The sequence below is a fragment of the Camelus bactrianus genome, chromosome 10 (assembly GCF_048773025.1).
Source record: "Camelus bactrianus isolate YW-2024 breed Bactrian camel chromosome 10, ASM4877302v1, whole genome shotgun sequence".
In the NCBI taxonomy this organism is placed as follows: Eukaryota; Metazoa; Chordata; class Mammalia; order Artiodactyla; family Camelidae; genus Camelus; species Camelus bactrianus.
This window is the reverse complement of record NC_133548.1, coordinates 5,240,347-5,474,725: the sequence shown is the minus strand read 5'-3', so window position 1 is coordinate 5,474,725 and position 234,379 is coordinate 5,240,347. Positions and strand designations below refer to the sequence as shown.

General features: G+C 47.4%; 6 protein-coding genes and 2 pseudogenes across 18 annotated transcripts; all 8 read left to right on the top strand.

Annotated features, from left to right (window-relative positions):
- The first annotated feature begins 25,128 nt into the window (after positions 1 to 25,128).
- Positions 25,129 to 48,446, top strand: SYT12 (synaptotagmin 12). Its single transcript, XM_074371667.1, has 8 exons — positions 25,129 to 25,753; positions 31,046 to 31,102; positions 34,926 to 35,119; positions 36,798 to 37,190; positions 39,962 to 40,177; positions 40,865 to 40,985; positions 41,912 to 42,045; positions 43,407 to 48,446. The coding sequence occupies exons 2-8, from the start codon at positions 31,069 to 31,071 to the stop codon at positions 43,578 to 43,580; spliced, it is 1,266 nt and encodes a 421-aa protein (XP_074227768.1). The 5' UTR covers positions 25,129 to 25,753; positions 31,046 to 31,068; the 3' UTR covers positions 43,581 to 48,446.
- A 2,379-nt stretch (positions 48,447 to 50,825) lies between these two features.
- RHOD (ras homolog family member D) lies at positions 50,826 to 59,759 on the top strand. Its single transcript, XM_010956705.3, has 5 exons — positions 50,826 to 51,027; positions 55,408 to 55,495; positions 56,331 to 56,440; positions 58,457 to 58,591; positions 59,152 to 59,759. Exons 1-5 carry the CDS (start codon positions 50,896 to 50,898, stop codon positions 59,317 to 59,319), a joined length of 633 nt encoding a protein of 210 aa, XP_010955007.2. The 5' UTR covers positions 50,826 to 50,895; the 3' UTR covers positions 59,320 to 59,759.
- A 4,467-nt stretch (positions 59,760 to 64,226) lies between these two features.
- LOC105070427 (phosphatidylethanolamine-binding protein 1 pseudogene) lies at positions 64,227 to 69,687 on the top strand (annotated as a pseudogene).
- Positions 69,688 to 85,220: 15,533 nt separating this feature from the next.
- KDM2A (lysine demethylase 2A) lies at positions 85,221 to 181,334 on the top strand. Of its 4 annotated transcripts, XM_045517897.2 has the most exons (22): positions 87,297 to 87,402; positions 118,757 to 118,893; positions 119,436 to 119,793; positions 140,815 to 140,953; positions 141,689 to 141,767; positions 142,199 to 142,245; positions 146,650 to 146,828; positions 150,730 to 150,836; positions 151,210 to 151,303; positions 152,482 to 152,635; positions 153,496 to 153,611; positions 157,460 to 157,586; positions 159,160 to 159,554; positions 167,795 to 167,878; positions 169,372 to 169,641; positions 170,190 to 170,321; positions 171,607 to 171,696; positions 173,642 to 174,354; positions 176,269 to 176,432; positions 177,012 to 177,170; positions 177,757 to 177,972; positions 178,407 to 181,334. In XM_045517897.2, the coding sequence occupies exons 3-22, from the start codon at positions 119,785 to 119,787 to the stop codon at positions 178,586 to 178,588; spliced, it is 3,456 nt and encodes a 1,151-aa protein (XP_045373853.1). In that variant the 5' UTR covers positions 87,297 to 87,402; positions 118,757 to 118,893; positions 119,436 to 119,784; the 3' UTR covers positions 178,589 to 181,334. The 4 variants fall into 4 exon arrangements, with proteins under 4 accessions (XP_010955008.1, XP_045373853.1, XP_045373855.1 ...); XM_010956706.3 differs by lacking the exons at positions 118,757 to 118,893; positions 119,436 to 119,793 and adding an exon at positions 85,221 to 86,059 and having other exon boundaries at positions 87,279 to 87,402; XM_045517899.2 differs by lacking the exon at positions 118,757 to 118,893 and having other exon boundaries at positions 87,301 to 87,402.
- Positions 120,045 to 132,682, top strand: LOC141578785 (large ribosomal subunit protein eL43-like; annotated as a pseudogene).
- Positions 181,335 to 189,952: 8,618 nt separating the features above from the next.
- On the top strand, positions 189,953 to 209,296 carry GRK2 (G protein-coupled receptor kinase 2). Of its 2 annotated transcripts, none has more exons than XM_074371657.1 (21): positions 189,953 to 190,290; positions 200,363 to 200,439; positions 202,220 to 202,293; positions 202,453 to 202,554; positions 202,643 to 202,717; positions 202,843 to 202,904; positions 203,694 to 203,745; positions 204,019 to 204,110; positions 204,453 to 204,552; positions 204,637 to 204,715; positions 204,794 to 204,924; positions 205,216 to 205,310; positions 205,384 to 205,491; positions 205,676 to 205,742; positions 206,054 to 206,154; positions 206,765 to 206,831; positions 206,912 to 207,007; positions 207,244 to 207,406; positions 207,546 to 207,682; positions 207,776 to 207,886; positions 207,983 to 209,296. In XM_074371657.1, exons 1-21 carry the CDS (start codon positions 190,178 to 190,180, stop codon positions 208,145 to 208,147), a joined length of 2,067 nt encoding a protein of 688 aa, XP_074227758.1. In that variant the 5' UTR covers positions 189,953 to 190,177; the 3' UTR covers positions 208,148 to 209,296. The 2 variants fall into 2 exon arrangements, with proteins under 2 accessions (XP_074227758.1, XP_074227757.1); XM_074371656.1 differs by having other exon boundaries at positions 189,957 to 190,290; positions 207,773 to 207,886.
- Positions 209,297 to 211,097: 1,801 nt separating this feature from the next.
- ANKRD13D (ankyrin repeat domain 13D) lies at positions 211,098 to 223,460 on the top strand. Of its 7 annotated transcripts, none has more exons than XM_074371653.1 (15): positions 211,098 to 212,167; positions 212,735 to 212,870; positions 212,991 to 213,115; positions 213,876 to 213,921; positions 214,004 to 214,147; positions 214,395 to 214,578; positions 219,784 to 219,850; positions 220,236 to 220,317; positions 220,539 to 220,600; positions 220,707 to 220,837; positions 221,757 to 221,914; positions 222,017 to 222,133; positions 222,218 to 222,381; positions 222,525 to 222,552; positions 222,888 to 223,460. In XM_074371653.1, the coding sequence occupies exons 1-15, from the start codon at positions 211,604 to 211,606 to the stop codon at positions 223,292 to 223,294; spliced, it is 2,415 nt and encodes an 804-aa protein (XP_074227754.1). In that variant the 5' UTR covers positions 211,098 to 211,603; the 3' UTR covers positions 223,295 to 223,460. The 7 variants fall into 7 exon arrangements, 6 of the variants coding, with proteins under 6 accessions (XP_074227754.1, XP_074227753.1, XP_045373862.2 ...); XM_074371652.1 differs by having other exon boundaries at positions 211,103 to 212,167; positions 214,389 to 214,578; XM_074371655.1 differs by having other exon boundaries at positions 211,106 to 212,167; positions 214,389 to 214,578; positions 222,525 to 222,638; positions 222,888 to 223,026.
- Positions 223,461 to 224,201: 741 nt separating this feature from the next.
- SSH3 (slingshot protein phosphatase 3) lies at positions 224,202 to 232,281 on the top strand. 3 transcript variants are annotated; one of them, XM_045517903.2, is made up of 14 exons: positions 224,202 to 224,467; positions 224,996 to 225,033; positions 225,620 to 225,851; positions 226,975 to 227,093; positions 227,173 to 227,244; positions 227,461 to 227,640; positions 227,727 to 227,915; positions 227,998 to 228,091; positions 228,344 to 228,472; positions 228,555 to 228,601; positions 229,288 to 229,434; positions 229,664 to 229,864; positions 230,040 to 230,215; positions 231,317 to 231,454. In XM_045517903.2, exons 1-13 carry the CDS (start codon positions 224,402 to 224,404, stop codon positions 230,200 to 230,202), a joined length of 1,677 nt encoding a protein of 558 aa, XP_045373859.1. In that variant the 5' UTR covers positions 224,202 to 224,401; the 3' UTR covers positions 230,203 to 230,215; positions 231,317 to 231,454. The 3 variants fall into 3 exon arrangements, with proteins under 3 accessions (XP_045373859.1, XP_045373857.1, XP_010955012.1); XM_045517901.2 differs by having other exon boundaries at positions 224,221 to 224,467; positions 229,942 to 230,215; positions 231,317 to 232,281; XM_010956710.3 differs by having other exon boundaries at positions 224,233 to 224,467; positions 227,575 to 227,640; positions 229,942 to 230,215; positions 231,317 to 232,281.
- Positions 232,282 to 234,379: the final 2,098 nt, after the last annotated feature.

The following is a 234,379-nucleotide window of genomic DNA, read 5'->3' as shown; positions in this document are numbered from 1 at the left end:
TCCAGGCGATCTTGCTAACATTAAAAGATGGTCCCCAAACAGATATGACTATATTCTAACCCCCAGAACCTGTGAATTCTACCTTATTTGGGAAAAAAAAACTTCTTTGCAAGATATAATTATTAAGGATCTTGCAATGAGGACATCATTTTGGATTATCGGAGGGCCTAAATCCAATAACAAGCATCCTGATAAGAGACACACAAAGGGAAGGACACAGAGGAGGAGGCCCTGGGAAGACGGAGACAGAGATTGGAGTGATATGGCCACAAGCCCAGGATGCTAAGGATTGCTGACAGCCCCCAAGTTCCCCCTAAAAACTGCAGAGGGAACAGCCCTGCCTACATCTTGATGTCAGATTTCTGGCCTCCTGTTGTTTTAAGCCACCGAGTTTGGGGAACTGTTAGAGCAGCACAGGACGCTGTGTATTTGTGGCCAAGCTCGCACCGGTAGAATGTGAGTGGAAGTGGCAAGTGCACCCCTCCAGACAGAGCCATGAAAGCTGCCTGCCCAGCCCTCCAGCTCTCCCTCTTCCCTCATGGGCTGGCCTGATGCAGAGGGTCAAGGGGACCCCAGCCAAGGCTAGGGGATGGCAGTGGCACTGAAGCAGAGCCCCCTGCCACCCTGATATGAGTGCAAAATAGACCTTCACTGGGTTAAGCCTTTGACTTGGGGGCTACTCATTACAGTCACAGGGCTCTCCCAACTCACTCATTCAATATTAGCAGTGCGTGGCCACTCTGAGAGGACAGGACTGTTCACTCACTGAGAACAGCTCACTTTGGACAGTGTCTGGCTCATTGCAAGGGTTCAGGAAGCAGTTGCTGAATTACTGAAATGGAGACCAGGAGGATGGATGGGAGTTAGCCAGGCCAAGGGAGGGGATGAGCTCCTCAGGTGGAGCGAGTGGCCTGGGCAAAGCCCTCCAGGCCAGAGAGAACACGTTGCATCTGAGAAGTGCAAACCACCTGAATGGTCTCGGACGAGGCGATGCCACTGGCTCAGGCTCTGGATGTATTCACGGCAGATGGTTTCCCTTCCCACCTCCCCAACTCCCTGCCTGCCTGGGATGTCAACCTTCAGGCCTTGCCCGTCCTGGTTTTATCAGCACTGAAGATTTCACTCTCAGAAGATGGGCAGGCCATCGGCAAGCAGACCTCAGAGGATGGTGCCGACATCCCAGATCCTCGGGAGGTAATGCAGCTCCCCACAGGGTGTGGGTTATCAATGCTCCATGCAGAGAGGGGACTCTGTCAGGGCAAAAGCCCTGGGACTCTGAATCTATCCACCCTCAGGCCAGTGTCTGCCCAGAGGTCACATAAACATATCCTCGCTGAGTCAATTTCATGCTTCTTTATTGTTTCAACTGTCCACAGAGTGCAGAGCCTCGAAGTCCTCTCCCGCACGCACCGTGAGGTCTCGAGGACTGTTCACAAGGTCTCAGAACCAGGAGCTGGAGGGGTCTGAGACCCTTCACCCTGATCCCCAGCTCCATTCTATCTCCTGCTCAATGTCCCTGCCACACCCAGCCTCTCCGAGCATGTTTCCGGAATGGTAGGGAGTTGCTCACTGCCTAGCAAGCTCTGTTCTTCGGCTGTGACCTCTGCCCTCAAGGAGCTGACAGTCCTTCTGGCGAGGGAGACAGACAGATGACTGGCTGCTCTGCTAGGAAGCAGAATGGAGTAAGTGCTCCCCAGGCAGCACAGTGAGGCCGATGAAATAGGAGGCCCTGATTCCCGAACCAGGGTGAGGCTCCAGGCTTGGCTGGACACCTTCCCCAGCTTCCTGCAGCCTGCAGCCATGCCAGATGGGAGGAGGCTGCGAGCAGGTGGAAAAAATATCCTGCAGGGGAAACGAGGCCACTGGGCGGCACTAATAGGGAAAGCAGCGAGGTGAGCAGGCAACACGGAGTCCCCAGGCACCTCTCAGAGCAAGGCTGTGAATTCAGGCTGGAAGTAGCCTCAGGGGCCACAGATCCAGGCTGTTTATTTCACAGATTAGGCAACTGAGGCTCCCACAGCGAGCTGGAGGCAAGACTTGGGCTCTCCTCCTGAGCTCCTGCCTCCCAGCCCAGAACTCTCTACCCACCTGTCCTCTGTCCTCCAAACCCCCTTCCCCAGGGTCACCAAACTCAGTGTGTCCAGCCAGTGGTAGGGCTAGGTGAGCCCAGGCCTGAATGTCAAAGCTAGGACCCAAGCCCCTGCCTAGCAACAAACTTGCTGTGTGACCCTGGGTTAGTCATGAGCCTCCTCTGGTCTTACTTTTCTCCTCTGCAAAATGGAGATCATGATCTCTGTGTCTGCCCTGGGCTGAAGGACAGGTGAGGTGGCAAGGGTGTGAAATGTTTGCAAACTGTGGTGTGCGATGTCCTGAGAGGGACATCGCCCCCCTCCTCAGCACCCATGTCATCAGGCTGAGAGGAAAGTGCATAAAAGCTCTGTGGCCAAATGCCTGAGTTCTGCTACTTACTAGCTGAGTGCCCATGGGCAAATTGCTTAACCTCTCTGTGCCTCGACTTCCTCATCTGTTCAGTAGAAATAATAACTGTCCCTCCTCACAGGGTTGTAGTATTACCCAAATTAATGCATGTAAAGCACTTAGAACATTTAGCCCATGGTTCTTAGTAAGGAGTTTCAGGACGTTCTCCCTGTGTGACCCTGGGCAGGTCCCTTCTCTGAGCCTCAGCAGCCTCCTCTGGGAAATGAGGGTGCTAATAATAGCACCTGGCAGCTGGTGTCTTGGGGATGCGATGGGCCAAAGCACACATGCACTGAGCCCACGGAAGTGCCCTATCAATGAGAGCCTTGGGGAGCCTGGCACTTGGAGCTCGGCATGTCCTCAGCTCACCTTGGCCAAGCTGGACCTTGGCAGGGCCACAGGCATCAGGGTCCAGGGAAGTGGGCCCAGCCGCAGACCAGACGGCCACCCTGGGGCCCCCCAGGAGGTGGTCTCTCCTTTAGTGCCAGTGCAGAAAGGGCGTGGGCGGAAGGCCTCTCTCCGCCCCACTCCACCCCGCACTGTGGCTGTCCCTGAACCCTCCCTGTCTCCACCCACTGCCAGGTCTCCCTTCTCTGAGCTCCAGACACAGCAATAAATTCAACCAACACTTGGCAAGGCTCACTCAGAGCCCTGCTCCAGTGAGGACTTCAGACAGGTGACAGACATAGCCCTCCAAGCCCCCTCGGGTGACTGCTGCGTGAATGAACCGGAACTCCAGGAGCTGACCAGGAGAAGCAGTGCCCAGAGAAGGGCAAAGTTAGTTCTCAGAGGGTGGGCATTGGAGAAGGGTTCCTGAGGAGCGGACAGCAGAGCTGAGCTTCACCCCCTGGAAGGGGTGGGGAGGGCATGCCAGGTAGAGGGAACAGGGCATGGAGTCACGGACCACCTGGAGCATTTGGACATCCAGCCATGACTCAGTTCAGCTGGGGAAAAAAATGGGGTTGGGGAGGAAGGACAGACAGATAGACAAGGGACAGGGCTCAAAGGACCCAGGATGGCACTTCACCTGAGGAGCACTGGGAAATAGGCACAGGTTCTCAGTAGAGGAGGGAGGCAGGTAGCTTAGAAAGATGTCCTGGGACCCCTCCAGCACGGAGGATGAGGGGGGGCGCCTATTGGGAGGAGAGCAGACTGACTGCGTTCCCAATTACAGATGAGAATCTCGAGGCCTGGAGGGAGGGGAGTGGGATGACGGACTCGAGTGGGTCACACACTCGACCCAGGACTGAGCACTCTGCACTCCTCGCCCACCTCCCCTATCAGGCCCCGCCCCTTGCCCTATGCCCCGCCCTACGCCTGGGCACAGCTTCACATTTCTGTCTTCTTTCCTCTGCGCGGGTCCTACCTGCCCGGAGTAGCAGCTCCCAGAGTGTGGGGTGCTTGGGCCTCCCCCTCCCAGGTGATGGTTAGTGAGGACAGGTGCTGAGGGGGCTGGTGACAAGCCTGAGCCCCTGCTTCTGTCCCCATGGCAGGCAGGAGTGGGATTTGCCTGGCATTGGACGCCCTCCAATCCTTCCCCAACCACCCCCTACTTCTGTCCTCACCCCCGCCCTGGAGCCATGTCCACATTTGCTGACACAGCTGCCACCTCCTGGAACACACAGACCCCAGACAGTTGCTAGTTAGTGTGATTATGTTAAATGTCCACAGACCAGAGGTGGCTGGAGAGATGACAGCTCCAGGGGACAAATGTAAACGTCCTGGGAAGAGGTTAAGCGAGTTGGAGCCTGCTCAGTGGACTCTGCAGCCAGTGGAGACCCTGGGAGAGGGCAGTCTTCCAGGCCAGCCTTCGGAGTTGCTCTACAAGGGAGACTCCATTGCAGGGCTGGGGACTGGGGCAGTTCGTTCTCAACCAGCAATCCTGGCTCTTCAGAGACGTTGAGCAGAGGGTTTGGTTGGTCCACTCAACAGGCTCAATTACCCATTTGCTCACTAGTTGAGTGACCTCCGGGAAGCCCTTCATATTTTCTGGGTTTTACTTTTTTAATCTAGAAAATGAAAAAACTGGTTTTTCAGGTACAGATTTATGGCTCAATTAACAGTAAACTCAAGTGGGGGAGTGTATAGCTCAGTGGTAGGGTGCATGCCTAGCATACACAAGGTCCTGGGTTCAATCTCCATACGTCCTCAAGAAATAAAGAAATAAATAAAGCCTAATTACCTCCCCTGCATAAACAAACAAACAAATAAGAAACTCAACCCAAAGTAGCTTGAGGAAAAAGTGAATTTATTGACTCACATATGTCTGAACTGAACATAGGTTTAGGTTCAGGTGCAGCTTGATCAGGGCTCAAAGCCATCCCCAACATCTGTGTTTCCCCCATCCACTCTTTCAGATTCATTCTTTCCTCATAGTCTTCTTATTTTGCTGTAGCAGCTCCCAGCCCTTATATCATGAAGCCCACAGAGAAAGTGTGCTTATCTCTGTCCACATGGTTATCTCTGAACCAATCCCTGTGACAGGCAACATAAGGCTCTAATTGGTCAGGTCTGAGTTGGCATCCTTGGAATCACATGGGGGCAGGATGGAGTGTAAATGTAAATCAGTTCAGAAAACTGTAGATTACTCAAGATCACACAGCATCCGACGCCCATCCCCAACTCTAAACTATTCCCTGCAACTTCCTACACCTCCATGTCTAATAGGGATCTCAGGTTCAACATGTCCAAACTGTTGTCCATCTTCTGGTCCATCTGTTCCAAAATTCCCACAGCTAAGACCAGACCCCTCAATGGTCAGTGCATTAATCAGGTTCTCCAGAGAAACAGAACCAATAGGGGGTATTTATAATGAGATTTATTATAAAAATGGGTTCACATAATTATGGAGGCTGAATCTGCAGTTGGCAAGGAGGAGACTGGGGAGAGCTGATGGTGTGAATTCCAGTTCAAGTCTGAGTCAGAGTCTGAAGGCTGGAGGAAACCCATGTCCCCACTCAGAGGCAAAAAGAGTGGATTCTCCTCTACTTAGCCTTTTTGTTCTGTTCAGCCTTCAGCTGATAGGATGAGGCCCACCCACATTGGGGAGGGTAATCTGCTTTACTCAGCCTACCAGTTCAAATGTTAATCTCATTCAGATACACCCTCACAGACACACCCAGAATAAGGTTGAACCAAATGTCTGCCCCACCCCTACCCCGTGACCCAGTCAAGTCCACACAATGAAATTAACCATCACAGTCAATGGCTCATCCCCCACTTCTCTCCATACACCACTTCAGCTAATGTTGTTGGCCTCACCTTCAAGATGCGTCCAGACTCTGAGCACGTCCCTTCTCACTCAGGACCATGACCCTAGGCTAAGCCATTATCCCCTCACTGGGACCATCTCCATGGCCTCCTAACTACTGGCCCACTGAAAACTCAGAAAGGCTTCCCTGCTCACATGCAATAAATTCCATGGTCTATAACTCCCAAATCCATCTGGTTGCCTCTCCAGCCTCATCAGGAGCTGCTCTTCCTCACACTCTGCTTCCAGTCACATTGGCCTCCTTGTTGTTCCTTATACACACCAACACACTATCTCACCTCAGGGCCTTTGCACTTGCTGGTCCCTTTTGAACCTGAAATGCTCTCCTGCAATATCCGCCTTACTTCCTTGCAATCTGCTCATTCATCACCTCATCCCAGGGGTCTTCTCTGAACTTTCTGTCTGAAACAGCCTTCCTCTCTCACCCTTCCTCTCTGCTCCTTAACCCTGCTTATTCTGGACAACATGTTTATTTTCTTGTTCTCTTATTCTCCAACCAGATTGCTAGCTCCATGGGGCAGGAACTTGATGTGTTTTGGGTCGTGCTATAACTCCAATACCTAGCACACAGTAGGTACTCAATTAATAGTTATTGAATGAATTGAATGAATGGATGAATGAATGACTCATTGAATGAGGCATCAGGCTCCAAAAAAGTTTAGGGAACTTCATGGGGTGGGGTGCTAACTTGGGTCAGATAGGGAACTTGAGAATTTGGGGTTCCCTACCTAATCTTTTGAATTGAAAAATATGTCTGCCCTGACCCAGATGCTTAAGTGAGCATCATTCATTAATTCAGCAAACATTCAGCAGCTTCTGCTCTGGGTGGGGCCCTGGGGGCCCTGAGCAATCAAGCCCCAGTCCTGTGCTCATGAAAAGAAAACAAAAATGTACAAGAAAGGAAAAGAACACATAGAACTCCAGGTGGCTCAGCTGTGAACATTATTTACAAAGTCAAAATGAGGTAACCAATGAATATCTAACCAGAACCCGTGACGTGACTCTATTGCTGGTGGGAGTGAGGGATGATCCAAGAGGGCTAAGTCTTCATCTTCCATAGTAGGAAGTCAAAAGATGACATCGACATTTGAAAAACCAAGAAATTGCAATTGAAGCATATTATCTAGAAATATGAAGGTAAATCCCAGAGGAAACACTTAACAGGACTGAAGTGGTACAAAACAGAACCAGACTCACAAACACAGAAAACAAACTTATGGTTACCAGCGGGGGAGGGGGTGGGAAGGGATAAACTGGGAGAAATGCAGATACTAATATATATAAAATAGATAAACAACAAGTTTATACTGTATAGCACAGGGAACTATATTCAATATCTTATAGTAACTTACAGTGAAAAAGAATGTGAAAACGAATATATGTATGTTCCTATATGATTGAAGCATTGTGCTGTACACAAGAAATTGACACAATATTGTATAACTGACTATACTTCAATAAAAGTATTTTTTTAAAAAAAGAGCTGAAGTGGTTGGGGGCTGCCATGGGTGTGGTAGGAGATAACAAAGGACTGCTAGTTTTCCTCATAAATTTGGACTGTTTGGTTTTTTAAAACTAAGTACATTTATTGCTTTGATAAAAATAAAAATGAAATAAAATAAATTTAATATAGACTTATAAATTATTTCTGAGGATATGACCCCATGGTTGCAAGAATCAGATGTTTGGAAATAAGTCTCTTAAAGTCATTTCAAAAAGCAACACAGGATAATTGACAAAATTGGAGTACCATCTAGGAATTAGATAACAGAATGTCATCACTGTAACATTTCCTGAATTTGATGGTGTGGTGTGTAAGAAATATACATTTGGTCTCTGTCCCTAGTTCCTGGCACAGAGTTCCTAAAACCCTTGAAATTTCCTGGGTGATGGGGTGAGAGGAGCATCTTATGTTATTTGTAATAAGCCCCTTTTCAATCATATCTGAGTTTATGCTAATAAGGTGATGCTGGGAGGATGGGGGTTGGTTGCCAGAGGAACCAACAAGGTGATTAGAGGGTTGGAGCTTTCAGTCCCACTTCCCAACATCTGGGGAGGGGAGAGGGGCTGGAGATGGAGCCCATCACCAATGGCCAATGATTTAATCAATCATGCCTACATAATGGAACCTCCATAAAGACCCTAAGCAATGGCATTCAGAGAGCTTCTGGGATTGTGAACACATCAAGGTGCTAAGACAGTGACACTCCGAGAGAGGGCATGGAAGCTCGGTGCCCTTTCTGTTTACTTTGCCCTGTGCATCACTTCCACTTGGCTATTCACCTGTCTCCTTCATAATAAACTGGTAAACATAAATATTTCCCCAAGTTCTGTGCGCCTTTCTAGCAAGTTATCAAACTTGAGAGAGGATCTAGGAGCCCCTAATTTATAGCTGGTTGATCAAAAGTCCAGGTGACAACCCACAACTGGAGTCTGAAATTGGGGCAGGCTTGCTGGACTGAGCCCTTAACCTGCGGGGTCTGTGCTAACTCTGGGCCTTTAATGTCAGAACTGAATTGGAGGACACCAAGTTGGTGTCTGAACGGTTGGTGAATTGTTAAGTGTGAGGGAAAACCCCACCCATTTGGTGTCAGAAGTGTTGTGAAAACAGAAGAAACTTTTTTTCTTTTAGATGGTTATGGAAAAGAGTTCTTAGGAAATTCACATTGAAATATCTAAGGGTGAAGGGACTTCATGTTTGCAACCCATTCTCAATTGACTTTGAAAAATATATATGAGTGTGAATGATGAAACAAATGTGGCAAAAACTGGTAAATCAAGATGAAGAATTTATGGGAGTTCATCCCACTATCCTTGTAACTTTCCATAGGTTTGAAGTTTTTTCAAAATTAGAATTTGAATATATAAAGCAACATGACAGCATCATAAAAGGAGAGGTAATAAGGGTGTAGCTCAGGGGAAGAGTGTGTGCTTAGCACAAGGTGTTGGATTCAGTCCCCAGCACCTCCAGTAAAATAAATAAATAAATACTATTTAGTATTTATTGAACCTAATCACCTCCCCCTACCAAAAAAAAAGGAGAGAGAAAGAGGGAGAGAGAGGTAACGAGACAGTATATTCCTCCAGATGGGAGAAAGTACCACCTATGAGCTACTCTCACCCCAAAAAGCTGAGCCTGCATTTATCAAGATTTAGATGCAACTCCCAATGTATAAGAACCCTGGGGACAGAGAAACATGTTTAACTACACCATGGGGCTGCTAGCAACAAGTTCTAGACTGTGGTGATTGCTCCAGGTAAAACAATCAAGTTTCTTTTTCAACAAATAAATTGCAAAGAAAAAAAAAAAAGAGAGAGAGATGGAAGGAGGGACTCCAGAGTAAAAGAAATCTAGCATATTAACCAATCACAGTATTAGCCTTATTTGGATACTAATTCAATTTAAAAAAGAAAAGAAAAGGTTTACAAAGTATCTGGAACTTTGAACATTGACTGGATATTTGATGACATTATAGAACTATTCCTTTTTTAGAGGTGAAAATGATATTATAGTTATATTAATAAAAGACTCTTCATCTTCTAGATTACTCTTACCTTTTATGGGTGAAATGATACAATATTTGGGGTTTGCTTTAAAGGCGAGGGAAATGGACTGGAATGCAGATGAAACAAGATCAGCCGTGAGCCAATAACTGCAAAAGCTGGGTGATGGGGACTGGGTGAGGGTGGGTGTTCCGCCTAATTCTGTATATGTTCAAAATTCTCCACAGTCAGGTTTTTGACAAGCAATCCTCTCTGGAAGTGGTGACCATGTGGAGATGGCTAACATAACTGAATAGCTCTGTACCCTGATTCACACCACTGGATCTCAGGCTGGGTTGAGGGGTGCTGGTGACAGCCCTGTTAGATGACCTACAAAAAGACTCTGTCTGATGAGGAAGACACTGTTGTCCAAGATGTTTGGGAAGACTGTTCACAATTGTTCTGTAAAACGTGAACACTGGAAAATGTATCTAAACGGGATGTGGCTCTTAGCTCTTTCTGCAACTGCTACTATTGGTGATGCCGAGGATGCCCGAGGGCACAGGCTTCCCCCACCACACAGTGGAGGACACCGCTGTTCCACTGAGGACTCCGACCCAGAACCCAGCACCTGGAGAAGCAGAAGCCCAGCAGGATGTGTGGCATTCCAGCCAGCCCAGCTGAGGTGGGAGGGAATACTTATCTCTGTATATTTGGAAAGCTGTGGGCGGTGTTTATTTGCTGGGAAGTCTGGGTCCCTTCCCCTGGAGGTGCTAGAAGCCACAGTGGCCAAAGAACACAAAGTGGAGGAGGGTCTGGAGTGGGCAGCTTGGGGCGGGGACTGAGGCCAGGGAAGACCGTGGTGGGTGGGAGACAGCCACAGACTCGGTGGGGTCAGAGGTGCCTTGGCTCCGGGGGGCCTGGGCAGAGCCACTGACTTGCTGGGGGGACTCAGACAAGCGTCCATCTCTGGACCTCAGTTTCCACATCTATGCAGTTACATGCAGGGTCAGGCAGACCGGGTAAGAATCCTGACGCTGCCACTCACTGGTGCTGGTGTGGTTAATCACGGGAAGAGTCTGCTTTCTCATCTATGAAATGGAGCCAATAAGTGAACCAACATTGGAAATCGGTGAGGCAACCTGTGGCAGCTCTTAGCACCGGCTAGGCGTTCCAGGAGTGCTCCCTACATAACCACAGGCACAAGAAACACAGTTAACAGACAGGAGATGGGGGAATAAAAAGTAACTTGATATTGCAGAAGCCTGCCAAACGCCACGTCATCCTCTCACCAGTCAAATTGATGGTGTCCAGTGTTAATGAGGGTGTAGAGAAATAGGCAGTGTTGGCGGAGTATATTGGCACGACCTTTGGAGGAGGCAATTTGTCTGTAACTTTTAAAATAAAAATGCACATGCCCAGTGTGTTCATTGCAACATTATTTGTAATAACAAAAATTAAAAACACCATTGGTCTGTCAATAGGAGACTGGGATGCACCCATACAATGGAATACTCTGCAATTTCAAAAAAGCATGGCTTGGTTTGAAATTTGTACAGTTCCTATCATGAATAAAATTATGACTTCCTGTTGGATGAAAAAATAAAATAAAAATTTTAAAAAGCATCAAATAGACCTACAGCACAAATAGTGCAACAGTCATAGTGGTGACACTCTGCAGCACTCATCATGCACTAGCCTCTCCCTAAATGTAATTTTCACAACTCTGTGAGTTAATTACTATTGTTCTTCCCATTTTACAGATAAGATTGAGTCACAGAGAGGTTAAGTAATTTTCCCAAGGTTGCACACTAAGTAAGTGGCAGAGTGAGGATTCAAATCTAAACAAGCTGGCTCTAAATTGCAAGACTAATAGCAAAATACATATGTACACACACAAATCTGTGTACATATTTGTATATACAAATATATGAACAAACACCTGAGAGGTCCGCTTCCCTCAGAAGGCAGAGTGGGGGACAGGGGGATGGGGAGGCTGTCACTCGATCTGTGTAAAAGAGTCTTGTTTTGATTCTGCACTTGTTTTTGTTTTTCTTTTCATTTTGCTCTTCCCTCTGGCCCACCCCCATCCTCACCTTACACGCACTGGCAGCCACCGGCTTCCTCAGCACTGGTTCCTGAGAGGGCGAATGCAGGGGAACAAAGAAGTCACTGCTCAGCTTTGGGTTTCAAATTAGGCTTTTCAAAGCTCACCACAGAAAAGAACAAGCTTCTCCCTGTGGGAACTTTCTATCGTGGGGCTTTCTGAGGGAGAAGTTTGTTGAAAAATAAAGGACTGCAGACCTTGGAGGACTCATAACAAAAAGTTTTCTGCAGTGGGAAAGAGTCATGGGGCGCTTCCCTGTGTCCAGCAGGTAGAAAGAGCAGATCTAGGGGCCTGAGACAGGCCCTAACCCCTCATACACACACACACACACACGCACGCACGTGCCACCTCTGCCCACTTCCCCAGGCCCTGGACTCCTGTGAGAGCTGAGAGGCCTCCAAGCCTCATGGAGAGGGAATTCAGCCACACTTGATGTGAAGCCACACAGGTAAGGTGGCTGGTCTGGGCCCTCAGGCCTCAGGAAGCTGCAGGGGAGTCCTCGTCACCACTCCGGCACCCAAATTGATGGAAAGGCTTCCGGTAGTGTCCTGATCTCCCTAAGGTCACATGCTCAGGCCCTGAGGATGTGGAGCCAGGAAAGGAAGATGCCGCCAGCTTTCAAGTGGCCTGCTGACCAGTTGACAGAGGCCTGGTCAGGCCCTGGTCAGCAACAGCCAATGCTGGACAGAAGCCAACATCCATGAGCTGAGGGGAAAGCCCCCCTCGGAGGGAGGACAGAGAAGAATACAGGGACCTGGTATCCTTTTCCTGGTATCCAAATCCACAGAGCTTGGCTCTGCCCTGGCATAAGCAAACAGGGGACCAGGCATGGCTTTCTTGACATGAGAGAAGACATTTTTGGCCTAAGCCATTTTTGTGATCTAACCCTGGCCACAATGCTTGCCCTTGAACAGGTCTCAGTAATTAATGATCTTAAGGGAACAAAGAAATGCAGGAACAACAGAAAAGCAGTCAAGAAATAATAGTTCAGTGATAAGAGTCCTTCTCAAGGGGTATACGTAACGGTCTCATACCTATCTTTGAGTTTTCTACAGGAACTTAAGCTGCCACCAGGTGGAGGATGGTAACTGCCTGCTAGGACCCCAGACAGATCAGAACTGAAGGCATGATGACGTTGACCCTTTCTGACCCTCATGACTTCAATCAACTAAAGTTTGGACTCTGTCAGCCTTTGCCCCAGTTCTGTGTTGAATTCTCCTCTATTCAAGTCCTTTTATACATATGCATATACCACCCAAGCCCCTTCATGAGTATGCATATATCCTTATCTTAAAACTTCTCTAATTTTGCTGTTGGGGAGATGCTGCTTTGAGAAAGATCCCCAGCATTCTCCTTACTTGCTGCAAGTGATAAATCCTTCCTCCTCCCGATCTTTGGTTTGGTTGTGTCTTTTGGCTGGACACCTACCAACAAGTGAACCCAGTTTTCAGGTAACACTGGCATAACAGGAAAACGGGCAAGGGAAGAAACTGGCTTATGATCCATCAGTGGCTCCTGAAATTCAGTGAGTGGCCACAACACAATAGAATCACTAGAACATCACAGAATAGAATAGAAAATAGAAACAGGATGGAAAATATCAGAGAGTATCAACTTAAGTATTGTTTTATGAAACTCGAGCTACATGATTATTGATTAAATGTTGCACTGGGTTTAAAAGTGCAGTGAATTTCCTACTGTTAACAAAAGTCAAAAACATAAGGAAAACTTTCCCAAAGATTACAAAGTATAAGTGTAAATCGAAAATGTCCAGTGGCAAATTGGCAATATGAGGGATTTTGCTGCTATTGAGCAGAATTATGGGCTAGGGAGCTGAGCTCAGTTATTACAGATTTGGAAAGAGTTACAGTTTTTTCATACCAATTTTTTTGTGTTTCAAATCTTAAACTGCAACCATTTGTTTGATTTTTGTACAGTGAGGATATTACCAAATGGCTTCCACAATTAAAATAAAATTCGCTGAGTGTATTTCTTAAAGGCTATCTTGACTGCAAATAAAACACAAAAAGGAGCAAAGTCTGTGAGGTTACCTGGGGCCTTTGACGGCTCCAGTTTTTAAAAGCTGTATGATTAAGAAGCCAAAAGTTTGTTCTCTCCTTTGGCCTAGAATTGGCCAGCTCCCTCTCTGTCCCTGCAGACACTCCTCCCTGCACATCTTCTGGGTAGAATCAGAAATGGTCTGGGGAGAAGGGATCAAAGGTGACAAGTCTAAGCCTTGACTTCAGTGGGGCTGATGATCTGTTGTGTCTGTTCTGTGCCAACCCTGTGTGAGGCACCAGAGTGAAGATGGTGACAAGAGACCCTGTCATCACAAAGGTACCAGTGAGACACACAGGTATGAAATTGGCCATTGTGATACAGATGACTGGAACTCTAATGGGGTGAGATAAGACCCCACCCACAGGGGCAGTGGAAGGTGGGCAGAAATGCCAGGCAAGAAGAGGAGGGGTCTAGGCAAGTTCTGGAGGTCAAGTATGGGCTAGGTGGGAGGGAAAGTACCATCCAAGCAACAGACAAAGTCCCTGAAGGGTGTGAGTGCTCCCCACCCAGTGAAGGAGACTATCTGGCCCCTCCCTCCTCCAGGCCCGGGCGACCCTTGGCCCTGAAGGGCTGTAACAGACAAGGTCAGGAATAGATTGGGTAGGGCAGGGTGCTACCCAGAGTGAGGAATCCAAGACAAGCCATCAATGAGGAGGAAAACCAGACATCAGCCCCAAGGGACAGTGTAACTGGGCACATCCAAGGGGCGGGCATGAGGTGGTGCTTGGGGTGCAAGCAAAGGGGCCAGAAATTAAGGTCAGTGTTATGCATTGGGTTGTATCCCCCCACAAGTCACGTGTTGAAGCCTTAACCCACAATGTGACTGTATTTGGAGACAGGGACTTTTGGGAGGTTAATTAAGGTTATATGAAGTCACTCGGATGAGCCCTAATCAGATAGGACTGCTGTCCTTGTAAGAAGAGGAAGACACCAGAGCTCATTCTCCCACCTCAGACACACAGAGGGGAAAAGGCCACTGAGAACACAGCGAGAAGACAGCCCTCGACAGGCCAGAAAGAGAGGCCTCATCGGAAACCAACCCTGCCATCACCTTCATCTTGGACATCTAATCTCCAGACATATGACAAAATCAATTTCTGTTGCTTAAGCCACCCAGTCTGTGGTATTTTATTATGGCAGCCCAGGCAGACTTGGAGAGTCAGGTTGGGAAGAAGAGCTCAAGGTGGGGCAAGGAGAGAGGCAAGAGCAGCTACATAATCTGCAGGGCCTGGCACAAAATGAAAATGCTGGACTCATTTCAAGAGGCAATTGCAAGAAGGCATTTTCCAGAGGGCAAAAGCAGAGCATTAAACCATGCAGGCCCATGAAGCGGGTCCTGAAGAGAGGTCCAGGATGCAGGCCTTTAAGTAAAACAGGGCTGGAGGGTCTGTCTATACTGCACGCTGGAGTCCTCCTGTGGGCTTGCACGCAGAGATAGACCCATAGGCACCAACTCAGACAATAAGTAGAATGCGATTGGAGTTTAAATGGAATTGCAAAGGAAGTGCAGTAAGCACAGGCAGAGCGAGATTAATTCCGCAGGAAGAGTGAGAGTGATGAATGAGCAGGCAGCAGAGACACCTGTTGACGCTGTCAACATCTCTGACTCCTCCCCTCATTGTCCCCGGGCAGGCCTCCAGCCGCCATGTTTGTACCACGTGACGGCACTCCTGGCCGAGGCGATTGGAGCAGGGCTGATCACGGGATCCACACCAGCCAATCAGAGCTGTTTCCTGAGAACGTGGCAGAGAATGAAATTCTAATGATGTTGACTGGGGAGCTGTGGGTGGCCATTCTCCTTCATAAGGGCACCGCCGAAAAGAAGGAAGCTGAGCCACAGAGGGGAGCCATTGGGGTTCATGAGTCTCTCCATCCCTGATGCTTGTCTTCTATGGACATCTGGCTGCACTGATGCCCTAGGGTGCCTTGAAACACTGGATCTTTTTGATAAATCCCCCTCTTATGTTTCAGCTAGTTTCAGTGGGTTTCTGTTACTTCCTGAGGGTTGGTGCAAGCTTCTCAGAGGAGGTGGAAATTAACTGGGCTCTGAAGGATGAGCAAGAAACAGGGAGTGGCTGACATGTTAGGAGAATGGAGTTTCTGGTGGGGAGCTCTGCTATCGCTTCCTTCACACTCCTTCAGGTTTGCTATTTTTACATGAGAATTCTCAGTTCCTGAGTGGGAGGCAGTAATAAGAGGGAGTGGAAGAAGGAAGATTATATTTCTTTATTGAAAGATTTGGATCAAAGGTTTCTCTTCATTTCTGAGAGGAAGCACTTCCTCCCAGATCTTGAGGACATCCCTCTTCATTTGAATTTCTCCTCCTTTCATTCATCTGTTCATTCATCAACTCATTACTTACTAGTATCACTACTTGTTACTCATTTGTTTGAATCCCACCTCTGCCACCCATTTGTGTCTGCTCTTGGTCACATTTTCTCTTTTCTTTTCTCTTTCTTTCTCTATCTTTTGTTTGTTTGTTTGTTTGTTTGTTTGGAGTAGAAGAATTATTTGATTTATCCCCCACCAGATAAAAGCAGAAGCCACACTTAAGAAAATCAAATTGTAGGAGCATTGAATACATGAACTCCTTCATCAGGTCTCATTTATAATTTGTCAGGAACCACTCTGTTTCTTTAAAGATACCTTTTCCACCAGCTTTACTGAGATGTAATTGACATATAACATTGTATAAGTTTATGGTGTACAATGTGTTGATTTAATACATGCATATATTGCAAAAGAATTCATAATGCTAGCTAACACCTCCAAGACATCACATTTCTATCTTGTGGTGAGAACATTTAAGATTTACTCTCATAGTATGTAATACAGTGTTATTAACTATAATCACCATGTTGTGCATTAGATCCCCAGAACTTGTACATCTATAGCTGAAAATCTCTATCCTTTGACCAACATCTCCCACCCCTCCAGGTCCTGGTAATCACCACTCTACTCTCTGTTTCTATGACTTTGGCTATTGTAATTCCATACATAGTGATATCATACAGTATTTGTCTTTCTCTGATTTATTTCCTTTAGCATAATGCCCTCAAATTCCATCCAGGTTGTCACCAATGGCAGGATTTCCTTCCTTCTCATGGCTGAATAACATTCCATTGTGTATATCTACCACACCTTCTTCATTCCATTGGCAAACATTTAGCTTGTTTCCACATCTTGACCACATTTCTGAACTTCTCTATACCTCAGTTTCTGAATGTGTAACTGATAAAGTAATCTTAGTTGCAGGGGTGTAGGGAGGCTTAAATGAGTAGACATACGTAATGCACTGAAAATTGTACCTGGCACTGAAGGCCTTCATAAATGTGGGTCTTGACTTTTAAATATTGACAAAGCACCTGCTATATGCTGGGCCTGAAGTTTTGAGAGATGACTAAGAAATGGCTTCTACTCCTCAGTTGGCCAGCATCCAGTAGGGACAGGCACGGAAAGAAATACTTCCAGAGAAGATACTGTGTGTGAAGTGCTAGAAGGAGGGTCCAGGTACTGTGGAGAGGAGACTGATTGACGTGCTGGAGCAATTATGGAAGGTTTCCCAGGAGAGGGTTTTGAAGGATGAAGAGGAGTTTACATGGAGAGAAACAAATCGAGAGCATTCCAGGCAAAAGGAATTACATTGAGCAAAAGCTTGGAGGCAAGAAAAAGGTTGATGTGTTTGGGGGATAGTTAGTCGGGTATTGTGGCTGAAGCTTAAAGTGTATAGCCCACAGGATGGTGAGAGCAAGACAGGAGGGTGAAGTGAGGGGTGAGAAAATACAACAAAAATATCTGACCTTATTTCTGGCTTACTGAGGCATTTAGAGAAGATACTTTGCCACCTCCCTGGCTAAAAAAAGAAAGAGCAGAGTCTTAAGAATTACCCTGAAGAAGAATCTTCAGTCATTCATTCCTCCCCCATAAGTGTCCATGCCAGCTGTATCCCAGGCTCCCTTGAGGTGGAGGGTATGGAGTGGTTTCTGGAGTTCTGACGAGCTGGGCTATGAGGGGTGGGCAGGACAGGTGAGAGCCATGAGTGGGGTCAGTGTCCAGACTGATGGAGCTGGAGGTGGACAGTACCCAGCCCCAACTGACCCCTTCCTGGGCTCTGTGCCCAGCCCTGAGCTCATACCCCTTCATCTTGTCAGGATTCTGTGTTCGTCAGCTGCCCGGCACCCTGCTGGAGACACCTGCCACCTCCTCCAAATGCTTTCTGTGGCTGCCCCACATCCTGCCTGCTCCCATAAGGCCCTGAGGCCTCTCCCTGGGCATCCTGGGGGAGGGCAGTCTCAACCGCAGCTCAGGGTCTGGGGGCAGGGTGGACGGTCAGGGGATACATTCCGGTGCTTCATTGCCAAGAGGCCTCTTGGCAATGGTGACTGTACTTTTCTAGCCTCACTCCCTAGAAGAGGCTGAGCCAAGGTGATTCCAGGCCTGGGGAAGTGAGGAAAGAATTTGGGAACCAGGCCCATTTAAGACCCCTTATATCCTGGGGTAGGGGTGTAGCTTGGTGGTAGATCGCATGCTAAGCATGCACGAGGTCCTGGGTTCAATTCCCCAGTACCTCCATTAAAAAAAAAACTTTCCTAGACCCTCAGGCCCCTTTCTCCTGAGGGTCTCACGCCATAACACAACACATCACACAAATGGGCCCACATTTCACAGTATATAGAATTCTTAACATGCTCTCTTGAGGTGCAGTTTACTAGTTGACAAAATATTTGTGCGAGATCAAATATTAACTTCGATTTTCTTTCCTTAGAGGCAACAATTTTCCCAGGTGTCAGACATTGTGGGGTGCAAACTGGGTGGGAGGCACCAGGCTGTCCTTAAAGAGCATTTCACAGATGCCCCCAGCCTGTCAGCCCTCAGGACCCTCCTACTCTGAACCCCACAGTGTCCCCCCTGCAGTCCCACCCTGAGTGACAAACCTCCTGGAAAATCAACACTCTCATTAAATATGAGGGACTTAACTCCTGGCCCAGCTCAGGCACACAGTGGGCGCTTAATAAATGTGCCTTGACTCGCTTCTCATATAATCTTTTCTCCTCAAAGAAGGCCTCCTCCTCAAAGAAGGCCTGCAGATGGGGAGAGCCTGAGCCTGGAGTGATGGCCTGACCTCCTGCCCCATGCTTCCCCCGGAGCTGGGTCCCCGCTCAGAATGGTCACAAAACACACTCAAGGCCGAAACCAAGATGTTCCCCTTGAGTGATGGGACTTCAGGAAATTATATCTGTTTTCCTTTTTTTTGTTTACCAGTGTTTTTCAATTTTTCTCATGAACATGTCTGAATTCTATAATGTAGAAAGGGAAAAATGAAAACCATGTGTATTTAGTGCGCTTTACATCTCCAATTCACCATCTCACTGCTCCTCACAAGCCTGTAAATTAGAAAGGATGAGGAGTGCCCATTGTACAGGTGGGAAAACTGAGGTTCTTAGATGAGATCCCCTAGAGGTAAGAAACTAATTGCGAAAGACAGAGGTAGCCCCATTGCTTGTTGCCTCAGCAGCAGGACTGACAGTAGGGACAAAGGCTCAAGGTCTGGGGCTATGCTGGGGGCGTGGCGGGTTGTAGCACCTGGAATGGCACAGGCCAGGGTTCAGGGACAGGAGGAGGCAGGGGGAATCCTGGGCCCAGAGAGGGAGGCCCCACGGTGGGACAGGTCAACAGGCTAGGGTCTTGGAACTGGAGACCAGGTATCTACACAGGTGGCTAAGACTCTAGATCTGCCCCACACCCACCCTCCTGTCCCAGCAAAAGAATTCCTTCTGACTTGCATTTAAACCCTGGAAGTAAAATCCAAACTACTGGAACCCACAAGACCCTGCTTGGCCCTTCACCACCTTCACAGCCCCACCTTGCTGCATTCCCTTCCCCAAGGGAATTTCATTCCTTCAACAAATATTTACTGGGCACCTCCAAGTGCTGGACATGCTGGACATTGATCAGGTCAGACCCCCTTCCCTGCTTTCGTGGAGTTTACAGCCCAGAAAAGTGCGGCTCCTTGGTATGTGTGGTTTCCTTTGCTTGGAATGCCTTCTCTCGCCTGCTTTGCCTGGCCTATACCTGGTCATCTTTCAGGTCTCAGCTTAAAGGTCACCTCCTCCAGGAAACCCTCTTTTCTCAGATGGGATGAGCCACTGTTCCTCTGTGCTCCCATGGTGCTCTGTAGTTCCTTATCACATCATCTTGTAATTTGGTCATAAGTTGGCCTCCTCTATCAGACTGTGAGCTCCAGGAGGGTAGGGTCTATCTCACTCATTGGCTCTCAGACCAGCATCCACCTGAAAATATAGGTGGTTATAAATGCCAGCAGGTAGATCAAGCAAGAGCCTTGAGATCAGCCCTGGGGCTGGTTTCCCCATCAGCTCAAACTGATAAGAGCCATCACTTATGAAGCCACACTCCAGATTCTAACTCATCTAAGAGGTGGTTATGTTTATTTTGCAGTTTGAGGAAACTGGGGCCTAGAGAGGTATGGCTGGCTTGAGCCAGAGTAATTCAGGGAAATGGAGTCCTGGAGTGGGGAGGCTGCCTGCTGGGGTGAGGGGCCCAGCCAGGCAATGTATAGAGTCCCAGGATGGAAAGGGGCCCTTAGGGACCACCTGTATCAAGCCTTATATGGGGCTGAGGTGTCTCTCAGGCACTCTTGTTTACACATCTCCCTTGATGGGGAGTTTGTTACCCCTCAGAGATGCTCTCCCTCTGGGGGGCCATGACCATAAGTAAGTTCTAGTTCATGCTGAGCTGACATCTGCCCCCCCAAGACTCCTCGGATGGTTGGTCCCGCAGGACCGCCTGGATCTCACCTTCTCCCTTTTCTCCCTGCAGCCCTTCCAGGAGCTGAGCAGCCCATCCAGATCTTTCTGGTTTGCAGCCAAGATTCCTACCTCTCTCCTCTCTGCCCCAACCCTGACATTCAAGGCCTCAGCCCTTGGGCCCACTCTAGTCACTTCTCTAGGCTCCTGGCCTGCAACTCCCCTCCCTGGCTGAGGCCCCACCGGCCAGTTAACCGAGCACTGAAAACACCAAATGGTCCTGTCTTGGACCCTTGTCTGTGAAGCCCTCTCTTGTCCCTGTCTCTTCCCAGCAAGGTTACAGGCCCATGTCAAGTGTGGCCTTGGCTGAAAAGCCTTGTCTGCCCTAGACTCTGTGGCCCTCTGCTCAGGGCCTTTGGTGCAGGTGAGGGTTCATGCCTTCTGTACTGGGTTCCTGGAGCTGCTGTAACAAGTGACCACAGGATTAAAACAATGGAACTTTATTCTCCCACAGCTCTGGAGGCCAGAAGTCTGAAATCAAAGTGTCAGCAGGGTCCGTTCCCTCTGGACACTTAAGGCAGAATCTCTCCTATGCCTCTCTGCCAGCTTCTGGTAGCAACTGGCAACCCTTGGCGTTCCTTGGCTTGGAGCTTCCTAACTCTGCCTTGTCCTCACGTGGCCTTCTCCTCTTTGTGTCTGTGATCCTCCTCAGAAGGACACCAGTCATTGGATTTAGGCCTCACTCTATATCCAAGATGATCTCATCTTGAGATGCTTAATTTAATTACTTTGGCAAAAACTTAGTTGCAAATAAGGTTATGTTCACAGGTACCAGTGGTTGGGGAGACTGTTTTTTGGAGGGGGGCACAATTCATCCCACTACGCCATCGCATCAGGGGTCAGGGACAGTGTCAAGTTCACCTCCACATCTCCAGAAAATGCTCATTGGAAGAAAAGAGTTGTTGTTGACTGACTCAATGACTGAGAATCCATACAATGTGCCCAGAACAGATGTCTGGGGATGCTGGGAGGGTGGAGTGGATGGAATGGGGGACTACAGATATCACAGGCAATTTCCCTGCTTCCCCCAGCACCAGCTTCTCTGGTGAGGACTGGGGAAAGGGCCCCTGTTGGGCTGCCCTCTGCCTGGGCACTGAGACCCGGCTGTGGACACAGCATGGCCCCCAGCAATTGGGACCTGGGGCACTGTGGGCAAGATCCACGTTGCAGAATAAAAGGCCGAAGGATTACAGCAGTGGGAGGGGGAGGGGTGGGCGGTGGTAGCAAAAAGGGTTGGCCAGAGAGTCTGAGGACACAGATGGGCGTAGGTGTCCTCTACTGCCCTCTGCAGGCAGCCAGGACCCTCGTGACCTCCCACCCCCAACATCAACATTCCTTGGAGGCTAGGACTCCCAAAGACAGTGAGGGGGTGGAGGGCACAGAGGACGCTCAAGAGGTGAGATGGACCATCTCAGCCAGCAAACCTGGGCCCAGAAAGCTGATGGGCCTGGGAGTGAGGTGGGGAGGGTCATAGCAACCCTGGGCCTCGGAGTCACAGAGGCAGATGGACAGATTGGGAGAGAAGGGGCTGGCAGACAGGTCGCCCTGGGCACACGCTGGGTGGCTGAAATGGGGGCCCCTTATCTTACATCCAGAGCTGCAGCTCCCTCTTGAGCACCCTCTGTCCTAATGCCAGTGGCAGCCACACTCCTCCACCCAGCAGGCTCTCAGCTGCAGGTGAAGGAGGCAGCCTAGGTGTCTGGTGGGTGCAGAGACCGATAGTCCTTGGGGTGGACCCGCAGCAGGCAAGCAGTAAGGCAGCTCCGGGAGGATGAGTCCCTGCCACCCTAACAGCATCTGCATCTGCAGGCCTTCCGCAGGCTGCAATGCTCGCCCATCCTGCCTCATGCATCCCAGGGGGCAACTCTCCATGGAGCTGTGCTGGGCAGCTGCTCATGGAGCCACTTCCTTACCCTGACATGGATGGGGGAGGCACATGGTAACAGGCAAGGTGGGTGCCCCCAGGTGATGCGATGATGGGAGTGCCTACTGGGAGCAAAGGGAAGTTAAGGGGCTCCTCAGTGACAGAGGGCTCAGGATTTGGGGCCAGGGTTCATGGGCTCCTCATGGCCAGTGATCTCAGCTCTCCTGAACTTGGGTTCCTTATCAGCAAAAGCTAACAGCATCAGCCTGGTGGGATCAAATGAGATCATGAATATAAAGAGGGTTTGAAACATGCCTGACAGGTCCCAGCTGTTGTGGCTTCACAGCTTGAATCCCTTCGTGTCTAGTGTTCTGATCTTTCTAACATCCCTCCCTGTGTGCGACCAGAAAAAACTGAATACAAATGTGTCCGGTGGCTCCTGCCTCCCTTGCTGACAAGGAGGGCGCTGGACCTCGGGGTTGGGAGTGCTAGGAAGTGGGTGGAGAGGCCAGAGGGCCTGGCTGGATTTCACTGGGAGGGCCAGAGAGCTCATGGCTGGAGAAAAACATCATTCACACCTTTATTGAGTACCTACTAAGTGCCACGGACTGTCCCAGATACACTACAGGAAAGAAAACAGATGTTTCAAAGTGCAGAATTAAAAGAAAGGACCCTGGAGCCAGGTTCCTGGGTTGAAACCCTGACTCTGCTGCTTTCCAGCTGTGTGACCATGAGCAAGTTATATAACCTCTTCTTGCCTCAACTGTAAAAATAGGGCTAAGAATAGTATCTCCCCATGGGGCTAGGGTGAGGATTCAATGCCTTAATACGATGTTAGAAGAGCACGTGGCACATAGTAAGTGTGCCATGTGCTTGTGGTTATTAATCTAGTAGTAGATGCAGAAAATGAACCATAAACAAATAAAATGACTGCAGATTATGCCTGGTGTTCTGCAGGAAATAAACAGCATACTGTGGGTGGAGGACTCTAGGTGGGGTGGTCAGAAGGGTCTCTCTGAAGAGGTGACTTCTTGACAGCGATGTGAAGAGGATGGAGTATGCAGTCTTGGCGAGAGCAAGGAAAGCGCTTTCCAGGCAGAGAGACCAGCGAGAGTCCCTGAGGTGGAAAATGGCTTGGCAGGTGTCAGGCACACCAGAAGGCCGAGAGGCAGGACCTCGGTGGGTGAAGATGAGGATGGCAGGTCCAAGAGGCCAGTAGGCCCTTGTAGACCACAGAAAGGAGTTTGGCTTTTATTCCAGCGCAGTGGACAGCCACACAAGGTGTTTTTGTTTTCGTAAGTTGTATTGAAGCATGGCACCCGTGTAGAAAAGTGTGCAAATCGTAAGACCACAGTGCCACAAATTTTCACAAAGTGAACAGAGCCGGGAGGACCAGTACTGTAATCAAAACCAGAACATGAGAAGTATCCCAGAATCCTCCTCAGGCCCCTGCCCATCACCAGCCCCCTGGTAACTGCCAGGCTGACTGCTAACAGCAGAGAACAGTTCTGCCTGGTTTTTGAACTTTCTGTAAATGGAATCATCCAGCATGTGTTCTTTTGTGGCTGGTTTCTTTCGCTCAGTGTTACAAATGAGATTCTTCCACCTGTTGCGGGTGATGGTGGCTCTTTCTTTTCTCCGCTGCCTGGTGTGCCATTGTGATGATACCACCATGCCTGTACCTGTTCCAGTGGTGATAGGCACTTGTAGTCTCTGTCTTTGGTGCACATACGTATGTTTTTCTGGTCATTGAAGGGGTTTTTTTGGGGGGTGGAATTAGGTTTTATTTATTTATTTATTTATGGAGGTACTGGGGATTGAACCCAGCACGTCATGCATGCTAAGTACACACTCTACTGCTAAACTGTACACCACCCCCCACTTCACTGAAGGGTTTTTAACATGAAATTGACAAGATCTCCTTTCAAGCTCAGTTTAGACTCCAGTTCCCGCATCAGCCCAATGGGCTGACACCAGAAGTAGACCAGCCTCATCTTCACCTTTTAGCTGCTCCAGTAGAAGCTGGCATCAGAGTGCGCCATTTTATGTGCAGATGGTGTGTCTAATTCGTCACTCCCTCTTGAAGTGGGAACCCTTCATGACTCAGTGTCCTCATGTGGAAAATGGGCTCAATCATCCCAAACTGCAGGTGGCTATGAAGATTAAGTTAAACAAAAATGACAGTTAGAGCCCATGGCCCAGTGCCCAGCTCCTCCCCACTCCAAGGGGCATAATTCATGCCCTTTCTCCTTTTTCTTCCAGATCCAGAAAAGGAACTGGGAAAGGGTGCCCCTGTGGGTGAGAGTGAAACTGCATCCCTGGCTCCCCATGGTCCTGCCTTTTAGACCAAGGATGCCCCCTCTCCACAAGGCCAGCACAGACCCAGCTCCTACTGAGAGGGCAGTGCCCACAGGTTGCTCTCAGCCCCAAAGTCCCAGAGGGTAGATGATCTAGAAACCACTGCAGCCTTTGCACACATGCTTGCCAACTGAGATCCTCACCCCTCTTCCCAAACCATCCCATATCCTACAGATCCCCTGGGAAGCCTCCCCAGGTGCCCACCAAGCTTGCTCTCCTGGTTACTGTGCCCACAGCACGTGGCACCTTCCCCTGAACACTCCAGCCCCTCCTAATGCCTGCGAGCCTCCCTGCCAGACTGCGCGGGCAAGGAGGGTCCTGTTCCCCTGTTCTGGGAACATGGAAGATCGCCCACACCTGGCACTGTGCCTAGCCTTCAGCGGGGGCGTCATAAATATCTCCTGAATGATTCATTCATTCCTTTGGAGAGAAAGCACGACCCCTAAGTGGTTAAGAGTCTCGGCTTTGAAGACACTCAGACCAAGGTTCAAGTCTTAGTTTTGATTCTTGGCTCTGTGACCTTGAGAAGGCTATTTCACCTCTGTGAGCCCATTTCCTCATGTAAAAAATGGAGTGACCACGACCCCATTAGGTCATTGTGAGGATTAAGTGAGACGCTGTTGGCCTACAGGAACAGCCCAGTCCTAGTGGGAGGAGGTAATTATCCATTCAGAGAAGGGGATGCTTTCCACTGCTCTGCCTGCTTTCTCATTGGTTCCTAGGACGTACACAGTAGCCAGCCAGTTCTACAGAAAAAGAAACTGAGGCCTAGAAAGGGGACACGCGAAGCTGGGACGCGGCAGCTGACTCTGCGTCCAGTGCTCGGTCGGCCTCTCAGAGCTCCGGGTGAACACATGCCCACCCCCACCCCCAGTCGTCCCCGGGCCTGGGAGTGAGGGGCTGGGCTCGGCCTCGGAAGACTCCTGACTCTGAGGCGCGCTTGGGGATCTTCGGCTCGGACCCTGGAAGCGCCAAGCAGCTCCTGGGAGCGGAGAGAGCGCTCGGGGTTGTCACTTTAAATTAAAGAGGGAGCGCGCGGCGGGCTCCTGGGAGCGTGCCCGGACTGCGGCGCAGCGCCCGACTGCCGTCCCGGCCAGGCCGAGCCCCCGGCCCGGCCGAGCCCCCGGCCCGCACCGCGCTTCTCCCAGGCGGGCGCCCGGCGACACTGCAGAGGTGGTTCCGCCGGCGACCGCCAGGCTTGGCGCTGGTGCGTGCGCGCCGCAGGAGGCCGGCCGGGAGACGGGAGCCGGGAGCCGGAGCCCAAGCCGGAGCCCGAGCGGGAGCGGCGGCCCCTCCACAGAAGCGGGGTGAGTACGCGCCCCGCCGCCCCCCGCGCGCGGAAGCCCACAGTGCCGCCTCCCAGCGCCGGGGTCCCCCCCGGCTCCGCGCTCCCCGCACAGCCGCACACTTGCGGGGATCCCACACCGGCACCGCGCTTGCACACGCACGCCCGGCACAGCGCACGCCGGGCGCCCTTCCCCGGCCCGGCCACTCCGCGCACTGCGCATCGCATCGTGCCCCGCACGCCCACCCAGCGTGTGCACACACGCGGCTCACCCGGCCATTTACACGCCTCCCTGGCGCCCGCACCACGCACGCCCCTCATACTCACACACAGCACCCGGACTGTCCCACTGCCCCTGCTCCGCCTCACCCACTCCGCGCTCCGGGGTCAGCCCCCAACACTCCAGTTCCCATATAGCCTAGGGGTTTGCGCGTGGAATGGTTGCTGGGTTTTCAGGAAATGCCCCAATTCTGAGAGGCATGTCGCACCCCTTTGCCAGGAGGCCCTGGGAGACCAAAGGGATCTTCAGCTTCTGTCTAGTGTCACCAGCCTGGATGGGGAGCTTGCCAGTGCCTCCCCACCAACCTTTGATGCCACCGCTCTTTGGGAGAGGAAACTTGCCGTCCTGGGGCCTTGGGGATCTAGATTCGGACTGAAGAATCGGGGGCTGGGGTGGTACGTGGGGACCTGGAGCCAGGCTTGTGGGTGGAGGAGCCCTGAGCCAGCCATCTTAGTGACCCCACTCCCAGGATCTGTGGAGGGACTGTGTCAGGGGACAGTGACTGACTCCTCAGTCAGTGAGGCCACCCTCCCTCCAACATGCCTGGGAACCCTGCACCCAGGAATGTCAGCCCCTTCCCTGAGCCAGAGGGTGACAGGTTTGTAGAAGAGCAGTAGCTGTGCTGCTAGAGATGCGGAAACAGAGGGCAGGAGACCCGCCCAAATTAACACAGCCAGTCTGGAGAAGACCCAAGCCCCTGAAATCTGAAACCTTCCCCAAGCATTTTGGGAGAGGTTCAAGCTTGGACTCTGCCTTTTGTCAGCTCTGGTGACTATGAGAAAGTATTTTCCTGCACCTCAGTTTTCTTACCAGTAAGTGGGCAGAGTAGCAGCCCCCTCAGAAGGCAGCAGGGAGGATTTGCTGAAATAACACCTGGCCAGCCCTTGGTACAGGGCCTGGCATATAGTAGGTGCCCAGTAAATGCCAACCATCACCCTCGCCAGTCTGTACTGTGGTTTCCGTGGGCTTTGAGGGGGTTGGTAGCAAGATGTGGTTATTCCAGAAAGCCGGGATCACTTGAAAAGGCTCTCAAACCTAAAGATTCTAATGAGGCTCGCAGCCTGGGAGGTCCAGGGCTCCCCTGTCCCCACCCATGGTCCTTCCCACTACCTGCTGGCCTCAGGGTGAGTGTAGGGGGAGCCAGAGATGTGACATGGGGACACAATGAGCAAGGAAATGGGGTGAGGGGGAGCAGAGCCATGGGGACCCTCTCCCCTGCAGGGGCACAAAATTCCTAGAAAGCCATTTCTTGACAAGCCCAGGAGGGGGCCTTGACTGTGGTCAGATTCCAGTAAGGCCAGTGGTAGTTCCCACCCACCTCTACCCCACCGAAAGGCCTAGTCTGGAGGTGGCATGGTGGCCAAGAACCCAGGCCCAGCACCATCACATCTTGCCGCCAATCCCAGTATTGCTACTCCCATGCTGAGTGACTCCAGCCCCGGCTTCCTTGTCTGTGAAAGAGGGGTCCATTTATCGACTCAGTTGTCAGGTCTATATCATGTGCGTACTACGGGCCAGGCACCACACTAGGCTTTTGGCATGTATTATGTCTAATTCTTACAGCAATCAGTAGGTATTGCTGGGTAGGGATGGTTAAGCCTGGATTTGAACCTAGCACTGTTTTCAATGAGCAAGCCCCGTGCAGTTTAGGGTTTGGGGCCAGAATGAATAGACTGAGTGAGGAAGGGTGCCAGGAAGGGGCTCAGATGAAGGTTGGGGGCAGCTCTGACCCTCCCCTGCTATGCTCTGTTTCCTGTGTGTCAGAAACACTGGGAAGCTCTGGCCACAGGCTGCCCTGGCCTCGAATGTGCCTTGTCAGCATCCTGTTCCAAGCCAGAGCTGCAGCCCCTCTGCTGGCAAACCTCAGGCTGCCAGCTGGAGCCCGCTGAGGTTGTTGTAGTGGGTGAGATGGAGTCAGGGGTCTCGGTGAGAGCAAGGCAAGTCATTAAGAAGGGCGCTTGCTGCAGAGCCAGATCTGGCTCAGTCTCAGCTCTCTACTTACTAGCTGGGTGACCTTGGGCGAATATACCGCCCTTCTCTAAACCTCATCTTCCTCCTCTGTGGAGTGGGGATAATAACAGGATTTGCCCCATAGGGTTCAGGGGGAGGTGACAGGGAAGACACATGTTGAGGCCCTTGGCGCATGGGCTGTGGCTCCTAATAGAAGAGGTGCTGGACCTGGTAGCAGGCCCAGCTCCACCACTGCTGGCTGTGTGGCTTTGGGCAAGTTACTTAACCTCTCTGAATCAACCCAGCCCCCTCCCTCAGCCCCAGGTCATGTGAAGGCCTGCTTACCAGGCTCAGGAATGGAGATGCTTCCAGTGGCCAGCAGTTTCTGGAAATGAATGGAGGGGTGGGAGGTGCCAGGCCTGAAGGGCAGAAGCCCAGTCTGAGGAACACAGCCTACTCAGCTCCAGCTCTGGCTATTTTTTGGTGGGGAGAGGTGTGCAGGGATGGGGGATACAGACACACTGTTCCCAAATCTTCTAACTTTTAAAGGGAAGCTGGATCTCTCTCTCTCTCTCTCTCTCTCTCTTTTGAAGGAAGCTATTTCTAATGGGAAATCTCCCAACTTTTAAATGTTGGCCACTCACTTTAAGACAAATGAAACACATCTGCAGGCTGGCAGTGCTGCCCACATAATTCCACTGCTCAAAGTAGGGGTTCGGGGCCCTTCTGGACCATTGCTAGGCCAGGAACCACAGCAGCTTAGATTTGCCAAGTCCAACCACACTTCCCGTTCCTCTCTCCTGGCACCCTGATAAGGCAATCATTGGCCCATTTTACAGATGGGACATCTGAGGCTTGAAGGTAGTAAGGGGGCAGATCTGAGATTCAGAACCTCAGCATCTCCCCCATGTTCTCTCCTCCCTCCTCTCAGGCAGATGCACTTTGGCTTCTGCCCCTTCACTGCCAGACCTTCTGGCCAGGGTGTGCCTAGAGTCATTCACACCTTCCCTGAAAGCACAGCTCCTGATCATGGGGTGTTGTGATCACATGGGGAAAGATATGCAATGGAGGAGTCTGAGGTCTGAGCTGGACCAGCTTTGGAGAGGTAGGGGCCCCTGGATACAGCAGATACAGGTTTCTGTCCCAGACTCCAGGAACTTGCCGCAGGGCACACCCAGCCCACACTAGTGTGCTGCTGGCATTGGCTGTCCCAGCGCGGGAAGTCAGTTTGTGCCAGGTGAGCAGGAAAGCAAGCCAATGGCATGATCCCATTCCCCGCAAGGCAGAGGCAGGCTGGGACACGTGTTCATGTTAACATATGTCTTTCACTGTGTCCAGACCCCCTTCTACCAGGAATTGGGGCCACCTTGGGCTTGCTCACAGTGCCTAATTTGGCCTGTGGGTTCTCAGGCAACTTTTGAAACAACGTGCCTGCCTTCAGTAGGCACAGGGGTTAGCAGGAGTCAGACGGCCTGGGTTTCTTAGCTGTGCAGCCTCGGGCAGATGACTTCACCTCCTTGCCTCAGGACTCTCTTCTGCAAACAAGAGATAATAATAGTCCCTGCCTCGTGGGGTTCTTAGAGGATTACGTGAGGTAATACATATGCAAAGTGCTTAGAGCTTGGGTGTAAGGAGTGCTTAGCAGGGCCATTATGATCTCCCACCCAGGTCTCAGGAATGAGCTCCACTTGAATTGGCATGAGTGAAGTCCTTCCTGGTTAGCACCTCTCTCCCATCACCATGACAACCCACATCTCACCATGAGAGTGGGGGCATCAGCAGAGGAGCTGGGAGCAAGGAGCAGTCTGTGCACCTGACAGGGCTCCACCCCAGGGCCCTGTTCCGCCCTGCTTCTCAAGGCCTCCTGACGTGGGACCTATGTCACTCTCATAAGTGCCAGATAACACTGTCTGGATCAAAGCACCCCAGTTTGTTGACTCCAGAGCTACAAATTGAGGACAACCTCAGGATTCCAGAAAATGCTCACCCCTTGATTTGACCGCAGTGTCAGAAGGAGCCCACAGACTCCTTCAAGGGGTTGCAAACAGCCTAGCCACTGCCCAGGAGACCATTCCTCTCTACCTGAATGGTGTTTATTTTTTTGTGAATTGGTTGCAACATTTAAAAATCAAGAAACGACACATAAAAAATCCAGGTATCTGGCTTTTCTTTAAAGAGCCAGGAGATTCAGCCAGGTTGGGTTGGCATTCTTGCGGGAACAGGAGAGTAGAGGCCCTTGGGTGGGCAGGCCCTCTACAGGTCTCCCCTGCAACCCTCACCTCCCCTGTGTACCCCATCTCACCTGTTTGTAACCATATCTCTGAACCATGAGGGAACGCAGAAGTTGGAGTGGGGGCTCTCCTGTCCTCTGTGTCCCTTGAGCTGAGAGCCATACAGTTCATCGCAGCCTCCCTTTTTCCCCCCACACCCCATTTAGAATGTGTCTCTGAGCTAGACTTACTTCTTAGCAACAACAATAATAAAACTATGAGCAGTTGCCTGGGTTCAGGTATTGGCTTGTATGAGCTTCCAGACCTTTCTAAAACAGCATAGTCAAACCTTCAGTGGTTCATAAAACCTGGGAGTGGCAGGTGGGGTGGGGAGGAAACCATCCCAAGCAGAGGAAGGACTGATAATAGAATAGTGTAGAAATGCAGCGTTTCTGTTCAATTTAAACAAAAGCATTTGAAGTCAGTCTTCTGCACACACTGAGGGGCTACCGGTCAGCCTGCTGGGGGTGGGCAGGCAGCGAAGGAGGGATGCCAGCGTTAGCAAGCACAAATACAGGATGCCAGCGACTATCGAGTTTCAGATAATCAGTGAATAATTTTTTTTAGTATAAGCATGTCCCGTGCCATATTTAGACATACTTATACTAAAAACTAATGTGAAATTCACATGTCACTGGGCATCTTGGGTTTTATCTGGCAACCCTGAAATTAGGTCTTAGAGTGCTTGAAAAGAGCTTCAAACAGCATTTTTTAAAAATACTATTATAAAAAACCACTACTTCTGCCCATGGGGTGTGAGGTGGGGGGTGGGGACCCTCTGAAGCTCTCTTTGCTGACTCTCTCTCCCTTCCAGTGTCAGCCCCTGCAGCGGGCGCCATGGCCGTGGACGTGGCCGAATACCACCTGAGCGGTGAGTCCCAGCAGCAAGCGTGCCATCTCACAGGAGCCTCCCACCAGGCCTGGGGTGGGGAATGTCAGTGGGACACCTGTAATGGCCTTGTTTTACTGATGAGAACAGTCAGTGAGTGGCCCACGGTCACACAGCCTTGGGGACACCAGGCTGGGACCAGTCTGTGGCCTCTTCATCTTTCTGCTCTAGTGGCTCCTTCCTGTGGAAGCGATTCCTTCTGTTTGACCTGAGGGGATCCCCTAGGAGGCCCATGTTCTGCTGCTCCCTAAGGTTAAGCCTGTGATCCAGAACCCACTGCCCTGAGGCCATTCCTAGAGCCAAATGAGAGGAAACCCAGGAAGGTTGCTGTTAAATCCACAGGACATTAAACTCCGAGACTGCCCAGTCCAGGGACGGCACTGTGGGCTCATGTGGGCCCCAGCAGGCACTGAGCTTAGGAACGGCCTCAAGACACCAGACACTCCAACCAATGGTGGGTGGTGTCAGAGCCGAAATATACTTGCCATCTTTTCTCCTTGTGTTCCCCTCCCCATGTGATGGGGAGAAGGGAGGCTCAGTACAGGAAAGGGGCAGTGACTAAATAACAGGGTCAGGACATGAACCCAGGTCTTCTGACTCCCGGGCTGGTGCTCCCTGTCATTCCAGCTCCGCCCCTAGCTCAGCCCCCAGCCAGCCCAGGGCTCAACTGAAGGACGTACCAGGGGCTCCCTTTCCCAATTCCCAGCCAGGGATTTTCTCTTTTCATCTGCATGCTCACAGGTCTTGGCCCAGGCCCTGGTGTGGCCTTCAGCAAGTGATGAAACCTGAGCCTCCACTTACTTATCTGTAAAATGGGGCAGTGAGGCCTGCCTCAGGGATTGCTGGGAAATGAGCTAAGATGTGTAAAGTACCCACGGTGCCAACACAGCTCTCCCCCACCTCTAGGCCTTCGCACATGCCCTTCCCTTTGCCTGGAGTACTTCCTGCCTCTGCCTGGCTAAGTCCTCGCCACTGGTGAGGAGGGGACAGGCCCAGATCTGGAGCCAGATTGTCTAGCAGTGAATATCTCCTCTCTCTCTCCACTTCCTCATCTGTAAAATGGGGATAATAATAGAACCTTCCTCACAGAGTTGTTCTGAGGACTCGGTGGGTTAATATCCATGAAGCGTTGGAACCGAGCCTGGCAAATAGTAAACAGTAAAGGAGGCAGTTATTACTGAGACTCCTCCTCATTTCTGGTCTTAGTTCAGACCTCATTCCCTGGGGAATCTTCCCATACCATCCCGAGGCTGGCGCTCAATAAAATGAGTAAATAAAGGAGCATTAGTCGTCAGCACTTCGTGTCAGCTTCCCGGGGTTCCTCCTTCTGTGCCCCAGCCGCACCTCCCTGTGTGCCAGCCAGGCCTTGAAGCTCAGCTCTCGTTCACACGCTGAGTGATTCTGACATCAAAATCCTGTAGTTAAACCATGTTGGGGACTGATTTCTTTCTTTCTCTTAGCAATGCCTGAAACCTTTCTCTGCATTGCCGCAGCGGCATCCTAATGACCTCAGTTGTCATTCTCAAAGCCCAGTGACAGTCCCTCCAGAGACAGCACCACTGGCCCCCTCAGTTGGACCTCAGGCTGTTTCTGGATTTCTGCTGTTATATATACAGACTTGATGACTCACTCCAGACATAAAACTTGTTGGGATTTTTTTCCCTTAGAATAAATCCCCCGGGCGGAACCGCTGGATGGGGGGTGTTTTTTTCGTCATCTCCTCTCTCTGGATGAGGAGACTGGAGCCAGAGAGACCAGGTGGCCTCCCAGGGAGCCAAGGCACCTGCACCCAGGCTCTCAATTTTTCTCCCCTGTGGGCTTGAGCCCATAACTAGATGTGCTCTCCAGCCTCTCCCAGCCTAAGTTCTCCTCTAGATAGTGGGGGTAGGATGCTCAGTGCTGGGTAAATGCCAGGGCTGAAGTCTGTGCCCTGCCCTTCTCTGGAGGGAGTGAGTGTTGTAGATTCTGGCTGGAGCTGGCTGGGCTCAGCAGAGGAGGGGCCAGCTGTGTGATTCCTCCCTATGCAGGCTTTGGGGAGCAGTGTCAAAGAGCCCCTCCAGCTCCAAACACCCGCTCCCCCCCCCTCACTGGGCTTTCTGGATGCTTTGATCTTTGCACCCACTCCTGCTTCCTTCCCTAAACCCCAGTCCCTGGCACCTTGGCCTGGGATGCTGCTTGCTGCTCCTGCACATCTCAGCTTAGATGTCCCTCTTCAGGAAGCCCTCCTGGACTGTTCTCACACTCCCCTACACACTGTTTTGTCTGTTTGCCCACCCCACCCTCTCGACTGCTACTTAACGGCAGGGACTGAGCCTGGGGCTGACTTGCTCCACAGGGCGCTCAATGGATGCTCGGTAAGTCTCCACCCCTGAAACGCCCTCTCCACATCTCTCCACCCTGCTGCCGGGGAACTGAGCTGGGTTGAGGCCAGGTGGGGCAGTGGTTACCCCTGCTGGCCCTGGAGTCTGGCTGCCAGAGTTGGAATCCCAGCACCACCCCTTCCTGGCTCTGGGACCTTGGATAAGTTCTCCTATATCTCAGTTTCTCCATCTGAACTGAATATAGAGGCAACACTGAGAATGATTTAGAGAATTTTGTTTGCCGACAGTGTGACCTTCTGCAAAACGAATCCCACTATGTCATTGGCTTCTTTGGGGAATGCAGAGCCAGATTTCTTAGTAGAGTGACTTAACCTGGATGGTTCTACCATGTGCCAAGCCCCGTGCTAGGTGATGACTTACCCAGCACGGCTGAGGGGGTAGTTAATTACCATGTTTGGGGACAGTGAGGCTCAGATAAGGAAAGTTATTTACTTATCAGTGGACAAAAAGGGTTTGAGCATTTGGATTTGTCCCCAAGCCCTGCACAGCCTACAGCCACCTCTCACTTCTGGCTGAGATTTTTGATTTTTGATTTTTTTTTTTTTGTAACAGCTTTATTGGGATAAAACTCACATGCCATAAATTCACCCACTTAAAGTGTACAATTCAATGAGCTTTAGTATATTGTGCCACCATCAGCACATCAATTTTTAGAATATATTCATCACCCCAAAAAGAAACTCCATATTCCACATCCTCCCCACCGCCCCCGCCCCAGTCTCTGACAATCACTAATCTACTTTCTGTCTGTATGGATTTGCTCATTTTGGACATTTCCTAGAAATAGAATCATACAACATACGGTCTTTTAGGACTGGCTTCTTTCACTTAGCATGATGTTTTCAAGGTTCATCCATGTTATAGCAGGTATCAGTACTTCGTTCCTTTTTCTTGCTGAAGACTATTCCATTGTATGGATGTACTACATTTTATTTTTCCATTCATCAGTTGATGGACATTGGGTTGTTTTAGATGAGGTTTGAGGCAAAAATTAGGTCATTTCTTTTCCTCCTCCAAATCTCTTTCCACTTCCCCCAGATCCCAAAAGGCTGCTTTGATTATCTGGAAGCGCAAGTCCTCTGAAGGTTGAGAGAACTCAAAGAGGCAGGAACAACCCTATCTGTTTAAAGCTTAAGCAATATTTAACCACTGTTCACAGCTCTCCATCTGCTCTAGCCAAGTGTCCTCAAGACATAGAAATGTATGTCTTTGTGGAAAGAGGATAGAAGCAGAAATCAGAGGGTGTACATCTTGTTGGACCCTGGATCCCCAGCACCAAGCACCGAGCCTGGTGCATAGTAGGCACTCAGTAGCTGTTCAATGAGTAAGCAAGTCAGTGCTGAACTACAGGCTCCCCAGGTGCGGATGTGTAACAACTGAGGGGCCATAGGACCCATTAATGAGAGACTGCTCTTGTCTTGCAGTCATCAAGAGCCCCCCTGACTGGGAGGTGGGTGTCTACGCTGCTGGGGCCCTGGCATTGCTGGGAATTGCAGCTGTGAGCCTGTGGAAGCTCTGGACATCGGGGAGCTTCCCCAGCCCCTCCCCGTTCCCAAACTATGACTACAGGTACCTTCAGCAGAAATATGGTGAGACCTACGCAGAGGCCAGGCAGAAGGTGAGACTTCCATTCTCATGGATGCACCCTGGGTACACCCCACACCCCCACCGTCCACTCTCAGGATTGGCCCTCACTCCCTCCCCACCTCACTCCCTCCCTGTTAGTTTCCTCCTGTGAACAGGGACCCTTGTCCTCCTCCAGATTGCCAGCATAGCCCAGTGCTAGGTAATCAGTGAATACTTGTGAATAAATGATTGCTTTCAGTTTAATAAAACAACCTATGAAAAACACAGGAAAATAAAAATAAGAAGATGGGGGTAGGTATAGCTCAGTGGTGGAGCACATGCTTAGCAAGCATGAGGTCCTGGGTTCAATCCCCAGTACCTCCATTAACAAAAAGAAGAAAAACCTCGCCCCAAATGCCACCACCCAGAGGCAAGCAACTGTGAATTGTTTTCTAACTATTAACATTTTGGTTTATCTCTTTCTAATATTTTAAATCTAGCCCCCTCCCATAGTCTTTTCTTCGTGCATGGTTTTTACACAATGGCTATCATTTCTACATAGAACTTTGTACCCCACTCTTTTCATCTCACTTAAAGCCGAGGCATTTTCCCATATTGTTGAACATCCATCATGAACATCATCTTAATGGCTACATAAGATTCCTTTTTATGTATGTGCCATGATTTACTAACTGTCACTATAAATACTGCAGTAAATGGTTTATATGTAAAACTTTGTCTTCATTTGGGATCACGTACTTTGAGTGGATGCCCAGATGTGGAATTACTGTATCACAGAGTATAAACATTTTGGGGACTCTCAATATCTATTGCTGAATACTTCCTCATCTGACACTTGGCAGAGAGTTTTCTAACATCATGTGGAGTTCCCGAGAGCACAGCCAGAATCTGTTACCAGATAAGAGTCCCACATGCTCACTTATTTGGGGTTTTGGAAGTGATTATCTCTCACTCTGTTGGGGAGACTGTAAATTGGCACAACTTTTCCAAAAAGCATTTTGTAAACATGTGTCAAAAGCTTTCAAAAGGGCTATGTCCTCTAAGTCAAGATTTTTAAGAGTACTATTCAGTGCTGCATTGTTTATATTTGTGAAAAATTAGAAACAACATAAATGTCCAACAGTAGGGGAATAGTAAAATAAACCATGGCTGTGCACTCAATGGCAAATGAAGGAGGCCATTAAAAATTACGGCAATGAAGACTGCACCAGCATGGGAGACACTTATGGTACAAAGGCTTTTCTCTCAAATCCCAAAGTCTTTTTAGAGAAAAGAAAAGTTCGAGTGTTATAGTTAGTGTTATCCAATGTGAAAGCTTTCCCACGTGGTAGACGTTTTTGAAAACTTCCTTTGAGGATTCTCGGTCATCTATTGAGTATATATACTCTAGTTTTCTTACTCATTCCCCTTCTGCTGGATACTTAGATTGCTAAGTATTTTTCTTTTTCATAAACATCAGTTCGGTGAACATTTTTATGTATGGGTCTCAGTCCATATAAATAAACATTTTGAGAAAAAGCTCTCTTACATCCTGGTTAGAGAGAGAAAACTGAATGACATGAAATAACATTAAAGAAGGACCTCCCTAACTACGGCATGCCCTGCTTTTGCAAACGGGGAACTTGGCAGTGCCTTGCGTGAACGGGGCTTCCCGCCATCTCTTTGCCTATTCCCCCGGCGATGCTCCCGTGTTCTTTTTCTCACCCTAGAGAGTGCCTGCTTGGAACACCCAGCGGGCCAGCACTCGGGGGCCACCCAGTCGCAAAGCCAGCCTCAGCATCGAGGACACCTTTGAGAGCATCAGTGAGCTGGGGCCTCTGGAGCTGATGGGCCGTGATCTGGACCTGGCCCCCTATGGGACCCTCCGAAAGTCCCAGTCAGCCGACTCCCTGAACTCCATCTCTTCTGTGAGCAACACCTTTGGGCAGGACTTCACGCTGGGCCAGGTGGAGGTGAGCATGGACTACGATGCCGCCTCCCACACCCTCCACGTGGCTGTGCTGCAGGGCAAGGACCTCCTGGAGAGGGAGGAAGCCAGCTTCGAGTCCTGCTTCATGCGCGTCAGCCTGCTGCCCGACGAGCAGATCGTGGGTATTTCCCGGGTAAGTGGGGCGGGGGTGGGGCAGAGATGGGGATGGGGCAGAGATGGGGGCAGGGCGGAAGGGTGCCCCAGGGCTCTCAGGAGTCCTTTCCAGGCAGGCAGGGTGCAGGGCCAGGCAGGATCTGAGGAAGGCGCTAGAGAGCAGGTGCTGATCCCAGAGCTGAAGGTGCAGGCTTAGGGAGGACAGAACCGGGAGTTTGGGGACTCCACCAGCACAGTTCTCACCAGTCCTGCCACACGAGTCCAGTGTGTGGTCATTACCTATTTTCACACCAGTCCCCTGTCAACTTGGGGTCCTGGCAGGGAAGGGATGACAGGCTTATGTTGGCTAACGGGGGAGAGCTTAATAACAGGACTTTATAATGCTGCTGGTGGGGTGTGTGGTGACCTCAGGGATGGCGTGTACCCTGGTCTGAGGGGAGGAGGGGAAGGAGAGGGTACCCAAACAGAGTCAAGTGTGTGGAGGGGTCCACCTCGACAGGCACTCTGCCCTTTGGTCAAGGGACATGGTCAGCTGGCAGCTGTCTTACAGAGAAGGTCCTGGGGGAATAAATACCCCAACCTCCCTCCAACTTCTGGTTTCCCTCCAGTGACCCTCACTGGCTGACCCCACCAGAAGCCAGAGGCCAAGGGAGCCTGCTGATGAAGCCCATGGAGGTCAGCTCCTGGGGCCGAAAGCTGGGGGAAGGGCGGAAAATAAGCGGGGTGGGGGGGTGAGGAGAGGCACCAATCACCCCCCCCAGGATACCCATTCCATGGTCCCCCCCCACCTTGCCGAGAGAAGCAAAATCTACATGAGACACCCTTCTGCCCGGCACCAGTGGGCAAGCTCAGCCCAGCGCAGTCTCTGACCAGAGTCAGAGGAGCCTGAGGACCTGCAGGAACAGGTGCCTTCTGACTCCTTGGGGACCAAACTGTTTTGAGTCCCATTCCCCGTGCTAAAAATTGGCTGCTCCTCAGAAGTGGAGATTGTCATCCCTCTTGCCCTACCCTGCGCCCCTCACTCTAGAAGGGTGTGGAACTGACCACCAGGAAGGGGCAGCCAGGTTCTGGGAGGCAGCTCAGTGGGTGGTTAAGAGCAGGACCCTGGAGCCTGACTGCCTGGGTTCAAATCCCACTTTCTTACTTTCTAGAGGTGTGACTTTGGGTGGGTGTCTTAAGCTCTCTGTGACTCAGTTTCCCCATCTGTCAAATGGGAATCATATTGCTTGAGGAGAGGATGTATTAATATATGCAAAGTCCTTCATCCAGTCCTTGGTAAGTGCTCAGTGGACTGTCTGTCAGGACCGTGATGCATTCCTGTTGAGCCCAGATCCATGCTGTCTGTGGCCTCGGCTACCTGGAGGACCCGAGTGGTTCTGGATACATCCCTCAAGGGTGCACTTTGACAGCAACCACCACAGCCTGATATGTGCTGAGAACCTGGTTCACAGAGCCCAACGCGACTGCAGTTCCCTCATTAGCCCCAAAGATAGCAGAGTGGATTGATAGCATCTTACAGATGAGGAAACTAAGGCTCAGGAGGGTGCTTTGCCCCTGACAACCCCAGCAAGTGAGCAGGAGATTCAGGACTTGACCCCAGGGTTCCCATTTTCTTCCACCTGTGTGCTCATGAAGTACAATGGATGGTCAGGGAGCCTGCGTTTCTATGGGCAGGGGATGGCCAAGAGGCTTGTTTTGCCCGGAGGAAGGAGATTTATGACCAAAGCCATGAAAAGCCTGAATGCTGGGGTCAGGATTCTCAAGCAGGCAGTTGGGTGGGGAACGTGGCTCCCAGGGAGCAATGTAAGAAGAGCCACCCCACAGCCCCGGCAGTGACCACAGAGTGTGGCTCAGGGCATCTGGAGGTGCTGACAGATTTATTCCCAAGAATTCAGGCTTCTTAGCATCACAGCGCAGCCAATCCCAGTGAGTAGGCGGCTGCCCCCAGGCTGGGCAGCCCCCCAGCTTCAGGCGAGGTGCCAGGGATGAGAGCTCCTCTCTTTAAATATCACCAGGCAGTGACTAAGGCAGCCCCCGACGGAAAGGGGACCAGTGCCCACAAGTGCACCTTCCCAGGGGGCCTGCCTACAGCTTCCTGTGAGGAGGCCAGTGGTGCCCACTGGGCAGGACTGGGCTTAGAAACAAAGTCTGCCCCGCCTCACCTAGTCATTCCATTGGCCCATCCACCCCACAACATTCAGGCATTTCTTTTCTTGTCTTTTATTGGACAGGGGAGGTAATTAGGTTTATTTATTTAATGGGGGTGCTGGGGATTGAACCCAGGACCTTGTGCATGCTAAACATGCACTTTACCACTGAGCTATGCCCTCCTTTCCTCCTCAACAATGTTCAGACAGTCCTGGGCCAGGCTCTGTAGGAGCTGGGACATCAATGGCTCTCACCTCCACAGACAGTTATCCCTCCTCACTGCAAGCCTGGCCCAGGGCTGGACACGTGCAAGAAAGACAGCCAGCTCCACCAGCGCATCGCAAGGTTTCTGAGGAGCCTCCATGGACACTGAGGACAGGAATTAGTTGGGGTCAGACTGTGGAAACTTCGAATGCCAGGGCACTAGACTGGCCACCATTGAGAGGACAGGGGACTTTTAAATCATCAATACTGAGCCACCAAAGGAGGGTTTGGCATTGAGGTGAGGAGAGAACAGAACCAGAACTGTAGCCCAGGTCTCCGGGCTCCTGTCCAGTGCTCTCTCCCTCCCGTGGCCTCGCAGGCATCCGCTGCCACCTCCTTCCCAGCTTTGGACCTCCTTCCACGGCCCTTTCTCTGCAGATCCAGAGGAACGCCTACTCAATCTTCTTCGACGAGAAGTTCTCCACCCCCCTGGACCCTGCAGCCCTGGAGGAGAAGAGCCTGCGGTTTTCCGTGTTCGGCATTGATGAGGATGAGCGGAACGTCAGCACCGGGGTGGTGGAGCTGAAGCTCTCTGTGCTTGACCTCCCACTGCAGCCCTTCAGCGGCTGGCTTTACTTACAGGACCAGAACAAGGTAAGCCCGCCCATCGGACCCCGCCTGCGGAGAGCATCCCATGTCAGAGGGGGTATCCTCTGTTCTCTGCAACAGTCTGAGCACCGACGTCTTTAGGAGATTAGAAAAAGAGAGCTGAGCCACATTCAAGGAAATGCAGTTTACTGCCTCCAAATGAAAGATGCCGTGACCACTCTTTACAGCTCTTCTACTGCTCCTCCCACCAAACCTTTAGGAGCTCTGCTCCTACAGCGTGTCTGTTAGGGAAGTGCCTCTCTGGCCCTCAAGGGAATTATTTCAGACAAAGACCAAGCTGACGTTTACCTTTATATGTGTAGGAGTGCTTGGGGAGCGTCACTTATTTAAACAAATGATAACCTAATTCCAGTCCACTTGGACCTCTCTGAACTACTACTGTAGACTGTTTTCTTTGGTCTGGAATGAAGGAATATAATTGCATTTGTTGCTACATTTGACAGGCAACCTCTGGCCCTTCTTCCAAGGCAGGACCTACACCTGATGGGAGGGAGGATGGTGCTTGTGCAGCGGGTTGGGGAGGGGTCCCTTTCTCAATTCCACCAGCCTGGTGCCCTGGTGTCAGAGGCCCCAAGAGCAGCAAGTTCTCAATAGAGAAGGAGGCTTCTGCCTTTCCCTGACCCCCTCAAGTCCAGGGAGCAGAAGCCTCTGAGCCACCCACCTGTCCTCCAGGTGGCCGACGCCGTGGGTGAGATCCTGCTCTCCCTCAGCTACCTCCCTACAGCTGAGCGCCTCACCGTGGTCGTGGTGAAAGCCAAGAATCTCATCTGGACCAGTGACAAGACCACAGCAGGTAAGGCCCTGCTGGCCGCCTGGCTCCTCTGTGTGCCGTGGGAGCCGCGGCCCAGCTGCTAAGCCCCAGGCACCTGGAGGCATCAGCAGGTGTGGGGCACAGTGCCAGGCTCCCCCCCACCCCCAGCTTTGGCTGAGCTCAGGAGCTGTGCACAGTGGGAGGATTAATCTAGCTGGGGAAACATGGGAATCACGGAGGATGCCAGGGAGCCCCTGTGCGGGGAGGGATGGGAATCTGAGCAGGAGGCTGGGGCACTGGCATGAAAACAAAGTGGGCACCCACTCTCCAGACCTGGAATTCAAGTCCCTTCCCAGCAGTTGGACTGCATCCTAGATTTCAGATGGGGATCAGGGCCACTGAGATGATGTAGGTGCCAGGCAGGACCTAATGCCCCAGCTCTGCCAGAGCCTGAGCCCCAGGAAACTTATGACAGAAGACTGCAGGAGTCCCACCTGCTGGGAGCCTGGGGAGACCTGGGGAGACCTGGAGTCTAGGCAGGTGCAGCAGGCACACCCAGTGGGTGGTAGGTGACAAGCAGATTGCGACTTTTCCAGAGCTGCATGTCCTTGAGTCAGGCTCCACTGAGCAGGCGCCGGGTGACTCAGGGCTGACGTCTGCGCTTGGGCCATTTATACAATGAAAAGCGGTAGGTCTGCCAAGGTCCCCAGAGTATCATTTGAGGGCTGGGAGGGAGGCTGCCTGAGTCCAAAGCCCAGCTCTCCTCCTGACTCGCATGTGAGCCTCAGTTTTCTCATCTGTAAAATAGGAAAGAAACAAAGGATTGATGGCAGGACTGCCAGAGATGATGACAATAGGGAGAGTCTGGGGAGTTTGGAGCCAGTGAGCCGCTGTGATGGGCAGGTCCTTGCCAAGTGAGTGCGGCCCTGCCCTCACCCCACCCCTCCCCCTCCCCCTCCCCACCACAGACCCCTTCGTCAAGGTGTACCTGCTGCAGGATGGGAGGAAGATGAGCAAAAAGAAGACGGCTGTGAAGAGGGATGACCCTAACCCAGTGTTCAATGAAGCCATGATCTTCTCTGTGCCAGCCATCGTGCTCCAGGTGCGGGGGTACTGGGAGTGGGGGCCCCCTCCCGCCCTCCGGCCTAGCTTCTCAGGGCTCCTGCAGGGAGTGATGGTTTGCCTCAAGCCATTACCCCTAGAAGCAGGTATTGAGCACCCATTAGGCACCAGCCCTCTGGTGAGTGCCTGGGACACAGGCACCACTTCCTGGGTGCTTACAAGAGACAGGCAGGAAAGCCCCCAGACAATCCCGGTCCACTAAGAGCATGCTGGACTTTGGCAGTCAGGGGAGGCCTCTGCAGGTGAGTGTAGCCAAGTTGAGATCTGGGGGAAGACAGTTCCCAGTAGAAGGAACTGCAGAGGCTGAGGAGGAGTCAGGGCTGACCCAAGGCCCAGAGCTCTGGCTCTAATCTCCCAAGTTCTTCCTACAGAGGCCCTGATGAGCTCCCCAGACCCTCCCCCGACCATGTACCCCAGGAACACCTCCTCCCAGCACAGATATCCTAGACCAAGGGTGAGAGGACTGCAGAGGATATGGCCTGCGCCAGACTGGTGGCCCTCCTTGCATGCCTCAGAGGATGGGGAGCTCAACACCTCCCCTCACTCCCTCCTTCCATCCTTGGGCATTCCTGACCACATGAGAAAGTCCTTTTGTGCCTTGAGACAAAAGCTACCTCTTGGCCCTGGGGCTGTCCAGAACCCCCCTAATTTCCCCTCCTGGGACACACCATCTGCATTTGAAAGCCCAGAGCTCTACATCACCCTGGGTGTTCCTAATCCAGGCAAACATCCCAGCATCCCTGGTTAGTCCTGGGTGTCGTTGCCTTGTCCTGGGTGCTCATCGGACAGGCCACCCATCTGCCCCTGCTTCCCCTGGGTGGTCTAGGGCCACGACCCCATAGCCTTCTAGGGCAGGAGACTTCTTGGGATGGGGGTTGGGGGCAGGGGGAGAGGGTGCGGGAGGAGAGAAGTCAGGCTGGGTTCTAGTTTCAGCTCCACCACTTTAACCTCAAGCAAGTTCTTTCCCCTCCTCAGTTATGAGTCCAACATATGATTATATTAGGAATAACAAGGGACATCTATGATGCTCTGACTGTGTGCTCACTGTTCTCAGCGCTTTACATGTTTTAGTTCATTTTGTTCCCAAGCATGTAGGAACTATTATTATCACTATTTGACAGATGAGGAAACTGAGGTAGGAAGAGCCCAAGTCACTGCCCAAGGCCACACAGCAAGGAAGTGGCAAGGCTGGCATTTGAACCTGGACCACCTAGTGCCACCACTGTGCAGGGAGGCAGCAGAAGGCTGTGAGGTTAGACAGACCAGGAGGGAATTCAGGGAGCCCTGGGCAACCTCTGGCCCTGCCCCTGGTCCCCAGCACCTGCGTCACTTCCTCTCCAGGACCTGTCTCTCCGTGTGACAGTGGCCGAGAGCAGCGGTGATGGCCGTGGAGACAACGTGGGCCATGTCATCATCGGGCCGTCAGCCAGTGGCATGGGCACCACGCACTGGAACCAGATGCTGGCCACGCTGCGCAGGCCCGTGTCCATGTGGCATCCTGTCCGGCGAAACTAGCAGCCGGGGCAGGGCCAGGGTGGGCATGGGAGCCTGGCACAAGCTTAGCTCTGACACCCTTCTCCATAGTCCAGCTGGAGCCGTGAACGCTGGGGTCCCCCAGTGGAGTCCCCATGCACCATCTTGGTCCCTCTCTCCAGACTGCAGTGGTGGAGCAGGCCTGGCTAGATGTCCAGGGACCCAGGGTTTTCTCTCACTGAGGACCGGCTGTGGCTGGGCCAGGACCCAGGGAGGGCAGCCAGGCACAGGCCTACCGCACTCCCATTTTGAGATCCCCAACAGGTCTATGCCTCGGCCTCGGGGGGTCTTGGCCTTGCAGAGCTCCCCACACCCTACCCCTGTCGGGAGGCCACTCACAGAAACTGGGCGAGTCTTGGGGGCCAGCTGCGGTGCGAGGCACAGGCAGGGGTGACATGAACAAGACACAGCCCCTAGGATGTCGGGAAGACAAGGTCCCCCTGCCCCAGTGATCTGCTCAGTGTGGAATGGCGGCCCCACCAGGCGGACCTGGGGAGGGCTCTGGGGGCCGGGAGGACAAGATGGGAGCTGTGCTGTGAGAGGCAGGGAGAGGACTGAGTATATCCCAGGCCAGTGGCCCAGCCTCAGCATGGCAGGGGCATGAACTTCGCTGTCACAAACACAGTCCTCAGCCTACTGTGGTGGACGCAAGGGCCTCTCTCCAAGCAGGAGGCAAGACTGAAGGACCAGGCCAAGCAGTGGCCCATGGGCCACATGGGACGCTGGCTCCAAGTCATCTCCACGAAATCTAATCCCTAGAACTGTAACCCTTATAAGGCCCAGGGGCCCAAAGAGGCCCAGACCCATGCCCTTGTGTTCAGTCTCACACATGTCAGGCATTGGCTCCACAGCATTTGTTGGAGTCCCTCCGGCCCAGGCCCTGTTGGGAAGAGAGATGCTTCAGCCTCTGGGGGTGCTGGTGGGCAGTGGGGTGGCCAGAATACAGACTGCCGGGGGCGTGGAGAGGCCTTTGTGGGAAGCAGGCACCCGGGAGGATGTGGTGGGACAGGAGTCCCTTTGCTGGGCCTTGGAGGAAGGGCCAGCCTGAACAGTGGCAGGGAGGGGAAGTTCAGGGGGGTCAGGATGGAGCTGGGGAGGCAGATTTGATTGCCAGACTGGGAAGGAGGTGGCTCTGGAGCATGTGTTCAAACCCCCAGGACACCAGGTGCCTAGGTTGAGTTCCAGAAACAGACCCTGAGGTTCTCAGGCAAGGGGTTAATTGGGGCTGTGCCCTCAGGAGAAACCTGTTAGGGTCAAAGGGATGGAGGGGTGGGGAGGTGGTGCAGCAACGTCTGCTCTATGGGGCCGCCCACTGGTGAGAACCTGGGTTCTCAGGCTGGTGCACTATGGAGACCTAGGCCCAATCAATTGTCCCCAGTGATGTTGGGGGGCCCAGGGTGGTCATGGGACTGGAGGCAGGACCGTGGCTCTCCCCACCTGACAGCTGCGGGCCAGCCCTGAGGCCAGGCTGCACCGTGTGGCCAGCACATCAGGAGGTCTACACACCGGGGACATGCAGCTGGCGAGCCTCTGCAGCCTGGGAGAGCTGGCGCTCTTTCTACCCCAGCGGCTCCACAGTGCAGGCCGTTTCTTCCCACCTCCTCCTCCCTCTCTCTCTCCCTCTAACTGCATGAAATGTTGATTGTGCACCTGGATGGGCATGGTGGGGACCAAGTATGCTGACTGGAATAAGTCTAGAACCAAAATAAAGCTGGGGCAGGAAGGAGGGGGCTTCTGGGGAGCCCTGCTCGCCCCAAATCACCTTCGTCTCCAGAAATCAGGGACTCGGGCCTCCATGTGGGTTGCTGCCAGTATGCCTTCCTCTGCTGCCGGGTGCCTGGAGGAGGAGAAGGCCCCTGTCTGGTGGGGATACCATCACAAGGACCAGCACCAGCTGCTAGGGAAGCTCTGAGAAGGGTCCCCAGCCGGGCCTGGCCTGGAGAATGGCAGTTCAGAATATCAGGAGGGCTTCCCAGCGGTGTCACTGAGCTGTCTTCAGGGCAAGAAGGATCAGGCCAAAAGAGGTGGATAAGACCAAAAACAAAAGCATCCCTGGCAGAGGGAACAGCATGTAGACAAGGCCGAGAGTGGGCAAAAACTTGGCCAATTTACCAACCTTGCCAGTGCAAAGTTGGGGAGGAGGGGGAAAGGGAGCCAAGGAAAGGCTTGGGGGAAGCAGGGCCATGTGAGTTCAGTGAGTGCGGTGCCTAGACTGCAACCCTGTAACCCTGCTAACTGAGACACAGGTACTGCTGTCAGCCCCTTTTTTGCAGATATGGAAACTGAAACTCAGAGAGGTTAGGTAACTAGCCCAAGATCACACAGCCAGAGAGTCTCAGAGCTGGGATTCAAGCTCAAGCTGTCTAGCTCTTGAGCTCATGCCTTAATTATTAAACCACACTGCCCTCTTCCCCAGCCCTGCAAAGGTGGGGCTGAGAGGCAGCTGAGAAGCCCCTCTGGGTTCCAGGCTGCTCCAGTTTTCCCCTCTCCTGCTCTAGAAGATCACAGCAAGCGTGGGAGGAGGAGGATCTGGGAATCCCAGCAACCATCAGGGGGCCTCTGTACCCAGGGGCCTGACTTTGAAGAACTTCTGTGGAACCCCAGCTCCACCCCCAATACCCAGCAGACAGGCGTAACCAGTGAGACAGAACACTGCAGGAGCCCAAGAAGGGTAGACATCAGGGAAGACTTCCTGGAGGAAATGGAAGCACCACCCTTGCAGGGTGGGGAGGACTGTACATGCAGAGGAGGGAGAGCAACCTCCAGACAGGGAAACTGCCTATACAAAGGTGTCACATGTGTCTGGGGAGACACACAGCCAGCTGGGCTGGGGAGGCTTCATGTCTAGGGTGAGGCTGAAGGTCCTAGTCCTGCTGGCAGTGAGGTCCTGGGCAGGAGCAGGTTGGAGGGAGGGAGAGAGGGGCCGCTCTGAGCAGCTTTGGAAGCAATGATGAGGGAAGTCAGCCAGCGCTGTTCTTGGGCAACGAGGAGCAGTCTGACCTGCCTTTAGGTTTTAGGTTCATTTCACAGGGCCCAAACCACGGTACCCCCATCTCTTCCTGCCTCTTTTTCCGTTCCCACCCTACTCTTCCCCTCTCCTCCAGCCCTTGGGCTGTGGGCCTGCCTCGAGGGCCTCAGGCCCCTTCTGTCTCAGAGCCTTCAGGGATAGGCTGAGTCCCACCCACAAAGACAGGTGTGGAGGTCACTGTCCTGAGCAGCAACAGTGGCTGGGCCCCGCTGGCACGTGGGAGGAGCAGGATGAGCCACGGCAGCAGCCACAGGTGACAGCAGCTCAAATCCTCACTGCCTCTCTCCTGCCTGGCTGTCTATGCCTGCAGACACCTGCAGGGACAGACCAAAAAGCTAAACAAACACTAGGACGGCCACAGGGCTCCTTCCCTCTCCACCCACTCCCACCCTATTATCAAACTTCCCATCCCACTCAGAACAGTCAGTAGTGGTGAGGGAGGGACAGGACGCCTGCGACCCCAGACCTGATCTCCAGTTAAATGGCAGCTGGAGTTGACCTGGTCTGAGGGAGGCCAGACAGGAGGACATTTGGGACAAGAAGCCGTCCTGGGTTCCACCTGCCATAGCCTAGGTCTGCTGCTTACTTGCTGTGTGACAGGTTCCTTTCGCTCAAGAGCCTCAGTTTCCCCATCAGAAGGATGAGTGTATTGGTCAAGAAGGCCTCCAAAGGCACACAAACCTCCACTTCTCAGCTGTGGGATCTCAGGCAAATTATGTCCCCTTTGGGACTCAGTTTCCTTATTTCTCAGAGGAGGATAAGAATTATACACACTTTATAGGACAGAATGAACAGACCCATGCCAAGTGTCTGGCACACAGTGGGTGCTCAGTAACCATGAGGACCAGGCTTTAGGTGGAGGAGTTCTGGAGCTTTTGGGACCTGGTGTTTGGGATGAAAGGGAGGGGAGGGGACATCGGGAGGCCTGAGGAGCAAAGGGTCTGTGTCCCTGGCCAAGGCATCCCAAGTGGCAGGACCGAACCTCTAAAGTTACACCCCCTCTGGCACCCACTTCCCCCACCTTCAACCACTGGTAAAGACCCCACGCCCCAAGCCAGGAACCCCAGGCAGAGTCAGCAGACCTTGGTGAAGACAGTACAGGGAGCCAGGCGGCCACATGGGGGCAGCAGAGACTCAGCTGGACAGCAGGGGATTCTCTGCCACAGGGAGGATAGGGGTGAGCTGTCAGAAAATGGGCCGAGGGACCAAGGCCAGGGGAGCCTTGGAGCAGATGGAGGCTGGATGGTGATCACCTGCCCGCTGACCCCACACTCAGGTCATGCGCTGAATTCGCTCATCCGTGACACTTGATTAATTTCTTCAGTTTGTTTATTCTTTCAAGTCAGCCGGTCTTCCTTCCTTCCCCTTTCCCTCACTCCCTCATTTTCCTTCCTTTCCCCTGTTTGTCCAGCCAGACAGTCAACTGGACATAACATCCTGAGCCACAGAAGAGTGCCAGCCTGGGGCCTGCACTCCTGTCTAGGGATACAGAGACTTGTGGGCCTTGGTCCCTGCCCTTGAGATGCTCAAGGCTGGACTGGAGGCTGGAAGATCCTGCCTGACCACATGCATCTGAAGGAGGGGATTCCATGTCAGGCCATCAGGCCAAGGGCCGGCCTGGCCACCTCCGCTGTTGTGGGGCAGTGACCCGTCGAGTAAGTTGCAGAAGGACTCTGGGCTTGGGGCTGATGGGGCCTCAAGGGGCTGAGTCACCCCAAGCTGGTGGTGAACGGCAGCCACAGAAAACAGTAAACAGGACTCTGGCCAGGCAGACAGTAACCCGGGCACCTCCCCACCCCAAAATAAACTCCAGGAAAACAGTGCCGTCCAGGGCCCAGGAATGTCTGAGATTTGGAAAAATTCCATGCCAACCAGGGCAGATTTCCCGGGCCCAGTGACAAATCTCCTTGCAGAAGCAGGAGAGTAGTGTGGGACCGAGGCTGGGTTTAACATCAGGAGACCTGGATTGAGATCCTGGCTCTGTGTCTTGCTAGCCTGACACAAGCCAATGTCATTCTCTGAGCCTCAGCTTCTAAATCTGTAGACCGGGGGACAGGTCACCTGCTCTCCCCAGCTCACAGTCAAATAATGCATGTAGGGTGTGGTGTTGGGAGAGAGACCAGCTTTGTGGCCAGACATGGGTTCAAATTAGAGTTCTGCCTCTTGCTAGCTATGGATCTTAGATGAGAACTTTAACCTCTGTGGGCCTCAAGTTCCTCATCTGTGAAATGGGCTAACAATTCCCACCTGCTAGGGGACAATGCCTCCATGCAGTTAGCAATCCATTAATGGGCACTGTTCTTATTAGGAAATGTTCAGTGAAACTGTGAAGCATGACACACATCAGCAGTGTCATTAAAGTGATTATCCCTATAGCAACCAAGGCCAAATGCCTCTGCTTGACTCTCAGCTCCCTCCGCCCCTAGGCCACACCTGGCTCCCAGCCTTGCCACCCAAAGCCTGATGACAGCAGTACTGGGGAGAATAAGGGATGACAAGGTTGACAGCTGACGCTTGGGGGATGGGGTACCTCCCCACCACTCCTTGGGGCGGGGAGCCCTACTCAGTAGCTACACACCCAGCCCGGTGCCAAGTCACTGCCCAGCGCTTTGGCAGTTTCTGAGAGAAAGGGTCATCTGAAGGGTGGGGATGTCCTGGGGTGCTCCCTCCAGCCCGGTGAGGCTTCAGCCTGCCGACTGTGGCCCTGGGTGAGCTTGGAATAGGAGTCAGGGGTCTTGGCTTGCCTCTGTGCAGAGGGGGCTGCCTCTTTGGACCACAGTGAGGTTCAAAGAGGGCTGAGGGTGGTTTTTCACCCGTCTGGCTTTGAACTCCATGGAGAATGACATCATGATCTGTGTGTGTGTGGGGGGGGGGTGAAACCCAAAGACTTCTGCCCCCCATTTCTTGAGCTTCAGTAAAAACAGTCCACGATCGGGGGAGGTCCGTGTGCCCATTTAAAAAAAATACATATTTCAATTCTGGCTCCTAACAGGGAGTCAGGTGACAGTTTCCAGTCCAATTCTGTATTTATTCCTTGCCAAAGTGCTCCACTAACCAGGCCCTATTGAACCCTCAGCCTCACCCCCAGCACTGGCTCCCCAACCCAACCTCACCCTCCGTCACAGGGACCCACCTCTCTTGCCTCCACACGTTGCATGTGCTGTTCCCTCAGTTTGAATCAAGTTTTCCCTGCCCTGCATCTGTGTCTCACTTTTCCCTCAAGACTCTGGCCCCTCTTCTCAGAAGGGTTTCCTGACCACCACCCCCAACCTAGGTGAGGAGCCTCTCTCCAGCTCCCCTCCCCTGCCTGTCCCCACCACCGCTGTGGCTCTTATCCCCCATATCCTCCTGCCTGCCTCCCATTCTAGGCAGTGGGAGACAGCCCACATGGGAGACTTTGACCTCAAGGGCTCAGGGTCTCCAGGTCCTTGGGCACAGGGGCCATCAGCGCTGGTTAAATAAGAATCACTCGCCTACGACAGCACCAACCATGTGCCAGACCTTGCTTTAAGCACTTTACAGATGGAAAGTTCCATCACTTTTCCCGGATCATGCCCCAGCCAGAGGAGAGACCCACCTGTAGTGAAACTTCCTGGTGCTGGCTGGGGGAGGGGAAGCCAGGCTGGCAGTGCCTGTGACCAACCTTTAAGGGCATGCCCGGGTCACCCTCTTCCCACCTGCCCCGAAAAACCTGCAGGGAGGCCTGTGGTGTGTTCTGTCTCCAGAGCCCTGGGGGAAATGCACATTCATTCACTCACTCATTCATTCATTCATTCACCAAAAGTCACAGTCTCCTGCTCCGTGCCCCGCCTAGACTGGGCACCAGGGACCCAGTCCCTGTCCCCACCTTGGTAAGCCAAGGCTGACGCCCACCTCCCTTCTCCCGGGGAAGGGGGCCAGGCGCCTCCTCCTTCCCTGTCTGCACCGTCCCCGTCCAGCCACCTGACTTCTGCCCCTCAGACCCAGGTGCGTTCCCGAGGTCGAGGCCGAGTCTGCGTGCCCCGTCCTGCGGCCTGAGCGCCCGCACACAGTAGGGGCGCGGGAAACGCTTCTCCCCGGCCGCCTGGGGCGGGAGGCGCAGGGCCCAGCCCAGCGCCACGCCTCGCGCCGCGCGCCGCCCCGAGCCCCGCCGGCCCCTCACCTGGGCGGCCCGCCGCCGCCGCCGCCGCCGCCGCCGCCGCACTTCCTCCCGCCGCCCCGCCCCTTCCACATTCCTGCCCCGGCGGCCCCGCGGACGGCGCTCTGCGCCCGGCCCTCCGCCGCCCCGCGATGAAGGCGGCCCAGGCGGCGGGCGAGGAGGCGCCGCCCGGCGCGCGGTCGGTGAAGGTGGTCCTGGTGGGCGACGGCGGCTGCGGGAAGACGTCGCTGCTGATGGTCTTCGCCGAGGGCGCCTTCCCCGAGGTGAGTGCCGGCCCCTCCGGGCACAGCGGGGCACGGGTGCATCCTTCCACCCAGGCCGCGCGCCCAGCCTGCCTCCCAGCAGAGCGTGGGGTCCACCGCAGGTCTCCCTCTGCCAGTGAAGGCCTCAATGGTATCCTCTGCAAAGTGGCAAGAATGGCACCTAACTGGGGGAGGTGTCACAGGGAATGACTTAGGTGACGTGGGGACGGGACGTAGCAGGTCCTAAGGGAGCACTTGGTGGCACAGCATGGCTAAGAGGGACTGAGCCTCGGGGGCCAGACCACCTGGCTTCAAATCATGGCTTTGTCACTTATAGCTGTGTGCCCTGGGGCAAGCCCCTGACTCTCTCTGTGCCTGTTTCCTTAACCATGTAATAGGAATAATGATGGTGCCCACCTCCCAGGGTCCCTGTGATGAGTGAGTTCATGCAGGTCAAGGGCTCATCTCTGAGCTGCAACAGGAAGGACTCACTGAAAGGTAGCAAAGGTTTTTTCTTGGGAAACATTTTTCTCACAGCTCTTGCCCCCACAGTGGACATCCTGTGGGCTCTGCCTTGGAGGGCAAGAGCGCAGCAGACTCCTCAGACAGCTGGATTGGCACTCAGCCTCCTCGAACAAACTCTGGGGCCCTCGGTACCTTGCTTAGCCTCTCTGAGACCCTGTTTTGCTCACATGATCTCATGGGGTGGAGAGACCCAAGGATGGTGGTGAGGAAGAATTAAGGGAAGGCTGAGAGACAACCCCGAGAGGTACTTGGCATGTCCTTGACACCTGGGCATGTGGACTGTCAGCGTGCTCACTGACTTTCCAGGCAGACTCACCAGCCCCAGGACAGGGCCTGGACCCACCCACTTTGCCCCTCTTAGCCGAGTTCTCCTGGGAGTCCATGGGTCTGCTTCCAGCATCTCCTCCCCCTCCTGCCTATGCCAGCATCCTCCAAACCCGTGGGGTGTGCAGCGCTAGGGAGTCAATGGGGGAGGCAGGAAAGGCCAGGCCTGGTAAGAGCCTCAGCCTTTCTTTACACTCTGGCAGCATCAAGCTGACTCTTGCTTTGTGGTTCACAGAGCTGACATCACATCCTTTGGTCACACATTTGTTTTTAGTTGGGGGTGGGGGGATGTGTTTCCAGGCTCCCAGATGCTGCCTGTGAGAACCCAACAATTAGGGCCCAGTGTGGGGAGCACCCCAGAGAGGCTGGTCCAGCTAGGGTCCAGAAGAGGAACTGGGAAGTGTTGGGCCCACCACAAGTGTCCTGGACTCTGAGATATTGATGGTGACACCCATCCCAATTTCAGAGAGGTTACAGTGTGGAAATGGGCATCTTACAGTTGATGAAAAATATGTGTTGAAGGACACTCTGGGTGGCCAGGGGAGGGGAAGACGTGCTTGTCACCAGAGGGCTGGACTTGGCCTTCCTAGGCACCTCCCCTGTTTGGGGATCCTGATTCCCTGGTACTTCTCTGCCACCAAGACAAGAGAGTCCTCTTCATCTAAAAGAAACACAAGGTCTGAGAGCTGGAAAGGCTTTCATTTCACGGATGGGAAAACTGAGGCCAGAGAGAAGAGTCTTGTCTCAGGGCACAGAGCCCAGCAGTGGAAGTGCTGGCCTCAAACCCAGGTCTTCCAGCCCCTGCCCAGGACACTCTCTGCAGCCCCCAGTGCTCTGCCTGCCGGACCAGCCTTCTGGCCCTGCTCCTGGACTCCTCCTGACAGTCCTGCAAGCCCAGGGAGCCAGCAGAGAGGAGACCCGGGGTCCCATCTCCCAGGCCCCTCCTGCAGCAGCAAAGAGCAGAGGGAGGCTGGGGTTTGGAGGGGCCTCAGTGAGCCTCATCTTGCTGTGGCCCATCGTCTGGTTCAGGGCAGGGGGAGCACAGTAGAGAGCTCCAGAGCCAGGGGGACTCCAAGCTGGGCACTAACCCCTGCCCAGTCCTGACTGGCACTTGGGGCAACACATATTCCCACAAGACCAGAAGCCTAGGGGCCCCACAGCAGGGCCAGGGTGGGACAGGGCAGGGAGTACCAGCTGACATTCCAGAACCAGCCAAGTCCTTCCTGGTCCCCACAGGGACTCCCAGGGGTGTGCTTCCCCAGGGGAACCCCTGACTCTCCTCTCTTGAGCTGTGTCCCCTGTCCTGCAATAATCCATCCATCTGTCTGTGACCCCATGAAGGCAGACCCAGGCCTGAATCATCTCTGCCTTGGTCTAACTTGGGCCCAACCCTGGCCTTCTGGCAGAGGACAGCTCAACGGATAAGATTAGGCACTTATTGGTCCCATGGGCAGAGATTGACCTTGCCTGGGGGTTCAAAGAACACGTCAGAAGGTGTAGACAGAGTCTCCAGGATGACAGTCCAGGGGAAGATTGTGACAGTTCCAAGCCAGAGGAGCAACCCACCCCACAACCAAGGCGTGGGGGGTCTCCTGCCCACTCCTGCCGCCAGGCACTGGAGTTGGTGACCTCAGGAGAGACAGGTGGCCAGGGGCAGAGCCTGGCCTCTGGGGCCTGAGAGACCATCCTTAGCCTTCTGTCCAGAGCGTTACTTTAGGCAAATCAATTCCCCTCCCTGTATTCCCAGCAGGAAAATTGGGTTACTACTGACTTTCCAAGGTTGCAAGGATCAGAGAGGTGCAGGTAAAGATCCAGGCCCAGCAGATCTCTAGAGAATGTGGGTGATTGTGGCATCTCCATGGGCATTTGTGAAGTTCTGACATGTGTCTCCCAAGAGCTTCCTGGCAGGCTGCCCTGCACCTCACACCAGGAGGGGTCCTGCCGCAGGACCACTCTACTGGTGAGTGGGTGGCCAAGCTGGGAGCTCAGAAGATGTCAGTGTCTCCATAGTGACAGGCTGGGGAGAGGCTGGGGAAGGGCCCCCACCTGGAAGTGTAGGTGGCACTGTCTGGACTCTGCCCCTGGCAACTAGCCTTCTAAGTGGCAGGTATTTATGGCTAGCTTCACCTGCCAGCTGGTCTGCTTACCACACAGTGACACTGCCCTGTCACACAGCGACACTCTTACTTAACCAGTGAGGGCACTGGCCCAAGTCATACAGTTGGTGAGTGCCAGAGCTGGGCCCAAGCCAGGCACATCCGATTCCAAAGCCAGTGCTCCCAGCCACTGTGTCACACTGTCCCCCGCCAGGCAAAGGGCCTGAGGGGAGGGGGCGGGGAGGTGCCCTGGGGAGGAGTGTGGAGCCCTTGTCTGTTAGAAGAGGAAGTGCCAGGTGACTAGAGGTCAGGCGGGTTGAACCCCTACCCCAGGGCCATCCCTGACTTCTCCATCTTGCCCCACTGTCCACTCTCAGACCTGCTGTTCTCCCCACCCTCCCCTGCAGCTTCCCTAGTGCCCTGGGGGACCCCACTGACCCACCACCAAGGGGCTGCCCCTCCCAGTGACCAGAGCCTGATTCAGAGGGCCTGTGGGCGGGCGGGCTGGGAGTCCTGAGTCATGGGCAGGTGGAGGCCCTGTCCCACCCTGAAAGAGCGGAAGACAGGGCCCCCTGGACTGTGGCCCCACCACCCAGCCCTAAGCAAAGGAGCAAGGCCCAGGTATCCAAGATGTAGCCGGTCCAGCATACCTCTTGGTGTGCTGTGGCCAGGTTTTGAAAACCTCACCTGTTGCTCAGACCCTGTCTGTAAAAGCTCCTCCTCTTCACTCCTGCACTTGTGTAAAAGCCGGCCCTGTTTTCATTCATCCAGCCTTTGTGGAGGGGGGCAGCACCAGCTCAGCGGGCCTCTGGCCTGGGTGACCTCTCTGAGGCCAGATGGGGCAGGTAAGAGAGATAGAAATGGGGCATTCTGGTTGGATTGTGAGAAGTTGAGAGGCAAAGGAGGGACTCGAAAAAGCTAGGAGCTCCCCAGGGCAGGCAACGAGTCATTATCACTTGTTCCCCCAGGTCCAGAATCAGACCCAGAGAAGGTGCTCATGAGTGAATGAATGAGGGAGTGAACGAACAAACGTAGGTTAATGTCATTCCAGGGGGAGGGGACATTATGAAGGAAGGCTCAGAAATGGGACAGTCTGGATGGGCACAAAGATAAAAATAACAGTCCTGGCATGTGTCGAGTGCTCGTTTTGTACCAGTGCCTGTGCTGAGCGCTCATTGAATTCTTAGAGCAATGCGCTGCTGAAGGTACTTTAATAGGCTCGCTTTGCAGTCGAGGAGGGGCCCTGGAGGTTCAGTGCCTTGGCCGGGCACACAGCTACCAAGTGGCAGCTCCAGGCCTCAACCCCACCAGCCACCTGCTTCCCAGAAGCTACTACGCTCTGCTGACTCCCAGAGGGGCAGTGCCGCAGGCATTCCTGGGCTCTGGCCTGGGCCCGGGAACCACCCTCCTTCAGAAGCTGTCCTCATGGCCGCCCCCTTGAACCCTTCTTCCTCAGAGCTACACCCCCACAGTGTTTGAGCGGCTCTCCGTTAATCTGCAAATGAAGGGCAAACCTGTGCACCTCCAAATCTGGGACACAGCAGGTGGGTGAGGGCTGGGGAGGGACGGAGTGGGAGGAGGGGCCCCAGACGCCCTGAGCCAAGCCCCACTCCCTTCCTTCTGAACCAGGAGGCCAACTAGTCTCCAAGGGACAGGTGTCAGCCAGGAATAGAGCCGCCAGGAACCTGAACCCTCCTTACTTCTGCCTCTTGTCTGCTGCTTCCTAAGCCCAGAGCAGCCCACCACATCCAGCAGACAAGAGGGGAACAGACCTCTGCTCTCAAGGAGTGGACTGTCTCTGGCCTCTACCTTGGCTTTAGCGTCTATAAGATCTGCCCAACCTTGACACCTGCCCTCCAGCCTCCTGACCTTGCCCACAAGAGGGTTCAGAGTCAAATATACACCAGAACTCAAAGCTAACCTCAGGGAATCCTTGCAACCCCCTTACCTTGGTTGTGCTGTGATATCTTCGCCTGGGTTCTGCTTGCCTCTCTCCTCACCACCCCGCACCTGACCCCACAACCCAAGCCCAGGGCAAAGCAGGCTTCTGAGTGATGGCCTCAGTTCCTCTGGGGGAGGCCCCTGCCTTAGCCCCCATTCATTCCAGAACAGGGCTCTCTCAGCCAGTGGCCTTACCCAGGCCAGGGCTGACACATCCCACAGGCAGGCCAGGGGAACACTGCCCCAAGGGGAACATTCACGTGGAATGGCCCCCTAAGTGCCAAACCTGTGCTGGACCCTGAGGCACAGAACTAGGCCCTGACCCAGTTCACCCCCACTGCCCCCACCCCCAGGTCTTGGGTGAGGTGACATCTGATTTGGGGAGGTGCTGACAGAGAGCAGGAGTCCAGAGGAAGTGACCACCTCCATTCTACCCAGGGCAAGTCGACTATGACCGTCTACGGCCCCTGTTCTACCCTGACGCCAGTGTCCTGCTCCTCTGCTTTGATGTCACCAACCCATACAGCTTTGACAATGTCTCTAACCGGGTAGGTACTGGGCATAGGGGGGAGGGCTGGGTGGCACAGTCCCCATGTTCCACCCTACCCTTGACCTAACAGACCATCAGAGCCCGGCCGGCCCCGGATGACATCAAGTCCAGTGCCTTTGGCATTTATATGGGGAAACTGAGGCCCGGAGCAGCTTACCCAGAGCCCTACAGGGATTTGGTAGCAGGGTCCGTACTGGGCCTCTGACTCCCAGTTCAGTGCTCTCCTTGCCTGCCCCATTCTACAGACTCAATGTTGTGGCTCTTCCTGCTGTAACCCTACCTGAAAATGCTGGGTGATCCAGAGGCCCCTTCATCTCCCCAGCCTGGGTCTGCCCAAGGTCGCATGAACTGTCAGCTTCCAGCAGCTCTCAGCCTCCATCAGTGTGACTGCTATCTCCCAGCGGCCTCCCAGGTTGTCCCCCAGTTATGTCAGAGGTTCCTGAGGCTGCTCACAGGTGTCAGGGATACGGCCCCCTGAGTTCCTCTGCTCCTGCTGACATCCTCAGCACACCCTGTCCCCACTGCTGCCGGGGCCTTTGTGTTCACGTGAATGGCGTGCTCCAGGGTTCCTCAGAGCACAGCCACGACAGCATTAGTAACAGTAACCACAGCAATGATGACAGCATTTATTGAGAACTTAGTGTGCCAGGTACAGTTCTGGGCACTTGTATATATATATACTTACCTAACCTAAAAACACCATGGAGCAGAAAACTGCTATCCCCAAATTGGATGGCTTGCTCCAAGATACACATCTATTAAAGTGGTAACCGTCAGATTTGAACCATGGATCTGCTCCACGCAGTCATTCAGAAGTACTGATGGAGCACATCTACGTGCCAGGCACTGTTCTAGGCACCAGGGACCAGGGGAGACAGTGGTGGTTGGGACTGGGTGCTAGCAGAGGGGGTGATGAGAGGTGAGTGGGCACTGAATCTGTTTGAAAGTCCAAACCATCAGGGTTTACAGATAGATTGGACATGGGTGGGAGAGAGATTTTGATCAGAGCAACTGGAAGGTGAACTTGCCATTTCCCAAGTTGAGAAGGAGTAAGCTAGGGGTGGGAGGTGGGAGAAGGAGGCCTTTGGGCATCCCAGTGGAGGGTCAGGTGGGCAGGCAGATGTCTGAGTCTGCAGTTACTGGGAGGGGGTAGGGCTGGGCAGGGCATGCCCCTTTAGGACTAGGGGTAGGGGAGGGGGCTGTCAGCTGGAGACCTGAGGACAACCAGGAGGGTGGGGTCCTGGGGTGAAGTGCAGACCAGGTTTTGGAGGAGGGAGTGATTGCTGGTGTCAGGGCTCAGGTAGGATGAGGGCTAAGGATTCCCTGTTGGGTTCAGCAAGGTGGAGTCAGGGAGGAGACCCTTTCCAAGGGCAGTCTGTGGAGGGGAGGGTCTGCCAAGGACCCCACAGCAGCCCTATTGGCTCCAGAAGCCAAACGGTTGATGATAATTTTTCATGAACTTGAACAGGCATGCGTTCCTGGAGATACAGTCTGGATTCCAGGCTCCTGGTTATGGTCCAGACTGAAATAACCAGGCCCTGGAGCCTCACACTCCAAAGAGCTGCTGACACAGGACGGGGACACTCCCTCCAACAGGCAAACAGCTGATGCAGCCGTTTTGTGAGCAATTTTCTTTTTAAAGGCTCACATTTCTTTACATATTTTACCCTGTTGGGGAGGCAGTCATGGGACCCCTTACCTTGCAAAGGTAGGATTCTAGAGCAGGTGGGAACAGGGCTCTGGGCCCCACCCCCCTGGGTTCACATCCTGCCACTTCCAGTTATGTGACCAAGGCCAAGTTACAGTCTCTCTGAGCCTCAGTTAGTGTATCTGTACAATGGGATTGATGGTGGAACTTGCTTCAAAGAGACTTGGGGGGCAAATGAGTTCATATGCATAAAGTCTGAGAGCCTGGCCCAGAGTAGGTCTCCCTAAATGCTGGCTGATCTACCGGGGGGCAGCCCATTCTCCCCAAGGCTCACACACACACCCCCTCACTACCTGCTCCCTGCAGTGGTACCCAGAGGTGAATCACTTCTGCAAGGAGGTGCCCATCATCGTTGTGGGCTGCAAGACTGACCTGCGCAAGGACAAGTCGCTGGTGAAGAAGCTGCGGAAAAATAGATTGGAGCCTGTGACCTACCACAGGGTAGGAAACCCAGCCCGGGGGCAGGGGGTACCAGGAGAGGGAACTTCTGTGATACAGGATGTGCTGATCTGGCCCAGCCTCTCAGCAGCGCCAGGCATCTAGCACACGCAGGGTGTGGCTCAGGGTAGGGGTTGTTTTGCTTGCATAGGTAATTCCCAGAATTTCTTGACAGTCGTGGTCAAGAACTACAAGGCTTGGAAATTTCCACCCGAGAAATGGAGAGCAAGTGGGGTGTACATCAAATAGTCCTACCTACCCACTTCAGAGATGGGGAACCTGAGGCCCAGGAAGGACCCCCAGCTCTTCAGCCTGTGGGCCCCTCTCTGCTGCCTGCTGAGTTAGGCTGGGAAGTTAATTAGTTGGTGTCTTGAGAGGCAGAGGCCGAGAACTGAGGCGGGAAACCCAGTGAAGCCATCTGTGTGCCTGGTTAAGCCAGGGGACAGGAGCAGTGGGTACTCCAGACAGTCGCACCTAAGATGGCCAAGAGGGCTGGGGGAGGCTGGGCGTGAGGTCCCCAGCGGCCCCCACCTCACGGCAGCCATGTCCACTCTCCCCATTAGGGCCAGGAGATGGCGCGGGCCGTGGGTGCAGTGGCCTACCTCGAGTGCTCGGCTCTGCTGCAGGAAAACATCCACGGCGTCTTCCAGGAGGCTGCCGAGGTGGCCCTTAGCAGCCGCAGTCGCAACTTCTGGAGGCGGATTACCCGGAGCTTTTGTGTGGTGACCTGATGGCTTAGGGCCCTCCCTCCCCAGCAGTAAGGAAGGAGCTGGGCACTGACTTTCTGCCCAGTTGGCCAGGCTGGACCCAGTCCCCAGGCTGTGACCACCAAATCATACCTCAAACAGATAGGCACCACCAAGGCCGGGTCCCCGACCCAGGGGGTAGGATCCCTGGACCGGAGCGAAACCCCACAAGGCCTGGGGAAGGGGGTTCCCGGGCTCACCAGCCCTGTAGAGGGCTAGTCATAGAGACCCCGGAATCACTCCCAGCTCCCAGCCCCAACCACACATCCTGGAGCGGCCTGGCGCCACCTCGCGGCTGTTTCCGGAGCTGCACCTTCAGGACTCAGCGGTGCTAGGACCCTCCAGCCAGAACTCACACCCCACTCCGTCCCCCTTCACCCTGCCCATCCTAGAGGTAACTGTAACACTAAAATGGCATCCCTTGTCGGCTGTGTCATGCTTCTTGATTCAAAATGCCTTTGCACACATGTTGCATGGTGGATAAGAGCCCACCCCAGTGTAACTACCTGGATCCAAAACCAGCTTTATCATTTGAGGCCCTTGGGCTAGTTACTTGAACCCTCTGGGCCTCTCATCTGTGAGATGGGACCCATCACAGGCCACATCATGGAGCTTCTGGATGAGTAAGGGCGTCATCACCAGACACCTGCAAAGAGCTTTGCAGTGCCTGGCACGCAGTAAATGCTCACAGATGTTCAAGTGTCACTTTATTTATGATAAATACAATAGATGGTATTCTATAGATGTAATTATGTAATATGATCCATAAAATTGTATAGTCCAGGTTCACCAGAGAAATAGAACCAGATGTGGAGAGAGATTTTAAGGAACTGGCTCACGTGATTGTGGGCCTGGCAAGTCCAAAACCTGCACAGCAGGCTGGAGGTTCAGGTCAATGTTGCAGCCTTGAGTCTGAATTCTGCAGGGAAGTAGGCTGGAAATTCAGGCAGGGTTTCTTATTGCTAACTTGGGGCAGAATTCCTTCTTTCTTGGGAACCTTAGTCTTTTCTCTTAAGGCCTTCAACTGATTGGATGAGATCCACCCACACAGAACAGCCACTAACACCCACCCACTCCGTTTCATTAGAAAAAGCTCCAGGGGAGGGACCACTTCCTGCAGGTTAGGACTCCTGGCTCAGGTTACAGAGCTGAACTGAGGCAGATGAAGTTATGTTAGGGACTTGCTCAGAAAACCCCACTTGGATTAGAGGCTCCACTCCAGGGTTTTAGTATAAGCTGCTCAGGGATGGGAAACAACTTTTCCTGGCCTAAATTTCTAGCCTGATTGCTCCTCCCCCAAGCACACCCCATGCCCAGAATGTTCTTCCCTAGTCTCCCCTTCCTGCCCTCCCCCAGTGCAGTGAGCTAAACCCAGCTCAGATGTCTCCTCTGATTTCCCAAAATGTGAGTCCTTGGAACCCTTGATGGTTATTTGGCTATGAAGCTTTTCACACTGACTTCCTGGCTTCCCTGAAGTCATGATTGTTGTTTCCTTCGTCTGTTTGTTCCTAGCCCCTGTCTGGGGATGGGGCTTGGCCTGTTGGGTGTCACAGAGATGCAGAGTCTTCCGTCTCTGGAGTCAGTAGCAGATCTGGGTTTGAATCCTTGTCCTGCCGTTTTCCGTAGCTGTGTGATTTTATGAGAGCTATACTCTTTGAGCCTCAGTATTCCATCTGGCAAGTGGAGATGATCATGCCCATCCTAGGGGGTTGCTGTGAGGATGAAATGATAAGATGCTTGTCGGGTGCCTAACACAGTGCCAGGAATGAAGGAGGTGTGCAGCAAACGTGGAATGAATTACCTGGAGTAGAGCAGGGCTGGATAGTGCATCCTCTATGTGAGGTCAAGATGCTGAACAAGATGTCGGGAGACCTGGGTGCTGGTTCAGGCTCCTTCCCTGAGATAACCAGGGACTCCACCGTCTGTTTCTTCAATAGCCTGGTGTCTAAGGAGCTCTCTGATGTGTCCAACACTATGACAAGAACTAGAGCTATGATACAGGGAACTGTAGGTTTTGTATCATCAAAGCCAGGTCTGTTTGCAGTGCCCTGGGATACACACAAAGGAGGGGTCCTGACCTCAGCATGAGGGGGCAGTTGGGAAGCTCCCAGGAGAGAGAAGTCACTTCCTGAGGAAGGGAGACTGCCTGGTGAGTATGGGGGCATGAGAAGCATTATCATGAGATACACACTACTATATATAAAATAGATAAACAACAAGTTTCTACTGTATAGCCCAGGGAGCTATATTCAATATCTTGTAGTAACCTCTAATGAAATAGAATATGAAATGGAAAACATGTATGTATATGTATAAAATATGATGCTGTGCACCAGAAATTGACACAACATTGTAAATTGACTATGCTTCAACTCAAAAAAGGAAAAAAAAAAAAAAGCTGTGGTGGTGACTTGAATCTGCTGGATACTGTATGATGTTTTGCAAGGCAGTGAGGACAAGAGGGCCAGGCCAAGGATGCTGAGTATTAACGGGAAGGTGAATGGAGTGATGGACTTGGTCCTGAGAGAGTGTCAGTCTTCTCACCTGATAAGCAGGAGGAGTAAATTCTGCCTTGTTGCCTCTTAGCTCTCTGCAGTGTTAAGTATATCAAGAATGAGATAATTAAATAAGAAAATAAATAAGTGTGATGGTCAAATTTAAATGTCAACTTGATCAGGCATTTGGTCAAATGCCAATCTAGATGCTGTGAAGGTATTTTTTTGAAGTGGTTACTTTTAAATTAGCAGACTTTGAGTAAAGCAGATGACCTTGCCTAATGTGTGTGGTCCTCATCCAATCAGCTGAAGGCCTTCAAACACTGGAGTTTCCTGAAGAAGAGGGTCACGTGGCCTGATGTAGGACTGGAATTCGACTCATGCCCTCACTGCACTGATGCTAGGAGGTCAAGGTCAGGGAAGAACTCTCTGTGAGCACAGGGAAGCAGGCTGGGGGTCAGGGAGGTGGAATGTCAACAGGTGTGCAGAGGCTTGGGGAGGGGACTTCCGGGGCCACCTCACAGAGAGGGAAATGGGCACGCGCCTGGTCTGATGGGGACCCTTGAAGAGGAGGGTCCTTGGAGGGGAGCGGTTGAGTCAGGAACACCTCCACCTCCCCCCCCACCCTGGCCCCACCCTTGACTCTGGGGGAGCTCATTACCCTTTGCCGTGGTCCTGTCTCCCCTTGAATTGCCAGCTCCCTGAGAGCACAGACTGGGTTTGTTGGAACCTCTTGTGCCTCAAGCAGTGCCTCCTGTGTAGGAAGCACTGAAGGAATATGTGAGGAGTGGATGGACAAGTGCTGTGAACCAGTGTTCCTCATCCTTCTGCCTGGACTCCCTCAAAAGTCTCCCAGTCTCCAGGCTCTCAGCCTCCTTCATCCTTCTCACCATCAGGAATCTTCCGAAGCACGGATTCAGTCACGTCGCCTTGCGCTTTCTGCAGCCCCTCTGCCCAGAAGAGGCCCACTTCTCTAGCTGGGGACAAGGGCTCTCCCTCATCTGGCTGCAGCCCACCCTTCCCACCTCATGCCCAGGACAACTGATACGCCAGCCACACCCAGGATGGCCATACCAGCCTCGAAGTCTCTTCTCAAGCTGTTTCCCCACCTTGGCCTGCCATTTCTCCCAATCACTGCTTGTTCAAACCCCCCTCCCCTACCCTGCCAGATCCTCCAGGGTCCAGCCCAGACACCGCCTTCTCCGGGAAGCCTGGGGATCTGCCGGCTTCCTCACTCCTACCTCACCACAGGCACCCAAACCTGCCTGCACACCAGAGTGTTTGTCTTTGCGTGGGCCCCTTGGCTAAGGAACTGGGCCTTTGTCGCCATGCTGTGGGAAAGGCCAGGTTGGACTCCTTAAGGTAACATGTCTGGTGGTGGGAGCAGGAGACCAGTAGGGCAGCTGCAGACACCCAGACATGAGAAACAAGCCACCACAAGTCAAGGCCGGGTGACTTCTGGGCTGGGAAGCTGTGGCTGAGGTGAGGTGGACTGCGGGAAGGGCGGGGATGCTGAGACTGAGGGAAGGAGGCGGGCCCCACCCTCGTGCCTGAGAAGACAGCCCCTGAGAGACACCGGCGGGCGAGGCTTTGGGCCCCCAGCCATCCCAGGTGTCACAGGAGGACACGGTGAGTGGCAGCACTTGGAGACGCCCAGCCCGAGGAGCCAGAGTGGTTATTATGGGCTGTCGTTCTCCTCCTCCTCCTCACCCTCCAAGCCCCGCTTTCAATTCCTCACAACTGGCCTGGCTGGGCGGGACCAGAGTGGGAGCCTGGGGAAGGCGCAGCCCTGAGGCCAGCTGGGGCCAAGAGCCACAAACCACAGTGTCTTCATTTCCCCACACTGCCTCCACCCAGCCTTGGGGCTGTCTGCCGGGAAGGCAAGGGGCAGGGGTGGAGACCCCAAGTCATCTCCCCCAGGACAGGCCACTCCCTGGCATCCTCAGGCAGGGAGGGTGGGGCGCACTCTGTGAGTCATGAAGCTTTCCTCTCCCCTCTGCCTGGACGGCACCCTGGGCCCCACATCTGGCTGTGGGGAGGGGACAGTGGCTGGCGAAGCACACACTTCAGGCCACCCTCTTTGCTCTCTCCTGCCTTTTGCTCTTGGGGCCCTTCCTTTGGAGGATGAGAACTCTTGGCTCCCATGAAGTCATCCCGAAGCCACTAGCTAGGGAACCAACAAAGCCTGAAACCAGGCTGAGGGGCAGAGAGATCTAGAACAGGAGAGGGGCTGCATTGCAGGGCTTAACCTCCATGCTAAATGCTCCTGATTGACAGATTAGGTTGTGGAAAGCAGGGGATTTTCCTAGGTTCAAATCCTGATTCTGCAATTTACCAGCCCTATGACCTTGGAGGAGTCACTAGGGCTCTCTTTCCATCAGTTTCCTCATCTGTAAAATGGCGTAAGAGTAGGACCTACCTCCTGGAGTGTTAGACTAAATAAGCTAATGCAACTAGTGCTTATTCACTCACTCAGTGTTAACTACTAACTAGAGTTATTAACTATGAAGTGAGGGTTATTATTTGTTATGTAACATTGTTACAGGGGCTGCACAGCAGAGGCAAGAATGGAAGTGTTGGATGGATGTAGGTCCCCTCTTCCCAATCTGGATCCTCAGAAATAAGGAGCACAGACACTCCTTGTGACAAGGATGGGCAGCCTCAGAGGAGAGCGGACCTAGAGGACAAGGCAGATGGCTGTCTGCAAGGCACGCTGGAGCCTCTGAGGGGAACTGGGAGAATGGGTTGGAGTTGCCTCCAGGGCTTAGGTTTGCTGAGGAGACACCAAGCCTCGTCCAGGACTGAGCGCAGGGTAGACACTCCACGTGTTAGATTAGGAAATACGCATCTGTTGTCTACCATCTGCGGGCTCTGTTCTAGCCACTGCACACCAAGCAGCGGGATGGAGGAGTGAGCAGGATATGGTACTCGCCTTCCAAGCCTCCATCCTCCATCCTCTGTGAGAGCTCCGATGTGGACTAAGGGAACAGTCCGAAGTTCACTAAGCAGCCTGCTCCTGCCATAGAGAGAAACCAGAAAGGAGCTGGGGATTCCAGGGTGGGGATGGGGGCAGGTGGGGAATTCGGGGAGAGGTGTCAATGAACAAAAGACACATAGAGCTTACCCCTCTCACCCACGCATCTGCAGCAGAGGTGCTCTAGGTCTCCTGCTCCTGTCTTCCCTCCAGAGAAGCATCACAGAGTCCTGCTGGCCAGGCACTGTAGGTTACATTCTGCACATCCTACCCCATTCAGTCCTCAGAATCCCTACACTTTATAGCCAAGGAAACAGTTTCAGAAGCTAACGAGTGGGACCAAAAGCAGTGAGCAGCAGAGCTAGGCACTTGGACAGGGGACAGAACAGGACCGGTCTCTCAAGCCCCAGTTTCTGACCTCCTCTGGTGCTGGCCAGGCGGCTGGACCTCAACCAGCAGAGGGCAGCAGGGCCCAAGGAGAGGAGGCTTTCCCCAGCACGGTCGGGTTGGCACGCACCACATGGCAGGCCAGGCTGGAGATCCACCTCATCACTCCTGCCTGGGGCACGACCTGGGGACACACCACTCCCACCAGCCACCACCCACTGAGTTGGGCCCACCTCCAACATTTTACTGAAGGAAAAATAGGCTCAGAAAAATAGGCCAAGTGACTTGACTATTCGGCCAGTCTGAGCAGACCTAGAATGAAAATGACGCTGTCTGTCATGGTCCTAGGGTCAGAATCTAGGGTTCGATTCCCGATCCTGTGCTTCCACGTCCTAAGATTACAGTCAAGTGTGGGGGCTGGAGTGAGATGAAATGGCTCTGCAGAGCGTTTCCCACGGGGCTGGCCTTGTAACCCAGCCTCATTTAATTTGCTCTGTACAACACCTGGGGAGGCAGGTTGGGACTGAGGGTTCTCGGTCCTTGCCCTCCTTTCCTCCGACCCTACCCTAGAATTTGTAACATAGTTCAGGAGATGATCAAAATACTTAAGAATGGCAAGGAATCCCAAGGGAGTGCTGCCAGACAGTAACTTGCTGTGGGCCAGTAACTGGGGGCACACCCTGCCCCTTGTAGCCAAAACTATCCTGGCAGGCTGACAGGAAGAGGGGGCAAGGAAAGGAGGGCATCTGGAGAACCACCCACAAGGGGGGCCCAGAGCCTGGGTCGGGGGCGGGAGGGCACTGGGAAAAGTTAGCGGAGTTGCGACCTCTCCTCCCAGTGCCCCCACCAGCTGAAGGCACTGAGTCACGTGACAAACGGTGCCTCTACTGCACCAGGAGGTGACAGCCCTCAGGGCCTTCTCTGTCCCAAACCTGCCACTTTCGACACCCTGGGCTCTCCAGCTCTTCTCACTCCCCACCCCCACTCCTCCCTCTCAAAAATACAAAACAAAACAAAAACAGGCCTGATAGAGCGCTTAGTCCTTATCGGTCATGTGCCCCAGGTCCCTCAGCACTGCCAGGATCCCTTCCCCTGGCCCACATTCCAGCCCCACCCCGGGCCCAGGACAACCCTGACCACAGGGTGTAGGGACAGATGAAAATACCCCAGCACTCCAGTGGTGGCCTCTGGTCTCACGTTTGCCACTCTTTCGGCCTGCTTCCTGGCACCTCTTCCCACATGGCCTCTGCTGTTTGCTGTAGCTGTGGCATTTGTTTTGGTTGCCTGTTCATGAATTCAGTAATTTAAAAAACAATTTTTGCAGGGGGAGGCAATTAGGTTTATTTTTTTTTAATGGAGGTACCGGGGAATCCATCCCAGGGTCTCATGCATGCTAAGCATGTGCTGTACCACTGAGCTATACCCTCTCCTGTCATACAATTTTGAATTCTGCTTTTTCCATTGAGCATTTTAGCCTAAGTGATTCCTATATTCCAAAAAACTTGTGCATGTCATTACATTTTTAAAATAATTTCAGATTTAAACAAGAATTACAAAAATAGTACATAGAGTCCCTATATACTTTTCACCTGGCTTCTTCTACTGTTAACATTCATTTATCAAAACTAGGAAATTAACTTTAATGCTATTAATTAAACTCCAGACTTTATTCAAGTTTCAGCAGTTTTTTCATGAATTTTTTTTTCTGTTACAAGATCCAATCCGGGATGCCATGGGCATTTAGGTGAATATCACTCTCAGCAGCTGCATATTATCTTATCTAGTAAATATTCTAAAGTTTTTACAAACCTTCTGGCTGTTGTACATTTATTTGCATTGTTTCTAGTTTTTCTGCAATTCAGAAAGCTTATTCAAAACAACAAATGCTATTTAAACAGTAGCCCTGCTGATCAGCAGCATCCATTAATAACTCAGAGACCCCGGATCACTCCCCACACACCCGTGTGTGCCAATGAGGAAACAGAGGTTAGGAGACCCACCCAAGGTCACACGTTGCTAGCAGGACACAGGCTCAGTCTTCCTGCTCCTAAATCCTGACTGGAGTGACTGTCCTCAAATTGTCCCGTCCCATCCAAACACTAGCAGAGGCTTTTACTCAGAATTGTGGAAGGGAGTCCAGTTACCAGCAAACTAGAGAGAATGGTTTTAGAGAAGGAAAAACTCCTGGAGTTTTCCATGACACTCTTGGTTTCAGAGGTGGTGATTTATTGTCAGATAGAGACTGGGCAAACATGGCTAACTCAGTGGGTGGTGCCTGACTTCCTCTTCTGTTCATTGGTGATAACACCATTTATGTGTGATGTGCCTCCCTCACAGGTTAGAAGGGGTCATGTATGGGAAGACTTAACATAAGACCCTAGCAGATGGGAGCCTAGTGGGTGTTCTAGGGAGGCCTCTCTGTCATTGGTGATGTCCCCACAGCCCAAGAGCCAGCCCAGAGGACAGTTCCATAGAGCTTACAGTAGCTACTGAAGGGCCTTTGGGACTGGGGGGCGTCATTCCTCATCTCTGTTCACTCCAGCCATGCAGGACTGTTTGGGGCTCACATCAAGCACCCCCTTTGGTGGGGCCATTCTCTGCCAGCTCCCTAGTGCTCCCAACAACTCTAACAAGCACCTAAGGGTGCTCTTAACAGAGACGTGGGAAGTGCAAGGCTTCCTGTGATTCAGACCCTAGAAGTCCATGATCTTTACTGCTGTACCACACTTACCCCTTCCCCGCCCCCGCAGCATTCCTGGGGCTCTGGGTCCCACTGAGTGCCCCTCTCAACCTCTTAGCTCCCATGGCCAGGCCAAGTGGTCCCATACCCAACAGAGAAATGGAGGAGGTGGTTGGGGCCAGGGAAGCAGATGTACTACGGAAGAAAAAGAGAGAGGGAAGGAAGGAGAGAGAGAAGGGAGGGAGAGAGAGGAGAGAAAATTAAGTTTTGGAAATAATTTGATTTTTATATTGAACATGAGTCAATGCACGTTACCTCTATGATCTTCCTTCCCAAAACCCATTACACCCATCTAATCATGAGAAAAACATCAGACAGTGGGGGAGGGGTTAGCTCAGTGGTAGAGAGCGTGCTTAGTATGTACAAGATCCTGGGTTCAATCCCCTGTACCTCCATTAAAAAATAAACAAATAAACCTAATTCTCCCTCCCCAAAAAGTTAAAAAAATAAAAATTAAAAGAAAAACATCAGACAACCCCAGTTGACAGATATTCTGTTATCTACCTGACAAGTCCTCCTCAAAACTGTCAAGGTCATCAAAACCAAGGAAAATCTGAGAAACTGTAGCACAGAGGAACCTCAGAAGATATGACAACCAAGTGTGTAGTGTTCTGGGTGGGACCCTGGGACAGAAAAGGACATTAAGTAAAAACTAAGAAAATCAGCTGATAACTAATGTGTTAATATTGGTTCATTACTTGTAACAAAGGTACCAGACAAATCTAAGGTGGTAATAGGGAAAGCTGGGTGCAGGGGTATGTGAAATTCTCTGTACTATATTCACATTTTTTTTTTTATTTTTTGGTGGGGAGATAATTAGGTTTATTTATTTATCCTTAGGGGAGGTATTGGGGATTGAGCCCAGGACCTCATGCATGCTAAGCATGTGCTCTACCACTGAGCTATATATCCTCCCCTCTTCACACTTTCTTTTAAAATCTAAAACTTATAAAATAAAAAAGTTATTTAAAAATTAATCTGGCTGCTGGTTTGCTCCTGCCCTGCCCTCCCTTGGCTTTCCCTGCTCTCCGCGCTGCTCAGCCCCACAGTGCCAGTGGATCTCAGCAAGTGGTCCAGGACCTTGAGCCTGCAGGAAGTGGGTGAGCGGCCCCAGCACCCGCTGCTGGTCAAATACGGCGGGACGGACGGAGGTCGATGAGCTGGGCAAAGTGCTGACACCCACCTAGGTTAAGAACCGGCCCACCAGCATTGCATGGGATGGCCTTGATCCAGATAAACTCTACACCTTGGTCTTGACAGACCTGGATGCCCCCAGCAGGAAGGACCCCAAATACAGGGAGTGGCACCATTTCCTGGTGGTCAGCATGAAGGGCAACGACATCAGCAGTGGCACAGTCTTCTCTGATTATGTGGGCTCTGGGCCTCCGAAGGGCACAGGTCTTCACCGCTACGTCTGGCTGGTTTACGAGCAGAACAGGCCGCTGGAGTGTGACGAGCCCATCCTCAGCAACCGGTCTGGAGACCACCACGGCAAATTCAAGGTGGCGTCTTTCCGCAAAAAGTACGAGCTCGGGGCCCCGGTGGCCGGCACGTGTTACCAGGCGAAATGCGACGATTATGTGCCCAAACTCTATGAGCAGCTGTCTGGGAAGCAGAGGAGGGCTAGGAAATGGGAACCGTCCCCAGAGCTGCCAAGCAGGGTTTCAAGTTTAGTGATGCATGTAGGTTTCTCCCCTTCCCTGTTCCCGAGCTCTGAACAGTCAGATCTAGGCTTAGGGTGACTTTTCCTTCTACCCGTCTTCTGTAATTCTAGAGGGCCACACACTCTGATTTATGTTTAGATCAAATCTGAACTCCATTTGAGGGGATATTTTCGTTCTATGATGGGCTCATCAAAATGTTAATGTAAGAGTAGCAACACAGAATTTAAAGAAGAAAATTCTGGTAGAAAGACCAGGTCTACACCAATAGAGTAAGAGCATCAGAGAATCTTCAAGGGAGGTTGAAAGAAGATTTGTGGTAGCCGGAGCCCAGGATTGTGCATGGTGGCATCTTCTGGCGTGTTTTCACAGCCCTGTCTCTCACCAAGACAACCAGGGGCTGGCATGTTCACTAACCCGCGATGTGGTACATCTCAGGCTGGTTACTGGGTGTCAGTGTCCTGCGCTGGCTGCTTTAAAGAGCAGTACTGGAAAAAGCAATAGAGCTTTCTTTGCTGTTGGAGCCCGGCCACCTAGAGCTGCAAGACTGGGTGAGAGGTTTATCAGAAATCCGAAAGTCTATGCCTGTTAAATTGATCATTCTCCTTTGGTGTAAAAAAAGCCAGCTTGGAGTTGCTGAATGTTGTGTTAACTCTGCTATTTGCTTATAGCTGAATAAAAATAAAAACATTGTGTGGATGAAAAAAAATTAATCCAACTAGTCACCTGGAGAAATCTGCCAGTTGGTTGGATGTCCTATGATCTGTGCCAGGGTGGGACCCCATATCCTCAGCTGAGAGCCTCTACAGACCCTAATCGGCAGGGCCTGAGTCCCCTCCGGTACCTAAACGGCAAAATGGCTCAGGGCAGGTCCCAGAGACTTAGTGACACCCCCTCTGGGTCTCCCTCAGTGCAGACAATATTCATTAAATGCACGTGGGCCATCTAAGGCTTGAACTGGTCCACCTCCAGGCTAGACAGATAAGGTGAGTGCAATTCACACCTACTTGTGAAATTTGAGTTTGGAACTGGAGCAGAGACCCAAGTGAACCAGTGAGACCTCCTGAGGTTTAAACAAACAGAGGCTGGCCGCTGACAATAGAGATGTAAACAGCCCCTGATGGGTTTGCTCACACGTTCTCGCTCTCAGTCTGTCTGCCAAAGCCCGAGTTCCCTTAGCCCAGGAATCCAGGGAAGTCAGTTAACATCAGTCAATTACCCAAACACAGTTTCAAATCACATCTAAGCACTTTGTCCTAATGAGCTCAATTCGGAGCCCCAGAGCACAGTCCCGCCCCCTGGGCTGACAACCTGAGTGATCCTGTTTCTGAGGGCTCAGGACACCAGCCCACCCCTTCCAGGGTCTCCAGGCTTTGGCAAAGCTGCTCCCAGGGCCTCTCCTAGCTCATCGGCCCCTCTTCCCACCCCCTGGCCAGCCTCATCAGCAGAAAGGATTATGCAGGTATTAAAAGCCTGTCAGGGTGGGGCAGAGGGAGGACTAGGGAGGCCAGGGAACCTGCTGGGGCACAAGGCACAGCTGTTCACTGGCCAGAAGGAGCCCGATCCCCTGCACTCACCCAGTCCAAGCCTCTTTGTGCCTCTGGCCAAAACTGTATCTAGTTCAGTCTCACGGGGCAGTGGTTTGTGGTCACCTGTACCTGTACCTGAGGCTGGGCCCAGAATGGGGGATAGTGGTAGAAGTGAGGAAAAATTTTCAGGCTAAGCCAGGCTGGAGAAACCCTGGATAATTTTTGCAGCTGCGAGGACCACAGGTGGGATGGGCCTGCAGACCCTCCTAGATGGAAATACTCAAGCATGCGTTCAGGTTGAAAGCTAGTCAGGGCCAGGGCAGAGACCCTTCACCTAAGGGCAAAGGCCCAATTTGTTCCCCTACCTCAGCCCCCTTCCCCCCACAGCTGCTCCGTCAGCTCCTGCCAAGTACACACCTGACACCCAGGACGTCAAGATCACCCACAGCTGTGGAGCAAGACCCAAGCCAGATCTCTCTTTTGGAGGGAACCCTACCCCCATAGCCATGAATCCCACTTTTTACAAGAGGCTTCTGCTCCAGTCGCATAAACCGCCCGAGCCCTGCAGACAAGCCTCCTTGCCCACCCCACCTTCCTCTCCTCCCTGAAAGCAGCTTCCCTGAACTGCAGGGGGGGTGCTGCTAGGACCCAAGGGAAACTGGGGGCAGTGTGTGCTTGGGTACAGGGCAGCTTCCTCACAGCGGGGCCACCCTCTGCTGCCTGCTCCTTGGCTGTAGCCCCTGCAAACCTCAGTCCATCCGTGCACCATCGCTGCAGGGGTTAAAGAAAAGAAAGGCACCTTAGCCCCCGGCTGGGCTCTCACTCTCTTCCTCACGAGGAAACAGAACTTCAGGTCAACAAACTTGCCTCGTGCCTACCTTGGAGAATCTGAAGATGAAGCTAAGCTTGCACCGTGCAGTTCAAAGTATCTCCAGCACAGCACCCCGTGAGAATCAGCTCGTTCTATCTGTGTATCACCTCAGGACCCTAAGACCCACCACGTCACCCCAGGCTCAGCTAAGCTGCGGAGGCTCAGGGCTTCCTCCCAGGGATTGGTGTCCTCAGACTTGTTACAAGACTGTGAGCGCCCAGGCCTTGGCTGGGTCCCCTGAGAGCACACTGCTGCCTGCCAGTTGCCTGAAACTCGATGTCCTCATGCACAACATTGATCAAAGAGGACAGTGGACATCTGGGTGGTGGGGCATGGGAGCATTTTCCAGTTGATAACTGTAGCCCACATGTGTTAACTGCAACCTGCTGAAACTCTCAAGGAGAGAGGAGGGGACCTGGGGGGTGGGCAGGTGTGACTGTTGGGCCTGGAGGGTGCCAGGTACCTGTAGCCTGGGCTCTGGGTGGATGGGAGCCAGCAGGCAGGGAGGGAGGGGTGGTGAGGATGTGGGAGGCTGGACCTGCTTTTCCAAAGAAGGATTCTGAACACACTGCTTTTCCTACTTTCCAGGTCCTCCTCCACTCCCAGGCTGCTGTCACGCCCTGCCTGGCAGCTGTCACCTCCCTCTGCCACTTGTTGTGGCCTTTTTGGTCTCCTCCACTGCACTGTGGTTCTGTTTGAGAGAAAGAGCAGAGGCTTCCTCACCCTTTGCAAACCTAGTGCTTGCCAGTGCCTGACAGAGACTCCCACGTTGGGTTCCTCAACCGTGTCACGTGACTCATCCCATCCCCCAGCCTGCAGCGGTGCCTGGCACCCCAGGGAAACGTCTGCCTCACCACGTCCCTGCACTCCTGACCACCCATGCCTGCCCATCCTTCAAGTTCACCTTCTTGAGGGAGGGCCTCTGCAGCCGCCTGAGCAGCCACCTGCCCTCCAAGAACTTCATTTTATGTCACTTGTCATTTAACACACATAGCCATCTGTGTGTTAACGGAGCAGGAACACGACCTCACTTGTATGTTTAAATAATCCTTCTGGGGAGGTTGGGAGCCCAGGGCTGGGAATCATGCTATCTGGGTTCAAACCCTAGTTCTGCCTATTCAAGCCGCATGACCTTGGGTAAGACCCTGAACTCCTAGCACTCTTCCCTCAGTCTCTGAAGTGGGGTAATCATTATACCTCCTCACAGAGAGTGTAGGATTAGTGTGTAAAGCTGGCACAGGGTTGGGCCCCCAGTAAAAGTAAGTGGTTCAAAGGGTGTCTCTGGCAGCTGGTGGAGAACCAGCTGGTGGCAGCGGGGCCCCCTGGGAGCAGAGGTTCCAGTGAGATGCTGCTGCCCTCGGGCTTCCTCTCACCTTCCTAATGCCTCTCCCTTAGAACCCAGAAGGCTGCCTCCGGCTGGGCTGGCACCTCTTGAGGTGAAACCTTGGCACAGGAGGTTTTCTTTCCAGATGGCCTTCCTTTGCCACATCTGCAAATTTGAACTCAAAACCCATCATGCCTACAAAGCCTTAGTGAAGGATGTAGCTCAAGTCTGAAGACATTTTCTTTCTGGAACTGACTGCTCTCTTCTGGTGCCCAGCGTCCCTGTCTTAGTTCTCTCAAAGAATCCATAGGACTTTCTCTCCCCTGCCTTCTGCAGCCCTGGACGTGGTGCCCTGCCCATGGCCCCTCGGCAGTCCCTGCCCAGTGGCTCTGCCCAAGGGCGACTAACTCTGACACAGGCAGTCAAAGGGCCAGGGAGCCCATGGCCTCTGGAGGCAGCCCTCCACCAATGACAGATGGCAGCTGGTGGATAAATGACACTTTGAGGACTCTGCTACACTGTCTCCCCCAGACCCCAGCCAAGCTGAGCTCAGTGGCCCACCGCTTTCCTGACCATGTCCCCTCCGCTGGCCTTCCCTCCCCTCCTTGTCTAGTTCCCTGTTCCCTGGGCTGTGCTCCCCAGGACCACTTCCCAGACTACTTACGCTTGAATCTTTGTCTCAGGGTTTGCTTCCCGATGAACTCAAACTAAGACACACTCACTTGTTACATGGAGACCAGGGCCTGTGTTCATCTTTCCGTCCTCAGAACTCGGTATACAGCCTCTGGCACTTAGGAGACTAAGGAGGTGAACCAAACTGCAGTTCTGAATTCTTGTGCAAACTGCACATCTGCAGAGGAATCTGACAGCCTGGAACTAACAGGATTGAACTCTCAGATTGTTAGAGTTCTTAGTTGCAAACAACAGAAACTGACTCCAGCTAAGCAGAGAGGAATTTAAGGAAAGCACATCTGTGTGTAGTGGTGGAGGTGGTGGCAGAGGTGGCTCCCAGAATTGATGGGGGTGGGAGGACCAGGTTTGGGTTGGTGGGAAGCTAAGGGGCTCTGTGGCCCCACTGCCAGTGGCTTAGTAGGAACCGGCTGCCAGGTAGGAATGATCCCCTCACTCCCTAAGGTCTCCTGCTTGGGTGTCAGCATCCTGCAAGAAAGGGTCTGCTGGGTCACACATACATCACAAAACACCTCCAGCTGCACCAGGTGAGGAGAGGAGGGGCTGGCCCCTTCAGCTTCCACAGAGGGAAGATGCCAGTACTCTCCCCCAGGACCACCGGGGTGGGGGATCTCCAAGAAAGACACCGGGTACCTATAGGAACCACCCTTTGAATAGGGTTGGATGGGGACCACCAGTGCAATGTTCATTCACTTTCCTTTTTCCTTTGCCCTTTTTCCAGGGCAAAGCTTAGACTATGTGAGTTACAACACCTCCTCCCTCCATGCCTTCCGCCAAGCACTGGTCTTTCTCTGAGGCATTTTGACTCCTCTCCTCGTTCCTCGGTCACTGTCTCACTCCAGTCTCTGACTGTCCACCCTGCACATTACCATCTCCTACCCCCGGCATCAGGTCTCCAGCAACGGCCCGCCGGGTGCCTAGTACAGTGCCAAAGCTGCTTTTCACAGCTCTTGCCTTGAACATACAATACACTTCTCTCTGGAAACTTCTGTGGCTGTCAGTGACTAACCCATTCCTATCCTGGGCCAAAGTCACCACCAGCTCGTTCTCCCCAGGCCCCCTCCTCTAAATCCACCTCCCACTGGCTGGGTCTGCCTGGCAAAGTGATTCAACATCCCCTTCCTCCCATCCTTTCACCCCATTTGAGTTACTTTTGATAGCTGACAGTTACTTTACAGAGTCCACCTCTTTCCTGGCAAGCCCTCTAGTTTGCTGTATCCTAGCGGCTGCTCACACTATCCTCACAAGCATATAGTGGGGGAGAAAAAATGACTATTTTCAAAGCCTCATTCCGGACACAGTGGAGGGAACACGGACTTTCAGGTGGCTTCCTCCTCTCAAGGGAGAATAAGACATTCTAGAGATTTTTAACCGCAAGAGGGCACACGGTATATGTCAGACCAGATTGGGTGGGATCTGTGGGAATTGGGGACGGGGGCAGCAGGGAAGGCCTTGTGCACTGGGGGTTTGGAGGCAGAGGAGGGCACGGGGAGTGGAGGGGAGGGTCATGTAGGAGACCTCATCCCTCACAGAAGAATCCAGGAGACGCTCCAGCAGTGAAGTTGCTGGCCAGCTGGTGCCGGAGAGTCAGGGCGGAGACTCCTGTTTATCTGTCAGCTGGGGCCACAGTGCCCTGCTCTGGACTCCAAGCTCACCTTTCTGTGTGGAGCACCTGCCTGGGTCCCCGTTGACCTCTGGCATGACCAGTGGTCATAGGAAGGGGGCTTCCTGCTGTCACTGGTGCTGTTTCTCCCTTCAAGGAAGTTAAGGGCAATAAGATACGGCTGCTGGCAGAGAGAAAGGGGTTGGAATTCAAAGCCTGCTTCAGTGACACTGCTTTCCCCACGCCCAAGCTTCTATTCCAAGTGTGAACTCCCTCAGCCTCTAGCCCCCGTGCCCCTGAGATGACCTCCCTCCCAACCTCTCTCTGGTTTCCGAGGCAGACATGTTGTCCTCCAGCCAGAGCTAATCCCGGGGCCAGAGCTGTCCCCCACCCCCTGGGCTGTTCCGCATTGAGCATCTCCTGCTTTAACCCTTATTCCTTATTTCCGGGTTCCATTTTCAAGCCCTTTCTGTCTCCTGACACGTTCTTGAGGACCACACACAAGCTTGTTTCCTTCCTTCTGCTCTTCCCTTCACCGCCGTGTTCCTTGGAAGAAGAGTGTACGCTCCCCATCTCTTCTTACTTCCCAGTTGTTCTCGGCTGACGGCATTCCGCACCCACCCCCAACTGCACCGACCCTGCTGTCAGAGGTCAGTGATGTCACAGTGGTTCCCCATCCAGGGGCTGTCTTCCAGCTTCATCTCGCATCTCAACCCCTCCCTCCTGCTTGACACTCTACTCCACGCTGCTTTCATTCTTGGTGTCCTACCTCTTTGAGCTCCTCTTCCTCTGTAGGCCACTTCCTACATCCATTCATTGTTCAAGCAGTAACTGAGCACCTACAATGGGCCAGGCATGAGCCTCCCTGATGGGGCTCCATCCCTGGGATTCCGGCTTCCTGCTACACTTTCCGAGGGCCATTCTTGTTCCTCCCCTGGTTGTAACCTGATACTGCTGATTCTTGGATCTCCAACTTAGGTGCAGACTGCTCACCACGGCTGTCCTTACAGAGTCTCTCAGCCTCAAGAGTGCTAATGTGACCCCATCCTTTTGGCCCCGCTCCCTGCTTGCCTGGATTTACCACCTCAGAGTGCTAGCCCAAACCATAAGTTTGACCTTGTCATTCCCCTGCTTCCACAACCACCATGGGTTGCCCCTGCCCTGGGAGTACACGCTCAGCTCACAGCAGGCTCTGTGACCCATCTCGCCATTCTGTGATTTCATCTCACATGGCTTCGCCTCAGCCACTCTGGCCTGCTGTCTTCTGAGTACATCAATGCCCCTTCCCACCCAGGGCCTTTGCTAAAGTTGTCCCTCTCCCAGGAACGTTCCCTTTTATCATACAATCTCAACTCCAATGTCACCTCCTCAGAGAAGCATTCCTATTTCCTTCATAGACTTTAATAAATAATTTGCTGTGGTTCTGCCAACTAACTGTAACTTTTATTTCACAAACTTGGTTTTTAAAATTTTTTCTTTTTCTTCATTTTAGCGGGGGGTAATTAGGTTTATTTTATATTTAGAGGCAGTACTGGGGATTGAACCAAAGACCTTGTGCATGCTAAGCATGCACTCTACCACTTGAGCTATATCCTCCCCTACCAACTTGTTTATAAGCATCTACTATGTTCCAGGTGCTGTTCTAACACTGTGAATGTTAACTCACTCAGATACTGTAACAATGACCTAAGAGGAGGGACTCAACTCTATTTTACAAATGAGGAAACCGAAACCCTGGAGCTGTGTGGCTCAAGAGAGGTGATGTGTTCATTGCCAGGGTCCCTGCTGGACCACTATGCCATGTTGCCTCTCAGAGCAAGTATCTGCCTCATCCACGGTATTCCCAGTGCCTACAACAGTGCCTGCTACCTACTAGATACTCAGTAAATATCTGCTGCCTGGATAACAAATTACTCATCACCTACAAAGGACAAAGCCCCATTCACTTGCTGAATATGGTGGGAGAGGTCCACTAGGCTAGGATTCCCTCTGTAGACTCAGTTCTTGTCGGCTGTCCTGCTGTGTCTGGAGCACACCAGGGGTGGGAAACACCCTTCCTTCATTGTCTTCTTGGTGAACATCGAAACCTTAGTAATTTTCAAGCATCACTTCCTTCATGAAGATTTCCCTGCCTGGACACCCCTCCCCCATAGCCGAATCGGCCCCTCCCACCTTTGTGCCCTCACAGTATCTTGTAGAGATCCTGTATCTATCCTGCGCAGACCTGGTGTCCATCGTGGCATGTGTCTTGGTTTTCACCTAATAATATTATTAGACCTTTTCACTGTTTCAAAGGGTCTCAGTTTGGAGTCTAATTTATATGGTCACTTGACCCCCCCATCACCTGCACCCTTCCCCCTGCAACATGGTATCATTCACACTCACCTTGCAACCCCAGTGCCAATACAGTGTCTCAAACAGGCGAGTGTTCTTTCGGCGGAAGGAATTAATGAACATACAGTTGATCTGATGGTGAAAAATGCCATCAGTCTGAGGAGTAGCAGGAAAAGCAGCTATCAGAAGACATGGTTTACGGTTCCAATTTCATTACTAAACTAGCTGCATGACCTTGGCCAAGCTGCTTAACATCTTTGGGCCTCAGACTGCCAGTTTTTAAAATGAGCAAGTTGGATTAAATGACCTCCAAGCTCCATGTCAATTCTAAGATTCTGTAATTCAGTGCTAATATCCCCTTTAAATAGAGGAGGACCTAGCAGGCACTCTAGGGGAAAAGCTAGGGCAGCCCCAAGGAAACACACCATGCGGTCCTGGAGGAGGGGGAGTACTGCCACAGTGCCGGAGCCGGCTTTACTTCTCCCCTTTCCAATTTGGCCGCTGCTGGCTGTCTATACAGTTTGGCATTTTCAAAGTAATCATTTGTTATTTCTTCTCTAAGCTGTAAGCTCCTTGAGGGCAGGGTCCAGCTCTTATATTTTAAATCTTGAAGACCCAGCAGGTAGTTAGAAATTGACATGTATTTTGTGGTTGATGATAATGGTCATACAGAGATCCAATCAATTGTGAGACAGTGGTGGCTGGTTTAATCAGAAACACACCAGAGAATGAAGAGAAAGTGTTGGAAATTAGTGGCATTGTTCAATATCAACAGCATTCAAATTACATGCCTGTGTATTAAGGAGCAACTTAAATGCGTATAAAAAGAAATATGGTCCCTTCAAGAGGAATAATGTGAGTTCAGAAAAGGGAAGCCTCTGCCAATTGTATATTTGATCTTTCAGCAAGCCGGAATTGAGAATTCAATTTGCCCACTTTTCTGAATTTGGTGACTATAAAAATGCATAAAATATAGGCAACAGTAAATGAGTACAAAATACAGAAGTAAAATAGAAAATGCTAAAATTTATTGTAAAAATATTAACACTTATACAAAACATAAACCTTTACCAGTATAAACTTATGCATTCAAAATATAGATGGGTAAACTTTCTAATCAGTTTGATAATAAAGCATTAAGATATAGATGTAGTATCTCCCACATTCCTTACACCAATAAAATTATACAAGAATAGACAATTAACTAAAGATAAGTGGCTCACCAATAAGAAGACAATTAGATCAACAGCAGAAGCGGGTCTAGTAATTATGATCAAATCAAAATATGAACTCCGAGCTGTGGCAAATCAAGTATAATTGCAAAAAATGTAACATGGGAATCTCACCTTAAATGAAGTCAATATTTTCTTGCAATTCCCCAGGGAGAGCAAAAATAGATTTAGCCAGAAAGAAAAAGAATACTGGACACATTTCAGAGTTTACATATTGAGTAAGCATTTTGGAACAAAAGGAGATTGTTATTTTAAAATTACATACTTTAAATATAATGAACAGTAGTATAGTTAAAGATGCATTTTGAAAACAATTGGGTGGAGATATTAAGTTTATAATATCACATCAAAAGTTGTGCTCTGGAAAAAAAAAAGAAAGTTGTGCTCCGATTTGGACTCTATAGCTTCAAAAGAAGCTGGAATAAGAAAAATGAAGAACTTGGTCTAAGATTCACATACTTCCCTCCTGGCTCGATTTGCTGTAGTACGGGCTTTACTTTCTATCATCTTGTTCTAGCTGAAGTGACAGCTGTAGGTACAGTTTACCTGGAATAACTGTTGTTACATCAACCCTCTGCTCCAGGACGTATGTGCCTCTCTTACTCTGTCAAAATCAAACTTCTCTGCAAGCGTTCAAAGCCCTCCAGCCTTCACACTCCTTTGTGCTTCAATAGCATCACTGCTTTCTTCATTGATTCATTAAACACCTACGAGTGAGTGCCAAATCTGCCTGGCACTGTTCTAGGCACTGGCCATGTGTCAGTGAACATGAACAAAATGAACAAAACTTCCTGCCCCATGGGGTCTACAGCCAAGTGGAATTCTATATCCAATTCTTATTGTCTACACTGTCTTCCAGTGATTCGCTGTCGTGATGGTTGTTCTCTTAGCATGTCATAGCTTCACAGCATCTCTGCTATGATGCAGTCTTCAACGGTAAAAGCCAAGCTTTCTAATTTTGCAAATCTCCCTTCTCCATCCAAGCACTTAATTTAGGGTTAAGCATGAGATTCTCAGTAACAAAACAAATCTTTATTGTACGAAAAAAAAAAAAGAAATACAAAGAAATAGGAGAACCAGCAATCCTTTCTAAATATATTATCTTCCAGCTTCCATAGGAAGCTGTCCATTGGTCCATTTGACTCCTCAAAAATCCTAGGAGGAAACAGGGTGGAGTTTTTGATCTTTGCTTTATTAAAGAAGTTCCTGATAGACTAAGGGACTGGGCTAATAACACACAGCTGGTAAAGGCCCTCACAAAGCAGCTGAAATAGTACCAGACATAGCCGAAGCTGACAAAAGGCTCAATGCCCTTCAACAAGACGGGCAAAGATCAGACACTTTGGGAGGATCTAGAAACACACCTAAGAGTTTAGGCAACTAGCCCTTTGGGGATGTGGCTGGGGTGCCCCACATCAACAGCCGAGACAGCAAACAAGCACAAGTTTGCAAACAGATCCTGAAACCCTCGGGTGCCAATAACTAAACACAGGTATAGTGAGACAGGGCTCAGCATCTTCCAGACCCACTCTCCTCTCAGGAAGGACAGGAAGTTTCTCCCTTTTAGAAGTGGGAGTGAGAGTGGCCTGGCCCCGAGGCAAAGCTACGGCTGCTAATAGAGCAGGTGGATTCCAGATGCTGCTCCTGCTGCCCCATAGCCGAAATCAACCCCATGACTCAGGAAAGGCGGGTCTGCACAAACACAGGCCAAATGGCTAGAAAAAATGGCAGTAAGGAGACACTGGGCCAGGGAGGGACTTTGGTCCTGTAGTCCCAAGGAAAGGGTCAGTCATGTTCTATGAAACTTCCAAGAATCTCACGAGCCATCCATGTTCAATGATATGAGAATCTGCAGGGCATTTCTGACTTCCTTTTTTTCCTGATCAATTCAGATTTTACTTTCAGACTCAAAAGAAAACTTTATATCCCTTAAAACTCATAATCACCCAACACCTAGTTTTTATCCCTGCTTAGAGTTGACACAGTAAGTATGTGATACCGATTATGGAAGATCTTTTGAGGGATACAGATGTGATCTGACTCCTGCCTTCAAGGAACTTACAGTCCAGTGGAGGTGGGTGGAGGGAGATGTTCAGGAGATGATTAAGTTACAAAACTAGAGAGCATGTGATTAGAGTACACCAAACATGGGTAAAGGGAAGTGGGCAAGCAAGGTCTACTCTGCTGATGACCGAGTAGATGACATGCATGGGGCTGGGAGAGAGGAACGCACACAGCAGGTGGGAGCAGCAGAGTGATGGAGAGAAGAGTGAAAAGAAAGAGACCTCACGATGATCAGGTGATGATCAGGGAGAGGCAGACAGTCAGGGAGGAGAGAAAAATGGAGATCAGAGACACCAGGGGTTGGTGAGGAGAGACTAGGGGCTAGGAAAGGAAAGAAGAAAAGCTATAAATAAGACACTGCTTACACTCTATGTAAATTTGCTTAAATATTAAAGTATCTATAATTAAAACTTTCCTTAAAACTGGAGGTCAGAAACACAGTAAATGCTCATAACCCATGGCTATTACACGCCAGACGCTGAGTTTTAGGACATTATTCATTTTATTCATTTCATCCTGAGAGTTAGGTTTTCTTCCCACTTTGCAGATAAAAATCCCAGGTTTTGAAGAGATCGTTAGGATTGACTAGCTGGTAGGTAGCAGAGTAGACCTTCAGTCTCTGATGCTAAAGCTTTTAAATTACTGGCTATGCTACCTCACAGGGGCTCTTCAAGACCAACTTTTCTATTTTGGTTTAGACCTACACTGTTTGGGACATCCATACTTCCTCTTTAACATTAAGGGAGTGCAGAGAAACTGGAAATAGTTTAATTTAGTTAACAAGACTACAGAGTTCTCTTTTCACTCACTGAAGTCTCCCCAAAGAAATGGGTGATCTGCAATTTTGACTCTCCACATTTGTTGGGTTTTAGCTTTGCTCAAGAAAACAGAGATTCGTTAATATCTTGTTAAGGCACCAGCTTATTCCAGTCAGAGATCCTCTTCTCAATGCTTCTAGAGGGAATTTTTCTTTCCTTCTTTCCACCCACTACTCTCCTCCTCTCCCTGCAGCTGCAGTTGAAGCCATATAGTTATTCATATTTCTAGTGGCCTTCTTGGGGGAACCCCCAAGTTCTATTTTCATTGAAATCAGCTCTTTTAGGGCAAAGCAGTGAGCCTCATGACATGCCCTTGCCAACCAGAGCCATTGTGATGGGAGGGTATCACTAGCCATCTGCCTATCTCTTATCTCACTCTGCACATCTGCTTTGGAATATTAACATAGCTTGCCTGTGGAGAAACCATTGTGTATCTCTGTTTAAAAGTCATTTCCCCCAGTGCAGACTAGTTAACAAATGGTTTTCAACTGGAAGAGAGCTGGCTGCAATGTGACAAACCTTTACTTGCAGTCCTGTTCAAGTAAGTACTACTACTAGTGTTCCTGGAGTCGGCTTGGGTTGCTTCCCAGCATACCCACCTGAGTTAAACCTGTAGGAGGCATTTGTCCCCTGAAAGTGAGCAACTCAGTTCGCTGAGGGTTAATTACTTTAAGGGGCCCTGGGTTTTAAGAAAAAGGGCAAGACCAAATTCAGCTTCTGCTAGAGACCTCCTTTTCTCTCTCTTTGCCCCCAAGTATCTCATGGGTTTACAGGGATGAATGGGAAGGAAATAAAGCCATTTATTTTCAAATAGTAATGAGGCCCAACACTTACTTAATCTGACAATGACTAAAGTCTTTCTCGCCTTCTTAAAAACAGACAAGATGCTGCCGTTTTCTATACCTGCAGAGAGCCAGATGTCTATGGGATTACATCTGGTAGAACCAGTATTAAAGACTGCTGCCTTTTAAATATATTTTACTATAGTCTGAAAGATTTAAAAAGGCTTTAAAATCTGATAAAATTTGGGTAAAGATCTTCATTTGCTCTGAAAAGTTAAGAAGTCTGAACAAAACTGGTATTAGAATAAAGAATATTTCCCAATGACTGGTATGTGAGAGGGTCATACCGTAATAACAAATCTTTTTGTTGTTGTCGGTTGTAAGATGCAGTCTGGTATTGCAGAGCGCTAAACTCCTCCTTGTTAGAGTAGTTATGCAGGCTGTTTAACCTTTCTGTACTTCAAGTGTCTATCCTTGAAATGAGTATAATGCTACGGGCACTTTAGCTTGTCTCCTAAAGATGTTGTGAGACAAAGTAGAAAATGTCTGTAAAACTCCCTAAGTTTGCATGTAGAAAAACCTCATGTGGTGATAAATAATAATACCTTGGGTTTACACAGTACCTTTACCCTAGAGTTCAAAACTTGATAGAAATAGAAGGTATCATTATTTCAATTGTCCTTCTCTAGCGTCTTCCTAAAAGAGCTGAAGATTGTTTATGGAAGTTATGATTCACTCCATGCCTGTCCTCTCTCCTCCATCCCAGGATCCCAGGATCCCAGGAATCAAAAGTTTAAAGAGTGGGAAACCAAGGCAGGGAGAAAAAAAAGATCTGTGTGACACCTCTCAGCTAGTGTAGTGGAGTCAAGAGTGCCGACCCGGCTGCTTAACGCCCAAGCCATGGTCCTTTATGGGGTTTATAATTTAAACGGGCCCAAAAGCACGAGATTGGCTGGGGAAATGCCCTGATCGCGGTTGGGCTGCTCGCATGGCGTTGCTCAGATACCTCTGGCCAGGCTCTGTCGACGTCCCCAGCCTGCTAGCCCGTCGGGCAGCTGTCGAGCCGCGCGCGGGAGCCCGTTCATGGGCAGGGCCGGCGCGGCTCGGGCGGCCGATGCCCCGTCGCTGACCCTCGCGCGAAGCTGCGCACACCGAGAGAAGACATCTTCCCGGCCAGGCCTCCCGCGCCCGCGGCGGCCCGAGGCGGCGGGGTGGGCCCGGGGGCCTGGGACTGCTCGCGCACCCCTCCGTGGGGGGCGCCCCGACTCGCCGGGGGCGGGGTCACGTCCCACCCAGGCCGCCGGGGGCACGGGCGCTGCGGAAACCTGAGCGTGGCCGGGGCGCAGGGGCTTCCAGGGCCATCTCCCCGGGCGCCTCTGGCCCGCGGTGGGCGCGCGAGCTGCCACCGCCCCCGGGCCGTCGCGGAGACCACTCCCGCGCCTGGTACCCGTGGACGCCCTTGTCAAGCGCCCGGAGCTCCCCCCGGGGGAGCCGAGCCCAGGACAGACATGCTACTCCCGTTTCCTGCCCCTTCGGAGCGGCGAGGAGTGGGTGAGGCGGGGCCGGGCTGCTGCACCGAGGAGCCCCCCGTGCCGAGGGCGGACAGGCCCCGCGGCGGGGGCGCCAGGGCCTGCCCGGGGATGGCGGGCAGGCCGGCCTCGGCCCATCGGCCGGCGCGCGAGGGGAGGGCAGCCGGCGGGAAGGCGTCCCTTCCCTGTGCCCCCTCGCCCTGGGCAGTCTGGCCGGCTGGGCCCAGAGGCCTGACCCCGGGAGACCCTGCTTTGAGGCCGGCAACAGCTGCCCTTGCCCAGGCCGTCCGGCCCCCAGGTTGTGTGACTGTGACGGGCTTGACTAGGGCAGAGGGCGGTTGAAGGGGAACGGGGGTGCTTCTCCCCACTGCTTGGGGGGGTGGTTGTGCTTTGTAGGGGGTCGGGGGGGGGTCACGATCCTCCCAGGAGAGGTGGGGGAGGGCCGCGGGCGCAGCTGGCCGGCGAGGGGCGGGGTCACAGAGGCAAAGTGTGTGTTCGAGCGAGGGCGTGTGGGGGGCAGGGCGCTCGCGGAGGAGGATCCGTGGCCTGTGCGCAGGCGTGAGCAGCGGGCCGGGCCCGAGCCCTGGAAGAAGGCCGACGGGGAGCGGGGGCGGTGGGCTGGCAGGAGGGCGGGAGGCTGACGCGAGGGGGGGCGGGGAGCCGCGTCGGCGTCGCCGGGCGCGGGCGATTCGAGGCCGAAGCTTCCGCGCGTGCGCGCGCCGGCCGACTGGCCGCGTTAGGGGGGAGTGACGCGTGCGCGTTCACGTGCACCCGGGAGAGCGGTAAGAAGCGAAGAGAGGCTTGAAAAGGGGTGGGGGGGGGGGTGGAGAGGTGAGCAGGAGGAGGGGTGGGGAGGCGGCGCCTGCGCAGTCCACCGCCGAGGAGCTGTGTGTATGTGAGAGTCTGACGGGTTCAAAATGGCGGCGGCTGCTTCAGCGGCTCCTCCTGTGTGAGGGAAACAACACCCCTCCCCGGCGGCGGCGGTGGCGGCGGCGGCGGCGGCTCCCAGAGCACCCTCCCAGCGGCTGGGCCTGTCGCCGCTCCGTCTATCCTGGGCAGGGGGCACTCCGGGAGGAGGGGCAACGCCAGGGGGCCCATCCCCCGGAATCCCTCCTCTGCGACTGGGGAGTAGCCGGGGGCTCGTCCCGCAGCGCGGAGCCCGGGCTGAGGGGGAGACGCGAGGGGAGCCCGGGCCCCCAGTCCGGCGCGCCGCGCCGCTCCCGCCCTCTCCGCCCCCCGGGGCCGGGGCCCGCGTTCCGGGGGGCCGGGGCGGTGCGGGCAGCCTCGAGTCGGCCGGTCTCAGCTGATCGGCCCCCGCTCCCGGGCTCCGGAGGCGACCGAGCGGCTGCTCGCCGAGGGCACGGCGAAGAGGGCGCTCCCCGCGGCTGGGGCTGGCCCGGGCTGCTGCTCGGGCTGCTGACCGCTGGCCTGGGGGAGGCGGGGGCGCCCCGGGCTCGGCGCCGAGGGGTCGCGCTCCCCTCTCCTGACGCCTCCGACTCCCGGTCTCCAAAGCCAGAAGAGGACGTTTGATTCAGCAACTGTTTCCTCTCTTTTCCGGGTCGCTCTGACCCTCTGGATATTGGGTTGATCCACGGAAAAAACCGAAGACGACGTTTGGGATTTAATTTTTCCTCTCAGTTTTTGGAATCTTTTACTTCTCACTTGGACAAGAACTCACGAGCAAAATCCCCGGTGAGATTCCCCCTCCTACCCACCCCCCCCTTGAAGTTTTGGTTCACTGTGTTATCTAAAGACTTAATGTAAAGTTTCTATTTCTTTTTCCAATGGGTGAACGAACCGTTGAAAGGCCTTTCCCTGGAGGAACCCGGCGAGATTTGCCATTTTTCCTCTCCGGGCCCTGGCTGCTCCCAAGCCCGGGCGGTCCTCTCCCAGGGGGTGCAAGCACGGTTTCCCTCCCGACTTGGGGCGAGGGCTTCCTCCAGGAGGGCTCTGCCACGAACTGCTCTTGCAAACTATGTCATCGGGTCCTCTGGTCTCGTAGCAGTTTTGAAAGGATGCTATTAACGTGGCCATAATGTAGTTGACAAAAAAGAAAAAAAACTGCATTCCCTCTGGAAGCCATTATCCGTGAGAATATTTAGGAACAAGAAAAACCTTTCTTGGTATTGGGGATCGACCGTCGCGCAAACCATTCTTTAATTTTGGGGGGAGATGTATTTTACTTATATCTATAGGTAAAATCGTTTATTTTATTACTTTGTCCAGAAAGATCTGAATGATTTTTGTTTCTCATTTGCAACTCTCTTGAATTTGTTTCAGAGTTGTACACATTTTGTGTCGGGGTGGAGGGAGGGTTGGCTTGGGAATGAAAAAATCCGGGGAGTCTAGGAAGGAAGGCGACGTTGCATACGGATTTACTAGAGGTGTATGGGAAATTGTTTTGTGAAGTCTTTATTTAAATCCTAATTTCTTGTTCTCTGTTTATGTAGTTACTCTGTCCTTTCCTTTAGTTTCTAATTACCGGTGGGAGAGAACTAATTTGGTTAAGATCTGGATTATTAGTTCAGTGTCTGCTTCACCTGGTTAGCACTCTTGAAATAAAAGTCCTGCCCCCTCTCCCCCCTGCCTTTTTTTGGGGGGGGGGGCTAATGGTGCCATGAAGGGTAGCCTTATTGTAATCCAGTAGGGACAAGCAAGTGGTGTAACCCGTCCATAAGGAACTGAAACCAACATCTTTTGCCTATAGGCCTCAGGCAGTTCTAATGTGATTAATGTAGATCATGACATGGAACCACTAGCCCTAGAACAGAGAGGTCCCAAACTGATGAGGAACCAGATTTCTCAGGGAGCCTTTAACTTACACATATCTTAAATACTCCTTTCGGTGGAAAGAAAGCTTGAGTTCCAGGATGAGTTCTCATCTCTGCTCATATCATTCATTATTCTTTAGTGTTGCAATCTGGTTCCTAAGGAGGAAGAGGAAGGCAGACCTGGAGTGGTTTCTTTCTGTAATTTCAACAGAAGAGTGAGAGATGGAACCCGAAGAAGAAAGGATTCGTTACAGCCAGAGATTGGTTAGTATTCTTGTCTTTTTTTTTTTTTCCCTAGTTTTGAAGCAGAATAACTATTTTGTTTCCATTTGTGAACATGCTGTGATTAAAACTTTTCAGGTAGCTTTTCTCTGCACCAGAGGAGGAGGGAAGGTGTATTAATATGTCATTTGGTTTTTAGGCCAAGTAGTTAGAGCCTTAATATTTATTCTGTTTGGAAATGGATTTATGTGTAGCCTTTGACTTCTACAGAAACCATTGTAAATCAAAGGATTTTGTGGATTACAACGTGACAAGGATTCGTAATTTTGCAATAATGACATTGTAATAAATCTGATTAAGTTAGATTAGAATATAAATTTTAGGGGCAAAACGAGGAAGGATAATTTTATATAATTTTTTTTAGATTATGGTGTGCCAAGATTCCTCGCTTTGAGATGGGGAGTAGAACTATGGATTTTTTTTTTTTTAACACAAGTTAACACTGATAGGGTTGGAGGGAATTGAGAAAAGGTGGAATACTGGATACTGATACAGTTCTGTATTTTGTATCTTGGGAGGGGTGTATGAGATATATCTTGTTGAAAGAATTTTTACTTAGTTATGATTTGGAAGGAATTAGCTTATATGTCCACATGAATACTTTGTCCTTTGGGTGCTGTTTTCCTCTCAAGATTTCCCTATTGGAGTTTAAGAATTTGATTTTTGTTTTCCCTAGTCAAAGAGATCTTTATTAATATTCTCATCATATATTCATTTCAGAAATTTGAATTTGTTTTTGTAGAGTGGGATATGAGGAAAGCTGCAGAATTGTATTATACGAAATTTGGTGAACTGGAAGATCTAGAAGATTACTAAAGAAATTTATGGTAGTTTTATTTGGCTCTGCATTTTAGACTGAATTTGGAGGAAAAAAGAGTGATTCTCTAATCCATTTTCTAATGATCTCCACTCTTTGAGTAATGGCTATTATTTTTTCTCCCCTTAATGTGACTTAAAAAGTTGTGGAGTGTATTGGAAGTATATCCAATAGGCAGTATGTTCTGGCAGTCTTTATTTCAGAGATTGACTTCTTGTATCCCAATCTATGTGTTGAAATTATAATTCTTTATCTCTAACTTTTAGAAGTAAAGTATATCATTGGTTGAATTTTTTATGTTTAGGATTTATTTTTGTTTTGACATTGAATTCAACTTTTCTTTGAGAAACGATGATAAAGAGGATGCTGCAAAACTCTCTTCCCAGTTAGTTACTGCTATATGGAATTCATTTTTATCATGTCAGATGGGTAGAATTGTTGAGCTGTTATGTAAATATCTGAGAGATCGAGGGATCCAGTCTTTCAAAGCAAGTTTTCTGATTTTTTAACAAGGAAGGAAGGTGTAGTGGTAAGGAAATCCAAGGAATCTGTGACTTTTGTCCTGTTAAGTTTTTTTTATTTAATTGTAAAATGATTGCTACCTGTTGCACACATTAACCTTTTCCTTATCTAGCATATTTTTCTTTTGGTTTATGTGCTTTTGTGGCAGTGTTGTATATAAGAAGGTATATCATATATTTGGGGAAATCTTTCCTAGAATTTTGTGTAATAACCTTGGAGTTTAGAGTGACTGATGTCTTTTCCTTTCTCAAATTACATGACAGAATTATATCTGAAGTGTAAATCCTTTTCATGAGATAACTTTTGATATGAGAGCATATTGGTGGCTTATTTGAGTAGCAGTCTGCCTGCCAAACTTTTAATATATCTGTGGCTAGTGCTCATATTACAGAATTCTCTACTGATTAAGTTAGACATTTGAGCAATTTTAAGACAAAGGCATAAAGTCCTACTTTTACTGTAGTTATAATGCTGTGCCTCTATCAAGTATGTCAAAGTATAAAACTTAGTTGTTGTTGTTTTTTTTTTTTTTTGCAGTTCCTGGCCATGGAACATAAAGTTAGAAATAGAGACAAAACAACAAGTTTACTAATTTGGCTTAGTAATTAAAGTTTGTGTGGTCTCATATGTTTGTCAAATTGAATTGAATCACCTAGTACATTAATTATAGTGTTATTGAGTATTACTTCCGTATTGTTTTAGAGGACAAAACCTAAATGGTCATTCCTCTGTGATGTACCTTCAGAACAGCCTCTTGGGAGAGAAGATGTAGTACCAGTATTAACAGTCTCAGTCCAAACTCATTTTGGAAGAAGAGTGACTTTTTGTATTCAGGACCCTTTACCTATCTTTAAAAAAAAAAAAAAGTTGTTACCAATAAGAATATGTATTATTCATGATTGAATAGATCCTTTTAATACTTTTAGCCGACATAGTTATTTGAAGTACACAGACTGGATTTGGTAAAATAAAATTTGATGTTTATATCATCTTTGTGACAAGTCATTTTAAAAAAAAATCAGAATAACTAGTTTTAAAAAATTGACTTGTCTTCTGCCAAACTATTATTGTCTGTTACATGTGGAAGAGAATTTTACCTTTGAAGATGGTATGTATGGGTATATTCGGGGCATAAGCTCTACTTTCTGGAGCTAGAATGTGTACTTATTTTGCAGTATAGGAAATATAAGGGAGGGAAAATAATATTTTGGCTTTTCTTAAGACATGGTTTGGTTTTGTGTATAGATTCCTAGAACAAAGCTAGATAGATCTCCATGGCAAGTTGATATATCTGAGGAAATATTGTCGTGAGAAGCTTCAGTTTTCGTGATGGTTGAATATTTGGCTATCTTGAGGTAACAATGATTTATTTCTGTATTCCTAGTAAATTTAGATGTAGGACCTTTTTGTGAAACATTGACAGCTAATTATGGGACTTTTTTTTTTTTTTTTCCTTTCCTTTTGATTTCTAGAGCTAGAGTGTTGGAGTAGTTTTGGATGTTTGTCACAGCCATGTGTATTAAGTGTTCATTTGTAGGGAGTGTTCAGAATAGTATCTTACAGTTTCTTAGTCTAGAATGTTAGTTAAATCCTTAGCAATTGTAGTTGATTATCTTTTAGGTTTTCGAAATCACACTAATTCTGAGTAATCCTTATTATTGCATAGAAAATCAAGAGCAAAATAATATGCACCTAAAGTAAATGTTTAAGGTATAGTTATTTAGTATGGAAAAAATTCACTAGCCCCTGCTAAAGGCAATTTGTAGAAACAAATGAACACCTAAATCAATGTAAAAGAAAGTGGAGACCATATACTTCAGGGTAAAAGAAATTATAAAACCTGAATATTTTTTTCTCTTTACTTCACTTAAGCCTAGTAGTGTTATCTGAATGGGGAGATGCTGATTTACTTGAGAATTCAGCTTGCTCGTCCATCTTGATGATGAGATTAAGAGATTTTCTAAAAGATGTTATGCTATTGGGCATTCCGACCTGTTAATGTGCCTTATATATGATTCTCTCTGAAATAGCTAAATCATTCATTTGTTGCAAGGAGCTGGGAGCACTGAACCTGATGATATTCTCACCTTTCTTTGGGTTACCCTTGAAATTGTCTCCCCAGATTCAGCAACAATTACCAGATTATCACTTTTATAAATAGCTCCACTCAGAATGTCCCCAGTCTAAGGGTTTTCTGGCCAGGAATGGACTAGACAAAATAAAAACCTAATTTTAAGCCTTTTTCCCCTTAGCCTGAAAGTATCATATCATTAACAACTGAAACAAATTATAGATGGCATAACTTGTTGAATTTACTTATTTGTGATTGTTTCATTAGACTTAACCATCAATCTGTTGGTGGAGGAGTATGTTGTACTGAGTGTTGTAGCCTTCTTCCTGATGATGTAGGAAAAACTTGTTGTCCATTTTTTGGTTATTCAGAGTGCAGATGATGAGGGAGCTAATTCTTTATTCTTACGTGTCAGTCTTCCACAGTAAGATGTATCTTGGGGACCCTGAATGAGGACTGTATTTAAGCTCTATCACTTTCTCTTGTTTTATTTTGCTGAGCACTAATCACTACCATGTATCTGTCCATTAGAGTATAAGCTCCTTGACAATTGGGACTTTGTTTTTGTTTCTGGTGTCTATTGGATGCTTCGAATAGTGTCTGACACATAGAAAGTGCTCAATAAGTAGCCTCAAAAAGAAAGTACTCAGTCTACCATATAGAAAAAACTCAGTATTTTTTGATACTGGTGAAAGCTCTCATACTCCCATAAATACTTCTCTTTTTGTTCTTTTTAATTGAAGTATATTCGGTCTACAATGTTGTATCAATTTCTGGTGTACAGCATAATGTTTTAGTCATACATACACACATATATTCCTTTTCAAATTCTTTTTCATTGTAGATTACTACAAGATATTTAATAAAATTGCCATAAGTACATTTATTTGCTATGAGTTTTCTTGCGTGCTAGAAATAAACCACTAGAATGGAGGAGAGTTTGCTGTTCAAGGATGATCAAAATATCTGGATATTGGGTTCTGTAGTATGCATAAGAACCAGAAGGTCTAAGGTATAACAAGTAAAAACTTATACTTAGCCCACATGCCAGATGAACACATTTATAATATTTGGGCCATTAAAACAAGTAAAGTGTCTAGTTAACTGTAGAAGCTCAGCCTAAATTTTAAATCTTAACTCAACCCTGTCCTAAACTCTCTGTGTCAAGATTTTTGCTGACTTTAAGATAGCCTTAAAGTTGTGAAGTTGCAAGTGTTGGTGTTTGTGTTACTCTCAAGTCTAGGTTTTGACCATTAAGTCAGGGAATGGATACATTTAACTGTATACCATGCAGAGGGATGTAACATTATTTTATATCTTTCTTTTTCTTCTAGGGAAATGGACATCCTTAATCAGGTTTCATTAATTTGCTCTCTTTATCTCATTTTTGGAATAATACTGTATTTTTGCATTGTGCTTTCATATCAACAAAGGTTAAAATTCAGTAAACACTTATCATGTACCAAGTACTAGGTTAGGTTCTTTCAAATAACATTACCTTATTTAATCCTCAAAACAACTGTGTAATGGTATAGTTTTAAACCTTAATTTTTTTAACTTTTTTTAATTGAGTTATAGTCATTTTACAGTGTTGTGTCAAATTCCAGTGTAGAGCACAATTTTTCATTTATACATGAATATACATGTATTCATTGTCAGATTTTTTTTTTTTGCTGTGAGCTACCACAAGATATTGTATATATTTCCCTGTGCTATACAGTATAATCTTGTTTGATTATTCTGCATATGCCTGTCAGTATCTACAAATTTTGAAACAAACCTTAATTTTTTTTTATTATGTAAATAAAGGCTTAGAGAGCTGCCTTGACTTGACCAAGATTATACGCTTGGTAAGGGGTAAGGGTTGAAATCAGACCTTGAGCCATATGTTTCTTCTTTCACACTGTATCATCTCTCTTGCAGTGTGTTTCATACAGAAAACAAATGATACACATTCCTGTTGTAGGAAGTTGTGGACTGAGTACTTTATCTTTTTTTTGAGAATACCTTTAAAGTTTCTTCCCTAACACAGACCTGACTTAACATCCTAAATGAGATAGCTACAAATATTTGACAATGTTTGATCATGTTTAAAAAATTTTGGCACCTTTCTTTTTGTGGACTTTGAATTTACTGCACTTGATCTATTAAAATAGAAGTATTTGTGCAGTTTCTGTATATGTCAAGCCTTTTGTTTATGCATGTCACTCATATCATTGTTTTCTGTTTTAAATTTTAGGTTCTTGGGGGTTTTCTCTATCTGTGAGTACTTGGTAAAAACTTAAACCATAAAGATAAAAGGCAACAGATAGTGACCAAACGAGTGGTTTTGGCAAATACAGTGGTGAAGGCTTCCTTCAGGTAGGTAGAGAAGAAGAGGGAAGAGGGTGGCCTTGCAGGTAAAGACAGCATAAGCTTTACTATCAAGTGGAAAGCCTATAGCCATTAGATTAGTAGGACTGAAGTGCAAGATTTGTCTTGGGCCCTACCCCTACTTGCTGGATCAGAAACTCTGGGGATGGGGTCTAGCAATCTGTGTTTTAACAAGCCAGGTGATTCTGAAGCATTCAGAAGTTTGAGAACCACTGCTCTGGGGTATAGGTAGTAGAAATGAAAAGGAAGGGATAGAAGCAAGACATGCTGACAGTAAAGGACTGAAAAAACTTGGTGACTGATGGATAGCAGCATGTTATGATGAAAACAGTACTTCATTGGGGATCATGAGCTCTAAATCCTAGTCAAATCTATCATCAACTAGTTTTGAACAAGAGAACTGACCTACTATTGAGGGAATTGTACTAAATGATTTCTGAGGACTTTGGAGGCAGAGACAAATGAAGAATTAAGTTGGACTCTAGGATTAAGTCTGGGTTACCAGGAAGATCAGAGGGAGGAATTTTTGAAAAAGGGAGGAGAGAATGTGAGTGGGTGTCTTAGTTGGAATAAATTAGTTCAAAGCAGAGATTCTCAGCTGGGGGTGATTTCTTCCCCAGGGGATATTTGGCAATATGTGGAGACGTTTTTGATTGTAAGACTAGAGGATACTACTGGTATTTTAGTAAGTAGAGGCTAGGGATGCTGTTAAAACATCCCCCACAAGAAAGAATTACCCAGTGTTAATAGTGTAAGGTTGAAAACTCTGATCTAAAGAGAGAGAACCAGTAGATGGGTTTTAGGTTTCCATCCTGATCATCTGCTGTTAATCTTAGAGTTTTAGGTTTAACACAGAACATCTCGAAAGCACTCTCAAGATTGTATTCCCCAAGGCTTTGCCCAAATAAGCATGAAGCATAAATAAGCATGAAGCAGTTTTTTGTTTTTTTGTGCTTTTGATTGATTTTTCACAAACATGGTCATGGCAAATCCTCAACCTAGTTGTAGATTTTGTTGCTCCTTTTAACTTTTGCTAAGATCAACTAATTTTGGTAATCAAAGTAAGTATTCACTGTCTTGAGATCAATAATTAAGATATAACAAGAAACTTTCTTTTGATATTCTCAGATAGAAAAAAATGAGATAAAAGCTGTGGTGTTGGAGTGGACAAATATTTAAATATTGTTGATTGCCCTGTGGCTAAATAACCTATGACCATTCCTGAGAAACAACCTCATGATCTGTTTGTGGCCCTCAGTGTGAATTCAAGGTGGCCCCAACCTTAATTTATCTCTTTATTATCCCTGGATCACAAAAGTTAGAAACTCTTTTGTGTCAGGGCAGTAATCTAGCCAGCTATCTCTTGTTTCTGACAGTGACTTGAAGAGAATGTAGATTTGTAAATATAGTCATCATTTTATAGTACTTTAATCATTTGCAAAGTATTTCCGAGTTTTTGTGTCTTTTGATCATTTTATTCTTTTGATCATCACAGTTTTGGGAGTTGTTAGGACGTGGGGATTGTGCTACCATGTTACACAATTACAGAGGGTGCCATTCACATTTCTTAATCTATGTGAAAGACGTCCTATGTGAAAGAGTTCGGGAGTGTGAAGGGAAAAAAATGGTGACCCTTTTTAGGTGGATAAGGTAAAGGGAAAGCCACTCCATGTATTTGAAACAAAGAGAGAAAAAAACCCAGTCGGATGGATGATAGTACACATTAATTGAGTGTGTACTATGTGCTTGGTATTGGTGCTTTACATATTTTACTAATTTAATTCTCACCAACCCTTTGAGGTAGAGTCTATGATTCCCATTTTCTGGTTTGGAAACTGAAGCATAGTGCAGTTAAGTAACTTGTCTTAGGTTTTCCAGTTAAGTAGGGAAAGAACCAGGATTCATAGTATGCAGTCTGGCTTCCAGGCCTACTCACCTGCACTGCCTCTTTCTACTTTGTTGGAACACAGTTTGTAAATGCTTTGCTGATGAATTTAGGGTGTTCCCCAAGTCATCTTTTCTCATTCAGGAAATTCATTTACTTAAATGTTTGCTGAACGGTTACACTGTGCCAGGCACTTTCCTTGGATCTTGCTTTTTTAGAACTTCCAAATCCCATGGTTTCAGATAGCGCTGAATACTTTGAAGAAATTAAGAGGTTGCTGAAATACTTGTAGTGTGGGGAATTACTCCTTGAGCTCGGGTCATTGGTAAAGACTTCCTGAGAAGATGTTTTGTAACTGAGACCTGAGTGATCAGGAGCCAATCTTGCAAAGTTCAAGGGCTTAGGGGACCAGATGTGGATCAGCAGAGCTCTAGGTAGAGGGACCAGCTAATATAAAGCCCTGTGGTAGGAATGAGAAGATATTACAAGCATTTAACCGAATGTCAGACACCATGCAGGGCACTTGGAATATGGATACAGTGATGAGCAGGATAGGCACAGTCCCTGTGTCATCAAGATTGTAGTCTGTTGAGGAAGTCAGACATTAAACAAATACTTTTATTAGTAATATTATAGTTATGCAGAGGACTACAAAGATAAATACTGAATGCAATGAGAGTGTATAATAGGGTGACCTAAACTTCAGGAGTGTGAGGAGGCATCAGAGAACACTTTTCTTGAGAAAGCCTTTAAAGCTGAGACCTGAAGGGTGAGTAAGTGGTAACCAGGCAGAAAGGAGAAGTGATTATCATCTGCAGAAACCCTGAGGTTGAAAGGAATCTGACATGTTTGAGGAGTCTACCAACCAAACAAAACCAAAAAGGACAGTGTAACTGGAGAGAAGTGAGTGGTGGAGACAGTGAAAATCTTGACAAGGTAGTCACGGGTCAGGTCAAGTGGGGCTTTATATTGGAGGTAGTGGGAATGCAGAAAGAGTTCAGCTGAGGGGTAGTGTGCTTGGACTAGTACCAACAGCTGTTGTGTAGAGAAAGGATCAGGGAGAGAGCAAGAGTGGATTTGGTGAGACCAGTTAGGCAACCACAGTGGCTCAGGTAAGATAAGATGGTAGTATAGTTGAGAGTGCTGACAGTAGAATTAGAGAGCTTTTGAGAAATATTTCAGAAATGGGATCAAAGGACTTTTGTTCATTGGTTGTGTGGAGGGTGAGGTTAAGGGGTACAGATAAGCATGACTCTCAGGTTTTTCTCATGTGAATGACTTGTGGTACAGTCCTTTTTTTGAGATACAGGGCATGCTGAAGGAAGAGCAGATTTGGAGATTGAAGGGAAGAGCTTAAGTTCAGTTTTGTGTAAGTTTGGACAGGTTGAGTGTGAAGTGCCTGTGAGACGTCCTGGTAGAACTGGTAACTGGCTGTGATTCTGGGCTTCAGGAAGGGCTTATAGGTATACATCTGGGTTTTATCAGCATATGGTGGTTGAAGTTAGGTAGACATGGAGTGACTTAAAAAGGTAGTGGGAAGGAAGGGCGGGAGAGATACAAGGAAAATCAAGAGTGGTGATATCTTAGAAGCCGAGGGACTATGGTAGTTAACTGTTTTATCAGACTGTTTTAAGCATTAATGTATTTTTACTCACTTAATGCTTGTAACTCTATGATGTAGGTGCTTTTATTATCTCTATTTTATAGATCAGGAAAATGACACAAAGAAAGGACTATATAATTTGCTCAAAACTACCAAGTAGTAGTTGGAAAAGTTGGTTTTCGAACCCAGATTTTCTGGCTCCAGTTTGTATTCTATACTGATGGTGTTTCAAAGAGGAGAGAGTGGTCAACTGAGGTGGATGCTGCTCAGAGGCTGAATATGAGATTTCCGTTGGATTTGGCAAATGGAGGTTATTGGTGACTTTAAACAGGAGTTTCAGTGGCACTTGGAGGCAGAATACATTCTTCAAAATAAATGTGAGATCAAATAGAGACAGCGAATGAAGAGCAATTTAGAGAAATTTGGCTGTGAAGAGAGAAGGAGAGCAAGTTAGCTACAAGTGCAGGATCCAGAGAAGTTTCTCTTGGATTTTTGTTTATTATGTTTTGTTTTAAGTTGGAAGAAGAAACTATTGCATATTTTTGCTAATGGAATTATCAGCTGTTACTCCTTCCTCTGTTATTCTTCGTATTTAATCAGTTGCTATTTGGGTTTCTGATATTCATCTCCTTGTATCTCCCACTGCTACTTCTAGTTCTTACTCTTAACCTAGCCTTTTGTAGTAGTCTCCTTTTCGGAATTTTTTTAAGGTATCTTTTCCATTATTTCATATTTTGCACTTCCAAGATTCTGATAATGTTGTTCCAATTCTCTGTGACATTTCCATTCTATAAAGTCACTGATGATGTGGGACAGACTTTGGTTCTTGGCTTTGAATTTCAGCTTATAAACTGTGTAATCTTTTTTTGTTTGTTTTAAATTTGTTTTGCTTTTTTGGGGGGATAATTAGGTTTATTTATTTATTTATTTTTGGAGGAGGTACTGGGAATTGAACCGAGGACCTCGTGCACGCTAAGCATGTGCTCTACCCACTGAGCTATACCCTCCCCCCTAAACTGTGTAATCTTGGGCAAGTTACTTAACCTTGATGAACTTTAATTTTTCATGTGTGGAATAGTAAAAATAAAACCTACATTTTAGAAGTAGCTTATTAGTGCTTGGCTAAAGGTTTGCCATTGTAAACACAAACTCCTTAGCCTGGTACTGAGGCTTTCCCACACATTTGTGATATCCTGTCCCTTGTCCTGCCCTAGTTCTCATCCTCTAAAGCCAATTTGCAATATTGTTTTCCTAATCCTAAATATTGAAGGAAACCTCTTTTCTGAATCCTCATACTTTTTTCTCCCTACCTTATTATATATCTGAGTGCATACAAGATAGAAAGTTTAATTATGTCTAGATTATGTGCTCCTTGAGGATACAGCATAACTTCCCTGGCACACAGATAGCACAGTACTGTTTATATCACTAAGACTCTAACATTACGGGTTGGTTAACTTTGTTCTGAAGACAAAGTGAATGTAATAAAATTAATTTACTCCATTATCTTATTAACTGTTGATCATACTATAATTACCAGGAGGGTGGTGAAAAGGGGAGCCAAGGAACAAGAATTTGCCATATGTGATTGCCCCACTTGTTCTGGTCATGAGAGAAAGGAGGAACAGGCAGTTCTTATTCCCTGAGACCATCCAGTTACTCTGTCTCATACTGTGCTCACCAGGCTACTTTCATAATTAGTTTGGTTCCCCTGTTTCCTGATACTGGAAAATGGGTTCCTTGGATGATGGACATGAGTGTTCACAGTCAAGGCTAGGCATTGTGACGGAGTTAATTGATAGTCCTTTTGTCTTGCAGAGTTGAGTACTAGCCTACCAAGATCCCTTCTCTGAACCTTAAAGGAGAAAGAAATGTCCATTTAACAATAATAGTATCTGCACTCTTATGTGCGAAGGTTTGAACATGGTTTGTAGAATGCTAAGGTACCATACTTTATGCCTTAGCTCAGACCATTTTCTCAGGGGAGCATTTCTTTGACTAGGTCAGATCTTCCAGTTTTAAGTTCTCCTAGTATAGAATACCTCTTATGCACTTATCAAAATTGCCACTTTATATTTACTTGGGTCATTATTTGATTGTTTCCCTCTTAGAGCATAAACATCATTAAAGGCTGCTACAGTGCCTTTTCTCACCATTTTATTCCCATTCTTGGTATAGGGCCTGGTCCACAGTCAGTTGTTGATGGACTTTTTTTCTGTGATTGTGCATATCTAAAATACTTTCCCTCCCACCCCATTCTGTCTTCTTGGGTAAGCTCTTAGTTTTCCTCCAAAGCCTGGATGTTGTTCTCTTGAGTTCTCCTCAGTTACATTCCCAAGACACTTTATATGCATTTCTGCTGTAGGACTAGTTCTTTTGTGTTGTAATTATTTGACCATGAGCCTCTCTTCACCCAGATAGAGTAGACTCTTCTTTCCAGTTTTATTGAGAAATAATTAACATATATTACTGTGTAGGTTTAAAGCATACAGCATGATGGTTTGATTTACATATATTGTGAAATGATTATCACAGTAGGTTCATCCAATATCCATCTCATATAGATACAATAAAAAGAAAAGAAAAAAAGAACATTTTTTCTCATAGGAATTTCTCTCAACTTTCTTATGTATCATACAGCAGTGTTAGCTCTCGTCATTGTGTTGTACATTACATCCCTAGTACTTAATTTATCTTCTAACTGGAAGTTTCTACCTTTTGGCCATCTTCCTCCAGTTTCCCCTCCCTCCACCCCCCTTTGGTTTCTCTCTTTCTCTTTTTTTTTCAAATGGAGGTACTGGGAATTGAATCAAGCACCTCGTGCATGCTCATCATGTGTTCTACCAACTGAGCTGTATCCCCACCCTTTCCACCCCACTTTAGTAAGCACTAGAATAGACTTCCTTAAGGCAAGGACCATCCATATCTCTTTCAAGTGGTCAGAAATACGTACGTCATTTTACTACGCTTCACTTTATTGCACTTTGCAAATATTGCAGTCTTTACAAATTGAAGGTTTGTGGTGACTCTGCATTGTCAGATGATAGTTAGCATTTTTAGCAATAAGGTATTTTTAAATTAAGATATATATTTTTTTTAGATAATGCTGTCACACACTAATAGACTATTGTATAGTATAAACATAACTTTTATATGCACTGGGAAATCAAAAAATTAATGCAACTTGCTTTATTGAGATATTCACTTTCTAGTAATAGTCTGGAACCAAACTAGCAGTATCTCTGAGGTATGCCTGTATGTCTATTGAAATGAATGAAAATGTGTTGTGCACTTCCTTAAAAATACATAAAATATATGTAACATAATAACTGAACCCTAACAATGGAAAAAACCCTTAGATTGGTAATCAGGAAGCCTGTATTAGTTATCTCAGCTTTATTTTATTCACCTACAAGGTCCTTCTCAGTTCTCATAGTTTAAACCAATTGTTTTCAAAGGGTGACCCAGACCACGTCATCTGGGAACTTGTTAGAAATGCATATTCTTAGGTCCTGCCCCAAACTTACTGAATCAGAAACTCTGGGAGTGGGGTGTAGACTTGTTTCAACAAGTCTGCCAAGTGATTCTGATAATGGTAAAGGGAACCACTGGAATTATTTTGGCAGTTTCTCTGTGTATTCAAAAAACTTAGTTAGCTACCTTAATTTAAACTTCATAGCTTAGTTATTTTTAAAACTTTTCTTCATATGTTTCCTATCAGTTGAATTTGAGGACATTTTCTAAACTAATTGTAGCTAAATAACAAGGTATCTTTGAATCAGAGGCAGTAGATTCAGAAGTATTTGAAGACTGCTGTTTGCACAAGCAGTGTGTGTGTGCACGCTTATACTTATATCTGTATACATGCATCTAGCATATATGCTTTTCTCTCTATCAGTGGAAACTTCTCCATGATGAATGGTGAAGGGAAGGGAAAGATACAGTATAGGCCTTTATTAGACAGACTTGAGTGAGTGGTGTGGCAGTATAAGAAGTATCAAAACATGGAGGTTGCCTTTTTTTTTTTTTTTTTTTGCAGTAGCAGATATGTGTACAGTCAGCCTGCTGTGTCCCCGCTGATTCTGTATCTATGTATTAAGCCAAATGTGGATTGAAAATATTGGGGGGGAAATTCCAGAAAGTTCCAAAAAGCAAAACTTGAGTTTGCCATGCTGGCAAGTATTTACATAGTATTTACTTTGTATTCATGATAATTTATATAGCATTTACATTGTATTAGATATTGTAAGTAATCTAGTGATGGTTTAAAGTATACAGGAGGATGTGTATAGGTTATATATGAATACTACAGCATTCTGTGTGAGGGACTTGGGCATCTGTGGATTTTGGTATCTGCTGGGGTAAGGTTAAGGATGAGGTTCCAGGAACGAATCCCTTGTGGATGCTAAGTGACAACTATATTAACCTCTTATACCGGAGAGCTTTCTTAGCAGTGGATGTTTGCTTCCGTGTTACCTGAAGTGAGTGTTTGTTGTTGACTGAAAAATGCTGATTATTGTTGGTATTCATTTACTTCCTGCAGAGGGAGTTGCACACTTTACTGTTGGAAACCATAATAGTATATCTCAGATACATATTTTGTGCTTGACCGTGTATTAAGTGTTTTTTTATGTGGCGCACAACCACCATTGTTGTTTGGGCTTACTACCTCGGATTTAAATTTATTCTCTGTTAAATAAAAGGAACCTTTTGGAAGAGTTCATAAAAAGAATTCCTTTTAAGATACTTGGTTGATTGCCACCAGGATTTAATAAACGGTATCATGTTTGTTCCACTTACCTCTTGTACCTTTGGTTATCACTCATTTTATACTTTCTAAATTGAAGAAGGCTATTATTTTCTTGCATCTTTCCTTACATGGAAGTTCCTTTTTTTCCCTTTAATTACTGTTATTGCTTTTTTCCAAATCTTTTCTACCTATTAACTATTTCTTAGTGTGGTTACCAAAAACTGTAAGAATTATTGTAGGTTCAGAAGTTTTGTTCTTTTTGGTCTTTTGCTCTATTATTAATTTATTCAACAAACATTGGTGTACCATTGATGTTTAATACACATGCTGGGTATACAGAAATGAAAATCGTGTACTCTGTCCTCATAGTCTGGTAAGAGCCATATAAATGGGTAATTATTGCTATTTTGTGATAAATGACATTTAGGAAGTAAAAGGGCAGAGGCAAGAGAAAGGAGGGTATAACTGAAGAAAAGTCAGTCTTCAGAGAGGAGGTAACGACTTACTAAGTTGGATATTGGAGCATTGTCTAAGGGGTCAGAGGGCAAGGAAGGAAGTTCCAAGCAGAGGAACCAGCTTGCCTAAAGGCAAAGAAATATGAAATAGCACTACAGGCTCAAAACAGCATTGCTAGTAGTTCAGTGTTGCTAGAATGTATGAACAGGAGGGGATCTGAGATTTGAAGAGTCTGAATTGTGTCAAGTTGTTTGTACCTTATGCAATATGTAGTGAGGAGACATTATAGGAACTATTAACATGAGGGAGATTTGATAGTATCTGTTTTAGAAAGACTGCCCTAGGCGGGTGTTGTGGAGGATAGATTAGAAGGAAGAATTGCAGAGGTAAAGAAATAAGAATTTATTATAATAGTTTAGAACAAAATAATAACTAAAGCCTTGGTACCAAGAATGGAGATGGAGAAGAGACTGAATCAAGGTATTCTGGAACAGAGTCGATGGGACTTGGTAATCCTGTTAGATGCTCTTAGAGAGGAAGATGTCTCTTGAGTTCTTGGCTTGCCTTCCTTGTTGATGGGTGATGTCACTAATTGAGAGAATACCATGGTTTTACACAAAGGTAAGAATATAATTTTGATTTATTTGTATTAATCTTATGCATATAGTAATGTATTTAAGTTGGCAATTATTTATTGAGTCTACTTTATGAAGAACCCTACCAGAGATTCTGGGCTAATGTCATGTATCAGTATAGATTTGGACGACTTTTTATTAGGTAAAACTAGTTCAGAAACCATTGTATTTTAATTACTTACAAGGATTGCTTAGTTTTTCTCTAGGCCTTTTACTTCATGCTTGCCCAAGTCAAAGGCTAATAGTATAATATTCATTGAGTTTCTAAGCTCTTTTTCCATTCTTTCCTCCCTGTTGGGAATGTTACTCCATGTTGTCTTCTTTAGTTATGAAAATATTAGGAACTGTTCCTTATGTTGTAGGAGACATAAACATCTGGAAACATCCATTTACTTCTGTTCCTTATTTACAACAAATTTTTTTTTACCAGTTCTTGTGTGATACAAAATCCTTTTGGATTCTGTATTTTAAAAATTCTGTAGAGAAACCTTGTTAAAAGCTTTTATAGTTCTAATAAATATGTTTCTTGAGTTTCTCCCTTCATGAAATCCATGTAGCCATTCTAACAGCACATTTGAGAAAGCCCCTGTTGATACTTTGCTATCCTAAGTCAAGTTGGAACTGTGAGGAACTCTCAGCTACCAGCCATGAGCCAAGGTATTTTACTTTAATAGAAATTTCTAGTGCCATGGCCAAGTGTCAAGTGGGTGGTGGTTGTAGTTTTAATGTGGGAAGGCATCACATCTCTTGGCCTCTCAGCCTTACATCTGTTGTCCTCTCAGCCTTTCCTGTGTAAGAACAGTCTTCTCTCTCATGTTTTATGGATTGAGAGTTTTCCAGTCACCTGGCTACATCTCCATAATTTGATAAGAGAATTAGTTTTAAAACCTATCAGAAAACTATTCGTTAAAATTTCTCAATCTTACTCTGTTGTAATAATCATTTGAATGACTTATGTATGACCACCTTTGTTAATTAAATTCATTAGCTTCTGCTAAAACTCTAATGAGAATAGAATGGCAAGCTGACACATACCCACTTGAATTCAAACCTGTCTGAAAAAAAACAAAAACCCTGTCTGTTCATTTCACAAGCACCTGACAGGTTCATTGCCATAGGACTTTAAACTAGGCACACTGGTTTACATGTGAAATAGGCCCTGTTGGGTTTCCGAAAAGAAGTTCTTTTGGGTATAATGCTTTTTTATATGCTATTAAATCCTAAAAATAGTTTATTGGTTAGTTGTATTATGGTAATAATTTGATATTAAAAAGACTCCTATTGAATTTGTAATTAAATACAGGGATAATACAAAGGACTTGAGAAAAGTTCAAATAGGATTTTCCCATGGGTAAAATTTTGTTTACGTTTTCCCATACTGATCAGTCTTTTGGAATGTAATACTGATGTCTCTTCCACAATTTATTAGTGTTTCTGCTTTCTTCACTCAACTTTGATATAATCGATATTTTGGGTGAGTGAATGAGGAAGAAGTTTAAAGGATTTTACCCTTTCTAGTGACAAAAGTTACACATGCCAATTGTGAAAAATACAAGAAAATCACTCATAATCCCAAATTTAACCATCATTACCATTTTAGCATATCTCCTTCCAGTTTTTTCCCCCATGCATGAAAGTATTTTTATGTAGCTGATAATAATATTATATATCCTGATATATAATGCTTGATATCATTTTATATCTTGCTTTCTAAATTTATCACAGTCATTTTCCAGTCACTAAAAACTCTTGTAAAAAGTGCTGTGATTTCCTATAGTTGATTTGCCTATTTCTTTGTTACTGAACATTAGGTTGTATCTGCTTTTGTGGGGGATATTAAAAATAAAAATGCAGTGAACTCAGTTATCTATTTTTTCTATGTTTCTGAGTATATCCTTATCATTCCTAGAAGTACAGTAATTAAGATTATGCACATTAAAAAACTTAACTGGAAAATTTTAAACATACACAGAATGAACAGTAGTGTAATGAATTCACCTGTACTCATCACCAGCTGGAACGATTATCAACACGTGGAACTCTTTCATCTGTGTCCTCTAGTCCTTCTCGGTTATTTTTGATTAAATCCCAGATTCTTTATTTCATCTGTACATACTTCAATCATGTATATCTAAGTTTTTAGTAAAACTGAGTATTTGTGAAGTACAAAGCATACACAGAAAAGAACATAAAACAAAAATTTATAGTTCATTGAATGTTAACAAGATGAATACCCTTATAACCACCACTTAATCAAGGTTTGGAATTGCCACATCAGTAGCTCCTCACCCTTCCGATAACTAGTTCTGGTTTTCTTCCTTAATGGAGACTTTTCATGCTATAATTTAGTTTTAGTTGATTTTGAAACTTTTAAAAGTGAAATAATACAGTGTATATTTTGTGTCTGGCTTGTTTTACCCAACATTTTGCAATTTATCATGTTGCTCTGTACTATAGAGACTTTTTAAAAGCGTAAATGGCATTACTAGTATCACAGTAAATGAACAGTTTCTTAATATCATCATTGTTCACATTTCCCTAATCAGGTTTTTTTGTTTTCATTTTTTTTTTAATGATTGGTTTGTTCGAGTCACGAGTCAGGCAAGGTTCATCCACATGTTGTGTATGGTTGATATGGATCCGAAGTCATGGGAGGTACCCTTGTGCCCCTTTGCATTTAGTGTCATCTTCCATTCCTGTATCTGACTTCTACCACCATAGACTAAGTTTCCCTGTTCTCATAAATATGGAATCACAGCATGTGCTTTTCTGTAAGGGGCTTCTTTCACTTAACATTGTGTTTTTGAGATTTGTCGATGAGTTTCTGTAGTTCGTTCCTTTTTATTGCTGAATATATTCCATTTTATATGCCATATTTTGTTTATTCTCCTTTTGACAGACACTTAGGTGATTTTCAGTTTTTGGCTATTAAAAATAAGGCTGTGATAAATATTCTTGTACAAATCTTTTTTAAACATTTATTTTATTTATTTATTTTTAAAATTTTTGTGGGGAAAGTAGGTTTTTAAAAATATTTTATTTATTATTTTTATTTTGGCAGGGAAGGGAGTTAGGTTCATTTATTTTTAGAGGAGGTACTGGAGGTTGAACCTAGGACCTTGTACATGCTAAGCATGCACTTGCGTTATACCCTCCCTCCCTCCCAGGTTTTTATTTATTTATTTTAAAGGAGATACTGAGGAATTGAACCCAGGACCTTGTGCATGCTAAGCACGCACTCTGCTACTGAGCTACATCCTCCCCCCTTGTACAAGTCTTGATATGGACATGTTTTCATTTTTCTTAAGAAAATACAGAGGAATAGTTGCTGGGTCATATGGTAAATGTATGTGCAACTTTATAAAAAGATTGCCAAACTTTAAAATGTTATTCCATTTTATACTCCTACCAGCGATGTTTGAGAGCTGCACTTGCTCTCAATATTTGGTTTTTGACATTAGCCATTCTAGTGAGTGTGAAATAGTATCTCATGATTATAATCCATAGTTTTCTGATAACTAATAATGTTGAGCAGCTTTGCATGTGCTTATTGACCATTTGTATATCTTCTTTGATGAAGTGCCTGTTCAAGTCTTTTGCCTTTTTTGTTGGTTTGTTCATCATTTAATTGTTGATTTATAGTTATTTATATATTTGGATACAAATTCCTTATTAGACTTACATGCTGCAAATACATTTTTTCAGTCTGTGACTTGTCACTTTATTTTCTTAATGGTATATTTTGATGAGCAGAATTTTTAAAATTGTTTTTTCTTTCATGGTCTGTTATATGCTTTTAAAAATTTTACATTTGAGATAACCCTTTGAGGGGGAATATGATTGTGTTTCCATTTTGCTCATGATGAAATAGAGACCCAGAGAGGTAAAATGACTTGTCCTAAAGTTATACAACTAATAAGTGGTAGAACAAAGCTTGGAAACCAGGTCTTTTTACTTCAGGTTGAATTTCTTTCCATTACACCACATTTTCCCTTTCTCTTTTCCTGTTACCTGAATATGATACTGTACTCAGCTGAAGTTCTGTGTCCTCTCCTTCCTTTCCAGCTAGATAAGGTGCCTCTTCTCCCTATTTCTTTAACATTAGGTTTTCCTGCTGTCATAACAAATGATGCCCTGATTGTCTTTCTACTTACTCTCTCTGGACTCTGAGAGCAGGAACCATTATAGTCTTACTTACCAGAATATTGACAATGTCTGGCACATGGTAGATGATAAAAAACATAATGAATTTGGTTGAATATAATTTTCTCCCTATCTACTTGTGACAGATTGTTTTAATACTTTATGCTTGAACCCTATAGTGTATTTAATTTAGCATTTTTGTGTAGCATCATGATATTCCACTTGTGATTGCTGAATTCCTGAAAGGATTATAACATTTTAAAGTGAGGATTATAAAAATTTATTTGTTTTTATTCCATATATACCTAGGGAGTATTAAAAATTATTGAACTGAATATTTGACTGGCTTTAGAAAGTTTTCTTTATCCATTTACTTTTACTATTGATAGTCTTAAACTTTAGAGTTAAACTATATAATTGCTTGAAAAATATTACATCTGAAAAACAAACATACATACATTTCATAGCTGCTGCCTTTGACTTTGAACAGCAGGCACCGAGTCCATCCTTCATTCCTGAAGAATAGATAGGTTATTAAAAAGTAACTTACAGAACTTACTGATAGAATTTACAGACAACTGTTCTGTAGTTAGGTGAAAAAAAAATCCTTATTCTTAGGAAATACACACTTAAATATTTGTTTTGGGGTTTTTTTGGGGGAGGTAGGTAATTAGGTTTGTTTGTTTTAATGATGGTACTGAGGATTGAACCCAGAACCTTGCGCATGTTAGGCATGCATTCTACCACTGAGCTATCCCCTCCCCACACACTTAAGTATTTAGGAGTAAAGAGCCATCAAATGTGCAGCTTACTCTCAGATGGCTTGAAAGTAAGTGGGAAAAAAAATGCATACCTGTACACACACACACACACACACACTCATATATTGCATACGCATACAGGTAATCCCCACTTTGCATGGTAGTGTGGGAGTGTAAAAATGATCATGCATATTGAAACTATGAAAGATGATTGATCATTGGGACAGATTATGATGTGACATTTAAAATTTCTGTCAGAATACTGAAAACTATTTCATTGGTTGTAAGTGTATGAGGAAATGAAAAAATAGTAAAACTGATATTTATTTGGTACACTTACAATTTAAAGCATTAGAAGCACTGAATATTAAAGTGTTTTATTTCTTTCTTAAAAACCTATCAAGAGTAGTTTGGGCAGTGTTTGCCTGCATCTTGTCATATAACTTAAAGAGCAAATGTCTTTTGGATGCCTTGGCTTCTGGCATATTTTATCTTTTGCACTTTCAACGTTATAAAATAACATTGAGAGTTCTCAGTGTCATGAAATATCGTTGAGAGTTCGTTTAAGTTTTTTGCTGGTGTCACTTCCTCTGGGACATACATCCTCATCCTTTTCATCATCACGCTCCTTATGTATGTTGATAGATTTGGCTGTACTGAGTTCCTCTGATGCATGTAACTCTATTTTCTGTTCAGATTTTACTTCCAGTATTACCACTTTTTATCTCTGCTTCATTTTCATCTCTGCAGGCCAGATCCCTCTTTTGATCATACATTTTTGTAAAATGTCATGTGGGTTTATTACTTGAGACTAGGAGGCAACACAGCTACACATTGTGCTGTTTGTGTGTGAACTGAGTAACATGCCCAGTGACTCATCACCAACAGACTTTGAAAGAAGTAATGTGATTGGTCCTGGTCAGGATGTTCATCTATCATTTGGTGATTTCTGGACTGAAGAACTAGCAGTAAAGTTCGTACTTTATGCAGCTACTCACAGTTCAGTTCATATACCATGGTAACTGATACTTGATACTTGTTGGAGGACTGATATTGTTTAACTAAACTGTGGTTACTGAAATTTGTGCATAGGGGACCATACACAAGTACTACTGGTAAAAAGTATGTGTGAATGAGTACAAATTCTTTAATTTTTGTAACATTAAAAAATTGACTCCTTGCAGGAAGATTTATGTCATTTTTTCATTTTTAGTGCCTTATAGCTATGATTAATAGGATCAACTGATGAGACACTATATGTATATAAAAGTTCTTTGTTAATCATTACACATTATAGAGAACAAATATGTGGTATAATAGGGCAGCCATATTAAATAGCTCTAACATACCAGGTGATAGATATTTTACAAGTATTAGATATGTCATTTGATCCTTATAATAATCTCCGAAATTGGTAGTATTTGATACAACCTTATTTTATAGATGAGGAAACTGAGACTCAGGGCTTACGTAAGTTTAGTAAGTAGCAGATCTAGGGTTTAAACTTAGGTCTGTCTGGCCCCAAATCCATACTCATTCTACTACCCCATTTCTCAGTGTGGTTGGTGGTGGGGTCTGTCCAGAGGCCCTTTGATAGTAGGTAAACTGAGACTAAAACTTCAGAAAGCATTTTAGATATATTTTAAGTTTATAGAACTTCAGGTGATTAGGTTCAGGTTAAACTCCTTGGCAAAAATACTACATTGGTCACTGCCAGTAATTTATTGCATCATACCAGGAGACAGTTCAGGTTGTCTCACTGTTGGTGATGCTGACTTTGTTACAGGTGTGACTGTCAGATCTTTCCTGAAAAAATGTATTTTTTTCCTTTGTAATTAGAGAATAATTCTTGGGGTGGTCCTTTGCGATTCTCCCAACAACTTTTCACTAATCACCCATTTATTGTCCTTGCTGTGATATACTTTTGTCTTTAAAAATTTATTACTAAAAATTCAGAAAATAATGTATTTTTTAATTGTATAAGATAATAGTTGATCTCAAAAGAAAAGTCCAAAGGCACCATTGAGCTTTTATTCTTTTATAACTTCGTAATTCCTAAATTATTTTAGAGCTGTATACTCTGTGAAGGTATGTCAAAGTCATTGTTCTAATTGTTGTAATCTAGTGGAACATAGCACAACACACTTTTGGCCTGTTAAACCTTTCTGAGTTTTCTTTTTAAATTGACATCAGTAAGCAGATACAGCACTCAGTTGCAGAAACTTTCAGAAGAGAAAATTAAGATCTGCTTGGTTTATCTAGATGTAGTGGCAAAGAAAAGAGAAGAGTTATTTTATGGTTGTAAGTAGTTAGAATTGGGTGGATTGTGATGACAGGTATTTATCAGGATTAAATAATGGCTTCTCTGGAAATGGTGGATCTTAAACTGGTGAGGGCAGGGAGCCAGAGAAGTAATTTTACAAAGTAAAGGGTGAAAGGCATGTTTTAGAACTTAGTTGTCTTGAAATCTGAGTGAATTTACTGAGGCCCAGTGAGAGGGTGAGAAGGTACCTTGATAACGGGGGGTAGGATGAAAGAGGCAGGGGTTGGCCCAACATTGTGGGGAAGAAAAACTATAATTGCTAGCTTTTAAAAAGGTTTTGGTGTTCTTTATAAAGTTATGAGGTCATCGTTTGTAAGGAAATGTGATAGAACTGGAAATAGAGTTTAGGAAAGGAACTTGAAACAGCATGTGTAATATAAACCAAAGCCAGTGAATACAGAATGAGCAGTGTTGAAATGATGGATGGAAAACAGCCATTTATTCTCATTTTTTGCTGTAGAAAACTTTTTAGTTTAATATTGGTTATATATAGAATAAACAAGTTTATACTGTATAGCACAGGGAAATATATTCAAGATCTTGTAGTAGCTCACGGTGAAAAAACAAGGAAATGAATGTATGTATATTCATGTATGGCTGAAAAATTGTGCTGTACACCAGAAATTGACACAACATTGTAAACTGACTATAACTCAATAAAATAAATAAATAAAATAAATTTTAAAATATTGGTTATAAACTATAATGCCATGCTCCCCCCCCCCATTTTAGTGAGTTTTATCTTTTCGTTCCTTAATTGCAGTATAAAAGTGTTTCATAAAAGTTTTCAAAGGTAAATGGCTTTCTGATTTTGTCTGGGATTATGTTAATATGTTTGAAACTCCCTCAGAACCTGGCCCAGGACTAAAGTTAATTTGTAGCACTAGCAGTAAAGATTTTCTGAACTAGATATAAATAACCCATGCAAGTTGGAAGTTGAAACAGAACTAAGATTTATGAAAGTGTCTGCCATATAAGTCCAGAGTATAATCAACTTAAAAACAATACTGTTATGGAAGATTTGGAAGATGAGAGTAGAAATAAGTCTTGTTTGTGTTTCATCTAGGCTTAACCGCATCTCTTATGCTGTCCTGGGAAAGGTCAGGTTGAAAGGGATGCCTTTCACTGGATTTCAAGAGTTGGTGAACCTAGCTAAACCTTACTAGAGTGAGAAGGAAAGAGAAGTTCAAGAATCAAGGGCCTCAGAGAGACTGCAAAGTTCCCTTACGTTAGAGATTCTTGTAGCAAGACTTACAGCTAATCTTCTAGTGGTAATGTAGATCGACTCAGTACACACGTATCAATTAATTAACATAGTTTTTACTAGATCACTTACAGTTGGTACAAGTACTTGTTACTGTCACTATCTTTCAAGAAAAATATGGGGATTTTTGGTAGGTAAAACTCAAATCATAGGGTTTTCCTTTATCACAAACAAATAATCCACACCCTAAAGTACAATCCAGCTGAAATTATTGACTGTACTTTTTCTTAGAATTAACCAAAAGAGCCGAGGTATGGGCTGGTGGTACATGACTTGGCACTACAATTCTGCTTCAATCTCTAAGCTTTCAGTGGGTTTGGGACGCCACAACCATGTTCAGCGTAGTTAATAAGCCGGTCAAGAAATAGCCCCAAAATGTTCTTACTGCTTCCTTTACTGAGGCTGGCAGGTAAATAAGCAAAAAATTTTTTTTCTGGAGCTCTTTAACAATGGTAAAAGTTAAAAAGTTTTTCTCTTTTTCTCCAGAATTAACTGAATATTCCTTTAGCAGCAGGGCTGTAACCAATCTGTCAAATTCCCTGTGGGTTTGCTTTAGTATGATTTTGGAGTCCCTTCTAGGTCCCAGCATTTTTATGACCTTAATAAACAAGGCACTTTTAAACCTCTCTGAATCTAATTTTATTCATTTCTAAATTGGGGGTGGTGATGATACCTGCCTTGTTTCAGGATTTAATGGGATAATGAATATAGACTGCTTTGCTTTCGATAAGTGGTATCTGTTATAATTTTCAGAACTTAGTAAAATGTATAACCAACCAGTTCTACATATTTCAAATCTGACTGGTTTTTAATTATACAGATACAATAGGAATGCATTATTGTATAAAATTAAAATACAGGTAAGGCTAAAGAGCCCCTTAACCGCTCCAATCTTGCTCCCTTCCCCAAAAGTAACTATTTTATCACTTTATATATCCTTCCATGTCTTCTTCTTTGCCTTTACACACACACACACACACACACTTTTTACTTCACAGATCAAGTATAAAAAGATAATGATTCAGTAACTTTGTAAATATTACAGTTACTGGTTATTAGAATCTGTATTTTATAGGCTCAGTAACCAAAGGATAGCAAAATTCAACAATTTTTTAATGTAGTGTCAGATCTTGGGCCAAATCATAGAATTCTTTATAACTCTAGAAAGGTTTATTCAAAGGGAAGAAGCTGAAAGAAATAAGAAATTTAGCCATTTGGCTCAAAAATATACATTTGTTTTTTTGGCCAATAAAATATCAGAACCTATGAAATTCACTGTCTCAATTTACTTAAATTTCTACAATGGGAGGTCAAAGATACTGTTTGTTAGTCTGACAAGTTAAAAAATGGTTTCCTTTTCTCAAAAATGTGAAAATTTTGCTACTATCCTTACGGGGCAAGGGAGGCATTTGGGGGAGGATAGTAAGAAACAGTAATTGAAACTACTATTTGCATATCATTGATCCTCAAATATATTTCAATTATTTTTATAGCTACCTGTGATGTGTTTTTTTGTTTGTTTTCTGTAATATATACACATCAGGAAATGAACTCCAGGCCACTTATGGAAGGAGGTTGATCTTGAAGTGATGTTAGTTGTTCTCCTAAAACCACTTTTTTCTGATAGAATTTTCTTTTTAAGGGAATGTCAAGAGGAAGAGGCCAATTACTTTGGGAGCAGGAATCTAACAGAGAACATGGATTTGATGTAATCTCTCTTCCATGGGAAATTAGGGGTCAGTTGGATGAAACTATGGGGAGGGGGTTAGTAGACAAAGACAAATGCCAAGGTAAAATGGTACTAATTCTAACCATTGTGGGAGAGTAGAGCAAAAGATTCAACTCCTCTTTTTCCATCCTAGTCTTCAGACCTAACCTAGTGATGAAAGCCAAAGAGCAGAACTCCTAAACCCAATGTGTGTTTGGAGGGTGTATAGTTAAGCCTCCCTTGCTGAGAATAAAGATGTGAAAATCACCTCCTTTGCTTAGAGGATATCATGGAGGCTACCAGAGCAGGATTTAGTTTAGTTTGTAAATTGTACCTTGGTAAATGGTTGTTTGACTGATTATCATATGAAAACATAGAACAATTCCAGCATATGTTGACTTGGGAGATTCCTTTAAATTAAACCCCTTTCTTGGTAGCTCATTTTCTAAGCTTTGCTTCTGTTGCTTCTTCCAAGAACTAGATTGTTCTGTTCAGTATAGTAAGCCACTATCCACGTGTGGCTATTGAGCACATGAAATGTGGCTAGTATAATTTGAGATCTGAGTGTAAAATACAGACTGAATCTTGAAGAGTTAATATGAAAAAATGTAAAATGTATGTTTTTATAATGATAACATACTGTAATGCTATTATTGATTACATATGAAATTATTTATTGGATTAGATAAAATATTAAAATTGATTTCACCTTAAAATATGGCCATTAGGAAAAAAATTACATATGTGGCTCACATTATCTTTCTTTTGGACTTCGCTGATCTAAAACAACCTACACCAAGGTTAAGTACTTTTTTTTCCTTGCTATAGAATTTCATATAGGTCATTCCATAGACATTGAGCAGTTTTAGTTCAGTAAGAATATTTAAGCCATCATTTAACTTAGAAAAAAATTTTTTTTATTGAAGTGTAGTCGATTTACAGTGTTAGTTTCAGGTATACAGCAGAGCGATTCAGTTATACATATACATACATATATACATTTTTTTTCTTTTCAAATTCTTTTCCATTATATGTTTTTATAAGAAATTGAATATAGTCCTTGGTGCTATGCAGTAGGTCCTTGTTGTTTATCGATTTTATATATAGTCATATGTGTCTTGTTAATCCCCAACTCCTAATTTATCCCTCCCCACCCTTTCCCCTTTGATAACTGTAGTTTGTTTTCTACGTCTGTGAGTCTGTTTCTGGTTTGTAAATCGAATTTGTGCCATTTTTTTTTTCAGATTCCACATATAAGTGATATCATATGATATTTGTCTTTCTCTGACTTCATTCAATATGATAATCTATAGGTCCATGCATGTTGCTGCAAATGGCATTGTTTCATTCTTTTTTATGACTGAGTAATATTCTATTGTATGTATATACCACATCTTCTTTATCCAGTCATCTGTCCATGAACATTTAGGTGGTTTCCATGTCTTGGCTATTGTAGATAGTGCTGCTGTGAACATTGGGGTGCATCATTTAACTTTTATAATCAAATTTTTCTCCCTTTGTGGGGAAAAACATTTAAAATGTAATTGTATAAGTCAGTCAGAATTGTGATGCCAAATTGTGTGAGTGTGTATTATGTGCATGCCTGTGTGTATGGTGTGTTATTTCACAGGAATTCCTCTTGAAGTGCTCATGGTGCCTCTTATACCCGTGTCCACAAGGAATGAGTCCTACCAATCTTCCTACCTAATTAAGCCTGTTGTTGAAAACGCAATACTTTTCTGTCCCAGAAGAGGATCCTGGAACCAGTATAGGCCTCAACCCAGTTCTCAGAAGTCCTTACTCCCAAGTAATTCAGGACATTAGGCTTAAGATGTTGTCAACCTTTATATTCAGCTGTCTAGATGCAGTTTTCTTCCTTCACAAAATACACTTACCCCCAAACTTTTATTTTGAAAAAACTAATACAGAAAAGTTGAGAGTAGTATAATGAACATCTGTATATCCTTCACCTAGAGTCCTCAGTTTTTAAAAAATGGTCATGTTATTTTTGTATATATTTTTTTGAGGCTGAATTATTTGAAAGTAATTTGCACATCATGACATAGTACCCCTAAAAAATTTTAGCATGTCCTTCTTAAGAATAAGAACATGACCTTATTACAAATCTTTTGTCATACCTAAGACAGTTACAGTAATTCCGTGATATCTAGTAATCACATTTCCCCATATGTCCTCAATAGCTTTTCTTTTTAAAATCCGGGATTCAATTCAGGTTCATGCATTGCATTTAATTATGATTCTTTAGTCTCTTTTAGTCTAGAATAAAAGTTCATGTACTACAACTCATGTGTCAAATTTGGCTAGCCGCCTGTTTTTGTGCAGACCGCTAGATAAGAATAGTTTTTACATGTTTTTAAAGTAAGGTAAAATTCACATAACATAAAATTAACCATTTTAATAAGTTTACAGTGCATTGACATTTAGTACATTCAATATGTTGTGTACTAGTTCCAGGACATTTTAACACCCAAAAAGGAAACCCTACCATTAAAGTCTCCCTGTTAGCTCCTTCTTTCAGCTCCTGCTAAGCACTAGTTGATTTCCTTTTTCTTTAGATTAACCTATTCTGGATGTTTCATATAGAAGAAATCATATAATATGTGACCTTTTGTGCCAGACTCCTTCCACTTAGTGTGTTTTTGAGGTTCATTCACATTATAGCCTGTTTCAATATTTCATCCTTTTAAAAATGTTTTTTTAATTTTAATTTTTTATTTTTTGCTAACTTTTATTTTGGGGGGGAGGTTATCAGGTTTATTCATTCATTCATTCATTCATTCATTTTTAATGGAGGTACTGGGAATTGAACCTAGGACCTCCTGCATGCTAAGCCCACACTCTACCACTAAGCTATACCCTCCCCTCCATTCTTTTTTATTGCTGAATAATCTCATTGATACGGTTATACACCACATTTTGTTTTACCCACTGATGTACATCTGGATTGTTTCCACCTTTTGGCTGTTTTGATGAGCCTTTGTGTGTAAGTATTTGTTTAAATACTTGTTTTCCAGTCATTTGGTTTTTACATTTTTAAAGATTGAAAAAAATCAAAAGAAGAATAGTTTTTTATGATACACAAAAACTGTATGAAATTCAAATTTCAGTGTCTGTAAACAAAGCCATGCTTATGCATTTGTGTTGTTCATGGCTGTTTTCACGCTATAGTGGTGGAGTTGAATAGTTGTGATAGAGACCTTATGTCCCACAAAGCCTAAAATATTTACTCTCTGGCCCTTTACAGTAAAAGTTACAATCCCCCTATCCTTTTGTGTGTGTGTGTGACATAGACTTTTTTTTTTTTAACTAATAAGAGTTTATTTTTAAAGCAGTTTTAGATTTGCAGAAGAATTGAGCAGAAAGTACAGAGAGTTCCCATGTAACCCCTCTCTCCCTGCTAGTTCCTCTGTTACTAACATTTTGCATTAGTGTGATACATTTGTTTAAGTTGATGAACCTACACAGACACAACATAGTTTATATTAGGGTTCACTCTCTGTGTTTATAGTTCTGTGGGTTTTTACAGATGTATAATATCATGTGTCTGCCATTACAGTATCATGCAGAATAGTTTCACTGCCCTAAAATCTACTGTGCTTCACTTATTTATCCCCCTCCTCCTCCCTCTCACACCAGAGCTGCTGATATTTTTATTGTCTATAGTTTTGCCTTTTCTAGAATGTCATATAGTTGGAATCCAAATATAGTGTTATAACCTTTTCAGGCTGGCTTCTTTCACTTAGTAATATGCATTCACGTTTCTTCCATGTCTCTGTGTCTTGATAGTTCTTTTTTTTTTTTTTTTTTTTTGGGGGGGGGTGGAGGGAGGTAATTAGGTTTATGTATTTATTCTTGGAGGTACTGGGGATTAAACCGAGGATTTCATGCATGCTAAGTATGCAGTCTGTCACTTGAGCTATACCTTCCCCCTCTTGATAGTTCTTTTTATTGCTGAATCATATTCCATTGAATGACTGTATCGTCATTTGTTTATCCATTCAACTATTGAAGGACATCTTGGTTTCTTCCAAGTTTTGGCAATTATGAATAAAACAAAATTATGAATAAATTTTGGGTTGGTTTGTTCTAGTTCTGTGAGGAATGCTGTGAGTATTTTGACGGGGGTTGCATTTAATCTGTGGATTGCTTTGGGTAGTGTGGCCATTTTGATGGTTTTGATTCTTCCAATCCAAGAGCACAAGAAATCTTTCCATTTGTGTCATTTCAGTTTTTGGAGTATAGATAACCTCCTTGGTTAAGTTTATTTCTGGGTATTTTGATGTTTTTGATGTAATGGAAATGTTCATGCCAGTTATAAAATTCTGGTTTTTGAAGTGAAAAAAAAAGTGAATGAAGGGCCTCAAATGGCAAAATATCCTTCTTTCTTATGGATGAGTTGTATTCCATTACATATATAAGTATATATGCTGCAACTTCATTATCTCTTCAGCTATTGATGTGCACTTAGGATGCTTCCATATCTTGGCAATTATAAATAATGTTGCTGTTAATAGCAGGGTGTATGTATCTTTTTGAATTAATTCTTATTTTGTGGTTGGCTTTATTCGTTCGATAACTATGAAAGTTTAAAAAGCTAAGGCTCTGAACGTTCTTAGATATAATGAACAGTACGTATATGTAAATTAAAAAATGTATATGCAGTTAAAAAAAAAAAAAAGGAAATGAGCTATCAAGCCATGAAAGACGTGGAAGAAACTTAAAAGACGTATTACTAAATGAAAGAAGCCAGTCTGAAAGGGCTACAGACTGTACGATTCCAACCAAATGACATTCTAGAAAAGGCACATCTACAGAAACAATAAAAAGATCATGGTTTCCAGGGGTTTGGGGAGAGAGCGGGAGGGAGGAATTGAGTAGATGGAGCACAAGGGATTTTTAGGGGAATGAAATTATTCTGTGTGATACTATAGTGGTGGCTACATATCATTATACATTTGTCAAAATCTATAGAATGTGTAACATCAAGGGTGAACCCTAATGTAAACTGTGGACTTTGGTTGATAGTAACATGTCCATGTTGGTTCATCAATTGTACCAAATATGGCACACTAGTGAGGGATGTTGAGGGTAGGGGAGTATATATGTGTGGGTGGGAAGTGCTATGTGTGAACTCTATTTTCTGCTCAATCCTGTGAACCCGAAACTGCCCTAAAAAAATAAAGTCTATTAAAAAAAAAATAAAGAAAAAAAACTGCTGTAAACACTGTGCAGATTTTTGTGTGGACATAAGTTTTCAGCTCTTTTTTTTTGAAAATTTTCTCCTAGTCTGTTGATTGTCTTTTCATTCTCTTAAGAGTGTCTTTTGCAGAACAAGTTTTTAGTTTTAATGAAGCCCAGCATACCAAATTTTCCTTTCATGGATTGTGTTTTTAGTATCGTATCTATAAATTCATTGCCAAATCCAGGGTCACCTCAGTTTTCTCCTGTTGCCTTCTGGAAGTTTTATAGTTTTGTGTTTTACATTTAGATCTTTGATCCATTTTGAATTAATTTTTGTGAAAGGTATAAGGTCAGTGTTTAGATATATATATATTTTGGTATATGAATGTGTAATTGTTTCAGCACACTGAAATTGTTGAAAAGACTGTCCATTCCACATGGAAATATTTAATTGCCCTTTGTCCTTTGTCAGAGATCAGTTGACTCTACTCATGTGAGTGACATTGTCTTTTAAAATCTCCTACATTCTGGATTTGTCTGTGTCCTCATTGTATTTGTTTTCCTAAACTGTATTCCTCATAAACTAGAAATTGGGTCTAGAGGATTAGATTAATGTTAAAAATTTTGGCAATAATGCTTCCTGGGTGATTGATTTTATCAAGTCAGAAGGTACACAGTCCTAGGTTATCCTAAGACTGGTTAAAGTGGTAACCAGCAGATCTTTCCATTGTAGAGGTCTGTTTCTCCCTTTGTAATTAGTAAGTACTCTGGGTGTAATACTTTGGTCATGTAACAAATGAATATTTGAATCTATATTTTTCAGGCATGTGCTAGATTCTTGGGAGACAGCAGTAAAAAGAAAGATTTCTGCTCTCACAGAATTTGCCTTTTCCCCTCTAACTTTGAAGATAGTAGTAGGATTGCGTCTGTCCTTGGAGAGGGTTGCATTTGCAATTTACGGTATGTTGATATCAGAAAAAATAGGATCATTGAAAAAGTACATGCCATAAGTACAGAATTTCACATGGGATAATGTAAAACTTCTGGAGATGGATGGGGTATTGGTTGCATAACAGTGTGAATGTACTTCATGCCACTGAACCTGTACATTTAAAAAATGGTTAAAATGATAAATCTTACGTTATTTGTACGTTAGTACAAGTTTTTAAAAGTATATGTCATTATAATGCATCACTGAACTTAGCCATGTGTCACTGCCTTTTCTCTGATAATTTTCACCAGGCTTCTTGTTGGTCTGTTTGGACTGACAGAGAAACTCTTTCTGAGATAAAATTCTATAGTTCAGTTCTGGTAAAGAGGAAGAGGCAGTGATGCTATGTTTCATCCACTGCCTCCAGTAGAGCCTGTCTTTGTGGCCTCTCAGGAAGACCATTGTTGAGATCTCTGGGTGTCCTGGATTGTGCCCAGGCTGTGGGTGGAGCTTCAGCTGTTGGTGCAGACAGGCTCTGCCTTTCACTATGTGCTGTTTCCGTTTGTTGCAGTTCGCCAGATGCAGGCCTGCCTTTGCCAGGATATGGAGAAAGATCTACAACTTAAACCATTGTCTGAATGCTGCCGTTTGACCCAAGAAATCTATAGATTCATAATGAGAGCAGTAACCATAAAGCAAGCAGCAAAGTGATTGTTGACCAGGTTGCTGTGAAGGCAGGCCCTTCATTTAGGAAGTAAACCCTGTGATTATGAGCAAGAGCTCTGTTTAGAGGGAAGGAAGGAGCACCATTATTTGTGGCTGATGGAGCTTGGATAACCTCTCTTGCCCACCTATTTGCCTGAATTGACTGTGGAAGAGAAGGTGGTAGGAAAAGCTTTAGTGATGGCTATGGCAACAGCATGATCATGGTAAGGTGAACTGTGACTTTCTTCAATTTGTAGACATTTTATGCATCTGAGACTTTGAATTGCCTTCATGTTGGAGAATATCTAGCTTATCACATTCTCATTTTTCAGTATACAGATTATAGGTTATATGTATATAGCCTTTGCTTTGACAGTAGAATAGGGAAATTAGTATGTTGTACAGTTTTTTCACAGTTTTGACTGAGCTGCAGTAGGAAATACGTTTTCTGTTAGGAACTAGTACTCTCATACACATGGGTGTATATAACTGTAATGAAAGTTTCAGGAAATGATACTTACCCATACTGTTTTCTGATACTGTCCATTTCATTTAATTCTATTCTTTCATTTAAAAACATGCATATATGACCTGAGTTGATTTTTATGACCCATGGTTTAAAGAAGATTGGTGTGGAAGAGTGATTCCCACAGTATGTTATATACCCAGGATTCTTTTATGTATAGGGGTTTATGAAGTCAAAACTATTTTCACAGTAATACTAAAATGTTATTTGCCCTTTTCTGTCTCATTCTTTAATAAGTAGAAATTTTTCCAGAAATACAGTGGCATTTTCCAGAATTACTTGATGTGCTGACATTGCTGTCAGGGTTAATGCAATGTATATTTGTGTATTCTTTTGTTTTCTAAAATTTTGTAAGGTAGTAGGATGTAAATGTGTTTTTCTCTTTTTTTCCAGAGATTAACTCAGTTTTTAGTATTCATAATGTGCTCTTACTAGCTACTTCTGATTATACCTGCTATAATCTCTGTACCCTCATTGTGGTCCAGTGAATCATTACTTTGAAATCCTGAAGTTTTCCTCGAGCCTTTGTGTAAATACAAGACATTGTCTTGTTTGACAGTTAAATGTTTAGAAAATTCCTCAGCTTTAATTTGTAATCATAAGACTGACATATATAACCCACATATACAAAAGCTGTTTGGGGTCTGCAGTAATTTTTAAGAGTGTGAGGGGTTCCTGCTCTCTGGGCTTAATTAGACTTAGTTTGTGCTGACATGGCTAACCCACCAAGAAGGTCAGAATCGTCAGTAAATGCGGGACCCGTTATGGTGCCTCCCTCCAGAAAATGGTGAAGAGGATTGAAATCAGCCAGCGTGCCAAGTACACTTGCTCCTTCTGTGACAAAACCAAGATGAAGAGATGAGCTGCAGGCATCTCGCACTGTGGTTCCTGCATGAAAGCAGTAGCTGGTGGACCTACAACACCTCTTCTGCCATCAAAGTCTGCCATCAGAAAACTGAAGGAATTGAAGGACCAGTAGAAGTGCCACCATTTGAAACATTCCTAGCCTATAACAGATGGGTTAATTTATGTTATGTAACAAAATTTTTTTTGGAAAGTGTAAGGGGTTCCTGAGACCAGAACATTTGAGAACTTCTCGTGTAGGGGTTAAGAAGGTAGGCTTGTTTTTTTGTTTTATGTTATTTTTTTGTCTGTTTTTTGCACACTTTTTTGTGGTTTAAAAAATATATATAACATGAGATCTATACTCAAGTTTTTTGTACAGTACTATTAACTATAAGAACAACGTACAACAGATCTCTAGAACTTTTTCATTTTGCATGACTGAAACTATACACACTGAACAGCAACTCCCCACTTGCCCCTTCCCCTCAGTCCCTGGCAACTGCTATTTCACTTTCTGCTGCTGTGAGTTTGACTAGAATATAGGCTTTTTAAATAATAGTTAGACTTCTGTTTGAGTCCTGGCTTGGCTACTTGTTAAGTAATCCTGGCTCATTACCTAACCTTTTTGGTTCTTTCTTTCCTCGTAACTAAAATTGACATTTTACTATCTTACTTCATAGGGTTGTTGGCGAGGATTAAATGAGCTAGAAAAATGGACTTGAAAGTCCTTAGCACGTAGGAAGCATTCATATGTTCACTGTTATTATGATAGAAGATGTGGTAACATCTAGTCACACTGATATTTAGCTGTAGCATTTCTTAGCAACACTCACCTGTATGAAACTGGACTGTCCAAGTCTACTCTGAGTACTTGTTCTCATTCTGCTCTTTCCTATGCCTTTAGACTTTTCTTAGTTAAGTGGGTTTTGTTTTCCAAACAAATTGTGATCTTCTTGAAATAGCAACTCTATGCTATTTATTTCTATTGTGTCTTAGAACTCAGCCTATAGTAAGCACTCAAGACATGTAAGTCCTAGTACAAAGGCGTTGGAACACAGGCTTAGAATCCCTATGAGTATGTTGGTGGGAAAAGAGCTTTTTAGGTCTCTGTTCTGATTCTTCACTCTCTCTTAGGAACTTTCTTCCACTACTAAGCAAGCTTCCTAAGCAAGTATAGTAAAGAATGAATTATAATTTATTAAATCACTTCAATTTCTTTGGTTATTCCCCATTTTTCGGTTGGCAATATAAAATTCCAACATAATTGGCATGCTTTTCACCAGAGTTTCTTTTATTACATCCCAACAATGCAAGAGAATCATAGCAATAGATGCCAAATAATTCAGATTAGGACAGTTTAATTCTCTGTAAATGTATGTAATGATTACTTCGGTAGCACCTTCTGAAATTTAGAGCCACACAGGCAAGCAGGCGTGAAAATTTTTTTACATCAAGATTTGAACTGTGTTCTAAGCCTTCTACTTTGGTTGGTCACTCTTTTTTTCTCCTTGAGCCTGTCTTCAGCCTTCTGTTCTGATCTAACTATCTTGATGTCCAGAAACTTGTTCTTGTGTAAGCAGGTTGCTGCTCTGTCTTGTGGCTCTACACTTCCCCTGTTCACATATGTTGGTTCCTTTAAGCTCCAGCCTAGAAATCAGCAACAGGAGAACCAACTCTACCACTTAGAACAGAAGCTTCTTCCAGATAACATCTTCTGGAAATGACTTCTTCATATTTAATTACTGGCAGTTTGGGGGTGGAGTGAATACAGTTGTTGGATTTCATAAAATTTCATCCCTAGAATTAGACATTTGGTATGAGGAGATTTAGAGATGGTGGAACTTAAAAGAGCTCCTGAAAGGGATAGACTTAGAAAACTTATTAGGAACCTGCCACTGGGGATGATAAAGAAGGAGCAAGTTTTATCTAATGTTTAGTGTTGTTTGAGAAAAGGCACGTGAAGATGACTTGTCTCTAGCTATGTAGACCACTTTTTTTGTGTGAAAGATAGTTGGTTTCTGAGGCCAATACTGATTCATGTTCAAAACAATTGCTAATATTTCTTGAGCACATATTGGCTACTGTGCATCTTTTGCCTCATTTAATCCTTATGCAGCCCTGTGCAGTGGCTTCTATTCTAATTGTTAGTTAAGTAGCTTACCTAGATGCTGCCACTACTCCATATAGTCTCTCTCTTAGTTTATAGGGCACTTGACAGTTGGCAGAGTTCTCATAGTATATTCTCTTTTAAACCTCACCACAATCCTGTGTGTTAGGTGAAGTTCTTGACATCTTCACACAAGAAGATTGAAGCTTAGGGAATTTGAAGTGCAAAGTAGTGGTACCTAAACACAGACCCATACCTACTTTTGACTCCAGTTCCTTTGTTCTCGTTATATAGTTTTGCTAAATACAATAGATAATAAATAGAGTCACACCTGAAAATGAATTTTCTAAGAATTTTCACTTAGTTGAAGGTGACTGGTAATGCTTTAGATGTCTGGAGAAATTTAGCAAATGTAATCATTAACTTGCATTATTGGTTTCTCTGGTAGCTAGAGCACAACTGCTTTATTAAGTATTCCTTTTACTATTGGACTTTTTAATGATGTGAGTCAGTTTACCACTCTTACAGTAACACTCCTAGGTGAATTCAGAAGTGAAGACAGTTTTCTGTGCCTTAACTTTAGTTGGCACAAATGGGTGACTGAAAACTAAGGAAATAGGTCTTGCCAGGATTATAATGTCATGGTAGTGGGGGAGGGGAGGAATATATGTATTTTGGGGGGACAATTTAAAATACCAGCTCTTGATCTTTTGCCAGTTCCTCCCAGAACTTTGACTCAGACGTGAAATTCCATGATTCCTCTAAATCTCAAGTTTGACAGTTTGAAGGAGGTCATATGTTAGTTAAGAGCTTGACTTTTGTGTATGAATCAAAACATTAATCATAGCTCCAGAGAGAAGTGCCATAGGGGAAAGCATCCTGATCAGCATATAGTAGGGCTGGAAATAGGTACATTTATATAATATCTTTTGGTTACAAGTGGCTGCTTACTATCTCCCCCAACTCACCTAAAACAGGAGAAGCAGCATGTGTGAAACAGTTAATGGTTTATATCATTTACTAAATAAATGTCTAGAGCCCATGTTTTCTAGAACAGGCTATCCTTTAGGTTCACTAAAGGTATCCTTTAGGTTTCTCAGTGACTGGCAGAAAAGTCGCTCTTACTTCCCCTTTAGATTTAAGGTAAACGTCTAGGGGCCTTTTATTTTTTTCTATAAATTGTTTTCCCTGACAAGTATACCAGTCTTTACCTTCTAGGAACTGAAATGGCTGGCTTGCACCATGTATCAAAATAGTGACTTAGAGTTGCATCAGTTACAGAAGATGGTGAAAAAACTAGGCATTATCTTCATTTTTTGTGTTCTGGATGTCTGTTGCTATAGAAACAAACCAGGCAGTAAACAGGAGTGTTCAGGGAGTATTTGAATATCAGTGGATGTTCACTGGCTAAATTTTTTGAGTTGAGGAGGAAACTGGGTATTTCTGAATTCATTATTTTTTCCACTTTTGACTGTGTGCAGGTAATTTGAAGTTTATTTCCTAGTGATTAGGCGCTCTGAAATTCCCTTTTCTGCTCTAAGAAATGAACAGTTAGAAAAAGCAAATATTTAATGTTTCTTTTGTGTTATGATTTCACTTAACTCCGATTAATTTTTGAATGTCAGATAGAGTACTAAGTTTAGAAAATCATTCTGTGGTTACAAAAAGGAGATGAAGATTTGAAAGAGTAGGACAGAAGGTAGAGTGAGGAATTACACATCTTTATTTCCCAGTTACTTAAGAAATAAAACCACCAAGATGACTTTGACAATGATAGATGCTGTTGCTTGCTTATTTCCAGTTTCTCTGATGGTTTGACTAGGCTACTTTTGGAGGATAAACTCATCAAACTTCTTGCAGTTGATAGAAAGGGTCATATTACTGAGTACTGCTTTTACCAGTATCCACAGAGGAGACTATATGTATATTCTATTAAAAAGCTTTAGGGAAACAAAAATGTGCTTTTGGTATAATGTCTGAAGTCCAAATTTTTTCTCTTCAAGTTGGTGTTGAGATGCCTATCTTCATCCTGAGTTTCAGAGAATGATTTTGCTGCTTGTAGCCAGTTTTTTTCCTTTACAGAAATGTGACAATATCATGATTAAATTTGTAGCAAACATACTAAACAGTTGATTATACCAAGTAGTATGTAGAAAAGCAGAGAATGTTGGTGGAAGAGATCCAGCACTTTAACTCACTTCTCAGCCAATTGGTTTTTTGGAGGGCATATTTGTGGTCGAGTAAGTGTATCCTGACTCAAAGAATTTCAGGGTCATTCTGTATATAGTAGGTATTTGACATTAGTTCTGAGGGAACTTTAGTGAAAAGTTCACTTTGTGTTGTATATATCCCTTTTCTTTTGAGCATTCCCAGCTTTTTTTTTTTTTAATCAAAAGAGACTTAGGTGTGTATAAGCTTCTTGCCAAATTCTATAGATGATTCCTTCCTTTTATGGATTGCTCTGTCTAGTTGGAATTGCTGTGATTTGCTAATGTTTTTCATATATAGAAAGTGTTCTGTGTACTGTTCATCTCTGCAGAAGTTGATCTTAAATTAGCCCAGAAAATATTTGAAGACTGACCTAGCTGAACTTCCAACAAAAGAAATGCAAGCTTTTCAACCATGTCAGTTGATCAGTATACATTCTTTGTAATATATTAAGGCAGTTACGTTAAAAAACTAAAATGATGTGTCTTCCTTTATCCTTGTGCTCAGGCTGTTTATTGTTTTAAAGGCAGTAAATGTTACATCAAAAGATAAAAACTTGGGCCCAGATTTCAGTCATTGCAAGGCAGTGATTCCCACTGTTTTTGTATTACCTTACGGTGTTTCCATTAAAGTCCCTCATGAGGTGTAATGAAATTAACAAATTTTCTAAAAAATTACAACCTTTTATTTGTCTATCTGTCTGTCTGTCTGTCTGTCTGTCTGTCTGTCTGTCTGTCTATCTGTCATTAAGGAGGTACTGAGTGATCCAGTAGGGTAAGAGGGAAGCCCCAAAAAATTTGAAGAGGTCACTGCTACAGAGTAGCAACATATAGTCTGTATTCATAGTCCTTGGAACTTAGTAGTTATATTGAATAAAGAAACATTTCCTCTTAAGTCACATCTTATGGGGAGCCTTCACCAACCACTCTGTTGGCTGTTCTTCCTCCTGGACTTTAATAAGATTTGTATACCTGTATTAATACGTATCACATTGAATTGTAATTACAATTTATTTACGTGTCTGTCTCCCCCTACTGGCCAGCGGTCTCCTAGGACTGCCTTTTATCTTTGTATGCAGAGCATTTTTGGCTGTTACTCCATATTCAGTGTGTTCTATTTTTTGAGTAAGTGTTCAAATAGTAATTTTTGTAGCACAAACACCCATATGAACACACACACACACACACACACACACACACACACACACACACACACACAGGGAAGGGGTAGACAGTGATCTGTCTACATACGTATCCCCCACAATGTGTGACCTTGTGGTAATTGTTAAGATTTTCAAAAATATGGAAAGAAAGAAAATGAGAACAGCACTTTGTAGTTCAGTTGATTTTTGGGATATATATATGTTCATACTTTTATGAAGGGGGCCAGGTGAGAACCCTAAGCTTGCTTCTTCATTTAAAGTATATATAAGAGCTTATTAAGCACTTACCAAGTAGGGATTTGGTGTATGTTAGAAAGATTCAGATTTAATTCATATAGCTTTATAAGTTTATAAAAAGATGCCTCAAACTTTTTTAAAAGCAGTATTATAATGTGGGACATGAAAATCTACTTGTTACTTGCCATCTTACACCATAACCAGCAAAGAGGCTCTGTAATTAAAACTTTTCTCTCAGGTAGTAGAGTAAAATAGTCAGAATCTTAGAGAAAATAGGAGATGTAGAAATTAGTCTTGGTAAAAAATATTGGCAATTTCATCTTTACAGAGGGTGTGTAATAAATGTCATGAACTATAAATGCAGAGAATGAGCACAAACTTTTTAGTAGTATATACAATAAATGTTCTAACTTCAAAGCACTCTGTGTTATAAAATGGTCTCTGATTAGGAACAGCAGTATTTTTATTTCAGCCAGAATAGCTGGCTGTCCAGTAAAATAATTTGTCAAGTAAAAGCTAGAATCAGAAATCAGGAATGGTGGAATGTTAAGTTAACAGTGGTATAGCTAGAAATGTAATGTCCCTTAGCAGATACCAGAAACCCCCTGCTCTTGGGGAAGATCCTTTTCTAATCTTCTTTGTACCAAGCATGGTTTTCTGATTGATAGTCTCCTTTGTTGCCAACAGATCCCACCACTTTACCTCCTGTCTCTGCCAGAGCCATTTCAGCTGTCTGGGGTCTCCTTCCTTTGACAGTTACTTCCAGCTCAAGTTACTGGTCTGGGTGAAGTTTCATTCCAAAATGATTTTTACTTCCAGCTCAAGTTACTGGTCTGGGTGAAGTTTCATTCCAAAATGATTTCAGTAGTATAGAGTAGTGGTTAACCATTGGTTCTAGAACCAAGGGGCCTGGATTCTAATCCCAGCTGCATCAGTTACTACCTTTGTAACTTGGGCAGGTTACTTCTATCTTTTCGTTTTCCTTGTTTGTAAAGTTGAGAGAATAATATTCTTACAGGGGATGTTGTGTTTAAATGTGTTAATACATGCAGAGTGCTTATTATAGTACTTGGTATGTGGTAAGCACTCAAATGTTAGCTGCTGTTACTACTGTTATTTTGCCTTGGCATCATAGTTCACCTTCAGAGCAGTAGCCCTTCCGGGTGTCATTAATAAAAAAACAATTTCTTCATTCTCTGTCTCCTTTGTATCCCTTGGGGAATGAGAATTGCCTAAGGTCTCCAGAAAGAACTACCTCTAACATATGGTTGACTGAGATACATGGAAGTTTGTTTAATATAAAGAGATGGGGGGTGGGAGAACAGGAGGAAGAGGTGGAAGTCCCTAGGAGGGCTAGGCTACCCTGCCAACCCACCACCAGGTCTCTCTCAGAGTCCCTGGTTAGGACAGAGTAGGGCTGGGTCTGGAATTTAAATATTCTTTGAATAAAGGCAGACAGACCTGGGGCATTGGTATGTAGCAAAATTACAACATGGTATATAATGTTTAAAAAAAAGAAGTGGGGAGGCTGAGATTTTAGCTGGAATCAGATTGTAGAGGACTTTATTTTAAAACACAAAGGGACCTTCAGTTATTTACTTCCAAGGGAAAATTAGGATCTAGAGAGGTTAGGGTTTACTTAACTGCCTATGATGACCCAGCAAAGTAGAGTAGTAGAATTGACACTGGATAAGTTCTTTCTTTAGACACTTTTGCTTTCTTGTTTTTCTGCTATTATCTAAAAAGTTTAACTTAGGTCAGTTTTATCTTTCTTCTTCCTTTGTAAAATAATACAAATTCCTGATTCGCACAGGGTGATTATCTTAGTAAGAAAAACTGTTTGATATAAACTGATAAGACTTGTCCAGTGATTTTTAAAGGGTAATTTTTTTATCTATTACATTTTAATTTTTTTAAAATTGTGCTGAATGTATATATAACATAAAATTTGCCATTTTAACCATTTTTAAGAGGATAATTCAGTGGCATTAATTCACAATGTTGTGTAACCATCATTACTATTTCCAAAACTTTTTTCATTACTCCAAATAGGAACTCTTAACCATAAAGAAGTCTCCATTCTTACCTGGTAACCTCTAATCTATTTTCTGTCTATGAATTTGTCTATTCTTTGTACCTCGTAAGTGGAATCATACGATATTTATCCTTTTATATCTGACTTATTTCACTTAACATAATGTCTTCAAGGTTCCTCCATGTTGCAGCATGTGTCAGAACTGCATTCCTTATAATAGCTGAATGATATTTCATTGTGTATATAAACACCATTTATCTGTCATTTATCTGTCGATGGAAATTTGGAACTATTTCCACCTTTTTTGACTGCTGTGGATAATGCTGTTATGAACATTGGTATAAAAGTGTTTGTTTGAGTCCCTGCTTTCAGTTCTTTAGGGTATATACCTAGAAGTGGAATTACTGGATCATATGGCAGTTCTATGTTAAATTTTTTGAGGAATTGCTATACTGTTTTCCACACAGGCTGTCACCATTTTATGTTGCCACCAGCAGTGCATGAGGGTTCCCCACTTCCTCACTAATACTTGTTATTTTGAGGGGTTTTTGTTTTTTGGTTTTTGGGTTTTTTTGGATGATAGGAGTCCTAATGGATGTGAAGTGGTATATCATTGTGGGTTTAATTTGCATTTCCCTGATGACTACTGATGTTGAGCATCTTTTCATGTGTATATCTTCTTTGGAGAAATTTCTATTTAAGTCCTCCTTTGCCCATTTTTGAGTTGGATTGCTTATTTTGTTGTTGATTTGTAAGAGTTCTTCATCCATTCTAGAAATTAATCACGTATCTGACATATGATTTGCAAATATTTTCTCTTGAACAATCCTGTGGTTTGCCTTTTCACTTTGTTGATAGTGCCCTTTGCACAAAAGTTTTTAATTTTGATGAAGTGCAATTTGGGTTGTGGCTTTTTTTTTTTTTTTTTTTTTTTTGCTTTTGCTTTTGCTTTTGGTGTCATGTTTAAGAGAAATCCTCACTAAAGCCAGTATGTGATTTTCCCATGTTTTCTTCTAAGCTTTTTATAATTTTAGCTGTTATATTTAGGTCTTTGATCTATTTTGAGTTAATTTTTGTACTATATGGTGTAAGGTAAGATATCTTCATTGTCTTACATGCAGATATCAAATTTTCCCTGTGTTATTTGTTGAAAATGTATTTAATCTTAATGTCTTATAGCCACATGTGGCTAGTGGCTAACATTTTGGACAGCACAGATCTAGCAAATCATGTAATTTTTCTCCTTTAATCTGTTAATGTCTGAATAACATCAATAGATGGAGTGGAAATTCTCTGAACTAACAAACTGCTTTTGCCTTTCTGGCACAACATGGTAGTTCACTAAATACTTAATAACTTTTTTTAGTCACTTGTCTGTGCTTCCTTTCATATAAAATTAAAATGGAAATTGTCTAGAAAAAGATTCTGCTTTCTCAAAAAATGTTATTAGGCAGTGTGCCTTCTGTTGGTCTACATCAAACTTTATTCGTATTATAGAAATACACTGCTTTACTTAAAAATATACGTTGTACTACCTTTTTTCTTTTATAGATTGCCAGTCATTATTTTGTACTGAAATAAAATTCATATGCCATACAATTCACCCTTTTAGAGTGTACAATTTAGTGATTTTTAGTAAATCCACAAAGTTGTGCAAACATTACCAATATCAAATTCTAGAACATTTTCATTACCCCAAAGAAATCCAGTAAACATTAGCAGTTATTCCCCATCTCTCTTCACTCTAGCCCCGGCAATCACTAATAATCTATTTTGTCTATATAGATTTGCCTATTCTGGACATTTCAGATAAATGTAATCATAAAAGACATACAATGTCTTTTGTGATTAGCTTTTTTCACTTAGCATATTGTTCATCTGTGTTGTAGCATTTATCAGTACTTCACTCCCTTTTATTGCTAAACCATATTCCATTGTATGGATATGTACTGTATTTTATTTATCCTTCCCCAGTTGATGGACCCTTGGGGTGTTTCTACTCTGGCTATAATGAATAATGTTGCTATGAACATTTGTGTACACATTTTTGTGTGGACAAATGTTTTCATTCTCTTAAGTAGATAGATAGCTAGGAATGGAATTGCTGGGTCATATGGTAATTCTCCTTGACCAATTTGAAGAGCTGCCGGACTGTTTTCCAAAGAGGTACTGATCTGTGTTCCCACCAGCTGTGTGTGAGGGTTTTGCTTCTTTCACATCCTCACCAACAATTATTATCTGACTGGTAGGTGTGAAGTGGTGTATCTTGTGGTTTTGATTTGCATTTCGTTAATGACTAATGATGTTTCATGTGCTTATTGGCCAGTTGTGTATTTTTTAAATAATAATTTATCTTACTTTAATTATATGTTCAGTTAAAGTGTTTTTTTAATGCATAGGAAAAGTACTAAGGGAAGAAAATATTCCTATAATATGTAAAGGGTCTCAATTAAAATTATTTTGTACATAATTTATACAACTTTGTTATATTTATATGTAAGCATTTAATAATTTTGAGGCTATGGAAAGTGATATATTTTATGATTTTATTTCTAATTGTTGCTAGTATATAAAAATAAAATTGTTTTTGTGTGTATTGATTTTATATTCTACAACACTGCTAAACTCATTTTTAAGATCTAGTAGAATTTTTGTACATTCTACAGGATTTTTATATAACCAATTAGGTTATCTGCAAAAAAAAAGAGACAGATTTACTTCTTAGTTTCCAATTTAGGTGCATTTTACTGAGCTAGCCAGTTGTATATCTTTGAAAAATACTCATTTAAACCTTTGCCCATTTTTATTTTGTCTTTTCATTTTTAAGTTTTAAGAGTTCTTTATATATCCTAGACATTAGACCCTTATGAGGTAAGTAATTTGCAAATATTTTCTTTCATTCTGTAGTTTGCCTTTTACCTTCCTTGATAGTGTTTTTGAAGCACAAAAAGTTTTAATTTTGAGGAAATCCAGTTAATCTATTTTGTTGTTGTTACTTGTACTTTTGTATCTTATCTAAGAGACTATTGCCTAATCCAAAGTCATTATTTATATCACGTTTTCTTATAACAATTGTGTAGTTTTAATCCTTACATTTAAGTTAGTTTAAAATCTGATCTGATCCATTTTATGCAAATCAAAACTACAATGAGGTATCACTTCACACTAGTCAGAATGGCCATCATTCAGAAGTCACGAACGATAAATGCTGGAGGGAGTATGGAGAAAAGGGAACCCTCCTACACTGCTGGTGGGAATGTAGTTTGGTGCAACCATTATGGAAAACAGTATGGAAGATTCCTCAACAGACTGAAAATAGACTTACCAGATGATTCAACAATCCCACTTTTGGGTATATATCCAAAGGGAACTCTAATTCAAAAAGATAACGTGCACCCCAATGTTCATAGCAGCACTATATATAATAGCCAGGACATGGAAGCAACCTAAATGTCCACCAACAGATGACTGGATAAAGAAGTTGCAGTATATTTATACAGTGGAATACTACTCAGCCATTAAAAAGAATAAAATAATGCCATTTGCAGCAACATGGATGGACCTAGAGATTATCATTCTAAGTGAAGTAAGCCAGAAAGAGAAAGAAAAATACCATGTATCACCCATGTGGAATCTAAAAAAAAAAAAAGACTATGAACTCATCTACAAAACAGAAACAGACTCGCAGACATAGTAAACAATCTTATGGTTATCAGGGAAAGGGAGTGAGAAGGAATAAATTTGGGAGTTGGAGATTTACAAATGTTAGCCATTATATATAAAAATAGATTAAAAGAAAGTTTCTTCTGTATAGCACAGGAGGCTGTTCAATATCTTGTAATAACCTTTAATGAAGAAAAACTATGAAAATGAATATATGTACGTATATGTATGACTGGGACATTGTGCTGTAGGACCAGAAATTGACACATAATTGACTGTACTTAAATTAAAAAAAAAAATCTGATCCATTTTGTTAGGTTTTTTTTTTTTAATACAAGATATGATGTATAGGTCTAGCTTCATTCTTTTACATGTGGATACCCAGTTATTCCAGCACCATTTCTTGAACTCTTTTCCCATTGCATTGTTTGGTATCCTTGTTGAAAATCAACTGACTGTAAATGTAAAGGTTTATTTCTGGATTTTCAGTTCTGTATGTCTGTTCATGCCAACACCATACAGTCTTGATTACTATAGCCTTAGAGTAAGTTTTGAAATCAGGAAGTGAGTCCTCCAACTTTGTTCTTTTTCAAGATTATTTTGGTTATTCTGGTTCCCTTGCATTTCCGTGTGAATTTTAAGATGATCTTGTTAGTTACTTAAGAAAAAAGGCAGATGGGATTTTGTTAGGCTCTGTGTTGAATCTGAAGATCCATTTGGGGAATATTGCAATCTTAATAATAAATCTTCCAGTCCATGAACACAGGACGTCTTTCCATTTATTTAGATCTTTAATTTATTTCAATACTTTTTTTTTCCTAGTACACAAGTCTTGGGCTTCTTTTGTTAAGTTTATTCCTTAGTATTTTTTTTTTCATGTGATTATAAATGGAATTGTTTTCTTACGTTCATTTTTAGATTTTTTTATTGCTAGTATATAGAAATAGAACAGATTTTATTAGTTCTAAAAGCTTTTATTTGTCATTTGTGAATAGAGATTGTTTTACTTTTTCAAAACTTTTCAAACTTCTATTTCTTTTTCTCACCTAATTGCCCTGGCTAGAACCTCCAATACAGTGTTGAATAGAAGTGATGAGAGTAGACATCTTTATCTTGTTCCTGATCTCAGGGAAAAGCTTGCAGTCTTTACCATTAAGCATGATATTAGCTGTGGGTTTTGGTACATGCCCTTTATCAGCTGGAAGAGGTTCCCTTCTGTTTCAAATTTGTGGAATGTCTTTTATTGTGAAAGGGTGCTGAATTTTGTCAGATACTGTTTCTGCACCTATGGAGATGATCATGTGGTTTTTGTCCTTTATTATGTTATTTTATAATAAAAACATTAAAGGAAAGTTAAGTATTGAAAGACAGTATGGGGAACCTGAAGACCCACTACCTACCTTATCACTGAAAGCTAACAGACATGAACTGTTGTCTTCCAGTGTTTCTTTCCTATGCGTGTATTTTTAAAAAAACAATGTTGCTATATTATAGGCATAATTTCATAAGCAGTTTACAATGTTATTTGTTGTAATAAACATGTTAATTGCCACATGATGTTTCTAGAGTATATGTTAACTTTGGATGTCTTAGCCATTTTTCTATAGCAAGTCTTCTTTTATCTGACCTTTAAAAAATGATTTCTGTCTTTCTCACCCCATTCCACTCCCCCAAATATCTAAGAGAAACAGATGGCTGCTAGCATCAGTGAATATTCTCTGCTCAAAATTCCTGACTTCCTGACTCTTATCTGTTTTTTTACTTTTTAGGTGTCTTACATGAAGACATTTTGAGAAAATGCCCTTTCCATCATTCTTTTTTACCACATGTTTAGAAAAGAGAATGCCAGAAGTTTCTATGTAATGATTGAATACCTGTTTGCATCTACTCTTGCACCATTGTCTTTTCTACAGCTAGCCATCTGGGAGAGTGGTGGTGTAACTAATACCTGTATCCCTTCAGCTTGACGTAGCTGTCAGAACTTGAGTTAATCTGAGATTCCATTTGTGTGGCCACTTTTTTACCATTTAAAAGTGATAATTAACTATATCACTTGATCAGGAGTGGTAAATTTTTTAAGGCAGTTTTGAAATTCTTTTTATTATTTGGGATTCTGGAAAACATGAGTTTGCTATATAGTTTGGTCATCTGAATAAAATAAACTGATTGGTTATTCAAGAGTATAACTCACTGTTAACCCTAGAAAGTACAAATTGCTTTTGAGTGAAGGGTAGTTGCAATAGATTTCAGTGTTCAGTTTGTGCCTGCTGTTACTGTGACATTGGGTTCAGCGAGGGCTGGTGTCTGTGGGAGGCAAAAAAACATCCTTTAGGTTGCCGAAAAACACCTAGAATAAAAAAGCGTGGCATGCTAGTAAACCATTTCGAATTATTTGGTAACATTGGTAGGCTGGAGGAGATTGGTGGTTGCTTTCCAGGGTTATTGTGAGGATTGAATATGTTTTTAAAGCACTTAGAGATTTGCTGTAGATGTTTACGCTTAGGGGAATGGGAAAAACCCTTATCCTTGATAGTGTTAAAACTGACACAGATAATCACATTATTGTTGACCTTCCAAATGCAGTAATCAAAAAGAAAACAAGAATTCAAATTCACTTTTCTGTTGTCTTTAAGAATTGGGTGCAGCTTGGCTGAAGCAGGAGCCTTTCTTATATCCTTACACTCCATATTGAGACTGGAAGAATTCTTTTTTGGAAAAAAACACTTTTTTTAAACAATGGGTTAATTTTTTAATATGTAAAGTGTCCATAGAAAACAGTAACACCATCAACCTAATGGAAAAATGGGTTGAATATGGACAGAAGAATGTGAAATACAAATGACTTTAAAATATGTACATGTTTACAATACAGATTTTTCTAGCTTCAAAATGATTCTATTAGTGGTAGAGATGATCAACATAAAAATAAATTTGACAGAAGCATTGAAATGTTTGATTATACTTTTAGGAAACAAAACTACAAGGAAATATTATTTATTATTTTAAGAGATCACATACCCATTTAGGGAGTCTATGGAAAGCCCTTTGACCTAGCCCTTCTGCACTAAGGAATTCAGCCTACAGAAATACTCATACTTGGATAGGAAGACATTTGTACAAGGATATTGAAGACTGGAATAAACCTAAATTTCAACCAACAAGAAACAGGATAAATAAATTATAATGGTAATAAAATTTGGTACAGCCATTAGGAGGACTGAATCAATCTGTGTGTCAGAAGGTAAACACTCTCCAAGCCAGGTTGAGTAAGAGGATCACACTTTCATATAAACTCATTAGATACACACGCACACATGCATAGTTTCTTTGTTACCACATGAAAAACTGTTTTATCTCTTCCCCAGGGGAACTAGGCCATGGAGGTCAGGAGTGGGAAGAACACTGAGTTTTCACCCAACAGTCTTTTACACTCTGAATTTTTTACTCTGTGTGTCTGAAAACATTTTTGTTCAGTTGTTAGCTATCACTTTGAACTTGCTGCATTGCAGAGTCCCAGCTCTCGGGGAACTTACATTCTGATGGGGTGAAAAGACAGCAGGCTCTGTGACAAGGGCAGCATTGGGTCAGTGGGAGCACAGAGCAGGGAGGTCAGGGTGGGAGGCTTCAGGGATGAAATACTGCAGCAAGAGACTGAGAGGAATCAGACATATTGAGAAATGTTAGCCATGCTGGGGGACATCTGCAAAAATGGAGACAGGGACAGGAGGTAGTGAAGGGACGTCAGTCACAAAGACCAGCCTGGGTGATGGCCCCGTGGCAAAAAGGGTAAATGAGAGGGAGGACGTCACTGTTCTCTGCTCTCCTAAGTAAACAATCCACGTCTTGCTTCAAGATGTCCTGTATTATCAAAGAAGACCCTAGATTCCCAGCAAGAGGGCCCGTGGGAGGGAGAAGGCACAGCACGGACTCTAGAGGCCTAGGGCTGTGTCCACCCAAAGAGCCTGGGGCTCCTGGCAGGCTGTCTTTATGTGTCCAGGGGTTACCCTAAGCTCTTGGAGTGCCCGGTGACAAAAAGCACGGCGGGGCCGAGTACTGGGTGCCCAAAGTCACTGCGCAGATGCAGAGCGACCACCTCCTCGCCCTGCCCGGCATGAGTGCAGTCACAGACCCACACCAGCTTTGCTGGGCCGCTGGGCGCGCTCCTACTTACCTCCGGCACTTACTGCCCATGCCCTCCCTCCTCCTGCTCCACTCAAGTGGAAGAAGAATTCTTTTTTTTTAAAATATTTTATTTTATTTTACTTTGGCAGGGGTGGGGGAGGTAATTAGGTTTTAACTTATTTTTAGGGGAGGTACTAGGGATTGAACCCAGAACCTCATGCGTACTAAGCATGCACTCTACCACTTGAGCTATAGCCTCCTCCCAAGAATTCTTGAATATAAGAAGGATAAAAACATGTAAAAAGAAAGAAAGGACGGAGAACTTCTGGCTATTATGTTAGAAATGTTGGAATAATCCAGGTGATTATATCCTGACTGAAGAAGAATCCCTAATGGTTGACCTTGGAAATGTCAAAGTTTTGAAATTTGACTGGGATTTTTTTGGACAAGCATATTAGAACTACAGTGCCAGTGAATGCTTTTTGCTTTTAAATAAGTATAATTGACATGCAATATTATATTAGTTTCAGGTGCACAACATTGAGCATTTGTATTCTTTGCAGAGTGGTCATCTGTATAGTGACAGTAAGTCTAGTTACCATCTGTCACCTTATAAAGTTAATATGATATTATTAGCTATATTCCCCCGTGCTGTACATTACATCCCTGTGACTGACTGACTTTATAACTAACTGGAAGTTTGTACTTAATCCCTTTCACCCATTTCACCACCTCACTCCCCTCTGGCAGCCACCAATTGGTTCTCTTTATCTATGAGTCTGAATTTTGTTTTGTTTGTTTTTTAAATTCCACATATAATTGAAATCATGTGGTATTTGTCTTTCTTTGTCTGACTTGCTTCACTTACCATAATACCCTCAGGGTCCATCAGTGTTGTCGCAAATGGCAAGATTTCATTCCTTTTTATGGCTGAGTAGTATTCTCTCTGTGTGTGTGTGTGTGTGTGTGTGTGTGTGTGTGTGTACACCACAACTTTATTCATTCATCCATTGATGGACACTTAGATTGCTTCCCTGTCTTGGTTATTATAAATAATGCTGCAGTAAGCATAGAGATGCATATATCTTTTTGAATACATGTTGTCATTTTCCCTTGATAGATACCCAGTAGTAAAATTGCTGGATCATATGGTAACTCTATTGTTAATTTTTTGAGGAGACTTCATACTGTTTTCCCAAGTGGCAGCCGCAGTTTACATTCCTACCAACAGTGCACCAGGGTTCCCTTTTCTCTACATCCTTGCCAACACTACTTATTTGTTGTCTTTTTATAATAGTCATTCTGGGAGTTGGGTATAGCTCAAGTGGTAGAGTGCATGCTTAGCATGCATGAGGTCCTGGGTTCAATCCCCAGTACCTCCTCTAAGAATAAATCAATGAATAAACCTAAATACCTCCCCCCACCAAAAAAACAAACAAACAAAAATAGTCATTCTGACAGGTGTAAGATTATCTTACTGTGGTTTTGGTTTGCATTTCTCTGATGACTAGTGATGTTGACCATCTTTTCATGTGCCTCTTGGCCATCTATATGTCTTCTTTGGAAAAATGTTAATTCAGATCCTTTGCCCATTTTTAAATTGGGTTTTTTGTTGTTATTGAGTTGTATGAGTTATTTATATATTTTGGATGTTAACTGTATGTTAATCAGACATATGATTTGCAAATGTCTTCTATTTAGTAGGTTTCCTTTTCATTTTGTTGATGGTTTCCTTTGCTGTGCAGAAGCTTTTTAGTTTGATGTAGTCCTATTTGTTTATCTTTGCCTTTGTTTTCTCTTGCCTTTGGAGTCAGATCTCCCCCAAAATAGCCAAGGCCAGTGTCTCAAAGAGCTTATTGCCTGTTTTCTTCTAGGAGTTTTATGGTTTCAGGTCTTACATTTAAGTCTTTAATCCATTTTTAGTTGATTTTTGTGTATGATATAAGATAGTGGTCCAGTTTCATTCTTTTGCATGTAGCTGTCCAGTTTTACCAGCACCATTATTGAAGAGACTATCATTTCCCTGTTGTATATTCTTGCCTCCTTTGTTGTAAATTAATTGACCTGGTGTGTGGGTTTATTTCTGGGTGCAAATGAATGTTTTGTAGAAGTGATTATTATAGGAAATTACATTTATTCTGATAGTATTGCTTTTGTTCTATGATGTACTTGGAACTCATCTTTTGGAGTTCTCTTCAAAGACACATATATAAACTAGAGTGAGGAAGGGAACTGAGTGATGTCTTTCAAAAAATAAACTTGTGTAAGAAATTGTCAGTGAAAATAGCACCACCACCACCACCGCCTTCAAATACAAGGTCCTAAAAATATTTGAACAGTGATGGCATTTTTAGAGTAAATAAGAGGTCTACTAAAATTGGCTCTTTTGCCCTCTGAGTTGTGACTTGTGGTAACAAAGTTGCTAGGTAAGAGTGTTATAAGGCTTTTTGCCAAATATGGAAAAGTTATCAGGTATCCATCAGTGTTTCTACCTAAAACTGGTAAGTTGAATCTTGTTCTCGTCTGGTGTATAACAATTTTATTTCCTTTAATTTTTACTTATTTAAAAAAAATTTTTTTGGAGGTACTGGGGATTGAACCCAGGACCTCACGCATCCTACACATGTGCTCTACCACTGAGATATACCCATCTCCTAATTTTTACTTCTTATAACTCATTTCTGCACTTTACCCGACCTCATTCCCTTAGAGACCTTTCCCAGTGTCTCATTTTCTTACATGTTTATGTAAATTCAGGTGCTGTGTGATCAGGTCTAGATCATCAGTGTCTAACTTTAAATTCCAGGTTTGGTTGTTCCTAGCACATAGTAGAGTAGGGCTACTTTACCATTGTCTCCCATACCATTTGTCCCATGTGTATGTATTCAAGAAATTTCAGCAAATTTAACACTGGCTAAAGTAAAATATACCAAAAGGTAAATTTGCAGCATAAGCAGCACTTTATCTTTTTTTTAAAACAGCAGCTTATGAGATAATTCACATACCATAAAATTCACCTGTTTAAAGTGTACAACTCAGTGGTTTTTAGTGTATTCACAGAGTTGTACAAATATCACTATTAATTCCAGAACGTTTTTAATTGCTCCCAAAAGAAAGCCATACCATGTTAACAGTTGCTTTCTGTTCCTCCCTCTCCCCAGCCCCTGACAACCATTAATCTAGTTATTATTTCTGTGGATTTTCCTATTTTGGACATCTCATATAAATGAATTATATGATACATGGTCTTTTGTGTTTGGCTTTTGCTTAGCATAATATTTTCAAGATTCTTCCATGTTGTAGTACGTATCAGTACTTCATTCCTTTTTATGGCCTAATAATATTCCATTGTGTAAATGTACTACATTTTGTTAATCCGTTCATCGTTTGATTGACATTTGGGTTGTTTCTGCCTTTTGGCTGTTATGAATGAATAATGCCTGTGAACCTCTTCATGCAAGTTTTTGTATGGACGTGTGTTTTTAATTCTTTTGGATATACACCCAAGAGTGGACTTGCTCGGTCATATGATGACTTACTCTATGTTTAACTTCTTGAGGAACTACCAAACTGTTTTCCAAAATAGCTGCAACATTTTACATTCCCATCAGCACCGTACGAGGGTTTCAATTTCTCCACATTCTCGTCCACAGTTGTTATTGTCTACCTTTTTGTTAATAGACATCCTTGTGGATGTGAAGTGGTGTTAAGTTGTATTTCCCCTAGTGACTGATGATACTGAGCATTTTTTCATGTGCTTGTTGGCCATTTGTTTATCTTCTTTGGGAAGACATTATCTTTAGCTAAATAGTGATGGTCTGCTGTTTAGAATGCTGTTACTTAGATTAACTTTCTTTATCTGCTGTAAAAGAGTTTGTTTCATTAATTCAAATGTTTTAGTCTATTCTTGAAAGTTGTTTTAGAAAGTTAATCTTGCAATGACCATCCCCATGAAAAAATTGTGTTTTGTATCCTGGCATAAATTGTATATAAAGATTGTTTGTCCCCACTCTGATAAGCAATGATAGACAAAATATTCAGTAGACCCTGTTGGGTCATATTTTTATTGTAAATGTGTATCTCTAGGCTCAAAGGGTAAGCAGAGGTAAAATTCACAAGTAGGGGACCCAGTGACTCATTAAAATTTTGTTAATTTGTGCATTCTGAGAGCACTGGCTGATCCTTAGTTAAGAAAAAGATCTATAAAGGCAAGAAAAATTGATGTTTAACATAGCAGCTGAAGTTGAAAGTAGCACTTCACACATGTCGGGGAAACTGATCGCTTTCAGACGGGCATGAAAGAGTGCTTGATTTCATCCTTATGTCCCTCTTTCCCCAGCGTGGTACCATGCGACGACGCTATGAAGATGATGGCATTTCAGATGATGAAATTGAAGGGAAAAGAACTTTTGACTTGGAAGAGAAACTCCACACCAACAAATATAATGCAAATTTTGTTACTTTTATGGAAGGAAAAGGTCAGTATCATTTGGGTTCAGACCTGCAGCCCCTTGATGTGGGAAGTTGTAGACTTTAGGAACTGGAGGTCAGCATCTCTGCAGCCTGTTAATACTGTAATGCTGTTTATCTTTATTTTCTCTTATTATACAGTGCCACTCATGCACTGCCCCCCCCCCCAATCTTCCCACTCTGTGAGTCATTCTCTGCTATATTAGAGGAAGCAAACGTTTATTAGGGCAGGAATGATGTTGGAATTTTTCCCTAAAGGCTTCTTCCTTCTCCCATCCCTTGGTTTGGGTTTAATTAAGAGTAGTAGAATGAAGATCCTTTTATGCACGTACCTGTCCCACCAAAACCGAGGTGGGATTCCATGTGTACCATGCAGCTTTGTTCCTTGGCAAACCAACAATGATGTCATGATACATATTGTAGTAAACAGAAATACATTTTTTTGGCTATTAAGAGGCTGGTGATGATAATTTCTACTTAGGATTTATGAGATGACTCAACAGCACTATCACCCGTTGGTTAAATTCTGAGTTATTGTGGAAATAACTCTGATTCTCAGCTCTCCCTATATCTTAAGAGATGCTTCTTAATAACAAGCACATGTTATCAACAGCAAAACTGTATACACAGAGATAGCAAACACAATCTCTAGCTTATTACTTAGGATCCTTTTTATGATCCTTTTGTCTTTTTTCAGCTATATACCTATTGCGTTTCTAACAATTCTTTTCCCACGGTGACAGATTTTAATGTAGAGTATATCCAGCGGGGTGGCTTAAGAGACCCTCTGATTTTCAAGAATTCCGATGGACTTGGAATAAAGTAAGTGTTCTCTGCTTGATTAGATGTGGTTGCAAAATGGCCATGTTACACCCAGGGCTATAGACAATGCAGTATTGATAACCCAAAGCAGTAGTAATTTCCCATTTAGTTTTAAAAATACGTATTTTTCTTCCTTTGTTAAAAAAAAAATGGTTGTAGTGAGAAAATATAGATGAGCTATAAAGAAAATAAAATTTAAATCTCCTAGAATCTACCACCCTGAGATAATTACCACTTTTAACCTTTTTTCATATATTCTTTTTCCCTATGTAAGTATGTACTTATATAAACATTTATATTTAAAATATATTTTTAAACCAATATGAAGATTGATGTGTCTTGACTGGGAAATTCTTAGTACTTTAAGAAAAAACTCACCCTGACTAGAGGAGTTGTGCTTCCCATTATACTTATTGGCGTTTGTTTCATAGGATGCCAGATCCAGACTTCACTGTGAATGATGTCAAAATGTGTGTGGGTAAGTATTAAACTGGAGGCCTTTTGGGTGTCTTTGAGGCAGATATTTAAGATTTACAACTAAGTCTTAAATCTCTGACTGAGATTTAAAGCCTAGGAACATTGAATTATATATTTGATTGACATACATACTACTTGAAGTAGTTTCTTAATTAGACACTACTATTTAGCAACTGAGAATTTTCTCAAAGGGAGTTACAAGAGTTGCTTCATTAGTACTATTTTTTTTATGTATAGTCAGTTTATATTTACAGTGTATCAATTTCTGGTGCACAGCATGTTTTAGTCATACATATACATACGTATATTCAGTAGTACTCTTTAGACAAAGAACGTTTGAACCTCTACTTCTTTCCTACCTGCTATTTTTATCACTGTGCAACCATCCTTTGCTCCATGAAGAGCCTGCCTTCCAGTGAAATTTTATATCCCTTAGCCAGGAATGAAGCTTCATTTACATCTGTGGTTCTTTTCCTTTCCCTAAACCCATAGAAAAATTTCCAGGAAATTTTCACCAATGCTACATTAGGTAACTTGGCCTAGGTTTGAAATTTTGTAAGCTGGGAAGTAGATACATTAAAATTTCTCTTCATCAGCGATTGGTTGATTTGAGTCCTTAATCAAATTTATATTTTATTGTATTCAAAATTTAGGAAAAGAAAGCAAATTAGAACAATCTAATTAAAGAAAAAAACTTCCTGAGGTCAGTAAGAGTTCAGGTGTATTTTCTGCAGATCATTGGTGTTCATTGTGGCCCTGAGACATGGCAGGATCGTTAGGAATTCAGAGATGGTCACTCTTTTCTGTACATTATTAGGCAGTAAAGTAGATTAAGACCTTTAGAAATGTTTCTAATAGGACAAGAAACTAAAGGAATTTTCTGATGCTTTCCTCCTAACAATATAGCTTCTATTATGTCTTGTCCTCTATGCTCCAGTGCAGTCTCTCCCTTTGAAATGACGTATTGCAGTACTATCTCTTGGCCACTTGAGGGCTCTTTTTAGACGGCTGGATAACTTCTGTTTATCCAAGTGGTAAATGTCCTAGGTAGAGGAAAGTTCTCTAACTCCCTGAATTTTTCACTCTCCTGCCTGTTTCTGTGTCAGAGTCCAGCTGTCTGCCTGTTACTATGTATTTCCTAGCACTTAGCACAGTCTCTGGAGTACAGTAGAAACTCAGTAAATCTGTTGAGTAATTAGAATGTTTTCCTACTCTTCATAAGGCAAGGCTCTCAGGGGACCTCAGAAAGTCTAGTACTTGAATACTTATCAGTCCATCACATGACTTTTCCTAATGGACCTCCAGGAAGTAATTCATTGGATCTATAAGTTAACAGACCACCACAGCTTTTCTCTGTTGGTTAGGCATTCTTATGAGTGTGTGGTCCACAAGTGACCTGTATCAGAATCATCTGTGATGCTTGTTAAAAATATAGACTTCTAGATTATATCATAGACTTACAGTATCCAAATCTCTTGAGCTATACAGATATAAGAACTTTTTCTGTCACTAGTCTTCTTTGGGATTTCTTCCCACTTCCTTACCACTCCCTCATGTCCTCAATATGTGTAGTGCTAATAATGATCTTCAGAGCCCTTCCTAACCTTATATTTTCCAGACAGACCTGTGGATGGTCACAGGTATCTGTTGTCATTTAAAATAAAGCAGTGATTATATCTAAACTAACAGAAATTTCAACTGACGCCCAACTTTGTGTCCAGCTGGTTTGATGTCTAGATAGTTTTTTTCTGGGATAACTGATGACTATACAATAATCCATTATTACCAAATGTACTTTGGCTAATCCGTTCTTTTCTACCTAAAGTATAGTGTTACATCTCGTGTCAGTTCATGTCCCGCAAAGAAGAAAACCATTCTGTCGTGTAAACTTTATGTGATAAGATATATTGATTTAGAGTATGGACTCAAAACTGGCTGGCTTCCAATCCCAGCTCCACTAATTACTAGGTGTTTAACCTTGGACAAATTACTTAAATTGAAGAACAGTGTCTAGCACATAAGATGTGTTCAATAAATGTTAGCTATTACTATGTCATTTTTTTCCCCCATTATTTTATCTAAGTGCTCTGGTAACACTGGCAGAGTGGAACTGTATTTGCTTTGATCTACATTCTTAAAGGAAGGCATTCACTTTTGTTTTTAATTTTTTTTTAATTATGGTAAAATACAGATAGCCTAAAATTTATCATTGTAATAATTTTAAAGTATCCAACTCAAGTGGCATTAAGTATGACAGTGTGCAACCATCACTCATATCTAGTTCCAGACCTTTTTCATCACCCCTAATAGAAACTTTCTGTCTCAGTGGACTTGCCTCTCCTGAATATTTCATGTAAATGGCATGATAAAATATGTAGCCTTTTGTGTCTGGCTTCTTTCACTTAGCATAGTGTTTTTGAAGTTTACGTTGTAGCACATAAAGTACTTCATTCCTTTTTATGGTTGAATAATCCACTGTATGGGTGTACTACATTTTGTTAATCAATTCATCTGTGTTTTTTTTTAATTGAGGTATAGTAGAGTTACAATGTTGTATTAGTCTCTGGTGTACAGCATGGTGATTCAGTTATACACACACATACATATAAAAGTCAGTTCATCTATTGATGGACATTTGGATTATTTTCACCTTTTTGCTGTTGTGACTAGAGCTGCTAGGAACATTCATGTATGCATTTTTGTTTGAACACATGAATAATTTGATTATTTTGTATATATACTTAGGAGTGGAATTGCTGGATCACATGGTCATTCTTTGTTTAATTTATGGAGAAACTACCAAACTGTTTTCCATAGCAGCTGTACCATTTTACATTCTGTTGGCAAAGTCTGAGTGTTCCAATTTCTCTACATCCTTGCCAGCACTTGTTATTTTCCTCTCTCTCTCTCTTTTTTTTTTTTAATTATGGCTGTCCTAGTGGGTGTGAAGTGGTATTTCAAGACAGTTTTGATTTAGCATCTGCCTTTTCTTCCAGATAATGAAGGGTAGGTTCAATTCATTGTCTTATATTATCAGTTATCTTTTTATGTGTATTCTACCATATCTAATTCATTGTAGCCATATTCTTGTCCTCTTGCCTCTTATTACCTCTTATCTCTAACTAGATTGTAAACTCCTTGAAGGCAGGGGACTAGGTCCTAACACTACTTGGTATATCCACCAAGGCCAAGTATATATAGTGGGTATTTGTTAGTTTCTTACAAATTAGACAGTATTCTTAATATTCCAATGGCAGCTCTTCATTCTCTCTCTCCCCTCCTTGACCACCGTCTTCTTAACCTTTCAGCAGTACTGCCTCTCTATATCTTCTCTTGTGCCATTGCCTCTACTTGGAATTCTCTCTGTTGTATCTTACTGAAATTCTGTTTGTTCCTCCAGGCCCAACTCAAATGTCTCTTCGTTCCCCTCTTTTTCTGAAAGTCTTCTCTGGTCTGTCTAGTTTAAAAAAAAAAGTGGTTTTTAATATTCTTTTTTTTTTTTTTTTTTACTACTGTTTAATTGTGCACCAGTTTTGTGTCAAACATTTTATTTCATTGACTAAGTCCTCACAATGGCATAAAAGGTGGTGTTATCCCCATGTTATAGAAAAAGATAATAAGGTTTGGAAAAGTTAAATAACTTACCTAATAAGTAATATTAGAGCTGAGATTTAAACTTAGGTATCTCTGGCTCTGAGTCTGTTGTTTTCTCCCTGTATAATTTTATGTACCTCTTGTGGCACTCTGCCTCTCGTTGTGGTGGTTACAGCTGGTTGAGAATCTGATACAGATCTTTGTGTCCATCAAGGTGTCTTTATCATTCAGTAAATATTTACGGAATGAATGAAAAGGGGTATTTATATTAGAAATACTTGACAAGTTTGAGAGATAACCATTTTAAATAGAAGATTAGACAAATTGAAATTTAATCTAGTACTCACTAAATTGTGGATCCTTTATTCAAATTGTGGGATAGGTTAGGTCAATCTTCAGACCTGCATCAAAGCAGTGGATAAGAGCATTGATTCTAAGGTGGGGCTGCCTGGGTTCTTGTCCTGCTTTGTCCTGGAAGTTACCTAACACCTATTTTCCCATCTATGAATGGTACTTCAGTGTTTAAAACTGTTAGGATTGAGTGAGATATTGAATATAAGATTGAATACCTGACCATATAGTAAACATATCATAGGGAATGATTGTTGTTTGTGATATTACCATTGTATTTCCTATTCTCTGTGATTCGATTTTCTCTTGGTTACCTCTTTCAAGTGACAACTATCTCCTGTTACTGAATACCCTAAATAAGAAAGGACGGTTTGTTTACTTCTACCTGCATTTTATCTTCTTAATGTATTTAAGGATATTGGTGGCTCAGTTGAGATGATCAATGCTTCTTTCATGGCAGGGAGTCGTCGTATGGTGGATGTCATGGATGTGAACACACAGAAAGGCATTGAAATGACCATGGCTCAGTGGACACGCTACTATGAGACCCCAGAGGAGGAGCGAGAAAAACTGTATAATGTCATCAGCCTAGAGTTTAGCCACACCAGGCTGGAGAACATGGTGCAGAGGCCCTCCACGGTTAGTCTAGTTATTTTCTCCACACTGGCATTGTCACCAAGAAAGTTGTTTATGTATTTGGAGAACTTACTACTTCTTATACATACCAAGATGAAGAAGACAGTTTGATAAGAATAACTTGTCTTTTTAGAAGGTTCATCATTTTTCAACATCACCTAATTTTATGTAGGGAGAAGCTGTTCTGATTTACATCAGCAATAACAGTTTAGGAACATTGGCCTTTGCCTATAATGGAGAAGAGTCTTAAAATTCACTTTTATAAGAACTGTCAATAAGAAGTTTGCCTAATAAATTTCTGTCCTACAGGTTTATAGTTGCATTGATGCTTGGGAGAAAACTGATTTAGAATCAGATGATAGTTTTTATGAGATGGTTTCTTGAGTAGATTCTACTGGATGACTAGTAGCAATAAAAATTAACAACCCATCCTAAGAGAAAGTTCGTTTGTTTTTGATGCTTAGCTTTCCTGAAGGTAGATACTGATTTAACCTATCTCTTAGTAAAATGGTTGCTGTCTGCAGGATGTTGAGAACACTCATTGATTTCACATTTAAAATATACCTGATCATTTTTGGACCATTTTTATTCCTTACTCAGAACTCAGCTTGAGTCTGATATTCCACCTGGAGAACAGTGGAATTTGGAATGTACTAAACATTTTTTTTTTAATTGAAGGTCTCGTATTATCCTATCACCATTTAAATTATCCCAGTTGTACCCTTTGACTTTTAAAGTTGAAGTATGGTAATTGTTTATAGTGCTTTTATTTTATATACATACATATACACACATATGTATACCTTCAGCTCACTAGTAAGCTGCATTGTTATCATCACTAACACGTTGATATGTATAGACCACAGGGAAAATGTTCTCAGTATTTCACTGTTATGTGAAGAGACAGTATAATTTTTTTTGTCATTGTTTCTTGTTATTGGAGATGCTACAACACATACAGCATTTCTCATTAAGAAAACTTTTTCCCCCCTAGAATGACAAAAACCCTTTTTATATTAATTATCATTTGTTTGGTCGTGTAGAAATACAGGAAGACAGGTGGTTAGAATTTATCCTTTGTATTAGCCAAACAAGGTGCACTTAATAAGTAAAGAATTCAATAAGAGAGGGGATACAAGAATCACAATAACATTCTTTATAAATATGTTCCTTAATATTTTTAGAATTTCAATTTAAAAGTAATAAGATGGTAGCTATAAAGAAAAACTTGACCTAAATCATACTTTTCCATTCTTAAAATTTAAAAATGTGTTATTCACACACGAAGCCATCTTTGTAACATCCTTAATTTATTCATTTTGCCCCTAGTTTTAATCATAAAACTGATATATCATTTTATAAAAATTAGAAAAAAACTGTACCATTAAATGGAGGAGTAGAAGTCATGGAAGGGCTCAGAAATAGAAAATTCTCTAGAGGGCAGGAAACAACGCACCAGTATCTTCCAGAGACCTAAAACATGGCTGGAAAGATCGACTTTTCTATTACCAAGGTCACCTCCTAAAAGCAGGCAGGCTTTTTTGACCTTGCTATGTAAGTCCGCAGCAGCGTGCTTATTCCCTGGGGGTGTTACTTACTCACTGGGGTGTTTTCCTCTGAGGTGGTTTTCTAGATCTTTTCTAATATATCTCAGTAATGCTTTTTAAAAAACCAACTGTATTGAGGTACAATTGATGTACAATAAAGTGTATCCATTTTAAGTGTACATTTCAATGAATTTTGACAAATACATTCAATTCGGTAATAATCTGTTACACAAACTACGTAATTTCTTGTTCACTATGATCTTCACACCTTCAGAGTTAGTTTATTAGTTTAAGCACCTACCACATGCTCAGCACTGTGCTTTTAAGTGCTAGAGATACTGTGGTAAACAAGGTCATTATTGTCCCCAAAATGCTTAGAGTCTCATGGGGAAGAAAGACCAGAGAATTGGCATTTATAGAAACTACAGTATGGTAAGTGCTTCAGAAATGAATAAATATGTGGATGGTAGCATAAGGTGGGATTCTCTAGTGAGAAGAGGGAGGTGATTTCTCCTGTCATTCCAGCAATAACTGAGAGGTAAATGAAAAATAGCAACAGATACAGTGTGCAGATGTGTTTGGTGATGGGGAAATTAGTTCATGGAAGGCCATGAGCTCTTTTGCACGGTGTATGAATATCAGATTATGTCCTACGTATTGGGCTTCTGGTCACTTTGGCCCTGTATTGGTGCAGAACAGGGAGAAACTGGTGATTCTCTCTGCTGGAGACTTGCTCTCATAGGGATGAGGCCATTTAGCAAAAAGCCTTTTAGAGCCTAAAGATTAACCTAGGAAAAAGTATGAACACCTCACCACAAAATTCTCTTGATAGTCAGATGATACCTAATAATATCAAATAAAGGGAGGCTAAAAAGAGTGACTTATTGCTACAGTAGTGAGAAATTCTAGCCAGAGATATTTATCTTTCTCTGCATGAACAGTTGATAAAAAAATAACTCATGTGTTCCTTACCTTTCCCCTCCCTATCCAGACATAGAACTTGTAGTAAGTGTCTTGAACAAGTCACAGTTATTCTTTATTCTGTTAAAGGCTTTCCAAAGGACAATCAATACCAGGAAGTAGGAGATACTGGCTACTACCTTAAGAGAACAAGAAGTAGATTTTGTTTGATGGAAAGAAAGGAATCTGGGGCTCAGTGTCCTAGGCCCAGTGGATGCTTAGTTAAAACTGTTGGATCCCTGAGCAGAAATTCTTTGAAATGGGGCAGCAAGTTAACCTTCATAGTTGCTCCTCATCTTGCTTATTTCAGTTTGCATATCACTGATGATCCCTTCCATTCTCCTCCCACAGTTCACATCTAGGTGTCCACTGGACACCTGCCTCATGTCATTATGCACAGATTGTATGTATTTATCTAGATATGTATTATAAGGGAAATAAATGATCAAATGTATACATACATAAGTTATAAAGCTTACCAGGTACGTGTTTTTTTATAGCTGTACGGTAGATTCTTGCAACATCAGTGCTGTGCTAGAGTCTTGGTTGTTTGACTCACACTTTGTCTACCTAAGACTATTTCTTGGAGTTCAGTGGTTGGGTACAGACATTTGAAGGTATAGGAAGGTTACAATTCAGTGTAAAGTGTTCAAATGATGCTGTTTTCATGTCTCATTATTTTAAGCATATACTATTTAAAACAGATTCCTAAACTCTGTTAACATTATTTCAAAAAAATTTAACATATATTTACATGTAATCCTCACAATATCCCTTTGAGGTAATTTTCTTCATTTTACAGGTAAGTTCCAGGGGCTCACATATGATCCTGAGAAAACACAATAGACCTGGAACTTCTGATTGCTAACCTAATGAATTCTATAGCACATTGCTCATGCAAGGCTACAAATCCCTACTGAGTTCCTTTCTCCTCCTCTCCCCTTCCGTCCCCTCCGCTTTTAAAATATTTGATATCTTAGCTCCTCTAACAGTGTTATATCTTTAAGTAAGTTTGCAAGTACCTTCCAGACAGTTCTTTTACTGGAACAAACAAAAACAAAAACAAACAGCTGATCATAGGAGTACTGACATAGAAGAGAGGGTTTGGTTGGATACTGCTGCATCATGTAATGATTTCATCTTGATTAGTGCTATCTTTACACTCATGCTGATGGAACCATTAGTCTTTATTCTCACTTAATAATTATTTCTAGAATGTTTGCCTGTTGACCCTAAGATTCACCAACAGATTGTTTGCTTATCATTAAATTGTAGTGTGTATTTTGAGAATTTCTATTTTTCTTAATTTCTATTTCTGTATTTCTAATTTCTTTAAAAATTCTCTTTAATCTCAACCCTTCCTTTGAAGTCTAAACATTTTCTCCTTCTTTTTAAAGGTGGATTTTATTGACTGGGTAGACAACATGTGGCCAAGGCATTTGAAGGAAAGTCAGACCGAATCAACAAATGCCATCCTGGAGATGCAGTACCCTAAAGTGCAGAAGTATGTGGCTTACCTTGCATTTTCTTCAGTGTGCTGTGGGAGACCAAAGTGATAGCAAGGAGTGGTTCCTTTCTTGGGAAATTTGCTCCATGTCCTAAGTGATCGAAAACATGAGTTATTTAAAGGGTAGACTCTAGTTCCAAAGGGAAGAGTGTATGTAAGAGTACCATAGCCCATGATCACATGAAAAAAGAAGTGTATCCTTCTGATAATATGATGACTTGAGATTGCGTTCCTCTCACCAACTGAGAGTTTATTGGGTGGATGATGGGGGCTGGGGAGCAGAGTACATAAGGGGAGAGTATGGCATTGTGGTGGGGAAAGTCCTCTTTTTCTTGTCAGTGCTCTAATGCTGCTGCTTTTCTTGGGTCAGGTACTGTCTGATGAGTGTTCGAGGCTGCTATACCGACTTCCATGTGGACTTTGGTGGTACCTCTGTGTGGTATCACATCCATCAAGGGGGAAAGGTACGGTCATAGTTGTGATGGGGTTTGGAATCTGAAGCGGGTTATGTGACTTTGCTGCAGTTCCTGCATGCTTAAGTATACTCTGGAAACGAGTCTATTAGGAGATTATTCCTACTTCAATCTGGAGAGAATCATAGATTAAGTTGACCTTCTTACCTAGAGTCCAGTAGGAATTAGTAATCATCTAGTCCACTCTCCTTATACCAATAATTGGCACCAGTACTTAGTAAACTTCAGCAGTCCTGTTTCTAGATTTCCAAAGCAGAATTCTCCAAACGAAGGCAAAGAAGTGGTTTTAAGAGTACGAGATAATTTCTCTGTGTGGAAGTGTAATGAAGTAGTACAAGGGAACACAAATTTTGGATAGATTCCAATTAAATCAACAAATTGAGATCCAAAGTACTTTTCCCTATGTGGAGACATTGGTCTGAAATATAGCCAAAGGAAGCCTTTAAGTCCTGTCTGAGGATATAAATAGATTTTGAAAGATTATCCTCATTCATAAAGACATATATTCTAGCTTGTCAGAGTGCTTCTGAATGCTATATGAGAATGGAAATGTAGAATTAATATCAGAGGTTTATAGTATTAAACTCTTATTGTTTCCCTTCTCTCGCTTAAGAAGTGAATGCATTTATGAGAGAAAACTAGAACTGGGTTGAAAGCAGATGATGCTTTTAAAGTGTGAGGACCTCATCTAGAACAACTGTACCTCCAAATCCAAAGTCATTTTATTTACTTCGGATTCATTTAAGTGTTATTAAGTTTTGTCTTTTTGGTCTTGGTTATTACCTTGGAACAAAGCAACCCAGGCCTGTCTCTTGAAGGTATTGTACCTAACTAATTGTACTTCTTAGGACTATGAAGGCCAAGGGCAAATAAGGGGCTATCTAGGTGACAAGCCAAATGCCATCCTTCTCTCTGAGTCCTGGGTAGGTTATGGGTTCTACAGTCAACTCCCAGGGAAGCTCTAATGCCATTTGATCAAGTGGAGGTCAGAAAATATCTACTCCTTGATGGCCTCTAGAATTTCCCAAATGGTCAAGTTCTGTAGGCTGGGAGAATTACCTGCTTCTCTTCTACCTGTTGGTCTTAACTTTGTTACCTGTTGATTAGTTGAGGGAGCCGACTGGGTCATGTCAATGGCTGTTAACGGACTGAAGTTTTTTAACTCACAGGTCTTCTGGCTCATCCCCCCTACAGCCCACAACCTGGAGCTGTACGAGAATTGGCTGCTGTCAGGGAAACAGGGAGACATCTTTCTGGGTGACCGGGTGTCAGATTGCCAGCGCATAGAGCTCAAGCAGGGCTATACATTCGTCATTCCTTCAGGTAAGCAAGATGGGAAAAAGTGGAGTGTCTACTCTAGCCGCTTTTTTTTTCTTGCAGGAAAAGAAATTGATGGATTACCGCTAAGAATGGTTATGACGCTTATGATGCTGGAGTGGGCAGAAAACAATGGCCTCTCTTCCTATCCTTATGGAATAGATACTGAGAATTTGTCTTTTTTTTTTTTAAAGGCTATGATTTTTCCACTGAAAGTGTATATCAGAATTGCCAGGAGACTTTTCAGATCTACAAGTTTGGGCCCCACATTAGCCCTAGATATTCAGGGTCTAGGGGTATGACCTGTTATACAGATGATAAACACCCCTGATTGAGAACTATCTACTCTGCTAAGGGGTGAGTGTGAAGGCTAGAGTGCTGAATCAGTAGTAATTTTTATCAAATCACTAATTCCAAAATAAGTACTTAGAGGAAGCATAGATTTAGGAGTCACAGACCTGTATTAGAATTCTGAGTATGCATTTACCAGCTGACACTAATTTGGTCAAATATCTGAATCCCTGTCTCATACTGTGAGGAGTAAATGACAATGCATGTAAATTCTCTTGTACTTGACCTGGTTCATGTTAGGTACGCCAATAAATGGAAGCAGCATTTCTTAAAAGTTTGTTATATGCTGAACACTTCACATGCATTTTCTCATTTAATGCTTACCAACAACTACATAAAATTTATCCTGGTTTTATAGAGGATATTGAGGCTGCAAGAGGTTCAATAACTTGCCCAACCACAAAGAGGCAGAATCAGAGTAAAAAGTGTGATCTGACAGTCTTGTACTAATTCTCTGAGAGAGCCGAATTGTAACATGTACTTACAGCCACTGCCCTCCGTTCCCTTTCTTCTAGGCTGGATTCATGCTGTGTATACTCCTACAGACACGTTAGTGTTTGGAGGCAATTTTTTGCATAGCTTCAATATCCCCATGCAGTTAAAAATATACAACATTGAAGATCGGACACGGGTACGTAACTGTGCAATAATGGATGTGAGAAGGTTCACTCCATTTAAGCCTGATTTTACAGGAGATTCACTGACACTTTGTTTCAAAACTTTAATTTTTCTTTGACTTAAAATGTAGTGTTCACATTTTAGGAAGACTGAGAAAAAGGTTTTAACAAGATCTACATGTTTGGTATTGGGGACTACCAATTCTTTGAGGGTTTTTATATCTTGGATTTTTATAGGGCTAGAGAGGGACATTTAGTGATTTCTTGAGCCATGTTTTTCTTTTTCATTCTCTTTTAGAATAATTTGGTGTAACAGGATTTATCAACTCAAGATTCACAGCTGTAAATTCATGTATCTCTCTTAGCTTACTACATAACACTCAAACTGTTGTACTTCAATCCATAAATGTGTATGTATACTGCCTTTCTCAGCTGGGGTTCCATGAGAGAATTAAGCCCTGTAGAAAATAGTTTGTATCTAATTTTCTCAGTCTTCCATAGGGTATCACATAGCTGATAAACCATTCAGCATGGCTGAAATAAAATAAAATTTTATTTATAGACACTGAAATTTGTATTTCATACAATTTTCCCATGTCATAAAATGAGCTTCTAGGTTTTTTCTCTCTTTTTTTCAGCCTTTTAAAAATGCGAACAAAAACAAAAACAACTTCTTAGCTCACAGGTCTTAACAGAGGCAGCAGACCAAATCTACTAGCTGCTGTTTGCCAACCCATGCCTTAGGGAAATAGGGCTTAATTCTTTAGAAGACGCCTAGTTGGTGAGGGCTGAATCATATATGATTAAAGTGTAAATGGTATTGACATTAAGCAGAAATTAAAGTACAAAGTATTTCGGGGATGTGATGTTCACAAGTAGTTCAGCAAAATAGTAACAGTGTAAACGAATAGAGAGTAGCAAATGTGGGGCAGTGTTAACAGTTGGTGAATCTTGGAGAAGCTGTAGCAGTCTCAGTGGTACTGCTCTTGAGGTTTTTGGTGAATCGGAAAGTTTTCAAAACTAAATGTCAAAAAATAACAGTGATACACACTACTATAGGGAGCTATCTTCAATATTTTGTAATAACTTATAATGGAAAAGAACCTGAAAAAGAACTTGTGTGTGTGTGTGTGTATCTGAATCACTTTGCTGTACACCTGACACCAGCACATTGTAAATCAACTATACTTTGACTAAAAAAATTTTTTTAAGTAACAATTAAGGAAGAATTCACAACTTTTAGAAGGAATGGTCAGTGAGCCATTTTGGTGCCTATTTTGAAACATTTATTTTGGTTAGGAGCTGCCTGTTATACACAAGGTTGGTATTATTGGAGTTAACAGAGATTGCCCTGTTAGAATTAAGAGAGAATGCAATGCTTTTAAATCAACTTTATGAGAAAACTTCTGCTCATTTGTTAAGAGTACTGAAACTACAAAAGATAGTATGTAGTTTAGTAGTTTGAAGTTACAATAACAGTAAAAATAGTCTAAATGTTTCAAAAAAGAAAAATTATATATTTTCATGGTAAAATACTCTTATTGAACTCAAAATCATTCTAAGAAGTAATACCACCTACCCTGCTATAAAATTCAATCTGAAAATTAGTTTTTAAAAAGCATTCCATTTTTTTGGCTAAAAATTGCTGTTATACCCATAACTTAATTGTTTGCTCAGTTTGAGGGAAGAAAGGGAGAATGTATATTCAATAGCATAGTTAAAATGAGCACCTTATCTCTGCATGAAAAGTTTCCTGCAGACTGTTAAACTGGTAATAACTGATGTTGATTTACCTAATTTTTTTACACTTTATTAGAAAATGTCAAATTTCAGCATCTGTCGTATTCTATTTTCCCTAAGTATGGCTTAATTCTTTCATTCCAATAAGGAACCCTTATTTCATTGAGTCCTCTACATATGTACATACAGAGTGATTTTTTTTTTATTGCTTTCTACACCAACCTTTTACATTCTAAAACCAACCTGACATCTGCTCATTATGTTACTAACTTCTATAAACTTAGAGTTTAACTTACAAGAGAATGTACAGAGAATGCTTTACAAAAGAAATATAAATTGTATTGTAAATTTAAAGCATGCAATGTTTTGGTTATTTTTGCCATGCCAGTAAAAAAAAAAAATACACTATTTAAACTTGAGTGTTGGTAATTATTCTACTAATGGGGCTTAAAGGCTCAATAATTTTATAATGAGGATTAAATACAATTTTTAAAAAATTTTAACTGAGTCTTAGAAATTGTGTGCTCTGCAGGATGTGGCAGCATAGGTAAAATGTAATAGGGCAGGTTGGGTGCATGATGTCTCGGCTGTTACTAACATTGTCTGATGACTTCCAGAAGTTTAATGCCCTTTTAATACTTTCTTTTTCTTTTTTTTTTTCTTTTACTGTCAGTATTACTTAGCTCTCCATAGAGTCCCAGAGGGTTTGGGTTGTCCTGAACTTTCTAATAAAGACCTTTCCAGAAAAGTGGTAATACACCTGAAAGGCGAGCAGAGAAACCCAGTGTATTATATTTAATTTGGGGGGACCAAGTATCTCTTAATTCTTGTGTTCCTGTCTACTTTAACAGAAGTAAATTAATTTGATTTTCAAATAAGGGATGAGAAAACTTCTGGTTGTTAAAGCTATAGTTACATAAGAGACCCAGATGCAGGGCCTGCCTCCTGCATTGGAAGGCTAATGAAAAGTATGTCTCTGCCTTGCAATGAAGAAAATGATCTTCTCATGCCACAATGATGCCCTGTGACCTAGCAAAGGGTTTTGAAAAGGGACTTCTGTGTCTCCTTGAATCAGGAAGACTACCTTACATGGAGCTTTGAAAGGGATGGGAACATTCTCAGGAGTTACATATTCAAAACAGTCCTAAAAGTATTGTTTGCCTTCTTGTTTTGAAAGATGGCTTGTCTAAAAGAAAATGGGCAAACTATATAGGCCTCCCTCAGATATTGCAGGTTCGATTCCACTCGACAAAGTGAATATTGTGATAAAATTGAGTCACAGGAATTTTTTGGTTTCCCAGTGAGTGCCGTATAAAAGAAAAGTACATACATTACTTTTAAATTACTTTATTGCTAAAAAAATGCTAAGCACCATCTGACACTGCAGGGTTGCCACAGACCTTCAATCTGTAAAAGATACAGTATCTACGGAACACAGTAAAGCAAAGCACAATAAAATGAGGCATGCCTGTATTTAGGATAGTCCCCATCATTGATCTTCCTCACTGGTTAATCCTTGCTGATTTGCCATTTCGTTGACTATGAATAGATCTAAAAGGCAATTCTTTTTATTATTATTCAGTTGGAATAACTTCATGCTACTTTGGGGGAGAATGGAAAGAAAACTAAGGATAGTGGCTATTAGGTCAGGCAGAATAGTAATCTGATTTGTAGACATGCCATCTTGACAGACTGCAAAGTATGGTATAGGTAAGCTGAGAATTAATGGTGGGGAAAATACTCAGTCTCGTGTCCTAGACTGGATATAGCTTGAGAATGAGTCTCTAATCATACTTCTGTATATGTAAAGACATAATAAGAACATACAACTTTATCTCATGTCCTGTTTTTCAGTATGTTCTGTTTCATGGCCTTCTGATTCAGGGTAAAACTATAGTAAGGGCAGGAGTGGATGGTATGCTTTTGTAGCCTAAGAACCTAAAGCAATTTTCTTAAGTATATTGTGTCTTACTCCTAACATTCTATTCTCGATCTCAGAACTTCTTTTCGATGCTTTCCCAACCAGGACAGCTTCTTGGTGGTTCCAGTGATCCTGTTTGTTAATCTCTTTCCTTGAAAATTGTTATCAGCTTGATTTTCTCATTATTTTGTTCCTGTATAGGTTCCAAATAAGTTCCGCTATCCATTCTACTATGAGATGTGTTGGTACGTGTTGGAGCGCTACGTGTACTGCATAACCAACCGCTCCCACCTAACTAAGGAATTTCAGAAAGAGTCCCTGAGCATGGGTAAGTGTCCTGCCTACACAAACTTTCAAAACACCCTGCAGGACTGAGGGTGGGACCAGGAATATTATGTAGACTGTTGCTCAGTAGTTTTTTTATTTTGTCTTTTTTACTTATTTACTTAGAAGTACCAAATGCATTCATTAAAGCTGAATACTGATTACAGCTGATCCTTTTACCCTGATCTGAATTACTAGGCTAAATGAAATATTCTGGATCTCATCTTTGTCTGAGTTGTTAGTACTTAGCTCCTCAAAAAAGTGATCAGTTGTCTAACATGTTTTATTGTATAAAGAATGGTCTTTGGCACAATAAAAACTAGGAATATATCATCAAAATTACTCTTACTATATTCCAGGCACCAAACTAAGAAGTTTACATACATGAAGTTCTTATTATTACCTGTAAGATAGGTATTATTATCCTTATTTTATAAATGGGGACATTAAGGTTCAAGGAAATTAAAAAACATGTCCATGATTTGAGAGTTAATTAGTGGGAAAACTACAGCTTAACTGAGGTTGGTAAGTCTAAAATGTATCTTCTTAATCTCTGTGCTTTAATGTTTCCCCTGCTTCTATCAAGAGAAATATTTTATTGGATGTCAAGATAGTTTCAGTTACACATTTTTAGGCTACTTCATGCCTTAAAAATAAAAAAGGAGGTAACACTGTAATATCCTGAGGGGTCACATATTTCATGGAATCTTCAGTCTAAGCAAGATACTTTTTGCCTTAGCATTTTCCTGTGAAGATAGTTTATATTGTCATTTGAAAATAAACCATGCTCACCAATATGTGAAAGCAGGATATAGAATTGTATATACAGCACAATCCCAATTTCGTTTAAAAATACATCAAAGCATAGTCTTACACATATGTATAGAAAAAGGTGGAAAGAAAATACATCACGCTGTTGAGTTGTTTTCCAAAGGTGGAAGCTTATGGGATGACTTACTTATTTGCACCTTCCTGTGTTTTCTAAATTACTAATACTCAGTGTGTATTACTTTCATAATAAAAGATCAATTAACATTTAAAAATTCTTTTCATTAAAACTTTTATTTTCACTTTATTTTGACTGTCAAAATCTTTCTTTTAAAAAATATTCACTTTGTTTTGTTATGTTAGCCATGTTGCTAGGATTTCAATTCCAAAGCTTAATTTTACGACCAAAATGTGAACAAAACTATTTTTTAAATATGTGTTTCATACTGTCTGCTTTTTAAAAAGGTAATGAAATCATAATGCCAAGTTTGAACTTGCAACTAATTTACAGCCATTTTCGTAGGTAGCTTATTTACAGCACACAGTTTAAGGACTGCGCTCTTCCCAATCTTTTTAAAAATCCAATTGACTGTTACCTCAGTTGTCCTACCAGCTCAGGATCCTGTTTTTACCTGTAACTGTGATTTTCAATAGTGGACAAATGGGTTGGGGTAAGAGAGACCATTATTAAAACGTGACAGCTTTGTCATTTATAACCTCAGGGCCTCTCCCGTGCTACCTATTTCTCTCATTGGTCACATGGCCAAGTGGCATGTTCTTACCACATTTTTTTTCCTTCATGCTGGCAGATTTGGAGTTAAATGGGTTGGAGTCCGGAAATGTGGATGAGGAAGCAGTGGATCGAGAACCCCGGCGCTTGAGCAGTAGACGTTCTGTCCTCACTAGCCCTGTAGCCAATGGGGTCAACCTGGATTATGATGGACTAGGCAAAACCTGCCGAAGTCTTCCAAGTCTGAAGAAAACTTTGTCTGGGGACTCGTCCTCTGACTCTAGCCGGGGTTCCCACAATGGCCAAGTGTGGGATCCCCAGTGTAGCCCCCGAAAGGATAGGCAGGTGCATCTGACCCACTTTGAGCTTGAAGGCCTTCGTTGCCTTGTAGATAAATTGGAATCTCTGCCGCTGCACAAGAAATGTGTCCCCACAGGGATAGAAGATGAAGATGCTCTCATTGCTGATGTAAAGGTAAGGGTTGGTCATATTGCGTGACAGCTGTTGATCTAGCTAGGGCAGTCAGTTTCTGGGTGCTGAAAGAGAAAATACAGGGATTTTGGATAAACTTGGTTCAACCAGCAAGAAGTTAATATGTATATGGGTGTGTTTGTACCATACAGTGTTTCAATTCTTAGAATGAAATTAGTTCCCTGTTATGAAAATACTAACACTTGTATGTTCAGTTAGGACTTAAATCTAGTCTTAAAAACGCAGATTTCAGGCTGACCTTAAAAATAAAGGAGAACCTGAAAAAATGTTTGTATTAAGAAATGCTACTTCAATCTTAAATTATCCTCAGATAAAGAGGCCTCTTTCAGAATAAAAGTGGCCAGTAACAATCTACCAGTCTCACCCTAAGCAGATTTAGAGGAAAGAAATTGTTCTATGTTGGGTTATATTGAACAGGTTAAGCATATTTAGCTTCAAATTGATCTAATATTAAGAATTAAATATGTTGGGGCAGCTTCTGAGAAAAGTGTCATTTTAAGCATACTTATCCTAGTTTTGAAGATTACTAATGCTGGGAGACTTCTTTAGAAAGAAGACAAATATATAATATAACATAAAGAAACTTGATATAGCTACCTCAAGAAAGAATTCCAAAGACTGGGATAGAACCTGGACTTCCTATTTTTTTTTAATTTTTTCTTTCTTTGATTGACATTTTAATTGTATCTTATTGTTTATGCATCAGTGAAATGCTGAAAACTTTTAAGAGACTAAAAGGGATGGTAACCTAGTGAGGTTGGTCCTCTCCATAGTGACAGAAGCTGGACAGTTGGTTTTATAGTTTGGTTTTATTAAGTTTATTCTAGACAAGGCAGGTGGTATCACTGTGGCTTGTATTTATGAGAGGAAGTGACAAAGTTCTCGGTGAGTGTGGTCCTCTATCTGTACTGATTAATGTGCAACAAAACAAACTTAGCCATACTTTTCCAGACTCATAAACCAGATCCCAGACTCATTTCCCACCCCTGAGTGAGCAGAGGGCACAAATTTATTGTTTTCCTTTGTGGTGGGACATACATAATTACATTTTCCTAAGAGTTGAGTGTAGCATCTTTCTTTGTTTCTACAGAAGTTTCTTTTTTTAATGTAACTATTTCACCATGGATATATGTGGGAAACATTAAATTGTGACTTTGGCGACTTACTAACTTGTGTAATTGCCTTTAGGAACCCTAAGAAGAAAGATTTGTAAGTTTATATCTCACTAAAATTCTTTTGGCCTGGGTATCTGTATTTCTAATTCATGAGAAAGAAAAAATATCTTTTCAGTCCTAAGGGATGTCTTTAGATAGATTTGATTTCATTGAATCCAGTTGTAGGAAGTCATATTATAATTCACTAATCAGTTGTACAAGGTAAAGTGTCATAATAGAAATACACAAACTCCCTTAACTTAACTAATGTAGTTAAATAAGGATATTTGTGGAAGGATAGTTGTTGCGGGGAAATGTAGAAAGATTTGGGTCAAATATTAAGCAGAGTAGGAGGTAGCAAGAAGGGGAATAAGTTAAGAAAAGCCATCTAAAGAGATCTCAGCATTTATGGAAAGTGTCTAGAGAGAGCTTCCTTCTGTTTATCAGGAATCATGAAAAACATGGCTGCCGTTGCTGGTAAGACAGTGGCATAGAGAGCAGAGCATGAGAAATGAGCGGCCCAGTAGGAGGAGTGCGTGGACTGACCGCGTTTAAGTTCTCCCTTTGCTCATTTACTCAGTACCATGATCAAAATGCAGCTGATAGCAAAGCAAAATATTTAGACCCCAGCTCTGCAGGTAGTTTCTCTTAAGACAAGATGGATTAATTATTCCTACATTTGACCAGTTGTGTTTAATCTGAGCTTCAGATATAGTGAGTTTAGGGCTTGAACACTTTGAGAATCTGTCTGCGCATTACCAGAGGGAAAAGGCACAGGATGGGGTGGGTGTCGAATCACGGCGCAGCTGGAGACTGCAGTGCTCCAGAACTTACTGTCTGTAGCACAGAAGGCTACACTGCAGTGCAGGGCAGAGGCAAGTCCAGAGTTTACCCTTCCTGTAGAGGAGGAATTCTTTCTTGTTGTAGCCTATATGGCTCTTACAAATAACTAGCAAAAGAGATGAGAGGAAAAGTGGTAAGGTGAGATATCCTTAATTCCATATTCCCTGGAAGAAAAGTCCATTTTAGTGACGTGATAAGAGGGCTTTGAAGCTTCTAAACTGTTCTAGAGTGTCGAAGAAAGAATCACAGGGTGTAGAGTTGGAAGGGGATTAGATAAAAGTGGGTCATTTAAAAGTGCTGATTTATTGGTAAAGTTCAGGGGAAGGTGCTGTATGTATAAAGTTCTATTTGGGAGGGGTGCAAGTGGCCTTGACTCCTAATCAAAAATTGAGAAGCCATGTCCTTAGGAAATGTTGAATAAAGAGGTAGAACCTAGAGCAGTATGTACAGTGCAATCCCTTTGATGTAAGAAAGTCTCTGTGTATGTGCACTGCAGTAGGGCTGGAGGGGGCATAGCAGATGCTGCCAGTGGGTCACAGCAAGGCAGTGGGACCGCGAAGACTCTGAAGTTTTAATCAGACTTTATTGTTTTGTTTGTGTTTATTTTGGTAATAAAGGAGCTCTTAATGTATGTACATATATAAAAAGAACCTTTTTAATATATTGATATATTTGGCTGCCCAACTCATTTAATGAAACAATTTCAATGTTACTGAATATTTTTCCACTTTTCTGTTTTCTCTGAAACATTTTGATAGCTTAGCAAAGATGTGACTTTGGGCAGGGTACTAGATCTATAAAGGCCTAGTTTCTCCTCTGTAAATAACATCCACCTTATTTGGGGGTGTTATGAAAATTAATGTTAATGTTAGTAACTAGTACTTAATGAACAGCATCATTATTACAGAAAAAAAAAAAGCTGTTACAAATCGGTGAAAAATTCATTTATTCCACTGCTGTGAATAGTTCCTGCCTATGCTCTGCCAGGAACAGGCTTAGTGTTGGTACAAATATGCAAACATGCTGTGGACCCAACCCTCAGGGGGCTTACAGTCCACTGGTAGAGCAGGCATTTTAAGTGGGCTAAGAAAGAAAGTGCATTCTAGATTTACAGGTGCTGGGCATGACATAAGGCATTGTGTGAACACTGAAATTTGAAATTTTTTTCTTTGTGGTACAGTAGGTTATTGCTGCCCTGATCTAAGATTTTAACATTTTATTTTGTAGCTATGATCTAAAAGTTTACATGAGGCTCCATCTCAGGAGTGTGATGGGTCTAAAGCAGAGAGTGTTGGTTGTGAATAAATACAGAAACATTAATCAGAAATTTTCTTCATCTGACACTTCAAGGGTGATTCTGACACTAATAAAGAGAAGAACCGATAAGAGGACCGAGTTTAATTAGACTTTAATCCATTAAGTCAGATTAGGAGGGAAAAAACATATATAAATAAAACTTCACTTGCAATTTTTACTAACAAGATATTTTATAGTAATTAACACATTCTGACTGAGTAAAAGGTTTTAAATAATTTAATTCAGCTACAAGGCATATAAGTTTAGGTTAGAATAAATACAATTCTTTAAAAATGTTTTCATTATATTCCTGTATTATGTAATGTAATTGTCATGTTCTTGCTGATTCCCATCTTTGTTGCCTTTTATTCTGAATTAATAGAGAAAAAATTAGGCTTTATTTAACTTGTGATTTGGAAACTTCTGAATGAGTTTCCTAGTACCCTGTCTAGTTTTTGTCCTTGGTGACCTCTGGATTTTGTGCTGGCTACATCTTGAACTTGTATTTTGTTTTGGAGTAACATGTTTCTCTTAAGTATTTGTGCGTACTTTTCATTCCTCTAGGTTAGATAGTACTAAGACCAAAATAAGCATTTTCCAGAAGACATCTCACATTGTTAAGGAAAGTTTTTCTAACATAATAGGCTGATTGCACAGGGTCTTTGAGTCTTAAGATAAAGTGCAAACAAGGGTTTAGGATTAGAATGACCATATAAACATTTCCAAGAAGAGCTCCACAGAAGAACACAAAATTCCCTCCTTTTTCCTTGGTAAACTACTGTAAAAATTAAAATATGCAGCCCCTGGCATCTAAAGCCTCAGGCCCCAGGCCCCAGAGAGTTTTTTAGGCCACTGACTCTATACCAGAAACTCACCAAAACAACTGTCCTGGAATAAGCTGGAATAAAATAGGCATGTTTCCAATTGTAAGCGCTAGATTCTCAGTGGCCTGAGATGTTTATTTTAAAGCAACTTCTGTAATTTCCAGAAAAGCCAAGTTACATTTGTGAGAGTCTGAAAATTACATAATTCTGGATTCAAAACATGAGATACTATAGCCTGAGAGAGTGCTTGTTCAGTCGGAGCTTAACTCTGGCTGTGGATTGGTGCATGGAGAGTGGGTGACATGTCACTTGAGTGGCTTTTGGGGTGGCATCAAGGTGTCCGACAGGATGCAGGGTTGGCTGCTTTTATTCAGGGAATATCAAAAATGAGGCAGGCCAAACAAACCACTAGAAATGTGTCCTGAGGGTGGGGTAATCTGAGGGGCAGAGTCAGTATAACAAATTGTGGTCCCAGAAGACTGGCAGATGTGGAGTTGGCAGATGCACTTTCAGCAGTTCCCTATGCCTGCTTCTGAGGCAGGAGAATAAAGCTCCTTGACCTGAGGTTGCACCTTAGCTGGTTAGATGGAATTGCTAGAATTGCTGCCTCGGTGTCTCTATTAGTGGTGGAGCTCCTCGTGGGGACCCAAGGCAGTCATGTGTTGTGGAAGTAGTTAATGTTAAACAGACATATTGTGTAGAATATCTCAGTATTGGTTGAACTGTGTCATTCCTGAAGGTTTGTCTGGAAACTTGTGCTGGTTCTAGCTTCTGGGCTGGGAGAGAGGGGCAGTGAGGGCAGGTGAGGCAGGGAGAGAAGGTAACTCCAGAAGAGCTCAGCTCTGGGCCTGGCTCATCCACCCAGGCGGAACTTCGGGCGACTCACCGGTCTGCCTAAGAGTGGGAAGGGGTGGGGGGTGCGTGCGCGCGCACGCGCGCGCGCGGTCAGCCAGAGAGCCCTGGCTGTAACGACCAGAGGTGACCCTGAGGGGAAGGGTGTGGATTGAGACAAGGGCAGACCGGACACAGAATGGGTTAAAGCCTTCCCTTTCGCTGGCGCCTTCAGAAGTCGGCCAGCGAGAGCCCTCGGGGCGGCCCTGGGTTCTCCTATTGCAGCGCTGGTGGGAGGGAGAGGGCGGGAGCACGGCCCGGGTCCCCTCCCCGGGCAGGCTCTCCTCCAATCGCCGAGGAGAGAGCGGTTGCCCAGCACACCCCTTCCTGACTCTGCAGCAGGACGCTGGGCCGTCTGCTGGCTCGCTCACTCGCGCTCGGCTCCCCTCCTGCCATCTTCCGTTGCAAAGCATTTCTGGGAGCTGCATGTGGGTGACGCAGCAGCATTGTTCGCAGGCACAGGAAGCCGCGGCTGAGCTGAAGGGCTGGAGAAGGAGCTCAGAGCACTGCACGCCGCTCTCTCTGGGTAGCCTGAAGGGTTATAGCCGGACCGTCCTGCCTTTCACTCTGGGAGATTTCAGAATTTTCAAGTAAATCGGGATTTTTCCTAGAGGCAGAAAACCTAACTCCTTCAGCACAACTTCCAACACAGAAAGCAAAACAAAGACGCTGGGGAAACTTCAACCAAGCGCCTCGGCAGCTCCAGAGCGACGAGAAACACAAGGTCAGGCAGGCGGGCAGCAAACCCTTTCTGGTTCGGGGTGTGTGTAACTGTAGGGACTTTTGTCTCGGCGAAGAAGCAGAGGAACTGCCTGCCGGGCGAGTCCAGGACAACGCTTAGGTTACTTCTTGTCGGTTGAGCTATCACTGCACTTGTTCCGTCTCCTGGTGGGATGTGCTTTCGAATTGGGTCGCTTGGCTTTTGGGAATCTTTCCGCCTTCTCTACCCAGGTGCCCGCCGTTCTCTTCCCCTCCTTGGGATGTGTGGGGTGTAGGCTTGTGTTTGAATGTTCTCCTGAGTGCCAGGAGCCTAGATGGGCGTTAGCCTTCCCGCACTCCACCCCCGCTCCCCGTCCCAAACCCCGTCTGGTGAAGGGTGGTGGCTTCTTTATATGGTTTCTTGAAGGGCCTCAGCTGCAATCTGCCTTTTTTGACGAAGCAGGGCTGCTTGGGTGTATGGCCCCAGTGAAATAGGGCTTGGAAGGAAATCTGCATTTCCCTCCACACCCACACAGACCCTAGTAACTGAGTCGTGTATGTGTGAACAGTTTCCCCCACCCCCCACAACGCAGACACAGTTTCTCCACCTACCCTTCCCTGTCCCCCACAAATACCTTGCAGGTAGACTGCTTTTGGTGAGTAGTTAGGTTCCTTTTCTACTCTTGAACAATCGTGGATCTTTCTGTGCAGTCTGTTTTGCTGAAAGTGGAAAGTCCCTGTCTGTGGACAGCTCAGTGCTCTCAGGCAGAGGAAATGGGCAGAGTCCTACTCCTCGGCTCTGCGGAGTGGGGGAGGGCAGCTGTGCACTCCTTGCACCCATTTTGAATGGACCTGAATTTGTCACCCTGGGGAGATTAGGAGCCCATACCAGAGCCCCATCCCACGTGGCACTGCACCCCGCCTCCTCACCCCCACGCAGTGTGGTGCTAGCAGGAGGCTCCGGAATAGGATGCCATAGCAACTCGAAGTAAATAAAACGGCTGCAAATGAAATCAGTTTGGGGGAGGGTGAGAGGCATCTGGAGACTTAGCAGAGGGCATCATCCGTGGAGGAGCTTTGTGAGTTTGAGTTAAGGGTCTTGGAGTCCCAGCTCTGGAGGCGGAGCGTGATCCTTAGGTTAAGGATGAAAATGCGCGGTAGAGGAATGTGGCATGCTTCAAAAAGTCCTGGTCTCTAGATGCAGACCCCAAAGGATTATGAGAATGATTATTAAAAATGGCCCACGCATGCTGACCTTTCCAGGATCAAAGTTTAGTTTTTCTCTGAAACAGTTAATATCCTGTACACACCTAAAGAACCAGAAAGAAATCGTATAACTTGTCTTCCTGGATTTGTGTTCTTTTGCTGTTGCCATTACTTTAGGGCTTTTGAGGTCAGAGAAGGGATTCTGGGAAGAGGCAAAGAGGGATTTCATTCTGCTAGAAAGATTGAGACTCAGAAATTTCTGTCAAAAACATAAAAGATTTGTTTCAAAATAACACTCAACCAGTGTGATTCACTTGAGTGGCAGTTTCTTACTGTAGAATTGTTCTCAAGTTATTCTAACTAGATTGGTTAAAGTCATGAGAACTATTACCCCTAAGATTGTTCCTGTCCCCATTTATAGGAATAAAGGCTATTGACTGTGTGTGTGGTGGGAGGAGTAGGTTGAAATTGAGATTTCTGTAATCAGCTTTGGAAGAACAGAGAGCCCTGGATTGAAACAAGGCATTAACCCCTCAGCTGAGGAAGAACTTATCATGAAACACATTACAAAGTAAACATAAAATTATACCTATGCTGTAACAAACATTGTTGAAGGGAGGGAGTAGTGTCTCTGAGCTACCAAGTTCAGATTTTTATTTTTACTGCTGCTGTTTTTACAGACTTTATAATTGGTCACGGTGACATTATTTATGTCTTTTTCTAATTCTCACTTCATTAGGATACTTTTTGAGGCAGAAACTGTGTCCCAATTTGGAATTTAAGAAAAAGCTAATTCATGATTTTAACAACAACAAAAAAAAAACATCGACTCTGCTGTTCATATTATTAATTAGCCAATTCTGCCCCCTTTTTTTGCCACTTTACTAATAACATCTGCAAAATGAAGGCAATATTTAAATAAATGATAATATTAACTGGTACAGAAAAGTAGAGCGGTGGTGTAAAGTTTTACTGGCATATATAGAACTGTGACAGCACTGTGTGTGTCATGATGGTAGCTTAATGCTTCAGCATAAATGTTAGAGTACAATGAGTACACATATATGGGGTTGGAAGCGAAGGTAAGTTTGAGGTCTTACAGCACTGCACTAGTTTGAGTTGTCTTTCATCTTCAATTTACTTGTTTTGCAGTGAGTCTCTATATGAAAGGAGAGTGCAGACAGTTGCCAGCCTGCCCTTCCCCTTGGTGCTTGTGGAGGACTGAGGCTAAGCTGAATGCCTTTGGGAGTAGTTGGCTCTTTGTTCACTGTGTCCATTTTTCCCCTCTTCTCTCCTGTCTGACTCTTAGATTTTGCTCGAGGAGCTTGCCAACAGTGATCCCAAGTTAGCCCTCACTGGAGTCCCTATAGTACAGTGGCCAAAAAGGGATAAGGTAAGAAACTATTCTTCTTCATCTTCAGGCTGCTGAAACACTTTACTGGCTGACCATTACCATTCCAGGAAGAAGAAGAAAAAGAAAAACTAGAGACAGACAGCTTTTGATGCATTAATATAAACTGACAGAAAATTATTACTCAGTTCTGTTTGGACTCTTAGGTCAGGATAATTGGCTATCTTTGGAGGTGACTCTCTTAACAGAACTGTCAAACTAGGAGACCTACCTCCAGGTTCAGATGCCAAGGTGCGCATTTGTTCACCAGAATCAATCAGTTCTTACCCTTCTGGCCCATAAACTCAGTTGTTTTCATAGATCTGATTTAAAACTAGTTAAAACTAATTACATATACATTTGAAAGGCTAGAGTATTTCTACATTGGAGTGAGACCACACTCAAGATTCCCCTTAATTTGGACTTTTAAGTATTGAATTGAAAAGAGAGGAAAAAAAAAAGAGTTACCCATTAGTTAATAAATTGTCAGTTATGAATGTTCATGCCTCGCAGTCAGGTTCTATATAATTATTTCTCATATTGTCCTTTGTCAAAGTAAGTGATAGTATTCTGATCCTGGCCATGAACCCGGCAAATAAATTAGCTCCTTCTTGGGTGTTCCCCAGCTGAAACTTGCAGAGCCATCACACTCCAGGAATGTTTAGGCAGAATATAAAGGTGTGTATCTAAAGGATGACTTTGAAGAACCACCTCCTCCTTTCTAGGTGGAGTTGTCCCACTTGGCTTCTGCTGGCCACGTGGGACTGCCTCAGAACAATTTAGTCATTTCTAGCCCTGACTGTTGAGTGTTCTGTGTCAGAAAAGTGTTTAAGGCACAGTGGGAAATTAAAGAAGTAGAAGACATAGTCCTTGTTCCTGAAAAGATCACCACCAGCAGGATAAATATGAGTGCTAAAATTCTAAACATATACCAGAGAGATTTATTTCACACTTAACTATTATTGGAGTGTCTGCTATGGACCAGGTTGTAGGCTTGGATTTGGAGTAATAAAAAAGAAGACTCATCTCACCTTCAAGTAGCTTACTGTCTTCTTCAGGAGTATATTCTGAGTAGTAATATTCAGGATAAGGAAATAACTGGAGGGCCCCCGCAGTGATTGTGTACATAGGAAGCTTCAAGGAGGGGCGGCTCAGCAGAGTGCGAGGGATGTGGTTGGAGTAGTCTGAAGGGGTCGGCAGGCTTCTTCTGTAAAGATAATATGTAAGTAATAAATATAAGATAATAATAAACGTTTTAGATTTTGCAGGCCAATTCAGTCTGTTGCAGCTTCTCAGTTCTGCCACTGCACTTAAAAGCATCCATGGACAATACATAAACAAATGAGCATGGTTGTGTTCCAATAGAATTTTATTTACAAAAACAGGCAGTGGGCGATTTGCCCTCAGGCCATAGTTTGCCAAGCTTTGTAACCTTCTGCCATCTCCAGTCCTTAAAGCTACCTGATATATTTGACCTCACTGCTTTTTCTTTCCAGCTTAAATTCCCAGCCCGGCCAAAGGTGCGGGTTCCTACCATCCCCATCACAAAGCCTCACACTATGAAACCAGCTCCACGGCTAACACCTGTGAGGCCAGCGGCTGCCTCCCCCATAGTGTCTGGAGCCAGGCGGAGACGAGTGCGATGCCGAAAATGCAAAGCCTGTGTGCAGGGAGAGTGCGGTGTTTGCCACTACTGCAGGGACATGAAGAAGTTCGGGGGGCCTGGTCGCATGAAGCAGTCCTGTGTCCTCCGACAGTGCTTGGCAGTGAGTGATCTGCTGGGTAAAGAATTTAGGGGTGGGCTGGTGGTGCCAGGGGGACCAAAATGCATACAGTATAAACTTAAGAGGCTTCAGAGTTGAAAAGAAAAAGTTATGCTCTCTTTCTGGCTTTCCTCATTTTGTCCCTTTTCTTCCTGGGTTTAGAAGGAAGGTATATAGTACTAAAATGAATCTAATTTAATCTTTTGGCCCTACCTGGTTTTCAGATGAGAGCAGCATTTGAAGGGCAAATCACTGCCATCTGTCCCCTCTTTGACTGGATTAAAAAAGAAGGACCTGAGAGGAAGGACAGGCCAACTGAAAATGAACTCGTCTCTGTTGGTCTCTAGTTCCCAGCTAGCTGATTCTCCCCATCTTCTTCTTAGCCATTTTTCCTGCCAAAACCTCTTTTCTCTCCACCTGGTCTCCTTGCTCCCTAAGTGTTTCCTAGAGAATTACAGGAACCAAATTGCCCATCTTCAGTCAAAGGGAAGCTGAAACTATAAGGATCTCAACCTGCTCTTTTCTTGGTTTCTGTCTTTGTCCTCTTGTAGCCTAGACTGCCTCACTCAGTCACGTGTTCCCTCTGTGGAGAGGTAGATCAAAATGAGGAGACACAGGACTTTGAGAAGAAACTCATGGAATGCTGTATCTGCAATGAGATTGTTCATCCTGGCTGCCTCCAGGTAAGGAGAGGCCTAGGGTCCCCTGAGGTCTCCGCTGATAGAGTGTCTTAAGGTACTGAGTGGAGCAGAGGAGAGTCGGACATCTGTCATGAGACGCTGCAAGCATCCCTGCTGTAGGCCATCAGCTGTGGGTCATATCGTGGTCTAATGACAGGCACTGTACTAGACACTGAGGATAAACCAGTACACAGAATAGTCCCAGCTCCTGCCCTCACAGATCTTATAATCTGGCCTCTGGTGGGTATGTTTGGAGTCCCCAGGCCATCATGAAACTGCCTGATCTGTTTTGGAACGCCTCATGCCTTTAAGCACCTCTGTAATATACTTCATTGTATCTCTGGATATTAATTCCTAAAAAATGGTGGGACTAATACTATCAGCTAACATTTAATGTGTGCTCAGTCAGTATCAGGCTCAGTGCACACCCGGGGAACTTTAAAATAGGTAATAAGGAGGTTCAGACATTAACCCTAGAAGTTGAGTCAACCCCTCTATCATGGACCCTGGACCCAGGTGTGTTCAGAAGCTCCTCCAGTGATTCTTATGTGCAGCCAGGGTGTAGAAGCACTCTTTTACATGCACCTCCTTTTTTAAATTTGATAAAATGGGAGGATACAGCTCAAGTGATAGAGTGCATGCTTAGCATATACAGGGTCCTGGGTTCAATCCCTAGTACCTCCTCTAAAAATAAATAAACCTAATTACCTCCCCTGCCCCCCCCCCCAAATTAGATAAAATAGAGTATTAGCTTATGATGATGATAACAATACAAAGTGTTTACTATATCCCAGGCATTTTTCTTAACATTTTATATAGTATGTAATTCATTTAATCCTCACCACTGCCCTATAAAATGGGTGTTGTTATTTATTCCCACTTAACAGTTGGGAACACTGAGTCACAGACACTAGGTCACTAGTTTCTGAACCCAAGTCATAAGTACTGTGCCCCACTATGAAGATCAATTCTGACACCGTTCCTTTGTGTTCAGTTCCTTTGGCAAAATGGCATGAGACCCTCAAGAGAATGTATACATCAGGGGAGGAGATCCCAGGTTGACCCAGACTCTTGGGAATCTTCTTATGGAGCCTAACTTTGATCAAGTAACCTAGAGTGAGGGTGGCCAGTTTCCCACTGGCTGGGAGTGAGGCCAAATGGCTCTTGGTTTTTCTTCCCTGTGGACCAGTGTGTTTAGGAGCAGGTAGCTCTTCCCATCCATGTGGCTGTGTTACTGTTTGATAAAGGAAGCTTAAGAGAGATTTTTGACATCTCTATCTGCCTATAGATGGATGGAGAGGGATTGCTTAACGAGGAATTGCCAAATTGCTGGGAGTGTCCAAAGTGCTACCAGGAAGACAACTCAGAGAAAGCCCAGGTAAGCGAACTTTCTCCAAACTTGGCACTGTAAAAAGGAAGGAAGCATCAAGTTTTGGAGATAACATTTGCCATTGCATCTTTACTTGCATTTTTTCTGACCCAGGAAGATTATTTTTTATTGTTTTGTTTGTTTTCTTTTTTCCCCTTTGTTTTTTTTTTTTTCCTTGTGTTTGAGTTTTAAATTTTGTGAGTTTGTTTTGGGGTTTCTTGTTTTTTTATATTACTGAACCTTGTTCCCCTTGGGTGTCTGCAAATTCCTGAAGTTATTTTATACTCTGGGGCCCTAGAAAAAGAGGAACCACGGCTGGGCTGTTTGAGGAGGAAAATGTGGTGAGCCAGGTTGTTCCTGAGGAATGAAACTTGAGGGGAGGCAGTGACCTCAGGCAGCTGGTAAATACAGTGGTATACTGGAGTTTCCAGTTAAGCAGGTTCACATTTTTTGTCATCTTCACCTTTGTGGCAGAAAGCCCTGCCATTGTGCCCAATTGTGTCCTACAGAGGCAGTCCCTTCCCCAGAGGGGACCAATGCTGTGACCTTGGCCCCAAGCTGCTAATGTTGCTGGCCCTATGGTCACCAGTAATGTCAAAGGGCCAGAAAGATTCTGGTTACTCAGGCCAGCAAGACAAGACCTGCTAAGAGCACATACAGAGGAGGCCACTGGCGTTGTGTCGGTCATCCATGCCCTGGTGTTCTCCAAGTACCCTGCACAGGAGTAGGGCCAAGTTTCCTTGTTTCCTTTCTGTTTCTTCCCACTTGGGCACTGAAGTCTTTGAATTTTCGGTCTAAATATCTTTGAAGGCAAAAATTTCTGGAGTTGAGTGCTAAAGTTCTCCTTTTCCAAGTTCTTAAGCTAGCGCGAGTTCTGGTGGTAGCTGTCTTCACTGGTGATGGTGGGCGCTTGCTTCCTTGCTGTAGCAGATGGATGGGCAGATGCTGTACGTAGCATGTGGACTGTTACCTTCTAATGCATTATGAAAGCCAGCATCCAAAAGGTGGTTGTTCTCTTCCAACCATTGTGATCTAAGAATGTAAGAAGAGGGAGCAGAATTGTTGCTTAGGGACATAAAACATCTTCTTTATTGGAAGTCTGAACAACCTAGTGTTGATTAGGCTTTATTGCAGCGTAGCCAGTGTGGGCTCCAGGAAGGGACAAGTGACTGGAGAACACGAGTGGCAGAGGATGAGGTTGTGGGTTTTTGTGGAATGTTGGCTTCACCAAACTTGAATTCCTCATTTCCTCCTACAGAGATTCCTCTGGAAGCATTGCCGCTTCTCAGAGATGTTCTCATTCTCAGCTTAATCTCTCACCTGTGGTATGTCTTTGGGGACAGAGCAGGATGCTGAGTGGAAGAAGCAGCCTGGTAGAGTCAAGCTCAGACCCTGGTAGGACTGTGTCAGTGGTGTGCACTGCTGTCAGAATCCTCATCCTAGTTCAGACAACATATATAGGCTGCTTTTCTTCTGACAGAAGCATCTCTTGAGTGAAAAGCTGAATTAGAGACAATTTTAAATGGTCAGATTGCATAGGGGTAGAGTTATGGCCTCTTTAAAGAATTTCTCTACCCAGGGAATTATAACCAAAAAATTGGGACAAGAGATGAATAGGGCAGGCTATGGAATCATGCAGCCCAAATTTGGATCCCACTCCTCTATACTTGGGCACAGATCTTTCTGTCACAGGTAGATTTCCCAGGTGACCTATTTTTAACAGTTTTGCTCTGTAATTAGCTTTCTCCAGCACAGACATGAGCTCAGTTGCTGAACATGGCAGAGTCTAGATTGCAGACACTGAGGAGATGACCACCCTGCAGCATGCGGGGTAGCCCTTTCCCCATGGAAAAGCAGTGACCTGCCTTCTCTAGGCCCCGGAAAGCAGCAGTGAGGTTGACCCTATAAATGTGGAGAGTGGCACTGATGTGGCATTGGGGGGCCTGTTTTGCAGAAGCGGAAAATGGAAGAGAGTGATGAAGAAGCCGTGCAAGCCAAAGTCCTGCGGCCCCTGCGGAGCTGCGATGAGCCCCTCACGCCCCCGCCTCACTCGCCCACCTCCATGCTGCAGCTCATCCATGACCCGGCCTCCCCCCGGGGCGTGGTGACTCGGTCATCCCCTGGGGCCGGCCCCAGCGACCACCACAGTGCCAGCCGCGATGAGCGCTTCAAACGGCGGCAGTTGCTGCGGCTGCAGGCCACAGAGCGCACCATGGTACGGGAAAAGGAGAACAATCCCAGCGGCAAAAAGGAGCTGTCTGAAGTTGAGAAAGCCAAGATCCGGGGATCGTACCTCACTGTCACGCTGCAGAGGCCCACCAAAGAGCTCCACGGGACATCCATTGTGCCCAAGCTGCAGGCCATCACGGCCTCCTCTGCCAACCTTCGCCATTCCCCCCGTGTGCTAGTGCAGCACTGCCCAGCCCGAACCCCCCAGCGTGGGGATGAGGAGGGGCTGGGGGGAGAGGAGGAGGAAGAGGAGGAGGAGGAGGAGGAAGATGACAGTGCAGAGGAGGGGGGTGCAGCCAGGCTGAATGGCCGGGGCAGTTGGGCTCAGGATGGAGACGAAAGCTGGATGCAGCGGGAGGTCTGGATGTCTGTCTTCCGCTACCTCAGCCGCAGAGAACTTTGTGAATGTATGCGAGTGTGCAAGACGTGGTATAAATGGTGAGCAGGGATACAGGGATCAGGAATAGGGGTATGGGAGTAGGTGGCAGGATTTCCATATGAGAACAGCATGCGTCTTGGCATCTGGAGGCTTGTTGGGTCCTAAAGGATTAAATCAGCCCATTCTGTTCCCCAGACAGTGGGTCCTGTTAAAGAGGAGGTGGCCAGCTGTGCCTGCAGGTGTCATCAGGGAACTTCGGCCCCTTGCCTCCACCCCCTGCTCTATACTATTCCATTTCTCTTTACTGGGCTTAGGAATGGATTTGTATGTTGGGGCTTGGGGGCTGGATTATTGTACAGTTTGTGCTAAAACTTCAAGACTTCAGAGTCATAAATATCCTCCCGCCAGTCAACTGAACTCGTCATGCATTTGTTGAGAGCCTGTGATATGCCAGTCAGTCTCCTGGTGACACAGATGACTACTGTTAAGGCCCTGCCTCATGTTATGTCTCCATCTAACAAGAGAGGTAAACAGGCTTTCCAGAAAATTTGAAGGTGCTCAGAGGCTGACAGTTTTCCACAGTTTTAATTCTCATCCTCTACCTGGACCAGAAATTCTTTCTCCAGCAGGCAGGGTCCAGTTTTGAAACTTCCTGAGACTTAGTTGTCCTTCTTAATGAGACTTGCCGTTTCTTCTCAAGTTAAACATTAAGACATGGGGTGGGGGGCAGGGGGAGGATCTCTAGAGGTAATGAACAGATTTCCATAGAGCATTGTTTTTCCTTAAGTTCCTGGACCCTAGGATTTATCCTTTATATCTGGATCAAACCCTGTTATGGTAGTTCTCAACATGTGATGCCTAGTGACATCACAGTGGAACCTTGTTAGAAATGCAGGTTCTCGGGGCCCATCTCAGACCTGCTGGATCAGAACCTCTGGCAGTTGGACTGGGCAATCTGTTTTTTTTAATAAATTCTGCCTCAGGGGATTCTGGTACACATTAAAGTTTGAGATCCACTGCTCTGTTTCTGCCATTGAAGTTTCATGTGCCATTGGTGAAACTTTTTCAGTCTTTAAATAAAGACTCCATTCTTTGCAAATACGAGTTTTCCCAAATCTGAATTAATATGTGATCTACCCAAATCCTCCAAATATTTTTCTTTGTAGGGCTAGTGGGCCTGCCTGGCTCTATCCCTCAGTTTCCAGGCCGAGCCACATAAGACTCCCATTATGTGCTGTCTCCCCTTCCCTTGCCAGCCAGACTCTGAGCCAGGCTGAGGAGCAGGGACTGTAAAATATTAAACAGAAGCCTGCATGTTGTGGTACTATTTGTGGCCTGTGGACTTGTAGATTGCAGTGGAAAGGCAGGCTTCTCCCTTTTAGTTCTGGTCTGGACTGGTTAGAAAATATAAAGATAGCCCTGAGGCAGAAACCCCAGGGTGGGAGAGGATTCTCCAGGCATGATAATAAAGAGATTTTTTTTCAACCTGATACAGTAATGGGCTCCTTTCTAGAGCTCAAGGCACAGTGAACTGTGGACCTGCCAGGTAGCACCCTGTGTCTCAGGCAGCTGGGAGTGACTGACAAGGGAAAAAGTAGAGGGAAGCCTAGTAGCTTCCAGCAGTAAGAAGTCAAGAAATTTTTTTAATGTTCCCTTATATACATTTTGGCGGGAGCCATACCATTTTAATGCAAATGGGAGATTATATTATATTATTTGCTGTGTGTCCATAACAACTGTGCTGTGTTCTCGGCCCATCCATTGTAAATCAGGATGAACTGGTCAACTAATCCTGATTCTCTGAGGCGAAAAAAATGATAGGGCATGATCCTTGTATGCATGTAGAAAAGTCTAGGGAGGGTGACCCTCCAGGAGTTCAGCTTTCCCCAGAAGCCCCGAGAAGCCTGTGATGGGAGTTCCTCTGACAAGGGATGTCAGGTATTGACAGCTAGTTCTCTTTCCTTCTGTCACAGGTGCTGCGACAAGAGACTTTGGACAAAAATTGACTTGAGTAGGTGTAAGGCAATTGTACCCCAGGCTCTCAGTGGCATCATCAAGAGGCAGCCAGTTAGCCTCGACCTCAGTTGGACCAACATCTCCAAAAAACAACTGACGTGGCTCGTCAATAGGCTGCCAGGTGAGCAGCCCTGCACTGCCCTTCAGGAGGACAGGGGCAGGCAGGGAAAACTGCGTTGTTGCCAGTGCTTCTTAAAATTGCTGTAGGGCATTTAGAGCAGCAGTCTGTGCCATGGTTGCCTTTTGGCTTAGCAAGAGATTTACCCAGGGCACTTTAACTGCTGGTTCCCAAGGTGCCACTCCGGACTGGCAAGGCTACTCACTGCACTGGACAAGGAAGAATGGGAGCAGGTGCTGCTGCTAGTTCTGCAGGTCTTCTCAGCAGAGCCGCTGAAGAGGAGATTTGAGTGGGGTGTTACTTTGACCAGCCCCTTGTAAGGCCTTGTTCCCCGAAGCATTTTGAGGTCTTAGAGCGGAAGTCACTTACACTGGACCTAAGCAGTCAGTTTTACCACCAGAGTTGGATATAATATAGGAGGTCATAGGAATCTTTGAGCTGGGTTACTAGAATAAGATTAGGATGCAGTCCCTCTCTCCATTAAACTTGGAGTTTATTTACCTTTGTCAGGTCAGCTGGTAATTGAGGCTTTGGATGGGCTGAAAGAGTGTATGATTGTGTGTCTGTTTCCTTCCATTGCAGGACTGAAAGATCTCCTCCTAGCAGGCTGTTCGTGGTCTGCAGTCTCTGCCCTCAGCACCTCCAGCTGCCCCCTTCTCAGGACCCTTGATCTTCGGTGGGCAGTAGGAATCAAAGACCCTCAAATTCGGGACTTGCTGACTCCACCAGCTGATAAACCGGGTATGCTCTGGGCCTGACTTCTCTGCTCCTCTTGGGGTCACTTTGTCTTTCAACAGACTTCGTCCCCAGAAGCTAAGGTAGTCTCAGAAATGCTGCTGCTGAAGGATAACAGAGTGCCAGCTGGAACCAGAATGACGGACAGTGTACAAGGACAGGTTAACCATTTACAGCCAGATAACTACACAGGAGTATGTCCATTTCGTGGGTCAGTAGAGTTTGGGGCCCAGAGAGTATAAGCCTGAGGAAGTCTGGGAAGGCTTCATGGTTGAAGTGGAACATTGAAAGCTGTTTGCATGATTGTCTAGAAAAGTGTGAGAGTGTGGGAAGGAGAGGAGCATTCCACACATACCCCTTTGCCATGTGAGTGAGGCACAATCTAGCAGCTGAGAAGAAAGAAAACATGTCTGGTTTCCTAGAAACTGCCCCCACACGCTGCTCACTCCCTGCAGGCAGGGCTGGGTGTGGGCAGTTCTGCTTATTAACCTCTGCAAGGGGGCCTGGCCAGCAAGTAGCTGAAGCTGCCTGCAGCTTTGGAGCTGGACTAGAGTTAAGAGTTTTGATCTAGGCTCTTTTTTTGCTTGTGCAGGTCAGGACAATCGCAGCAAGCTCCGGAACATGACCGACTTCCGGCTGGCAGGACTTGACATCACAGATGCCACGCTTCGCCTCATCATTCGCCACATGCCCCTCCTGTCTCGACTCGACCTCAGTCACTGCAGTCACCTGACAGATCAGTCCTCCAATCTGCTCACTGCTGTCGGGTCTTCCACTCGTTACTCCCTCACAGAGCTCAACATGGCAGGTATGCAACTGCGATGTTTTGTGACAAACGGTGTCCCCTGCTTCCCCGAAGCTGAGCCCTCCTTAGAGCTTGACCAAGTAGCACAAAGAGACCTTGGGTCTGTTGACTAAACCGTGTTAATCATGTTTCTTCACATCTGAACAAGGACTTGGAATTCTGTCCCTTTTTTGCTGATGGGGACCAAGGCCTTGAGCAGTTGTCAGGTGCCTAAGCACAGCCACACCCAGCTTACAGTGCAGGGAGTGCTGTGGCAGGGGACCTTCAGAGGCCATGGTACTGATGGCACTTCTTGTCTCTGAGCCAGGAAATTATAAGGAAAGTGGGACTTTTGTTTAGTAGCATTTTGAGGAAAAGAGCTGGGAAATTGTATGTCAGGAGCAGGCTCCTGTGGCTGTGTGTACATAGCATTGTCCTTGCGGTCACTCTCCCGACAGGTTGCAATAAATTGACAGACCAGACCCTGATCTACCTACGGCGCATCGCCAATGTCACCTTGATTGACCTTCGAGGATGCAAGCAGATCACTCGAAAAGCCTGCGAGCACTTCATCTCAGACCTGTCCATCAACAGTCTCTACTGCCTGTCTGACGAGAAGCTGATACAGAAGATCAGCTAAGACACACCCAGCCCAGACAGAACAGGAAACCGATCTTCCCCTGACTCCCCAGCCAGGAGAGCCTCTCTCCCCGACCCTGCACGGGCTCTGAGGCCAGCGTCACACTCCCTTTCTGCTCTCCTGTCCCTTGAGCCCTTCCCTTACAGGCGGGGCAGAGAGGGTGGTGGGCACCAGGCTTACCTGCCTGCTCCCCTCCCTCCTAAGGAGGAAGGAGTAGCAAATTGATCTGAGGGGAAAGCACAGGCTGTGTGCTGTCACGGTGCCTGCTCGCTTGCTCGCCTGCCCGCTCACTCGCTCGCCTGCCAGGAGGCCGGGCTCTCAGTTTGGGGTGTCTGTGCAACCATCATCTGCACTGGGCCCTCCCCATCCATGGTCCCCAGCAGTGCCTGGTTCTGAGCAAACTCCCAGGGAAGAAAGCGGCCCTGTCTCCGTGGCGAGGTTCTCCTTGTGGTGTCCAGTGCGTGTCTCTCCTCCGTCACACTCTCCCGGCTTATGCAGGAGGGGCCAGCAGCCCCAGGAATGCCAGCCCCATGCAGATCACACTGGTGCTGTTGAGGTGTCTAAAACCTCTTGTCCGTGTCTGTGCTCTCCCTCCTCTCCTCTTAGCTTGATCCCGTCTGATGCTTGTGGTAGTTCACATAATGAGGTTCACCCACCCCAGACTTTCTTGCTAGTCTCTATGAAGTCCTTATTGCACTTATTGGGGTTGAGGCTCTTCAGAGGAGCCAGAACTGTCTACCCCAGGGACACCCCCATTTTATTGCTTCCCAGGCAAATTCTGAGACAGGCACCATTTCCTTGATCCCTTTCCTCTTTAGCCTTCCCTGCCCTTTTCCACACTTCCTTATTCCTGCCTGAGTAGGGCTTTCCCAGGATGTGTGTCCTCAGAGGGATCAGCCTATCTCCCCCAGCTGGGGAGATCTGAGAACTGGGCCAAGTCCCTACCTGCCTCCCAGCAGGCTCCAGGCCTCGGGTGCAATATAGCCCCAGGCCTGTGTTTAGCCCCAGTGGCTCACTGATCTGGCACCTTGTGGGGTGGGGAGGGGAGTCCTGCTTAGAAGCCAGTCACCTGCCCTCTCTGCCTGCAGCCGTGGAAGGGGGTGTGCATGTGCCTCTGTGTGTGTGGCTGAGTGTATTAAGCGTGTGTGTGGAGGGAGGGAGGGGAGCGTGATGTCTCCCACTCCACCGCCCTGTGTTGAGCCCCATCAGCTGCCCCCTCTTACTTTGCATTGAACGGCCTGTCCAAAGATCCTCTCTCTAGGGCAGCAGAGAGCTTTTTGCACTTTAAAAAAAAAAATGGAAAGAAAGGTCGGAATTTCTTTTGGGTCAATATTTAAGTGTGTGAGGAGATGCTTAGTAGCAGCAGCCTGTGGCAAGAGCTTATAAATGATTTAGACGCGGATTTGCACTCTGCTCCCCATCTGTAAGGATAGCGATAGCACAACCTTGCCCAACCTTCTCGTCCTCCTGCCCATCCCTTCCTGGCCCCTTTCCTGCAGCCCAGTCTCAGGCTCTCCTCCTCCTGAAGCCCTTCGGGGGAGGGGAAGGAACCCAGGCACCAGGGATCTGAAGTGTGAGCCACCCCGAGGAGAGATGCCACCTGCACCCTTGCCACTTCCAAAGCAATAGAGGCAGAGGGGCTCCCTCTTTGCCACCTAGCCCAGCTTTGACCCTGGCATTGACTGGCCTCCTAAAAGAAAACTGGGTCTTCGTAGGGGGTGGCTTTGTGTCTGTTTCTTCCAATCTGCTGATTCTCTTGGCTGCACCTTAAAAGCAGCTGTCTGCTCCCGTGACCCTCTGCCCCTTCCATTGGTCTCCGGGCCCCAGCCACCTGGGGCTGAAACTTTGAAGAAATGCCAGTGACTTATTCCAGAGTGCCTCAGTTAGGGGAACTTCTCTGTAAAGAACCCTGGGTATTGAGCAAAAACCTTATTAATATTATTGTTAATGACCTATAATTGGAAGCTTCCTGCCTTTTTTTGGTTGCTCCTGTGGAAAATACTGAGAAGATTACTTTTGTTTTGTTGTCTTTTTATAAAAGGGGAGGTGGAGAGACCCCTTCAGAGCAGGGATTGTGCCGGGAGAGTGCCTCTGACTTTGGGACATTTCATCTACAGAAATTTCCAAGCTGATGGTTTGTTTTGGGTTTCGGTTTTTATTTTTGTTGTTTGGTTTTGGTTTGGAAAAACAAGCATTTTTACCGTGCACGTAAATTGGTCAGCAGAAAAGGGAGCCCTGGAGTGGCAGCCGATGGACCTATGCCCTTACTGGGTTTTCCTTTTCTCTGGGACTGTGAGGGGGAAATCATTTTTAGAGGTGAGGGTTGGTCCATGTGGAAGAGAGAAATGTCTTCTGTTTGGGGACAGAGGAACCCGGAAGTTCCATCGAATTTCCTGCAATCTGCTCTTAGACACGGCCTTGCCAGGAGAGCCTGCCCTCCTCGGACCGCAGGACCAGACGCCCTGCCTCCATCTTTCCAAGCACCGGGGCGAAAAACCACAAAGGAAAGGAAGAAAATTTATATATATATATATAAATATATATATAATATAAAATCACTTGGTGATTAAAAAATAACTGCTCCATAAATAAAACTCCTAAAGTCACTATGTTTAAAGGGTTTGGTTGTGTTTTTTGTTTTCGGAGAAATATTGTAAATATATATTTTTCGTTGCTGATTTAGAGTCAATCTCCAATGTTGTGTTAAAAAAATTAAATTAAATGTAAGCATTAACGGGAAAAGTCATGCTGTCTCAGTTGACACATTGGGGTTATTTGGGGCCAGGGAAGGAGGGAAGCTAGCTGGACTTTTGTTTTCTAAACGTTCTCCACTATTGGTTTTAGAAAGAGCAAGGACATCTTTCCTCTGACATGTGGGAATGGGAGATATTTGTGTAATAAAATTTTTAAAAGACAAAAAAAGAAATAGCCTCAATGGGAAATATTTTGATTCGGTTTTTTTTTTTTTTAAATAAAAAGGCTTTAAAAAGCAGAACAAAAACAACAACCACCTTTTCTGCCTTGATATGTGTGTGCGCATGAGAGAAAGAGAATGTGTCAGAAGGCCGTGCAGGCTCCTGCCCCCAAGGCCAAGGGCTGCCAGCTTCTCAGTAGCAGAACTGCCATGTGCCTGTACTACTTGTCTCTCTCTGTTTTTTAACATCAAAAAGCAGCACTTGTTTATAAGAACAGTACAACATCTTACTTCATCAAGGTGAAATTTTTAATAGAATGTTTTAAGTATAAAATTACCTGACACGCCCCTTCCCCACAAAGCAGTGCTTGGAGCGGTCCTGCAGAGTCAGCTGGAAAGGACCCCTGTGGTGCTCTCCTGAGCTCAGGCCTGGTTAGTTCTAAGCTTGCCATCCCTGGAGAGCCATCAGCCAAGGCCAGCCTCCATCCACTACAGCTGCAGAACAGGCCCTTCAAGGACAGTGCCTGCTCGAGGTCACCGAGCAAGGTCTGTACCAGAAAGGCTCCATTCGGCATTTGTCCCATTGTGTCCTGCTGCTGCTCATCACTTGGCTTATAGAGGACAAGCTTCCAGCCTTTAGAGGAGTGTTCTTACGTGCTGGCTGCAGACGGCCTCCTCAGCCCCAGCTGCGGCATCTTGGGAGAGCTGAATTCCCAGCTGGGAGGTCCTGAGTAGGCTTTCATCACTACCTTCAGAGAATCCCTGTCGGTCCTACTCACCAAGCTGTTAAGGCCCATCACCAGTTCTGCTGCACATTCTGGAAAAGGATGGGGTCCTGGACCGTGGGCTGATTCAAGACAGCTTCCTGAGGATGGATGTGGATGTGGACTTGTTTGATGCTGCCAGGAAAGGCAGAGTGTCAGTTTTGCCTCCTAAATATCTCAGAAACCCATCTGCCTCTCAATAACCTCATCCCTGCCACCCTAGTTGAAGCCATCATTGTCTAGAACGTTGACCACAGCAAGAGCCCCGAGGCCTCCCAGCCCCTAGTCCAACCCCCTGTCCTCCGTGTTGGCAGCCAGTACATTTCTCTTAGGTAGATCTGACTACTCTTTGTTTAAAACCCATCAATGTTTGTCTCCGGATAAAGTTCTTGAGCTTCCTCACCATTTGCCCCTTCTACTCTTCTCCACTCATAGCTAACTTTTCAATTCCACCATCTCTGGGCCTTTACATGTGCTGTTCCCTCTGCTAGTACACCTTCCTCAGTTTACATGTCACTTCCTCCAGGAGGCCATCTCCCACCCTGTTCAAGACTGGATCATATGCTCCCATAGTACCCTACTGGTTCTTAGGACTCCCTTAAAGTCAGTCTCCCAGCTAGCCAGGAAGCTCCACAGGACAGGGATCAGACTGTGTTGCTCACCATGTCATCCCCAACAGCTGGTGCAGAGCTTGGCACATTAACTGATGCCTGAGAAACACTGTTGAGTAAGTGTTTCCAGTAGCTTGGATACCCAGAGGCCCATGCCTCCCCAGTACCACCAATCTGTTGCCATGTTCCCAAAATTCACTTTTTCTACTGTCTCATACATCTTTCCCCTCCTTTCTCTTTTCTTGTGTTAATGGTACTGGTTTTTTTTTTTTTTCTTTTTTTGGCCTATTTCCAATTGAACCTGCATTCCGCTATGAATTAATCTTCCTAAAGCACACACAAAAATAATCTTCCATAACCATTCAGGGTCAGGTCCAAACTTACGGATAAACTCATCCCACCACTGGCATCTGTAAAATGAGAAGCACCAGGTTGGCACTTGGTAGGTACTTCAAAAAGGCCTTGAACTGGACACCTCTGGAGTCTCTGGGCTTGCTGTGTTTAGGGTGTGTCACCTTCAGCACAAGTATGAAAATCTATCCTTCCTTCAAACACCTCTTATTCCAGAAGCCCTTCCTGTTTTCCCTCCAACCAGATGGGATTAATCCTGTAAAATCAGCTGGCATCTAATGGGATTTACTATGTGTTGGCCACTGTTCTGAGCACTTAACATGTAGCAGCTCATAATCCTCACAGCAACTCTACTATTTTAAAGGTGAGAATCTGAGTTATGGACATTCAACAATTCACCTGAAGCGTCTTGGCTAGTAAAATCTGGGGACTCTGGCTGCAGAGTTGAACCTATCCACCCAGCTCCCTAGCCTCTGTGTACCTACGATGGCATTTCACAATCATACCCCACCTGGGGGTGGGGGTGGGGGGTTACATTCTATAGATAACAAAGCCAAGTCTCAGAGAGGTGAAGTGAAGGTCCTAGGAGTGGCACATCAGTGACATCTGGGGCATCTGTGAACATGGGCCTGGGACTCTGGAACTTGAGCCTTTACCCCAGCTCTCTCGTGTCTGCTGAGCAACTGGGGTGGTGTTTGCCCACACTCCTCTCCCATGGCACCTTGAACTCCTTGAGGGTGGGGCTAGACTTAGCTAGTTCTGCTTTCCCCTTCATCTGGCCCAGGAGTGGAGGGATAAGGAAATTTACTAAGCATAATGGAAAGCGGATTTCCAGGAGACGGAATAGCTCCCCCGCCCTCCCAAGCCAGCTCTGTGCCAAGTGCTGTTTGGGTGGCCAGCAGCAGAGCAGGCCTGGCACTTGCTGGCTGAGGAGACTCATATCCTACCACCACCATTCTAGGTGCCAAGGCTGGAAAGGAAACCTTAGCGCTGACACCTATTTATGGGAAGGAAACAGTGAAAGCAGACACCCAAGGTCAGGGAGCACCTGATTTTGCCCTCAGCCTAGCGCTTCTGCCACAACACCCCGCCACCCACTCCACTCGGCCCACTCCCCCTACTCGAGAGAGGGTCAGGCAACAAGGAGATCCAGCTGTTATGTCCCCCAAGTGTGCCAGGAGAGTGCTAGGACGGCCGGACAGGAGAGAGGCAGGAAAAGACCCAGACCCAGACCCACAGGTACAGAAACACCCTGAAAGACCCAGAAAAGGAAAGGCAAGAGAAAGAGGTAGAGAAGGAAGAGGGGAGAAGGAAAATGAAAGGAGGGAAAAAAGATTACGGAGGACCGCAAGAGGGAGACACAAGTGAGGCCCAAGATACTCAGGGCATGTAACACTGGTCACTCAGCAAGCCTTCTCCCTCAGCCCAACACTGCACACACGTCATCTCCGTTTCTCCTCAAAACAATCCACTGAGGCCTGGCTAGAGACGCCCCGTGTACAGACGACAAAGCCTGGGCTCAGAGAGGTTAAGTAACTTGCCTAAGGCACCCAGCGGGGAGTAGGAAGTGGCACTAGCATTTGACTCCAGGTCTTTTCCACACACATTCTCCCTCCCCCCACGTGGCAAGTACCAGCGGCCAACCCGGGGGCGGCTGGCAGCTACAAGACCCTGACTGGACCACTCACATTGAGGGGCATGCGCGCAGGGGACGGCTCCGGGCGGGCGCCGGGGACCGGGCGCTGCCGGGCCGAGGCGGGGCTATGGCTAGGGCGGGGGGGGCGGGGCCATAGCTGGGGAGGGGCGGGGCCATAGCTGGGGCGGGGCCGGGACTGGGGCGGGGAGGGCCGCAGGCCTGGGGCAAGTCAGGCTGAGGCTCAAAGGCGGAAGAGACCGGGGCGCGAGGCAGCCCGGGGAATGTGACCTTCAGGATGTTCCCAGGCAGAGACCCAGGAAGCGGGTCGGACGGAACCAGCGGTCTGGAAGCCTGGGCCAGGGTTTTGCGCCCCCAAAGGTCCTTGGACTGTGCGGGCGGGAGCAGAGGCCTTGAGTCCTGGAGATGTGGAAGCCTCCTGGATCATCAGGGCCCATTCCTCCCTCAGGGCCTCGACACTCGCTGTTCCACAGGCCTGGAAAGCTTTTTTCCCTGCCCGTAACAAAGCTTCTCCCCTCCAACACTTCTGGTTCAAGCAAAAATTCCGGTCCTCAGAGGTTTGCCTGACTTCACCTGAGGAGGCTCCTGGCCCTTACAGTAACTTGTCACTTGCCTGGTAAGGATGTTTTGAGGATTAAATGAGATCATCTGGATTCTGGAAACAGTGCCCTGCACGTGAGGAGAACCCAGTAAATGTCAGTGTTTATTATCATGTGTGGTTTGCTGATAAATTCAGTCTCTCCCTATGTTAGATCCCCCAGACCAAGCAACCTGTGCCTGGCCTGTAGTAGGAGCTCAACAAATACTGTTGGATAAGTGAGTGAGTGAATAAAGTGAACTCCCAGCACCCTAGACAGAGCCTGGCACTGTCTGGACCCCAGACATTGGAGAGGTGGCTGTCCCTGTTAAGCAGGAATCTCTCCTGGTCAATTCACACACCAATGGTGAGGTGTACGGACTGGGAAGCCCCCAAGCTCATCCTCTGGGATCTTCAAAGCCCAGGATGGAGACAAAGAGGTGAAGCCCCGGTGAGAGGAAACTTGCACTCCTGGGCCTTGGCACATACCAGTCCTCACCCCCAACCTCAGTCATGCTCACGTGCACACAATGTCAAGTTCAAGACCTTCCACTGACCTTCTTCTCCTGAGCACACCATCTCCTCACATTATCACCCTTGCCAGGTTAATTGGAGGTACACGTTTAGGGGGGTCTTCTTCCTCACCAGACTGGGCCACTACTTAATCTTGTTTCTCTTTGTGACACTAACTTTGTGCCCAGGGCCATGCTCGGTGTGAGGAATGCAGCAGTGACCACAACAAACAGGGGCAACACAGGAGGAGAGCCCCCCTGAACAGGAACCTTTCAGCCCACAAGACGCAGAGTGAGCAGGAGCCTTTCTTGCCGAAAGGAGGGGAAGGAAGGGCATTCCAGGCAAGGGGAATTATAAAGTCAACACCCCAGAGGTGGAAATGAACTTGGCTTGTTGTAGTGACAGAAGAAAGACCAGAGGCTGGGGGTGGGGGAGGGTTATAGCTCAGTGGTAGAGTGCATGCATAGCATGCACGTGGTCCTGGTTTCAATCCTCAGTACCTCCACCAAAAGTAAATAGATAAACCTATTTACCCCCCCAAAATAGAAATTAAAAAAAAAAAAGAAAATTAAATTAAAAAAGAAAAGAAAGACCATCTGGAGACTAAAGGGAGACTAAAGGGTACAGAGAAGGGCAGACTGAACTGAGCTAGAGAGATAGGGAGGGACCAGACTGCAGGTCCCACAGGCCATGGAGAGGGGTGGGCTTTATCCTAAGTGCAGTCATTGGAGGTGGGGTTAGATCTAGGCCTGGAAAAACTCTGGCTAGAGGAGAGGCAGTGGGTTCCTAAAGGAGGCTGGTGCAGGCGTCAGCACCAGGCAGGAAATGATAGGACTCAGATGGGGTTGTAGACAGGCACACCAGGTAGTCAACAGGACAGGCTGCATTATACAGTGTGTCTGTGTGGGGCGGGGGCAGGTGAGGGAGGAGAGGAATCAAGAGTGACTCCCAGGTTTTGGAAGATGAAGGAGCCACGACTAAGATGGGGAGGCAGGAGAGGAGCTGGTTGGACAGGGGCTGTGTAGTGGGAGCAAGAGCTCAGTGTGGGACGTGTTAAGTTTGCAACACCTATTAGTCATCTGGGGGAGATGCCAGGTAATGATGTGTCTGCAGGTCTGCCAGCTGGGCAGAGATGGAGTTCCACTCCTATTTCACTCTCAGCATCCCAGCCAGAGGCTGGTGAAGTCTGGGGACCATAGGTTTGTTGAGAATGACTGAAGCCAGTCTGAAAAGGCAAGTTTACAATCAACCTTCCCTCAACCACCAGAGGGCAGCACCATCCAAAAAACAACCTCCACCAGGCCAGTCCCCCCGCACTAATTTCCCAACTCAGGGCTTCCAGGAGCTGCTTTCCCGGGTCCCAGGAATCAGTAGGGGACTCCCTGGAGACTGGTTCTCTCAGAGAACCCCAGCTTCAGGCCTACCTGGGTTTCTGGTTGGGTGGTGGGTGGGAAGGGACTTCTCGGTTTTCAGGTGGTGGTTGGGGGTGCAAGGGAAGCGAGAAGGTGGGGCCACCTCCCAGAGCAGGATGGCTGGCTTTTCAGAATTCACAGAGACTCTGGTCTGAGGAGTCCAGTGGATGCAATTTTTTAAATAGTAGCTGCTCCAGAAAACCCAGGCCAGCGTGTGACTGTAGTCAGAGTCTTGAAGACTTGGGGAGGAGGGGAGGAGGGAAGTTAGAGGCCTCCTGTTCCATCTCCCTGTGCCTCTGGCTGTGTTCTACCCCAGAGTCCATGTGCCACCTTGGGCTGAGGAGCTCATTCTCTTAGTCACTCATTCTTCATCGAACACTGACTATACCTTTCTGTGTCAGGTTGTGTGGTGGGCCCTGGGGGGCAGGAGGTGAACTAGGAGCATCAGTTACAGTGGGAAAAGGGAGGTACCCTTTGTTTATACATGAGCATTTCTAACATCAGGATGCATTTTGCAGTTGATGCAGACATTTAATAAGGTCTCACACACATACATCCCACCCCCTGTCAAAACTTGAAATGATGCATCTTGCAATTGATACATTTTCAAATTAAGGAAATAGTGCAGAATTGGAGATGTACACAGTTGGGATTGGGGGATTGGAAAAGGCTACCTGGAGGAGGTGGGTCTTAAAGGATGAGCAGGAGTCAGTCAGGGAAGAGGGTGCATAGAGTGCTTCCAGAAACAAGGAAGAGCAAAGGCACAGAAGTAGAAACTGATGGGTGGGCTGACAGGGGAGACTCAGGCATAGAGGATGGTGGCAACACAAGTCTGAGAGGGAGCAGGACCCAGTCATCCAAGACCTTGACTTGTAGGTTAAGGAACTTGCTCACCTGATCTGCTTTGGGCACACTGGGGTGGGGCCCTGGAGCCCTCTCTGAGTGCCCACTCTCAGAAGTCCCAGGTGGCCTGGAGCACTGATAAGCGGGCAGTAACCCCAACAGATCTAGACTTGGGAAAGTTATCTCTGGCCAGGGCCTGCATCAGGGCACCAGCCAGGGGGATCCTCAGGAGCAGACAGGTTCATGAAAATTCTCAGGAGACCAGATTGGAGGATGTAATGACAGATTCGGACAGGGGGAGAGTGGGGAGTCAAGGATGATGCCTGGAGTTCTGGTCTGGGTATCTGGGTGGATGGTGGTGTTGCCCACTGAGAAGGGACCCTCATCATCCTGATATGGTCTAGTTATAGGCTCTGCTGAAGCTGATCTCAGAAGGTAGCCTGAGAAGTGCATGGGATAATCCCCTGCTTGGCAAAAGGGTCCTGGTTCTGGCCCACAAACTGGTATGAGGCTTGGACTCCATGTGCCCAGGCGAGGGAGTGGGTCTTGTTACCTTGGAAAGTAGAGAGAGGCTCTAGAGAGTGGCAGGTTGAGATGGGGGCTGCTGCTGTGAGACACATGGATCCTCTCCACTGTGGGCTCTCGGCAGAGTGAGTTTCCCTTGCCAGGCAGCACAGTGACCCCTGTGCCCTCCCAGGCTGAGAGAGGTTTGATCCCACTTTTTGAAATAATGATCATTCTGGTCCAGAGGAAAGGTGGAGGTTGATGCAGTGTCCTTAGTCCTGAGTGGGAGTCCTGGGGCCAGGACTGGGTCTGGAGCAGGGGGAGTAGGGATTGGGACTGGGACACATTTGGAGTCTAGCTGCATTTGTCAGACCTGCTAAGGGTTCTAGGTCCAGTCCGGGTCCTGGTTGGATGGCCTGGTCCTGGGTCTGTATCTTTGGCAATAGAGTTTTTGGTATTAGGTCTAGAACCCTGGTCTGGGTTAATAGTCCAAGTCCAGGCCTGGGCCCTGCCCTCAAGTCCAGGGTTTAGAGTTATGATAGTGGTCTGAGACTGGGGATGGAATCAAGGTTGGGGTCAGTAACCAAGATGGGATCGAGGTGGTGGTCTGTGGTTGGGATCAGTATTTGGGGTAATGGTGCAAAATCTGGATCTGCAATCCTGTTGGGGGTCTGGGGTCAGTGTCAGGGTCTGGTGTGAAAGAGGGGCAGGCCCAGAGTGGTGATCTGAGGTCATGGTCAGAGTCAGAGGTGGCGGTCCAAGGTCTAGGTCTCAGGTCCTGTTTGGAGTCTGGGGTCAGAAATGTTATCCAGGTGTGGTGTCAGGTTTCCAACTGCATCCAGGGTCAGGGATCTGGGGTTATAGCCAGAGTGTGAGATCCAAGTCCCTGGGGTCATGTTCTGAACTGCCAGAAGGAGGTCCGAGTTGTGATTCGAGTTGTGATCAAGGTCTGGGTCTAGTGTCTTCTTCAGTCCCAGGTCCCTGTTGTGTTTCAAGTCTGGGGTCAGGGTCATGGCTGGGGTCGGAGTCTGAGATGGGGCCTGGGTGGCCTCGGGGGTCAGGCTCGGTCCAGCCCGCGTGGCCTCCAGGGGGCGCCGCCGCCCGCTCGCCCGGCCCCTCGCGGGCTCGCGGGCGCTGTGCGCGGCAGGCGGGGCCGGAGGCGGCGGCGGCGGCTCCGGGGCGCGGGCGGCGGCGGCGGCGGCGGCGGCGGCGGCGGCGGCCCGACTGCAGTCCCGGCGGGAGCGGAGCGAGCCGGGGCCGGGCCCGAGCCGGCGCCATGGGGCGGCGCCGCCTCTGAGCCGCGGCGAGCGGAGCCGCGGGCGCCGAGCGGGGCCAGGCGGGCTGCGGCGCCGGAGGCCGACGGAGCGGCCGGGCCGGGCCGGGCCGAGCGCGCCGAGCCGAGCGGAGCGGAGCCGAGCGGCGGGAGAGGCCGCCGCCGCCGCCAAGATGGCGGACCTGGAGGCGGTGCTGGCCGATGTGAGCTACCTGATGGCCATGGAGAAGAGCAAGGCCACGCCGGCCGCGCGCGCCAGCAAGAAGATCCTGCTGCCCGAGCCCAGGTGAGGCGGGCGCGGGCCCCGGGCCGCCGGCCCCTCGGCCCCGCTCCCCGCTGCCTCGCTCCTCGACCCCGCAGCCCCAGACCACCCGGGCACTGCCCCCGCGACCCCTCCTGCCCCCGCCCCCGCTCCGCGTCCAGCAGCCCTGACCCGACCCCTGCGCCCCGGGCCCTGTGCACGGTGAACCTGGAGCGTCCCAGCCCCAGAGCTTTCCAGCCCCACTGGCTCCCCGACCCGCTCAGTACCCCCTGCCCAACTCTGCTTCCCTTTCCCTTCATACACTCGCCCTCAGCTCCGTCAGCCCCTTGCTCCTACCTTCTCCCCCAGGGGTTCGTGCTCCCCTTCTTCCTCCTCCCGGTGGCCCTGGGTCCCCATGGGATCCCCTCCTTTGCCTGCTCATCAACCTGGCCTGACTCTACGGCCCACCCCTTAGCTGTCCCTGTTCCCAGCAGCCCTCTTCGGGTTCCACTGTCCCCACCCCCAGCCCCCTCGGTGGACACTTATGCGAGGTTTGGGAGAGAGAGTCTTCCCGGATCTTCCCCACTCTTCTGGCGGGTCATTGGCTTGGGATGGGGTTTGAATGCTTTGGGGGCTGGAGTGCTGGTGGGGAAGTGCCCATCCCACTGAGGGAATCCCACTGTCCCTCTGCCCTCGAATTCCTCCTCTGGCAGGCCCTGCTTATGGTGCCCTGTGGGTGCTGTTTGCCAGGGGACAGCCCAGCACCCCTGCAACAGCTGGACCACGGCTGCCACCCCTCTGTGAGACAACTGATGTCGTTGCACCTGATAGCAAAGTTTAAACTGTTCAGGATTTAGGTGCGGGAGTAGACAGGTATGGACAATAGCTGAGGCTGTCCAGCATTTTATGGCTTCTAGAGTGCTTTCCCTCAGAGCAGCCCATGGGCAGGTAGGACAGGTGTGGTTTTGTCCCCATGGAACAGTTGGGGAAGCTGAAGTCTTAAAAGATGAGTGGCCTGCCAGTGTCACAGGTAATCCAGGGTGGTGCCCAGCCACCAGATCAGGGCTTCCAGCTTCTAGTTCCACCTTGTGTCCACCACTCTGGCCTGAGCCAGTGCTTGGCCGTCCTGCGTCTACAAGAGCTGTGTGCCCACCATGATTCCTCATGTCACATGGCGAGACCAGTCCCAGCAACTCCTGCGTCCATACCTGAGAGTTGCCATGCTGGCACCCAGCCAGCCCAGGAGCCCAGCCCCAGCCCACTGTCCTGGTCTTACCATGTGACTTTGGGCAAGTCCCTTCCCATTTCTGGGCCTCGGTTTTCTCATCTGTGAAAGGTGGATAGTGTGAAATAAGGGCTGTGACTCTGTGGCATCCTGAGTCTCTGAAGCAGGACCCAAAGTTGCCAGGGGTACCATGCAGGGGGTACCATGTTCATGTCTCCCGCACCCTCCCCTATGCACTATTCGCTGGGTTTCGGATTGACTGAACACCAGGCCTGGGAGAGGAAAATTGGTCTGCGTTTTGAAAAGGCCGTTAGGGCCCTTTTTTTCTAAGACATTTGCAATCAGATTTCTCAAAACAGGAACCAAACTGACTGTCAGCTGGGGGCTGTCCAGGGAGCAGCAACAGTTAGAACAAAAATGAGTTCAGAAATGACAAAGCCACGAGGGAGGAAATGGGAGAGTCAGCCTCTGGGGCTCACAGCTGCTCTCCTTGGTGTCAGCGGCCTCGAGACCCTCCTGTAGGTTGGACTGCAAAGCGTGAGGCGGGGCCTTTTCTGGAACTCTGCATTTGGGTAATCTCACCCCAGAGTGCATTGCTCCTGATGGGGCCCCGCCTTGGGTTGGCTCTGCAGGTGTTAGAACCCTGAGAAACAAGATGTTCCTCTTTTCCTGTCCCCTTTACGCTCTGTGATGTTGCTGCGGTGATAGGAATAATGGTGAAAATTATAATAATTTATTTATTTTTGACATCTGTCATCTCAGTGGATCCAGAAACCAACCTGTGAAGTTGGCAACGCTATGCATGTAGTAGTTGCTCAAGAAATATCAGGACTGTGTAGTGTCTGAAACTAGATAAGCTGTGAGTTTTAGGGAAACAGCAGGAGACTGAAAGCCAAGTGTCAGGGGCTCTTGGTTAGGATCACCATCTGGCAGCACGACACTGGGGAGGTGGCCCACACCTGCAAGATGGCCTAGAGGCCCTAGCAGTGACCATGCGTGAGCTAAGGCCAGGGAAGGCCCTGGATTTCTAGGCCTCCTGCATCAGAGGATACGCCACTCTTTGCTTTCTGCTTCACACACCCACTGGGTCAGATGCTTCCTACCCTGAACATCATTTATGACTGTCTCTTACCTTTGCCTGGCACTTCCCAGTTTGCAAAGTGCTTTTACTCCATTTTATCCTTTTCCCAACTGTGGGAAACAGACACAACTGTGGCATTTTCCCCGTTAAGTAGCTGAAGCAGCTGAAGCTCAGAGAAGGGGAGAGACTTGATCACAGGCGAGGTGGAATTTGAACTCGGGTCTCTGGACTCCCACGTGCTCTCTCCCTGCTATGTTTCTTCCATACACCCCTCTGTAGCTCTGCTTTCAGCCTGGTCTTTGTTTTGTGGAGTGTGCCAGCTGGAACTCCCTTGCCCAGGGAGTCATGGGAGGTGGCTTGGAAGCCCCAGGCCAGCCCCCAGCACCCTCAACTGTCTTGGTTCACAAGGCCCAGCCCCCTCCGGCCGCTGGGACAGAACTGAGCTCTCTGGCAAAGCAAGTGCATAGAGGGGGCGAGTGGTGGGGGCAGCTCCAAGCCTGGGGTCATGTCTTCCCCTAACCCACAAAGTCAGGGTCAAGGAGAAAGGCCAGTTTGTCTAAGACAAGGTGCTGTTTGGAGTCATTCCTGCCTTGGGGTGGTCCATCTTGGCAGCCTCCCTGCGGCCAGTGCCCGGGTAGTGGCTTGGCTGGGAGTTGGGGCTGGCATCACAGCTCTGACTCCTCAGGCCTGGGGAACAGGAGTTGTTGGGCGCGGTGCCACTGTGAGTTGGCACAGGGACCTTTCCTTCTGTCACCCTATGGAATCCGAGGAAACACCCATTTCTCACCCTTCTTGTGGAGGGAGGCAGCTGTGCAGCTGGAAGGAGACCCGGCTTCTAATCCCGCTGCAGCGCCAGCTCACAGGGGACCAGGGCACATCCCTTACCCTGAGTGAGAGAGCCTGCCTCAGTTTCCACCTTGGTAAAGGAGGTGCTGCCCTTCACTGGTGACCTCTCAGTGCTCCTGCAGCTCTCCGGGTCTGTGGTCTGTGCCTCTCCCTAAAGGAGCTGCTGTCTCCCTTTCCCAGCAGCAGGAGCAGTCCTGTAATTATCGGCATTTGCTTAATATGACCACGGAGGCCTCATGTAATTAATCTCTGGGCTTCAGGCTGAGGAGACGGGCCTGGGCGGTCCCAGGAGATGCCCTTGCCCTCCCTGTTGACAGTGGCAGCCCCAGCAGCAGATTGTCAGAGCTGGTGCCTCTTGCAGCTTCCCATTCTCTAGGCTCTTTCTTTCCTGGTCCCTCCCCCCACCAGGGATTTCCTCCTTCCTGCCCTTTTCTGGCTTCCCTGTCTCAGACCCGCTGCTCTTCCTCCGCTTCTTCTTCGTTCCTGTTAACTCTTTGCTTCCAGGACTCCTGCCCTGGATTTGTGGAGGGAAGGGGCACAGGGAATGGTTTTCTCCCTTCTCTTCCCTCCACTTCTCCATCACCAGGAGAAACCCTGCTGTTTCCAGCCTTTATCCCTTACCCAGAACTTTCCACTCCAGTAGCAGCCTTCTCCCTCCTCCCACCCCTGGAAACAAGATTATCTCTTCAGCAGTCATTCCCTCTGGGCTTTTGAAGCCCCTGCTCCCCGCCCCAATGATCTCCAGGACGTCTTTTCCCATCTGTTCTCCTTTCCAGAGCACGGGGGTGGGGGTGGGGGTTCACATTTTTGCTATTAAGTTGCTCTCCTGCCTGCCAGTCCCTCAGTAAATGGATTTGAAGGGAGTGTGAACATTACAGGTTGGAATCTGTGCCGGGGAATCTAGGCTCTGCCAACCCAGGAATAACGTGTCCTATTAATGCACGATCAATTCCTAGTAGTAAACTCCTGGTGACGTCAGGTGTAGGCACACTCTGCAGCTGTGTTCCCTGCCTTCCCGGGCACCCAGGTAGGCTTTGCAGAGGAGCCAACCGCTTGGGGGCTGGAGGGTTGGGGCTGCTTGTGCACGGCTGGTGCTTCCACGATATTATGCTCCTGCCTTGGAACAGACAGCAGAAGCCACAAGGACTTCAGAGTCTTTGAGGAACACACAGCCTCCATCACACGTGCCCTTTTTTACTGTGGCCCCAAGGGGCCCGTGTCCTCTGCTGGTCACATAAAACAGAATTACACTCGAGTTACTACTAATCTGTTTCAAAGAAGAAATACTAAAAATGAGGTGTTTGGCTGCATCTTTTTCTGAAACAGTAACTTACTTTCTCTGCATCACTCTAATGAGGGGGGTGCCATCTCTGCTGGCAGAGGGGCAGGTTTCAGAAGTGGGTTTTCTGGTGTTAATGTGATAGCAGCTCTGTTCTGAGCAGGGGGTTCTCTGACTCTGGAGGCCATTCTAGGTTTGGGTTTGGGGAGAGCCCCCGTCCTGGGAACTGCAGGGCAAGATGCCCTGGAAATTTGTTCTGGGTCTGTTCTAACATGATGGCAATGAGTTGCAGGGTGCAGAAGCTGTGATGTGTGACAAGGCCGCCACAGCGCCTTTTCCCGCACATCCTGGAAGTAGTTGCTTGTGGTCGCCAGGCCGTTGGGAACCTGGGTGGCCGCGTTCATTCTCGGTGAGCTTGTGTGTGCGGTGCCCCCTGGAGATCATTTTCTCTTCCTGGCTCAGGACTTGATCCAGAGTTGGCCGTTTGGGTTTGTCTTTCCCATTTGGTATATGGCCCTGTGCTCAAGCTCTGAGGACATTTTTCAGCCCCAAGGAGAGTCATTGAGAAATATTAAGAGGTCCCCAGGGACTTCCTCCTACCGCTGCCACCTTGGTGCCAGGTTTCCTGGAAATGCCACAGAGGAGCACCTCAGCCACAGCTGCAGCCTCTGATCTGCCGGCTTAACCGTCGTCTCCCAGAGCGTGACGGTTCCAGGCATGGCTGCACCAGACCCATTAGGCCCGGAACCCCTGTGCCAGCTTGCACCCTCCTGAGGTTTCGTGGCTCTAGGATCCGTGTCACACGAGAGCACAGGAGCCATGGCTCTTGGCCTGCCAGGTGCCAGCCAAGGTTACCCCAGGCCTGATGGGAAGGGGGTTGGGGGCAAGGCATGGGGGCACGAGTCCACTGCCTGGTGAGAGGTGAGGGGAGGCCCCTGCCTGGTGAGAGGTCCTTTCTCAGGGAGGGCTGGACATTTCCTTGCCACTAACTTGGTCAGGACTCTGGGTAAGCAACTCATCTTCTTCTAGCCTAGATTTCCTTGCCATCAAAATGAGTGTGTTTGCTTCTCCCAGGCCACACAAGCCATGGTCTGTGCCCCTGAGTGGGAGTCGTCTGTGAGGCCGCTGTACCACAGAGCAAGGGACTTAGCTTTTCCTTTGAGCCACGTGGTGCCCGAAGGTACCAGAAGTTCTCCCCCTCAGCACTTACCCCCTCCCTGCCGTCCTGTCACCCCAGCCCACACTCGGCTAGGAGGGAGGAAGTGCTCTCCCCCAGTGTTGGGCTGGGCCTGCTCCTCAGAGCCACGGGAGCCAGAGTGAGCAGCCCTGGCTGCAGGCGGCCGTGCCCGGCAGGGCGCTGGGCAGCTCCTGCCAAGGGGCCCTCGATACTTCGTGAGGGCAGGTATCGGGTCTGCCCCCCGGGGCCCCCAGGCTGAGCAGCACAGAGCCTGAGGCTGATCTGTGAGCAAAGTGGAGTTGCAGCTGTAGAGTGCTTGTTGGCCCAGCCCTGGGGGGGCAGTGTAGGGAGCTTGCCAGGCAGGAGGCTGCCTGGCCACAGCCCCACCCTCCCAGGACATGGCATGTGTGGGGCAGAGACCTGAACAAGACCAGGTAGCTTCTGATCCCATTCTAGAAGGAGGCGCAGGCTGGGGGTTCCAGCAGGAGGGCTCCCTCCAGGAGGAGGAGGGGACCGTCAGTCCTCACAGCAAGGCTGACATCTTAGGCGAGTTCTCCTTCTGCTGTGTCCTCTCTGCATTTTAAGGGGCCTGCTCGGTGGTGGCAATTCAGCATTTGTTGACATCCTCATTTTACAAGTGGGGAAACCGGACATTTAAAGTTTCTTACTTGGCCTGGCCTCAGGGAGGGAGGTGGGGAGACCCATTTGGAACCCTAGCCTGGGTGTCCCTCTGACTGAGGGAATGAAGGCGTTTAGAGGCCCTTTCCCAGAGGGACTGGAGCCTTAGGGTCCTTCTGTGGGGGGGACAATGCTGGCTTTCCTGACAGCCCGGAGTCAATCTAGCAGCCATGTGTTCCTGGATATGGGAGTTGTTGACCTGGGTGGGGACAGGAATGCTGTTCTGGGCTTGTGGCCACTCCAGACTCTGCCAGTATCGGGGAGTGGGTGTGGGAGATGAAGGTGACCCAGCCCACGAGCTGCAACCGCCTCTCCCGTGCCAGCCTGTACTTGCCACCCTGGCGGGAGCATCCCCCATGACACACTTTTCTAACCTGCCAGCTCCCTTGGCCCCAGCCTCGTGGGAATGGACAGGAAACCCTCATGTTGCCGCTTGGGGGGCCTCCCCTGCCAGGACTCTGCTGGAGTCTGACCTCGTGTTTGGTTGGGGGGGAGTTGTTTATTTTATTTAGAAAACATTTTTTTCTTTTTAAGGAAGAAAGTGAAGTGCTGCGGGCTGGGAAGAATGCTGGGCCACCCTGTGCAGCCTTCCGAGGGGCGGGAGGCGGGGTCTGGCCACCGAGGCGGCAGCGTGGAGCTTGGGCACTTTCTGCTGCTCCCTGGGCTGAGCCGCAGCAGAGCCGCCTGGAGGGGAGGAGGTCTGCCCTCCGGGAGCGCCTTTCCCAGGCTTTTGCGTGTCCGGCCACGGCTGCTCGGTGGGGTTGCCCAGCCCTGCAGTGGGAAGTGGTGGCCCTGCTCCCAGCTGGGCATTCCCATCGCACCGCATTTGCTGAGCAGGTCCCAATCTTTCTGGTTCCCGGGGGGCTTCCCTGTGACACTTGTGGGGGCCACGCCCTGTTGCCGGGTAGGGTCCTCCCTACAAGCTGGAGTCACTCTGCCCATCATCTGCATCTACCTGTCTGGACACCTGACCACACCTGACCACCCTCTGACCATCCACGTCCATGAAGGGTCAACATTTTGTGATATTTCTTCCCTCTTTATTGCTTTTCCTCATCCCCTTCCATAGACTGGAATGTCCTGAAACACAGAAATGGGGTGCAGACACCAAGAGCCAAGAGCTGAGCCAGCGGGTAGTGAGGCCCCATCCTTCCTGGTCCCCCTCCCGGGAGATATCTGGCCCTCGCAGGGTTCCCGGGCTCCATACCCCTGACTCCTGGCTGCCTGGTCGTGACCCTGCCTAGCCTTCACTACCCTGGATGGGGCCCTCCCTGCTATGCTGCATCCCAGCACACCCCCCAGTCTGTTTCCCTGTCTGAACATGAACAGGAGCCCCAGACTGGCTGTCGCAGAGTGGGGAGCCCCAAGAGATTGGCACAGACTGTGCCCTGTGGCCTCCCTGGTCTCTAGTCTCTAGTGTGCAAGCCCCAGGGTGGAGGCTGCCTTGTTCAGTTTCACAGATGTTTTCGCTCCTGATGTGTGTAAAGCACATGGGGGACTTGGGATCTGGTCTCTCCTCCTGGGTCCCTGTGAGTCCCATGGGACCCAGGGGATGTATCCTTGTTGGTGGCTGGTGGGCTTGAGCTGCGGTGTGGCTCCCAGGAGGGGAGTGTGTGCCAGCATGGCTGAGGGCTGCATCCCAGCCTTGGAGGCCCTGCGGTTGCAGAGGGCATCCTTGCCTTCCCGGAGGGAACCGGCTCTGAAGTGAAAAGCCCTCAGCTGGGGATCTTCTCTTGTTGGTTGGAGTCACAGGATGGGGACACAGGAGGGCTATCCTAGTCATCAGCACTGGTTTTCCTGTTGGAGACAGTTTTCGGAGGAGGTCATCGCACCTCCAAGTGTCCAAGGGTAGGGAGGTGGGGAAGGGGTCACGGCAGCAGGCCTGTATTCATGACCACTCCGGATACCCCTGTGTTCTCGTGTATGGCTCGAATGCAGCCAAGGACCTGGGAGGCCCAGAGCCTGTGCCTCCACCGAGACCATCCCAGAAGGCTAGTGCTGAGCATAAAAGTGCAGGAGTCCCCCTTTTCAAGCCCTGGCCCAGAGGCTGGCAGGGTCTGCTGGCAGCACTAGCCCTGCCTGGGGCCTTCTCTCCTCACCTCTCTGACAGGGCCTGGAGCCTCGAAACCCCCAGCTAGCCTTGTCAGCTTTTCTGCTGCCCGTCCGTCCAACAGCCTGAGCCTGCTCCTCCCCCACCTGTTTCCCTCCTTCCCAGCCCAGTGCCGTTAGATACCTGGGCTTCCTCCTGTGGGTGCCTTTGACGGAGACTGTCTACTTGCCTGCCTCCCTGGACCAAGCTTCCCAAGTGTCCTGTGCCCAGCCTCATCCCTGGCCAGGTCTTCCCTGCTGTCCCCATGTCCACCCACCTGCCCTCATGTCCACCCACCTGCCCTGGGCTTCACCACCTGTCGACATCCTGCTTGCACTTGAGGAATCAGTAAAGTTCCTCCTCTACACAGCCTCTCCCGACGGCCTAGAACACTTTCTTTCCCGAGTCTCCTCCGACTGACTGGGCCCCACTCAGGCTTTGTCTCAAGCTGTCTAATGTCACAGAACCACGGACGCAGGACTGGTGCCCTGGAAGGGACTACCTGGAGGGCAGGGGTGCATGGTGCCTTCCAGGAGGTGATGGACCCTGTGCTGGGCTCCTAGAGGGGCACAGGGATACAGAGAGGTTGGCTTGTGGGGTGCTCACCAGCAGCAGCCCCTTCATGAGTGGCCTGCCAGCGGCCCCACGTGTCCCCAGTGATGCTGTGTAAACATTTCATCAGCTCGGCCCTCAGCATGGCAGCCAAGAGCACTCCTCAGGGGCCCAGATGTGACCACAGCTGTCCCTCATGACAGGCGGGTCAGCAGGGCGAGACTGGGTAGCACAGGAAAGAAGAAGGGGGGACAGCAAGGTGCAACTGAGGCAGGCAGCATGGCCAGGTGTGACTTTCCCAGACAGCAAGCTCAGCATTGGGGTGAGGTAACTGGGGGCGGGGAGTGTGGGCCTGGGCTTCGTGGTCACGACTGCCAGCCCCTCCTCCTCTGCCCTCCAGAGTTAGGTGCTGGGGACACAGGAACTGAGGCTTGGCTTTTTTTTTTTTTTTTGGTATTGAGATACAATTCACATAACATAAAATTCATCATGTTGAAGTGTACAATTCAGTGGATTTCAGTACATTTACTGTGTTGTGCAACCCTCACTGCCACCTAATGCTAGAACATTTCTGTCACCCTAAAAGGAAACCCCGTACCCATTAGCAGTTACTCCCCTTTCCTTCTCCAGCCTCCGACACCACAAGTCTGCTTTGTGTTGCTGTAGATTTGCCTGCTCTAGACATGTGATGTAAATGGAATCATACAGTACATGGCCTTTTGTGACTCTCTTTCTCCCTTAGCGGAGTGCTCTCAGGTCTGTCCATGTGTGACGTGCCAGCACATCAGGGTTTCTCTCCATTTCCTGGCCAAGCAGTATCCTTTTGTCAGAAGGGGCCATGTTTTCGTGATCCATCATTTGCTGATGGGTGAGGCCTGGCTTTTGAGGTTTGGCCAAGTTCCCAAAGGCATCACGAGGCAGTGCTGGGGTCAGACTTCTGAGCAGCCACCTGCAGCCACCCTGGCTTTGGGGGACAGAGCCTTGGTGGATAAGCGCAGGCTTCCTCAAGTCCCTCTGGTGTGACCCATGGTCAGGTCCAACCTGCCTTCCTGGAGGGAGCAGTTGACACCTGGCAGCAGTGCCCTCCACTCCCGGTTCTGGGAGAGGAAGCAGCAACCTGCCAGGGAAGGGCTGCAGGCCTGTCGGGAGCCATGGGGTCTTCAGGTCACCATGGCCCCTCTGTCTTTCAGCATCCGCAGTGTCATGCAGAAGTACCTGGAAGACCGGGGCGAGGTGACCTTCGAGAAGATCTTCTCCCAGAAGCTGGGTAAGTATGGTGGGGGCTCTGCCACCCCCAAGACTGCCATCACTTGTCGAGCTGCCCAGGCCCAGGCCCAGGCCGTGGGGGCAGGAAGACCCCAAGGCCGCCTTCCTGCCCCCTCCCATCTGTCTGGACCGAGGTTTGGTGTCTCATCCACTAGGGGAGGGGGCAGGGCAGCCAGTGAGCCCCCCCACCCGGTGCAGCAGAGCTGTGACCCTAGTGCCTCCCAGCCCCTGATTGTCCCTGGGAGCCCCCTGAAGGGGGTGGGGGCCCAGCAGTCTTCCAGGGCCGCCAGGGAAGTTCCTCCTTTGGGGTTTTTGTTTTTGAGAGTTGCAGCTTCCCCTTGGCGCAGGCACAGCTGCTCTGGCCGTTGGTAGAACTGACAGGAAGGGGCGGGGCCCTTCCTGTGGCGCCTGGCGTGCTGTGGTCGGCCGCCCCCGCCCCCACGGGCCCTCTTTGTGAGCAACCTGCTTCGGCAGGCCCCTCCTCTCTCCCCCTCCCGTTGTCTTAGAAGTCTTGTGGGTCCACCCCACAGACTGGCACACAGGGAAGTGTGGAGGCAGGTCTCGGGGAAGCAGGCTCCAGCCACACACAGCTCCAATGTGGCCTTGCAGAGAGCAAGATCTCAGCTCTGAAATGGGAGTGGCCTGGCATGGCAGGCCCAGGCATTTGAGGTCAGGCTTAGGGAGTCAGTGTGTCCGGAAGCATACTGTTTGGGTCCCTTGCCTGTGCTGTGTTACCTTGGACACATTGCTTCACCTCTCTGAGTCTTATCTAGTAGCTCAGACTCAGGAGGCCCACTGCCGACTGTTGGAGGGCTGGGTACGGCAGTGTCAGTAAAGCCGCTTGCCCTCTGGGGAGCCCTGGTCACACATTGCTAAAGGTATAGTGTTGAAAGGCTAGTCTGCCTTTTCCAGAAGTGATGGCTGCAAGCTCTGGCAGAGGTGCCAGGCAGTGGGAACAGAGCCTCCAAGAGATGTGGAAAGCCACCCAGCACAAGCCCGGTCACCCATGTTGGGCTGGAGAGAGTAGGGTCCACCCTTCCTTTTGATTTGCCCTTCAGGGCTGCTCTGCCAGGTCCCAAGCCCCCATCCCTGGGGAGAATGAGGCCAGCCTGTCCAAGGTCTCCTGGGAGCCCTTCCCAAAGTCTGTCTCACCACTTCCCTCCCCCAGCGGCCCATGCCCTTTGAGGCCCCCTGCACCAAGGCCCCACCCCTTGGCCAGTCCTTCTCAGGACCTGCCACATACCGCCTGCCTGACAGGCCTCCCTGAGCCTCAGGTTCCCCAACTGGACCTGCCCTTCCTGTCTGCCTGTTTCTCATGGCTGCTATGAGAGTCAACCAGATGGTGGAGGGGGTGTAAGGTGCAGGGAGGCTGCCTTCCTCCCCGACGCTGCAGCTCTGGCCTGGCCCAGGTGGGTCTCACTGCACCTGCACAGCCCTCCTGGTGGGCGTGTCCCCCTCTCTGAGGAGACACAGGCCCTAGACTGCAGTGAGATGGTGGGGGGCCCAGACGCCAGAGTCAGCCCCACACCTCCATCTCACTGAGGCGCCAGTCACAATCCAGCCACCATCTAAGGAAGCAGATTCTGAGACGGGTGGAAATGCAGGCTCCCTGACCCTGAATCCAGGAATCTTTGGTTGGTGGTAGCCTCTGAGGCTGCCTGGACCAGACTCTGCCCTCTCCTTAGCCAGTTTTACCCGGGAAGCCCAGAGCCAACCCCACCATGATGGGAAGGCCTCTAGGGGCGGGTGTGTTCAGTGCGACTCAACACGCTTGCTTTCAGGGTACCTGCTCTTCCGAGACTTCTGCCTGAAGCACCTAGAGGAGGCCAAGCCCTTGGTGGAGTTCTATGAGGAGGTGAGGCTGGGTGGGCTGGCAGACGGCAGGGCCTGGTCCTGCTGTGCGTGGAGAAAGCGGAGAGTGTTGGGCTGCTTCCACTGAATCTGACAGACAGCTGGCACTGGCGCCCCCGCACCCCCTGGGCCAGAGGTCACCTGTGGGGATCTTGTCCTCTAGATCAAGAAATACGAGAAGCTGGAGACAGAGGAGGAGCGCTTGGCCTGCAGCCGGGAGATCTTTGACACCTACATCATGAAGGAGCTGCTGGCCTGCTCACACGTGAGTGCCCGGACCCGCCTGCCGGCCTGGGCGTGGGGGCAGGTTGGAAGGGCCCTGTGGAGAATTTAGATGCCTCTGTCTTCCCCAGCCCTTCTCGAAAAGTGCCATCGAGCACGTCCAGGGCCATCTGGTGAAGAAGCAGGTGCCTCCGGATCTCTTCCAGGTGTGTGCTGGGCTTCTCCCTGCTGCTGCTCGGCCCAGCCGGGGTCTCCCTTGGGCAGCACAGGTCCAGGAGCCTGGTTGGCTCCCGCTCTGGCTCAGTCACCAACCTCCAGCTTCCCCCCTTAGCCGTATATCGAAGAGATTTGTCAGAACCTCCGAGGAGATGTGTTCCAGAAATTCATCGAGAGGTGAGAGCGGGGTGTGCACAGGAGAGGAAGGGGAGGAAGAGGTCGCTCTGAGGAGGGGTGTGGATGGCACGGAGGAGAGAAGCCAGCCTGCTTCAGGCCCCGGGCAGGTGGGCCCCTGGGCCTGTCTACACCACAGTGTGGGGACTCCTAAGAGGTTGCCACCTCTTCCACACTACCGCCCCACCCTCCTCAGCACCAGGCATCTCCAAGCCTGTCCCAGGAGGGTCTACAGGGAGTGAAGGGCCACCTATGCGTCTTGCCTCCCATGGACTGTCTAGCATCTGGGCTGAGAAGCAGCGGGGTGGTGGCAGGGATGGGCACAAGAGGACATGCCCACCCCACTACCCGCTGTGGCCTTCACGGCTAGAGCCAGCCTGGTGGGTGGGAGTTGTAGGCAGATTTCAGCTTGATAAACGAAACAGCTTTCTTAGTGTCCCAGCTACCTAGCCATGGAGTGGGAGCTTCACAGGGAGTGAGTGCTGTGTCACTGCAGGTATGCAAGCAAGGATGAGATGAGCATTGTTGTGGATGTGGTGGCAGGAAGTCTGGGTCAGGCTGGAAGACCTCCCCTCTGAGCTTATCTGATTCCAGCAGGAACCCAAAGACAGATAGCAGGGTCAGCGTTGGGGATGCAGGGGCAGCTCAGGCTGGCGCTCTTTCTGGGCAGTCCTGGAAAAGGACAGTGAGGCTCAGGACCCCAGGGAATGGGAGTGGTGTGAGGCAGACTTACACCCAGCATTATTCCACTCACTTTCTAAGGCTCATCTGAGCCCGGTTCTTCTCTTACAGCGATAAATTCACACGATTTTGCCAGTGGAAGAATGTGGAGCTCAACATCCATGTGAGTGGGCTGGGTGGGTGAGGAGAGGCCCACCCACTGCTGCTCCTCCCCAGGGAGTGGGGCCCAGGGCTCGGCCAGGGCTAGGGAGGCCAGGGATGTCTGCCCTCCAACCCCCAGGGTGTGGCCGTGTGGTCAGTGCCAGAATCCCAGTGGGGACAGCTTAAGGCAGGGAAGCATGTGGCAAGGGTGGCCCCCCAGTAAGGGACCTCGGGTAAGCCCCCTGCCTCCAAGGGGCGGGGCCCACAGTGACCCCAGTCATTGCCGTCCTTGCAGCTGACCATGAACGACTTCAGCGTGCACCGCATCATTGGGCGAGGGGGCTTCGGCGAGGTGTACGGGTGCCGGAAGGCCGACACGGGCAAGATGTGAGCACTTGGTCAGCTGGCATTGGGGGGCATGCCTGAGGGAGAAGAGGGCCATTGGGGTGCCCTGAAGGCAGGTGGCAGGGTACTGAATGGTCAGGTGTCCACAAAGGGCCACGCACCATTCCTCCATGCTGCCATGTCGTTCTGGTGCCTGCCAGGGGCCCCCAGAGCCCAGCCTGCCAGCAATTCTGCTCTCTCTCCATCTGTGTGTGTCCTACGCTTGTCATGGTGTCTAGTCTTCCCTACAAGAGCCCTGAGGACTGCCCACACACCTAACCAGCCCCAGGGCCCTGTCCTGCAGGTGCCACTGGACGGACTGACCGACCAGACCCTCCCCTGCAGGTACGCCATGAAGTGTTTGGACAAGAAGCGCATCAAGATGAAGCAAGGGGAGACCCTGGCCCTGAACGAGCGCATCATGCTTTCCCTCGTCAGCACCGGGGTGAGCGGGCAGCCAGCCACTGGGTCCGCCTTTGGCTCCGGAGCCTTGGACGGCCTCCGCTGACCTCCTCTCCCGCCCCCCTAGGATTGTCCGTTCATCGTCTGCATGTCCTATGCGTTCCACACGCCGGATAAGCTCAGCTTCATCCTTGATCTCATGAATGGTGAGTGCCTGGCCTCAGGTGGGCTTGGGGCTGGGCTGGGGCGGGAGCTGAGAGCCCCTTGCCCACTGCCTCCCTCAGGCGGGGACCTGCACTACCACCTGTCCCAGCACGGGGTCTTCTCCGAGGCCGACATGCGCTTCTACGCGGCTGAGATCATCCTGGGCCTGGAGCACATGCACAACCGCTTCGTTGTCTACCGGGACCTAAAGGTGAGGCCCTGCCATTGAGTCCCTCCTCACAGCACAGCCGGCCTGCCAGGCCTGCAGGAGCCCTGTTCCCCCGACAGGCCAGCCCGACTCCTCCCCACTGCACTCCTCCTCCCACGAGCCATTTTCTGGATTCAGGCTGTGACTGGGGAAGGAAGACAAACCGCCACCCTTGGCCTTGTCCCTGGACACCCATAACCCTCTAGATTGAAGACAGCGACCCAGCTAGTATCTTGCCTGGCCGGGCCCTGTCCTAAGCCACTCCACTGGCGGCTCACTGGGCTTCCTCCACAGCCGGCCAACATTCTTCTGGACGAGCACGGCCATGTGCGCATCTCAGACCTGGGCCTGGCCTGCGACTTCTCCAAGAAGAAGCCCCACGCCAGTGTGTGAGTGCCCCAGTCCCCAGTCTCCCTTCCCGCACCCTCCATGAAGCCCCTCATGGCCTCCTTGATCCCACAGGGGCACCCATGGGTACATGGCCCCTGAGGTTCTGCAGAAGGGCGTGGCCTACGATAGCAGCGCTGACTGGTTCTCCCTGGGCTGCATGCTCTTCAAGCTGCTGCGAGGGTGAGTGGGCCGTCCCAGGCACGGGAGGGACAGGATAGAGACAAGCTCCTCCCTGGTCTAGGTGGGAGGCTGTGGGGGAGGGGGCCCACTGCAGCCTGGGTGTTAGGCAAAGATCATTTGTGCTGCCTGCCTCAGTTTCCTCATTCCTGTGCTCTGACCTTGGACTTCGGACTTTCTCGCCCAGACATAGCCCCTTCCGGCAGCACAAGACCAAAGACAAGCATGAGATTGACAGAATGACATTGACAATGGTGCGTGGAGGGTCCTGCCCAGGGAGGCTGGGTGGAGTCCATGGGGGGGCCCACAGTGAGGCTGGGGTCTCTTGCGGTATCAGGGTCAAGGACTCTTAGTTCCCACTCGCCAGCCCCCTCCCCACTCTGGCCTCCTACCTGGTAGTCTCTACCCTCCCTGTGTTGTCAGAGCTAGAAAGCTGAGTTAGGAAGGTGGGCTATGTTTCTCCCTCTGCTGGGGCCCTGGACCCTCACACCACTGCCCTGAGCAGCTTCAGGAGCCCCTGAGTTGTGATGGGGCCCCACCAACATCCCACTCCTCCTCTCTGCAGGCTGTGGAGCTGCCCGACTCCTTCTCCCCTGAGCTCCGCTCCTTGCTGGAGGGGCTGCTGCAGAGGGATGTCAACCGGAGACTAGGCTGCCTGGGCCGAGGGTGAGTGCCTGGAACCAGGGCCATTGTCCCAGGCCTTCCCTCCCTGCTGGGCCCTGGGTGGTGTCCGCACTGCTGGCTCCAAGACTCTGCAGTAGGCTGCTGGGTCAGCCTGCCCAAATCTCCGCCTGTGTCTCTCTGAGAACAAGGACTGTGTCCCATCACTGGAGCCTCCTCTGTGGTCCCAATCTCTTCTGGAGAGCTCAGAAGTAGGGCACAGCTAGCCCTGTCCAATGTTCTCTGGTGGAGGGCTGCCTGGGGAACAGCTGCTGGAGCTGGCTAGGGACAGGCTTCCCAAGGGGCCTTGTAACAAAGATGGTGATGATAATGATGATGACAGCAGCTTTTTATGTTTATTAAACATTTACTAAGTGCTGGACTTGATGTTGCAAGATTTACCACGTTAAAACTCATGTCAGCTCTACGACGTGGGAACTGCCCTTCTCCCCATTTTAGAGATGAGGAAACAGGCTGAGGTTTAAGGAACTTTCTCAAGGTCACAGCGCCAGAGAGTGGCTGAACCAGGAGTTAACCTGGGCCACCTGCCCCACAGCCCAGACTTTGCCCCCAGCCCGGGCGGTGTCAAGCTGCGATGACCCACATCTCCCCACAGGGCCCAGGAGGTGAAGGAGAGCCCCTTCTTCCGCTCCCTGGACTGGCAGATGGTCTTCCTACAGAAGGTAACAGCCTGGAGCCGGCACCAGGCGGGGCACTCGGTAGCCCTTGCCCCATGCTGATGCCCTCCCCCTTTCTGTCTCAGTACCCTCCCCCACTGATCCCCCCACGAGGGGAGGTGAATGCGGCCGATGCCTTCGACATTGGCTCCTTTGATGAGGAGGACACAAAAGGAATTAAGGTACTGGGTCTTGCCTGGCCTCTCACCCCTGAGCCTGGCCCGGGTGGCATCCTCCCCCTTCCTCTGCCCCTGTGAGACCCTGTGCCAGCCCCATCAGCCTCCTGGGCCTCAGGCTCCTCCTGAACATCCCTGGGGGTTCGGTTGAACCAGACCACCCTGTCCCAGGGCCCTGGGGTGGGCAGGCCTGAGGCTGATGGATGTCCCTGCTTGGTCCCTGCCTCGTCTCCGCGGTGAAGTTGCTGGACAGCGACCAGGAGCTCTACCGCAACTTCCCCCTCACCATCTCTGAGCGGTGGCAGCAGGAGGTGGCAGAGACCGTCTTCGACACCATCAATGCTGAGACAGACCGACTGGAGGCCCGCAAGAAAACCAAAAACAAGCAGCTGGGCCACGAGGAAGGTGAGGGTCACCAGCTGCCGTGGGAGAAACAGACCCAGCCAGGGTCACAGCCAGAGAGCAGCCGAACCAGGATTCAGATCCAGGCAGGGCGAGTGAGGCGGGCCTGGCTGAGCTTCCCTCTCTCGCTCTCTTGCGTCAGACTATGCCCTGGGCAAGGACTGCATCATGCATGGCTACATGTCCAAGATGGGCAACCCCTTCCTGACCCAGTGGCAGCGGCGGTACTTCTACCTGTTCCCCAACCGGCTGGAGTGGCGGGGCGAGGGCGAGGCCCCGGTAAGAAGCGGGCTGGGGCTGGGAGCCCCTGGGGTCGGTGGCTGGCAGGGCCTGTCCTGCGCCCTCACTGCCCCCTCCCCCCCCCCGCAGCAGAGCCTGCTGACCATGGAGGAGATCCAGTCGGTGGAGGAGACGCAGATCAAGGAACGGAAGTGCCTCCTTCTCAAGATCCGAGGCGGCAAGCAGTTTGTCCTGCAGTGCGACGTGAGTGGGGACCTGGGGGACCCAGCAGGGAGGGGAAGGGGCAGAGTGGCCTTGGGGCACCCAGGCCCCGCCTGACAGACCCCGGTGGGTGTGCAGAGCGACCCCGAGCTGGTGCAGTGGAAGAAGGAGCTGCGTGACGCCTACCGTGAGGCCCAGCAGCTGGTGCAGCGGGTGCCCAAGATGAAGAACAAGCCACGCTCACCTGTTGTGGAGCTGAGCAAGGTGCCACTGGTGCAGCGCGGCAGCGCCAATGGCCTCTGACCTGCCACCACCACCTGGCCGCCCTCCTGCCCGCCTTTTATAAACCTCTAATTTATTTTGTTGAATTTTTATTATTTGTTTTCCCGCCAAGCGGAAAAGGTTTTATTTTGTAATTATTGTGATTTCCTGTGGCCCCAGCCTGGCCCAGCCCCCAGGGAGGGGCCTGCTTGCCTTGGCTCCTGCTGCCACCCGCCCCGCCACTGTCCAGCCACCCTCAGCTGTGACCCCCAGGGGTCACCCACTCCCAGTGTCTTCTTGTGCAGGGAGAGCAGCAGCCCCCGGCAGCTCCCCGCCCCTTCCCCAGGGATGGTGCCACGCGGTGTTGTGCCACCTCCAGCTCTGTGGGGTGCGCTCTGTGCCCGCAGCACCTGGGTGGCCCAGCATCCCTCACCCCAGGGGAGGCTGCAGCACAGGGATACTACTTGAATTTTTCCCACCGCAGCCCCTCCTGCAACAGGGACACAGCCCTGCACTGACCTGCCCCTTCAGCCAGTTGGTGGACAAGGAGGCCCATTGTCTCCCTGACCCCAGGGCCTCCCACGTGACTTGGGCTCTTGCACCCTTTCCCAGGAAGAGCCCCCACGACACTGGCTGCCTCCATTCCCACCTTCCCTGGACACGGGCTCAGCCAGGAGGGTGGCATTGGCAGTGGCTGCTGCTGCCCTCACCATAGCCCCCCTCTTTGTCTCACCCCCAGCGCCCAGGCTCAGGGACCACAGAAAGGCACCTGCGGGTTGTGCTACGCTGGCCTAGCCTGGCCCCGAGCCCCCTTTCCCTGGGCCAGGCAGAGCTCTTCTGCCCAGGACCACAGGGGGCCAGCCTGGGCTGGCTGGGCAGCACAGTGAGAGGGGGCCAGGTAGGGCCAGCCCTCCCCACCCCGGGCTGCTCAGTGTGCCCCACCGGCTATCCAGCCACACGGCCCCACGGCCCATCAGTGCCACTTCCCCAGGGCGCCACCTCGCCCGCAGCATGCCCCCTCGTGCCAGTCTCGCTGCCGTGTGTGGTGTCGCGCCCTCTCCCCTGGGGCTGGGTTGGCAGGCCCTCCCCTCCCGTCTACTCACTCCCCGGGGCGTTTCTTTGCCGATTTTTGAATGTGATTTTAAAGAGTGGAAAATGATACTATGCGTTTTTATAAAAAATGGTGCCTGACTCCTTGGCTGTCAGACTCTTTCGTGGACAATGATCATTTTCTGCCTCCATGGGTCTGGGGCCTGAGGGGAGGGGGTCTTGGTGGCGCTAGATCCCTTCCACCTCTATGGCAGGTGTCCAGAGCCAGCCTGTCCAGGCCCAGGCATTCTCAGGGGAGCAGAGGGGTCTCCTGCCCACTGCCCAGGGAAGCAGGAAGAGGTGCTTGCAGTATGGGCTCGGTGTCACATTTGGACTGACTGAGCTCGGCCCGCCAGGGCCCAAGCTGAGGACACCCCCATGGACAGATGAACATCTCTGCCCTCGGGGCCACACTGCAGCCTCTGAATCTTCGCCTTCTCTTGCTTTAGCTTCCCCTCTGGTCTTGCTCTGCAGCCCCTAGTAGAGGTCCCTGAAGCCTGAAGGACCCCCCAGCACCAGGCCTTAGGTACCCAGAGGCTGTTCAACATCCTGCCTGTGTCCCTGCCCTACAGGCCCTCATGGGTGATGTCCATCGCTGCCCACTCCAGGCAGGGCTCTGAGGGCCCCATGGAGTCTCAGGAAATGGACTTTGAACTGGGCCTCCAGCATTGGGGTGGAGAAAGTGGGCATTCTATTTTAGGGAGGGGCCTGGCAGTTGAGAATGGCTCAGGTTGGCAAGAGCACTGTAGGAAGGAGCCAGGCCTGGGAGGCCCTGAATGCCAGGCTAAACCCAGCCCAGAGCCCAGGGGCACTTAGTGATTGCAGGACAAAGATGGGAGTGGACGTGGAGTCTGAACTTGGATTGGCCTTTGGGGAGTCCTTGGAGGCTCTGGACAGGGACTGGGTGGTGAGAGCTGCCAGTAGAACAAGTTAGATTACCATGTGGAGGATGTGTGAAGAAGATCAGAGCCCGGCAGGAAAAGGCAGAACTTGGGGATGAGAGAGGCACACCAGGAGGTCTGTGGTACTGTTCAGAGTCACAACAGCCAGGGAGCAGAGCTGGCCTGAAGGGAAGAGGGCGAGTGTGGCCAGATCTGGTTTAGGACATGCTGATGGATTGCATGGGACATAGGGTACAGAGGTGTCCCAGAAAGAGCTGAAATCTGGTCCTGAAGATGTCACCAGGATGACACTGGGAACAGACAGGCCTTCAGCTGGGAGAAGCCTGACTTGGGAGTCAGGGAGGGAGAAAAGGGGCCCTGGGAAAGGGTTGAGAAGACAATTAGGAATCAAGAGCCAGTGGGGAGTCATGTTCAAGGCTGCAGAATCAGGAGAGGCTGGGCCTGAGACAGTCCTGTTAGATTTGGGGTGAAGAGAGCTTGGGGAATGAGTAGCCCCTTTTAGGAAGGTGGAGGCTAGAGGGCTACAGCTAGTAGTAGCCAGCAGGGCCTGATTTTAGGGTTCTGGATATTCAGAGGCCTTTGAGCTGCCGCAGACCAAAGGACGTTACAAATAAGCTGATTACCCCACAGGGCAGGGTAGCAAAGTGATCCCAGATAGCACAGGAGCCACCTGGCCACAATGAGGGGGCAGGGTGAGAATGGCAGCCAGGGCCTCCCAGCCCAGAGACTCAGCTCAAACATCTAGGTCAAACCATCTGGTCAGCGTACTAATAGGGAGACTGAGACTGAGGGTCAGCCTTGGCCCAGCCTGGATGCTGCCTCACCATCCAAAACTAGGACCAGACCCCAGGCTAAGGCTAGGGTAACCACACCAGAGCTCAGCCAACTGAAGCCTGCACCCTGGTTCCGGTGTGGGTGGAGGGGCTGGCCCTGATTTCGAAACTCTCCTTCCTCTCCTGACACTGGCAGCAAAGTGCAGCCTCTGCAAAAGGGATGCACGCGGTGGGTGAAAACAGCCACTCACAGTGAACAGCCCTCCACCAGGAAGGTCCAAAGCTAGCCAGGCCTGCTCCCCCACTTCTCCGTACTCCCACTCCTGACTCCAGTGCCCTATGGGGCGACCGCCCCCACGCCCCTAACCGCGCATGGCTGAGTCCAGCCCACAGTTGGCCACTAGCACACATTGGCCCGGGTCCCTGATGAAGGTGCTCCATGCTAAGCTGGCCAGCATTTACAGGATTCTCGGAGGTGATGGGGAGGCAAGACAGCACTCCCCACCCGACCCGCACACACAGGCAAGGTCGATAACCCGCGGAGCCTGAGGTAAGAAGACTGGGCATGGGCGGAGCTGCCGAGAAAACCAGGGTAACCTAGGGGCAGCAGGACCGAGTCCTGCTGCACACGCACGCGCACACGTCCCGGGGGACCTCGGCCCCGCCCGCCCCTCGCCTAGTAGCCCTGTCCCTGGACTCCTTCCTTCCCCTTCCGGACCCGAAAGGAGTCTGCGATGGGCCTGGGGCTCCCCCTGCAGGACTCTGGCGGAGCTGCAGCCAGGCCCCGCCCTCCGGACCTCCTCCACAGACCCTTCCCGGCTGAGACTCGGGCGGAGACCCAGGTCCTGGCTTCTGCCTGGGCGTGTGTGGTTGCCAGGGTGGCTGGACAGCGGCCTCCGCCCGCCCCTGGCGCGCAGGGATCTGCTGCGGTTTCCACGGCTGCGGGAATCGAGGGGACGCGAGGCCCGACGCCCCGCCCCGCCCCGCCCCGGCGCAGCCCCGCCCGCCGGGCCCGCCCTCCCTGTCGCCTGTGCCACCGCCTCCGCCGCCGCCGCCGTCACTGCTGCGGGGGCACAGGGGCAGCGGGGGGCGCAGCTTCGGCGCGGCGCGGCCCGGAGGCTAGGGGGCTGTGCCAGGCCCGAAGCCGAGGCGGCGCCGGGCCGCCCCCGCCGCGCCCACCCACCCGGAATGCGGCGCTGAGGCCCAGCATGGCCGGCCCAGGCCCCACCTTCCCGCTGCACCGGCTCGTCTGGGCGAACCGGCACCGTGAACTGGAGGCCGCGCTGCATAGCCGCCAGGTGAGGCTCGTCGGGCACCCGGGTCGCCGTCCTGGTCCTCACCCCAAGTTGTGGTCTCCATCCTGGGGGCCACCTGCCCAGCTCCCCTTCCCCGGCTCGATCGGAAGCTCAGGTCACCTACTCCTGGCGCTTGTGCTTCTGGCCTCGGCTCCCAGCGCTGGGCCTTGCCCTGCAGGTCTCCCTGCTTCACCCTGCATCCAGCCTCAGAATTCGCCCCGCACCACGCCTGAGCCAGGCTAAGAAAAGCAGCCCAGTGCTGGTCCCCAGGCCATTCCAAACTCTTGACATCGGCAGCTGCACCTCTCCCTGACCAGAACCCCCTCACACCACCACCACCAGACCCCCAGCTCTGTCCCTGGCAGAGAGGGGGCAGGAGAGATGGGCAGGCCCTTTCCACCTGCCCCTTCCACTCCCTTTCCAGGACAGCAGGCCGCCCTCTGCCATTTCCATCGGCTGGTGTCTGCTGTCCATATTTCCCGCAGTGACTCCCAACCCTGTTCATGCTAGTGGCCTTCTTGCCTTGGCCTCTCCTTACTTGCCCAGTGCTGAATGTCCCATGTTTTCCAGCATGACATTGAACAGGAAGACCCTCGGGGGCGCACCCCCCTGGAGCTGGCTGTATCGCTGGGGAACTTGGAGTCCGTGAGAGTCCTCCTTCGACACAATGCCAATGTGGGCAAAGAGAGCTGCCAGGGCTGGGCAGGTACTGCAGAGGGCAAAGGGGCTCCCCTGAAGCTGGCAGCAGCGGGAGTTGGTGCATGGGAGTGAGCAGCCAGGTCTGGGGCCACCTAGAGAACTCCCCTCAGCAACCTGGTACCCCCAGTCCTCCAGGAGGCAGTCAGCACGGGGGACCCTGAGATGGTGCAGCTGGTACTCCAGTATCGGGACTACCAGAGGGCCACGCAGAGGCTGGCTGGCATTCCAGAATTGCTCAACAAACTCCGCCAGGTACAGCAAGGCACAGAGGTGTGGCCAGTAAGGGGGGTGGTGGCACGCCATGGAGGGGACCATGACAGAGTATGTGGGGGTCACCCTGGTCACCCATGCCAGCCCTTGCCTTACAAGGGCACTCAGCCCGTGTAGCATGCTTTCCTCACAGTGTCAGTGAGGTCCCTCTCTTTCAACCCCAGCCCAGGGTCACATAGGAAAGAGTACAGGCCTTCATGAATGAGAGTGGGCCCTTTGGGAGGAAGGCCTTTCCCAGCATCTGGGGTCCTCTAGTGCCAGAAATCTCAACAGAGCTTTTAGATTGTGGGCCTCCCAGTTAGTGCAGATTTCCTGGAAGGAGGATTTCCTCCAATTTAGTGGCTGTGGCCTGGAGCCTTGTCCACCCTTCTCGGACACATTGGTTGGGGGGTGGGGCTGCAGGGAGAGCCCCCTACCCCAGGGGCGGGCCAAGAGCAATTCATTTTGTCCCCTTTTCAGATGAAGACTCTCAGACCCAGAGAGGGCAAAAGATCCAGGGCTCTCTAGCCAGCTAGTGACCAGGTTGAGACTGGCCCCCAGGCCTGCAGATGCTTGTAGCACAGACCCTTTTAGGCCTCACTTGGCTTACCCTTTCCTGGGCGGGGTTTGTCTGGGGTGGCGGCACATCAAGACTTGCCGAGGAGCTAGGTTCCCAGGAGGGGGCCTGCGGACCAGGAGCTTCCTAGGCTTGTTGGCCCCCAGCACCAGGCAGGGCCCTGACTGGTGCTCTGGTCTATCTCAGGCCCCCGATTTCTACGTGGAGATGAAGTGGGAGTTCACCAGCTGGGGTGAGTGGGGACCTCATGGCTCCCAGGGGGCTGCACTGGGGCCTTTGGGAAAGAACCCTTTTGACCTCCATGTTCCCTGCAGTGCCCCTCGTGTCTAAGATGTGCCCAAGTGATGTGTACCGTGTGTGGAAGCGGGGTGAGAGCCTGCGGGTGGACACCAGCCTCCTGGGCTTTGAGCACATGACCTGGCAGCGTGGCCGGAGGAGCTTCATCTTCAAGGGCAAGGGTGAGCGTGGTGGGCTCACCACAGCGCGCAGCACACCAGGGCCCTGGGTTTTCCTGTGGCTTGTGAGGACAGTGCTGTCCTTTGTCTCTCTCCAGATGTGGAAATGGAGGTAGGGTGGAGGAGACCAGGGGCTGAGGCCTCACCCTGAGCAGCAGGTGGCAGAGGGCACCACAATAGCCCTCCTGCCGCTGTCCGAGCCTGGCACTGATTTGTCCCCCTTATGCCCCCCGCCGGCTGGCAGAGGCAGGAGCCTTGGTGATGGAAGTTGACCACGACCGGCAAGTGGTGCACACAGAGACGCTGGGGCTGACCCTGCACGAGCCAGAAGCGCTGCTGGCCGCCATGCGGCCCAGTGAGGAGCACGTGGCCAGCCGCCTCACCTCTCCTATCGTCTCCACTCACCTGGATACTCGCAATGTGGCCTTCGAGAGGTCGGTTGGGGCCTGGCCACACTGTGGGTGGTGCCCTTGAGACTCTGGTTCAGGCCTCTGGGAGGCGGAGCCACTCACAGAGGCTGCTCTTATGGGGGAGGGGGTCACTCAGACCCAGTGTCTCTCCCACCACCTGCCAGTCCTGGGCACCTTTGAGGCCCTGCATGCCTGTCTACACTGGCAGCTGTCTTCCTGGGAGGAGGCTAGGTCAAGGTGTCCCCAGTTTCTTGATTTCTGACCTCACATGTTTTCTCATAAGAACAAAGATTCAGGTTGTGGTTCAGCGCAACTGCCTGCACCAGTGTTGGCTTCTCAGTGGTGCGGCTGTGTCTGGCCCATAGTCCTTTGTGTGTAGCTTAGGATGGCCAGGGTGTTATTCCTCTGACAATATATGCCCCAGGTCCAATAACAGACTTCAGAAATACTTAAAAAAAAACTTTATTGAGATATTATTTTATATACCGTACAGTTCACCTATTTAAAGTGTATAATTCAGTGGGTTTTAGTATATTTACAGATACGTAACCAGCACCACAGTCCAATTTTAGAACATTTTTGTCACCTCAAAAAGAAACCCTGTGCCCTTTAACAATCAACTCCCCTCTCTCATCCCCTCCCCCGAGCCCTAAGCAACCACTAATCTGCTTTCTGTCTCTATAGATTTCCCTATTTTGGATTTTCATATGAATGGAATCATACAATATGTGGTCTTGTGTGACTGGCCTCTTTTGCTTAGCATAATGTTTTCAAGGTTCTTCCAAGTTGTAGTGTATAACTACTTTATTCCTTTTTATGGCCAAATCCATTGTATGAATAGACCACATTTTGTTTGTTCATTCATCCTTTGACAGATATGAGGATTATTTCCACCTTTTAACTGTTGTGAATAATGCTGCTCTAAACATTAGTGTACAAGTTTTTGTGTGGACCTATGTTTTCATTTCTCTTGGGTATTTGTTTACCTAGGAGTGGAATTGCTAGGTCATGTGGTAACATGTGGAAATTAAACACATATGTTTAATTATTTGAGGACCTGACAGTCTATTTACGAAAGGAGATGCAGCATTTTACATTCCCATCAGCAGTATATGAAAGTTTCTCCACATCCTCACCAACATTTACTGTTCATTTATTTATTTATCTTGGGGTTATAATCATCCTAGTGGATGTGAAGCAGTATCACATTGTGGTTTTGATTTACATTTCCCTTATGATGTTGAGTGTCTTTTCATGTGCTTATTGGCCATTTGTGTATCTTCTTTGGAGAAGTGTCTATTCAGATCCTTTGCCCGTGTGAAAAATTGGCTTATCTTTTTATTACTGAGTTATAAGAGTTCCTTATACATTCTGGATATAAATTCCTCATCAGCTAGATGGTTTGCAAATATTTTCTCCCATTCTCTAGGTTGTCTTTTCACTGTCTTTGTAATTTTTTTTTTAAATGAAGTATAGTCAGTTATAATGTGTCCATTTCTGGTGTACAGCACAATGTTCCAGTCATGCATGTACATACACATATTCATTTTCGTATTCTTTTTCATTTCTTTTCACTTTCTTGATGGTGTCCTTTGAAACATAGAAGTTTTTAAGTTTCCCGAAGTCCAGTTTATCTATTTTTCCTTCTGTTGCTTGTGCTTTTAATGTTGTATCTAACAATACTTTGCCAAATCTAAAGTCATGAAGATTTTCCCCTTTGTTTTCTTCTGAAAGTTTTATAGTTTTAGCTCTTATATCGAGCTCTTTGATCCATTTTGAGTTAATATTTGTATGTGATGGGAAGTCAGGGTTCAACTTCACTCTTTTGCATGTGACCATCCACTTACCCCAGCGCCATTTGTTAAAAAGATTGTTCTTTCCCATTAAGTGGTCTTGGTACCCTTGTGGAAAATCAGTTGACCACAGATGTATGGCTTTACTTCTAGACTCTCAATTCTATTCCGTTGGCTTATATGACTACCTTTGTGCTAGTACCACACTGTCTTAATCACACGTTGCTTTGTAGTAAGTTTTTGAAATTGGAAACTGTGAGTCTTCTGACTTTATTTTTCTTTCTCAAAATTATTTTAGATATTCTGAGTCCCTTGCAATTTCTTATGAATTTCAGATTCAGCTTGTCAATTTCTGCAAAGAACTCAGGTGGGATTCTGATAGTGTTTGTGTTGAAACTGTAAATCAGTTTGGGGAGTATTGCCATTTTAATTATGTTAAGACTTCTGCCATGAACGTAAGATATCTTTCCATTTATTTAGATTTTTAATTTTTTAAGTGATGTTTTGTAGTTTTCAGAATATAAATTTTACACTTCCTATGATAAATTTATTCTAAGTATATTATTCTTTTTGATGTTATTATGAATTCAATTGTCTTCTTAATTACTTTTTTGAATTGTTCATTGCAAACCTGTAAAAATACAATTGATTTTTGTATATTGATCTTATATCCTGCAACCTTGCCAAACTCAGATTTTAGTTCTAATGGGTATTTAGTGGATTCTTCATGATTTTTCATATGTAAGATCATGTCATCTGTTCATAGTTTTACTTCTTCCTTTCCAATCTGGATACCTTTCATTTCTTTTTCTTGCCTAATTGCTTTGTCTGGAACCTCCAGTAGAATGTTGAATGTTTAGTGGCGAGAGCAGACATCTTTATCTTGTTTCTGACCTTAGGGGAAAAGCATTCTGTCTTTCACCATTAAGTGTGATGTTAGTTGTGGGTGCCCTTTGTCAGATTGAGGAAGTTCCCTTCTATTCCTGGCTTGTCGAGTGTTTTTATCATGAAAGGGTTTGGATTTTGTCAAATACTTTTTCTGTGTCTATTGATATGCTCATATGTGACTTTAATTTTTATTCTATTGACATGTGTTATATCAGTTGATTTTCAGATGTTGAACCGACCTGGTATTCTTGGGATAAATTCAACTTTGTTGTGGTGTATAATTCTTTACATATGTTACTAGATTTGGTTGGCTAGTATTTTGTGTCTGTAGTCATAAGAAGTGGGGAGGGCATAGCTCAGTGGTAGAGCACATGCTTAGCATGCATGAGGTCCTGAGTTCAATCCCCAATACCCTCATTTAAATAAATAAATAACTAAACCTTATTACCCCCCAATGGAAAAAAGATTAAAAAAAAAAAAAGGATACCACAGTCATAAAAGACGTTGGTTTATAGTTCTCTTGTGATGTCCGTTTCTGGGTTCAGTGTCTGGGCAGTGCCTCACAGAAGGAGTTAGGCAGTGTCACCTTCTCATCTATTTTTTGCAAGAGTTTGTGAATAATTGGTATTAATTCTTCTTTAAAAGTCTGGTGTGATTCATTGGTGAAGCCATCTGGGCCTGGACTTTTTTTTGTGGGTGGTTTTTTGGTTTGGATTTTTTGTTTGTTTGTTTGTTTGTTCTTATTATTTCACTCTCTTGTTACAAATTGAGTTGATTATCTACTTCTTGAGTTAATGTTGGTAGTTTGTCTCTCTAGAATTTATCCATTTCATCTAAATTATCTAATTTGTTGAGGTATGATTATTTATCACATTCCTTTATTTATAATCTTTTTTTATTTTTATAATATTAGTAGTAATGACCCTCTTCCATTTCTGATTCTGGTAATTGAGTCTTCTCTCTTTTCTTGGCCAATAGCTAAAGGCTTGTCAATTCTGTTCAAATGTTTCAAATCTTTCTGTTCTGATCTTTTCAAAGAACCAGCTTTTAATTTAATTGATTTTCCCTATTTTTCTATTCTGTTTCATTAATTTTCACTCTAATGTTTATTATTTCCTTCCTTCTGCTTGCTGTGGGTTTAGTTTGCTCTTTTCCCATTGTCTTAATATAGAAATTTAGGTTATTGATTTAAGGATTTTCCTCTTTCTTAATATAGTTATTGACAGCTATAAATTTTTCTCTAAACATTGCTTTAGCTATATCCCATAAATTTTTTAAAGAGATTTTAAATTTCCATTTGTTTATTTATATTCTTTTTTTTAAACAATTCTTTTTTGTGTGTTTGTTTTGGGGATAGGGGAGGTAATTAGGTTTTCATTTATTTAATGGAAGTACTGGGGATTGAACCCAAGACCTCATGCATGCTAAGCACACACTCTACCACTGAACTATACCCTCCTCACCCTGTAAGTTTTGGTATGATGTGTCTTCATTTCCATTCATCCAAAAGTATCTTCTGATTTTGCTTTTGATTTATTATCTGATCCATTGGTTATTTAGGAGTGTGTTGTTTGCTTTCCACACATTTTTGAGTTTCCCAAATCTTTTTTTTTTGTTATTGATTCTAACTTCATTCAGTTGTGATTGGAGAACATACTTTGTATGATTTCTATTCTTTCAAGTTTATTGAGGTTTCTTTTATGGCCTAGCATATGGTCTGTCCTGAAGAATGTTCCACGTGCACTTAAGCAGAATGTGTATTCTGTTGTCTTTTGGTGGAGTGTTCTAAAGAAGCCTATCAAGTCTCGTTTATAGTGATGTTCAAGTCTTCTGTTTCCTTGTTGATCTTCTGTCTACTCCTTCTCTCCATTATTGAAGGTGGGGTACTGAAGTCTCAAATTATTATTGTTGAATCAGACATACTTTTAATTTTAAATTTTCATTATAGAAAATTTCAAACATACATGAAAGAAGAGAAAATAGTGTAATGTACTCATCACCCAACTTTAACATTTATCAGCATTTTGCCAGTCTTGTTGAGTCTATCCTTCCTCATTTTTGTTCTTTTTGCTTTTTCCCTGGACTGTTTTAAAGCACATCCTAGATATCATATCATTTCAACAGTAAATGCTGGGGGGAGGGTCTAGCTCAGTGGTAGTGTGTGTGCTTGTCATGCACGAGATCCTAGGTTCAATCCCCAGTACCTCCGGTAAAAAAATAAATTAAATAAATACATAAGTAAATCTAATTACCCCCTCCTCAAAAAAAGAAAAAAACAGTAAATGCTTCTGCATGTGACTTTAACAGATAAGGATGTTTTTAAACCCAGCCCCAGCACCATTATCACACCTAGCAAAAGTTAATGCTAATCCCCAGTACATCTTAGTTCTCAGTCCTCTGTTCTGCTGTCCCCAGCTGTCCAGAGGATCTTCAGGTCCCCTCTGTGTGTTTCAGAGGGAAGGCTAATTAGAGGGGGTTTTTGAAAGGGAAGACTTTGACCAGAGTTGAGGGTATGGGTCCTCATGAGCTCCTGTTTGGTCTGTTTCAGGAACAAATGTGGTATCTGGGGCTGGCGGTCTGAGAAGATGGAAACCGTTAGCGGCTACGAGGCCAAGGCAGGAGAGGCTAGTGGTGGGGGCTGGGGTAGGAGACGAGGCCCAGGAACTCCACTCTTTCTCCACACCCACCCCATGTGGAGGGAGAGACAGAGTAGCCCGTGGGCTCCGGAAGCCTTGTGTGGCCATGGGAACTCAGTGCAGCCGGAGTACCCAGCCCCTGCTGAGCACGCAAGGATCACCCACAGCCCGGGCCCCTACCCAGATTACTGAGATGAAGCGAGGAGCATTTTCCCCGGGGTTCAGACCCCACCACTTCCACTGTGGGGAGCAAGATCTCATCTCTCCCTGGGAACAGGAGGACTTGGGTCCTTTGCTGGTGAGGCTGAGTGTGGGGAACAGGCTCTGAGCCCCCAGCTTCCCCTGTGTCCCCCCTGCTCCCCAGGTGTACAGTGCCACCAATGTGGAGCTGGTGACACGCACACGCACGGAGCACCTCTCTGATCAGGACAAGTCGAAGAGCAAAGGTAAACCCAGGTGCGCCTGCCTGCTGCCCAGTCACACCACATGGTGGGGTCACCTGGGTCTGCGGCCAGGGCCAGAGTATCTGGGACAAGCCGGGAGGCTTCCCTGTTCCCATCTGCTCTGCCTCCCACCACACAGGAGGCACCCAGGGTGAAGGGTAGGTGTGGGCAGTCTGGGTCAGTGGCCCAAATTTCCCTCATGGGCTCCCACCCCTTCTCCTTAGGGGGGAAGACTCCATTCCAGTCCTTCCTTGGGATGGCCCAGCAGCACTCCTCCCACAATGGGGTGAGCCGGGGCTGGGGGCGGGGCTGGGTCCGGCTGGCTAGGGGCCACTGGGTGGGGCCAGGCGGGTGCCTCCTGAGTGCTAAGCCTGGTCCTGGGGTCCACCTAGGCTTCTGTGCATCAGGCAGCCAGCTCCACAAACCCCACAGCCATTTCCCCCGACGAATACTTTGACCCCAACTTCAGCCTGGAGTCGAGGAACATCGGTCGCCCCATTGAAATGTCCAGCAAAGTGCAGAGGTGAGGTCTGGGGGCTGGCTGGGGGCTTCCTTCAGGGACAGGGACCCCACCTGGTTCCCTTGAGCACTTGCAAACTCCTGTCACACATGAGGTCCCCTGGGGTGGGGGGCCCACTCACCTAGACAGCTTCCTTCTAGACTTTACTCCTTGTGGGCAGGATCCAGGTCTGCCTTAGCCATGGTCCTCAGCACCCAGCTTGGGGCTTGGCTCAGAAGACACTCTTCTTGGTGAATGAATGGGCAGCAGCACCCGCATATATGGGTTTCTATTCAACTTAATGAGCACCTGCTGGGGGCCAGCTTGTGGCAGAACGGGAGGGCAGGGCACAGAGCTCTAACACCTGGCTTTGTGGCTGAGGAAACATCTTCCCTTCTGAGAGTCTAGTCTCCTCAGTAAAATGAGAACAGCTGCATTTGGCCGCCTGCTCACAAGGGTGCTGTGAGGCTCTGATGAGCTGTGACACCCAGCCCTTATGATGGGCCTGGCACCGTCCCAGGAACTTCACACAGACTCCCTCAGCCATGCAGTGGTGGGACTGGGATGGAACGCCAGTAGTCCCGAACTGTGTGCTGTGCTGGACCCAAAAGTCTGGCAAAGTGTGAGGTGCTAGTTGGCTGTGCTGAGGAGGACAGGGCTGTGGAAGAGGCCAGACTGAAGCCAGGAGCTCGGCCCTGCCCTCCTCATCCTGAAGAGCTGAACTGGCACAAAGCACTTGAAGCCTAGCCTGAGCCCAGGCTCTGGGGGCAGCTCAGGCTATAGGGCCAGAAGGACATCTGCTCCTGGGGGAGGCAGGCTGGGACAGCTGAGCAGAGAAGAGGGTACCCCAGGCCAGGTGGAGAGCACGCATAAAGGCAGGTGTCCAGAGGAGGTGGGCCTTAGCAGAGGTTCCTTGACCCATGTTCTGCGATCGGCTGGGCAGGTTCAAGGCAACACTGTGGCTGAGCGAGGAGCACCCACTCTCCCTGAGTGACCAGGTGACGCCCATCATCGACCTGATGGCCATCAGCAATGCTCACTTTGCTAAACTGCGTGACTTCATCACCCTGCGCCTCCCCCCTGGATTCCCGGTCAAGATTGGTGAGAGGGTGGGCTGGGTGGCAGGAGGGCCTCTGGCAGCTCCCGGGGAGCAGGGAGGGTGTGGGCTGCAGGGCTGGCTCAGGCTTGACCCTCTCCTTGCAGAGATCCCCCTTTTCCACGTGCTTAATGCCCGCATCACCTTCAGCAACCTGTGTGGCTGTGACGAGCCACTGAGCTCAGTGTGGGTGCCGGCGCCCAGCTCTGCCATCCCGGCTTCAGGTATCGCTGTGGGCGGGCGCCAGGCTGTGCGGCTCACTGGTCTCTGTGCGCTGGGGGCTGACATGACCCCTCTGCTGTGCCCAGGGAGCCCCTTCCCCTGTGAGGTGGACCCTGCCGTGTTTGAGGTGCCCGAGGGGTACAGCGTGCTGGGTGCAGAGCGCAGTGAGCCCCTTCGTGACGAGGACGATGATCTGCTGCAGTTTGCCATCCAGCAGAGCCTGCTGGAGGCGGGCACGGAGGCAGAGCAGGTGGGGTGCGGGCCGGGGCCGGGCCCTGGGTGTGGGCCAGGGTAGCAGAAGTGACAGCTAGGGGCTCTGGCTGCTGCAGGTGACTGTCTGGGAAGCCCTGACCAACACCCGGCCTGGCACCCACCCTCCCCATGCCCCCGCAGCCTACGAGGAGCAGCTTCAGCTGGAGCGGTGAGGCCCTCGAGGACCTACCAGGTCCACGTCTCAGCCCTGCCCTGCCTCAAGGACCCTGACAGCCAAGGGGTTCTTGGCTGGTGGTAGGTAGCAGGGAGGTGCTGGTCCCAGGACCCATACCCTCTTCAGGGCCACCCACAATCTTTGGTGCTGCCCACCAGTGAATGAGGCATGAGGGATGGGGAGATGGGGCCTGGCCTGTCTCTCCTCTCTGGTCTTCAGGTCCCAGCCACCCTGTCCTCATCCTCGGCCTCCATAACCACCCAGCCCTTGGCTTCCTCCCCCAGCCTGAGCACTCACAGTCTGCTCTCCTCTCATGCTTTGCCTGGAAGGGCCCTCCAGGAAAGCCTGCGGATGTCCACAGAGCCCAGGGGTCACAGGACGCCCCCTGTCCCGGCTTCCCCCAGCTTTGAGGAGCAGCTTCGCCTGGCCCTGGAGCTGTCTTCTCAGGAGCAGGAGGAGCGGGAGCGGCGGGGGCAGCAGGAGGAGGAAGACTTACAGCGGATCCTGCAGCTCTCGCTCACAGAGCACTGAGCCCCTAGCCCCTGGGAGGGCTGTCCGGGATGCTCCACCACCCACTTTTGTAACTTATTTATTTATAAACACTCTGCTGCTGAGCTTGGGGCCTGGAGCCCCAGGGTGGGCTTTCTTTGGAGACCGAGGTGGAAATAAAGAGACCCTCAGCAGCAGGCTTGCTCTGCTCATTCGGGGAGGAGGGGAGAGGCACAGGAGGCACTGAGGGGAGACACCGTGGGCAGTGGCCTTAGACCTGGGTTTGAATCGTGGCCCAGGCTCCCTTAGCCTCTCTGAGCCTGTTTCCTCACCTGTAAATGAGACCGCCTCCCACCCCCAGAGCTGATGGGAGGGGAAAATGAGCTGACAACTGTCAAGTGTCCTTACAGAGTAGGTGTTCCATGAACATCAATTCCCCTGACCCTGGCCCACCTACTGGAGACCTGGGTTCCTCCTGCCACACAGTCTGGCTTTCCTGGAACCCCACCCATGCTCATGTTAGGGAGGGGGATAGGCTGGGCCTCCAGACTATCCAGCTGGCTTGGAGGAGCCTCTGCACCCCAGGCCTAGGTTCCTGCCCTGACTCTGCCAGGTTCTGTTGGAGTGACTTTTGGCAAGTCACGTCCCTCTGCCTGAGCTGTGAACCTGCTCAGCCCTGCTCTGCTCACTTGCAAGGTGGCCCTGAGGACCCCTGTGAGCCTCATGGGTTAGTTCTAAATGCCACCTGATTTCCCCTGAAGCTTTGCGTATCTCTCAGTGATTCATGCAGAGAGTGGAAGCATAAGGGCCCATCAGCAAGGAGAAATAAGTTTGGGGTGCCCCCCACTTAAGATCCACTGCTTCTGGTCCTTTCCAAGACCTTGTCCCCAAACCTACCTCCCTAGGTCCCATCTCTGCTGGGTAACAGAACGGTTGAGGCCCAGATTAGATCTCAAGTGACCTAACTGGGCGGAGCAGGGAGGTCAGGGGCAGGGGCTCCTCCTGGGAGGAGGGACCGAACCCAACCCGGAATACAACGTAGGCTGCTCCTTCCCTCTGCTGGGCTCTGCACCTGCGCTCCGCCCTCCGGCCCCGCCCCCAACGTGTTTTGTGGGGCGGGGGCCAGACGGGCCCAACCGGTCGAGAAGAGAAGGGCGGGGCCGCCGCCGCTCGGTGCGGGCTCCGCAGGCTCGGTTGGACGGGTATCTGGCCCTTTAAGGGCCGTCCCCGAGGAGGTGCCAGGCCCTGGTGGCTCCGGACTCTCTTCTTCCTGGTCCTCCGGAGCTGGGACTGTCCGTGGGGTAGAGGGAGGGCGCAGTGCCCGGTGCCGGCCCAGGTGTCCCCGGCCTGGCCCATGGCCCTGGTCACAGTAAGCCGCTCGCCCCCGGCCAGCGGCCAGTCCACGCCTGTGGGGCCCACGGTGAGTCTGGCTTTGCTGTGGTTCTGCCCACGCAGTTGGCTACCAGTTGGCTGGGGGAGTGCGGGCTGCCCACGGACAGCCTCCCCTCAAGTCTGGGGGTGTGCAGAGAGGGACTTCAAGTCTCAGACTGGAAGGGTTTGGGGGAAATCTTGAGGCTCCCAGGAACTCGGACCAAGGCAAGATCCGGAACCCTGAGCGCCAGTCCAGTCTCCTGGAGGCCCTACCCCGCCGGAGGCCCTACCCCCTTCCCAGGCCCAGATCTGGGCCAAACCCTCAGACATCTCCAGTAGCACCCCCACCCCTTACCACCGGCTGCCAATGGAGACCTAGCCCCGGGTACCCCCAATGCCCCGGGGTGAAGAGTAGACTGGAGTGGGAAAGGGATCTGACACCTTTTCTGGTTCCACTCCCCACTGTGGAAGAGGGAGGCGCAGCCCTGCCCACCCCCCCAACCAGGAGCCCTGAAAGAGGGAAGAGGAGAGTCCTTCCTCCCCTTTCACTCTGCCCTGAGGGCTGTTTTCTCGGCAGGACCAGGCTTTCAAGCGCAGAAGCCGGCTCCAGCGAAGGTGAGCACCTCCCCCCAACACAGACATCTCCTTCCAGCTGCCAGGCTTGGCCACTGCCATCCTGGAGGATTCACAGCCAAAGTCAAAGGACCCACTGAATGTGGGGCAGTGTTAACAGTGGGCACAGCTGGTGGGCACGGCTGGCTGCTTTTGCTCTCATCTTCCCTCTGGTCAGTTGAAGCTCTTTGACCCACTGTCCTGGACCTGGCTCCAGCCAGGGGTCATGACTCAAAGGGTAGGATGGGACAGTGGGGCCTAAGGACTCCTGAGTCCCCACCAAGTTCACAGCATCTCTTGAGTTAGGCAGGTGGGAAGGGAAAGGAAGCCACCCCTGCTCTTCCTCAGATAAGAATAGATGGGCTGGAGGCTTAAGAGCCTCCAAGGCAGTGAGTGGTTCCCCAAGTGTCATGGCAGCATTACTTGGGAAATGGCTAGAAATGCACATTCTCAAGCCTCCACTCCTGACCCACTAACTTTCTGGGAATGAGGTCCAACACCTGTTTTAACAAGTCCTCCAGGTGATCCTCACACATACCTGTCCTAAGGGGTACAATGGACCATAACGGTTTCCCTGCCCCACTGCCAGGCAGAGCTTTGCAGTACTCCGTGGGGCTGTCCTGGGACTGCAGGATGGAGAGGACAATGGAGATGCAGCCAAGGCCAGCCCTGAGCCAGTAGCGGAACCGCCACACGAAGAGCAGCCTCACAGGGACCAGACAGATGACGGACATGTGCCCCAGAGTCCCAGGAAGCAGGAGCAGAGTCAGCACCTGCACCTCATGGTGGAGCTGCTGAGGCCGCAGGATGACATCCGCCTGGTGAGGAGCCCATCCAGAGCCCTCTGGCCCTCTGAGAGGGAAATGAGCCACCCCTCAGGTGGGAGGAGAGAGTAGAATGGAGCCAGTGTGTGTGTTTGGGGAGCAGTGGCGGGAGGGCTGGGGGCACCCTGGGGAGCACAGAGGTTACCCAAACCCCAAAGACTGTTTCACATACAGTTGTTTCAATAGGAAGAGGTAATGTCTTCAGTTCTCTGGAGGGATGGGAAATGATGGGAATGTTTGTCCTATGTGAGCCTGTGGGGCCAGAATTACCCAGAGAGTTTCTATTCAACCAGTACAAGACCCTCCTGACTATGTGGTTTGCCCACAAATGGACTGCTGTTCAGGGGGCCTTCTGAGCACCCGCTGGGGGCTGGTGTGTAGAGGGGCCCATGTGGGGAGGGGACACAGGTGGGAAAGTGAGGACCAGTCCCCAGATGCCTGTGGAACCTCTCACTTTCTGCAGCAAAATAGGAAAAACAAGATGCAGTCAGTCTTTCATAAAATGGAATTTGTTCCGTGGAAGCACCAGCCTTTATTGTGAGACTCTATCCTTAATATTTCTTTGGTGAGAAACATTTCTTCGATTAAATTATGGTAATGGCAAGTGGAAAGGTGTTTTTTAAACTTCCTTCCTGGGCAGAAGCAAAAAACAGGCAGTTTGTCATGCCCATTCTCCCCTTTTCCCCACATACATCCCCTTTGAGAAACATCTTTTTAAACTTTTTGTTGGACCATGAAATCCAAAAGTTGGGAACCAGGGGTGGGAGAGTGCCTGCCTAGCATGCACAAGGTCCTGAGTTCAATCCCCAGGACCTCCATTAAAATAAATAAATAAACCTAGCTACCACCCCCCCAACCAAAAAAAAAAAAAAAAAAAGGAGGAGGAGAAGAAAAAAGTGATGATTGTATTAAAAAAAAAAAAAACCTCAACTTAAAAAAATGTGGCAAAAGTTGAGAACCAGTAGACTGTAACCACCGATCTGGTATCTGGGAGGAGAGGGATGGGTGCGGAGGGAGCAGGTTGCAGGTCTGTTCTAGGCCTGGATGGAGTTCGGGGTGAGGGGAGCAGGGTCCTCTGGGCCACTGTGACCCTGGGCTTCTCCCTTCCCGTCTTCCCCAGGCAGCGCAGCTGGAGGCAGCCCGGCCCCCTCGGCTCCGCTACCTGCTGGTAGTTTCCACAAGAGAACATCTGAGCCAGGAGGAGACAGTCCTCCTGGGGGTGGATTTCCCTGATAGCAGGTGGGAGCAGGGAGAGGAAGGGAGGAGGGCAAGGGAGGGAGGTGCTGGGGAACAACGGCTTTCCCTCTGTCCCTGCCAGCTCCCCGAGCTGCACCCTAGGCTTGGTCTTGCCGCTGTGGAGTGACACCCAGGTGTACCTAGATGGAGATGGGTAAGAGGCGGCAACTGGAGGGAGGGGAAAAGAGAGAAGAGGGGCCAGAGGGTGGAATACCAAGTGTGATGTATGTAGGGGGTGTGGTGGGTACTGGGGAGCAACTGCAGGACTCCAGGCTGAGCCTACTCTCAGCTCTGCCTGAGAGTCACTGTGTGATCCTGGGCAAGTCACCTAACTTCTCTGGGCCTCTGCTGCCCCATATCTGGCAAACAGGGCTTATTTTGAAGCTCAAATGATGTGTACATCTTCTGAGGACCAGCCTGTGAGGTGGCTAATGAGTAGACCTCTCAGGGAGTTGGGCTCCACACCCCACCTGCTCTCCCACAGGGGCTTCAGCGTGACATCTGGCGGGCAGAGTCGGATCTTCAAGCCGATCTCCATCCAGACCATGTGGTAAGGTCTGGGTCTCGAAGACGGCTGCAGAGTCTGGGCAGGGGCAGTAGGGAGAACAGTGTGACCCAGCCTCTCCTCTGTCCCAGGGCCACACTCCAGGTGTTGCACCAGGCATGTGAGGCGGCTCTGGGCAGTGGTCTTGTGCCAGGGGGCAGTGCCCTCACCTGGGCCAGCTACTACCAGGACAGACTGAGCTCTGACCAGAGCTGCCTCAACGAGTGGATGGCCATGGCCGACCTGGAGTCTCTGCGGCCTCCTAGCGCCGAGCCCGGCCGGTCAGTACAGGGAGGAGAGGAAAGGGGGAGGTATGTGGCGGAGCTGGGAAGGGGTCCCTAGATTGACGGGCTTGGTTCCCAGCCCCTCAGAACAGGAGCAGATGGAGCAGGCGATCCGGGCTGAGCTGTGGGAGGTGTTGGACACCAGTGACCTGGAGAGCATCACTTCCAAAGAGGTGGGCAGGGTGCCAGGGACCAGGGAAGGAGCTGGGCCCTGCTGGGGGGCCTCTGGCTGGAGGCCAGAGCATCCTCTCCTCTGAGCCTCCCCACTTTAGTTTTTCTCCTGTCTGAGCCATTCCCAGATGCCTGGCCTCAGCTTCTCTGCCTGGATGGGACAGAGAATAGTCCCCTGAGGCCACAGAGGGAAGGGTGGGGCATCAGGAACCTTGCAGGGCGCCCCCAGCCCTTCCTCACCCTCCTGCCTGCAGATCCGCCAGGCCCTGGAGCTGCGCCTGGGATGCCCTCTCCAGCAGTACCGCGACTTCATTGACAACCAGATGCTGCTGCTCATGGCCCAGCAAGACCGGGCATCCCGCATCTTCCCCCACCTCTACCTGGTGAGCTGCACGCTGAGGAGTGGGAAATGCAGACCACGGCAGCAGGGGGACAGGGCAAATGATGCTGTCTCCCTGTTCACAGGGCTCAGAGTGGAATGCAGCGAACCTGGAGGAGCTGCAGAGAAACAGGTAGGTTCTGAGCCCCCTCAGGACTGCCCACCCTGTCTTTCCCCTTAGCCTGGCCTCCCCCATGGGGAATCCTGTCCAGAAACCCCCAGACCCCCCTCAGTGGCAGCTAGCTCTGCTTCCAACCCTGGGGCTGTTCCCCTCGAAAGGGCTCAGGCCGGGTCAAGGGAACAGCAACCGTCCTGGTCTGCTGGAGGCTCCCTGGTTCCCTCTTCTCCCTCCCCAAGCTGTGAAGCAGAAAAGCTCCCCTCTGCATGACCACGTCTGGGGGAGAAGGAAGGGCCCATCTCCCAGGGGGATGTGGCTGCCTGCTCTCAACAGTTCCTGTCATTTGGTCCACCACGGGCTTCTGGGAAACCTGCTGCGACCCTTGTCACCAGCTGCTGCAGATCCACCCAATCTCAGCTTGGCTCAAACGCTGTTCTCTGACTGCCTTCTGAGAAAGAGAGAAGGGCTCAAGTTGCAGGCAGACCAGCAATGACCTGGTCTGGGGGGGAACCCAAGCCCAGCGGGGTAAAACAATTTGCTCAGGGTCACAGTCATCTCTTCTTCCACCGTAACTCTGCTGCCCCTACCCAACCCTCAGAACCAAGAAAACGAAAGAGAAACACCCAGGGTCTACTGGGTCCACTGGCCAACGGGGCTGATGCCCAGGGCACGTCAGCCTGGCCTCATACCCCATGCTGCAGGGTGAGCCACATCTTGAACATGGCTCGAGAGATTGACAACTTCTACCCCGAGCGCTTCACATATCACAATGTGCGCCTCTGGGACGAGGAGTCAGCCCAGCTGCTGCCCCACTGGAAGGAGACGCACCGCTTCGTGGAGGCTGCAAGGTTGGGCTGTCCCACCCCACCGCCCACCCTGCCTCAGCTTCCTGCGGCCCAGGTCCCCTGCCCTCCTCCTGCCTAGCTCTGCCGTCAGCTTTTCTGGTCCGCAGCGTACTTACTTCCTTTCTCTTCTGCTCTGGGAGGTGAGCCCACTCCCTGCCTTCCCCCACGCTGCAGGGCCTCTCACAGCGAGGCGGTGGGGAAGGGGAAAGCTGACTCTGTTCTGCCTCCACAGAGCACAGGGCACCCGCGTGCTGGTCCACTGCAAGATGGGCGTCAGCCGCTCGGCTGCCACGGTGATAGCTTACGCCATGAAGCAGTATGGCTGGAGCCTGGAGCAGGCCCTGCACCACGTGCAGGAGCTCCGGCCCATCGTCCGCCCCAACCCTGGCTTCCTGCGCCAGCTGCAGACCTACCAGGGCATCCTGACTGCTAGGTCCTGAGTGGGGGACCAGGTGGGGGGGGGGTGGCTGCTGGGTCACTTAAAGCTGACTCATGGCCACTTCTTCACAGCCGGCAGAGCCATGTCTGGGAGCAGAAAGTGGGTGGGGCCTCCCCAGAGGAGCCCCTGGCCCCCGAGGTCTCTACACCATTCCCACCTCTTCCACCAGAACCAGGAGACAGTGGGGAGGTGAAGGTTGGAAGGCTGGAGGAGAGCCAGGCAGCCTCAAAAGAAGAGCCTGGGCCACGGCCACGTATCAACCTCCGTGGGATCATGAGGTCCATCAGCCTTCTGGAGCCCTCCTCGGAGACAGAAAGCACCTCAGAGACTGATGACCTCCCAGAGGTGAGGCTGGGGCTAAGGAAGGATCCAAGGCTGAAGTAGGGTGGGGGACAAAAAGGAGGAAGGGATAGATGGCAGAAGGATGGAGAAAGATCAGGACTAGTACTCAACTCGGCCCTGAGCTGGGGGCACCTAAGCATGGGGACCACACTGTGGGCAGCTCCCTTTCATCCCCTCAGAGTAGCCAAGGAGACCCAGTGAGGACAGGCAGGCGAGTGTGCCCTTCATGGGAGCTGGAGAGCAGTCATGGGACCAGGGACATCTGGTGGCTGCAGGCAGCCCTCAGCCTGATGAAAGGACTTACTTCCTAAGGCGCAAGGCCACTCAGCCATGGAATGAGCATCCTCCCCAGGCCGGGAGCTGCACAACCAATTGCTGCCCCTAGAAGGAGGTGGATAAGATGATCTCTGCAACCCCTCCCAAGTCTGAGGAGCAACCCACCGAAGGATGGAGTGCAGAGGGGTCATAGCACTCACACAGCAAACCACTGGCTGAGTAGTTGAGCACCCTCTCTGGGCTGAGTGCTGCAGGGCACAAGTATAAGACCAGAAGCTGGCCTTGGCCTTAGGAAGCCAGGCCCCACCATGTGACTTGAGGCCAAGGTGGCTAACCCAGAGGAAGGAGAGCTCATCTTACAGAGGGTGGGAACATTTGGGAGAGGCTTCCTGGAGGAGGTGGCACTGCGTGTAGAAGGATAGGGAGGGAGGGAGGGATGGATGGATGGATATGGGTGTTCTTCACTCGGCACCCAGCTCAGAGCCTGGCGCCTGGCAGATATTTCACTTGCGGCTCAGAGGAATGACTGTTCAAACCAGAGGGAGCAAGAGGAGGAGGAGAGGGCCTCAGGGACACAGCAGGTGCAGGGGAGCTAAGGAGGGCTTCTGGGGGCCAGAAGGAAGCTGCAAATGGTGAGAGCTGAGGAGCAGGGACAGTAGGGCAAGGGTGCTGTCTTTCTTTCTAGGAAAATCTGACCTGTGAGTAGCTCAGTTTTCCTGTATTCATTCAACAAATGTTCGGCACCTACCCTTTTCTAGGCTCTGTGCTCCAAGTACCCACCCAGGAAAGACTTCTCCGTGACTCTTCTTTATATTCTCACCCTTCCAGGTTTTCTCTTCAAAAGAGTCTTCAGATGAAGACTCTCCACAGCCCTTCCCTCAGCTCTCAATGGCCAAGAGGGGCAAGCAGGCCTGCTGGGGGCCTTGGCCTGCCCTGAAGTCCCGCCAGTCTGTGGTTGCCCTCAACAGCGCCGCCCTGGTGGCCAGCCGGACCAGGGCCTTCCAGGAGCAGGGGGAGGCTGGCTGTTCCTCCAAACCCAGGCTCCAGAAGGTTGGGAGGCAGGCCAGCGTGGATAGCAGTGGGGAGGAGGGCGAGGCCTGAGCCCTCACACGTGCCCATGTTCCCCTAGACACAAATAGAGGTGCCTGAACACAGCTCCTGGGACGAGCACTCAATCCTGTCAACCTGTCTACAATCCTCTTCCTCTTAGTTCCTCCCCAGAAGGCCCCAGACTCCCACCACTTCAGCCTCAGCCCCTCAGCCTTAAGTCTCAGACCCACGTCCACCTGTCCAAGGGCTCAAGATTTTCTCTATATTTGGGGATATGGTAGACAGACTGAAGGTGCCTTTGGGGTCACAGTACCCTAGCTTTATTCTCAGCTGCTGCCTGAAACACTCACTTGCAGCCACGGAATAAAAAAACAGTTTCCCAGGGCAGAAAGGCTCATGCTCCCTCCCTCACCCAGTCCTGTCTGCCTCATGTCACCTACCCCCCAATTCATTCCTGGGGCCTGCTAGGCCAGAGAACCAGTGGCCCCCAAAGGCCCAGGAGGTTGTGAAGAGCCTGAAGCCAGACCCTTCTGATGGAGCTGGCAGTCCGGCCTCCCTTGAACACCCCAGAACCAGGCTGAGTCCTTCGCTGCTGCTCCAGCACCACCAGCAGCACTGCACTGGGTCACAGGGCACTACGCCAAAGAGAATCTTCTGTTTGTGCTTCATGGCCTCTGGCCAGTTTTTCATAGTCTTAATAATATCTGGCTTTTTACTTAGAAATAAAAAACATTTTCACATTATTTCGATTTTATGATAAAGCCTGCCTGTCCAGTTTTTCTCTGGTTACACAAGGAGTTTGGCCTCTTCTTACCCCTTCCAGTCTCCTCATAGTTCCCAGGTATCTTGTGACAGGCCTCTTTGGGGGACTGGTATGTTTGGGGTGGGGTGGGAGGAAGAATGGGGAAGCAAAGAGGGGAGGCCAGTGCTGTCTCCCTCAGCTCCTGGGGTGGGGCCTGGGCAAATGCTAGCTGCACGTGCCCCGCTTAGGCAGGTTGGCAGGGGAACAAGTCTACATGGGGCAGCAGGTGCTTGGCTCTGCTGAGGCAGCAGAAGGGAGTTACCCATGAGGAAATGGAAGCTGCCAGTGCCTACCTGTACAGGACCAAGCCCGTCCCAGAAGCGAAGGCTCCTTTTGGACACTTGATGCTAGTTCTTGAGCACACTTTGGGTCCTAAGAATGTCCTTCCTGCTGCAATGCAAAAGAGCCTGATTTTCCAAGCCAGCCTATCATTGCCAGGGAAGAAGGACCTTCAGTGGGCCCCTGCCTCTGCCTAGGGTTTCTTCTGCTCAGGTACGGTGTTCAAGAAGAGTAAATGAGTCCATCTTTGTCACTTTCTCCCCTCTTCCCAAGATCATGTTCTCTGCCCTGTAACACTCTAGTTTGGTTGAGAGTGGGGGAGTGGGTGGGTGAAACTCTTTCCCTGAAAGCAGGCCTCAAAAGTAGGAGCTGGCAGCAAACATTCTTGTTGATTGAGAGCCTGTGCCCAGTTTTAGGAGTGAATCTCTCACCCAGACCCTAGTAGGACCCCCAGCACTGCTCTAACCCTAGTGGATGGAGGAGCAGGAGACCTGAGTTCCAGCCTCAGCGTTATCGCTTACAAGTTACTTCACCTTAAGTCACTGTTTCTGTAAAACAAAAGGATTAGACCAGGAAATCCCTAGGCTTTCCCTCCCATATTTTAACAATATACATCATCTGGATATTGACAGAATTCAGCCTCAGCATGCTCTCTAGATGAGGAATCATTTGACCTGTGTGTAGCGGGCCTAGGGTCACAAGGTGGGGTACAGAGAAGCTAGATCTGATTCTTCATTCACTTGGCTTGCCCATCCTGCTCAGCAGGGAGGGGCTGCCTGCCATCTACAGCCAACCATGAGTCCCACTCAGACTGCCCTTTCAGTAGTCCTAGGCAGGGCAGAGGAAGGTAGGGGTGACAATGTCAGGAGGAAAGCCAAGGCCAGACCCCGCCCTCCTGCAGTCTGTGCAGCTGGGCAGGCAGGATCCAGTCATGAACTCAGAGCTGTGGGACTGCAGAATCTACAAAAGACTGAAATTTAGCATACGGAGAAACAAAAACTGGAGGGGAAATTATCTGCATCAAAAATGCAGGCAAGTGATTAAGAACTATAGGTATAGCAACTCACACAAATTGCTAAAGGTGCAAAAAATATAGTAGTTTAAAAAAAAAAGATACAAAATGAAAAGTGTTTCCCTCCTATCCTGTCTTCTAATCCTTCACAGGCAACCATCGTTACCAGCTTCTTCTGAGTCCCTCCAAAGACATTCCATACTTATGTCATAAAATGTATTTGTGTATTTTTAAAAACAAATTATAATATATTAACATACTATTCTGCACTTTGAAAAAAATTTTCATATCACAAAGAGTTGCACATCAGTACAGAAAGCTCTGCCTAATTTTTAAAATAACCACACATACTCTCTTTTATGGAATCATTATTTAAGTGGTTATCTACTGATGAACATTTATGTTTTTTTTTCCCATTTCAAATAATGCTTAAGTACCCTTGTATATACTTTCTTGTGCACACACAGCCAGCCACTAAATCTGTAGGACATACTTCTAGAATTGGTAAAGCAAAAGCGATGTGCATTTTAAATTCTAAAAGGCATTGCCTAGTTTCCTTCCAAGAAGTGGCACTAATTTACAGCGAATAGGAATGCCTGCTTAGGTTCTTAAAGGACTGTCCAGCCTGCATATCGATCATCTCCTATGAAACTTGCAACACTCTCAGAGTAAAAAGGGGAGACTTTACAATTACAACTGTTTTAGAAATAGGGAAACCGAAGCCCAAGGAAGTAACTAGGCCTACGAT

Bases quoted from the DNA above. Each gene is read 5' to 3' on its own strand.
- RHOD (XM_010956705.3), top strand. From the start codon at position 50,896: ATGAAGGCGGCCCAGGCGGCGGGCGAGGAGGCGCCGCCCGGCGCGCGG. The intron at 51,028-55,407 runs GTGAGTGCCGGC...CTTCTTCCTCAG, and splicing joins CCGAGGGCGCCTTCCCCGAG to AGCTACACCCCCACAGTGTT. The intron at 55,496-56,330 runs GTGGGTGAGGGC...CATTCTACCCAG, and splicing joins CCAAATCTGGGACACAGCAG to GGCAAGTCGACTATGACCGT.
- GRK2 (XM_074371656.1), top strand. From the start codon at position 190,178: ATGGCGGACCTGGAGGCGGTGCTGGCCGATGTGAGCTACCTGATGGCC. The intron at 202,294-202,452 runs GTGAGGCTGGGT...CTTGTCCTCTAG, and splicing joins TGGTGGAGTTCTATGAGGAG to ATCAAGAAATACGAGAAGCT. The intron at 207,887-207,982 runs GTGAGTGGGGAC...GTGGGTGTGCAG, and splicing joins AGTTTGTCCTGCAGTGCGAC to AGCGACCCCGAGCTGGTGCA.
- KDM2A (XM_010956706.3), top strand. From the start codon at position 87,361: ATGGAACCCGAAGAAGAAAGGATTCGTTACAGCCAGAGATTG. The intron at 87,403-140,814 runs GTTAGTATTCTT...CTCTTTCCCCAG, and splicing joins TTCGTTACAGCCAGAGATTG to CGTGGTACCATGCGACGACG. The intron at 167,879-169,371 runs GTAAGAAACTAT...TTTTCTTTCCAG, and splicing joins AGTGGCCAAAAAGGGATAAG to CTTAAATTCCCAGCCCGGCC.
- SYT12 (XM_074371667.1), top strand. From the start codon at position 31,069: ATGGCCGTGGACGTGGCCGAATACCACCTGAGCG. The intron at 40,178-40,864 runs GTAAGCCCGCCC...CCTGTCCTCCAG, and splicing joins ACTTACAGGACCAGAACAAG to GTGGCCGACGCCGTGGGTGA. The intron at 42,046-43,406 runs GTGCGGGGGTAC...CTTCCTCTCCAG, and splicing joins TGCCAGCCATCGTGCTCCAG to GACCTGTCTCTCCGTGTGAC.
- ANKRD13D (XM_074371652.1), top strand. From the start codon at position 211,604: ATGGGCCTGGGGCTCCCCCTGCAGGACTCTGGCGGAGCTGCAGCCAGG. The intron at 220,838-221,756 runs GTGAGGTCTGGG...TCGGCTGGGCAG, and splicing joins ATGTCCAGCAAAGTGCAGAG to GTTCAAGGCAACACTGTGGC. The intron at 222,553-222,887 runs GTGAGGCCCTCG...TTTGCCTGGAAG, and splicing joins GAGCAGCTTCAGCTGGAGCG to GGCCCTCCAGGAAAGCCTGC.
- SSH3 (XM_045517901.2), top strand. From the start codon at position 224,402: ATGGCCCTGGTCACAGTAAGCCGCTCGCCCCCGGCCAGCGGCCAGTCC. The intron at 227,245-227,460 runs GTAAGAGGCGGC...TCTGGCAAACAG, and splicing joins GTGTACCTAGATGGAGATGG to GGCTTATTTTGAAGCTCAAA. The intron at 229,435-229,663 runs GTTGGGCTGTCC...CTGCCTCCACAG, and splicing joins CGCTTCGTGGAGGCTGCAAG to AGCACAGGGCACCCGCGTGC.